At 40.4% G+C, this 223,379-nt stretch overlaps 1 protein-coding gene and 1 non-coding gene across 4 annotated transcripts; both read left to right on the top strand.

Annotated features, from left to right (window-relative positions):
- Positions 1-18,768: 18,768 nt before the first annotated feature.
- On the top strand, positions 18,769-124,265 carry SHQ1 (SHQ1, H/ACA ribonucleoprotein assembly factor). 3 transcript variants are annotated; one of them, XM_077128693.1, is made up of 11 exons: positions 18,770-19,308; positions 24,220-24,284; positions 25,775-25,870; positions 26,632-26,795; positions 37,803-37,915; positions 45,558-45,685; positions 56,133-56,287; positions 58,099-58,152; positions 60,135-60,258; positions 80,081-80,201; positions 122,031-124,263. In XM_077128693.1, the coding sequence occupies exons 1-11, from the start codon at positions 19,166-19,168 to the stop codon at positions 122,572-122,574; spliced, it is 1,707 nt and encodes a 568-aa protein (XP_076984808.1). In that variant the 5' UTR covers positions 18,770-19,165; the 3' UTR covers positions 122,575-124,263. The 3 variants fall into 3 exon arrangements, with proteins under 3 accessions (XP_076984809.1, XP_076984808.1, XP_076984807.1); XM_077128692.1 differs by having other exon boundaries at positions 18,772-19,308; positions 25,748-25,870; positions 122,031-124,262; XM_077128694.1 differs by lacking the exons at positions 56,133-56,287; positions 58,099-58,152; positions 60,135-60,258 and having other exon boundaries at positions 18,769-19,308; positions 25,748-25,870; positions 122,031-124,265.
- LOC143658221 (U6 spliceosomal RNA) lies at positions 87,214-87,320 on the top strand. Its single transcript, XR_013163221.1, has one exon. It is a non-coding gene; the product is annotated as a U6 spliceosomal RNA (small nuclear RNA).
- Positions 124,266-223,379: the final 99,114 nt, after the last annotated feature.

The following is a 223,379-nucleotide window of genomic DNA, read 5'->3' on the forward strand; positions in this document are numbered from 1 at the left end:
AAGAGTACAATGTTTTTAAATATTTAGAAGTAAGAACTCAAACCAACTGCTGTCAAATAACATAGGTTCTATCCTCCTACTTGACAAATATGCTTTTTTATTGACCGGGAAGGCCAGGATGACTTTTAGGAGTTCCATGCTTGTATGTGGTAGCAGTGGAGAGCCATTCTCCAGCCTTTGGTCTTTGGCCCATCCCCATCTCCTTCCATCCCAGTTGCATGTGTGGACATCCTGCCTGCATGTCAGAGCTTCCTCCAAGTCCCTGCAGACAGCTGCCCCTTGCCCATCCTTCAGCCTAAGGGAATGTGCACAGAGGCACAGTTTGTCCTTAGCAGACTAATGGGGGGGGGGGGGGGCTGCACTAGCACTGAAAATGGATTTAGGATCATTTAGATAAGGAATTATGGAGTCTTGGCTACCCAGAGTTTGTTCCAGAAGGGGGAGGTGCTTGGGCTCTGCATGGGTACTTTCCCTTGGCAGCATTGAGGAGGGCCAGGGTGAGCCCTATAGAAGATAGGGCTCAGCCTAGCTAGGGTGGAAAGACAGGACAGGTCCTTGTGCCAATGAGGAAATGCTTCGGTAGGAGCTGGAATTGACTGTACAGCTACCACGTAGGTGCTTGGATGCCTCAGCAGATGCCAGCCTGGAGAGGTGATCATGCCTCAGGATCACAGAGAGCTGCACATTTCTGCAAGTGCCTTAGGATCAGCTGTCCTGTCAGGCCCCCCCCCACTCTTCTCAATGCCATCATCCTTTCAAACCTTCCTAGAAATGAAATGATACCGGGGGGAGGGAGGTGACAGGTAACTAGGGATGAAAAGAAGAACCTTAACTGCATGAATTTACCCCAGAGAGACTGAGGAAAAACTCTGAAGTGACCGAGTTTACCGTTAACAGACTGATAAACTGCAGCTACAGAGTTTTTCAGACTAGAACAAAAAGTTATAATTATTTTTTTGTTGTACACCTGAGTTTTGTGGATTGAAAGTTCAGGCTTAGTACAGCGCATAATAATGTTCCTTAGGTACCCTGTGATTCTAAGATCCATTTAGTTTTTCTGTTTTGCTTTTTCAGTTAGGCCTTTTTTTTTTCTTTTTTACTATTTTTATGAGAACTCTTCACACACATCCAGTCCAACCATATTATACAGTCAATGGCTCACAATATCATCACATAGTTGTGTGTTCTTCATCATCATGATCATTTTTAGAACATTTGCATCACTCCAGAAAAAGAAAAAACTCGTATATCCCATATCCCTTACCCTTCCCTCTCATTGACCTAATATTTCGATCTATCCAATTTTTTACCCTTTATCCCCCCTATTATTTATTTAATTTTTATCCTTTTTTTTTTTTTTTAACTCATCTGTCCATACCCTGGATAAAAGAAGCATCAGGCACAGGGTTTTCACAATCATATTTCAAAATCTATATAGTTATACAATCATCTTCAAAAATCAAGGCTACTTGGGTGGGCCATGATGGCTCAGCAGGCAGAGTTCTTGCCTGCCATGCAGGAAACCCAGCTTCAGTTCCCGGTACCTACCTATGGAAAAAAAAAAATCAAGGCTATTGGGACACAGTTCAATAGTTTTAGGTACTTCCCTCCAGCCTCCCCAATATACCATAAACTAAAAAGGGATCTTTGTTTAATGCATAAGAATAGCCTCCAGGATAACCTCTTGACTCTGTTTGAAATCTCCCAGGCACTGAAACTTTATTTTGTCTCATTTCTCTCTTTCACCTTTTGTTCAAGAAGGCTTTTCAGTCCTGCTCATCTACAGGATTCAGGACCCATGTTGCCAGAGAGATTTATACCTCTGGGAGTTTTGTCCCACGGAGGGGGGAGGGTAGTGAGTTCACTTGCCGAGTTGGCTGAGAGAGGCCACATCTGAGCAACCAAAGCTGCTCTCCAGGGGTGACTCCCAGGCATAATTATCAGTAGAGTTTGTCTGTCCTTTGCAGGAATAAGCTTCATAGGGGCGACCCTGAAGATCAAGGGCTCAGCCTATTGATTTAGTTGTCCCTACTGCTTGCAAGAGTATCAGGAATTCTCCAAGTGGGGAAGTTGAATATTTCATTCTTTCTTCCTAGTCTCAAAAGGGGGCTTTGCAAATACTTTTTTATTCTCTGCCCAAGTTACTCTGGAATATATCTGGGCATCACACTAATCTATACAAACCAGCAAGATCTTACACCCTGTTCAAGATTCCATGTAATTATGATGTTCTAGTAAACTGACCAAGCAAGTTAAATTAGATAATGCGCTACCCCAAATATAAATTTTGCACCAAATAAACCTCTTTCCCTTTGGTCTTGCACAGAAGATGAAGTTTTAAAATATGGACCGTATCATTGTTTACCCAGTATTCTGATTTACCTTAGTCCTATTGAGATCAGCTTCATTCATATCTCTAGTTGAAGTCTGATCACTTTTTCAGCTTTCTTAATAGTTGCTGACTGAGGTACTGCTGAGTTTCACAGCTTCAGTGCTCGAACTCTGAGTCTTGGGTGTCACATAAATACTTGGAGTCTCTGGGAATGACCAGGTTACATTCAAACAGCTCAGTATCTTGGTATTTAGAAATAACAGTTACAACTCCTGAATAGATGTGACTGCTGTAAGAGCTTACAATCTAGGACCCTTTACAATAGGCCCCAACCTGATAACCCACGCTCTCAACTTCAATTCTCTGAGTTTGTATATTATAGTTAGTCCATATGAGTGAGGCATGATAATATTTGTCTTTTTCTTTCTGACATTTCATTCAGCATACTGTCCTTAAGTTTCATTCACCTAAGCATGTCTCATATCTTCATTCTTTCTTGCAGCCGCTCAATAGTGCATTGTATATAAACACCACAGTTCCCCTCTATTTACTTTCTACACCTTGGCTCACATCTCATGCCCATCTCATCCCAGAGACAGGGAAAAGACCAGAACTCTGGTCTGAATGGAATGTGGTGGTGGGTGAGGGATTAGAAGAGGATGGAGATGAGGTAAGAGGAGACTGATTATGTATATTACAAATAGATTACCCAAGGCTTACATTCAGTGAGGAATGCTCCTGGTGTACTGAAAAAGAAAAAGAAGATTTTGCCACTAAAATGTAGGAATTGTATCAAATTTTTCAGAACATACAAACTAAAGTTAGACATCCTGGGATTTTGGAGGGAAGTGAGGGCGCTAGGCAACATGAAACAAGATAATGTTAAAGGAAGAACCTACCCTGCTGTATATTATAATGCACTAGTTAGCTGTAATAATTAAAACAGGATGATACTGGCACATTGGAGTAGCTTGATGAATGAGAGTATAAAACCCAGGAAGAGAAGTGGCTATGCAGTAAAGAATGCCTTGCAAATCAGTGTGGGATGATGGCTTTGAGGTAAGCAAGCAGCAAAATATATTCAAGATGGATTAAAGGGTTGGATATAAGCAATAAACCATAAAAGAATTGAAAGAAAATAGAAGTAAATAGTTTTACATTTCTAGTTCAAAGATATTTTTTCTAAACATAACAACAGTCAGTGTTATTTAGAATGGCCAAAAAAATTGGATATTATTGAATTATGTAAAAGTTGGGTTTAGATAGATTGTTCTACATCAATAAAATGTTACTGATGCACAAAGGATTTTCATAACAAAATAACTTGAAAAACAAGCTGTCAAAAGTATATAGTTTAATTATAAGGAAATTCTTATTATAAGGAAAAAGCTTACATATGCATAGAAAAATGTAGAAGGAAATGCAAAACAAAAGAACAGCAAAATGTTAACAGTGTGGTTATCTCTGAGTGATGAATTTATTTTCTTCATGTTTTTCAGTGTTTTCTTATTTTAATTAGCAATCTTCTCAATAAAATCCAAAACTTCCACATGTGACTTATCTTCTAAGGAGTACTTACTAATTAAAAAATGTAATGGAGGGCGGGCCACGGTGGCTCAGCAGGCAAGAACGTTTGCCTGCCACTCCCAAGGACCCGGGTTCGATTCCCGGTGCCTGCCCATGTTAAAAAAAAAAAAAATGTAATGGAAGCAGCCTTACTCTGCCAAAAATTTGAAGCAAGCTAAATGTCCATCAACCGGTAAACGGATAAACAAAATATGGCATATCCACGCAATGGAATAACATTCAGCAAAAAAAAAAAAAACGAAAAAAAAGGAATGACATACTGATACATGCTCCAACATGGATGAAGCTCAAAAACATTATGTTAGGCAAGAGAAGACATGAACAAACTGCCACATGTGGTTCCACTGAGATGTCCAGAAAAGGCAGAGACAGAAAGTAAATTAGTGGTCGCCTGGGGCTGGGAGTAGAAACAAGCATTCACTGTAAATCAGCAGAGAAATCTTTTCAGCTGCTGGAAACATTCTAAAACTGGATTATGGAGTGGTTGCACAGCTCTCTACTAAAAATCACTGAGCTGTAGACTTAAAACAGAGTGAATTTTGTAAAATGCAAATTATACCTCCATAAAGTTGTTTTTTAAAAATTCAGTGGAGAACTTGGTGAAAGTTCAGAGATGAAAAGGTTTAGAGTGCTTTTTTGTTTATTTTAACATGAAGGGAGAGGGTGGGGAGAGTCTGATTAATGACTTCACAACTATAAAATAACAGAACCTGGCTTTATACACTACAGTGTCTGTTTACGTATTTAGGCTAGATATGCCACAATATTTTTGAGGCCAGGGGAAAAAGCTTATCTAGATTTAGACACAGAACAGTGATCCTGTTTCCCTAACCAACTGTGGGTTTCTGGTGGAAAGAAAGTAAAGCTTTAGTCTTGAGTAAGAACTGCCGCCACCAGCCAGCTGTGTACCTTCCCCAAGTCACTTCATTTCTCGAGGTTTCAGTTTCTTTATCTGTAAAAGAAGTGGGTTATACTAGATGGTTTTAATAATCCTGTTTCAGTTGTAGAATTGTTTTCCTTGGCGTTCAACACCCTTAACAATTTGCCCTATACTCCTTTCCAATCCTGCTGCTTGTTTCTTTGGTTCCTGTGTCCTTCACATCAGATAAGCAGACCTGATTCCACCCCTTTTATCTGCACTTTTCCTCCCTTGAGCCTTTGCTCCCACTCTAGACTTTCTTATCAGAAATGAGATTATTTCTAATTGTTCCAACCCACAAACATTTCTCTATCTCTGGATCTCTCTGACATTTATTTGTACACTCTGTTGTTTTTCACGGCTGTACCACTTATCAATTGCTGCTCCACAAATCTCCCCCAAACCGAGTGACTGAAAACAACCACCATTGTATTATGCTCACCATTTTGTGAGTTAGGAATTAGGACAGGCATAGTGGGAATGGCTTGTCTCTCTCATGAGTTAGCTGGGGATTCAGCTGGGGTGGCTAGTCATTCAGACTAAGCTGAGATGGCTGGGATGGGAGCAGAGAGCTAGAGACCTAGTTTGGGCTGTTTGCTGGATTCCTTCATTCTTCTCCCCGTGGCATCTCTTCTGGGACTTGCATGTTAGAGATGACTTCTTCACTCATGAGAATGGTGTCTGGGCTGGGCTGGCCAAGCAGCTCTCCCTCTCCAAATAGATTCTCTGTGTAACTCTGTTGGACTTTCCCACAGCCTGGTTGTCTGAAGGTAGTTGGACTTTTTACATGGTGGCTGGTTTTCTTCAGAGCCAGCATTCCAAGTGTCCAGGGTAGAACTTGCAAGGCCTCTTGTGACCTGCATTTCCAAAGACATATAGAATGTCTGCTCCTTGCTGCAATCCATTGGTTACCTAGAGCCAGCCCAGGTTCACTGTGGGAGGGGATGACACACAGGAATGATTAGTTGGCATTAGGGATTGAATCATGTCCCCTACAAAGGGTGTGTCAGGTCCCAACTTCTGGTCCTGTGAGTGTGAATCCATTTATAAATCGGACCTTTTCAGTACTATTAATTAATGTATGCCTAAACCGAATCAGATTGAACTTTAATCCTGTTTACTGAAGTCCTTTACAAGCAGAATGAAATTCAGACAGAGAGAGAGAAGGCATGGGGAGCAACCAGAAGCTGGGAGTAACTGGAACCCAGAAGAGAAAGGAGAAGACACTGCTACGTGCATTGCCATGAGACAGAAAAGCCGAGGAACCCCAAAGATTGCCAGACAGCCAAAAGGTTCCCTTCTTGCCGCTGCAACCATGAGCCGATAAATTCCTGTTGTTGATCCAACCCTTTGTATGGTATTTGTTTTAGCTGCCCAGCCAACTAAGACAGTGAAAGGGGGGCTCACTGTGTTAAGGGGCATCTTTGGAAACTGGCTACCACAATTGGTGATCTTTCTGTGTTTTATTTTTATAACTAAAGTCTAAATTACTTGAAGCTAGTAGTAATTTATTCCACATCATATTGTCTCTCCTCTCTGCTCTTTCTCTCTTCCCACGGCATCAAGAAAACACACATGTGTTTGGCAGACAATGGGCTAGAGGCAGGCTAAGCTCAGGGATCTGCATCCTGGCTCTCTCACTGTTCATGTGAGTTGGGGCAATCACTCAACTTCTCTAATTCCAAGTTTCTTCATCTATAAAATGAAGGGGGAGGGAATAATAGCACTGTGCTCAGAGAGCTGATATGGGGATAAAATATTCATTTAGCTTCTAAGTCACTTAGTAAAAATGGCTAACGTATAATAAGCAACCAATAAATACTTTTATATTTGATTACTTTTATACCACCAATTTATTATGATTTGGGTCACTGTTGCCCTGGGGAAAGGGAGGGACTGAAGCATTATATTCCAGAGTGAAAAGAAATATTCCAACTTCAGTGATGGTGGCAACAGGTTTTATAATGTTCCCAGAGTACTTTCTCACTGGCTGCAGACTTCTGATTCCATGAAGACATAAAGTTTGAATTTTCTCTTTATTTTTTCATTCTTATTTAAAGAGAGAATATACCTAATTGGCTATGAATTTTGATTCTTAAAAAAAATCCCAGTCAAACAGCTGTTTAATTGAGAAAGGACCATGAAAAAAATGACCATGAAACAAAAACCCGAAAAGAAAAAAAAAAAAAAAGGAAATTGATATGAAACAAAGAAAATGTCAATATAGGAAAAGAAATGTAAGTAACTCAAAGGATGAGTGAATACGTACAGAGAATATGCAAAAACCAGAGTGGAAAACAGAGCAAGACAAAAGGAGAGGACAGAAGGACCCAAAGCTGTGTCCTAAATATATACACTTGACAATAACATAATTACTACCTGCATTTTAAACACTCTGTCATTTCATTGAAAGGATTTGTCCTTATTTAGGAAAAGAGTGACAATTATGAACTCTTCTGGGAAAATAATATAAAACAGACCTGTTATCCTATTTTAACTTCCAGAGACGTACCAGTAATGAGTCTACAATACATATAATCAACAGAAATAGCTCCAAACGGAAGCAGAATGTATTTTCCTCCTACTCAGAGCTCAGCATTTTTGTATTCTTTTTTCCACACGATTAGTTTCCTTCTAGTGGCTGCAGCAATCAGAAGACATTCAGGAAGGCACAGAAAGACCCGGGAATGTAATTTTTAAATTAAGGCAAAATTATGGCTTGAGACCCCACAGTAAAGAAATGCTAGGAAATGACACTGCTGAAATCTCAAGAAGGAAGCCGTAGAGTTAATTTTAGGACTTCCATAGAGAAGCAGATGAACATTCCAATCTTTTTGGAAGGTCAGATCTTAGCGCTGTTGGTATCTTAGCTTAGCATTTCTGGAAACAGACTCTAAGAAGGAGAGGTGTGTGTGGGTGGTTTAGGGGAGATGCTCTTGGGAGATACACCTCTGAGAAGAAAGCAGGACTGATCAGAAGGAGCAGCTGACCCACAATGCAATTGCAACCAAGGGCTAAGCCAAGTCTGTAGAAAGCTCTGGAGCTGGGGTTGCTTTCAGAGTTGTCCATATCAAGGCCAGGGACCAGGCTTTTGTAACCTGAATTAGCCCCCTGGGGGGCTAACTTTGGGCAAGGCAGCTCTCCAGAGCCAAGGACAATTGCCTGTGAGGGTTACACCTGTGAGCCATCAGCAGGGGATATTCCCAGTATCCAGGGGTGATGACCTAGGTCTTCCAGTTGCTACCCAGTCATCTGCAGAATCTCCTTTGTCTTATGGAGACATAAGTTACATAAGATAGAACTGTTATAAAGTACACAAGTCTTATAGTACACAATCCTATGAGCTTTTACATAAGTATATACCTATATAATCCTGACCCAGATCAAGACATAGATCAGATTTTCAGTACCCTAGCAGGTTTTCTCATGTCTCCTACCAGTCAGTAACCATCCCCACAAAAATCATTATTTTCGCATCTATGACCATGGATCAGTTTCGCCCTGTTTCTGAATTTCATATAAACAGAAACATCTAGCACATACTCTTTTGGGTCTGTCCTTTTTGACTTGTGATTCACATAAGTTGCTGTATGTAACAGTAGTTCATTCTTTCTTATTGCTATGTAGCATTCATTTAATGAATATACTACAATTAATTTGCCCATCCTACTCTTGATGGGCATTTGGATTTTATCCAGTTTTGGCTATTGTGAATAACATGTCTCTGAGCCTTCTTGTGCATGTCTCTTGGTGGGTGTTCTAGTTTGCTAGCTGCCAGAATGCAACACACCAGAAATGGACTGGCTTTTAATAAAAGGGGATTTATTTTGTTAGTTCTTCAGAGGAAAGGCAGCTAACTTTCCACTGAGGCTTTTTCTTACATGGGAAGGCACAGGAAGGTCTCTGCTGGTCTTCTCTCCAGGCCCCTGGGTTCCAACAACTTTCCCCGGGGTGAGTTCTTTTTGCATCTCCAAAGGCCTGGGCTGAGCTGCGAGTGCTGAGATGAGGAATGCCAAGCTGCTAGGCTGTGCTACATTGCGTTCTCTCATTTAAGCACCAGCCAATTAAGTCAAACGTCCTTCGTTGCAGCAGGCACGCCTCCTGGCTGACTGCAGATGTAAATCAGCAACAGATGAGGTTCACGTACCATTGGCTCATGTCCAAGCAACAGAACTAGGTGCCTTCACCTGGCTAAGTTGACAACTGAATCTAACTACCATAGTGGACATCAGCACTCATTTCTGTTCTACAGCCAGGAGAGGAATTGCAGGGTAATAGGGAACGTGTATGTTCAGATCTAAGTAGATATTGTCTGCCTTAGTTCCCTAGAGCTGCTGTAACAAAATACCACAAACTTTGTGGCTTAAAACAACAGAAATGTATTCCCTCGCGTGTTGGAGGCTAGAAGTCCAAAATCAAGTTGTTAGCCAGGCCATGCTTCCGCCGCACCATGTAGTGGAATATCCTTCCTTGCCTCTTCCAGCTTCTAGTGTTTGCCAGCAATGCGTGGTGGTCCTTGAGTTGCAGCTGCAGCGTTTCAGGTTCTGCCTACAACGCCCATGGTGCCTCCCCTATGTGTCTGTATCCAAATTTCTCTCTTCTTGTGAAGACAGTAGTCATAATGGACTAGGGGCAACCCTAAGTCTGTTTGTCCTCATCTTAGCTAACTACACCTTCAAAGACTATTTCTGAACAAGGTCGCATTCATATAACTGGAGGTTGGGACTAGAATATAACACTGGCAAACAATTTTTCAACGTGGTTATGCCGATTTATAATCCTACCACAATCTTTGGAAGCCTTAAGTGTTCACTTAAGTCATCTTTTGATGGAGGGAATAAAAATGTGTTTACATTGAATCAACAAAAAGATTATTTAGGTTAAGGGTAACTAGACTGTAAGTACTTTTTAAAAACCAAGATAAAATAGTGAGTCAGGTATTCTGTCATGGATAGTCTAGGTATTTTTCTCTGGTAGTTTTTCAGGATTATGGATTATAAGGAGTGTTAAGGGATTCCATAAATTTGGTGATAGGTCAGGTTCCCTAGAAGCAGAGCCAGATGAAGATTTGGATACATGTGACTTATTAAGGGAAGGTTCTCAGGAGAAACCTTTAAGGGGAAGGAGGGATGCTCATGAAGTAGGATAGGGAAATGGGAAGAGCCGAGCGATGATGTGGACTCAAATAAAAATCTAGCCTTGGTTTGACTCTATAAGGAGATCTGCAGCATAAACCACACTACAGAGCCATCTCCCCTTTGAGCTGACCATTCATCAGTGATGGTTGTGGGTTTGGGGAAGGTGGTAATTACTTCTTAGAGGCTTCCATCAATCTAGGGCATTGTTCTCAACCATAGGAAATTTTGCCCAACTCCTCAGAGACACAACAGATATTTAAGGTTGTCTCAACAGCAGGAGCTGAGATGAGCATTGAGTGGGGAGAGGCCAGAGATGCTGCTAAACATCCCATGATACACAGGGCAGAATTATCACAAGGAATTATCCAACTTCAAATACCCAAGATGGAGAAAGTCTGGACCAGTGCAGCTCTCTGGAGAAGGGGTCGGTAGCCAGCCATCACCCACACTCACTGCCACTGACAGATGGGTCCTCTGCTTCCATAAAGGACATCTGGACAGGGCATCAAAATAGTACCTTCTGCAAAAGTCTTCTCGAAATATGATGCTAAACAATGAAGGAAGCTTGGAATGCTGTATGGTTAGCTTTCCTAGGTGAACCTGCATTTCATCTAATAGAATAAGACAAAGTCTTAAAATATATTTCTAAACCCTTAGCTATACAGCAGAGAAATGTCAAAAAACTTACTAGTGTCAACTGTAGCCATTTTGGATTTTCTTTAGAGTTTATTGAGCTTGTAAAAATTGGAATTGGACAGATCCTACCTGAAATACCCATTACTGTGTTACATTACTGCCAATACTGTGCTCTTGAAAAAGCTTAGTATAACAATTGTAACTTGAATGGGCTGAAGGATTGGGGCAAGAAACAAAAATAGCTGTGCATAAAAATGAAGTTTAAACAACACTGGAGATATCACTACTGTCAGACTCACGGTCTGCCTCATCTATATTGTTGGAACCATTCTTAAATCTCTTTTACAATCTAGTATTTATCTGTAAGTCATTCATTCATCCCAGCCCTCTTAGCAGTTTGTAGCTTGTAATTTCAAACTCTCAGCATATCTAGTCCCATTAGATTTACTACTGTTATATAGAAGATAATTTCTTTTAAACTTCAAAATGTGTTACCTAGTTTGCATTCTAACTCTGTATCTTTATCTAGTTTTATTTATATTTATGATTCTTATATTTCATTTTTTTCACTGTCAAATGAATTTTTTCTCTCTCAAAACCTGCTTCATTTCTATTTTCTCAGTTACAGTATTAATACTAACAAATAAGAATGATCAAATGCTAGATAAACTATGTGATGATATTGTGAGTCACTGATTGTACACCATATATGGAATGTATGTGTGTGACGATTTCTCAATAAAAATATTTTTAATGCTGGATATAACTATTTTTGACAAGCCAATGTATTCAAGTGGAAATATGGTAATTCCCTTAAGTGAAAAAAGTGAAAGTATAGGTTGTGATCCCATTTTTGTTTAAAAATCTTTCTATACTTTTATGAATAGGAGTCTGAGAGGACATATAGTAAACTGACAATGGTTAAGGTGTGATTTTTTAATGCAATTTTATTGAGATATGTTCACACAGCATAGAAACCATCTGAAGTATATAATCACTGGTTCACAGTATCATCATATGGTTGTGCCTACAGCCCCATGATCAAGTTTAGAAAATTTTCATTACTCCAGAAGAGAAATTAAAAAAGAAAACCCTAATCCTCCTATACTCCTTATCACCCCATATTATTGACCCACAGTGTTGGTGTGGTACATTTGTTACTGTTGATGAAATAATATTAAAATATTACTGTGAGCTGTAGTCCATAGTTTGCAATGGTACATGTTTTCCCATATGCTCCCCTTTTATTAACTCCTTATGATACTGCCGTACACCTATTCTAGTTCATGAAAGAACTTTATGTTTGTAGAGTTATTCACGAACATTGTCCACCACAAGATTCTCTATATTATACATTCCTATGTTTTAATTTCCAACTTTCCTTCTGGTGACATACATGATTCTAAACTTCCCCTTTCCACTACACTTACATACCATTCACTATTGTTAATTCTTCTCACAATAACGTGCTGCCAGCATGGTTAAGGTGTAATTTGTAAGCTTTGGGCAAGATCCCACCACCTCCCAAAAATGGTTCAGAGAATAAACTAGAATTACAAATGGCTTCTTCAGGAAGCTATTTCCAACATAGTTAAAACTTTCTTCTTTGTGATATCTTAATAGCCTATGTGCATGCCACCTTCTGGAAACAAGAAGTATTTCACCATTAAGAGACTTCTAACAATCAACTATGTAACAAAGCTTAAATTGGATTTGTTTGTTGAAAACTATTTTATTTAAACTGGATGTTCTAGTTTGCTAGCTGCCGGAATGCAACACACCAGAAATGGACTGGCTTTTAATAAAAGGGGATTTATTTTGTTGATTCTTCAGAGGAAAGGCAGCTAACTTTCCACTGAGGTTCTTTCTTACGTGGAAGGCACAAGATGGTCTCTGCTGGTCTTCTCTCCAGGCCCCTGGGTTCCAACAACTTTCCCCGGGGTGACTTCTTTCTGCATCTCCAAAGGCCTGGGCTGAGCGGCTAGTGCTGAGATGAGGAATGATGAGCTGCTAGGCTGTGCTACGTTGTGTTCTCTCATTTAAGCACCAGCCAATTAAGTCAAACCAGTCACTCATTGCAGCAGACATGCCTCCTAGCCAACTGCAGATATAATTAGCAACAGATGAGGTTCACTTACCATTGGCTTATGTCCTCAGCAACAAGACTAGGTATGCTCACCTGGCCAAGTTGACAACTGAATCTAACTAATACATGTCCACCCCTTGTCAACTTGGCAACTTCAAGCCTCACCTTAAACAGGTGCAAAAACTTCTCTTCTTGCTGTGGGCCTGTGAATCTCAAAACAAGTTATCTTATGCCAATATGCAAAGGAGGATAAACACTGGATCCATAGGGAGAAACTAGAAGGAAAACCTGAAGGCAAACACCATTGGATTTTCAAGTCTGAAAGTCATTTATCCTTCGGCTGTAGAAAGTGGCAGTCCCACCCCTTCCAAGGGCCTATGCAGTGGCCGGCCTCTTTCCAAATCAACCTCGGGGAACATCGAGGAGACCACCTCTGGGCTCCACTCTCTCCAGGCATCAGGGCCACCCCTGGGCTCTCTGCCATTTCTGGGGCACACGCTCAACCCCTCCACATGGTGGCAACCAGGCTCTCCCAGTCCTCCAAGGAGCGTGCTATGCCTTTTCCAAGACCCGAGGCTGAACAACTAGTCCACTGCAATGAGAGGGGAGACTCATTCTCGCCCTTCAGGGTAAACTCACCCTCTCCCTGTATATGGGTGGGTCCACTCTCCTGGCCAAGGTTTCTTGGCTTCAGACCCGAGCTTCCATGGTTCTCACTCTGCAAACTCCAATTTTTTCCCTTTTGTGTCCTCCTTTGTCAAGATTAGTAGTAGTTCCATTTACACCAACAGTGTCTTCAAACACTCCAGGACTTCTCCATCAATCTCTTCACAGTTCCTCCAAAGTCTTCCCCTTAGCCATCCAAAACATCGTTCCAACAGGTCTGGTATTTGCAAACCGCAGCAGCACCCCACTCTCCGGTACCAACTCTGTTCTAGTTTGCTAGCTGACGAATGCAATACACCAGAGATCGATTGGCTTTTAATAAAAGGGGATTTATTTTGTTGGTTCTTCAGAGGAAAGGCAGCTAACTTTCCACTGAGGTTCTTTCTTACGTGGAAGGCACAAGATGGTCTCTGCTGGTCTTCTCTCCAGGCCCCTGGGTTCCAACAACTTTCCCCGGGGTGACTTCTTTTTGCATCTCCAAAGGCCTGGGCTGAGCTGCTAGTGCTGAGGTGAGGAATGATGAGCTGCTAGGCTGTGCTACGTTGCGTTCTCTCATTTAAGCACCAGCCAATTCAGTCAAACCAGTCACTCATTGCAGCAGACATGCCTCCTAGCCAACTGCAGATATAATTAGCAACAGATGAGGTTCACTTACCATTGGCTTATGTCCTCAGCAACAAGACTAGGTATGCTCACCTGGCCAAATTGACAACTGAATCTAACTAATACACTGGAGAATCACAATCAAGCTTGTTAGATCAGAGAGAGACTAATTTGATATAATCAAAGATGATAGGTTATATTCTTGTCCTCAATAACTTGACCATGGAAGAAAATATTTTTAAATTGGTGAAAAGCCATCCAGAAGTAAGCTTGAAGGAAATGGAAAAACAAAAAAAGGACACTGCAGCATCGAAGAAGGAGATGGAGAAGAAAAATTTAATTCCTGCTTGTTTTCCCCCTATTGCAGAGCTAACATGGAATGTTGACATAGTGCCTTTATTCACAAGCGATGTCTATATCTAGAAACATGAAATCAGTTGACTCTATGAATCAACATAGACATATCTCAAAAATGAACTAAAGTTTCAAAAAATGGCATGTTGCAGGATTACATTTATAGCATGATAATGCAACCATGTACACATACACACAAAGTAACAGTATGTAGAAATATATGTCGACTTATGAAAAGAGGTTACCTTTGGGGAAGTATATAGGAGGACAAACTTGGGATGGCTGTCAAAGGGAATTTTACCTGTAATATTCTATTTTTTAAAAAAAAAGAATGAGTTTTTTTAATTTTACAAAAAAATCCTCAAGATATATAGCAAGGATCATTTTTTACACAACTAGGCCCTGTCGTTTCATTTGTCGACTTTACTTTAAAGAATTATGAGATTGTTAGTAAGAAATAATGAGAAAGATCAGCACGAAGTGAACAAGGTGTTCTAGTTTGCTAGCTGCTGGAATGCAACACACCAGAGATGGACTGGCTTTCAATAAAAGGGGATTTGTTTAGTTAACCTATAGTTCTTCAGAGGAAAGGCAGCTAACTTTCAACTGAGGTTCTTACGTGGGAAGGCACAAGGTGATCTCTGCTGGCCTTCTGTCCAGGCCTCTGGGTTCCAATATCTTTCCCCGGCGTGATTCCTTTCTGCATCTCCAGAGGCCTGGGCTGAGCTTCGAGTACCAAGATGAAGCATGCTGAACTGCTTGGGTTGTGCTATGTTGAGTCTCTCATTTAAGCACCAGCCAATTAAACATCATTATTGCAGCAGGCACGCCTCCTAGCCAGCTGCAGATGTAATGAGCAACAGATGAGGTTCACATGCCATTGGCTCATGTCCAAAGCAACAGAACTAGGTGCCTTCACCTGCCCAAATTGACAACTGAATCTAACTACCACACAAGGTAACGAGCACAATGTCTCCATTTTATAACTTTTATGAGGTTTTCTCAAATAAGACTATTTGTTGTGCTGTGCTTCTGCTTCTGTTGAAATGATATAACATTTTTGCTAGATACATCTTATGGAGAAGACCATTTATGCTAGCTATACCTTATAGAGAAGACCATTTATACTGAGTATTGTTTCAGAAGGGTTAAAATGAAATTTTTTATTAATATGGGTGTATTTCATTACCCTCCTTAAAACGACTAAAAAGAAATGAATTTTTAATGTGTAATTAGTCACTAATTAAAAATACAAAAATAAAGTGAACTGTTGTTTGCAGAAAGAAGACAGAAAGAAAGCTATTATATGCTTGCAACTATCAATATTTTGTGATGCGGCAGATATATATTTTTATAAAACAGCAGCACTGAACCATATATAGCCTGTTTTCCTGTATTGAAATACTCTTTCATATGTGTGTGTATGTGGGCAAACACATAATAAAATATCCAGGATTCACACAACTCTAATTTGTGAAGGGCTTTCAATTTCTTGTTGATAGCAGAGCTTCAGTATAAGTTCATTCTCAATTTGTTAATGCTTGTGACCTACAGGAATGAACTCCCACAGCAGATATAAAGATTCCTTCTTGGTAGATGTAAAGATTTCTTCTAAAGAAGCTAATTTGGAATGATTTAGCCAAAAGCCTATCTCAAGAGACCTTTTGGGGGCCTAATTCCAAATGTACATCGATTCATTGTCAATATTAACTGCCTATCATTTTTAAGGCTCAGGACAGTCTAAATATAGACTGGGAAAAGTCAGAACGTGATACAAAGCATGTTTTGGTTTGCTATAGTTGCTGGAAAGCAATATACCAGAAATGGGTTGGCTTTTACGAGGATATATTAATTTATAATTTATAGTTCTTAGGCCATGAAATGTTCCAATTAGGGCATCAAAGGATGAATACCATCTCTGAGAACAGGCTTATGGCATCTGGACTCCTGTCACATGGGAAGGCACGTAGCCAGCATCTGCTGGTCCTTTGCACCTGGGCTCCAGTGGCTTCCTCTCTCAGCTTCTGTGGGTCCTCTCCTAGCTTCTCCAGGGCTTTTTTCTGTGCACTTCTCTATTTTTTTAAAAACAGTTTTATTCACACACCATACAATGCATCCTAAGTGTACAATCAATGGCTTAGTATAATCACAGTTATGCATTCACCACTAGTCAATATGAGAACATTCTAATTTCTTCCAAAGAAAAAAAATCCCATACCCCTTATATCTCCCTATTATTTAGCTTTGGTATAGTGCCTTTGCTACAATAAATGGAGCAATATTACAATGCTACTGTTAACTATAGAACTTAGCCTATGTTAATTATATATTTTTTCCCATATAACACCCTATTATTGACATCTTGTAATAGGGATACACGTTTGCACTAGTGATGTAAGGACTCTTATGTTTACACAATTAACCACCACCATTGTCCACTCTGGGTTTTGCTAAGTTATACAGTCCCAGTTTTTATCTTGTAGCTTTCCTTCTGGTGGCATACATGACACTAGCCTTCCTCTTTCAGCTATATCCACACTCCACTTTGTTAATTATATTTACAGTATTGTACTACTGTCACACAGAATTGTGTTTTCCATTTTTGAACCTTTACAATGAACATTATTGAACATTCTGTACTCCTTAATCATCAATTACCCAATTTTTGCACACTTTCTATCTCCTGGTAACATATGCTCTCAAATTTCTCAAAATTTGCTCATTATAGTTAGTTCTTATTAATGAGTCCATACACTATTTCTCCTTTTGTTTCTGGCATATTTCTCTCAACATACTTTCCTTAAGATTCATTCACCTCATTGCATGCCTTATGACTTCATTCCTTTCTGAAGCCACACAATATTCCATCATTTCTATACACCAGTTTTCCCTTCCACTCATTAATAAATGGAACCTTGGGTTGCCTCCATCCATTGGCCATTGTGGATGGAGGCCACCATAAACATCAGTGTACAAATGTCTGTTCTCCATCCCTGCTTTCAGTTCTTCTGAGTATATACCTACTAATGGGATTGCAGAATCATATGGCACCCCTATATTTAGCTTCCTGTGGAAACCATGTAGGCTTCTTCTAATTTCATCTCTTTTAGAGGACTCCAATAAGGGGATTAAGACCCACCCTGAATGAGACAAGCCACATTTCAATAGAAATAACCTAATCGAAAGGGCCCACTTACAATAGGTCTGCACCAACAGTAACAGATTAAAAGAACATAACCTTTTCTTGGGGTACATAACAGCTTCAAACTACTACAAAGAGGACGATGATAATGTTATAAGGAATCAATTCTTTGGTGGTTTAGAACCTGGACTCAGAAATCAGTCTCAACTGGGTTTTAATTCCCATTACACCACTTTCTAGCTGTGTTATCCTGTGCAAGCCATGGGCAGATGTGATAATGCCAACTTTATAGAGCTGTCTCGGGTGGGGTGGGGTGGGAAATGAGACCATTAAAAAGGACTTGGTGTAATGCTGGTACATAACAAGCATTCAATTAATGTTAGTTCCTGTTAATTTATTTTCTATTTTTGAGGCCTAATTAAGTTTCACGAGCGCTTCCATAGAGTCATAAAAAATTAGAGATTGAAAAGGCTTTTGAGCTTAATATCTGGTCCTGTTCTAGGAGATGACTTCCACCCCTTTTCCACTGATAGGAAATAAATACCACAATTAACTATTGTAGTTACTGGTGAAATAACAGGAAATTTTTTAAATTAGAGGGAAGGAAGGTCAAGGGAAAGGGAATATAAAGGGGAAGAGGAATGTTAAACAGATTTGTGGGAGATGTGTTGGGAGGATATAAGTGATACAGTGTAAAGGAAGAATATACAGACAAGAAGAATAAGGAAACAGAGAAAGAAAAGAGGCTTCAGACAAGTGTAAGGATAAAAGTGAGAAAGGAAGGGGGAGGGAAGTACAGAGGGACTACATACCGTCGAGGCAGGCACTGACATCGTTTAAGAGTCAAAAGCCCTGGATTCTGATTATTGTAAAATACATGATATGAATAAGTGGCTTAACTTCTCTGGGTTCAGTTTTCCTCCGAGTTTGTACTATAGATTAAATGAGATTAATAGGAGGGACACTTTAAAAAGAGAAAACCCTATTCAAATAAAAGATTAAGAAGGGGAGAGAAAGCGGTAGAAAAGACCAAGAAATAGTTGAAATAAAATAAAGGAGGCAGGGTTGGAGGGGAGGGGTTGGAGAGCGGAGGGGGGAATTGTTGACAAGTCAGGTGAGAACTACGGAAAACCACAGTAACGGCGCTGCCGCTGCTGCTGGGACCTCTCCAACGTTGACAGTTTGCCAGTATTATTTCATGTTAACCTCACAATATCTCTATGGGGATAAGTTTTAGTATTATTCTCGTGTTAAAAAAGAGATATCTGAAGCATAAAGAAGTTAAGAAACTTCCCCAAGAAGGGAAGTGGCTGAGAAGTGATTCAAACGCAGATGTATCTATCTGCAAAGCCAGTGCCATTAACAATTTCCAAGAACCTCGAAAGAGGCTTCGCGCGTCTAAGGCAGACTCTTGTCCTGTTTCTTCCACAAGTTTTCCCCTAGGTTCTGCTCCTGCGCCCAATCACCACTTGCTATGACCCCTTTTCTTTCCAGTTGTTCTGAAAACACCTCTCCCAAAATAGCGTCCCGTCTCTATGGAGATCTGCGTTGGGCGGGACTTCCTGCTTCACGTGAGAGCACTTCCGCCTGGAGGCGGAAGCACCGCGATTGAGAGGACGCACCCCGGCACATGGAAAAATCACGGAGAGTTTGAGGCGCGGCGTGAGAGTGCCCTACACGGGCACCTGCGAGTGGCGTGGCGATGATAACACCCGCTTTCGACCTCAGCCAGGATTCTGACTTCCTGATCGTCGCCATCCGCGTGCCCTATGCTCGCGTCTCCGAGTTCGATGTCTACTTCGAAGGGGCCGATTTTAAGTTCTACGCCAAGCCGTACTATCTCAGGCGAGTTTCGGGTGCCTCCCCTTAGGAATAGTGTATGTGGGGGATTAATTCATTCACCCATTCGAAAATAGCTTATTGAGGGAGGATGGAAGAGCGAGCGAGCTGCAGGACGCGGTTCTGTTTTCAACCAATGCCTTATCCCGGAATTTCCGCAGTTTCTTTCTGTGCTGAGGAGGTGATCTCTTTTAAGGCTTTCATACTCGGTGCTGCAGAAGGTCATTCACTTCTTAAATTCCTACACTGAAGAGACTTAGGAGCCACCTTAAAACCTGGCATTTGGGACTTAGGCCTTTAAAACCTGGCGTTTGGGACTTCTGCCTTTCCATCTTTTGTCCTGTCGCCCTAGTTTTCGTTCCTTTCTGGCTTGTTCTATTACCTTTCGTTTAAGTTACTAATCTATCTAGACAGCCTGTGCTGAGATCCTGGATCATCTCCCGACTCATTGATACGTTTGGCTGCTCAGACCACTTTCTGTTTACCGACTGAAGCGCCCTCCTTCCTGAAATTCCCTCCTTCCTTGGTCCCTGTGACACCCTGTTAGCTTGGTTCACCTGCCTTCTTGCTGTCTGCTACTTCTTTTTTTGGTTTGCCTCTTGTCATGGTTAGGGACACGTGTCAACTTGGCCAAGTTGTGGTACCTGTTTATCTGATTGGGCAAGCGCTGGCCTCTCTGTTGCAATGAGGACATTTCATAGGATTAGGTCATGATCACATCGGCTGCATCCACAGCTGATTCCATTTGTAATCAGCCAAAGGAGAGTGTCTTCTGCAATTAGTGATGCTAAATCTAATCATGGGAAGCCTTTTAAGGAGGACTCAGAGGAGACAGGTCCCATTCCTGCTTTGGCTGGTGAGCCTCTCCTGCAGAGTTCATCCAGGCCATCCATCGGAATCGTCGGCTTGGCAGCCTCCCCTGTGGATTTTGGACTCTGCATTCCTGCGGTCACGTGAAACACTTTTATAAATTTTGTATTTGCAAGTATTCCCTGTTGATTCTGTTTCTCTAGAGAACCCTAACTAATACACCTCTTAAATGTGGTTGTTGTCCCCTAAGACTCAGTAAGGGACTTTCAGCACTTCTGTTTTTCTGCTTGCACAACCATAACAATAACAGCAATAATAGCTAACACTTACTGATCACCTTTAGTGCGGTGGGCAAACTATGAGTTAAGTGCTGTATGCATATTATCTCATTTATCCTTGATGGTGATCCTTGGATATAGGTACTGCTATTACCTCCATTTTACAGAGGACACTGTCAGATTAGTCTTTCTAAAACAATGCCAATCCTTTGTCTTCCCTTTTCCTACTAGGTGAAATCCATTCTCTTAATCTTTCTCATTCAAGTGTAACTCCAGCCTACCTTCCGATCCAAGTACTGTTGTAATACAAACTTTCCGTCCATTCAAGCTGCTTCCTTTACTGTGCCTGAATCGGTTTTGCTCAGATTTCCATTAGACCCTCGCTTACTCTGCCTACTTGAATATACTGTACTTTTCCTATTTTGTTTTTCATCTTTTCCTTCAATTTATTTGTTGAACTCAGAGTATATGGCAGCCCTGTTTTTGGTACTGGGAATATAGTGGCGAACAAGACAGAGTCCTGCCTTCATGTAGTTTACATTCTAGTGGGGAGAAAAAAACAATAAACAAGAAAACATAACTACAAATTGTGGTAAGTGCTATGAATGGAAAGAAGAATATGTACTGATAGAGAATAAAAGAAGCCCATTATTTATATAAAGTGATCAGGGAAACCCTTGCTGAACAGGAGATATTTAAGCCAAGAGATGAATGGGAAGAGGATGGTCGTAGAAAAACATTTATTGAATATTTACTCCAGGCTAGTGCTTTTTGTGAATTATCTCATTTGATTTTGGGACAGTCCTACAAAGTAGGTTCTGTTGTTTACCCATGTTACAGATGTGAAATCAGAGGCTCGGAGAGAAGTTCTTAAGCATAGTCTTTGGTATGATGCAGACTGATTTCCTTTTTCCTGTAAAATAGAGTGGTTAAATGAGATAGGACTGAAAAACAAAACACAAAACCAATAAAATAAAGAATTTAAAATAAAAACCATTTTATAACAGTTTTGTTGGAGACAAAGCAAGAGGATACAAGCGAAGCAGTTTGAAAGAGGACTCTTCACACGTGAGGATTCATTTGTTCCTCAGGTAGCAGAGGCATAGGCATTGGGTACATCTGTGTCTCAGCACACTTACAGTTCTGTTAACTTTGAACAAATTATTCAGCCTCAGTCTCTTAATCTGTAAAATAGGGTTAATATTAAAGATCTTAAGAAATTGATGTGAGAATTGAAATGTGCATATAAAGTGCTTATTACCATGTCTGATAATTGGAACAACAGGCCTTCAATAAAGATTAATACCTCCCATTTGTTGGACAGTTAGTTAATGATCTGTTGCAGCATAACCAGTCACACTTAATGGAATAAAACAACAACAATAATTTTACTCTCAGTCCTGCTGTCGTTGGGTCAGGTTGGGCTGTTCTGGCTTGAGGCCTTCAATGCAGTTATTGTCAGGTCGTTATTCAACCTGGAATAGCAGGAGCAGAAGCTGCTGGTGGCTGATGGGTCTCAGGGCCTCCCTATGTGGTCTCTGCATGTTTGAGTTTGTGCTTCTGCAGGAGAGTTGCAGCACTAACACAGTGGCTAAAGGCTTCGAGGGTGAGTCCTCCAGCGAGCAAGGCAGAACCTACTTAAGTAACCTTTTATGATCTAACCTCAGAAATCATTTTGTGTCACTTCTGATGTGCTATATTGGTCAAAACAGTCCCAGAAACCCACACGGTTACGGAGAGGGTACACAGACCCCACCGTTGGGAAGAACCAAAGTCGTGTTATTGAAGAGAATGTAAGATAGGCCATTTTAAAAAGTACTGTTTGCTACTGTATACAAAAGATAAGTAGAACTTGGTCTCTCTTCTTGAGGAATTGCAAGCCTAGCAAGAGAGACAGATCTGTAAACATTTTTTTCACTTTTATGCAGTAGGTGTTTAAGTCTGTGCATAAAACTTGGGAGAAAGGGATTAAAAATAATAGCTCACATTTTCTGAATCCTCACTTGGTTGTGCCAGCCACTAAGCTCGATCCTTTATCATTTCATTCTCACAGATAGGTACTGTTATTCCTATCTCTTTACTAGTGTTCTAGTTTGCTAGCTTCCAGAATGCAATATACCAGAAACAGAATGGCTTTTAAAAAGGGGAATTTAATAAGTTGCTAGTTTACATACAGTTCTAAGGCCGAGAAAATGTTTCAATTAAATCAAGTCTATAGAAATGTCCAATCTAAGGCATCCAGGGAAAGATACCTTGGTTCAGGAAGGCCAGTGAAGTTCAGGGTTTCTCACTCAAGTGAGAAGGCACATGGCAAACACAGTCAGGGCTTCTCTCTCAGCTGGAAGGGCACATGGCAAACACGGCGCCATCTGCTAGCTTTCTCTCCTGGCTTCTTGTTTCATGAAGCTCCCCGGGAGGCGTTTTCCTTCTTCATCTCCAAAGGTCACTGGCTGGTGGACTCTCTGCTTCGTGGTGCTGCAGCATTCTCTGCTCTCTCCGAATCTCTCATTCTCCAAAATGTTTCCTCTTATAGGACTTCAGAAACTAATCAAGACCCACCCAAATGGGTGGAGACACATCCCCCCCAATCCATTTTAACAACTGCTCTTGATTGGAATACATCTCCAGGAGATTATCTAATTACAGATTCAAACATACGGTATTGAATAGGGATTATTCTGCCATTACAAAATGGGATTTTGAATAAAACATGGCTTTTCTAAGGGACACACATCCTTTCAAACCAGCACAACTAGTAAGGAATATGAATCTTGAAGCAGTTAATTAACTTGTCCAGAGAAAGTTATACTGCTGGTCAATGATAAGGCTGGGACTCAATCCAGATTTCTTGACACTAAAGTTAGTGCTTGGAACCATCATAAACTAATTTAATTCATAAAATGATTCTTTGTGCTGTCTTAGAAGTGGGTCTTGGTTTAGAAAATGCACTGTAGCTTGAGGAAACATTGGTGTCAAAAGCAGCTAAGGTGGGAAGCCGTGGACCTTTTAGGGTCTACCAAGATTTTTATATTGTTGAGGTAGGAAGCAAGGAGGAGGAGTTTGGGAGGTGGAGAGGCTAAAAATTTAAGTTTAGAATGGAATAGAGTGGAGCTGATATACCATCTGATGAGTTTGAGTTACCAGGTCAACATCAAGCAGCGATAGAAGCTTTTCCAGATAGAAAAGTGCCAATAAGATTTGTGTTTTAAAAAAATTCGTTTGGGGCCTCAGTAGAAGACTGATTGAACCAAAGTAAAACTGGAAGCAGGGAAATCACTTCATTTCCTGTGATATGAAAGAGGGGGAAATCCCCGTATGTCATAATGATAACTGGGAGAAACACCTTTGCTTTCTGCCTTTTTTTTTTTTTAAGTAATAATTTGCCTGATATAAGTAATTGGTTTTGTTACTTCGTTATTGTTTCCCTTTTTGGGGCTCTTTAAAAAAAATATTTTACACATTAGTAAATTTGTATTGAGCACCTATTATGTCAGGCACCAGGTATATAAATAACTCATTTGTAAGGAAAGGGAATGTACTGAAACAATAGTGAGAACTAATATTTATTGTGTTTTTTCTTTTTAAGCATCTGTTTTATTGGTGACTAGAGGGTATTCGCATACAAAGATGAATCATCTCTGGTTTCTATTTTCCCAGATGGGGAAAGAATCTCAGTTACTGAAGTTTGTAAAGTGTGAAAGGAAGCTTAGGAACCTCCTTTTTAAAATGGTTGATAGAATTTGATGTGTAACAGTGTACTATCATTGATGATCAGTTCTGCTCCTTTGTAATTTAAGGACTTCATGAGAACTTTGTATTAAATTTGCAGATTAACCCTTCCTGGAAGAATTGTAGAGAATGGAAGTGAGCAAGGGTCCTATGATGCAGATAAAGGTATTACCTTTGGAATTTTTGTTGCTTTTTTCTTTCAATCCTTCATGTAAGAGTAACTATATAATAAGTGCCAAACTATTCAAGTCACTCTTCCATTTCTTGATATTCAGTGCCATTTATTTGTGGTCTTCTTGAGAACTATAATTTCCTCAGTCTTTTAAAATATTTCACAATAGTTTTCAAAGTAAAGTTAAATAATCTGGTTCTGTTTTCTAGATGTTTTATTTTTTTACCTCCCCTACATTTAGGAGGTGTCTAAAAGTAAAAGTTAGAATGTGTGAGGTGCTTGATTATAAAAGATATGGTTGATTTTTCAGCTATTAAATCTTTCTTTTACAGTTTTTAAACTTAGAATTTAATAATGTCTAGGTGAGAGAGAACTTGTCCATGGATGGCATTTAAAGGCTCAGTGATTTGTTTTTTCCTCATCATTGTCTGTCTCATTTCAACTAGCGTGAAACAGGTTATTTTCCCTTTGTAGAAGCCATGGGTTTTCCTTTGTCCCTGGACCAGAAATAAGAATACCTTGTGTACTCTTGTGTAACTTATTAAATGAATTTTTATTGACCTCAGAGGTCTAGGGTAAGGGAGGGAGGACGGAGTAAAAGAACTCAATGACAAAGTTCTAGCCCAGAATGCTGTGTAATTAATGTGATAATGAAATAATGAAACTGCCTTCCCAGGTAATAAGTCTGCTTTTAGTTGCGGATGGTTGCATATTGAAATGAAAGTTATTAAATTTTAAAAGTACATGGATTTAGGAAGATTGTATATTTGGAAATATTTGTGTTGAGTTGTATTTGATATAATAGAATTCAGTTCAGTACATTGAAAGAAGTAAAATGTTAAAATGTAAGAATTGTAAATAATGAAATAAGCTCTTGGGAAAACCTAGATGAGCTTGATAAACCCATTCAAGGAAAGAAAAGATATGCATAAAGAGAATGAGCCTACCTTAGACAGACTTTGGGTTTATATCTCTTGAGATTTCAAAGAAGCTTTATTAAGCCATAATTGCTTTATTTAAGATTTTGTGTCTTTTGAAATTGCTGGTATTCTCTATTGGATTTGGTATCCTGATTTTTTTTCCTGCATCAGAAATATATTTTACAAGTAATTTTGGTTAATTCTGAGCTCTTACCTTCTTAGACCATTACTTTTGAGATGTTTTGACCTGGACTTTTAATATTATCAGTAGGTTAAGATAATGTTCTTAATAGGAAGGGCATTTTGCAATTTTAGCAGGTAAATTTTTTTATAAAGGTGATTGCTGAATCAGTGATTTTGAAAAATCTGAGTCTTTTTCTATCTTGATTTTTATTCACTAAATCTATAACAAGAGCATAATTTTGGAGCTTTATGAAATAGATTTATATTTTACCAAGATGTAAATTTCTTAGATATATTTGTGAAGTCTTTGAATATTTTAATTTATCTGAGCATAAAACAAACTTATCTTTAAGGAATTTTTACCATTCGATTACCCAAAGAGACTCCTGGCCAGCGTTTTGAGGGGCTGAATATGTTGACTGCTCTCCTAGCACCAAGAAAATCCAGGGCTGCAAAACCACTGGTGGAAGAAATAGGTATGTTCATTGCGGTTGGGAGGAACTAAACAGAAACAGAAATATCTGGAACTCTGTGTGGAAGAAGGGATATAGTGGATAGGGAATTGGGAAAAAAGTACTTCCGGTGACAAAGATAAGGAAGTAGACACACAGGAAAATACCTGATTTAATTTAAAGACATAAAGAACTTTATCGAACCAGTAGTTCAGACACGTTTTTGGACCAATTGAAATAGCTTCTCTGTCTTTAGTAAAATACTAACTTCTTGTGCTAGGATCAGAAGTGTACAGTTCAGTGAGTTATTGAGCATGAATACCACCTAGGCCAAGAAATGCAATGTTTCTAACACCCTGGACTCTTACCCAGTCCTTCCTCTTAATTACTTCTCCCCTCCTCTCCAAGGTGGCCACTAGTCTCACTTATGCCTGTTTTGAATTGTATATATCATTCATATACCATGTGCTCCTTTTTGCTCTGGCTTCTTTCACTTAACATTTTTTTTTTTGAGATTCGTCTATGTTGTGGCTGAGGTCCAGGTGCTTTCATTGCGGTACAATATTCTGTTATATAAATATACCATGTTTGTTTGTACATCCTACTGTTGATGGACATTTGGGTTGTTTCCATGTTTTGGCTATTACACATGATGATGCTATGAATATTCCTGTACGTGTCTGTTGGTGCATATATGCAGGCATTTTGGTCTACACTTTTTCTTCCCCAAGTTGGACCTAGAAAATTCAATGCTTTAAAAAAAAATTAATATTTAACACTTTTAGGTGCTTCTGAGGTTTCTGAGGAAGGAGTAGATGATGATGATGATGAAGAATTTGATTGGCAAATCGAGCAATCCCCTTATGAAGAGGTATCAGAAAGTGCTTTGAATCCACAGTGTCGCTATGGATTTGGAAACTTACGTTCTGGAGTGTTTCAGCGGTTGCAGGTATGTTGTCTTTCTAAAAGACTTTGCTAGATAGGATTTTATCATTTGGCTGTTTTAATTCCAATTCTGCTTACATTTGGTGATTTTTTTTATCGCCTTTTTAATAAATATTTATCTGTGAGCGTTATTTCTTCTAAAATGAAAATAATAATAGTGTCCTCAGATTGTTATGATAATTACATGAGGGATGTATTTAAAGACTCTAGCACAGCTCTTTGCATATAATAGTTACAAGATGTTCTTTCCCTTCCATTGCATTAGGTGTTCTGCCCAATATTACTGCTCTTACAGATACCTGTTGCTTTCTTTTTTCTTCATTTCATTCAGTATTCTAGATATGAAATTTCCAAAATATACAATGAAACCCCTAGTATTAGTTAAGGTTACCTAGAGAAACAGAACCAACAGGAGAGATCTGTAAATGTGAGATTTATAAAAGTGTCTCATACAGCTGTGAGAATGTATGAGTCTAAAATTTGTAAGGCAGGCAACTCTGATGAAGTTACTCGACGAACGCTACAGGAGAGGCTGGCTGGCTGAAGAAGTGAAAATTCTCTCTTGTCCCTTAAAGGTCTTTGGCTGATTGGATCAAATCCAATTGACTGGACTCAGAGATGCTGTGAAGGCCCACTAGCACCCCCACTCTCACAACAGTCCAACAGAGGCAGGCTAGGCTGCTGGGGTCATCAGGGGCAGCCCCTCTAAGATGGACACCTTTATGGACAAATACAGTCCCATCTGACCATCTCTGCTGATTATTTTGTAATACCCCTTGTTCTAGTTTGCTAGCTGCCAGAGTGTAACACACCAGAGATGGATTGGCTTTCAATAAAAGGGGATTTATTTCATTAGTTCTTCAGAGGAAAGGCAGCTAACTTTCAACTGAGGTTCTTTCTTACGTGGGAAGGCACTGGGTGATCTCTGCTGGCCTTCTCTCCAGGCGTCTGGGTTCCAACAACTTTCCCCAGGGTGATTTCTTTCTGCATCTCCGAAGGCCTGGGCTGAGCTGGAGTGCTGAGATGAGGTATGCTGAGCTGCTTGGACTGTGCTACGTTGAGTCTCTCATTTGAGCACCAGCCAGTTAAATCAAACATCATTCATTGTAGCAGGGACGCCTCCTAGCCGACTGTGGATGTAATCAATAATAGATGAGGTTCACATACTATTGGCTCGTGTCCACAGCAATAGAACTAAGCACCTTCACCTAGCCAAGTTGACACCTGAATCTAACTACCACACCCCTTGAAGAACCACTTTCTCTGTGATGTCCCACCTGATCCCCTTGGTGGGTTCTCTTGGATTTTCTTCAGGCCTTGGCTTATCGAGACTACAGCACCCTCTAGTGTATTTTTAATCTCTTCTCTTGTGCCTTTCATTCCCATAAGTTCTGTTATGTGGGTGGGCTAAAACAGCAATTCAGAGCTGGGATCCAGCGACCTAAATTCACTGATCAAAAGCAGTGATCAGTACTTGGCTGTGACCTCACCTCCCCACCCCCATTCTTGGGGAAGAGGGCTTCCACATCCCGCTCTACCCATGGCAGGTACTGGACCTGAGGTGGCTCACCTTGACAATCAGGGATGGGCGCTGGCAGCTGCTGCAAAGTGAATACTCACAGATCTTCATGGCTTTTTCTCAGCCTCTTTGTCTCTGTCTTCCCCGCATGCTGTATAGTGCTCCCCTGGCCTCTGGAGCCCCAGAGCACTTGTTCCAGGCATCTTCTGCCTGTCCGCTGGCTGTTTTTGGAGGAGGAGGGAGTCCTGTAGCTCCCTGCTCTGCTGTCTTCTCCAGAAGTTCCTAATGACACATTATTTAGGCCTTTTATGGTTTATATATAAACAGGACTGAATGTCGTTGGTGAGAATGAGATTGTGTCTTTTGACCAAATTGTATAGTTATTGGTATACAATAGGGAGACTCTTGATGGAAGTTGTGTGTAATTTCCTGTTAAAATCTGATCAGTTCTCAACTGGACTGAAAATGAATGGCACTGCCCTTTCTGTCTTCCTCAGACAGCTTGGGAAATTCTACAACATTTGAGTCTATGTGGGGAGGTTGAAATGAATGAAATGGGGCAAGAGAGATTTTGGATTAGTTTGAACATATGCTCTTTTCATGGAAGATACATCCCCTTGAATGTTATATGATGAATGTGTTTATGAATCCATGACTCGGAGTCTTAATATTTTTTATTTTAATGAAAGAAACAGGGATGAACTGTTTCTCTTTTTTTCACCCTTGATTGGGTAGAGAATGTTAAACCTGTTTAGAATGTGTTTTCTTGTAGTAAGACATATTTGAATGTACCAGGAAGAAAATAAGGAACCTAGATTCTGAGTCCTTTCTACCTCTGATTGAATTTGTATTGCCAGGCCAGTTTTTTTACCACTATTATGTTTCATCTTTTCTTTGTAAAATAGAGAGAAATTTGCTCACCTATTTTATAGGGTAGGTCATTTTGAAATTTTAATAAGATACGCTATGTAAAAACTCAAGGTATAAAATGCTATGAAGATTCCTTAAAGGTAATAAAATTACCTTTTAATTTATCATTCCTTAACATTTAGCCTGTCTAAAATCATTAAACTGTTCTTCAAATTTTAATTGAAAGAATGTTGTTTTTCTAAATGATTTGAGTGCCTATTTCTTTCAATTTAGGGGAAAAAAAAGCTGTGCATGTGAGAAACTCTAAAGTGTAATCCTAGTAGTATAGGTTTATAATTCCATGGGTGCAAAACTAGGATCACAAAAACTTCGGGAAAGTAATTTTTTCATATTTAATTTCGTGGCCAAACCTGATCGGCACTGATATCTTTTTTATATTGATTTTTTTATTCCACTTACTGTGCATATTAAAAGATTTTGCTGTAGAAATAGAAATGTGTTTGAATATGAGGTGCTTCCCCAGACTTCCTAGAGGGAGTTAAATAAGATATGGTATGAGTACCATGTTACCTTTCTAAACTCTGAAAGAGTCTGGATTCTGAAACCCACCTTGCTGTGAGAGATTTGGATGAGAGATGGGGATTTGTAGTGTTTGCAGCGGCAGCAGCAGCAGCAGCAGCAGCAGCTAACGTTATTGAGTATCCCCCTCATGCCAGACCCTGTGCTAGCTCCTTTATGTGCATTAACTCAGCATTACTATTTCTTCATGGAATCATTATATCTGTTCATTTTACAAACCAATAAGCATATATATTCCTTTCTTTTTATTAGATAAATTGTGAGTTTACAAAACAATTGTACATAAAATACAGGGTTCCCATATACCACCCTGCTATTAACACGTTATATTGATGTGGAACATTTGTTCCTATCAATGATAGCACTTAAAGCAAAAATAAATTGTATTATTTTTTAACAGTAGTTACCTTTGTTACAATCGATGAAAAATTATTAAAATAGTTCTGTCATACATTATTTACATTAGATGTTTTCCCCCCATATACCACCCTGTTATTACCACTTTGATTAGTCATGTACATTTGTTATAATCCATAAAAGAACATTCTTAGATTTGTGCTGTTAACTACACTCTCTTGTCTATAATAGGGTTCACTGTGTTGTACAGTCCCATGTTTTATCTTTTAATTTTTATTCTAGTCACATATACATCCTAAAGTTTTCTCTTTTAGCCACATTCACCTGTACGGTTCAGTGTTAAGTCACCAACATCCATTTCCAAACCTTTGCCATCAACCCAAATAGAAATTCTATACAAGTTAAGCATCCACTTCCCATTCCCTAAGCCCAGTCCATCTCCAGGTAACCTACTATATTAGTCAGGGTTTTCTAGGGAAACAGAACCAACAGGAAATATCTGTAAATATGAGATTTTAAAAAGTGTCTCACGCGACTGTGTGGATGCACGATTCCAAATTCTGTAGGGCAGACTACAAGCTGGCAATTGCAATAAAGGTTTTTTATGGATTCCCCAGGAGAGGCTGGCTGGCTGAAGTGGAGAAGAAAGTTCTTTCTTCTGACTGCTGAGGTCATCGCTTCTCCTTTTAAAGCCTTCAACTGATTGAATTAAATGTCTCTTATTGGTAGGGAGTGTCTCCTTAGTTGATTGTAGATATAATCAGTCATAGATGCAATCAACTTACAGATAATTGAAATCCATGAATTGTCTTTGCAGTAACAGGCCAGTGTGTGCTTGACCAGACAACTGGGCACCATTGCCTCGCCAAGTTGACACATAAACCTAACCATCACACCTATATTCTAGAGTCTAACTCTGTGAGTTTGCTTATTAGAATTAGTTCATAGCAGTGAAATTATACAGTATTTGTGCTTTTGTGTCTGGCTTATTTCACATAACATAGTGTCTTCAAGGCTCATCCATGTTGTCATATGTATTCTTTAAAGAATATTGTGCTTTCTTGTATGAATTAAAGTTGAGGAATATAGTGCCCTTTATGACTATTAGAAAATTATCCAAACTTTGAAAATCACAAATAAACCAAGATGCCAAGAATTATTTTTGGCATATTAAGATGGCTGTAATTTTATGAGATACTGCCACAAAAATCTTACATACTTGGTATCACCTGCAAAGCTCCTTTGCATTTGTAACTACTGTATTGTGACAGTGACACTACATGGTTAACAACTGACCATCTAAAACTAATAATGTAACTACTAGCAAAGCAGCTAAAAGAAACAGAAATGATTATGCATAAATAAAAGCTTTGAGACCATCTCTTCTAGTTTAAAGTAATGTATTTTTTTTTTTTTTTTTTTTTAAAGGAAAGACAGAGAGAAGGAAGGAAGGAAGAAAGGGAAACATCTCTAAACATTTTCTTGTTTTATTGTATTCTGTTTCTCCGTTTTTGTTACATGGGCTGGGGCCGGGAATCGAACCGAGGTCCTCCGGCATAGCAGGCAAGCACTTTGCCCGCTGAGCCACCGCGGCCCGCCTAAAGTAATGTATTTTTAAACTTCAGCATTTTCTCAGATGGTATTTTTCTCACAAGTTCAGAGTTTCTGTATCTCTGCCTTTGAATAAGATAGTATCCATAAAGTTTCTTTGGCTACTCATATTTTACTAGTATTATTCTATAGCCTCTTTTTCCCCCTCAAAGAAAGAACTGGCTTTGTTTTCCCTTATAATAAAAGTAATACATAATTCATTATAAAAATACAGATAAAAAAAGAGAGTATAAATTCATTCATACTTCCAATACCCAAATATCTTCATTGAATAATTTAACCCTTTATGGGATACAGGGCTATAGCTTTTCATATTTTTTTCCTCCAATCTTTTACACAGCATTTGCTTGCAATCTTCTGAATTTTATATTGATTACGGCAAGAAACTAAAGTTATTTTTGCCGAAACAAGTTCTCTTTCACCCTCCTCTACACACACACACACACACACATGCACGCACGCACATGCACACACACACACACACACACTTCCTCTTTTCCTTCCTGAAATTGCTGCCAGCGCCAGGGTACCTTTGGAAAAATGCCCTGACTGCTCCAAGACAGGGCTTCATAACAAGCCCCTGGCTGCTGTGGCTGCCAGCAGCAACAATCCTAGAGTCCTGGAGTCTTCTGGCACCAACCCAGTGAACTTCTGGGACCACTGCTGCCAGCGGCTGCAGGATAACTGGCCTCCTGGCCCTTCCTTCCTTGGCAGCACTGAGGAACATGAGGCCATTATTTCCAGTAGACCCACTGGCTAGATATACACATAATTCTTTCTTTTCCCTCTGGAGAGTCTCTGCCTTATTTATGCCTAAACTTATTTATGTTAAATCGCATAAACCTGATTTAAATCCTACATGACCTTTACTTGGAAATGCCTGTTTTTTAATAGCTTTAAAACTAGTGTCCAGAGAAGTGCTTTTTTTTTTTTTTTAATCATTGTCCTGCTACAGAAGCTTAACATTACTCATCCTCTTTTTGTCCTTGTCTTGGTTGGTTGATGCCTTCGATAGGCTTCTGAACCCCAAGATGACTTTGCTTTTCAGTTTTCTTCCAGTTTCTCTTTAGGGTCCAGTTTGGACAGGGCCACTGTAATGGCTGTGTATGGTATAGTGGCTGTGCAGGGGAGGGGAGTGTCATTCTGCCATATACAAGTTGCACGACTCCATGTGGAAGCCCTGAATCCGGAGGCAAGGAGGAAGAGAAGGGAGAAAGGTAGATAGCCACATTCTCATTGTTGATCTTTCATTCCTGTGAGAGCAGGGACCTTGTCTGCATGTTTGTCATTGGCTCTCCAGCACCTGAAACCCTCCCATAGCACGCCCTCGAGCACTATTTGAGGAGTAAATGATTTAATACCGAAAGCCTGGCACTGTGCTGGGATACGGTGAGGGAGAAGCTAGAGGAGACCCCTACCCTCATGGAACCCATGTTCTGATGGGAGACAGACAGTCATCATTTAAACAAACCAATAAACAAAATAACTGCAGATAGTGACAAGTGACAGAAAAAGATATGGTGATATGAGAGGCTGGGGATTCCACTTTGACTGTGATGCCTGGAAAAAGCCCCTTCAACGTGGTGGCATTTGCACAGGTTCCTGGATGATGAGAAGGGTACCGTAAATGCAGGTGCTCCTAGTTGGAACTGAATTAGCGTGCTCCAGAAATGGAAGGAAGTCTAGTGTGTGACTTGAGCACATTTGAGCCAGATGGAGAAGGTAAGTTTCTTTGAAACAGGGGCTTTGAGCTGTGTAAGAATTTGGGTTTATGTGCAGTCCATTTATATATAAATTAATTTATATATAAATTATCCTGGGATAATTTGAGTCCATTTAACCTGTTATATGTAGACTTATCTACAAGACTCACAGATTATTCCCACTTATGATATATGTTGGGACCAGATGCAATAATGAAGCAAGATGTTTTAATCCCCATGAATGTCTTTATTACTGTTAGCGAGTGAGGAAACTGAAGCTGAAGGAGGAGAAATACTATTAGTAGGAAGTCGCCCAGTGAGTGTGACGGGGCAGCAGTGGCGTAGGGAAACAGAGAAAGGAAACTGGCATTATTCACACCAAGCCTATGCTTGATGCCTCACCCATCTTATTTCATTTAATTCTTACAGCAGACCAGGTGGACAGATTAATGTCCCCCCCCAAGATAGCCACATCCTAATCTCCAGAACCTGTGACTATGTTGTCTTACTGTGGCAAAACAGACTTCACAGTTGTGTTTGTTAAGGATCTCGGGATTGGGAGATTATTCTGGTGCACCCAGTGTCAACACAAGGATCTTTATGAGAGGGATGCAAGAGGGTTAAAGGAAAAAAGAGGGGGTGATGTGGTGATGGAAGCCGAGGGTCAGGTGATGTGATGTAGGGTGACAGGCCACGGAATGAGGACGGCCTAGCTGGAAAAGGCAAGGAAATGGATTTTCCCCTAGAATCTCCACAGTGGATCGCAGGTCTCATGACACTTTGTTTTAGCCTACTGAGATTTTGAGCTTCTGACCTTCAGAACTGTACGATATTAAATTTGTGTTGTTTTAAGCCATTAAATCTGTGGTAATTGGTTACAGCAGCGATGGGAAAATAAACACAGCTCTATGATGGAGGTGTCATGATTCATTTTACAGTAAGGTAGATGAGGTTCAGAGAGATTAGATATTTATATTGAAGCTAGCATTTAAATCCAGGTTTGTCTAACTCCAGAGTCATGCCTTTTCTATTTTATCAGCTTGCCTTCAGAATTAAGGGGATTATGGGCCATGGAACTCCTTGGGGCTAGAAGGAAAGAAAGTGGGTGACTCCAGGGTGCTAGTGGGCGGGCTGGCAGGAACTGGTTCTCAGAGTTATCCAGCTACCTTGAGGTGAGCCCTGTGGATACGTTACCACCCATTCATTTCTCAGAGGCCCTCGTTGACTTCCTTTCCCAGCTTTGTGGCTAGAGAAGCTCATTTCATTTGAATGAGGAAGTAGGATAACACAGTTCTGGCCACAGTGGGCAAGGAAGAGGTATTTCCAGTAGGCTAAATTGCAAAGTTATTTTCCCATGGCAAAGTTGCTGCGTGCTTGTTAACCTCTTTGTATCATAAGCTCTATTATAAAAGTATTATGAATTGAATATCAGATTTGTGGATTGGTCTGGGAATCTAACTACTATTTATAATAGTATTTCTATAGGAAAGTACGGTTTAAGTTTCCAAAAAGTAAAATGCAAAGGAACTTTTGGAATGAAGATTTTTATAACTTTGAGAATAGGTAGTAAATCTGTTTTTTGCCCAGAATATCTATACTTAGAAGTGTTCTGGATATTCATTTGAATTCCAAAAAGTTCTCTGAACCCTTTCATTCTAATTGAATGTGCTTAGATTAAATATTATTGATATTGCTTGAACTAAATGGATTGTGGTAGAGATGAGAGATTTTTATTATTACTACTATTGTGCAGAAGAAATTTTGATTGCATGGGCAGTCTGTACCCCAGGATCTCTCTTACTAATTCAATGTAGGTCATTTTCATCGTGGTGAGTCTGTATTATAGCAATTTACTTTAAGCCTACTGATTAGGACCCAACCTGTAATTCCGTTTACAAATATGTTTTAACAATTTGCCTCCATGACTCTACCAAGTTATTTCCCTTGATTTCTTTTCAGTTAATATTCTTTAAGCTTCTTGCAGTTTCTGTGTATGCCTTGCTTGGGGTTGGTGGTAGCAGTGGGAAGGTTGAAGAAACAGAAAAGCATAGTTTTAGGAATTTTTTGCATTGTGTCAGGTTTCTTCATAATTCTGATTAAAAGAATAAAACTAAGTGATATCCTAGGCAGGTTTCCTTTTCTTTCTTTCTTTTTTAAACATTTTTTGTGTGTGAAATATAACATATATACAAAAAAGCAGTAAATTTCAAAGTACATTTTAACATGTAGTTATAGAACAAATTTCCGTGTATGGTATGGGTTACAGTTCCACAATTTCAGGTATTATTTTTAGCTGCTCTAAGACACTGGAGACTAAAAAGTCATATCAATATAATGATTCATTTGTCATACTTATTTGTTAAATCTTATCTTTTTTATTACAACTCCTCTTTCTCCTTTGATCCTTCTCCCAGTCCTTAGGGATATTTGGGCAATGGGCCTTCTAATTTTTCGTATTGAAAAGGGGTATCGGCATTATGGGATAAGGGGATGCAACTGGTTGATGCTCTTGGAGAGACTGGTAACTCTGGGTTTCCAGGCTTATCTGTCCTAGGAACCATCTGGAGGTTTTAGGTTTCTGAAAAATAAACGTAGCCAGTAAAACTTTTATAGCGTTTCAAATAGAGCCCTGGGTATTCTTTAGAGTTTGCAGGAATACTGATAGTTGGGGCTTAGCATACCATGGCATTTAGCAGTATGTAGCTGAAGCTTACAAAAGAGTAACCTCCAGAATAGCCTCTTGACTCTATTTGAAATCTCTTAACTGGCACCTTTTAAATCAGGGAAGGCAATCTTGTCTACGGAGCCCTTTATGAGCATTTAATTTGTTATGACACGAATAATACCCATAGTATGGGTATATGTGTAAGTGTGAGCTACAACAGAGAAGTATCTTGCACAGTGCCTGCCACAGGTAGTGTTTTCCTAGTCCTCCTTTGCAAATGCTCTGTGATCTCACTGTAGAGGCACAGAATAGTTTTTACTAAGTCACCAGTACTTTATAGATATGTGTCTTCTACTTAGCTACTTAATCTTTCATTTTCTCTCTCTCACCTTCTGTTCCATCTTGTCCTTTGTTTTCAAATGTACTTCCATCTGATCCTTTTCTTTTATAGTCATTCCTTTGCATTTTTTGAAAGTGATAAGCAATCTTTTTCTCTAGAAGTATTCGTTTCTTCTGGTCTCGTTTTTCAATACTGTTCTTCAATTCTAGCTTCTCTTTTTATTTCTTCTCCCATCTTGAGTAGGAGTAACATTTCTTTTGTCTTCCATTCCTCTTCAGCCTGTTTATGGAGGCTAAGTTTTCTTCTTATGTGGTCCCAATGTCGTCTTTTTTCTTCCTTCATCCATAGTATGTTCCATTTTTCTGCCGTGTACTCAACCTTGTCCAATTCCCTAGTAAACATAGCTAAATATCTGTGCTTCAGCAGTATATCTTGGTCCCGAATTGTTTGTGTGTCTTCCTGTAACAGTCACTCTTAGAGTGTGCCGCATCAGAAGATTCCATGGCTCTCTTGCTTCATACAATTTATTTACTCTCAGTCATTTTTTGTTCTCTTATATAGTTTCCTTCAAAGTCTAGTTTTAAAGTCGTCAGGTACTACCTGTACTTACTCAGTTCCTTTAAGGTACATATGACTTTATTATTGCTGGTGACGCAGCCCCCTTTCTTTAATCTCCTTAGGGTATCTTTTCTCTTATAATGTGCCTTTAAATGTGAATCGTGTAGACTTTGATAGTGTGGTTCCAGAAGTCAACAGTAAGGATCAGTCAGATTAAGATCATAAGAAGGTTGATAAAGCTTTTCACTTAAATTTGTAGTACAAAATATTATTGCTTCTGGGGATTACAGGCAGCTTGACCCCAACAAGCAGATCTAGTAGTTGAGCTGGTGCCACACTCATCCCTGCTGGCAGTCAGGCCACTGGCGATGCTTTGGAGGCGGCAGCATCAGCAGTCTTAGGGCAGCGGCAGAGGTGCAGACCCATGGGCACCCGTCAGCGCCCGGAGGCCGGGCCAGGCAGCAGGCCATCCTTGTTTCTCTTCTTCACACACATCTTTCCTGACCAAGTCTCCTAGGCAGTTTTCATAATGTGTATTTGTTCTGTAGGCTACAGCTTAGTTAACACGTGCATTGGCATGTACACATTTCAGTAAAGATGATGCTAATCGATTTGTTTATTGTGAAGATTAAATGAGATAATTTATGTGAAGGCTTTTTCCAGGTGCCTTACAAATATTTGTTGGATAAATTTCGTAGGTTGTATTGATCAAACAGATTGATCCTGTGTTTTGATATTTTCTGCAAAATTTGATATTTGAATGCTAAAATAGGAAATAGCAATTATTCTTTCTTTCTGTGTGTCCTTAGGATGAATTGAATGATGTTATTGATATCAGGGATCCAGATTTCACTCCTGCAGCTGAGCGAAGGCAGAAACGCCTGGCTGCTGAGCTGGCCAAATTTGATCCTGACCATTATCTGTGAGTATGAAATTTTTTAAGGATTAAATAATTTACTTGGAATTTTTTTAAAAATTTGAATGTCTTTTTAGCTGTGCTGTGTTCTTTTTGAGCTCTAGAAATTAATGACAGCTCAAAACCTAAATTGACGTTCAAATTAACCTACCACCATTGCATATCTGTGATCTTTGTAAGGTGTTGCTTCGTAGTTGTCCCTCTTAGCAGCAGAACTCTTCTACATACTTGAGTTATGTGCTTGTCAGGCTGAAAAATAGAACAGTAAATTCATGAGAATATTTACACTTCTTTTAAGTAGACTTTCTGTCTTGAATAATGGTATATATAAATGAAAATGTGTCAGTGTCTTTAAGAATTTTAATCTATAGGTACTGTATTTCCTGGCTGATACTGGATCTTCCTAGCATTTGCACTGACGCTAGCCCCACCACCTATAATCAAGGATTTCTTCCAAATTAGATAATTATTCTCCATAGTAGAGAATAATTTTAAGTTTTGCTCTGTTTCCCACCTGGCTCTGTTTCCCACCTGGTCCTGTACTAATTGTACCTTTGCTGTAATATGTCACTACTAGGCTTCTGTATGCTTAAGGGACTTATCCAGATAATAGGCAGATAAGTAGTCCCTCGATGGGCAGATGGTGAGGTCTTTCACTGACCAGGAGAGCAGCACATCTTGCAATGAGGCAATTGTCACCTGGCCTCTTGGGCTTCTTGGCTCTCCCAGGATGTGTGTCCTATGATGATGGAGACCTCAATGATTCTTCCCCAGCTCTGGGCCAACAGTTTATAAACAGTTAGATGCAGCTATGATAATCCTGTCTTTATATTTGTATAGTGCTTCCTGCTTATCAAGTGCTCTGACATGATTATTTAATTCAGTTTTCACAACAGAAAAGGAAAAGAGGTTAAGGGACTTGCCCAAGGTCACATCACTACTAAATGGCTTGGCCAGGACTTGATAGACTCTCCCACTTGGCTGTTTTGTATTTCTTTTTCATGCAAACTATTTAAATGTAACTGCTGGGTTGCACTTGTGATTAACATTCTCTCTCCTGTGACACAGTAGGATGCTAATTGGAATGGCAGAAATATATCTTGTGATGTGCAAATGCATTGAATGATGTGTAGTGACAAATGTTTGAACTATTCAAGATCATAAGAGAAACTGGGTAAGAGCAAGATATATTATATTCTGGAGGACATCTGAGAGATCCAACTCCATTTACAGTGCCGTTTCTAATTACCTTTATCTCTCCAATTGTGGTTTTAAAGGTCCACTGAAGAGTAATTTTAAGAAACCCATTTAAAATCATGCTGAATATTTAAAGTGGAAATTTCATTGTCAGCAAATTTCTTGGACAAGCATGAAAACAGAATGAGCTTTATAGGACTGAGATTTCAAGTGGGAGGGAGCTTAATTAGAAGAACTGCCTATCACTTCTCTTTCAAGCTAGAAGAATAACTATATGACCTGAGAGAATTAGGAAATTGGAATTTATAGTTAGAAGTGTGATATTATAAGTAGCCTTATTTTTCTCCATCTTCTGTGTTTCTATCCAGAAGCTCATTTTCTTTAATAGTATGCATGAAATGTTCTTTCCATTTCTCCAGGGATAGTTCTTATGCAAGTGTTTTAAATTTAGTCATGGGCTAAATCAGGAAAGTGGAAGTCATGAGGTAAAGGTTCTTTGTGACTTTTCTGATAGCAGTAAGACTGGCTGATTGTAATTTTTGTGCTACTCTTTACTCATTTTTTATGTTACTGATTTACTCAACCAAATGTTTTAATGTTAAATGAAACAAAAATCAAATTCTTCAAAATTTTCAGTTGAAAATTTTTTAGCTCAGCACTTTTTTGTTGTTGTTAGTGAAGGAAAAAGACCTACTTTAAATTCTTAGGTCAGTAATACATTGTGTGTACTATATTACATAAATATATAATATATATATGTGATATGTAATATCTTACCCCTTACATGTTACATTAACATAATATATTACACATTTTTTAGTTGTTTGGCTTCTCCTTTTAAGTCATTATATCACCTCTTTCTGTCAGGGTTTTTTAGGTTTGAAGAAAGCTGCTTTTAATTCACCCCAAGCAAAACATAGTAGATGAGGTAAATTGATTGTATAGAAAATTTATGCATTTGAAAATCACATGTAAATGACTTGGGTTATTATTATTTTTGAGATCCTTTACTGTCAAATCTGAATGTAAATTTGTGATTTTTTTTATATTCTGCAGCCAGCAGAATGCTAAGCATGTAGTAGATGATGATAAAAACTGTTTTTTGATTATTCATTTCTTGCTATTTTAATCCCCTTTGGATTAAATTTTACAGTAGAATATGTTAAAAACATCTTGAATTATTCTGTAATAATATTTTCTCTTTTACTTATTATACCCAAAAGAGTGTTTTTTTACCCTCCCAAAGCAAATTATTTTGTTTTTTCTTTTTGATGTTGGCATATTATTTTTTTTAATCTTTGCTAATTCATAAAATCTTGCCTGTGTATTTCTTTGTGAGGAAATAGTAAAATAATTGTCAGCATTCTAAATATCTGTGAGGCAAGAAAAGTGACAAAAATTATAACATTTAGGCTGTCGTTTTACGTTGTGATAATTTTTCACTGCCCTAAATTTGTAAAAGAGATGGTAGATAGCTCAAACTTTTGGACTTACCGAGGTGAGCTTCCCAAGAATCCAAACAGTAATTGTGAAGCTAGGAAGATGCTCACATACTGCCATTGTGGCTTTCTATTCAAAACACCGGGCTTAGGAAAAAAATGTTAGAATAAAATTTCATTTACTCATTCTTTTATTTATGCATTTATTTGTTCAACAAATGCTTGTTTGAATGAACTGCGTGCCAGGCAACATCGCAGGCACAAAGGACACCATTATAAGCAGTATAACAAAATCTTTGTACTCGTGGAGCTGCCATTTTAGTGAGGGAAGCAGACAATATTTCTATTGTGATAAGTGCTGTTAAGAAAAAGCAACTTGAGGGTTGTTAGAGGGACTGGACAGGCACTGACTCTTCTACTTTAATATGTCCAAAACTGAACTCGTCATTTTACCTGTAAAGTCTTCCTGAATTTTCTAACTTGGTTGAGTGCCTCATTTTCCATTCCAGTCACCCAGTCTAGAAACCTGGTTTTCATCCTGGACTGCTACTTTGTTATCCCACACATCCAATGAATCCTGAAGTTGTACCATTGATCTCTTTATTATTTTCAGCCTTCGTACTTTGCCTGGCTTATTGCAGCCTTCTCCTAACTGCCTGACTGGTTGTTCTACCTCCAGTCTGGCCTTCTTCAAATCCATCAACCATAAAATCACCAGTGTGATGTCTCGTGCTGAAAATGAAAATCTGCTGAATCCCTTACTTGGGTCTCCTTGTACTTACAGCATAAGCTCCTAACTCCTTAGCCTGGGAGTCCTCTACTCTGGACCCTGCCTGGCTCTGTACCTCTCCTTTGCCACTCACTCCCTGCCCACACTTTATGGTGCAACCATAATAAACACATACACTTCCCCGCCCATACTACACCATTTCTCATGTCCTGTTTTTCACTCATGGTGTCCTTTTGCCGGCTATTTTCTCCTCCTGCCCCACTTTGGCTAAAGAATTTTAATTACTTACCCTTGCACTCTCCCTCCCAGACTAGCCCTGGAAGCTCCCCTCAGTGTTCCCTTGTTATATTTCGTGTTGTTTTGACTGTATCATTAAATATTTTGAAATTTTTTGGTGGGGTGTGGAGGTGGTAGAAATAGTATTTTTTCACAAAGCCAGGTTCCCCCATCCCAGGGAAAAAAAACCCCAGCATCTTTTCAAATGAGCTCTTCTGCTACTATGCGTGCCTGAAGTGTGCTCAGCACTCCATCGCCCAGGGCCCTTTTCGCCCTTTGTGCTGGTTTTCCCTGGGAGATCTGGCCTCTTCCTTGGGCTTTAATAACCAGCTAAATGCTTACAACTCCCATGTCTCTCTTGAGCCTCGGACTTGTACATCCAACTGCCTGCTGGACAGGTCTCTATTCACATGTCCTTAAAGGCCTATTCCAAACAGAAGTTGTTCTCTCTCTACTCATGTCTGTTAGCCTCCTGTCTTCCTGTCTCAACAAAGGGTGCTGTTGTCCATTGAGTTATTCAGGCCAGAATCTTGGACTCCAGCCTTAATTCCCCCAGCTCCCTCAGCCCCTCCATCTTGAGGGTTCTAGCTTCTAAATATATGTCACATCCATTCATTTTGCTCCTGCCGCCACCCTCTTCTACGCTACCATTATTTCTGTTCCTTCAGGCTTGTCCCTTTAAGCCATTTTCCAAACTGCTGAGAGTCTGGTGTTTCTAAAACACACTGATGTCAGCCCCCTATGTCAAACCCTTGGAAAAGTTCATTTGTTCTTAGGGATAAAAATCCTCCATATTCTTAAGATGATTTACAAGGTCATGATCGCCACAGCAAACTATTTTCACAACTTTTATTTTTTTTTAATTCTTAAGTGTCCCTTATTTCCCCACCTGTGCTAGGAACCCAGAATACTCTCCCATCCTCCCCTCCCCCACACTTTTAAAAAAATTTTAATTATTTTATTTTAAATTTTAACTTTTGTAAGCTTATAGTTAAATGCATTTTATTCTTTGGGGGACTTTTTTAAAACTTTTTTTTATTGTATAATATGACATATATATAAAGTGAAAAAAGAAAAAAGTGGTAGTTTTCAAAGCATTCTTCAACAAATTCCCATCCCTTTTTTAAATAGCGTTAACTGCTAATTATCATTCAGTTGTTGGCTCAGATAACATTTTCTCCAGAAACATTTTGCCTGTTGTCCCGATTTTATTTTGCCGTAGAATCTAGTGCTGTCTGGATCATAGGATGGATGCTATATTGTAATCATGTGACTCTCTTATGGGACTGTAGGTTCTTTGAGGCCAGGATGGCCTATGTCTCCAGTTCAACCACTGTGCTTAGCTTGGAGCTTGGAACATGACACAAAGTCAGTACGTTTTTGTTTCTGTTTTTGTTTTTTTCTTTTTTTTTTTTTTTGCATGGGCAGGTATCAGGAAACAAACCCGAGTCTCCGGCATGACAGGTGAGAATACTTTCACTGAGCTACTGTTGCACCACCCAAAGTCAGTACTTTTAAATGACTTATTTAGCATTTTAGCCAATGACTTTCCTCTCATTACTTATCGTTTTTGAAACTCTTTTCTTAGAGAAACACTTTGATTCATGGATGAAAGTTTATAGTAGAACCTCATTTTAAAAGTTTTTGTTCACATTTCCTAATATGACTTATGTAGACAGCTTAATTGAACACCATAAGTACATGGAACCTTGAGTAAGACATGAGATTTTGTTGGTTTGTCCAGAATAATGCCCTGATAAATCCCAGAGTGATTTGATCAGTGAATAAAAAAGTACTTGCAAAATCCCCTTCAGGGAATGGTGAGAATGGGGGAAAATTCAACTTCCCAAGTTGAATTGTTGATATTCTCACAAGCAGTGTGGACAACCAAAGCTATAGACTGACCCCCAGTCTTGGGGTTTGTTCATATGAAACTTAACCCCAAAAAGGATAGGTCAAGCCTACTTAAAATTAGGCCTATAGTTACCACCAAGAGAACTTCTTTTGTTGCTCAGATTCAGATGTGGCCTCTCTCTCCAGCCAACACAACAAGCAAACTCACCACCCTCCTCCTCTGTACGTGGGACATGACTCCCAGGGGTGTGGACCTTACTGGCAACATGGGACAGAAACCCTAGAATGAGCAGAGACTTAACATCAAGGGATTGAGAAAACCCCTAGAATGAGCTGAGACTCAGCATCAAGGGATTGAGAAAACCTTCTCGACCAAAAGGGGGAAGAGTGAAATGAGACAAAGTGTCAATGGCTGAGAGATTCCAGAGTCAAGAGGTTACCCTGGAGGTTATTCTTACGCATTAAGTAGATATCACCTTGTTAATCAAGATGTAATGGAGAGACTGGAGGGAACTGCCTGAAAATGTAGAGCTGTGTTATAGTAGCCATGTTTCTTGAAGATGATTGTATAATGATAGAGCTTTCACAATGTGACTATGTGATTGTGAAAACCTTGTGTCTGATGCTCCTTTTATCTACCTTGTCAACAGACAAATAGGACATATGGAATAAAAATAAATAATGGGGGAACAAATGTTAGAATAAATTTAGTTTGAAATGCTAGTGATCAATGAAAGGGAGGAGTAAGGGGTATGGTATGTATAATTTTTTTTTCTGTTTTCATTTTATTTCTTTTTCTGAATAGATGCAAATGTTCCAAGAAATGATCATGGTGATAAATATGCAGCTATGTGATGATATTTTGAATTGCTGATTATATATGTAGAATGGAATGATCAAAATAGGAATGTTTGTGTTTGTTTGGTGTTTTTTGGTATTTAAAAAAATAAAAATAAAAAAAAGTTTTTGTTCACATTAAAAAGAAAGACAGCAAATAAGAAGATAAACTCTTAGCAGGATTCATTTATAAAGCAACTCCTTCATTCTGCTAACAAATACTTGTGCACCTGACATAAACTGATATAGAGAATTAGCATTCCATTGTATTAACTATTTAGTTTGAGAGTTATTACCATTCCATTGTATTAACTATTTAGTTTTGTCCAATATGAACTTTATTTCCTCAGGAATAAAAATGGAGTATTTAAATTGTGTGAGAGTGGGGATTGTGAAGTAAGTCTCACGTGAGACCAAATCCTGGCCACACTTCTTACTGGTTCTCTGATCCCGGCCAGGTACACAACTATTTTGAGCTGCAGCTTCGACCCGTGTGAGATGAGGAATTCATAGTCCCTCCCGCCCATGGTGATGACAGAAGTCAGTGAAGGAAAAAATGAAGAGAACTTAACAGTGTGCCTGGCATATATGAAGAACTCAGTGTTATCTCTGATCCTTCTAATTTTAAAAGAGTTCAGCATTTCAGCTGAAAAAAAAAAAAAGCAGTTAAGGTCATAAAACTATCTGCTATAAAGCTCAATTTATCAGAACAATCAATTCTTTGAGTTTCTAATTAACTGAAGTAGTGCTATAAATGAATTTTTCATCATAAATTATACTTTTTTGTCATTCTTTTCCCAAGAATCCCAATTTCCAATTTTGAATGCAAGAAAGCATAATTTCTGAATAAGTGTCCTCTAAGAGTGAGAGGTATATTTTGAATGTAGCTGCTATTTTTTAAGTTAAAATTGAGGAAGTACAGTACGGGAAAATTTTTCTTTTCTCTACCTAGGTTGCTTTTTTCTTTTTCAAAAGTTTAAAATCATCAGACTTTTAAGATTAGCATAGCAAAGTAAAAGAGATCACATGTTGATTAGGTAGAAAATATGAATGCACATGCTAAAAAACAATGCATCTACTGTGGGGCTACAGGGGCCTTCAGAGACATCAAATATCCCTTTAGTCACCTGCTTACCTTTTGTTTTATGGTAATTGGTGACTACAAAGAGAGTAAATACAGGGCTTGGTCTTTCCTTGAAGTACTTTGAATTAACAACCTATTTTTCTAGTGTGAAAGTGATGAAATGAGATAAAATTTAAAAAAATGAAACCAACCTAATCCTATGTAACAAGCCCATTCAATGTGTTTTTCCAGAGCTGACTTTTTTGAAGATGAGGCCATTGAACAGGTTTTGAAGTATAATCCTTGGTGGAATGAAAAATATTCAGAAATGATGACCTCTTTGGGAAAGAGTCAGGAGCAGGACAGTCTTGCCGCATTAGGTAAGAAATTCAGAATGAGGCTCGTTTGTTTAATTTTAAAATCTGATGGTGTCCCAACCTTGTTACCCTCCCTATTTATCAAGCATAAAATTGGAAGTGTCTCATAAAGTGAAGACGAAGATATGATTTGGTTTGCTCATTTTGGAAAAAGAGTCTTCACTCCTGACTGGAAAATGTCACACAGTAATTAGACTTATTTGTCATGAAAAACTCATTTGAAGTACTTTTTCTTTTTGAACCGTAGCAGCTCTTTTTAAAGATTTTGATTTTATTAGTAAATTTAGGGAAATTAACACACAGGACTATTGGTAGTTATTAAATAACCGCTTGAGAGATCTGAAATTCCTCTGTGGCATGGGTGTTTGATTTTAAGTCATAGTAGAAGACACAGTTGTTACTCCCTTTGTTGAGTGAATTTGAATTGTCCTCCCTAGTTTTCACAAGTGGGTTAAAGAGGAAGCAGGAATAGTTATCCTCATCTGTACCTTACAGAGAGCCAGTGAGCCAATTTTTATCAATAAAAGCTGACTGAGGAATTTTATGAGCCACAAGAGATGGCTGTGCCATGTCTAACATTAAGATAAATGTTATCTGCAAAGAGTTCTTTCTTACATGGCCATTTTATTATTGCTTTCTCTAAGTGGGAGGTCGATATATCAAGTCTGTAAGTTAGAATTATATCAGTTTCATATAGACCAAGAATAGAAGGCCCGTATTTTCTGTCATACTGATTTGGCTTTTATTTTTATATTAAAAATAAAATTGGAATGTTTGAGTGAAAGGAATATGTCCAACCATGCACACATACAGACACAATCTCAAGGATGGGTTGAGTGGAATATAGAACCTCCCCACCCCTCTGTAATCACTTCCTAAATGTAATCACTGTTGACCATTTTGGAGTATTTTTTGATACATCTCCCCATATCTAAATATTTAATTTAAGAAGTTTAGCCTCATATATGCTCTGTCCTTACGTGACTTTTTTCGGTTTGTAGTCTATTTCGCAGATTTTCCTATCTGCACTTATAGATCTACCTGAATCTTTTAATGGTTGCTGAGTATTCTTTTGGATTTGTGTATCGCAGTTGATGGGCGTTTGGGTTATTTACAGTTTTCTGCTATTACAAATAATGCAGTGATCTTCTTTAACCGCTCAATCCAAAGTAGCAAAAGGGTCCCTATTACATCACACTATTTTTATTCACTGCCTAGAAATTATCACTCTTCAATATTTTTCTTGTTTTTCATTGATTGGTTCATTATCTCTCCCTACAAGAATGAAAACATCTTAAAGGCAGGGACTTTGTCTAGCTTATATTCCATATTTCCAGTGTCTAACATAGTGCCTGGGACATAATGGGAATTCAGTAAATTTTTATAGGAGAAATAAATATTGTAGTAAACATTTTTGGGATTGACTTTTGCCAGTAGAGATCACTAAAAAAAATTTTAAAACGGGATTACTGAGAGGAAAGGCAAAGCTATTTAGATTTTTGTTAAGGGTTTAGGCTATTTCTACCACTTTGAAAAATTACTCCTGTAGTCTTTTGGTAAATAGAGAATTGCCTGTAATGGACAATAGAAATTCATTTAAATAACTCTTCATACATATATTGTTCCCACCAGAACCTTGGTTTTATATTTGATTTGAGTTTAATAATCTTTTAGAAACATCCCACGTTAGGCAAATTTTTAGGTGCAGTATTACTAATGCAATTTTGATAGTTAGCTGTTGCTACCATATAGCTCTGTTCAGAAACTTTGTCCAGACTTAAATCATCAGTGATATCAATTGGTTTGAATTTGTTTCCCTAATTTTAGTGCAATATTTTAATGAGGTGGTGTGGGAAGAAATTGGTTGTTATATAGTTTTCTGTCCACAAGGGTGAGCTAGTTGCCCTAAAAATCAAGAGAAGGCATTACCTTTGATTTAAATTCTAATTTACTCTACTTTGATAACTTGTACATTGTTCTTACTCTTTTTTCTTGTGTCAGCAATGCTTTGAGTTAGTTTCCTGCGTATAATTTTAATAGGCGATTGAGCCAGTTTGTCCTTTTAACCACTGGCCCTCTTGACCCTTTATCTGACCTGTCACATATACACAGATGCTTCAGGAATAGTGGTTGTCTGCTAAGCTATGATGATTCATTCTAAAAATTAGCTTTCAAAACAGCAAGGGCATGGTGATGGGTATTAATGTTAGTTCAACCGTATATTTATACCATCTGGGAATGTGTGGCTATAGTTCTGTGGAAGAAATAATTTGTCAGTGTTCACCAGCTTGTAAAAACTTAGTGTGAAAGCTTAAACATCTAAATAAATAATGAAATGCATTTGTCAAAAAAAAAAAAAATAGCAAGGGCGAGTGATGGAAGGTAGAAGAACTTGAGTTCTAAGTTATGGAGTTAAGTAGAGGATGGGCTGGGTTGAACTCCTTGCTCTACCACAGATGAGCTGTGTGGTCCTGCAGCTTCTCTGGATTACTGTGGAAATCCAATTATGCCTACTTCATAGAGCTATCTTGAGGACTAAATGAGATAACATATATAAAATCATCAGCATGTCATAAATGTTAGATATTACTATTGAGAAAAATCAGTGGTAGGAAAGCCAGAAATCCAAGGGCTTCTCTGTGAAATTGCAATTTTTGTACATTTACAAGTTTTCAAAGTGAGAATTCTTTGCCATTGATATTTTTCTGTATTTTTTTTCCTCATTCAAATATTTGAGACACCTACAGTTGGAAGAATATATTAACTAGTATTGAATGAGGATAAAATATGGGAGAAAAGAAATAAACCTTTAATTTCTCTGTTTACACAAGAAACATGATTCTGCTGTCTCTTTCCCTCACCTTTACCCCTTTCTTCTTTGCCTCTTAGCCCACTTCTTCTCTGAATCATAGCAATGGGGTCTTATGTCTTTAATACTCGCTCACTCTGATGTTGGCAGCCAGACATCATCAGTGCAGGTGACAGGTGGATTTGATTCATCCTTCATCATAAAATGTTAATCTTGTTTGTTATGAATTCCATATAAGTCTTAGGCAATGAACTATGATTCCTATCGTCACCTTGATTATGATTCTTGTCATTTTCATTGTAGCCCTGAGACTTTTATTAACATCTTCAGCTTCGTAACGATCCCAATTTTCCTCCCCAAAGGCTTGTAAATGAAAGTGTTAAATTCTGTGCTCCCATTGAGCTCTGGTTTCATGAGGATGGGCTTACCACATTTCCCTTGTTGTCTTTCAGTGGTTAATCTCAACCCAGGAATCTTGGCACATTATTGCTTGTTATGACACCACATAACATTTATAGTCAATGAACTTCATAGCAGGGACGTCCTGTTTGGCACCCATGAGCTCTTCAGTGTAGAGATAACTGTCAGTGTCAGTTTTGAAAGTTGTAACACTGCATGGCTACCCGTTTAGACTGAAGGTTTGAATGCAGCACTTTTTCTTCTGGTTCACTTGACCTGCTTCCAGTAAGTGTACAGTGCAGTAGACCTATTTGCCTTGCTCTGAGAAGAGCCAGATAGTGAATGATTTAATCGTTGACCTAGAGAAGACAGGCGTGTCTGGGAGGAAGACCTAGAGAGGAAGGGAGGATTTCAAAGTAACAGAACTAGAAAATATTCAGGAGAGACCTGACGCATTTCCTTCCTGCTGGCAGCCCCTTTGCAGCTCTCAAAGGTGCGGATGGTGTTTTATTTTGGGGAGGTGATCTAGGCCATGTGCTTCAATGGGAGGGCAATTGTTTCTTCCACAAATGAATTGCGCTTTCAGATGGCTTTTGTTTCACTGTAAATTATTTTTAGAAGTATAATTAACCAAAATGTTGTGAACTATATAGCAAAGCTGCTTTGTAGTGTAGCTAAGTCATACAAATGCTTGACAAATATTACTCATGGTGGCAATCATCCAAGTATTGTTGGCACTGCATCTATAGTTATTTCTAGTTCTGCTGCTTGGTTAGACCTGGGTTGTGTGCACACCTCCCCAGGATCCCCTCTGGGTGATATGATTTACAGCTCTAATAAAGGCTTTAGGGAGCTCAGACTTTCGATTTCTCTAGTGATTTCCTGGGTGGTGGTGGTTGTTCTTTGTCATCCCTTCTTTGTTTGGATTCAGAATTTAAATATGTTTGTGTATTATTAATGACCTAAGTAGGTGAAAATGCAACCTAAGAAACACTCAGAAAAAGCTGGTGGTGTCTTAAGGTGTTTTAGGGGCACCTAGCAGCCAAGAATTCAGAAGCGTATGTTCAAATAGGCTTTTCTTATGTACACAGTGATTGAAATTTACCTATAATTTGTTGATGCATTTGCACGTGAGTAATGTAACATCAGAACCTACAGTTCCCATGTCAGCCTTTAAACATCGTTAAAAACACACAGGTATTATCACTTAAGAATGGAGGAATAAACTTGTGGGTGAGTTAATGTTTTGTTAAATGGTTATAGGCACGCTTATTTTGTGATTCAGAATTATGTGGAGGCAGAGATCTTTATTAGTCAACTAGGATATAAAGCCTTTTGTCTTGTGAGATAATATCATCATGAACACCTGGCACTTGCCTATTAGCTAAATTAATGAACATCTCAAAAGCTATTCCCAAGAGAATAGCTGTCTCAAATCTTCTTGCTAAATACAAGGGGTCTTAAAATACTTTGTCAGGTATACTTTCTTCATGAAATGAAGTGTGTTCTTGAATGGATTCCTTAAATTGAATCACTTAAAGTGAACTGAGAGCTTCTATTTAAATGCAGAGATCTTCAAATAAGTCCTTTAATGAGACAATCAACACCTAGTTTATTTATCTTAATTTCATTTTTAATGTCAATCTGGTGTCTAACTGCATTAAGTTAAAAAAAAAATACTAATTTCTTTACCTTGCTGACCAGCAAATTAAATGTGTTCTTAGAGCTCTTTGTGGCTTGTATGAACAATATACGTTTCTTTATTTTTTAAAATAGGATTTTTCACCTGGGTGAAAAATAATTATGTACATATTTTCAAAATCCTGCTTTTTTGTACTAAGTATATTTTAATGAGGAAAAGGAGTATTGCTTTGAGTAACTTAAAATAAGTGTCTTTAAGATTTTTTTCTGGAGGGCAGGCTTCAACCACTGGAAGCTTAAAACAAAAAGAGGCCATGTTTAATTCAAGGCTCATAAGAGAAGAGAGAAGTTAAGGTTGGAATATTATATGTGAAAGGGTCCATCATGTGTAAATAATCATATTCTTTTCCTTCTGGCTTTTTTGATGAGCAGAAAGGCAGTCTTTTTCCTTGAGCAGAGACAGAAAGAGACTGAGTAGTTGGCATCAGGAGAGTGGGTTTGGGAATGTTAAAAAGGAAGTTTAGTAATTTCAGGTCTCTGAAAACATGGCAGAGGCAGCCAAGTTGTCTTTTACTATCTCTTCTCCCCTTCTTTTAGTTGTAAGAGGCCTTCCTGGGTTAGAGTTGAACACATGGTGACTCAGATAGAGTCTCCTTTTCCTTTCCTTCCTTGCAGCTGGTTATGGGATTTGATTAAGTCCTGGCCGATGGAAAGTACGTGGAAGCGATAATGTGCGATTTCTGGGTCAACTTTTTAAGAAGGTGCTTGCGATCCTCTTCTTATTCCCATTGGTTGGTAAAAGGGAAAAAAAACAAAAAACCTGGAGCAGCTATTATGGACCCAGAGCTGGCAGTGATTTGATGGGGATGCTCATTCCCCAGAGCCCTGGGTCCTTTACTCAGGATAGTGGCCTGAGAAAGAAACCCCTATCTAATTTAAGCCACCTTGTTTTTCAGTCCCTTTGTTATAACAAGAAAAAGAGGCAAAAGGTTTTTTTTATTATTTCTTTAATTTATTTTTAATTATCAAGCCAAAACAACATACAAACATGAACGCTCTTAACATATAAATGTTCCGTGCATTGTGTACAATCAGTGGCGCACAATATCATCACATAATAGTATATGCATCACCATGATCATTTTTTAGAACATTTGCATCACTCTGGAAAAAGAGATAAAAAGAAAAAACTCATACATACTGTGTTAGTTAGGGTTCTCTAGAGAAGCAGAATCAACAGGAAATATTGGTAAATACAAAATTTATAAAAGTGTCCCACATAATCACGGGAGTGCAGAGTCCAAAATCCCTAGGGCAGGCTGTGAAGCCGATGATTCTGATGGAGGGTCTGAATGAACTCCACAGGGGAGGCTCACCAGCCCAAGCAGGAAGAGAGCCTGTCTCTTCTGAATCCTCCTTAAAAGGCTTCTAGTGATTAGATTAAGCATCACTCACTAAAGAAGACACTCCCCTTGGCTGATTACAAGTGGAATCAGCTGTGTATATAGCCCACGTGATCATGACTTAATTGTGTGAAATGTCCTCGTAGCAAGACAGGCCAACAGACTTGTCCAACCAGACAGACAGGTACCACCACTTGGCCAAGTTGATGCATGAACCTGACCATGACACATACCATGCCCTGTATCCCTCCCTCTCATTGACCACTAGTATTTCCATCTACCCAATATATTTTAACCTTTGTTCCCCCTATTTTTTTTCTATACCCCTTACTACTCCCTTTCATTGTTCACTAGTATTTCAATCTACTCAATTTATTTTAACATTTGTTCCCCCTATTGTTTATTTATTTTTAATCCATACTTTTTTACTCATCTGTCAATATCATAGATAAAAGGAGCATCAGACACAAGGTGCAAAAGGCATTTTGATATTACTTTGCTAGGAAGCACCAGAACTGGAAGCTGAGTGCTCCTCTTAAATTGAGCTCAAAAATTTTTTAAGTGAATTTGAAAGTGGTTCTGTGATAGGGTATGAAAGGAAAATTAATAATTCATATGGGAAATAAAGGATTGGTTACACTTTTATTTAAAGGTTACTTTACATATCTGGATGCTTCTGTTAAAAAAATGCTAAAAGACAATTATTAGGCCTTTTACTTATAATAGCAAGGACCTAGGCACTTCTGTGTTTTTAGCTGTTACTCTTGTGTATAAATCTTGAAATATCAAGCCATATTTCACTTTGTATATATTGTAACAAGGAACTAATAACACTTAGGTTTTGTTAACATAAGAAAATTCTTAATTGAACAGAAAGCATATTACATAGCCTTTTGTCTATAGTAAAGAAGGACTTCATGTTGAGAGACTGTTAGGATACCTTGCTTATCATTCACTTTGAAGGAAATTTAGAATGAACCACAGTCTCATACTTGCTTACCTTAACAATGTAGATGTAAAGTATTCTGTTTTTTAGTCTGTCTAAAAAAAAACTGTTTTTCTCTTTTCTATCAACAAGAAATGGGAAAAATACTATATTCATAACAGTGACAAAATATAAAAATACTTTCAAACAGTTTTTAACAAAAGCTTCAGATCTGTTTCACAAAGGTTCAATATAGTGAGAAAAGATGGATTACTTAATAAACTGTGCTGGTTCAATTAACTGCACATCTGGAATAAACTGAAATTTTAAAACATATGAAAAAATAACTTCCAGATGGATTAAAGGCTTAAACATAAAAAATGAAACAATAAATCTTAAAGAAAATTTAAGAGAGTTCATGTAAAATCCAGGGGTGGGGGAAGCCGTAACCAGGGCTTTAAAACTAGAATCTGTTAAAGAAAAGATGAAAATATTTGGCTACTAAAAAAATCCTTTTTTAAAACCTGGATTTTGGGTGGGCCATGGTAGCTCAACAGGCAGATTTCTAGCCTGCCATGCTGGAGACCCCAGTTCAATTCCTGGTGTCTGTACATGCAAAAAAATAAATAAATAAAGTAAAACCTGTATTTCAAACTTTTATTTACTCCTTTTGAGGAAAAATTAGCCTCAAGTGTTCCATCATATTAACTTTTTAAAAATTAATTTTATCTATAACCCCTCCCTAACCACTGAAACAAAACAAAACAAACATAAAAGGCCTTTAATCGCGAAAGATACCATAAACAAAGTTGGTAGACAAGCAGTAGATTTGGAGAGATCACCAGGATACATATCTGTCATGTACAAAGAGTTCTTACAAATTTGATGAAACAAACAGTCCAATAGGAAAAAAAAATGAGCAGAACATCTTGAAATGGGCACTAGGAGAGCAAATCCAAATTTCCAACAAACATGGTGCTCAAAGTTTACACTTAGAGAAATACTATTTGAAGTAATAATGATGTGTCTCTGTTACTTACTGCATAACATTACTACGAATTCAGCAGCTTGACACCACACCCATTTGTGATCTCACTGTTTTCAAGGTCAGAAATCCAGGGCATGACTCAGCTAGTTCCTCAGCTCAGGGTCTCACCCAGCTGTAATCTAGGTATTGGGAGCTGTGTTCCTTTCTGGAGCTCAAGTCCTCTTTCAGGCTCTCAGGACAGTAGGCAGAGTTCTATTGCCAGGTCTGTAGAACTGAGGTCCCCGCTTTCTTGCTGAGAGCCATCAGCTGGGGCCCGGTCTCAGATCTTAGAGATCCCATTTTTCCTGCCATGTGGCCCCCTCTCCCAACGTGACCACTTATTTCATCAAAGCCAGCAGGTGGATCCCTGGCTCCATTCTGCTGATAATGTAACCTAACAGCGGGAGTCAGGTGGGAGTCACTGCCCCACAACCTTTGCCATATTGTTTGGATAGAGCAAGTCTCAGGTTCCCTCCCCCCACACAGTGATGTGACTCATTGGGGTCATCTTTAGAATGTTGCCTACCACAGTCACTTTACATCGATTAAACTAGAAATGACTTTAAGAAGCTATTACATTTCTTGCTGGGAGGGATTGAGGGTATATACAGGAAAGGAAACTTCTTTTCATGACTATTGAAAAGGAGAGTTATTGTAGCCTTCAGTAAAGCATCTTTTAAAAATCATACATTTTGACCTTGGGAACCTACTTTATGAAAATAAAATCTCCAATAGCCAAGGACATTTGACAAGGACATTTATTGCACTGCTATTAGCAATGGCAGAAAACTTGAAGCAAGGTAAATGTCCATCAGTGGGGAATTGGCATACACACTTACAAAAATTAACTAACTCCTAATTGACTTGGAGAAATTTGCAAGAAGTAGTGTTGAGTGAGATAGGCTAGATGCCGAAAAATGACCCAATTCTTATGAACAAAAGGTAGAAATTCCTTTGTATTCTAGTTTGCTAGCTGCCAGGATGCAGTATACCAGAAACAGAACGGCTTTTACAAGGGGGAATTTATTAAGTTTCAAGTTTACAGTTCAAAGGCCGTGATAATGTCCTAATTAAAGCAAAGCTATAGAAATGTCCAATCTAAGGCGACAAGGGAAACATACCTTGGTTCAAGAAGGCTGATGAAGTTCAGGGTTATTCTGTCAGCTGGAAAGGCACATGGCAAACACTGTGAAGTTCTAGCTTTCTCTCCAGACTTCTTGTTTCATGAAGCTCCCCTGGGGGCATTTTCCTTCTTCATCTCCAAAGGTCTCTGGGTGCGTTTGCTCTCGTGGTTCTCTTGTCTCCTCGTGGTTCTCATGGCTTCTCGTGACTCTGAACCATTTTCCAAAATGGTTCCAGTAAACTAATCAAGACTCACCTGAAGTGGGTGGAGTCATATCTACTAATCAAATGTTAACACCCACAATTGGACGGGCCACATCTCCATAGAGATAATCTAATCAAACCTCCACCCTGTCACCTTGATCCACCAGATGGATCAGGATTAAAGCATGGGTTTTCTATGGCATATAATCCTTTCAGGTCAGCACACCTTTTATATATGTTCATGTGTCTGTACATGATTATGTGAATGTGGAATAAAATATGGGGTAATATATGCTAGGTTTTTAATGTGGAAGAGGCTACTGATAAAGATAGGGAGAGGATGTTAAGCAAAAGAAGAAAAGGAAAAAAAGACTTGAAAAGAAACATCCTCTTCCCACAAGTCTCTAATATGTGTCATATGGTCATAATTATGCATTTATGTCAAACTTAGTATACATGTGTAAAGAATATTAAAAAATAAAAACTATGCCTTTAAGATTGATTAATGTATGGGAATATTTGTTTTTTTGTAGAGAAATTTCAAAATGGATATTGAATATTTTCAGAGTGTTTTATTTAGCTATTAAGTGTTTTATCTTAATTTTAAAGTCAATTAATAGCTTAAATTTAAATGCCTTAAATACTGTCACAAAAAAAAAGAGGTAGATTACAGGAAATAAAGAATAGATCATATTTAGAAATTTCTACTTTTTTAGATTTACTAGGGATTGAGCAAATGCTGAGCCCTTTATAAAACTGAGCATGAAAGTTAGTTAAAAAGTTGTTTAAATATCAGAGTTAAATAAAAAAATTTTTATTTCAGTTTCTATAATCAAAGTTCTATTTCTGACAAGCCTTCCACATTGGGGGTTTTACAAAATGAAATGAGACGTCTAATTTTTAAAAGCATTTTCTTCTAGTGTCTTTTTCTGAAGAAGAGAAATATCAGTTGCAAAAATTTGTCAATAAATCTTACCTTCTGGACAAAAGAGCCCATCGTCAAGTGTACTACAGTTTGATTGATATACTTCTGGCATATTGCTATGAAACACGTGTCACTGAAGGAGAAAAGAATGTAAGTGCGTGAGTGTGTGCGTGCTGGCAAAAATTACCGCCCTAAGTGATTTAATCTATATTAATGCATTACTGTGTTAAAACATCATATCTCCTGTCTAGAGTAAAACCGTCGCAGTTGCTACAGCCAGAGGGGCGAAAGTGTGTGTTGGTGGCAGGTACTAGCATGAAGGCATAATGCTTACTTGGTCTTTTTTCTCTCTCTGCATTGGTTTGTACCGAAAGCAGGGTGGAGAAGTCTGAGGAGTTAAAGCTGAGAGTATAGACTAAGGATAGCTCTCTCGTAGGAGATGACTAGCCAACAAAGAGGGCTATTGTCACAGTACACTTGGCCTTGGCAACTGAGTGAACTTTATCTACCCATCTATATTCTTTTTCCAAGTTATCAGTTAGTAGATGCGAGGCATGAGAGCGTTTCCCTCCTCCCCAAAATCTTAGCATTTACCTGCAAATATCCTGCAATTTATACAGCATGTACACTTCTAAAAAATTATACATGAATCAGATATTTTAAACTAGTTATTTCTTTTAAGTGATCTTTTTTAATAATATAGATTTTATTGCAGCTCTTCTTCAACTGCATTCAATTTTGTAAATGAAGAGCTTGACTTTTTTCTCACCTGTATTCCTGAGCATATATCAAAAAGAATGGAAAACCCAAAAAAGACTTTACAGTTAATGTGTACCTGTTTATAATTTTCCTTGCTTAAGGGATTATTTTTGACCTGAGTATGTTCTTTTCTCTTTTAAATTTGGACAAATACTTCATATCATTGAAAAGGAAAATACATGTGTGAAGAAAATAATTAAAATTTCCTTTAATTTCAGCCTTCAAAAATAACCACTATCACAAGGTGATATATATCTCTTTCTGGTCTTTTTTCAGTGTGCAAATGTATAAGTATGTATATATGTATTTACATTGGATCATAAAAGTTTTACTTAATCTGTTTTTGTCACTCAAAATCATAATGTTAGCATAATATTAGAATTAAAATTTGCTATGTGCCAAAGTTTTTGTTGTCATGATTCTAAAAATTTCTAAGGTGACTCTATTTGCATTTAACTAAAAAATGACTATTTGTATGTATCTAAGATACATTTTACTAATAATGAATATTTGTATGCCTAATATTCAAGGGCATAATGTAATTGAAAATGTGTTCTGTTTCTACTCATATTTTAAAGATACTATAATTAGAGAAAATGGTTTCTTTAAGAAAAATTGCTTTATATTATTGCTTTATATTATTGAGAATAATAAGAAAGTGTTAAGTTACATTTGATAAAATTTACCATTTTTGGTTCTTGTATTTGCATTTTTGAAATCACGAAGTCTTGCAGCTTTGAAACCTCATCTATAATTTACTCATTCCCTTGAAGCATTTTCTGAAGAGCCAAATTCTGGAGCATCTTTTTAAGTGTCAAAGACAACATTTCAATATTATTTTTGATTTCTTAGATTATTTATAGAATGTTGGAAGGCAACTAACTTATGTGAGGAGAACAGAAAATGAGGCATCATCACTTTGCTTTAATTTTTAGTTTCAGAGTTCTGGCTTTTACTTTTGTGTTCTGGTACTCTTATCAATGTAAAAGCTTTATTTTATAAAATCCCAAGGAAAGTACTCATCAACTTGTCCCCAATATCCTCTCCATTAGTAAAACAATTATTTTTCTACAGTTGTGAACACGTGTTAATTTTCAGACACTAAGACTCAGACACTATTTGAGTAAATGGATATGTTTGCTTTATTTTTACTTGTCTTTACCTCTAATATGACAGTACTTTTTTCTCCAAAACATATTAAGGTTGAATCTGCATGGAATATCAGAAAATTGAGCCCTACACTGTGCTGGTTTGAGGTATGATTTCCAGTTGCAATTGTTTAGATTTTGTTTGTTGAGTTACTTTTCTGGGGTCGTTATTGTTCATTTTGAGTAACTCAAGCAATTCCTTTACTTTTTTAAAGTGAAAGCATTATTTCTGTTGTTCTAATAAAGATCTGATTCCATTTGCTACTCTTACTTGGATCGTAGTATACTAATGAAGTGAGGTTTTAGAGGTTTAGAAGGGGGAACATAGTTTAGGGAAAGAGTGAAGACATGGTTTATTGGGGAGATGTAGAGGGTGGAATTTGATGCATATTTGTAAGGTGGTTTGTTTGGGGCCCAGAGCTGCCATTTATATGTGAAATGCTTAGCACAGTCCCTAATGGTCAATATTACCTCATTTATTCCTTTCAATAAATTTGTGAGGTAGGTACTGTCTGTATATTACAGGGGAAGAAACATAGATCATATAGTTAAATAATTTGTCTCTAGTCCTATGTTTAGTATCAAAGGATGGCATTTATAAATTTACTAGTTTTGAATAAACTTTGTGTATGAAAAGTTATTAAAAGTAGATGTTTTTAAAAAAGTGTTATTTTAAACATTGATAATTGTCTCATCAATTAAAACAACTAGGTATTTCTCTTTTCCAGCTTTAATCCTAGATATTGTACATCCTAAGTTGTAAAATCAAGGTTGTTTCTTGATATCAGTTTGTTCAAATAATAAAGATGTTCATAAGAACTGAAGTGGTTACATCATCAAAGAAGTTTACTACTCCAAGAGTGGTCTATAGGGCTGACAGCCTTGGCTGGGTAGACCTCAGCTCTTCCCCAGGCCCACTGAATCAGAGTCAGGTCAGGGTCTGTAGCCAGGTCTTCAGGTGATTTGTGTGAATCTTAAAGATGGGCAAACATTGCTCTTTAGGCGTCATTTGGCTTCTATAGATGGCCATGATCAACATAGAATTTAGGAACTAGTTTCACAATAATTGCATGGATTACTTATGTTAAAAACAAAGTAGTTGTTGGCTAATTTCATATTAAATTAATATTTAAAAATTAATATTAAAAAAACTACATGGAAATTCACCAATTTATGGTTTTACTTTGAAAACTTAATTTTGCTTCTGAGATAATTTAGAATTGCCAGACATGTTAATCTCTTAACTTTAAACTTTTATAAGCATTTTGCTTTTTAAAGTTCATAATTTTTTTTAGATAGTTTTTTCCCCCAAATGCTCACTATTCTTAATCAGCTCTCTCATTGTGCTAAGGATAAGAAATTATGATGCTTCCTTAGTTAATTTTAATTTTTAAGTTTCATATATGGGTTACTTTTTTTTTATACTGGCTTATCAAACAAAGGTTAAAAAACAATTTTTCTGGAAAATTGCCTTTCCCTAGTGTTTTCAGTAGGTTTTGAATAAGTTCTCGCTTCGATACCATTTAAGATAAAACTTTTTTTTTCTGCAGAAATCAGTAGTGCAGTGTTTTCTCTTTGTTAAAACAGTGAAAGCACATTACTCAAGTAAATATTGTGTATTACTCATGCCTGAAGCAAAACAAAAGTGAATGGGCATGGGGCAGTGAACATACTTCATTAATGAGTTCTGCATAGTTTACATATGGTAACCCGAATAGTCCTGAAAGACAAAAACGTGAAACATTATTTTAAACATCCTTTATGTGCATCTGTATTTTGTTAATGCCAGGTGTTTTAGATTATTTGCAATTCTTATAAGATTTTAAAACGTTTTCCTGCTACATATGTGATTTTAAGGAGCATTTGTGATATGCTGCTATAGTATGAGAAATTAAAAAGACCATGATTAAATATTTTATTGTAAGGCATATGAAGAGAGTCTCATTTCACGGTTTTACATTTCTCTTCTTTTTGTATTCATGATGATCCAAACTCAATTTTTAGTGGAAAGTAGTTTCTTATCTCATTGTGTACTCTTGTTTATGTAATATATTTTATGAAAATTTACTTATTTATATGGCACGTCACAGACTTGGACTAACGTTCACGAAATCCTGGTGTCTTTTGGAAGAAGAGTTTTGTGCTACCCATTTTATCGCCATTTCAAACTGGTGATGAAAGTCTACAGAGATACTATAAAGATCTTGCAACTAGGTAAGATATTGTTGTGTTTGCAAATTTGGGAGTGTAAAGAGTTATACATTTTTAGTCTGTGAAGCTGAAATTCTAAATAATTTCTCTCTATATAAAAAAGTAATGAAAATCATCCAAAATCCAACTACTTTTCCTCCCAGGTATATAAAGTAATAGTCCTTCTATATAGATGATAATCCCCTAGAGAAATGCTGAGGATGGGGAGAGTCAATAGTGAAGACAGCCACAGTTTTCCAAACCATGTTTTATATAGTGGATTGCATCATTCAGTATTTCTTGGGCATCTGTAATTTTCTAGGTACTATGTTAGGTCTGTCAGTATAATACTAAATAAGATAGATAAATTTCCTGTTCCTGTGACATTTACAGTTTTGTGATAGACACAGATGATAAATAAATAAGCAATTCCAATATTGAATGAGAAATAGTATGCTGGAGGAAGCCTAGGTTACTCTGGGATTATTTAGGAGGGGCCACCTAACTGAGACCTGGGATGTAGGAGAGGCTTTCCAGAGAGAAGTACAACTAAACTCTCAGGACCTTTGACTGTTACTAAATCCAGCCTGAAAAGACAAATACTTGCTAGCTTTAAGGATGTAGAAAATTCCAGGCTCTGAAAATAATTCCAAAGTGCTTATAACAGCATCACTGGAATAAGTCTATAATTTCTAAGGTAATGACTTTGAAGGGGGCAGCATCCATTTGTATGTATTAGTTCTGGCACATTTACTTAAAAGTCACTTTCGATACTTAATGGTCATTTCTTATATTCTCCCCTGGGGGACTCCCGTTATTCCTTTGTCCTTAAATAAATGTGCTTCTGGGAGCTTAGTTTTCAGGCTTCTGTATAAGAAGGGAAAAGAGAGGGGTTTTCTTCCTTCTATATCTAGGTGACTTCATTACTTCAAAGGGGAAAATTGCATCTCTAGTGTTTTGTCCTACCTAAAGGCGTGCCTCAGTTTCTCTTTGCTTCCTGTGTAGCCTGAGTAGCCTTCTTGCCCTGGGGTGGGGGAAAGGAGGGCAGTCAAGTTTTTAGTAGATTGCTCGAAAGTGGACATTAACTGTAAAAATGAGTCAGTTAAATGAAAGATACCAGCTGATTTAGACTAGCTGTTTTTTATTTTTGAGAGATTGTTGATTATAGGCTAGCAGAACTTAAACCATTAAGAAATCTATCTTTAACTTAACAGTGGGGGAAAAAAAACAAAAAAACTGTTTTGTTTCTTTACATGTTATTTCTTCCTGCCTTCCATTCAAGATATTTCCTGAATTGCTAAAATTACCTTGGAAAACCAATCCTCTATAAATGACTGATTTTTTGAGCTTGAGGAGTAATCAGTTCCATGTTGCAATTAATTTCTTGTGTAAGTCATGGTAGATTATCTGGGTATTATTCATAGATTCAAGTGGTGAGAATGTAGTTTGCAGTTGTCCTGTTACATCATGGCTGCCAGATGGAATATAGTGGCAAAACACACACACACACACACACAAGCTACTACTTGTTACTTTTTATTCTGGGACATAATCTAGTTCCCTGGATTTTATTGGAAAAGTAATCAGTTCTGTGATTGCCTAACCAAATATAAATTTGATTGCTTAGACTTACACTGTAATCAATTACTCAAACAGTTTTACTAGGGTCAGAATTGAAGTTTGGACAACTTTTCATCTTTATCAGTCTGACAAAAAATAGTCTTATCAGCTGTGCTATGATAGCAACAGAAATTTGAATTAACACCCCGAAGGCCTCTCTGCTAAAAATGAATGTGAACATTCCATAAACCTTATACAGTATGTTCTGTGGCTACTTTGGGCTGTGGTTAGTTAGTGCTGAAACAGGGCAGGATTGTCTAGAGTTTATGCCATAAACTGGATATGACAAGTTCAGGATGAGGATAGTAACCTGTATTTGTACAGGTGGGTGGTGCAGGGATACCATTACTGTTGCTAAAGAGTTCATTTGTTTGGACAACCTGTAATTTAAGTGAGGGTAGCTCTCATTTGGCACTTAAAAGGTTTCGCCTACTTGTAATTGAAAATGCAACCACAGGGATTACACTTTTTGTTAGAAAGATCAGCATACTGCTTTCATGGTTGAACGTAATGAATGACACTTTCCCCAAAAGAAATATTGATCTTACATGGGATGAGCTTCTAAAACCAATATAGGAATGCTTCCAAATCTATAGAACATGTATTAAAACTGATTGACTAAGATCTGAGTGTCCAAAGAGCCATGCATCTGCTGTACCTGGCTTCACCATAGCCTTCATAGGGACGCTTTACTGGGCTTTTGGCTATTGTCAGTTTTGTATTCCTCTTCTCACTACCTTCCCTCCTCCAAAAGACTGTACCTTTATCGCTCACTGCTGCTGTATGTTTACAGGACATCCTGCTTTGCCCCTTAAGTACTGAGTGTTTAACTCAGGATCTTATATGTGGAGTTACTGTCTCTGTAACCTTGAGGTGTGTGTTTGCCCTCCTTTTATTACTCTGTCCATGTCTTGCAACAACTTTCACTGTTGCCTCCCTGTTCCATTCTTTTGGAAGCATCATTAAACTACTATTAGTCAATTGAAAATAAGTGAAAAAGGGATAAAAAGAGAACAGGTTTTCTAATAGATCTTCAGATATTTTATTCTATTTAAAAGGAACATGGTTTAATACTTAATTAAACATTATTAGATTGATTGAGTCTTTATTTGTAGACTGTTATCTCCATTTCATTAATCTTTGTAAAGGCATCCCTCACTCTACTTCATACTGTTGCTCAACTGTTAAACGTATAATAATGAGACAATTACATCGAAAGAGTGGACAGGAAAAAATACCTTAGCCTTTTCTTCTAGATCCCCCTTTGAGCCCATTTTGTGGAGTCTTCCTTTTATTGCTTCTAGATGGAATAATAGACAAAAGTCATAATTCTATGACTTTTTCTGTCACTTTTAGATTACAAAAAGTTCTCTTCTCTAATTCTAGTAAAGAGGAGTCTAATTTCAATACTTAATATGGCTGCTTTGGACTTTATTAAAAAAAAAGAAATCTTCCATTCCCAGGCTTGGGACTGCCATAGGTGGGGAAGCCAGCAGTGGGGAGGCAGGCTGTGTCCCCTGTTACAGGGAAGTGGGGCGACAGGCCATGTCCCTGTTACAGGGGAGTGGGGAGGCAGGTCATGTCCCTGTTACAGAGGAGTGGGGCGGCAGGCCGTGTCCCCTGTTACAGGGGAGTGGGGTGGCAGGCCATGTCCCTGTTACAGGGGAGTGGGGAGGCAGGCCATGTCCCCTGTTACAGAGGAGTGGGGCAGCAGGCCGTGTCCCTGTTACAGGGGAGTGGGGTGGCAGGCCGTGTCCCTGTTACAGGGGAGTGGGGCGGCAGGCTGTGTCCCTGTTACAGGAAGCACGCTTGCTTCCAGAGCAGCCTCACCCGTGTGGTCCCCACCACCTGCTGCCTCTAGCTTCCTGCTGAGGTCGTTTAGCACACATGGGGGCAGACACGAGCCTCTGCATCGCACAGTGTCCATGAGGTGCAACTTACACTTCCAGGGGCTGGGTCTCCGGCATGGCAGGCAAGAATTCTGCCACTGAACGATCGTTGCGCCACCCCCAAGGGTTTAGGGTGACAGGGAAGCTCCCTCTTCTCTTGGTTTAGGGTGACAGGGAGGTTCCTCCTCCTCTCCCCCGTGATGGGGGCAGGAAAGCCCACAACACCAACAACTTTATCCAAAGAGATTTTCTGCGCCTCTTTGTCCTGGAACTCTTAGTGGTGAATATTGGACTACAGGGTCACAAAACAGTTTTTCCTGGTTCTGCAAATTACAGGTTGGAATAGGGAGTTTAGCGTCTCTTTTTTAAAATATGGGGACACTTGATAAATGTTTGGTCCTTTGTGAGCCTCACTGGAAATGAGTCCAAAAGAGTCCTGCTTTAATATGCTGTTAAGGTAGTAATAACCACAACTGCTGTGGGTTGACTGCTTTCAGGGTGCCTGTCTTCACTTCAGTTCTTTATCACATTTCATCTTTACTGTAATCCAGAGTAGCAGAGCTGATTTTTTTGCTTCCCCATTTTAGAAACAGAAGAGAGGCTCAGAGAAGCTGAGTCCCTTGCCCAAGGTCATACAGCAGTGGTTGGTAGAGCCTGGATTGGACTCCATGTCTATCTGATTCAAAGTCTTCGCCCTTCTACATATAGAAATAATTATAAATGAAATTATAAGAAGTCTGGAATTGACTTCAGAATAATCCAGATTGGGTTGGGGGAATACGGGTAGGATGTAGATGAAATGAGGGTGGCCATGAATTGATAATTGCTGTAGCTGGGAGATGAGTACGTTGGAGTTCACTGTACTGACCTATTACTGCACATGTTGTGATGATCTTTTTGTAAATAGTTATTTTTTCAGAAAAAAAAATCTGGGCTCTTTACCACTACATTATACTTCTGTGTTCCAAATTTACATTTACTCACCATTTTGTGGAAAACATTGTGATTGTCAGTCTGACAGTTGTATAAAACATTTTTTGGCTGATAAAACACAGGTATTTGAAGTGTTTTGTTTTAAGGCTAATAGAATCCTACCTTTCTTGAGTTTGAAGTCGGGTGAATAGTAGCTGCATGGCAGGCCATAATCCAAGAAACAGCTTTCGGAAGACTAGTTACTGTCACCACTTAAAAGCTGGTTTTACTTTAGATAATTAATAGCCCTACATATCAGTCATTAACTGGCTTAATAATCAATTTTCCAGAAATGACTGCTTTACTAACCTCTTCTGTAGATTTAATATAACGATCAATGTGAAAGAAAAGAAAAGAGGAATAACACCATATATAGGGCCAGGCTGATCTTTTTCTTTAAGAAAACGTCCATTCAAGAAATTGAGGTGTAGCAGGTGTATTGTGTGTGAACTCTGAGTCCTGATGAAACCTTGAAGATGAATTTATTTGTGGTGTTTAAATTCTTTTTATTCCAGAGTCAGTTTAGCACTTCTTTTTTTTTTTATTTTTTTAAACTTTCTTTATTGTATAATATAACATATATGCAAAACAAAGAAATAAAAAAGCAATAGTTTTCAAAGCATTCTTCAAAAAGTGGTTACAGGACAGATCCCAGACTATGTCAAAGGTTACCATATGATCCTCTCATATTTTTCCTTCTAGCTGCTCCAGAATATGAGGCTAGAGGACTTAAATACTTTTTAGTATCACAATCGACTTTTTTTCCCTTCTTTTTTTTGTGAACAATAACATATATGCAAAAAAGCTATAAATTGCACTTGTTTCTTTTTATTGAATTATAGAGGAGAGTATCCAGAATTTGGAAGACATAAAGATGAAATCACTAGGACTTTCCATTGAGGACGATTATCTTTATTTAATTTTAATTTTTGTAAGTTCTCAGTTCTGGACGTTTTGAAGAATTGTTAGGCCTTTTGATTTCTGCTTCTTAAGTTCAAAAAACTATTTCAAGATTTATTCAGTAAGTGTTGGTTGAGCATCAGCTATGCCAAGCTGAGTTGTGTCCTGGAGATAGAACAAGTGGCCACACTTTAAGGGAGATTAAAATTGTGGGGAGGCCACAAATGTTACACAACTACCCAGGTTTTGGTTCCTATTAATTACATTTGTATTAAGTTTCTCAAAGAAGATGTACAGCATCTTCTTTGGATGAAAATATAAAACCAGGGAGGCTGACTTGCACTTAAATCATTTGAGACATGTAACCTCCAATGGAGGAGAGGCTCTACCTTATTTGACTTATATTTTCAGCTCCTCCCCACAGTTCCCTAGCACTCTAAGGTGCTTGTTAATTGGCTGATAAGTTTACCTATTAATTTGTTCCTTCAACAGATATTTTCAGTACTACTATAAAGCTTTTATGTGCAAAGCACCCTGTGGATATAAAATGAACTAGGCCTGTGTACTGCATTTGGGGAGCATCAAAAAGAGAAAATGCATAGTAGACAGTGGTGAGTGCCTTATAAGAAATTCAGATGAAGTATTTAAAAAAAGGGGGAAGTTGGTGTTTCACTAGGAATTCAGGGAAAACTGTGGAGAATGTGGGCTTTGAATCCAGACCTGAGGAATGGAGAGTATTCTGAACTTTGTGAGCAGATGGCATGAGAAAGTTGATGGGATAGCACAGTTTTGTCAATGAAAAGTTGATTTTTGGAACCAGATAATGGAGACTCTATATGGTATCTGAATCAAAGATTTGCCATAAAACTTCTAAAAACTAGTTCCATTCCTATCAGAGTTAACTGGTCACCAGCATTTATTTCTTTACTTCTTTAATGTTATCACTTAATTCCTCACTCCCTATCCAAGAGATGATAATTCTTTCTGCTTTTTTCCTCATTCTAAATTTTAATTTCCTAGTTAATTCCCTGTAGCTGGTATAATGTTTCTAAGAATCGCTCTTTCATAGTGCTTTCAGAAAATTTAAATAGAATGGAATTCAAGTCAAGTTTTGAAGTGCTGTTTGTAGTTGTTTTTGCTGACCACTTGTATACCAACTAATCCAAGAATGGAGAGCACATCAGTGGACAGCAGCAGGAGTTACCCTTGCAGAGAGAACTGCAGCTGAAATTCTAGAAAGGCAGAGTAAGACACTGCTATGCAGAATCCTAACAGAGCCCATCCTTGGCCCCGTTCTTCCTGGATTCTCCTTTCCATGAGACAAAGCAAACTCCTTTTGCTCTTGTCTGTTCCTTAGAACCCAAATCTATCTTCCTAATCTCTTAAATTGGTGCATTCTTTCCACTTACATATTTCCTTTATTACCCAGAGCATTTCTGGGTTTATACATGTGCCCCTGTAGAGAAGGATATTGCTTTAGAGCATATACATTAAAGGGTGGGGGGAATGAAGTTCTAATTATCTCCACAGAATCCCTTTTCCTCTTAATGATCCTGCTAATCATAAGTATTGTTAGTCACTGAAAAATTTGAGATCACTATCATGGAAATTTCTTAATTGCATTTATATAAAAAATTATTTGTCCTGGAGCATATGCTGTAGGTGCAGTATTTCCTGTGTGGTTTGCAAGTAATAAATTGCCGCTTAATGGCCACGAATGAGTGACAGCTTGTGATTATTTGGCTGCAAAAAAAAAAGCACTTAAATATTTTTAAATGACAGTGTTTGATGAAAGTGTGAGTTATATAGTAATGCTTACTTGTAGATGATGTCTGGAAATCAGCTGACCTCTTAAATTTACCTGTATATAACCAATTGAAATCTGACTTGGATTTCTGTACTGTTTACTTAAGAAAGGTTTTGTTAATTTTTGCAGTTTCTGAACTGAACAATATAGAAAAACCTAGAAGGTTAATTACATGATTTGATATTATGGCTTTATAAAAAAAAAGCTTTTTAAATGAATTAAAGTTAGTTTTGATGTTAGTTTTATGGATCTGAATTTTTATGGAAGTGACTTCAATTCTGTTTTCTATAAGTAAAAGTATCAAGGCAGAACATTGTATATATTTGAGAGAAAGTTGGGGGCAACAGAAAAAATTTTATTTGCCCTCAAGTAACCAAGGTCTTATTGCATATTAACATTGAGGCCTATGTGAAGTAAATTGAATAGTACTTGTCTGTTATCTGGAAAATATGTATGAATTATATTTATGCAGTTCAGTTACTTTAAGAAGTTAATATTGAAAAATAATAAGTGCAGACATTTATTCAACAGACACAACTCAAATCTCTTCTCTGTGCAAGGCGTTACAACAGATTTGGTGAGAACTATAATAAACGTGACTTAGTTTTAAATCTTCAAGAGTTTAATGTGTTACAGGAGCAATAGGACAAAAGATAAGAGACACAAGGTAAGTATTTATAAGATAAGATACAATGGGGAAAACATTTTAACTGCTGCCAATGTGCCAAATCCATTCTGTATAGCCCACAAACTAAGATTGAAGTTCACATCTTCTAAATGGTTGGAAAAAAAATTAAAAGGATAATATTTCCTGGCATGTGAAATTCAAATTTTAGTGTCTATAAGTAAAGTTTTATTGGAACACCGTCGTCCTCATCCACTTATGTCTTTGTCCATGGCGGCTTTTGCACTATAATGGCAGGATTACATGGTTGCAACCACAACTGAATGGCCTACAAAACCGAAAGTATTTACCATCTGGCTCTTTATAGATGAAAATTGCCAACCTCAAAAAATTCCCAAGGGTTGGAGGAGAGTCCTCTCATAGTAGCTGAGGTCTTTGGCTGCCTCCCATCCCAAATGTGGCTGGCATTGAAGGATAATTTCAGCTATTTCCTCAGTCCTCCCCACAGGAAGAGATGTCGCTGATCCAGTCAGATCACTCTGCCTTGGGAGGAACAAACTGAAATGCCTACTTGGCGGGTAAGAGTGAGGACAGGAGGGTTTAAGAAAACAGGGGAATAATGAACTAAGGCTAGGAATAGAGTTTTTGTAAGGTAGTACAAATGGTCTTTAACATATGAAAATACATTCAACCTTACTCATAATAAAATAAATGTAAAATAAAACTGCACTGTGATACCACTTCTCAAAAAAAAAAAAAAAAAGTAGATTCAAAACTCAAATACTGAAACACCTGTGAAGCATCTTACCTTGGCTTTCAAGTCAGTGCATAATTCCTGTTGCTTTTTCCTATCTTTTGCCAATGTGCTCTCCATTTCATGAGTTGCACAGGCCTCAGCAAGGGTCATCACAGCCTTCTGAATAAACTCTTTCCTATTCTTATTCCAATTTGATATAAAGATCCTTCGCTGCTCCCTAACAAAGTTATATTGGTCACAATATTGCTCATGATCAACCTGCAAAGATAACAGTAAATACTTATTATGTTGTCATTGTGTTCACATTGTGTTACATTGCTATTATTGTAAGTAAATGTGTATTATTATTTATCATTTTCACTGTGAAAATGAGTCTATACTTTATGTCATAATTTAAAAAAATGAATACAAAATTATAACAGATGATTTTGAAAAATTGGGGCAAGCAACTTCTTAATAGTAAATGCAGGAACTAGGAACCAGAAAGCTTCTCTCGAGTTCTGAGTATGTGCCCAGCTGGTGACTGAAGACAAGTCAATTAATCTGTATAAGTCCTCGATTTCCTCTTGTAAGATGAAGTTAGACCATGTAACCTCTAAAACAACTTTTACTTCTCTATATCAACAATTCTATGAGCAGAAAGCAATGTTTTCACTTATATGCAATGTTAAATACTCCGTCTTTAATCAGTTTTGGTATGTTAACAATTACTTCAAGGGTTTAATTTGACAATATGCTAATAAACAGAAAATTGTGGCAATAAAAAAAAAAAAAGAAAACAGGGAGAAATGAGGCCTGTATGAACTAGGGAGCACATGTGCCCCATCTATAGCCTGTCATTGCATGTGGATATGCAGGACAGGCAATTTGGGGACTTTTTTTTTTAATTTGGGGACTTTAAAAATATATATTTTTATTGACAAATCTTCGCACACATACAGTCCCTACATGAGGTACAATCAGTGGCTCAGAGTGTCATCACGTAGTTGTGTGTATTCATCATCATGATCATTTTTAGTACATTTGCATCACTCCAGAAAGAGAAATAAAAAGAGAGAAAGAAAAAACTCTTACATTTTATACCCATATCCCTTACCCCTCCCTCTCATTGACCACTAGTATTTCAATTTATTGGGGACTTTTTAAAAGAAGTAGAAAATAATCATCTTTAATGTAAAGTTTTTTTTATGTTTAAATATGAGCAATGAATACAAGATTTTAAATAATACTGTATGAGCATGTCCTGAGAGCCCGTCAGTCTGTGAGGGCCCCCAGTTTTTGATTTCTGCTCCGAAGCAAGCTAAGTGCCAGCCTGCCTTTCTCACATCTTCTTGGACCTGCCAGTTTCTAGATGCAGTGAGAGTTTGAGATTGTGGGTCTTGGCCTACAGCCCATTCCAATACAGGTCAGAGGAAGGAGGTAGGGGATGGCCTGCATTCTCTAAGGTAGCTGTGGCTAGAAAGCCTTAAAAAAAATTAAGACAAAAACATTTTTTTAAGGCAGTTCCCTTATCTCTCTTTTGACTTACTTGCACTGTGACTCTTGTCAGTCAGAACCTAATGAAGGGTGGGTATGGGGAAAGAGGTGGAAGATTCCAGCACCACACTTCACTCTGACCCCTCAAGGGAGGAGGTTGACAACAGGAAGCAATCAGCAGAGGCCTCATGAGTGAGGTAGTGGTTGTTATTACTTAAGGAAAGAGAAGGATTTAGACAAACAGATGGGGGAGACGAGTATTTGCTGAGAAAGTAGAAGGTAAAGGAAATCAGGGAGAGGAAAATAAAGGGGCTTTTGTCCAAGAAGTGGTAAATAGTCTGATTTGTCTGGCAGCCTCTGTGAAGGGGAGTTGTAGGGAGTAAGGTGGGACCCGTGTGTTGGGCAGGATGAAGGAGAGCCTGTAGCGTTTTGCTGAGAGAGTGGGTCTTCCTCAGTGAGGAGCCATTGAGGAATTTGCTGTTGGGGTCTGTGATAGGCTGATGAAAGCAGATTAACCTGCCAGGAGCACATAGGATAGATTTGTTGAAGGAAACAATTTGTATTAGGGCAGGGAGAAGAGAGGAGACTGATATTCTTGCTTAACGGAGCCACGAGATCTGGGGACAGGTGGGGGAGTGTGAATTAGAGCACTAGCAGGGGTGTGAAGGAGGGAGGAAATGGTGGGCAGGTGCCTCCCAGGTAGTGGGACAGGAACAGGTGAAGGGAGTCCCTGCATTCTTTATCCCTGTGACCTGCTGTCCTTGTCTTGAGAACTAGAATCAGAATAGCCAGGACACTTCGAGTTTATAAAGTGCATACATGTTCATTGACTCATTAAATTCCCCCAGCAGCTCGGAAGAATTTCCCCTCAATTTACACATGTGGAAATAGATTCAGATTAAGTACCAAACAGCTAAGAAATAACGCGAGGAACAGGCAGGCTCCGGGGCTACACAACTGTTCTGTAGTTGAGCAGTTATAGTTGTTATAATTTTTATATTGTGGGAAATTAGCTAAGAAGAGCTTAAGATTGTTTAAGTGAAGCATTTTAATGATCTTTCCTTAGCCTTTTAAAATTTAGGACGAGAATTCTAAGATCTTAAATTCATAGTCAAAATTTTCATAGACCTTTTTAATATAAATTAAATTTTCATGCAGATCTAGATATTTGATCATTTCTACTAAATCATATTTGCTTTGCAGTGATTAAACTATAAAGAAGCATAACTGAGTTCTACCAGAATGCAAATCCTTTAGCAATAAGCCAATACTTTCACAGTGAAGGTTTCAAAAGCTTTGATTCCTTCACTTCCTCTCTGACACACTTTAACCAGTATTTCAGATCATGTAAAGGGACTCCTAAGTCTGGTAGGACTGGATTTGTTTTTTTCTTTTACAAGCCATTTAAAGTATACAGTTGTCTTTTTTCCTTTATACTTATATTTCTATTTTCTGACTTCATGCACAGTTACAAATTAGAAACTAAATTAATTCCAGTGAGTCAGAACTCATTAAGTAATATCTATTGGAAAAATGAAATGTGGTAGTCTTAATTTGAAAACAAAGATTTTGTTTTAAGTTGAGCTACTAGACACTGAGATACATGCTATATTCATAAACTAGAATATTTCAATTTAAATTTTTATCCACAGAATTATGAAGTTTTCGATGTTCAACTTCTTAACCTTCCTACTTTTGTACTTACTGTACAGATGGGTGATTTTTAGGTTCTACCTTGAACTTGGATGCCTCACTTCTTAGCTGTCTAAAATTGAAATTGAAATTAGTCATGCTACCACTATGTAATTTAGATGACATCCGGCCATGTGTTTCCAGACTGAAACAATCACTGCTTTGACTGGTGACTTGAGGAGGATAGAGTTAATGTCAGGGCTGTCCCTTCAAAATTAGCAAATCTTACAGGGATTGGTAGAACAGAAGAGGCAAGAAGCAGCCTTGGGTTGAATCCATTACTTGAACTTTCGATGGTACATGATGTAAGAAAGTCGATGTAGCTATATTCTTTCTCGCCAGGGGATAGACATGTTAGGAGAAGGAACATACAAATTATATATTGTACATGGTCACGCCGCAATAACTTAAGGTAAATTTATAGATCACAAAGGTTTTTTAACTGGTGCACATTAACTCAGTATTTTGACCAGGTGTTTTCTTTGTGGTTTTTTTTTTATTTTTTCTTTTATTTTTCTCTATAAAACCAATCAACATACAGTATGAACATTCTTTTTTTTAATCATATAGTTGTATATTCATCATCATGATCATTTCTTAGAACATTTGCATCAATTCAGAAAAAGAAATAAAAAGAAAACAGAAAAAAAATTCGTACATACCATACCCCTTACCCCTCCCTTTCATTGATCACTAGCATTTCAATCTGCTAAATTTATTTTAGCATTTATTCCCTCTATTATTTATTTAGTTTTAATTCATGTGTTTTACTCATCTGTCCACAAGGTAAATAAAAGAAGCATCAGACACAAGGTTTTCACAATCATACAGTCACATTGTGAAAGCTATATCATTATACAATCATCTTCAAGAAACATGGCTACTGGAACATAGCTCTACATTTTCAGGCATTCCCTATAGCCTCTCTGTTATGCCTTAACTTAGGTGATATCTATTTAATGTGTAAGAATAACCTCCAGGATAACCTCTCGACTCTGTAATCTCTCAGCCACTGACACTTAGTCTCATTTCACTCTTACCCCGTTTGGTCCAGAAGGTTCTCTCAATCCCTTGATGTTAATTTTCACCTCATTCTAGGGTTTTTCTCAATCCCTTGATGCTGAGTCTTAGCTCATTCCAGGATCTCTGTCCCACGTTGCCAGGAAGGTCCACACCCCTGGGAGTCATGTCCCACGCAGAGAGGGGGAGGGTGGTGAGACTGCTCGTCATGTTGGCTGGAGAGAGAGGCCACATCTGAGCAACAAAAGAGGCTCTCTTGGGGGTGACTCTTAGGCCTAAATTTTAAGTAGACTTGACCCATCCTTTGTGGAGTTAAGTTTCATATGAACAAACCCCAAGACTGGGGGCTCAGCCTATAGCTTTGGTTGTCCACACTGCTTGTGAGAATATCAAGAATTCAAAAACTTGGGGAAGTTGAATTTCTCCCCATTCTCACCATTCCCCGAAGGGGGCTTTGCAAATACTTTTCCACTCACTGATCGAATCACTCTGGGACCCATCAGGGCATCACTCTGGACAAACCAACAAAATCTCATGTTCTACCTGAGATAAATGTATTCTTAATAACAAAGAATATATTTTTTATTTTTTCAAAGACTATTTTAAAAATTGACATGGTAGTGTATAAATTTGTACTCAAGATAATAACTCTTATGGCCTCACGTATATATTTATTATTACAACTCAGAAATGTAAGCTCTTAAATAAAACCTGTGGAATTTGAGATAAAAAAATTATGTGGATTGAGAAGCTTTCATAATGCTAAATTTATTATATATGTTTATTAATTGCAGGGACTTGACTTTATGCTATGTACCAATAGGCCTGATAGTGAAGCAAATTACCACACTCTCTCTTAATTGTGATTATTTTGACACAGTTTTTCTGTCTTATCCCTTTTAATGATCAAATTATCTATGAAAATAATGTTAAAATGTTTTTTAACATATTTCTTCTGATAATATGCTCTTATTCAAATTCCAGAATCCTAGCTAGGAATCTACTAAATTATGAAGTTGAGGTTGATAGCAATGTTGTCTTATATTTTGAGATGACTTTACAAATAAAGATCAAGCAGTGTTGCCATTTAGGTATTTTGAATAACCACCTCTTTTTCCTTTACTTTTTTTGGCTTCCTGTCTTATTTCGCTCAAACTTTTCAAGGGTAGAAGTAGATACCCAGAAAACCACTGCCACAAAGTACCTCTCATGTACCAACAGTTGAAAAGAAATGTAGCTCCTCCTATATAGAATTAGCAACATATTATTCTTCCTATACTGGCTTTTAGCCAGCAAAAACATCCAATATCTTGATTCTTTCCTAGGGATGGAAGCCATTTCTTAAGTGCTTCCAACCGTGATCTGATCTGTCAGTGAGAGATTGTTGCCAAACCTGGTTTGCTAATAGGAAGATTGCCAATAGCCAATTGATTCTAATTTAGAACAGCTCAATCTTGTCTTTAAGATATATTAACCTGTGATGCCACATCTGTCAGAATAGGAAAGCGTGCTGTTCTTAGTTTACCTTTCCTTTAGAAGAAAGCTGGAGAATGAGTAGGTATCTAAGTGACCAGAAGTTGTGTTAATTACTGTTTCCTGCCCACCTACTTGCTGCTGTGATCCATATTTTCTCTTTATTGTCATTAGACATCTTCCCTGATGTGAAACATTCATGGCATTTTCATGACTAATATCTGGATTCTAGCTTTACCCAGCCTCTGTGAGTGAATGAGAGATGTTGGTCTAAGGGAGCTTTTCTTCCGTGAATGGGGTTGGCTTAAGTGAGGACCAAGTAGATTTGGGAGAATCCCTAACTCTTCAGGGATTTAACATCCTGGAGAGGCCCCAACCTGTTAGTGGGTTCCTGCAGTGAAAATAGTTACTGTGGTTACTGTGCGGGGTGCTTTCTTTTCTCTGTTTTGGACCAGGCAATGAACTGCCTGAAAATGGTCACTTTCCCACAGTGCCTTTGAGAAGAAATAATTCTCTTTGATTTAGACCTTAACTGTTTATGCCCATATGATATGTGACAAGCCCACAGCTGGATGAAGTCCCAACAGGAGCCAGATACTTTGAATCCCTATAGGCTTCTGGACACTGGCCATGTGACAGCCTAGAAGACAGCCAGTTTTTTCTTCTCTTGATAGCTGTCAGATAAGTGGTTGACAACCTGATAGAAAGAGTAGCCAGTACAAAAGAGACTTAAACAAAAAAAAACCTGTCTTGGCTATGATGTTGTAATCATCTGTGGTGATTTAGTCAGAGCAAAGGAGATCCAATATGATCTCAAGGTAGCAATACATAGTGTTGCTAGGAGAATGGTGTTTTTATTTTTTGTTTTTTGTATGCTGTATGGTGGGGTCGTATTTCGTTATTTTTCCCTATGAGTATCCTGTTATAGCAGCACCATGTGAATTTTTATTTGTTTGTTTGTTTTGCTTGTTTGTTTTTTGGAAAGTGCATGCACTGGGAATTGAACCCAGGCATGGCAGGCAAGAATTCAACCACTGAACTACCCTTGCACCCCCTAGGAGGATAATTTAATGTACATTTTATTCTAGTCTGTCAAATACCAATAAGCATACTGTGAAAGTAGCTAGAATAAGGCTTACAGTTAAAACACAGCTTTCCTTTTCAAAATCGTCTTCTGTGTGATTTTTAAAATTAACTGATCTAAAATTTGTTTCTCAGTTGCCCAAAAATATATTCTTCATTGTGAATTAAAGTGTGTAACATACAGTTGTCAACATATACGAGTTGGCTGTGTAGATAAGTATATCTAACTTTTTATTAAATAAAAATAATAAGTGCTTATGGTAGACAGCTTTGTAAATAGAGAAAAATGCAAAGGACAAACAACTGTTAATCCCTCATGTACAATGCCTGACACATGTCAAACCCTCAGTGAATGTAGAGAAAATACTACCAGTATCATTCGTGTGTGTGTATGTTTAGAGTTTTTTTTTTAATGTGTATTTGACTTTTTTCTTCGAGAAAATAGGTATCAAAATATATAAATACAATGTAATATCTTTTTAAATTTTAAAATCTTTTTGTTTTTGACATTTATTGGTACTCTTCTTTTGTGACAGCGGTCACAAATTCTGACCTGTGGCTCTTACTGACAGGGACCCTCACTTTAGGCATGTCTGCAAAATGGAATATTATTCCCTTGCAAAACAGGATTCCTCTAGAGCCTCACCAATATGTGACCCTCACTTCATACCGTTCTTCATGAAAACCTTTAGGGTAACTTAGGGCCCATACCTAAATTTAGACCTTCTCACCTTAGTCATGGCTGACTGCATCAACCCCCTCCTCCTGGTCACAATCTGATTCCACCAAACTAACCTACCTACTCCCGCTATGTCCCTGCGGGAACATCTGCTCCAGCCTAATGACTCTCCCATTGTTCCCCAAACCCACCCCATTTTAAGGCCCATCTCTCCTCCTTTTCACGCTGTTCTTCTGTCTGGCATACCTACCCCTTCCTTATTCGTTGATTGGTTTGCCTGGAGGCTCGGCTCCAAATCCTGTATTTTCTCTCAGCCTGCTTTTGTGAATCCGTACATTGTCCCGAAAGAGAGTAGTCAGGGGTCTCACACTTTAGAGGAACCTCTAGGTAGTTACAAGTGAATAGTCTTTTCCTGGTGAAAACCTTTTGACTTCTTTTTCCTTTTCTTTTAAAATTTTTATTGTAACATATATACAATATAAAATTTCCCATTTTAACCACTTTCAAATATACAATTTAGTGATATTAATTACTTTGCCAATGTTGTGCTACCATCATCACCATCAATTACCAAAACTTTTTCATCACCCCAAACAGCAGAAACCCTATACCCATAAAACATTATTTCTTCCTGCCCACCCACCCTGGTAACCTGTAATCTATTCTCTGCCTCCATGTATTTGTATATTCTAGTTATTTAATATAAGTGAGATCATATAATATTTCTTCTTTCTGTCTGACTTATTTTATTCAACACAATGTCTGCATGGTTTGTCCACATTGGAGCATGTATGTGACCTTCATTCTGTTTCATGCTGAATAATATCCCAGTACATGTATACATCATGTTTTATTTGTCCACATATCTGTTTATGGGCGATTGAGGTTGCATCCACCCTTTGTTTAGTGTGAACAGTGCTGCTATAAACATTGGTGTACAAGTATCTATTCAAGTCCCTGGTTTCAGTTTTTTTGACATATACCTGAAAGTGGAATTGCCAGGTCATATGTTAATTCTCCGTTTAACTTTCTGAGGGACCACCAACCTGTTTTCCACAGCAACAGCACCGTTTTACTTTCTCAACAACAATGTTCAAAGATTCCTGTTTCTCCACATCCTTGTCAACACTTGTTATTTTCCATTTTTCTAATAGTAGCCATTCTGGTGGGTGTGAAATGGTATCTCTTTGTGGTTATGACTTGCATTTCCCTTACAATTAATGCTGAGCTTCTTTTCATGTGCCTTTTGGTCATTTGTATGTCTTCTTTGTCTATTCAAGTCTTTTACCTATTTTTTTTTTTTTTTTTTTTTAGATTGGTTGTCTTTTTGTTGTTGAGTTTTAGGAGTTCTTTATTCTGGATAGTAAACCCTTATCAGATATATGGTTATCAAATATTTTTTCCCATTTTTCCTTTCTTGATAATATCTTTTGACACAAGAATTTTGAATTTTGGTGAGGTTCCATTGGTCAATTTTTTCTTTTGTTGCTCATGCTTTTGGTATACAATCTAGGAATCCATTTCCTAATAAAAGGTCCTGGAGATATTTCCCTATGTTTTCTTCTAAGAGTTTTATAGTTTTAGCTCTTATGTTTGGGTCATTAATCCATTTTGAGTTAATCTTTGTATGTGATATTATCATTGATTCTTTCAAACTTTAATTTGGTAGTTATTATAAAACTAACCTCTTTCTACCTCCACAAAAAAGAGAGAAAAGGAAAGAGAAATTGACGTATGTTTGCCCTGACAATGTTCTCTTCTGTGGCAATTAAAATTGTTCAAAAAATTCTGTTAGTTCTCTATTTTTTTTCTACTTGGGTAATCCTGTTAACTTAGTTTTATCACTTCTATGAGTTTTGATTATGATTTTTCCTCATGCCATCAAACTCTGCCTTCAATATTACTTATTTTGTTATTAAAATATTTCTGAGTGGGGAAATCAACACTTATCATTTGAAGTAGTTAACCTGTGCCACTTTGATAAGTTACAACTCTGAATTTGACATAAGCAAATATAGTGAAAACGTTGTAGTTTTAGATCTAGACATAATTTTTTGTTTTAACAACCAATCTAGCAATAGAGTTTTTATTGGCATTCCTCCCATCTGCATATGATGAAGGTACATAGTTTAAAAATTTTAAAAAGGCATGGCCTCTGCTTTCTAGGACTTACTACCTAGTTAGCTCTTGAATAATAAAAATCCTGTGATACAGACTCAATGAGCCAAGAACATATGGGTAGTAAAGCACGGGGGCAAGCCTCTGGAGCCAGTGAGACCACAATTCAAAGTAAGCCCAGGGGAAATTGAGCAGAAGGGTCGTAGAAGGCTCAGCTTAGTTTTCTCTCCACGTCCTTCTTTTACAGGGTTTAGAAAAAAGGGTTCTGAGGACTAGAGAAGTCATCTCAGAACTTCTTGAAGGCTCAAGTTGGGGCTTTGAAGGTAGGCTAAGATTCCACTAGGTGAACCAGAGAATAAAAGGCATTGCAGGTGAAGGGACCCAGTTGAGCAAAGGCTTGGAGACCATAGAGTGTCCAGAGAGAGCCTTGAAAACCTCAGCAGGGAGGGGAACTTGACGAAAGGACTCCATAAAAGAATGAATCTGGTAGTTGTGTGCCAGAAGGGTTAGAGGGGAGAAAGCCTGGAATCAGAGTTGAGGAAGAAGATTCTTGTTATAATCAAGGTAGAAGATGATGAGAATAGGCTCTACAGAAAGGGCAGATACAAGGGGCATTTTCAAGAAAAAATCATCAGGACTTGTATGAGGCTACCGGATGAAAGAAATGACAAGGTTTCAAGTTAGACAATTACTGTAACATTTATTCATTCATTCTTATTGAAAACCTGCTGCAAGGTTCTGTTCCAGGTGTTGGCAATTAACCCCTTCATTAAACAAAAATTCCTTGCTTCTTTGAAGCTTACTTTCTAGTGTTAATTATGTTAAAAATTTAGTGGCAGCAATTTTGTGACCTTGAGATGTCATTACCTAGATCATGATTCTTTTATCCTATCATCTCAAAATCAAGTGGGGGGCGGGCCATGGTGGCTCAGCAGGTAAGAGTGCTTGCCTGCTATACCCAAGGACCCGGGTTCGATTCCCGGTGCCTACCCATGTAAAAAAAATCAAGTGGGAAATATCCATGAAGTCTCATCTAGTATCTTCATGATGTCAGTGCACAGTATTTTCATGTCTCAGAACTGTAAAGATTAGAATGAAACTGTTAAATTGAAAATGCTTTATTTCACAGATCGAAGAAAGTAATACTACTATAGATTTAGTAATTTGCCTAATAGTTAATAAATTTCAGGGAATATTATTAAGTTTCAATCTGAGTTTTCTTCATTTTTTTAAAGTGGAAAAATTTAAATTACTACTAAATAATTCCTTGATGAAAAATGTCAAGGCCTAAGAAATCAAGAAATTTGAAAATTAAAATGCATAATTTACAATGGTATTTTAAAAGCTTGAATTAGGAGGAACATTATCTAATTGGAATTATGATGCATTTATATATTCTCATAGTGCTTAGATATAGTTAGGAAAACTTCTGTACTCTTCATTTAATGTAGCTTGTTGTGTTTCACAGTATTTTTATGGTAACCACAATTTGTTAGCTATAACAATAAAGATTATACATACTTCTTAAGGAGAGAAATAAAAGGGTTTGAACCTAAGTCTGATGTGTTCTCGTACAATTGCAATAAAGAAATATTAAAAATATTCTAAAGAAATATATAAAACTCTGAGCTGCTTTAAATATATTAACTCTCACAAATCTGAATTTCTCAATTAAAAAAAAATCAGGTGTTTTAAGGTTGATTTAGTGTTTTTTTTTTTTTTTAATTTCCTTCAGGTAAAAGTGCAGTTTTAAAATGTCTCCTGGATATTCACAAAATTTTTCAGGAAAATGACCCCGCTTACATTCTAAATGATCTCTACATCTCAGACTACTGTGTGTGGATCCAGAAAGCCAAGTAAGTTTTGAGTTACTAATGGAGTTTTTAGATGCAGGTATTTCCAGAGGAAGTGAGATGCCCAACTACCCTGGAGAAAGAAAATAAAATAACCTGGGAGATGAATTTTAATGAGATGGGAACCCACACAAATTTTAGCTACCAAATGCTGTGTCACAGGACACAGAGCTAGTCAGGCCTAATTAAAATGAGAATTGTGCATTCATTAGCTAACCACTGGCTTACAGAGTCCAGTATTCTGAGCAAAGTGGCAGTCTTCTCAGAACACAATTCTTGGTAACACATGTATCCAAAGAGGTGTGGAACACTCACAAATGGATGGCTTGCATTTGGTATGTAAAATAAAAAAAAAATTGTTTACCATTGTCTCTCTCAAGGAAACTTAATAGATTATCTATTAAGTTTAAAATGCACCAGATTTTTTATATGTGAACTGTAGATCTGATTCTTTCAGATACAGCCAAATTTCCCATTTCAGTAGCAGAAGATTTAATTGAGAAATACCAAGAGATGCGCTTTATTGGAATGGTTCTTAGGTGCTATTGAAAATGATGGCACAGTATCAGTTGTGATTTAGAAGAAAAATTATCATGATCTTTTTATTGTTACTTTGATTGGTAAATGAATACTTTGGTATGGCTTTTAATGCTTGTTTTGAGCGAGCTATGTACAGGATTTATTTTTTGTTTCTGCTCATGGGGAAGCAATTATATTACAGAGCAAAATAAGAAAAAACACCTAAGGATATACCTGTTATATGGAAGAAGCTTAGGGACTATTAAAGATAGCACATAATAACATACAGCAGGTGGTGTCAGCATTTGTGTTGGAAGTCTAGATTTAGCCAGATGGAAAATTGCATCTTTAACCCCTGAGGTCATAATGGCATGTCATCACTTCATTTGATCCTCCTGCTAATTGAGCTTATCAAATACCCTGCTGCCATTTCCTGTTGTTACTTTCATTTTCATAATAAAATTAAATTGAAATAGTCTATTCATTTCACTTTGGGTTTTTCTTTTTCTTTTTAAGGGCAAGGATTTTATAAACATGTAGTGAGCACTGAGATTTGTGTAGGATCTCATTTCTTTGAATGTCTTGTTTCTCTATTTATGGAATTCCTTATTAACTAGAGAGAAGATCTTATTTCATTAGAGTACAAGGGTAGATACCCTCAAGTTGATGTGGGGATTATTTAGGCTCTCTTTTACTTTTAAAATGTCTTTTCCCTTGGTTTTAGGTTGTGGGAAATGAAATAAAATTCTCAGGTTCTTAAATAATTGTTGTGCTAGTAATAATTATTTTAAAAGGGATACTACATTGGGGAGTGAAATAGAAGAGGAAAAACCAGCACGAGCTATCTAGAAATTACTCTGGAAAAGTTGTTTTTCAGTTTTACCAATTTGAACATAACTCTTCTTCCCCTAAATAGGATATATTTTCGCTTTGTGTTTTAAATTTAATCTAATCTAGCCCAGCTATTTTTTTCTTCCTTGTTATAGAAGTTTTGATCTAAAACATTTTATTCATCTAATTTTTATTAAATATTCTAATTTCATCTTTATTTTTCAAGAACAACATAATCAAGCTTAGTAGTATAATTTTTACTGTGAACTTTCTTGGCTTTAAATTAATTATACTGCAGTTTATGTCCATGATTTTCATAACTAATTTCTTAGTCTTCACCTTTCACCTTCTGGTCTCTTTTTTCCCCATATGACACATAAGTGGACTCAAATACCTTATTTTTATGTTTTGTAAGTTCTGTCTGTCCTAGTCTATATTTGATGGGTTTGATTATAAAAAGGAAGACTGTGTAAAATTTTATTTGAAAAACCAGGCAAATGCTAGATTCTGATGAGCACGAAGAACAGCACTCCATTTTTATAGCCAGACATTTACTTACGCAAAAACTTATTGGGATACAGGTAGTGAAGTCACTCTTATATTGAATTAATGACGTTTGAGCAACAGTCATCCTAAGTTTTGTTTTAGTCCTAGGCAGTTATTTTTTCTTATGAGATCTGTGTCTTGTAGAGTTTATTTGCAAATCTTAATTTGAGCTTCTGGATTTTTATTCCGAGTTAGACTTTTCTAGAGACAAGATCTCCATGCCATCGTCCACTGTAAGCCTCGTTGGGAATTTCATGTGTGGTGACCACTGCAGTGAACGCAGCCTGTGTGGCAGCCTGCAGAAGTGATTTGCTTGAGGTCAAGTGGCTTGTAAGAGGTGGATCTGAGACAGTTTGAGAACTTCTGGCTCTAGATTTAGTATTTTTCTAGTCATATTACCTAGATAACCAGTTATCTTCACCCATGGTGTGTGGAAGAAAAACAAAAGAACACAAGCCCTCCCTTCAAAGACCTTTTCCTGTAGGAAAGAAATGAAAGAATTCTCTGCCTTCCTCCTGGATGTTTCCAGAGCACTTGGTTTATGTATCAGTTGAACACATGTCACTGCCTCCCTCATGTTGTAGTAATTTAGGTAAGGATCTCTTTTTCCCTCTAGAATGTTAGGTCCGTGTGAAAGGGTACCTATCCCTGCCCATCAGTGGTCCTGTGAGCACAGTTGTTTGAGCTGATCAAAGGAACATTTCTCAGTGTTTTAAAAAAGTTATAGCAGTTGAAGAAATATGGATTGGCTCTAAGTTATTTTTATTGGAATTTTTCAATATATTCAATATAAGATTTCCCCTTCCTCTGATTCCATCTTCAATAGCGATGATAGTTCTGCCCTTTGAAATTTTCGCAGTTTACACCCTTTTCTATAAACTGGGATAGAAGTGAATGAACTGATACCTCCCAACTGTAGCACTCATTAGTTGTGTGCCCTGAACAAGTTGTCACTTTATTGCTTCATTAAATGCAGCCAGTTAGTATTTTGAGATATTTCCTTTACTTATTTCACATGTAGTTTTTAAACCAGTGGAACTGATACCACACATATCATTTTGTAACCTACTTTATAACTTATAATAGTACTCTACCGGTCATTTCCCTTTACAACATAATCTATAGCTTATTTTTTAATAAGTAATTTATTCCTCATTATGAAAGAAGAACAAGTCCACTGAAAAAAATTGATGCTATATGGTTTAATGCACAATACATTTTAAAATGACTTCTGTGTTCTTTTATGTATAACAAGGAATAAAAGAAGATACTGTTTTGTTTTTCTATGTGGAAAAATTTTGATGTCTCTCTTTTTTTAAAATGAAATTAAAATAGAATATTCTGGCTGTTTATACAAATCTGAGCTTGTTATTAAGGTGTTAAATCATAATTTATCTGCTATAATACTTTAAGGGGGGATAGTTATGGGGGAAAGGAAAAAAAAATGTGCCTTCTAAAATGCTGAGCCTTTTTCCATTTAACTCCTAAATAGCTAAGCCTGATTAATAAATGCTCTTCGGGCATTTATTTTTCACAGCATTTACCCTGCCTTTCCCCCACTAAACAAAACTTGTTTTATGACCCTTTAGCTCTCATGTAGGAAGTGTGTAGAGGTAACAGCTCTATTCCTCAATAGTTATATGTCATTTGATAAATCCTGGACTATACTTTTCCTCAATCATAAATGAATGCAAAGCCATTTCAGCACTACAGTCTTTACATTTTAGAGAACTTAAGACCTATTATTGCTTGATTCTGTTTCAGTTGCTTCCAGTGTGGAAGGGTGCCATGGTGGGGGGTTGGGCTATATTCCTAAGAATAGCAGAAATCTGTGCCTCTCTTCCTTCTGCCTCTCTGTTGTTCCTGGCTTGTCTGCCAGAAGGAGCTAGTAGGGACTCAGAGTCAGAGGTGCAAGATCAGCATTGAATACACAAGTGGAATAATTTTCTTTTTTCAACCAGTGCTGGAGATAACACTGGTGAACAAGAATGCGGCCGGCATAGAACAGAGCTGGTGGAGAGGACAGACATAAGTTGAATATCAGGCTGCAGTCTGGTGTGGCTGCCGGGAGGAAGCACCGGGTGCTGGGCAGGACACACAGCCTGGTCTTGGGGGAAAGGAGAAAGCTTCTGGAGGAGGGGTGAAAGCTGAAAGCCAAAAGATAAGTAAGAATTGGCCAGATGACGGTGGGGAGACTGAAGTAGAAAATACTTCAGACAAAAGGGGTGAAAGAATATGGCCCTTTGCAAGGTCCCAGAAGCTCAGGATGACAGATCAGAGTACAGAAGCTGGGAGGATGGAATTAGGGCTGTGGAGGTGCATGGGGGCCGTAGTGCCTTGGTCACATGAAGAATTTTGAATTTTATCCTGGGAGAGTATGAGCAATTGAAGAGTTTTAAGCTGTGGAGTGGCTGCATGAGCGACGTGAAGAGATCTGCATTCTGACCATCCATCAGGTCACGTTGTGGAGAATCATTCATGGTGGGACCCAGCTCAGAGCCCGAGGCTGAAAGGCCAGGTAGGAGGCATTGTGGTCCAGGCGAAAGGTGATGGTAGCCTGAACAAGAGTAGTGAGGATGAGAAGGAGACTCATGGTCAGATATGAGAGGCGTGCAGGCGGAGTTAGGCTAGGTCTTAGAAATTCATTGGACATGGGGAGAGAGTGAGAAGGGAAGAGCCAAAGGTGAGATCTAGGTTTTGACTTGACTGGTTAGCTGGGCTGTTGGGGGGTTATTTTTGGTGTATTTGCTGATAAATAATATCAGGGAGGGTGAAGAGTTCAGTTTGGGAAATAATAATTTGAGATTTCTGAGGAAAAATCATTAAGAGGTGGTTGGGAACATTTGGATCACAGCTGGGAGAGATGTATGGAGAAAAGTTTGGGCAAGTAAGGGATATGAACTAACAGCAAAGCCTAAAAAAATGCCCTATGGTTGCATAGTATTGTTACACATATGAATGTAATAATCATCAGCAGGAGACGCATTCCAGGTGGGGGAACTGACAGCTTCCAGAGGAGCAGAGGAGTAAAACGTTTGCGACATGGTGAGCAGATTTCCTGGGTTGTAGCTGTGGTGTGTTGGAAGGGTTCAAGAACTAAATGTGAGGCTTTCTTACATTTGGATCCCAGTTTGTTTTATCTATCATTATAGTATCCCTTTATTATTAAATAAGAGGGTCTACAGTTAGCTGGGGTCATGATAGTTTAGTAACAGGGCCAGATATGAAGTCCTTGTTTCTCCCTTCTGTGTGCTAGTGACTGCATCAGTTTTCTTGCTTTAGCACTCAGTGGGTTATGTAAAGAGAAATCTGCTCAGACTTTTACAGTAAAAAATGGGGGCTTTATTAGGCTACAGGATATGTTCTGGTATGCAGGCACTGAGAGTGCAGCCTGAGAGCTCCTGTCTAAGGAAGTGAGGCTGTCTGCTTGCCCCCTGATGGAATGTGATCTCTTAACGGTGCTTCTCCCTGCAAGTCTGTGCCATTCTCTCTCAGTGCCTGCATACCAGGAGGAGGCTGGCTGTCCCTCAGTTTCAGCAGAGATGGACCAGAGTCCCTTATGTTAATTTCAGGGGAGCAAAAGTATCACTGGCCCTGCCTGGGTCATTGTCGTTTCCTGGTCCGGTTTGGCGTTGTGAGTTGTGAGGTCGTGCTCCTGAATGGTGCACACATGTCCCCAGGGTCCCTCGGTAGTTGGAATAATGGCATTTCTCAGAGAGGATTGCCTGTGCGCTGCTCAGGCACTTCTAGAAGGCACTGCTGTAATTCCGCAGCACTATTTTGGGCCACAGCTGTGGGCAAGCCTGAAACCTCCCATCACCTGTGACACTAATGTCACAACATCGAAGGCCATCTCAGGGGTCTATTGAATTCAGCCATACAGAGTGATAATCAGACATTCTAGGTGGTTTTTAAACTTTTGAATAGGAAATTACCCCTCTCTCAAAAGTAAAGCATTGTGTTACATTAGCTGCTAATGATTACCATATAGAAATTTCAAGAAATAAGGGTTCATAATTTCAGGCAAGTTAAACCTCCCTTGAATTGAAATCATTCTTGGTAAGGTGCTTATTCAAAGAGCGTGTAAGTTGCTCTTTAGTTTTCTGTTTATTTTTCATTAAATCCACACGTTCATCCTGGATGGAAGTGGGCTGTATCTCCCTAAGAAAAGGTTAGTTCATGCCAGTATGCATTCGGTGCAGCTTCCTATAGAAAGGACTTAGTGGCTCTTTGCCTTATCACCAGAAGTTCAGCAGTGCTCCTGGGGCCTTGCCACTCTTCATTAGACTCCCCTTACAAGAAATGTACCAATACATCATAGGATTATGAGTGTTCCCACAGATTTAAGACTAAAATAACCCTTTGTAAAGATATGAAGCATTCCTATAACTGCACCTATTGAGAAAACTAGCAAAATAATTGTATACCTGAATGGTGAAGTTTTGTGGGGTTTATTATGTTTGTAATTTTTATCCTAAATATTTGTGTTTTTCAAAATAAACTTTTAGTTTTAGAATAGTTTTAGATTTATGGAAAAATTATAGAAAAAGAGTTCCCATATATGCCACACCCGTTTTTCCCTGTTATTAACATCTTACATTAGTATGGTATGTTTGTCAAAATTCATGGACCAATATTAATACATTTTCATTCACTGAAATCCATACTGTATTTGTAGTTCCTTAGTTTATATCTAACATCCATTTTCTGTTCCAAGGTCCCATCCAGGAAACTACATTCTGTTTTGTGTTTTACTAAGATCTGCAACCCAAATCAGTAGTGCTCTGCTCCTTGGACATGTTGGTTATCCAAGAGCTTACGTGCTACTGAAAGTCAGTGAAATATTATTGAGGTATTGAGATACCTTTCTGAGATGCTTTCAAACATTACAGATATAATCATCGTGAATCTAGACCTTGAAAAAGATAGGTTTGGCATATTTGAGAATTCTTATGATGTTCTGAGCATTGTGATTATAATATATGAGTAAAATAATAGGAAAGGTTCATAAAAATAGGTTGGGCAAAGCTTTAAAATATTTTCATATTAATTTCTTAAAATGGAGGAGTTTAGAGGGAAAAGTATGAATAGCATTTCTCATAAAAAAGACCAAAAAAATGTTCTCGCTTTGGCAGCACATATACTAAAATTGGAATGATACAGAGAAGATTAGCATGGCCCTTGCACAAAGATGACAAGCAAATTCGTGAAGCATTCCATATTTGAAAAAAAAAAAAACAGAAGAAGAAGACAAAAATTTCTGTAGGTGAATAGACAGCTCCCAAACTGGAAAGTGCCGGGCCTTCATCCAAGCAGCCTTGTATGTATTGAGTCCATTTTATAGCTTTGATCAAGTGGTGACGTTAGATTTGTTTCTGTATTTTCTAGTTTTGGTCCCTGATACTTGGCCTCAAATCTCTGAGGTCCTTGGTTTTGACTTGCTAGAGCCATGGCTTTTTATAGTGTGCAATTATACTATGTGAGCAAATTGATATTTTCTCTTCACCTCCTTGTTCCTATGTATTTTTGTATCTCAGGGCTCTTGTTCTCTTTGGAGGAGACCCACGGGATCAAGTGAGTTCGGGTAGTAATTGACTTAGTTCCGTTTCATAAACCAGTATTCTTTTACTTCACATAGAATTTTCGCAGTGCTTGGATTGCCTTAACATCTTATTCAGAGGAGGCTTACATTGATTAATGTGACATGTGTGGTTATCGTACTTAGAAATTGCTCTGTTTAAGGAGAGCTTTGTCAAGAGTCTTTTGAATGGAGTCACAAGAAAGCTTTTTTTAAAAAAACTGACAACTTCAAGTACAATTTCCCCTTTCTTTCCCCTATTATGATTGAAACCCAATCCTTGTTATAACATAATTATCTCAACTGAAGCCAGCAGGGAGTCACTACCTTAATGTAAGAGGTGTGAAGTCCCCTAAATAAATAAAGGATTAATTACATTCACAGCATGTTGTGAAGGTGATGAGATTGATTGTAATTTGACTTGTCCCATTTCCTGCTCTAACTATTTTCTTTAATAAAAAGAAACAAGGAAAATAATAAATAGAACTACTCAGAACGTATTGATGGGCATGGAGTGAGACATGCTGTTGGAAACGAACTGTCTTGTAGTAAATTTCCATATTTTAAATGAATTATATATTTATTTTAGGTAAATTTATCACTGATTTTTTTAACTGATCTCAACTTAAGTAGCTTTTCAGAAAATAGTTTTTATTTTAGAAAATAAAATATTAGCAGAGTGTTGAAAGGATTTGACAAATGTATTTTAATGGATATATGTCAGCAAATTTTTTATCCACTTTAGATGTTTTTATTTAGGATGGCCTTTTGAAAGGTTTAAACTGAAGAAAATATTAGCTGTTATGCTTGTGTTGTCTTTTTCTCACAGGAGCTTTGTGTTTTTGTTAAACTTAAAATGATAGATTAGTACTTCCATAAAGCATATCATGTTCTCTATTTTACTTTATATTTGTCATACCTCTTTTTCCTAGAGAGTTTTATAATATTCTAAAATTTTGATTCTTTTTTGTCATGGGCAGGCTCCAGGAATCAAACCCAGGTCTCTGGCATAGCAGGTGAGAATTCTGCCACTGAGCCACCATTACACCGCCCCAAAATTCTGATTTTGATATATACAATTATTCTCCAAATCTTCTATTGCAGTGACTTCCAAAGTAAGGTGCACTTACACAAGAGAGCACATAAAACAATCTTTTGAAGTATAGGAGGCGATAATAGACCCTGTATGTGTGTTTACTTTTTAAGAAAGAAATTAAACTTCGCTAATAGTCAATATATGGAGTGATGGTAAAAGTCTTATTTTGTGGATGTGTACCAGACATTTTGTGGTGATGGGATGCTTGATCAGAAGTTCAGAAGGTCATTGCTTAAGAAAAAAAAATGTCCTTTAGGGTGTGCGATGGTGGCTCAGTGGCAGAATTCTCTGCCATGCCGGAGACACAGTTTGATTTCCCAGTACCTGCCCATGCCAAAAAAAGGTCATTGCTTCATGGAACCACCAACCTTATTTCCAGTGAGAAGCATGTATGCTTATATTCTTACGGGCTGAATTATGGCAGGAAAGGGGTTGTTGTCTCTACTAAAAAAAATGGAATTGGGGTTCAGAGACCTAGTTAGTCTCTGTCAGTTGCTTAAACTCATAGAACATTAGAAACTCAAATGCCGGAGCTTGAGATTTTATGCCATGTATAAAATGTTCACTTCCTGCTTTCAGTTGTATTTTCTTTTTGCCTGCAAAAGAGAAGGGAAGCCGTACAGCTGAATGCAGAGCCTTGCCTTGGTGGCAGTACATATTTCCTTGACACAAACAACTTGGCTTTATATAGTCTTTGTTTTGGGTATTTTATGCACTCATTTAAAACATTAAAGAACAAAAACCATCTATCATTTTGAGGGGAAAAAAAAGAATGAAATTTGAAATGGATGATCATATGTCTGGGGGGCAGGGTGGGATAGAAGTAGGTGATCCAATGAGGAATGAGTTAGTGTATGATTTCATTGTTAATTACTTATCCAAGGAAAAAGAGCCTAAAGAAATCTGATTTGTGACATTCCTATAGGGCAGAGGTCTCATTCAGCCTGGCATTCTGGCATCTAGCAAAATGCCTGACACTTATTAGGCATTCAGTAAATGCTTGTTGAACTGAAAATTTTTCTTCTATCTCAACAAAAGCTTAAATAAAAAGAAGCAGTTTTACCCTCTCGTTACACAGTGCTAAACTTATCTCTTCTAGGAGCTTCAGTGCATACCTTACTCTGTATATCCTAGTCATAAAGCAAGGACATATGCCCTACATACACAGATGTTATGTATCCAGATAAATGGCAAAGGAAGCAAGCACAAAACTTTCTGTGAATGCTTATTTACCTAGAAAGTTAAAACAGGTTGGAAGAGCATAAGAAAGAGTAAAACAGAAAGAAATGTGTATGGATGTTTGGATGATCAGTTGAATGGATGTTCAGATGACGTGTGTGACACCTACCTATTGCTGAGCGCTGCTGGCCCAAAGTGTAGTGTTGGGGTTGCCAGGCAGCTCCCTGGAAGAGACTCAAGACTTGACGGTCTCAGGATCTGCACACATGTGCTGTCACCATGTTGAGAGAGAGTGCGAGTCCATTGAAAAGAAAGAAGGTGCTCCACCTTTCAAGGGCAGGACATTTTTCCAGGTGAGCTTTTCAAAGTTATGCACCTGAGCAGGAGACAAATTGAGTGATCTACAGCATAAATGAAGGAAAGGCTCATGTGGAGTCATTCATCTTAGTCCTGTTTTCCATACATAGATGCCTATGAATAAAAGACCTTCTGGATCAAACCATGTTTATCTGAAATATTTATTATTATAAGCATATTTCTGTTCTTTATGACTTATTTTTTAAAATGAGCTTAGATTCTGATTGAATCCAGTGTTTATTGAGTATCTGCTGTGGGGTAGGCATTGTACTCTGTGCTGGAGATTAGAAGACCAACAAGATTCTGCCATCAGGGAGCCCATGTTCTAGTAGGGTCTGTGGAGGTGGTTGTTTAGGAGGTGACAATACAATCTGTCGTGTAAAATCATAACTGGTGAGCTAACTGGAAAAAGCAGCATGTAAAAAGTTGTATATGTTGAACTGACTCAGTCACGTTAAAATATTCATAGAGAAAAAAATCCTGGAAGGAAGCACATTAATGTTAATAATACTTATTCTCTGGTTTGTGGATCATGCATATTTCTATTTTATACCCCTTTTTTGGGGTACTTTTTACAGTGAACAAGTTTTTAAATTTTCTCTAGATACACATTTTTAGAAATCACAAGGGTGATATAAATGCTTGTTATAATTTTTTTCTCGAGGGTAATATTATAGAGGTCACTAAAGTAAAAAGCATGGCACTTTGCATACAAGGACCAACTGAAAGAAATCAAGTGAAGGAAAAGAGAAAGCCTTTCTGCCCTGAATGAATAAAGTTAACATGATAATTAGCTAATTCATCAATACTTGTTTGGATTTTCTCAAATACAAGTTTAACATTTTAAGTCAAGTGGGAATTTGACATTATTTTCAATAATGAAGTTCCTGCCATTGTTTTGGTGCACCATTTTATTTTTTATATAAAATTGCATAGAAAGGCAAAAAAAGAGATCACACCATTAGAAGTCTTTAATGTGCATGTATTCTTGGAGTTTAATATAACACATCAAGTTTGGAACAGAATACTCCTCTGTTATCAGGGCATATTACCCTTTGTTTGGTTGAACTGTTCTTAATCTTGATATCATTTGAGATATCATGGTATACTTTAAATGACAAAGTGAAATGTGAAAAATGATGTCTGTTCTAACGACCTTGTTTTCTTTAGATTCTTTGCTGCCCCATAACCTTACTGGGTCACATGTATACCCAAAGTTGTCCTTTGGGAATGTCATTTTTGATTCCTTACTAGAGCTCAAAAACACTTTTTTTTTGAGCAAAGAATAAAACACCTCGCACATACAGAATTAAATACTCTTGCACCATTCCAAGGAAAGTTTGCCAGCCAATTTAGATTTCATTTCTAAACTTAGATTATCCTAATGCTTCAGGAAAATCAGGGTTTAGTTCTTACGTAAACAAATTGACTTCAGTTTCAAGATGATATTTAGAATTACAGTTGTCAGCGTATGTCCTGTCTCCTGGTTATAATGGGTACAACAGTTAAAGGGACTTCATTTGTGCCGTATTAGCTAAAGCCATCTGGATAAAATGATTGGCAAAGGATCCCCGCTCTGTTAAATTATGGATTAATCTTAAAAGCTAAGCTTTCAAAGCTCAGTAATCTGTGACATTTGTATATGATAGCAAAAGTAATGCAGCAGCACTATATGTTCTTATGTTTCAGAGGCTTTTTTTTTATTAATCAAAAAAAAGAAAAGAAATTAACACAACCTTTAGAAATCATTCCATTCTACACATGCACTCAGTAATTCTTAGTATCATCACCATTTCTTAGTACATTTGCATCGATTTAGGAAAAGAACTAGCAAAACAGCAGAAAAAGATATAGAATGTTAATATAGAGAAGAGAATTAAAATAATAATACTAATAAAAATATATATATATAAAAAAGGAAAAAGAAAAAACAAAAACAAAAGATACAAACAAACAAACAAACGAACAAAAAACTATACTTCAGGTGCAGCTTCATTCAGTGTTCCAACATAGTTACATTACACTTAGGTATTATTGTGCTGTCCATTTTTGAGTTTTTGTATCTAGTCCTGTTGCACAGTCTGTATCCCTTCAGCTCCAATTACCCATTATCTTACCCTGTTTCTAACTCCTGCTGGTCTCTGTTACCAATGATATATTCCAAGCTGATTCTCGAATGTCGGTTCACATCAGTGGGACCATACAGTATTTGTCCTTTAGTTTTTGGCTAGACTCACTCAGCATACTGTTCTCTAGGTCCATCCATGTTATTACATGCTTCATAAGTTTAGTCTGTCTTAAAGCTGCATAATATTCCATCGTAGGTATACGCCACAGTTTGTTTAGCCACTCGTCTGTTGATGGACATTTTGGCTGTTTCCATCTCTTTGCAATTGTAGATAATGCTGCTATAAACACTGGTGTGCAAATGTCTGTCTGTGTCTTTGCCCTTAAGTCGTTTGAGTAGATACCTAGCAGTGGTATTGCTGGGTCGTAATCCATTCTGCCAGTCTATGTCTTTTGATTGGGAAATTCAGTCCATTAACTTTTAGTGTTATTACTGTTTGGATAATATTTTCCTCTACCATTTTGCCTTTTGTATTATATATATCATATCTGATTTTCCTTCTTTCTACACTTTACTCCATACCTCTCTCTTCTGTCTTTTCATATCTGACTCTAGTGCTCCCTTTAGTATTTCTTGCAGAGCTGGTCTCTTGGTCACAAATTCTCTCAGTGACTTTTTGTCTGAGAATGTTTTAATTTCTCCTTCATTTTTGAAGGATAATTTTGCTGGATATAGAAGTCTTTGTTGGCAGTTTTTCTCTTTTAGTAATTTAAATATATCATCCCACTGTCTTCTTGCTTCCATGGTTTCTGCTGAGAAATCTACACATAGTCTTATTGGGTTTCCCTTGTATGTGACAGATTGTTTTTCTCTTGCTGCTTTCAAGATCCTCTCTTTCTCTTTGACCTCTGACATTCTAACTAGTAAGTGTCTTGGAGAACGCCTATTTGGGTCTATTCTCTTTGGGGTGCGCTGCACTTCTTGGATCTGCAAATTTAGGTCTTTCATAAGAGTTGGGAAATTTTCAGTGATAATTTCTTCCATTAGTTTTTCTCCTCCTTTTCCCTTCTCTTCTTCTTCTGGGACACCCACAACACGTATATTTGTGCGCTTCATATTGTCATTCAGTTCCCTGATCCCCTGCTCAAGTTTTTCCATTCTTTTCCCTATAGTTTCTGTTTCTTTTTGGAATTCAGATGTTCCATCCTCCAGTTCACTAATTGTAGCTTCTGTCTCTTTAGATCTACCATTGTAGGTATCCATTGTTTTTTCCATTTTTTCTTCTTTGTCCTTCACTCCCATAAGTTCTGTGATTTGTTTTTTCAGATTTTCTATTTCTTCTTTTTGTTCATCCCATGTCTTCTTCATGTCCTCCCTCAATTTATTGATTTGGTTTTTGAAGAGTTTTTCCATTTCTGTTCGTATATTCAGCATTAGTTGTCTCAGCTCCTGTATCTCATTTGAACTATTGGTTTGTTCCTTTGACTGGGCCATATCTTCAATTTTCCGAGCGTCATCCATTATTTTCTGCTGGTGTCTGGGCATTTGATCAGATTTCCCTGGGTGTGGGACCCGGCTGGTTGAAAGGTTTTTCTGTGAAATCTCTGGGCTCTGTTTTTCTTTTCCTGCCCAGTAGGTGGCGCTCGTGGCGCTCGTCTGTCTGCGGGGCCCACCAGTAAAAGATGCTGTGGCTCCTTTAACTTGCCAGTCCGAATCTCGCAGTCGGCCCAGGAAACCGCGCGTGGAGGGGGGGGGTCGCCGGCCGCCGCAGCTTGGGGGAGTGCCGGTCCAAATTGCCCAGCTGGCCCGAGACGCCAAGCGTGGCAGGAGGGCCCCGCTATCCAACATTCCCAGTCAGACCGGGGAGCCACGTGCATGGAGGGGACCCCAGTCACCAGCCGCCCCAGCCGGGAAAACGCGCGCCCCTCGGGTATCTCACCGCAGCGGATTCTCCCTGCCCGTTCAGCTGTTCCAGAATGGGGTACGCTGTCTTTTTGGTCTCTGTCGTGGCTCTGGGAGCTGTTTTGTATTGTTTCTGTTTCTTTAGTTGGTTTTCTGGAGGAGGAACTAAGACCCGCGTGTCTTACTAAGCCGCCATCTTCTCTGGAAGTGCTCAGAGGCTTTTTATAATCCATGATTTTCAGTCATAATTTCAACTCTAAAACTTTCACTTTAATAATAATAATCCTAGGCTTGTTTTACCTTCTTATCAAAAAGATCCAACTTTACTCCAGGTTTGTGTGAGAACAGTTTTGTTTTTGTGTTAAAACAGAAGCCACCCAGAGCCCCCCATCATCTCTATAGATCAATGTAACATGTTCCATGAATCCTACTTTTTCAAAGATCAACTGCCAGTATAAGACAGGCTCTTCTCTTCAGACTTGGAATTGAGAGGTAATGCCAGATATTTGCCTTGTTTCATATCTTTAAGGTCCTTGTTCCCCTAAGTGGCAGAAGTGGAGATTTTTAAATTGTAACTACTTTAGTCTTATGTATCTGTTCATCCATCCATTCACTCAACAAAGATTGTGTGTCCCTACTATATGGAAGGGACTATGCTGAGGTGTTGGGGTGTGCGATGATAAACAAAACCAGACATGGCCCTGATAATTGTTAAGAGTGGGATGAACAGAAGTTGCGGGGAGAGAGGCTTTTAGGGGAGATCCCTGAGGAAATGCTTTCAGGACTGAAGTACAAGTAGGAAAACTTAAGAGAGGGGTAGTAAATTTCAGGAAGATGTGGATTTCAGGAAGATGTAGCAGATCAACCGTGTGCGAAGGCCCTGTGACAAGAGGGAATTTTACATGCGTTCAAGGAGTTAAGAGGAGTCCCAGGTGGCTAAATCCCCCCCCCAAATTGTTGGGGGTGGGTAGAGTGAGTCAGGGTCAAGGTGAGGCTGGTGATTTAGGCAGGGTCTAGATTGTACAATACCAGTGAAGGATTTTAAACATATGATGGGACTTGCTTTTGAAAAAATCACTGCGCTGGAGCTTAGAAGACCTGCTTTGAAGACTGGTTTGAAACTGTATGTACCCCAGAAAAACATGTTCTTAGATCACATCCAACCCAGTGGATCTCAGTGGGTTGAACTCGTAAGTAGGATCTTTTAATGATGTATGGCCCAACCCAGTCAGGATAGTTCTTAATCCCATTACTGGAGTCCTATATAAACGGAAGGAAACAGACTGAGAGAGAGAAAGACACAGGAAGCAGCCAGAAGCTCAAATTCAACATAATCTGGAAGAGAATGGAGAGGTCAAAAGACACCACCATGAGCCTTGCCATGTAATAGAGGAGCTAAGGACCAAGGATCACAGGTAGTCAGTCCTGGAGTACCTCAGTCTTTCAGGAGAAGGCATTGCCTTGCTGATGCCTCAATTTCTACATTTTCCCTGCCTCAAAACTGAGCTAATAAATTCCCACTGTTCAAATGGACCCATTTCATGATATTGCTTGAAGCAGCCAAGGAAACTTAAACCAGGGCTGTTAAAAGTGGCCATGTGAGCAGTGTGTATAGGCTGGAATGGGAAGTAGGATTTAGGAGCTAAAGCAGATAGGTGAGAAAGGGAGAGGGCAGTCTGGAAGATGAAGGCTGCTGGGTTTGTGGCTTCTGTAGCTGAATGATGAGACCTACATCTTGGAAAAATAACTCTTAGACTGTTGGATTTTGTTAGAGAAATTCTGGTCTACGGAACTTAGAAATTCTCATCTGCATCACCCTCTTTTTAGACAATCTGGACTTTAGTTTGTAATTGTGGGTAGTGACCAGTTTTCTTTGTCTCTGTTTTTGTTTCATTTATTATTTAATAAAGAACCAGTTATGTTCAGTTACCTATTGAGGGTTGCTTTTTATATGCCTTTTTTTGTTGTTTATTTATAGAGTTGTTATTTTCTTAAAATATTTCCTTAAGAAATATGAATACAAGAGTATATAAGATGTATATGTATAGTTTAAAGAATAATAATAAACTTAACCTGTATGTTCCCACCACCAGTCTTAAGAAATATAATATCACCACTTTCTTAGAGGCTCCTGTGGGACCAACCCCAATTGTATTTCCCATCTCCCTCTAACCACAGTCCTGAAATTTGTGTTAATCATTACCATGCTGTTTCTTATGGTTTTACCATCCATCTATGTACCCCAGGTTACTCTCTATTTTGGTTTTCTTTTGAGCTTTGTGTAAATAGAGTCATATTGCATATATTCTTCTATTTTTTTTTAACTCATTTTAAAATCAACTTTATTGGAATATAATCTATATAGAGTAAAAGGTGCCTGCTTTGTGTATACATTTCAATGAGTTATGACAAATGTATCCATTTGTGTATCATGTAAACTATCAACATAAACAGCATTTTGAGGTCACCCCAAAAATTCCCTTTTCTGCTTTCCCAGTTACCCATACATAGCCCAAGCAAACACTGATTTGCTTTATCACTGTAGATTCTATTGCATTTTTCACTGACTGTTATTTTTCTCTTAGATTTATCTATGATGATACATAGAGGTGTAGTCCATTCCTTTTTTTCTCTGCTTTCAGCTATCCCACTGCCTGAATATGCTACAGTTTGTTTACTGTTCTGTAGATTATACTGTTAATGACTGGTTTCCAGTTTGGACATTAGGAAAATCCTGCTCAGAACATTACTGTATGTGTTTCATGGTGCCCTTGTGCAGCTCTTTGTGTAAGCTCTTGTCTTAGTTTCCTGGCTGCTATAACAAATACCACACAATGGGTTGGCTTAACAACCAGAATTTATTGTCTCACGTTTTTGGAGCTGAAAGACTTGCTTCCTCCTGAGCCTGGTAGTGTTCTGTCTTGCCTGCAGTCCTTGGGTTCCTTGGCTTTCCCACCACATGGTGATGTCCTCTCCTTTCTCTTCCCGGTTCCCTTAACTGCCGGCATCTGGCTCCTCCCCAAAGCTTTCTCCCTCTTATAAGTCCTCCCTAATAAATAGGTTGGGCACATCTTAACTAAAAATAATACCTTCAAAAGTCCTATTTATAGTGGGTTTGCCCCCACAGGACAGAATTAAGATTAAGAACATGTGTTTGTTGGGTACATGATCCAACCTACCACAGCTCTACGCCTGATAATGGAATTAGTAAAATTTAGGGGATGGTTATAGGTTAAACTTCATTGGGCAATACCAAACTGTTTTCCAAAATGTTTGACCTAATTTTTTCAATTCATATTCCCACCAGTATCTGTGAGAATTTTTTTGATTCCACCTTCATGCCAACACTTCTGTTGTTCAAATTTTAAGATTTGGCAACCTGAAGGGTGATGTAGTTACTTTTATAATTTTAACTTGCATTTTCCTGCTCATTTATTCATCTTTCATATATTTATGAGCCATTGGTATTCCTACTTCTGTGAAACATCTGTTTGTTGTGTTGCTCATTTTTCAATGGGGCTAACTTTTCTTTTTGATTATAGGATTCTGGATATTATAGTATACTGGATATTACTCCTTTATTCATTAAATATGTTGCAAACATTTCTCCCACTTTGTAGTTTATCTTTCAGTCTCCTCATAGTGTTTTCATGAACAGAAGTTTTTAATTTTAATCTTGTAGGATTTATCAATATGCCCCTTTAAGAGTTGTACTTTTTGTTTCTTGTTAAAGAAAGTTTCTATGATCTAGAGGTCATAAAGATATTCTACTATAGTATCTTTTAAAATTTTTATTCTTTTGCCTTTAGCATACAAGTCTTTTGTTCACCTGGAATTGATTTTTGTACATAACATGAGATGGGAGATCCAGTTTCAGTTTTTCTCAGATGAATAACTTTATCCCAGCTTCACTTGTTCAATAGTCCATCCTTTCCCTCATAGTACTCACTCCATGAAAACCAAGTTTACATATATGCAAACTTGTCTGTTTCCGGGTTCTGTATTCAGTTCCACTGATTTGCTTGTCTATCATGTGCCAATATCATTCTGTCTTAATTACTCTAACTTTATACCTTAGAATCAGCTTGTCAAGTTCCATGAAAACATTTTGATTAGAATTGCTTTAATCTGTTAAACACTTTAGGGAGACTAAAAACATTTAGTTTTTCTTTCCAATAGCCTGGTATGACTCTACTTATTTAAGTTTTCTTTAATGTCTTTCAATAAAATTCTGTAGTTGGTTATATAAAGGGCTTGAGCGTCTTTTATTAGATTTATCTCTTTATATTTTGTGTTGCTATTGTAAATGGTATCTTTTAGGAAAATTTGCTTTCAAACTGCTTAAGATGCATAGGAATGCAATTGACTTTTTTATGTTGATTCTGTACCCAACTACCTTGCTAAACTCTTTATTAACTCGTATATAAATTCTGTTCGGCTTTATATATATATATTTGAAACTGCAAATAATGACAGTGTGGCTTCTTCTTTTCCCATCTTTGTCCTCCACTGTCCCCCCCCCCCCCCCCATCCTACTGCACTGGCTAGGCCCTCCCGTGCAATGCTGGATAGAAATGACGGTAATGGGTATCCTTATCTTGTATATCTTTAAGGAAATACTTTCAACAGTTCCCCATTAAAAATGATTTTTGTTGCAAGTTTTAGATCGCTTTTATCAAGTTAGGAAAATATCGTACTATTCTTAGTTAGCAAAGAATTTTGATCCCAAATGGTTATTGAATTTTATTGCATATTTTTCCTCATCTTGAGATGATATTAAGGTTTTTCTCCTTTAATCTTTAGTATAATGAATAACATAAAATTTCTGGCTTAAATTATGCCTTTCATTCCAGGGATGAACCTATCTTCATTATGATGTATTTTTAAAATATGCTGGATTTGGCTTGCTAGCTGTGTGTGTGTGTGTTGTGTTGTGTGTGTGTTGTGTGTGTGTGTGTGTGTGAGAGAGAGAGAAGGAGAGAAAGAGAGTGAGAAAGGTGGGGGGAGGGAGAGAGAGAGAGAGAGAGAGAGAAGCTAACCTGAATTTTCTTTTTCTGGTACTGTTTTTTTTTTTTTTTCTGGTGTGTCATGGTCTCATGACCCCAACAAAGTCATCTTTCCATTGTAAAACTTGAAGCTAATACCGATACCGCGTTTCTTGGGGATGATCATTTGTAGTACAGTCAATCTATGTACTACATAGATTTCAAATGTCTGGCAAAATCTTCTTTTGTAAGCCTTTATTTTATGGATCAAATCCATCTGCACTGTCACCACTATGATTGCCTACTCTTGGCATGAACAATTTTTGTGCCTAGAAACTCAGCTAATGAATGAAAGAATCCATTCTACTCTGAAGAAAATTTAGATTGCTCAAAAGTTATTTAAATTGGACTAAAGTCTATTTTGTTCAATTATAATTAATTCTGATCCAAAAGAATAAATCTGTTCTCTCTTTGAATACCCATCTCAAATAGCTGAAGGATTACTGTTGTGTCCCTTCCAAGTTTTCTAGATCAAATTCTTGTGCCTTTAATTATTCTTGGTCAAAAATTTCCAACCCTTTACCGATCTTGGTCTCTTTCTTGGCAAACTCTGCTTTGTTGGTCCCCTTTCAAAATTTCTTCCAGGATAAATAATAATAATTACAGGTTTGGCCAGACAGTAGAAAGGAGCTATTGCTTTCATTTTTTGTGACCATTACTATGTTACTATAGTCTAGGAGTTCATCTACTCATCTTTGGAAACCTTAGCATACTACTTTTTTCAGTTTGCCATTAACCAAACCCCTAACGGTCTTTGTCAGAAATATTGCTGTTTAACTATAATTCCTCATCTGTACTGATTGTTGAGGTACTTTTCACTTGTCCCTGATCAGTTTCATCTTACTGAATTTGGTTTATCTCATCAGCCTTTTGTAATCTTTTTGAAACTAGAATCATCCAGCTTATTTGCTGACCTTTTCACCTTTATAATGGAATTCCTAAAATCCAGTTCAGAAATAATTTTTGGAGCATGTACTGCAGGCTAAGCATAGGGAAGGTACTGGGGAACTGAATTATTAGATATAGCTTCTGGCCTTCAGGAATTAGAATAAGCGTACTATGTTTTCACCTAAGTCAGTAAATAAACTGTTGACTGAGGAAGTCTGAGGTCAGAACTTGGCACTCTTCCTCTAGATACCTCCCTTCAGGTTGAAATTGATCTCTCATATAAAGCCGACTTTATAATCATAGACCTCATTCTCTATATTTTGTCCATGAAGAGGCCATAGGAGACTGTCATATGCCTTGTTGAGACTCAGACACAGTCTGTGCACAGGGTTCCCAGGATCAGGCAATCCAGGGAATGGCATCAGTTACCAGTTTTTGTGAGCCCATGCCACCTCCTGGGGGTCATCCACTTCAACTCTTAAGTTCATGAATTTTAAGTTTACTTTGATGGTTTCCTCACTTTCGTTCTTTACCTGTGTGGAAGTTACCACATGTGCCCCTTTCCTGTCTTCCGTTTGGATATTGGAGGCTAGCATCATTGTTTCTGATTCCTGCTCTTGTTATTTTTTTGGTGATCAGCAAGACCTTTTAATTAGTATTAATATGTGTCACAGATTTGCCTTCCATAATGACAGCTATGACTTTATGTCATTTGGGAAGCACTTTCTCCTTTCCTCATCTTTTTCAACTTGTTGATGAAACTGACAGAGAAGCAAATTCCTTTTTCCTAGAACTTCTGGGACATAGTATGTTCCAAGCCAGGCCCCAGTCATTCCAGCATCATAAGCCCTGGTCCACAAAGCCAAATTCCGGTTTTGATTTGAAGAGGCTGAGGTCAGAACATTGTCCCCTGCCATTCTAAATGTAGGGGGGCAGCAGTATATCAGTGTATCAGAGAATGAGTTCTGGAGTCAGAAAGCAGGGTTCAAATCTCTATTCTCACTATGTGAGTTTGGACTAATTATTTAAGCTTTCTTTGCTTTAGTTATCCATAAAATGGGGGTGATTGTGAAAATTACATGAGCTGACATATGCAGTGTATTTACAGAGAGCCAACATAGAGTAACAGAATAAGTGGTCAATCGATGCTTGCATCTGTTGATGTAGCGCTTGCTTACCAATAACATTGGCAGAATCGAGCAATCATTCCATGATAATAATAGCTAAATCAGGTGCTTACTGCATGCTAGGCTTTGTGCTAAGAGCTTTATATTCATCCTCTTTCTTAATCTGACAGGCTCCATGTACATTTAGGTCATGTCCCCATTTTATTGTAGCCCAGGTTACAAATATGGAAATGAGACTCAGAGAAGTTAAGTAACCCAGTCTTGTTTGACTTCAGAGCCTGCTCTCCAGTCATAGTCAGTCCCCTTTGTCTTCAGAGCATGTGATTCACTCATAAATACTATAAATTCTATTGGCAGAACACCCAACATGGTTTCTAATACTGAGCATTCAATTTGGTTGGGGATACAATGGATACAGGCAGTATAACTAGAGAACTGCTGAAGCGATACCCAACCTCACTCTCAGAGAGAGTTATAAGAAAAATGATGATTCAGAGAAGAAAGAACTCAGGGTGGTCTGAAGGCTTAGTGGCATAGGGATCTTGAACTCAGAACTGAAGCTAGGTAGGATCTGACTAGGCATGAGCAGAAAGGGGGAGGAGATATTAGGCAGGCACACAATTTGAGGGCAATCACAAAAATTACAACAGCTGTGGCGGGTGTGGAAGCAGCAGTAAACTGGTCACACTGGGGTAGTAGGGTATGTGTTGAGATATGTGGAATATGTTAGGGAATTGGGGAGATGGGAATAAGTCTGCAGAATGTAAAAGTTGCAGACTAGTGGCCCTTGGGTCACATTTGGCTCTCACTGAGTTTTCAAATCTTTAAATTAGTTGTCAGCACTTAAAATTGGAAGATTTTTTTGTAAAAGTCTGGATTTACAGCTGCTCTTGAAAGAGTGGAAGCTCTGGCAGTTGCTGGGCCAACAGCCCCACATGGTAACAATTGGCTGGAGCTGGGGCCAGCTGTCTTCATTCTGTGGGATAAGTGCTCTCTGGCCTGCCACAGACCCCTACCTGTTCCCCGGTTCACGCCATCTGCCTGGCTGCCGAGGGCAGCAGAGGGCATGACCTTGACCTGCCCAGTGAGGAGCTGACACTGGGTCCAATGATCATGTACTTTCTTCCTGCCAAACTGCAGGCTCCTTGCAAGCAGGAGCTTTGTTTTCCATTTGTGTTGCTCTGTTGCTAGAATCTAGCAAAATGCCCGTCAGATATTGGGCACTCAGTAAATGTGGACTGAATCAGATTTTAAAAAAATTAAAAGAAAAAAGACAGGACACCAGTGACACTGGGATGGCGGCAGTAACCATGTTAGGGTGGAGTCAGCTTGGGGAGGTGCAGCCGGGCTCTAGAACGCTTGGGCGAGGAAAACCGACTGAACACACACCAGTCAATTGGTGGCTCCTTTTGAGCCGTGTTTTCAAGGCAAACTGTGAGTGACCATCCAGCAGTAAATAGGCTGTGTGTAGAGCAGAGAGTGATCTTTATGTGTTTGTATCAGGGAAGAAAACTGCTGGCCCTGTATTGCTGTTTTGCCACATACGGCACGGGTAGTTACCCTGTGGTGGTTCTCTTCTTTGGACACATACTAAAGATCAATAGGAATCGAAAATGCATAAGTGAGGCCTGTGGCACATATTTATTTGCCTCGCCCGGCAGGACAACAGCATGACAAAGATTACAGCCAGAGCCCCAGGGCTCTTTGTGTTTTCGCAAAAACCTGTAAAAGCTAGTTGCTTTTAACTAGGAATATACTCTTTCTTCCAGTCTGTGGATGGCAGCTCTCCTCCACGGTTTAGCCTGTGTTCTTGTCTTGTTTATTTATTTATTTCCCATTCTTCTGCAGCTGGTATCTCTCTAGGCGCCATCTGAATGCACCTTGCCATCGGGAGCACTAGGAAAGAAGAAAGTCAAACTGCCTCCCCCCCTCAGGCTCAGGCTTTGGAGAATCAAAGCCAAGCAGAGGCAGCTCCTCTATGCCTGCAAGCAGGGTCAGTGGTTTGTGTAATGTTTTCCCTGTCAGCTTATCTCTGCTGGTTTCTTGTGTTTTTGAGCAGGGGAATGAAGTGCTGTGTTGTTGCTGCTGCCTTTTTAAGCAGGTGGAATCTGCAGCTGTGATCAAAGCTAAGCTCCGTGTTCCCCACCAGTAGCATTCCCTGCCTTTTGTAAACTGCTCATTGTAGGCCTGGATTTGTCTCTGTGGTGTGAGATGGTTCCAAGAAAAAAACCCACCCAGATGCCCTGACAAAGGAATGACAGGAGAAAAGCCCTTATATCTCTTGCAGGAAGTGTTTTGATAGCATCCTTTGAATCAAACCGTAATTAGGCTTTTGTATCCAGTTCTTGTAGGAACATGAAATGCTATTCATCCAACAGGTTTGGGTCTAACAACTGTCTAACTGGAGGTTTAAGTTGTACCATGTCTCCCTATATTTAGTAAAATAATGTCTTTGAGCCACTTTTTCATTCTTTTTTTCAGTAATTGGTAATTTTCATAGATAGTATTTTGGGTCTGATTGAGACATTTTGATAGCTTTTCAGTTCTAATTATGGAAGAAATTTTGCCTGTAATGATAGAGTGAACATAGGATCTTCGAAAGAGTTGTCCAACAGACTAGTTGAGTCCTACTTTTTGAAGGACAGGATTGCTTCATTAAAATATAGAATACACAAGTTCTAGCTCCCATCCTAATAAAACTGTCCTAGGAGATTGGATTTGCATAAATGTTTTGTTGAGAACTGTCCCATGGCATAGGACAGATTCTCCCATGGTTCTACTGGCAAGATGTTGTTTTCCAACAGCTTGTTCAACTTCTCTGTAGTTAATAAACTCTTTACCCAGAGGATGTCACTGCTTCTGAACATGAGCCAGCAAGGCAGAGTGGGTCTGGCTTTACCAGGGATGACTGCTCTGGCACTGGGCAAGTGCTTAATGCCTCTCTGAGTATCCATGAGACATAGCTAGTCACACCTGCTTAGCCCATGTCTCTGCTGTTGAAAGGATCAGACAGGATAGAGCATGTGACAGCAATTTGAAAACCTACAAGTCTGATGCAAATATGGGATATTAATACTCTGGTTTGTGGGTAGGCCTGTGGTCTTAGCTGTGCCACCTAAGTTCTCTGGGCCTCAGTTAATTTTTCATCTAAAAGATTAGGGCTTGAGATTAGGTCTGGGTGATCTAATTTGGTATCCATAGACATATGTAGCCATTTTATTTAAAATTAATTAAATAAAAGTAAACATTTGATTACTTAGTCACTGGCAACATTTCAAATGCTCAGTAGCCACGTGTCTGGTGTCTCCCATATTGGACAGAATAGGTATGGAACATTTCCGTCATCATGAAAAGTTCTACCGGGCAATCCTGGACACAAAGTAATTTCTTACATTCTGAGATTGTGTAGACTTCAATGAAGTGGCTTTTCCAACCCTTAAAGGAGAGTTGTGCTTATTACTAACCCCTGGCATGCATACCAGACTTTGATGTATTGAAATCTCAACTGCTTATTTCCCTGGTGGCTGAGCATAAGGCCTTCTTATGACATTTTTGCACTATAGTTTCTTAGAAGAGGTAAGCTGCAGGAAAAAAAAAAAACAGCATTCTTGAACCCTCAAATAGTTTTATCTAGTTTATATTTAAATACACTTACTAAGCTTTGCTCTTACTCTAAACCTCCGTCACACTAAACCTCCACAGTTTCCTTTTCAGAATTGACAATGTGGCGGGACCCTGGGGAGATGGAGTTTGGGGGCCCAGGCTGGCCAGTAGACGTAGATTGATGATATGAGAAATGGTTGTCTAGGCATGGACACATGATGTGAAGACTGGAAATGGCCACATGGGAACTGACGCCCAGGCAGTATTTAGGATTTGGAGCAGGGGGGGTAGATGTGAATATTGTCACCAAGCCAGGGAGAAATGGAATAGTTTAGAAAAAATAAAGCTAGTTCCCAGGGTTCAGGCTACTCAGTGTGTATGGTCCCTAGTGTCACCTTTCAGTGAGGCCATCCCTAAACATTCATAAAAAAATTGAGCATCACCAACCCCAAGCACTTCCCATTCACCTTTTTGGTTCTTTTTATTTCCCCATAGCACTTACACCAACTAGTACATTCTATTTTTTGCTTGGTTTTGTTTATTTTCTTATCTTTTCTCACACAAGAGCAAGGATGGGGGTTCTGTGTGTTTTGTTCAGTACCTGGGAACATAGTAAATATTTATTAAATGAATGAGTGAATTAAAACAATGCAGTTCTGATGCATTATTTCAGTGGGATCTGGAGGTAAAAGCTACACGTGGGAAACTGGTGGCATGGATGGAAATAAGAGTCAGTGGACGGACTTCAGGGCTGGCAGGCAAGTGGGAAGGTCTAATGGGCAGACAGGAGTTCAGAAGCAGGCATCTGAACCCTGTTCACAAGAGAAGTCCTCAAAGAAGTGGAATACTTTGCATAAGAAAGTGGCTTATGGGCTTTGCAGAGTCAGGGTCACAAGATAAAACATTCCTGGGGCTGGGCCTCAGCTTCAGACTGGGCCGGAACAGAGGCCAGGGGAGAATTCAAGAGCCAGAGCACCATGAGAGGAGGGCTCCTTGCATCCTTTTATCTAGAGCCAAGATTGGTGAATGGATACAGGGTAGAGGTTCACATTACTGCTCTGGGTGAAAGCAGGGTGGAGGCAGAACCAGGCTGTCAGTCACCCATGTGTGAAGTGATGGCAAATGCTTAGCTCTCAAGAGTTAACCTAGGAAGCGGGTAGAGCCTCACAGGGCTCCCATCCCTCTGAGGTGTTTGATCAGACTGAGAGTCGGCAATGGTGAGAGACAAAACAGTGAAAGGTGGCGGTAGTCACTTGAGCTGGGTCACAAGTAGCTGCCTAGAGGAGTGCCCCTCAGACGTCATTGTGCACACACATCACCTGGGGATCGCAGATTCTGCTTCCAAGATCCAGGGTCTGGCTTGAGTGCCTGCATTTCCAAAAAGCTCCCTCGTGATTATGCTGCTGATCCAGGGATTACACTGTATGCAGGAAGGCGTAATGATTAATCAAAGGGAGACATTAAAATATTTAGGTAGCTGATATCAACTGCCTTTATTAGAAAAAGTATTGAAGTTCCCCTTGGATAGCCTAGGGTCTTCTGATAAACAAGTGTTTTTCACTTCAGTTCAGATAGTCTTTGAGAGAGTAGAGGTAAACCTTAAGAAAATTAGCCTTTGCCAATTTTGATTTTCTAGAAATGACACACAATAGTGCTAAGTACCCACTCCGCCCTCCCCACTTTGACTTTCAATTCCAAGACTGCCTAATGCAGTCACAGAATACTTGGGACCTCAGCAGACTAAGTTGATTCACTGCATTTGAGAGGTGATTGTAAGCACTGAGCCCTCGTCCTTATATCAGGACCTGAAAATTAGGAGAGGTCTGCTCTTGGGGTATGGACTGACTGCGAATGGCTGACCCTGTGTTATAAAAATCACCGTGATGGAGTGTTTAATGGGAAAAAAGGAGAACCTGAACCCGTGGACATTTTGGAGAGTTCTAATAGAGTGTTTTGTAAATAGGTGGTCTTTTATATATCTCTTTTTCTTCTGCATTCTTTATAGAATGCATCCACATATCCTTGCAGTCTGAGAATGGTTCTGAAAGCCTAGTACAGTAATTCTGCAGTTTTCTTTTCACTAAAACCTTCTTCCTACCTTTCTCCCCTAGCCAGCTCCTATTCTTAAGAAAGTTTCAGTTTAGATTCTCTCTCTTGTCCAAGAAACCTTCTCCACCCTTCCCCCCTTCTTTCCCCACCCCCACCCCATTCCAAACCTGAAATGGCTGTCCTGCCTCTGTAGTCTCCTTGCCAGTACTGAATTAATTACCTTGTAGGCTGACCAAGCATCAGTATAAGTACCAGTAGGGGTGCACAGTGGGAGCACAAAAGAAAAAGTAATTGTTTGCCTCAAAGGATTTGATATTTGAAATATCAAGAAGAAAAAAAAGCATTGAAATAGTCAACCTGGGAAAAATAAGGACTTTGATGGAGTTTACTCTCATTTTAAATTTCAGAATGATTTTCATTTAGAATTACCTGTGGGAGGGATTGTCTTCTCAATGCCCAGGGCTCAGAAAGGCCCTAATCTAGCCCTGCACAAAGTCCCCTGTGCTTATCCTTCTTAGAGTCTTACTTCACTGTAACTTGTTCAGTGTCACTTACTTCACAAGGTGACTTGTTCCTTGCCCACCGCAGACTGAGATGATACGGTCTTTGAGAACAGAGACTATGGTTTTCCACCAAACCTAACACGAGATAGTGGTCAGTAAGTATTTGTTGAAAGATCATTTTGGGCTTATGGTCCTGGTCCACAATTGTGAAATTCTAAAGAGTGCTGCAAACAAAAGTATTTTCAGAACAAATGGCAGCAAAACCTAACCAGCCTGGACTTGTTTGGTGGCCTGAGACCATATTCCATTCAGAGTGACTAATTCTAATTTCTCTCCAGAAATATGAGTGTATTTGACTATAGGATGTTACTGGGAGTGTTAGGTTATGTATGGTATATGTCTAGAACAACCTTTCTAAAATGTAAAAAAAAAAAGTAGGAATTTTGAAACTCATCTAGATCTAAGGGTTACAGATAAGGCATTGTTGACCTGTAGGAGAACTTAGAGATTTTCTGAAGAAATTTTATTTCAGGAAATTGAGGATATAGAAGAGAATTTTCCAGAGGCAGAAATAGTTATGACGCCACCGCCACTGCCCACAGCCATGGTCAACCCCACCATGCTCTCCCACAGGCCATCGACAGCGAACCGTGGGCCATGTTCTCCTTCAAGCTGTTTGCAGACAAGGTTCCAAAAACAGCAGAAAATTTCCGTGCTCTGGGCGCTGAGGAGAAAGGATTTGATTATAAGGGCTCCTGTTTTTACAGAATTATTCCTGGGTTTGTGTGCCAGGGTGGTGATTTCACATGCTGTAACGGCACTGGTGGCAAGTCCATCTGTGGGGAGAAGTTTAATGATGAGAACTTCATCCTCAAGCATACGGGTCCCGCTGTCTTGTCATGGCCAGTGCTAGACCCAACACAAACGGTTCCCAGTTTTTCATCTGTACTCCTAGGACTTGAGTGGTTGGGTGGTGAGCATGGGGTCTTTGACAAGGTGAAAGAGGGCATGAGGAGCGTGGAAGCCAGGGAGTGCTTCAGGTCCAGGAACAGCAAGACCAGCAAGGAGATCACCTTTGCTGACTATGGACAAATCGAATAAATCTGATTTGTGTTTCATCTTACCCTTCTGTGTCTTATTCCTTCTGTGGCTCAGGAGAGTGTCCCACCTCCCCTGGTCTGCTCTCAGTATCCTATCATCTGTGTGTTCTCACTACAGTTCTTTGGGTCCTACGTTATTCTCCCCTTCTAAGTCTAGCTGGATTGCAGAGTTAAGTTCAGGGTGTGGCAGGCACCTGGCTGCAACGTTGGGTCCCAAGACCAGAGAGCGTCCCACAGCTCTTCTCGGCACTTTCTGCCACTGGGTTTGGTGGGGGCACTCAGTTCTCTCCCTCCTCCCCGCTCTTCCACCTCCAGGGAGGAGCGGAGAGGATTTTTTTCTTTTCTTTTTTTTTTTTTTCCAAATACTATGCAAAGGGCTGGCGTTCTGGCAATTCTATTTCCAGGTTTAACCTTGATTTTAATAAATGTTTTTGAGTGGAAAAAAAAAAGTTCAGGGTTACGAAATAAAAACTTAACATTAAAAAAAAGAAAGAAAGCAATGCTTATAGTCTTTGGAGGATGAGAGCCATATTAAATGAGATCACCTGATGGCATAGGTCCTGAGGGACATCATGGAGAGTAAAGCCCAGTACAGGTTTGGAGAGTGCTAAGAACAGTCTCTTTTTATGAATAGGTAGCTTACACAATGAAAGCAGAGAATCTGATTAGTTTTAAAACTTCATTATATATATTCAAAATAATTGAGTCTTTTATATATCTCTGCATGCATGTATTAGCAGACACATGGGTGGAGTTTATTTTAAAAAGAGAGCTCTTAAATTGCAGGATTTATTTAAAAAGAATAGTCTGTCCAAATCAGTTGTTTCACATAGAAATGTGTTGGTGAAACGTGCTTTTCTGTTAGCAAAATTAAAATGCCAAAGATTCCAGCAAAACAATCCCAAGCAGCTGGGGTCTACCAAAAATTTTTTTTCCATCCCATTCCTTACAAGAACAATAATAATGAATGGAGTACCTGAAAACTCGATATAGTCATCCCTCCCCACCACAAGGCAAAAGGGTTTCTTTTGTTATTGTATAAATTTTAATTGTAATTGCAGACATATAATGAGGTCTTATAAACCCTTGTGCTCATTTTGAAGAAACGCTATCTGTTCTGACAAAATAAGCTGTATTCTGTAGTACACAAATTAAATAAAATTGCTCACTTTGAGTAAAATGTTCATACAAGTGGTATAAAGATTTCTGGTGGTTTTCGGATTTTTTTTATAGATAAGATGAGGTATTAGAGACTTGGAGACAGTATTAAAAGCAATATTAATAGAAATTTTTATCTTATACTTAGTTCCAAAAGTACAAAGGTTGGTGTGTAAGTCAAATGTCCTGGGGAAAAAGGCCTTCAAAAAGTTATTTGAAATGATACCTAGATGGTGGTTTTTGTAGGGTTTTTTTTTTTTCAGTTTACTGTTTAAAAAAAATTTTTTTATTGATAACTCCTCATACACATACAGTCCATACATGGTGTATAATCAGTGGCTCACAGTATCATCACATAGTTGTGTATTCATCACCATGATCATTGTTTAGAACATTTGCATCACTCAAGAAAAGAAAAAAAGAAATAACACCAGTATTTCCATCTACCTGTTTTATTTTACCCTTTGTCTCCCCTATTGTTTATTTATTCTTTATCCATATTTTTTTACTTATCTTCCATACTCTGGATAAAAGGAGCATCAAACACAAGGTTTTCGCAATCACACAGTCACATTATAAAAGCTGTATCTTTATACAATTATCTTCAAAAATTAAGGCTACTGGAATACAGCTCAACAGTTTCAGGTACTTCCCTCACAGCCACTCCACTGCATCATAAACTAAAAAGGAATATCTATATAATGCTTAAGAATAACCTCCAGGATAACCTCTTGACTCTGTTTGAAATCTCTCAGCCACTGACACTTTATTTTTTCTCAATTCTCTCTTCCCCCTTTTGGTCTAGAAGGTTTTCTCAATACCTTGATGCCAGGTCCCAGATCATCCCAGGATTTCTGTCCCACATTGCCAGGGAGATTTACACCCCTGGGAGTCATGTCCCACATAGGGGAAGGGCAGTAAATTCACTTGCTGTGACAGCTTAGAGAAAGAGGCCACATCTGAGCAACAAAAGAGTTCTCTGGGGGTGACTCAGGCCTAATTTTAAGTAGTTCTAACCTGTCCTTTACAGGAATAAGTTTCACAGGGGCCAACTCCAAAATGAAGGACTCAGCCTATTGAATTGGTTGTCCCTACTGCTTGCAAGAATATAAAAAATTCTTCAAATGGGGAAGCTAAATATTTCTTCCTTTCTCCCCAGTCCCCCATGGGGGCCTTGCAAATACTTCTTTATTCACTGCCCATATTACTTTAGGATATATTGGGGCATCACACTAACCTGGACAAACCAATAAGATCTCATTCCTATTCAAGATTCCATGTATTGAATATATAACTATGTGAGGATATTGTGAGTTACTGATTATATATGTAGAATGGAATGGTCATATGGTAAGAATGTTTGTGTTTGTATGTTGGTATGTTTAATAAATAAAATTAAAAAAAAAAGTTTCCATGTACTTACGGTGTTTAGATAATGCAATACCCAAAGTATAAATTTGGCACCAAATCAACATCTCTCCCTTTGGTCTCACACAGAAGTTGAAGTTTTAAAATATAGACCATATCATCCTTTACCCTATATCCAGATAGTGTTTTAACTAATACTTCAGGAATAACCTCTATAGCAGTGAAATTTGTATTTCTGCAAAGAAAACCTCTTTCTGTTTACAGCATACACATTGAAAAAGATGACTAATGGATTTTCTCTAGGCATGTTTTGAATTTACCTTTGTGTTTGGTAGAACATGCCATGCCTTTTAAAGAGAAGTTAGAGATGAACAGCATAGTGGTAGTGGTAGTGGTAGATGTCTGGGTGGTTTGCTGAGGGGAAGTTGGAGCTGTCCCTGGGATCCCAGCCCCCCCCAATACTTCTTTCTCCTGTGCCGCCACCCGCTTTCGGCCAGAAGCTGGAGTTTCTTTTCCAGGACTTGCATTCCTTTTTATTTTTATTATTTTTCCATTAATTTCTATTGAAGTATGCACAGATTACAAATACACAAATAATGCATTTTCATAAGGTAGAACACCTTATGAAGCCTCCCATATCAAGAAACCATGCTTCCTTGCACTCTCTCAGTTACAATCCCTACCTCGTAACCACCATCTTCACTTCGGACACCCTCCAGCCATTGGTTTTCCCAGTTTTTGAACTTTGTATAACTGGAATATGCAGTATGCATTATTTTGCATGTGGCTTCAGTCATTCGGTGTTATTTCTGTGAGGGTTCTGACTCTTAAATCAATTCTTTAAAAAGATTTGTTGAGGGCACCTTTGAAAAAAAATCTCCTGGCATACTGGCATAAGATCTTTAAGTCCTAAAGCTGGTAATAAAGAATAAGGAGTAAAGAGCTAGGAATCAAGGAGAGTTGAGTTTTAACTAAATTATAAGTGGGATTGTTTTCTGAGCACTTGCCTCTTTGCCTTTGCTGATCCATCTGAAGGCGCAGCCATCAGGACCCCTGGCCACCAAGCCATCCTCACTCCACCCAGAACAGAACCTAGTGTGTCTACATTCTAGAAGGCTGCAAGGGTGATGCCTTGGGTGAATCTCCTAAACCTGGCTCCCCTACAGAGAGGAGATGAGTTAAAAGCTGCCCTGACTAGATCTGTGAGCTATACTGATTGGCACAGCAAGGTAGGGGCTTATATACCTAAGAATACATGAAGGACCAGGAGCTCTGCCCCAGGAGATGGCCACTGAGGGTTGTGCTAGGCCCTTCCTTCTCTCTTGCTGTGAAAATACAGAGGAGCCATCTGTACTGTTCCTCTGTACGTGTGCCCTATCATGTTCTCCTTGCTCTCTCCCTAGGAAAGCAGAGGTTCCCATCTCTCTTCAGGGAACATATGAACCATTGTTCAGAGTGAGCGATGAAAGAGCCAGAGCTTATGTGACATGTCAGCCACTTAGTAATTCCAGAAAACTCAAACCAGTGAGCAGGCTATACAGTACTTTCATTCATTTTGTAGAACTGTATTAGCATTAAGGAACCACAGAATGGTTCTCGTTTAGCTGACAAATGCCTTCGTGATATGCATTTAGGAAGAAGTTTCATTGTGCATAATTAACAGTGCTTGGACGAATATTCGGAATTTTCAAAACTTTTGACCCTCATCTTAATGGAAGTGGTCAGTTTTGTTCTGCATTCAAGTTGGGAAAGTGGAGACAAAAAACCTATTTGAAAATTTAGCCAGGACTTACACTTGAGACCTCAAGCTGTCCTGTTACACCAAGCTCTTAGTAAATCTTGACATGAGAACCCAGAGGGTGAGGGGCAGAATGTCCCGGCCAGTATTCCATGGCACCACGAATGGGATACAGATCAATGGAGCTATTGTCCCTCTCAGCCCATGGATGACAGGTAGGACATGGGCCAACGTGGTCAACTTTTCCCCTGCAGTCATGCCAGGCAAATGTGTTCTGTGTGTCCCATGGTATGAAACAGCTTGGGAGGCATTGCTCTAAATAAGCTGCTCTTACAGGAGCTCTCTGGGGTGGCATCTTAGCTGAGTACTGACTGGGTGGGGGAGGCATGTGAAGATTTGGGAGAAGAGTATTCCGTCAAGAGGGAACAACAAATGCCAAGGCCTTGAGGCGAGAATGAGTTAGTGTGTCCCAGGAGACAGAGAGAAGGCAGAGGCGCCGGAGCACAGGGAACTGGACCGGAATAGTGGGTGACTCCCCTGTCAGAGCCTCGTCCTCAGTGGGGAATTTAGACTTTATTCTGAGAGCTCCAGGAAGCCACTGCAGATTTTTTAACAGGTGAGCATCAAGGTCATATTGTAGAAGTGTAGACCATAGCATTTGAAGCTCAGAGGGAATTAGAAACAAGCTCATCCTTTCATTTTATTACATGAAGAAAACTCTTTTGTGCTTTGCTGCAATTGATATTTTGGGCGGTGGTTTTTCATTTGTAGAATCAGGGGCTTGAATGCTCTGCCTTCGAATTTCTAATCAGTTCTAAAGATCTCGGTCTCAGCATTCCCCTCCTTTCGTCCCCACCTGCACAGTGACATTCTCCATTTTGGTTATTGACCTCCACTTAGTTTAATTGAATCCCACCAGCCATTTCATCCCTGTAGTTAATAGGTCACCGTACTACACCTCCATCATGAAGTTGTACTACCCTTTTCCTACAGGGGAAACGTAGAGAGGTTGTCAGGATTGTTCAAGTCCAACATAACCAAGTATTGTGCTTCATGGAACAAATAGAGAAGAAAATGAATTGACAAGATCTGTCCGTCTGTTGTCCCATATCCTTTTTTTGTCCTCCAAATGTTGTGTTCGTTCATTTGTTTTGTTTTACCTAACCAGCTATTAGGTTTCAGTCTTTATTTTTCCCGTCTTGCAGCAGGAATTAGTTAAAGCCTTTCTCCGTGTGTGTGTGTGTGTGTGTGTGTGTGTGTGTGTGTGTGTGTGTAAAACGAGGTGGTATGATTAAAGGTGGGAGTAAAAAAAAGTAAATGAAATTGAAAACAGGAAGAAACTACAAGTACATTCCATACTGCTGGGTGGGTCACAGATTTGAATTCCCTAACAGTGAGTATGGAAAGGAAACCTTGCGAGTTGCACAATTCAGAGTTTCTTGGGGCTGTTTTTAAAATCAGCCCTGAAGACCAGCTTTTGGAGTTACAATGAAGCACACTTCAGTGAAAGCTGTTCTGCTGTTGTGGGGGACAGGAAAGGGGCTGTACTGGGAAATGTGGCAAATTTATGAGGCTCATATTTCCATCTCAGATTATTTGGTTTGTCCAGAATGAATGTGAAACGATTTTGAGGAGAGAATGGGTTTTGGATTGCATTTCTTTTAAACATTTCTTTGTGAACATTGTACCTTTCTTACCCTTTCTATCACCCTCATCCTCCTGCTTTTCAGATGAATGTCAGGGATGAGGCCAAGCAGTGACAGCTTCTCCAGCTTTAGGGCGGACCTTCACTCCTCAGCTAAAGGCTTGCTCTACCGTCTTTAGCAGTGCCTTAGCTCGCTGTTTCCCTCTGTCTCTCTCTCTCTCTTTCAACATGAAGTCGTTTTCCTTGCTCTAAAACTGTGTATGTGTGCATATGTGTGTGAGAGGATGTTTGTGTGCAGACTGTTTTCTCAAGAAGCTTGCCTTAGCTCAGCTTCTTTCACTTCTGCTGTACAGAAGAGGAGCTTTTGGTACAGACTTTTAGACATGTTGCCCAGTAGTTCATCATTTGAAGATTCAAATGTGTGATTCTCTATATCGCTGTGAACCAAAAGGAAACTGTGAGTTTACACACATATTAACACATAAGGAAGAACAGTTCTGCTTGGGGCCTCTAGAGTAGTCTCTCTGTGATAATTAACTTCTTTGGGCCTCTGAGTCTCAGTTTCCTTATTGTACCAATAGGGATAATAATGGTGCCCATCTCATAGGGTAGCTGGGCGTATTGAATGAGTTAACCCATTTACGTTACTTTGAGCCTGTCACAGGTTGGAGAAACTGTTACTATTAACATGCTGCCAGGGAACCTTTGTTCCTTTACACAGTAACCAAGAAGTGGTTGAGTTTTCTAAGTAGTGGTTTCTGAAATAATTTGGCTCTATTATTCAAGGGCATTTAAAGATTGACTTTCATCCTCTCTTTTGGGGCAGTGGCGGGTGGATTCTATAGCCAGTGAACCAATATATATATATATCAGTGAGCTAATGAATATTTATTTTTATTCTCTGCTTCAGGATTAGAGCCCATAAACTTTTTTTTTCAAGTCATTGGCATAATTATAAAATGGTTGGAATTGTCCCTCTGTGAGCATTTATTAATCCAATTATAGAATACTTATAATTGGCTTAATTTTCATAAAAAGGATATAGATTAATTTTATGATTTTTTTAATTGTATATACTTTATAATATTTCAAGAAGACAGGGGTTATTTTCTGCCAAGGACTTCTGTGAAATGGTCAATATCGTATTCTTGAAGAATAGTTTGATATCACTTGTTTTCTAGCTTCACTTGCCTTAGCTTGTATTTTTCCTAAGTTCATTATATCATAGTCTAATTGACTTCTTCAAAGAGTTAAGTAACTTTGAAGTTTTCTACTGTTTTTCTCACAGATTAAATAATTTCTATTATTGTCATAACAACTGCTCTGGTAAAACAGAGAGAGAACAGCTCTTTAAGCTTGGAAATTTGGGGATTAGGATTCAACTCAAAATCTTCCAGTTAAGACACACAAGCTTAGAAGCTACATCAAAGCAGCCAATCATAACAACTTCATTTATAAAATGAAAGGATTGGAATAGATGATTGCTGTGCTCCCTGCAAGAGTAAACTTCCAGTGGATCTAATCTAGTACAATTACCTGTATGTGTTATGCAGGGGACCCTTATTTCTGCATAGTCACTGAGTGTCTGCACTGACAAAGTTCCAAAGGGAAGCGATGGTAATCTAAAGGCAGAAATATTCACTGATGGTCAAACTTCCTAATAAATGTGGTCCCTGTTCTAGCATATCATTTCCATCCTAGCATCTTTCCCACCCCCAACCTGCAATTTTTGTTGTTTGACCTCTTGTTGAACATTGATATTGTACAGTAGAAATAAATTGCAAAGTATAATTGCAAATTGAGCAAAAGGTAAAGAATTTTGTGAAGGAAATGGAATTAAAATGGAAACTATGCTCAAATCACAACTACTGACAATGAGCCTCAAAGAGTAAGATCAATTAACAATTTAAGGAGAATATCCTATAATAATAATGACATTAAGAAAAAGTCCTTATTTTGAATATCAGAGGATTGACTGGACCATTACATGACTAAGAGATCCTTGAGAAAACTGATAATGCCCTTGATTATTTCCTGCAAAAATTGTCTTCTATGATTCTGCTATAAAAGCCCAGTGTGAAGCGATGAATGTCATAGTGCTATAATATAATTTTTTTAGTATAGTTACAAGTACGGTTTGGTTCATTCTTTATTTGAGAATTAGTGTATAGTTGCTGTAACCTAAAATGTTATTTCATAAACAATATAAACTTATTTTTGTAGCATGTAGTTTTGTTTCAAGTTGTTGTCTTAACCTTTGTATCACTGTTTACTTCAAAATTTTGATCTTCATTTTAAGTCAATTTACTTTAAGTGACCTTTTGTTTTCCTGGTCTTAATTACCCAACATTAATGATGATCTTTTTTTTTTTTTCTGTTATAGGAAGCAGTCAGAAAATTATTCTAGCTGTCCATGAATTAGACATTTCATGGACAATGAAAAAAGTAATTTTCACTGGTCCAAACTGAATATGCCTAAATAATTCTTATCTTGCAGTCTTACCATATGAATGTTGTAGTTTTTTACTCAAAGAGATAACTTCTCTTTTAATGACCTAGCTAGAAATGGTTTTCATTTTTAAAGAATAACAGCAGACAATTCGGTCTTCATCTGTGCATTAGTTGGTATTTGTTTTTCATGGCTGCTCTTCAGAGAAGATTCAAGATAGTTTCACTAGCAACTTCTTAAAGCTCATCATTAACTTTTAGATTAAGCTACATAAATACATTTTAGACAGAGGATCCTGAACTTTGGCACTGGTTCTTTGCAACATATATCATTGTCATCAGTGCCCTTTTCAAAGAAAGTTGATGCCCTGTTTAGTCGGTCCCAGATAGAACCTGAGATAGCGTGTACAAGTGTAGTGTCCTTTGGAAGTAAGAGGCTAAGTTAGTAGCTAGTACACCCCATCATCCAGTATGAAATGCTTTCGAATTGCTTCACAGGTATCCTGTCTTACATTATCAGTTGCTGACTCTAGTGTCATTATGTTCTGCCTCACAGGTTAGCAGGTTTTGACAGAGGAAATGAAACCTAGTCAGTTACTACAAGATTTATAGTAGACTAGCTATTGCAGCAAGTGCTGAAAAGTTGATTGATTGTTTGAGACAAAACTCTACAGCAAGAAATAGGATGTATGCTTTCTATTTATACCCAGTTTACTTTTCCCTATATTTCAGGGCTCCCTTTTCACTTTGTTTTGGCTATTTCATAAGGCTACGGATCCTTTTTTTTTTTCTTTTTTAACCCAGTCACCAAATATAAAATAACTGAGAAACTGTTCTATAAGCTTAGTCATGTTAAAGGTGTGCACTCTCGGCTGTTACTGTAACTCCCTCGTGATAGTTGTATTTACATTAACTTATCAGAAATTGAACTTTAATTTTTAAAAAATCCTCCAAATAGGATATTATCTTGCATATATAAATAGAATGAAAGTTTTTTTTTAAGTTACATGGTAGGATTGGGTTTTGTGAGAAAAACCTGTTTTGAGTATAATTTTATTGAAATACGACATTAGTATGATCCTATTGCCCTGCCTCTCTCCACTCTGTAATAAATATATCCTTAGCAGGTACGTGTTCTTCACTTAGATATAATCTATAACTACAGCTACTAATTCAGTGTTATCTCTTCTTTGAGTATATCAAAATATACCTGTTTTGTTGTTTTTTTTTTTTAAAGCGTTGTAGTTAACTAATGGTATTTGGCAAGGCTTTTGACATGAACTAGCCTGGTCTGTTTTGAGTATGACAGTGGTAAACCACTAACTACCTTAAATGAGGTGTTTTCGGAAATGGTATGGCCATTGCAGAGGTAGATTCTAGAATTTACAAGGAGTGGCAGTTGTAGAACCAAATCTAACTGTACCAGTGATTGCAAGAACAAAAAGACTACTTTTTCATAGTTTGATTTCCACCCCCCTCCCCCAAAGGAATGATTTCCTTTTTTGTGAACAGTAACTGGCAAAATAACTGGGTAAAGACAAACCCAACTTTCATTCCTCAGACTGATGGGTCCCATTCTACACCAATGATATTTTAAGAATTTTAAGCACTTTTTCTCCTTGCATTTTGTGGAGAAAGACTTCAGAATGCTTCTCATATATAAACTTTAGGTTTATATCAGAACTTTAATATTAATTTAGGAAACTAGCCAACTTCAGGCAGTAAAAGTAGAATAATAAGAATGAACTTGGAGTGAATGCAATGAATAAGGATCAAAAATGAACATATAATTAATTTTTTACATTTCTTATATAAATTGGTCACTTTAAACATACTGTAATGCTAAAAAGTGAAAAATGAACTTGTTCCTGAAAGGTAAAAATTCACATCAGCTGGTACAGGCATGAGCTGCTGTTTGGGCCTCGTGACTCAGGCTTCTCCTCACCACTTTCTGGTCTCAGAGGACTTGGACTATCTGGGGTTTTTTTTTTTTTTTTAAGTCCCACCTTGTGTATGTTTGCTTTCTGAAAAGAAAGTTGGGATATAATATTTTTATAATAGACAATAACAAAAGATCCAAGTGGTTTCAACTTGATAATTGATATCATTATATATGATATCTAATAATTCGATAGTATTCACAAAAATAATTTAAAAATTTTCCTCCCATCCTAACCTATAATAAAAGCTTACTTATATACTTCATTGAAGGTTGCTAAGTTAAAGAGATTGGCTACTAGTGCTCCTTTGGAGAATTCTGGGACTTGTGCAAGGCAGAACTTGTTTATTTGGAAGATGTTGAGTAAAGCTCACATTGTGAAGGAATGAGGCCTGTGGTCTTAAGAAATGCACTTTTAAGAGTGTGGATATTTAAGGGAGGCCCAAGGGTGGGTTCCAAACAGCACTGGTGTCTAGAGGTGGGTTTCTATATTAGATTGCCACTTGCTAGTTGGGTGAACTTCAGCATATCTCTCCATCTGCCCGGGCTTCTGTTTCCTCTTCTGTGAAGTGGGGATAACAATGAAACCGATTCACAGGGTTGTTGTTAGGCATAATTGCAATGATGGTTGTGAAACATCTACCTCCGTATATTAACGGGAGTATTTGTCATGACTATTAAAAATGTGAGAAGTATGGTCATTGAGGTGAAAGCTTTTATTTAAAAATTTTATTCCTAATATTATTATAAAGAGGCATTACCTTCTTTCCAAATTTATCACTCTTTATCCTTTAAAGCTGCATGTACTTACCCAAAAAGGATACCCCTGCACTGATGAAGCCGGATGGTCAACCTAGTTCCTAGACCACCAACCCTAGCCGTATCCTTTGCCATTGGTAGTGAAGGTTTCAAAATATAGGTGGACATTGTCTACGACTGTCTTGGACCTGAGGGCAAGTGATATTACAGCCATCTTATGCCGTAGTTATGCTTTTTAAAATGTCTCCAACTGATAAAAATTCTACCAGGGTTTGCAGCCCTATGGCAAATTGTTAATTGACTCCAGCTGGTCATTCTTTAGTTTTCCTCTGCCCTAGCCCCACCTCTCCTTTTCTAAGCTCTCTGGAAATTCCCATAGTGAAGCTCAAGATTTTTCTCACTTAAGAGGACTCAAGATTTTTCTCACTTAAGAGGAAGTTAAGCCATCACCGGTGGCTGCTGCCCTGGGCCGATTCGCCCCGCCGTGTCTCCGGCCTGCCTGGACACTGAGTGCCGTGGTGCCTCTGTGGTCTGGATTCCCCCTGTGCAGGGTAGCAGGGAGGATGCAGTCCTATGCAGAGGGCACTGCTACTCTAAATGTTTTAAGAAAAAAAGGGTCTCTTTACATCTAGGCACTTAGATGAAAAAAATGCCACCTTTGTTTAGCAGTTCCCATTGTACCATGTGTTCAAGTCAGCCTTATTAAAGTGAACCCTCATTTTCTTAGCATTATGGGATGGACTGTGTCGGCCCTTTTGCAGATGAGAATTTATCTCGTGTACGCACTCATCCAGTTTGTCTCAAAGCCACTAAACATTTTATATCCTTATTTGATCCTTGGAGCTAGGGAAAAAGGGAAGACATGTCAGCATGCTTACTATTTTCTCTCAGTGCCACCTTTTGTTCAGTTGTCACATCAGGAAACTTTCCTCTGTAGAATAGTAGAAAAACAATCTTTGAAGAACTGCAGTATGCTTTATATTACTTCTTTGGAAAGAAACAAAACAAAACAAATCTCAATGCATTCAAGTTAATGAAAAAGTATACTTATTCAATACAATGTAATGTTGTAAATCTAGCAGGTAATTCAGAGAAAAATACCCCACTAAAATAACATGAAATGATTTCCCAATAAAAAGAAAAAACACACCATGCTGCTCTCGTATTGCTCTTTTACTTTTTTTTTTTTTGGTATGATTTACATTTTTGAACAGGTATTACACTCACATGGTTTTAGAAATAAAACAATACGCAGTGAAGAATCGCCCTCTCACATCATCCTCCATCATCCCACATCTTTCTAGTTCCCACCATACCAGACCCGTCAGTAATCGCTTTCTGTAGCTTTTCAGTGTTTTTTTGATAAATATGCAGGCAAGGAACGTATATGATTTTTTCTTTCCTTTTTTTTTAACTTGAAAAGTAACATACACATATTATCTTTTTTGTGTTGTAGAACAGTGTATCTGAATTAGCCCGTGGAGAGCTTCATTCCTTCCACTGCTGTAGACTTTTCCTTTGTGTACATGTGCCATAACCTTTTTAACCAGCTCCATAGTGATGGACACTTGGTTGTTTCCAATTTTTTGGTATTAGAAAACATCCCTGTGGTGCATAACCTTGTACCTCATCGTGTTGCATAAGTACTACTTTTGTCAGATTTCCAGAAGTGGGATTGTTGGGTCAAGGGTGGGTGCATTTTCAATTTTGAAAGTTATTGCCAAATTCTCCTTCACAGAGGCGACACCTGTGTTATCTCTTCCACAAAGCCTTGCTAACACAGTGTTGTCAGATGTTTGGCTTTTTGCCAGTGTGATAAATGAAAAATATCTCAGTATGATTTTAATTTCTATTCCTCTTATTTGACCGAAGTTGGACATCTTTCATATATTTGAGAGCCATTTGTGTTTCCTTTTGTGGGAATTGTCTGCTTGTATCTTCTTCCCATTTTTCTGTTGGATTATTTTTTTAATCCATTTTAGGAACTCTTTTAGGTTCCTCTGATAGGCCTGGGTTTGCAACATGAGTTGCTAATATTTTTCCTAATTTTACATTTATCTTTTAAGTTTGCTTCTAATAGTTTATTTGTCCTTTAGAAGTTGTTAGTTTTTATTTAGTTGAATTTATCAGTCTTTTATGGCTTCTGAATTCTGAGTCATTGTTGGAAAAGTATTCCTCATTCTAGAGTAATAAAGGAATTTTCCCATATTTCCTCATAATACTTTAATACTTTCATCTTTTACATGTACAGCTTTGCTCCATTTTGCAATTTATTCTGGTGTACCATGTGAAGTGAACATTGGACTGTCCTTTAAGTTGTAAACTCTTTTGTCCCTGAGCCATTTAATGGATAGTTCTAATATTTCTTGTTAAAATGTTTTTCAAGGTCCAAAAAGTTGGCAGCTCTTGCAGAAGCCTTAAAGAAAGTCTCCCTTACCAAGGCCCAGCTGGGACTGGAACTGGAAGAATTGGAAGCAGCTGCACTTCTTGTCCAGGAGGAGGAAAGTGCATCTAAAGCAGCCCATTCAACCTGCAGGCAACAGACACCTCACTCTAGTTCGGAGACAAGTGATTCAGAGGAATCAGAAAGCACCTCATCCTCTGGGACCCAAGACTCAGATTCAGAAGATGAGCTCAAAGATAGGAAATCTGAGACAGTAAATTCTTTGCAAGATCCCCTTGTAAAACAAATTAGAGCCCTGCTTATTGATGATGGTGAGGTGTGCAGAAAGCCAGCCATCCTGAAGTCTGATGTTAGTCAAGAAAGACCACTTGCCCCATCACCAGCCCCTGGAAGGTCTCGGCCTCTGATAGAGGAGCTTGGAGAACAACTGAAGACTGTGATCAAGATTTCCGAACCCGAGGGCTCTGCTTCTGGAAACCAGAGCAACATACAGGACAGAGGCAACCTGCCAGCAGATACCAAGTAATTGACTCGGTGTGATTTTATTCGCTTTCGGGCTTGGTTTCATTTACTGGGTTCAAATTCATCATTTTCACTTTGTACTTTTTTTTTTTAAGTACATACAACATTGTTTTTAGTGCACTAAGGTTGATATCTTTTATTTTTCCATATTGCAACTTAAAAAAAGGTAAAATTCGGAAGTATTTTTTCCAAAGTGCAATTAATGCTTGAAGATGAAAATGAGAGTTCTACTGCCAGAATCTCTAGAATGTAGAGTCTATTTATATTTTTAGTAGCTTTACTGAGATATGCCTGACAGGCACTAAACAGCACATATTTAAAGTGTACAACTTGCTAAGTGCTGACCTGTGTATACACCTGTGAAACCATCACCGCAGGCTGGATAATGCACATATCCATGATCCCCAAGTGAACCTCTGCCCCTTTGTCAACTTCTCTCTGCCCTGCCCACATGCCACTCACTCCCATTCCCCAGGCATCCACTTATCTGCTTTCTGTCACTATATATTAATCTGCATTTCCTAGAATTTTATATAAATTGAATCATGTAATATATACCCTTTTTTGTAAGACTTATTTCACTTGGTATAATTATTTTGAGATTCACCCATATGATAGCATATATCAAGAGTTTGCTGCTCCCCCAGTCTTGGGGTTTGTTCATATGAAACTTAACCCCACAAAGGATAGGTCAAGTCTACTTAAAATTTAGGCCCAAGAGTCACCCCCAAGAGAGCCTCTTTTGTTGCTCAGATGTGGCCTCTCTCTCCAGCCAACATGATGAGCAGTCTCACCACCCTCCCCCTCTCTGCGTGGGACATGACTCCCAGGGATGTGGACCTTCCTGGCAACGTGGGACAGAGATCCTGGAATGAGCTGAGACTCAGCATCAAGGGACTGAGAAAAACCCTAGAATGAGCTGAGAATTAATATCAAGGGATTGAGAGAACCTTCTTGACCAAAGGGGGAAGAGTGAAATGAGACTAAGTGTCAATGGCTGAGAGATTCCAGAGTTGAGAGGTTATCCTGGAGGTTATTCTTATGCATTAAGTAGATATCGCCTTGTTGTTCAAGATGTAGTGGAGAGGCTGGAGGGAACTGCCTGAAAATGTGGAGCTGTGTTCCAGTAGCCATGTTTCTTGATGATGATTGAACAATGATATAGCTTTCACAATGAGACTCTGTGAATGTGAAAACCTTGTGTCTGATGCTCCTTTTAGCTACTGTATCAACAGAAGAGTAGAACAAATGGAATAAAAATAAATAATAGTGGGAACAAATGTTAAAATAAATTTAGTTTGAAATGTTAGTGATAAATGAAAACGAGGGGTAAGGGGTATGGTATGTATAATCTTTTTTTTTCTCTGTTATCGTTTTACTTCTTTTTCTGTTGTCTTTTTATTTCTTTTTCTAAATCGATGCAAATGTTCTAAGAAATGATGAATATGCAACTATGTGATGATATTAAGAATTACTGATTGTATATGTAGAATGGAATGATATCTTAGTGTTTTGTTTGTTAATTTTTTTTAATTAATAAAAAAGTTAAAAAAATTTAAAAAAAGCTAAAAAAGAAAAAAAGAGTTTGCTGCTGTTTTATTATTGCTGGGTAGTTCATTGAATAGATTTATCTGTTCACCAGTTGATGGGATTTATGTTGTTTCCAGTTTGGGGCTATTACAAATAAAACTGTTGTCATATGTGTGCATATTTTTTATGGATTTTTATTTCATTGTTCTTAGGTAAATAAATGTCTAGGAGTGGAACGACTGAGTTGTATGGTAGGTGTATGCTAACTTTAAGCAACTGCCAAACTGTTTTCCAAAGTGGCTGTATCATTTTACCTTCTGTCCAGTCGTTTATGAGAGTCCCAGTTCCTTTACATTCTTGTCATCACTTGATGTGATCAGTCTTTTGAATTTTCACCATTTAAAAAGTATGGAGGAGTATCTCATGGTTTTAACTTGCATTTCCCTAAAACTGTTAATGTTTTTGAGCATTTTTTAATATGCTTACCTGTCATCCATATATCTTTGATAAAGTGTCTGTTTTAATCATTTGCCCATTTTTTAAACTGGGTTGGTTGTGTTCTTATTGTTGTGTTTTGAGAGTTCTTTTTGAATTTTGAATTCCTTGCAAATATTTTCTCCCACCCTGTGGCTTGTTTTTTTCATTCTCATAACAGTCTTTTTCAAAGAGCAGAAGTTTTTTAATTTGATAAAATCCAATTTATCAGCTTTTTGTTTTATGGATTATGATTTTGGTGTTGTAGCTTATAAATCTTTACCTAATCCAAGGTCATCAAGGTTTTTTCCCTATTTTTATTTGTTTATTTTTTTGGGGGGGGGGGGGTGCATGGTCCAGGAATTGAACTTGGGTCTCCCTCACAGAAAGGGAGCATTCTACCACTGAATCACCTGTGCACCCTTTTCCCCTACTTTTTCTTCTAGAAGTTCTAGTTTTAGGGACTCAAACCCCTGTCTCCAGCATGGCAGGCAAGAACTCTGCCTGCTGAGCCACCGTGGCCCGCCCAACCTTGAGTTAATTTTTAAGGCAATGTGAGGTATGGGTTGAGAGCTATTTTCTTTTTCCTATAGATGTTCAGTTCTAGTTCCACTTGTTGAAAAGACTATCTTTCTGCATTGAATTATCTTTGAACTTAGTCAAAAGCCTGTTGACTATTTGTATAAATCTGTTTTTGGACTCCACTTGATTGCCTTGGTCCAAATGACAATCTTCCTCCCTTTTGACTCTTATAGATTAACTTGAGTAGAATTGATACCTTAACAATGTTGATTCTACCAATGATGTCACAGTAGATCTTTTTAAAATTTTTCTCAGCAGTGTTTTGTAACTTTTGTATCTTTTAAGCATTTTACATTGTTTGATGCTATTATAAATGGCATTGTTTTAAATGGCTTTCATCTTTGTTTTTGGTCTTCTGTATATAATGTGTCTCTTTTTTCTGGCTGCTTCTTAAGATACTCTCTTTATCGCTGGTATTAAGTAATTTGAATATTATGTGCCTTAAACAAATTGGTGTAATTTTCTTTATGTTTCTTATGCTTTTGTTGAGATTCTTAAATCTCTAGGTGTATAGTTTTCATTACATTTGGAGAGTTTTCGGCTGTTTTTTTGTTTGTTTTCAGGGGCTCTTATTACACATAGAACGGGCCACTTGAAGTACCATAGCTTACTGTTCTTTTCATGTTTTCAAATATTTTTGCCTCTCCATGTTTGATTTTGTATAATTTTCTACTGATATAGCTTCAAGTGCACTGATGATTAATATCATCAATGTGTAATATCTAATCAATAGTCCCATCAGTGTATTTTTTTTTCATCTCAAGCATTGATGTTTTCATCTCTTGAAATTAGTTTGGGTCTCTTCTTTTCCTCTTTGTTATTTATATCCTCCATGTTTCTATTGAATTTTTTGAAACTATGGAATGGTTATCCTATGGAATGGTTTCCTAACTGTTCTAATGGTCACTAATTCAGACTTCTAGGTCAGTTCTGACACAATTTCAACTTATTTTTCTTATCATTATGAGTTGTGTTTTCCAGCTTCTTTGTATGCCTTGTGTTTGGGTTTACTAAAGCTGCTGAAATGCAGTATACCAGAAATGGACTGGCTTTTAAACAATGGGGATTTATTAGTTTACAAATTTATAGTTCTAGGACCATGAAAATTTCCCAGTTAAGACATCAACAGGACAATACCTTCTCTGAAGACTGTTTTCTGGCCAGCTTGGGCTCCTCTGTCAGATAGCAAGGCCATGACAGTGTCTGCCGGTCCTTCTCTCCCAGGGTTCATTGCATCAGCTTCTGGCTGCTCCATCTCTCAGCTTCTCTGGGTGCTTCTCTGAATTTCATCTCTTAGCTTTTGTATGAGTTTTATCCTCTGATAAAGGACCCCAGTAAGCCAGTTAAGCCCTAACTCAAATGAGGTGGGGCCCCTAACCAAAAGGTGCCACCTAATACAGGTCTGTACCCACAGGAATGGATTAAAAGAACATGGTCTTTTCTGTAGTGCATAACAGCTTTGAAATACCATATCCTGTAACCTTTGATTGGATACCAGACTTTGTGAATTTCCCTTATTGGGTGCTGTATATATATTTCTGTAAATATTCTTCAGCTCTGATTTGGGGTGCAGTCAAGTTACTTGGAAATAATTGATCCCTTTGGGTCTTCATTTGCTCTAGACGGGTCAGGACCCGCCTCACAAATTACAAAAGCATTTCCCAATACTGAGGCAAGATCTTTTTGAGTACTCTACCCAATGCCTCATGAATTATGAATTTTTCTGATTGAAAGCAATAGGCGCAGTTCCCTGTGTGTGTGTTGAACACTGTTCTCTCTAATCCTCCTGGGTGATTCTTTCTGCAGCCTCAGGTAAATTCTCACTTATGTTCCCTGATTGGCAAGTTCTCTCTTGACTACTTGAGGGGATCCTCTTCAGGTCTCCAGGATTCTCTGTGTAGCACTCTCCTCTCTGATGCTCTGTTCTGTGAACTCCGGCTGCCTTGGTTTCCCCAAACCTTCAGCTCTGTCTTCTGAACTCTGGGAGTGCACTGGGTTCTGTCTGTGCAGCCTGGAAAGTCTTTCAAGGCAGCACATGGATCTTTCGAGAGGTTTACCTTGTTTATTCCCCATCCCTCAGGGATCACTCACTTTCATTTTCTGATTATGTCCAGTGTCTCGTAAACCACCATTTCATGTATTGTTTGTTTTTCTTTTTAGTTATATCAGGTAGGAAGGCAAATCTGGCCCATCAGTATTACTCCATCTTGATTAGAATCATAATCTTTCCATTAATATTTTAAATGTAAAATTTCCCACTTAGTGTAAGTTCCTAGGGAATAGGGTCTGTCTTGTCTTGTTACCACTGAGTTGTCACTATTTGTATTCTCTGAGCTCCATCAGTATTTGTCAAATAAACCAATTTGCTTTGGGGAAGAAATAAAATGAAATCTGGTATGTATTAATCTTGGGAGCATTTTTATTTCAGGAAAGGGTATGATCCTTTTACTTTGGATTTATAATGGTTGTGAGTATTGTATTTCCAATATAAATTCCAGTTTGTATTAACGTGATAGTTGGGGTGACTATGCCATTTGATATGCATGTTAACTCCTGAACACCATAACAGCGTTGTCAGGGTATATTCGAGACTTCTCGGACTCCCAGGAGAGCTTCAAAATCCCTTTGACCATCGAAAATTATTTCTCTTCAGTGGTACATTACATGAAGCAAGTCTGAAAGAGCATTATCTCCTCTCATTTATTCTACTAAAGGCAAGTTACACAAATCCACTCTTGTCCAAAATTTTAAAACCATGAACTTTTCTTCCTTTCATCAATTTCTGTCCTTATTTGGAAATCATAAGAGGACCTACTTTGGTGAGGCTTGTCTTAAAAACCCATTACTCCCTTCCTTTAAAAAAATGAGCAAACATGATCCTTCCCAGACATCCTCAAAGCAGAGGAGCTCATGAAACAATTCTCATGAGAATTACAGACAATGTGAGTGAGTGCTTTAATTTCAGACCTCATATCTACAGTGTTTCTTTTACCTCCTCTTTGTCCAGAGGGGGTTAAAGCTTTGTTATATCATATTACTCTGTCTTTGTTTAGGATGGTTTAAGAATACTATACCATACCTGTGACACAAAACACATCTGAAGGTGGTGCCTTTTTCATTTTTTTTTTAACTAGACAACATGCCAGACAACTTATTTCCTATGGCTATATGAGTTTCCAAGAAACCTGGGTGATGGGGGAAAAAAAATAAGTTGGGGGAAAGAACAGTAAGGAAACCTCAGTGATTCTGTAGTTGAGCTTAGTGGAAAGAATCAAGGCTTTGGGGTTGACCAGACACACACTTGAGTTCCAGTGCCATAGCTCAAGTGTGATTGGCCTACAGAAGGCATGCCAACCTCTGATCATTCTATTTCCAGTGGAAATGGGACTAGAACTATTTTTCTTGCTTAATCTTATAGGATTATGAGACTGTATGTTCAGGACCTCTTATAAACTGGAAAGTATTAAACCAACATAAGGATCTATTATCATTTCTGACTTCCCAGAGCCTAACAAGGATAAATTCAGCTGACAACAGGTTGCTGAAAATGTGAGTCAGCCCTGTTAAACGTTTCAGAGGCATGCTAGTGTTAAAAGTCTACACAGATCACCAGATTACACAGAAATATTGATTATATCAATGAATCACAGCGTTGCCTCTTTTTCTGGGTTGACATAGTCATTGACCTATTTTTCTGTGTTCCATCTCTCCTCTCCTATTATCCTTGGAGAATAATGCAAGGCCTAGCTACAGGTATGGAGTTTTTAGGTGCTGGTCACTATGCTGGTATCGTGTTTCACTGTTGCAAGATTAATTTATAAATGAGACTGGGCTGCTCTGGACCATATTCCAAATTGGTTGAACAGCTGGGAGGATGATTTTCACACCTGCTAATGAAAAATCCATTTTGGCTGGGTGGATCAAATCCTATTACCAAGCAAAAACTGGGGGAAGAGAGAGGGGGTCAAATTTTCTCAGTTTAAGGATATTGTAAAATGATTAAGTCAGTGGGCTCCTGGACATCTGTTTTGCTATGGAGAAGTTTTTATTATTTTTGTGTTATAACTGGAACTTGACCTATATAATCAATGGTGGCGAGGCAGATACCTCTAAAAGAAATAGAATGAATTAATGACTTAATATAGGAGTAAAATGCTATTAAAAATACACTAATCCCTCAGAATTTATTAATTTAAAAATCTTTAAAGATGCAGAAATCCCTCTGTATAAAAACCATTTGTTATGTAATGTCATAGCATGTCAGGTAAATTCAGGTTAAGCTTCATAAACCACAAACCTACGTGGCTGTTTGGCCAGGCATTCCACTGAAACAAATCAAATATTGCAAATGTTTCTTTGACATCATTCCACTTAAGTCCCCAGTGGAATTTTTGTTTGCGATCCGCTCCCTTTCCCACCTGTTTTCTGAGTGTGTTATATATAGTTTCAATCCATACCAAATGAAGGGAGCATTGATTAGACTTGATTTAAGGCAGCAAGTGATAAATGCAGCTGGGAAATTGATTCATGCCTCTCAAGTGACTGGGGCACAGCCATCCACAGTTGACACAACTCTTGTCTCAAGGCTGGAGAAAACAAACAGGGAAACACATGTCAAACAGATAAATGAGTTGGCTGTTTTGAGCTCTCCATGGAGGCCATTTGTTTCCTAGATAAGGAAGACTGCTCTCCAAAGTCATGAAAAGATAAGCTAGAGGAAAAGGATGAATGTGGAATTGGATGCCCAAGCACTTGAAAAAAAGAAAGAAAAGAAGAAGGAATTTACCTCCAGGAAACATCTTGCTACATGGGTTTGCAGTATTTTTGCCTCCAAAATGCTGGGAGCAGTGATTTTGCTATACAAGCCTCAGTCCTGGTTAGGATTGTATGTGAAGGCTCTCTGTCTCTGGTATTTTAAGTGTTTGCAGTGGTATGCTGTTATCATTGAAGCTATTTCCAAGGAGACATTTCCCAAATGCTCTTATAAGTAGCAGCAGGAATGGCTGACTGGCTTGGGAGTCCTTGACCTAGGCTGACCAGCCTCACATATCTTACTTCCAGGAGGTTGACCACCAGCCCAGAAGCTCCCTTAAAATAGTTGTCCCTTTGCAAGCCAGGATTTCTCATTTGTAGAGCCTCACCCACAGTACATAGTATATATGTATTGCATGTATGTTTCCCACACATACTGTGTTTTCCTACCTCAACTTGTTTGCTCATGTATTGCTTATCTCTCACTTTCCCTGTTCCTTTGCATATGTTTCCATTTCACCCATTGTGCAAGACCCTATTCAGATGCCTCCCCTCTAGAAGATCTGCCTTCATTCCTTCTGGCTGGAAATATTTCCCTCCTTTGAACTCCAGTAACAATTTTTTTTAAATCACTCAGAGCACCTGTTGCTCTCTGCTAGGTGCATCGATAATTCCTATCTTCTTTACTAGAGTACAAGCTCCATTATCTGTCCCAACTTTGAATCCTGCACAGCACCTACCACAGTACTGTATCCATAGAACACACTCAAATGACACTTGTTGAAAGAGAAACTAAACCAAACAAACAATGAACGAGATAACTAAATGGCTTAAGTGAATAATGTCCTCCAATCCCCACCTAGCGTAACAAGGCCACGTTGTCATTTTTCTTTTATCCTTTGTCACAAGTTTGGGTTCCCTCATTATTTTGTTTTTGCTTATTTATTTTATTTCCCCCCCCCCCCATTACTTTGAATATGATTTCTGCTGCCATTCTAATGGGGAGGATTCCACATGTCTTTCCCCTACTTACCCACCCACCCCCAGTCTGGGCTCCTCATCTCCTGGCCTAAACAGCTCAGGTATTTGGCCTTTTCCTGTTACCTTCCCTCTCCAACTCTGAATTACAAATGGTCTTAGCCCACATCTTCCAGACTCAGGTCAAATGGCAGGTGGAAGGTTTGCTGGAAAGGAATCACCAAAGTCCCCACTCGGGGTAGTGTCCCTGACATAGCCGGCACCATCCCAGGGAAATAGGGCAGGTCCTGCAGGAAGGGCCTTGCATTCAAGGAAAGCCAAATGGATTGGAGTGGGGAAGAGAGCTTCCAACCAGACCATCCCTGCAGGTAACGAGTTCCAGAGCACAGTATTCAAACTTCGGCCAAGTTAATATGAGAACAGAAAATATTGTTTCTTGTTGTGGGGCGCTGAGGGCTGCAACATTCAATTTTGCATCTATAACTGTACCAAACCTAGCTACCATTCTGTTGACGCCCTCAGTTCATAAAAGCATCTTAACATCATAAAGGTAAAAGGACCTTATTTCCAACTAAAGGTTAGTCCTCTCAGTTGAATGCATTTCACTTCAAGAAAAATCCTCTCACTTGAGAACCACAGTTAGCTTTTTGGTATCTGTACTTCCAGTTGTTTTTCTGTGCACACACATATGTACCCACATATTTTTAAGCAAAATTAGAACCATGCATGGCACAAATTTTATGTCCCCTTTTCTCTCTTAACACAAAGTACTGAATATTTTCCTGTGCTGTTGAATAACCTTCCAAAATAGAACTTTTTATAGCTGCATTTAAGGGGTCTTAAATGAAACTAGTTACTCTCAAGTGTAAGTTCAATTAATCAAGATTATACCATTTTGTTATATATTTACCAAGCATGGATGTCTATATTCTCTGGGTAGCCCCTCAGCGATTCTTCCTCAGTTACACTTTAACAGCATAATTTGTTTTAAAGACAGTATACCCTTGAGTTGGAGACAGAATTGTAATAAGACCTGTCATTTGTTTACCCACCGCTTGGTGCCAAGCACTGTGCTAGGCTGGTCTTGTCCTATAAGCGTGTCAGTTGAGGGCCTGTCTCCACTTCAGCCCTTGGGTAGGCGCGGAGCCTGCTGATGGAGGAGGCTTTGGGCATGTTTTGACCATGTGGCTCTGCCCTTAACTTGCTGGATTGGGGTTGGACTTTACTCAAGGGCAGGCTATGAGATCTGTTGGTCTGGAAACCCTTCCCTAACCCAAGTGTTCTTGACTTGACTCTGGCTGCACATTATGGCCATCGGAGAAACTTAAAAAAAATTAATACTAATGGCCAGCCTCTCCCTCCAGGCAATGGAATCAGAACCTCTCGGGGTGTCTCAACAGGTAAGAGCTGGGATAATCAGAAGCTTGCTCGCAGAGATATGGATTGGAAAATGCAGACAGGATGAGGCCCTTAAGAGTGGATGCTGAAGGTGAGAAGATGCACTGAAAAAAGTCTCAAAGTAGACTTGAAGTCCAGCCTTGAGCAAATGCAATTTAGGAAGGAGACGAAATATGAGTTAGAACGGTCTATGCAGTAGAGAAAAGATAGAGAGGAGAGGGTGAAGACACCAGCTGGTTGTGGAAGAAGCAGTGGATGGGCAGAGAAGGATGCTGATGAATAGAGTAGTGAAGTCATATTGCTCTCTGAAGGAAAGATTCAAAAATTTCTGCTCTGAGGTCCCAAGAGCAACCCTGGATCTCTACACCACTCTCATCAATCCCGGTCTCCTAAGGCATGGCTCAATGCCTGCACTTACTCTTAGAGTTTGAAGGGCATCCATTTCCATTATTGCTGATCAGTTTGGAGGCCTTTCTTGCAAACGACAAGAAATCTAACACAACCACTTCCAACAGTAAAGAGAATTTATTAGTTCATGAACTAAAGGGTCATGCAGTAGGATGTATTTCAGGGGAGGCTTGACACGGCAGTCAACAACGTAACCAAAATCTCTCCCTGTTTCTTGTAGCTTCTTTGCTCTTCCATCCTCAATGTTGTCTTCATCCCAACTTGTCCCAAGATCGTTGCCAACAGCCCCAGCAGTTCCCTACTTGCTTGTTAGCTATCAGAAAAAAAGATTAGCTGTGTCCCAGCAAATGTCCCCAGACTCACGTGATGTCAGCCGTTCAGTGGGCCAATGCAAGTGAGTGTGCTGATTAGCTTTGCCGAAATCACGTGGCCACTCCTGGAGCTGGTGCCGTTAGGAAGGTTTTATGAGGTGGAGGAGGGGACACAACCAGGTAGTCAACTGATGAATGACTTCCACCCTTCTTACCCAACTCCATTAGGGTCATCTCAGTGTGGTGAGCAGATAGCTTCCAGCTGCCACAACTTTGCTTCGTGACCTACCACTGGCTTCGGAGCAAGGCCCCACTCTCCCCAGGCTGCTCTCAGTCATGACTGGCCACAGGCAGGGACTAGAGCTGGGCCCTTTGGTTCAACATGGGACTCTTCTAATGGGCATCTCTGCTCTGGGACGCCCCATTGGCCCTTTCTCAAAGCTGCACTGCCATCTGGGGCTCTGCCCACACAACCTTCCTTCTGTCCTTGTCTCTCTTCACAGGTGCCAGCCAGTCCTCTGACAGTCTGTTGCTCCCCTCCTGCTGCTCCCCGTCCCGTTTATCCTCCACAGATGCTGCCCATCCAATTCCATCTTGCATCTGCTTCCCAGAGGAAGAACTGATCCACGCTAGGGATCTGAGCCACCCTGAGTGAGCCTCTGAGTTTTCCAGAGGAGTTCTGCTTAAACCCACCTTGCCCCACAAGTGCCTGTGAGATGGAGACTGTCATAGGGAAGAGGAGACAGAGGCTTCAAGAGCTCAAGTAACTGGCCTGATGTCACACGCACGGCGAGGGGCAGCCCTGCATTCCAAACCCTGACCTTTGACTCTCTGCCCTTTACCAGCATTATGTGCTGGTGTCCCACGAGGCCCCCTGAGAGAGGAGACAGTGACTCTCACATATGTCCACCCCATGGGCTTCTCTTTAATCACTTCCACTTGGGGAGCTGGGGAGCGGGCTGTGGCAGATGATCTGAGATCTTGGCTTTCTGTCCTACCGTGCAGACTGAGGGAACCTACTGCTACGCGGGGGCTGGGAGACTTGACAAGCGCACATACACTAAAGGCATTGTTTGTGCATAAATCATCCCAGCACGGTGTTTACAAAGAACAAGCAAAGTCAGAGGGAGCCAGAAACCCAAGGCCGCGGGAGGAGGCAGGTGGGACCATCCTGCCAAGGTGAACCCCCGTAGCACGCGCTCACCGGGGCTGGAGCCGGGGGGTGGGTTTCGGCGTGCCCTAGCTAAAAGAGGACGCCTGTTTTCTGTTACGCAAGCCCACCCCCTCGAATCTGCAGCGTTGTCCATTGACTTGTCTAATTGTGTGTCTTACAACCACATAACTCTCCCCAGAGCAGCGGGGGCCCTGATGGCGGAGGAGAAGGCTGACTGCTCCATCTGTTCATCCGGTGCTGACGAGGCGAGAGGAGTGCGCGCGGGTCTGAGCGGGAGCGCGCGCGGGGACCGGAGAGCGAGGGAGCCGGAGAAGCGCGGCCGAGCGCAGGTGCCTAGAGAAAGGGGATCCCAGTGGCAGGTGCAGACGCCGAACTCGCCGAGGCTGAAGTAGATGTTTAATTACAGTCGACTGAGGGGGTTGTTTTATTTAAGAATTATAGGAGGCAGTTGCAGATGAAATTACAAGCAGAGCTGGAGAAGGTGGCAGGCTGGGAGCTGCTATCTGAGGAGCGAGATCTGCCTCCTTAATTGGGGGAGGCACGCTCAGAATTTCTTGACATGTGAAAATAATTATCTGGAAGACTGGGAGGCTTTAATATTGAAGTCGGAGCTTCCGCCCAACCCCTCCCCCCTCAAGCAATTAAATTGTTGTTGCCCTTAAGCAGATGCCCAATTGGTAAGCATTTCTCCCAATGACAGAGCATTTTTGTTTGTGTGGAGACCTGGCTCTCAGTGCACGTTGAATTGTCACCTGGAGAAGATGATCAAAAATAGGTCCTCCTGGAACTAAGTGTCATATGTCTAGCCTTTCACATTTTGGAAAGTGGGTTTTCCTTCCTTGCTTCATTTTCAGAAGTGACAGGCACTGGTGGCCCCATTTTGAAAACTAGAAGCCAAGAGGCACTAAGGCTCATAGGGTGGGTGCAGGGTACATGGGAGCTGAAGACTCCACGGCAGAGTTTGAGAAGATTCCCACGGGAAGGATGGGCAGGCTTAGACAGAGCGAAGGGAAGGGGGAGGGGACGCCAGTGTGTCCCAGGTGGGGATGATATGTGTGAGAGTGTATTGGTCAGGGTTCTCTAGAGAAACAGAGCCAACAGAAGAGATAGGTATATGTAAATATTAAGAGATTTTTTTTATAGGAATTGACTCACTTGATCATAGGGATTGTAAAATTCAAATTCCATAGGGCTGGAAACTCCCAGAAGGTTAAGTTGAATTTCCCAGAAGAAACTGGCTGGCGGAAGTAGAAACAAATTTCTTTTTATTGGCTTCTGAAATCCTCAGTTCTGGCTTTAAGACCTCCAACAGATTGGATGAGGAGACTCCCCTCATTGCTGAGGGCAATCTCTTTGTTAATTGTAGGTGCAATAAACTGTGGAAGCACTCAACTGACTTTTGATGCAAATCCATTTATAAAAGACACTCAGAGTAGCAATCAGGCTAGAGCTTGCTTAACCAAAACACAGCTGAACATAATCTAGTAAAGCTGACACATGAAATGAACTATCACAGAGGTCCTAGAGTGTTTGGGGGATCCAGGTTGTTCAGGTTGGCAGGGACAGAGAGGTTAGCAAAGCTAGTGGACTAGGGGGCAACCCATGGAGGGCCACTTCCATTTGTGGATCCTGACTGACTATGGTGGCACACCCAAAAAGAAAGAAAGAGAAAAAGAATAACAGTCCAGTATCCCTAATAATTGAAAAGCAATTGAAAGTGAACAGTTAGCTAATGAGGTTGAACTCCAGTGTAAGGGAAATAGGAGTGAGGGTGGTTCTCTAGTGGGTCTATAAGTAATATTACCATACTGAAAATGAACAAGATTGAAAAGGGTTGTATAGACCTATGTGTCCCACTGATACACACTAGAAATATAAATTAGTTCTTGCAAGAACTATTTCAAAGGTATGATTCATGTACAAAGAGTGTTTAAGTCCCAGGTACAGGGGGAAAACTGCTATTGCATGCTATAAGCTATGTTTAAAAGGAAAACATCAGTACTACCACAGCAACAGCAGAGGTAAATAATGTGGGGCAGGGCAAAAGTTAAGAGGAGGTTTAGATTTCCTATTTGGCGAGGGTGTGTTTATTGGTTTTCTTTCTCTTGGGAGCAATGAAATTATCTAAAATTGAGAGGGTTGATAGACTGTGGACTTTGGGCCCTCTACATGATGACTGATAAATGCAGATGGCTGAAGGATGCACTGACTGGGAAGTAGATTGGGGAACAATTGTGTACACTTATGAATGTTGTGCTGCTACAAAAAAGAAACAAAGTCGTGCGGTAAACAACAATGCAAATGAACGTGTGGGACATTTGGTGAGGCGAAATAAGCCAGAAACAAAAGAACAACAATTGTATGGTCTCCTTTAGAAAATGTTTACAAGAAAACAGGGGTTAGATTGTAAGCTTTTAGAGGAGACACATTAAGTCTGGAGTTGTGATTATTATTTCTGAATTTCAAGAGGCTGTTATATATATAACTTGATATTTAGAGATAAGAACGAAGCCAATCAGGTTGAGGTTAAAGTAATTCAGAAAACAGGACAACATTGTTGTAAGGACAACAATGTCTATATTTTAGAACCACACATGCTCTTTGAGACCAAAGGAAGAAAAGTATATTTAGTCTGGAACTGAAATTTTCTGTAGCACATAATCTAACTCAACGTATCTGTATAGCTCATTTAAACAACTGAAACACAGGCAGCCCAGAATAAGAAAGAGGTCCTTTAATCCTGTATAGCCTATGTAATGCCTGGATACATCCTAGAGTATATTAAGCAGATTGTCAATAGTTTTTGGTTAAGTCCCTTGAGGGATGAGAGGAAAAAATATGGAACTATTAAACTTTACTATCAGGAAATCCCCTAATACTGTGGCATACTTTAAAGATGCCCAAATCAATAGGTCATGCCCTTGATCTTGAGCCTTACTCTTGTGAAGCTTATGTAGGTAGTGGAGAAGCTTAGGCTACCTATAGACATGCCTAAGAGTTACTTCTGGAGGACCTCTGTTGTAGTGGCCTCACTCTCTCTAAGCCCAACTCTGCAAGTGAAATCATTGCCCTCCCCCCACTTGGAACATGACATCCAGGGGTGAAAGTCTCCCTGGCGATGTGGGAGATGACTTCCAGAGATGAATCTGGCCCTGGCACCATGGGATCAACAATTCCATCCTGACCAAAACGGGGAAAAGAAGTATAACTAATAAACTATCAGTGGCATAGAGAGTTCAGATAGACTTGAGAGGCTGTTCTGGAGGTTGCTCTTAGGCAAGCTTCAGGTTAGGTAGACCTTGCTACCTATATAACCTGCCAAACCCCAACCAGGACCATTCCAGCCGATCCTAAAGAACATTTAGGGCAATATATGAGATTCCACAAGGGTTCCATGCACTAAGGTAACTTTCCAGAAACCTACAACCTCCAGATGGGTCCCTGGACCAGATAAGTCCTGAAATCTAGAGTACCCAGCCTCTCCAGAACATCAACTAGTTCCATCTCCCTATCCCATATTAATGACAGACCCTTCCAACATGAAAAAGTTACAATGGCCATAGCCCAAACACCCCTAAAGAGAAGGATAGAAAGATCAAAGATGATGGTGAATTTATACAGAGAAAATAGGATTTAACAAATAAATATGATTGCTGAATCATTAAATTGATATCTCTTTTAGTCTCCAGTACATTAGAGCAGCTAGAAGTAAAAACCTAAAATTGTGGAATTGTAACCCATGTCAAACTCTGAAATATGTTCTACAACTAATCGTCGTGCTGTGCTTTGAAATGTATTGCTTTTTTGTATATGTATTATTTTTCACAAACGAGAAAAAAGTTGATTATGATGATAAAAAAAATATTTAAGCCTTCTAGCCTCCTATATTCTGGAGCAGCTAGAAGGGAAAATCTGAAAGGATCCAATAGTATCCCATGACAAACTCTGGGCTCTGTCCCATAACTACTTGTTGAAGAATGCATTGAAAACTATTGCTTTTTTTTATATCTTTGCTTTGTATATATGTTATACAATACAATTAAAAAGTTAAAGAAAAAAAAATAAAAGCCTCTAAAGCAAGGAAGGAACTGAACAGATGAAATAATCAGAACTCAGGAGGTACACAAAGTTTAACTTTGAACTTTTCTAACTGTGCTTTGGAGTATCTTAGCCTGTAGGAAGAATCTTTTGATGGGGATCTACTTTTAGTTGTATAATTTGACATTCTGCTTTGAAAGGAATAAAGTTGAGAAGGCCTACAAATTTGTACCATTTAAATTTTGCTAAACATTCAAAATAATCAAGCAACTTATTTGAGTTTTGTCTTGTAAACATTTGTTGAATGGAATGAAATTTGTGAAAATAATGGCTTATATATTGTGTTGGTTTGAAATGATGTATGCACCCTAGAAAAGCCATGTTTTAATCCTAATCCCGTTTTGTAAAAGCAGCTGCTTCTTCTAATCCCTATTCAGCATTGTATGTTTGAGACTATAATTAGATCATTTCTTCCAGAGATGTGATTTAATCAATAGTGGTTGTTAAACTGGATTAGGTGGAGGGTGTCTCCACCCATTTGAGTGGGTCTTGATTCGTTTCTGGAGTCCTATAAAAGAGGAAACATTTTGGAGAATGAGAGATTCAGAGAGAGCAGAGAATGCTGCAGCACCACGAAGTAGAGTCCACCAGTCAGCGCTTTGGAGATGTAGAAGGAAAACGCCTTCATGAAGCAGGAAGCCAGGAGAGAAAGCTAGCAGATGACGCTGTGCTCGCCTGTGCCCTTCCAGCCGAGAGAGAAACCCTGACTGTATTCGCGATGTGCCTTCTCACTTGAGATAGAGACCCTGAACTTCATCGGCCTTCTTGAACCAAGGTATCTTTCCCTGGATGCCTTGATTGAATATTTCCATAGACTTGTTTTAATTGGGACATTTTCTCAGCCTTAGAACTGTAAACTAGCAACTTATTAAATTTCCCTGTTTAAAAGATTTTTAAAAGAAATTTTTTAAAATTTCATTTCTGGTATATTGCATTCCAGCAGGTAGCAAACTAGAACATATATTTACAAATTTTAATACAGAAAAAAATTAGATCTGAGATTTCTCCTATTTAGCAGAATTTTCTTTTAATTTGGCAGATATCTAGATACCTGTGGAAAGCTTAATATATCAAAAATATGATGATCTACTGAGGAAAATCTGTTGAAAGGGCTAATCACTTCAAATTTAGTAACCACAAAATGCAATTTTGAAGAAGACTGTGGGAAGTTTTATGAAAAAATGGTAAGATGAAGGTCATAAAAAATGCATTCTCTTTTAGAAAGCTGCTGTGGATAAGTTATTAGAGACAAATAACAGCCAAGAAAATGATTAAAGAATGTGAATTTATACCCAAATAATTATTCCATTTGTTACTTTTTAATATTCAGATAATACTTTTTGCTTTAATGTACAAATATATGCTACTTTTTAGAAAAAAATGACATTTGAAAAATAGTTTGCAGTTCTGCTAATAAACAAACTTATTCATTGTAAAAATAAATAAGTAAATAAATAAAATAAAGCCGCATGAATTTGAAAAAGCACTCAGAGCTCTGGGTGATGGCTTTCAGTGCCCTCCTACTCTGAGCTCTGGACTCCAAGTAAGTTGCTTGCCTGCATCACATTTGCACACATCCCAATGGACAGAAACTTGGAAAGCACTTGCCCAGCTCAAATTGCCAACCTCCAGAATTAACATCCAGGGAAAGGGTGAAAAGGGTGTTATAAAAGGCATTAAAGGAGTGCAGCTTATCACTGAATGGTTTAATAAGAAAACAAAGGGTTATAATATTGAAATATTGCACAAGCTTAAAACAACCACAACTCTAGACCACCAATACTTGAATGAGGAACCCAGAACGCTTATCAAATTCCGAGCACAGCTACCCTGGCAGTGACTCACTAAGAAATCCATGCTTGACACTGCTACTCAACAGCCGTACGTGGCAACTGTCACTGCAGCCATCACAGCCAGCACAGATTTTGTGTCTAGGATGAGGAGGTCAGGCACACATTTGAAAATTTGAAATTCTTCTTATTCATTTCCTAAAGCTCTGACATCAGGGTCAAAAGGCAGCAGCATGTTGAAGACCTACTGTGTTCCTAAAACTCACGGCAACTGTGTTTTTCTTCTGCAGGCCTGACTTAGGGCACTTTTATTGGGGGTGATTTGCTCAATGTAACTTAACACTTTCTACTTATGTCACATTGTCCAGAGCCTGGTATTAACTAAATTCTCAGCAAGTGTGAACCATCATTCTTAGTAGTAGTAATACTTTTAATATTTGATAGGAACAAAGGGCTTTACGGGCCTGGTGTCCTCGAGTCCTCATGACAACCCGGGAAGTGGGTACTGGCAATCCCATTTTACAGGTGAGGAAACCAAGCATACAAAGTTATTAAATGGTGGCGTGAGCAGGAGCTGTGAGAGCCAGCAGAAACGAGACAGGAGCCAAAGTCAGTGCAGACACAGACATTTAGAGATGCTTGGAGTGCCAACAGACAGCGCAGACACCTGGGCACGGATGTTCAGAGTTACAGAGCTCAGTAGATATTGTCATGTGCCTTCCAGTGACATGCTCAGCAAGCCAGAACCCAGAATTTTGCCCTAGAGTGAGGGCCCACAGACACTTAGAGAGGAAGCCATTTGAATCTGAAGCTGGAAGCAATGGAACTGGGATCAAGAACCAGCAGATGACCACGTGCCCTCCCATGTGACAGACATCGGCCTTTCTTGAGTCAAGTTGTCTTTCTCTGGATGCCTTAGTTTGAACATTGTTATGGTCTCAGAACTGTAAACTTGCAATTTAATAAATATCCTTTATAAAGTCCCCCACCCAAAAAAAAATGTTGGTGTGAACAAGTAAACTTAATTTTAAGGGAGACTAATATTTTGGGCTAGAAAATTGGGGAGCTTCATGAAGGACACAATTCACCTGCTCTGGAGCTAGATCTGGATTTACTGCTTACTAGCTCCATAGCCTTGGCATCTTACTAAAATTCTCTAGGCCTTGATATCTTCATCTGTAAAATGGTGGTGAAAATCCCCGTCTCGAAAGGTGTTTGGGGAGAGAATTTAATGAGAATTGTAAAGCTCCCAGCACAATTCCTTTTACCTTTCCTTCCCCCAAAGGAGACTAGATTATATTGGTTTCCAGTTATCCCATCTAATGTAATGTAAACTCCCTAAGAATTTTTTGGTTTTTGTTTTTATTTTTACACCCTATCCCCTGCCAGAACAGTACCCATAACATCGTAGACTCCAAATGCATATTTCTTGAATTGCATTCTGTATTTCCACGAGTTGCAGTTTTTTGTCATGTGACTTGGAATGACTTCCCAAGGACCAGTTAGGACTGGAGGCAGAGGGGACAGTAGCAAAGCTTTGCAGGGAGGAGGGGAGAGATCCAATCCAGTCTCATTCAACAGCCCTCCAGGTGCCAGGCTGCAGGACTTGCCATGTTGATAATGACTCATTCCCCACTGCCCAGCCTAGGAGGGCAGCTTGGGAGTTGTGGAGATAAGGGTGGAGTGTCCTGGGAATAGTCAGTAAGGAGGGAGGTTAAGTGGGGACCCAGCTCTCCTCCTGCCTCTTTCCCTTCCCAAGCCCCACCCATCTGCACTTCCAGCTCAGAAAGAAGCCTCCTTCCATGCCAAGTATCACCAGCGTTCTCTGAGGGTGTGAATTATTGACAAACCCGGCACCCATTTGTCTCCAGTCAGCACTGCTGGCACTTCCCAGGGCCTGGAAGCTGCCCAGGGCATCTCCCGCCCAGGCCTGCATGTGGTTCCCACAATGAAGATGCTGCTGCCTTGAGCCTTTGTCTTAATTGGAGAAATGGGGCAAGTGAGAGCTTCTAAAATGTGTATTTGAAATCAATTCGCTCCTTGAAGTGGCATGAAAACAGAAGTCTGAGTGGCATGAAAACACCCCATGAGGGGATGTCCCCGTGCCACTCAGCTCACAGTCTCACCCTGCTCTGGTCTGCTCACAACATGCACCCTGAGAGGCTTGCAAAGGCCATAGTCATAGTGGGGGTAGAAGGTGGCTTTCTGCAGGAGAAGGGCCTTTCGGAGGGGCTTCACCACCCACTGTCCTGCAGAGCAGCCTCTGAGAGTCAGGGTTGGACAACGGCGGCTGCCCGGGGAGGATTTGTGTGTCCCCCAGGAGGGAAGTCGGATTTCAGAGACTTGAAAACGAGGAGGTTAAATTGGCTATGGACCCAACTAGCTTCCTGCAGTCTCTAGAGGAAAAAGATGTGGCACCAAATCTGTAGAACAAGAGGCTGGAAGAAAGCGAGTTGTTGGTCATGAAGTCTATTATTTCCAAGGGACCATGTGCACTTCATTCCAGTGAAATAAGCCAGGAATTACGTGTTCACATCTACAGTGGGCAGTGGCTGACCTTGGATTCAGCATCTTCAGGGAAGGAAAACAGGGTTTTCCTCTGAGGAGGGTGTACATTGTAGTAAAGAGTTTCCCTCCACCCATTTGAGTGGGTCTTGATTGGTTTACTGGAGTCCTATAAAAGAGGAAACATTTTGGAGAAAGAGATTCAGAGAGAGCAACACTACGAAGTAGAGAGTCCACCAGCCAGTGACCTTTGGAGATGAAGAAGGAAAACGCTTCCCAGGGAGCTTCATGAAACCGGAAGCCAGGAGAGAAAGCTAGCAGATGACACGGTATTCACCATGTGCCGTTTCAGCAGAGAGAGAAGCCCTGTGTTCACCATGTGCCTTCTCACTTGAGAGAGACACCCTGAACTTCATCAGCCTTCTTGAACCAAGGTATCTTTCCCTGGATGTCTTTGATTGGATATTTCTATAGACTTGTTTTAACTGGGACATTTTCTCGGCCTTAGAACTATAAACTAGCAATTTATTAAATTCCCCTTTTAAAAAGCCATTCCATTTCTGGTATATGGCATTCTGGCAGCTAGCAAACTAGAACAGTGATGATAAAAAATAGATTTTCCTTCTAGTCTCCAATGTTCTGGAGCAGCTCGAAGGAAAAATCTGAGATAATGGTATGGTAGCCCAAGACAAACTCTGGGATCTCTTCTGTAACTACTTGCTGAACAGTGCTTTGAAAACTATTGCTTTTTTCTTTCTTTTTTTTATTGTATAATATAACGTATATACAAAGCAGTTTTTAAAAAGCCAGAAAAAGTTAAAAAAACAAATAAGACCTAATTTTGATGACATTGTGAGTTGGTAAAAAAAATAATAAATCAGCTTATTAAGTTCTACTAAAAATCCTTTTGGGAATTTGATTGGAAATCCATTGAATCTGTAAATCAATTGCAGGCATGGGGAGAATCGACATCTTTAAGATATTTAGTCTTTCATTCTATGTAAATGGTCTATTTCTTTGATATCTTTCAATAAAGTGTTAGTGTTTTTTCTTTAAAAAAAAAAAGAGTTTCCCAGGAACTACTAGCAATTATGACTACTGATTGCCAGTGGCAAGGCCATTTTAAGATGTTCATAGGCCTTATTCTTACTTCATTATATTTTGTATCAATTATAATGTACCCATGTTTGTGTATGTATACGTATATATGTGTACACATCAACACACACATATATATGTATATGTATATATATGTATACACACACTTTAAAGAGTTTTTAGAATTTTGCTTTTGAACTTACCTGGCTATGAATAATAACTCATGTCATTTACTATTGATTCTGCTTTTCCAGCAATCATCAGGCATCCTCAGGAATCCTTGCAAAGCAAGGTCACCAACCTACAAATTGTTGTCAGGTGTAGTAAAATGTTTGTGAAAACTAAATTTAACAGTGAACAAAGTGGACCTAATGTTTTGTAGACATTTAATTAAACATTTATTCATTTCGATTTTGCAGTTTTCTTTAAATATTTCGAGCTAGTATCTTTCATTTTTTCCAGGCCCCCGACATGTTTGGGAACCCTCCAAAGATGTTGGATTTCCAAGGCAGGTCATATAGGCAGTTCCTTTGGCTGAAATAATAAGCCTGTCAGGGTCTGAGATTAGGTAAAGAGAACTGGGACTCACTTTATATCTGTACCTCTAAGTGAGGAAAACTTGGGGCTGTGCAAAAGTTCTCAGTAGGGGCTACGAAATCTAGCAACAACTGTGACTACTACCCTCCTACTATAAGAGTCAAGAAATGAAGTGGGACTGCCCTCCCCCTGTCTATGTGGGACATGACTCCCGGGGTTGTGGACCTTCCCGGCAACATGAGACAGAAATTCCAGAATGAGCTGGAACTCTGCATCAAGGGATTGAGAAAAACTTCTCGCCCAAAAGGCGGAAGAACGAAATGAGACAAAATAAAGTGTCAATGGCTGAGAGATTCCAGAGTTAAGAGGTTATCCTGGAGGTTATTCTTATGCATTATATAGGTATCACCTTTTTAGTTAAGGTGTATTTTGGAGAGGCTGGAGGGAACTGCCTGAAAATGTAGCACTGTGCTCCAGTAGCCATGTTTTTTGAAGATGAATGTATAATGATATAGCTTTCACAATGTGACTGTGTGATTGTGAAAACCTTGTGTCTGATGCTCCTTTTATCTATCTTATGCACAGATGAGTAAAACATATGGATTAAAAATAAATAAGTAGGGGGAACAAATGTTAGAATAAATTTAGTAGATTGAAATGCTGGTGATCGGTGAGGGGGAGGGGGTATGGTATGTACAATTTTTTTTCTTTTTTCTGTTTATTTCTTTTTCTGGATTGACGCAAATGTTCTGAGAGGTGATAGTGGTAATGAATATACAACTATGTGATGATATTGTGAGTTATTGATTATATACCAAGAATGGAGTGATCATATGGTAAGAATGTTCATGTTTGTATATTGTTATGCTTAAAAAAAATTTAATTAAAAAAAAAAAAAAGAAAGAAAGTGGGAAGGTTCAGTACCCTAACCTGGCTTGGGAACTTCTGGGAGTTTTTATTTGTTCATTCGTGCATCAGTTTATTCAGCAAGGAGCAGGCAGAGAGGGAGTCGTTTCTTGTGCCCAATCTAAAATGGCGTGTGTGTGCACGTGCGTGTGTGTGTGTGAGGAACAGATGGGACGTGAGCTTCCTCACCATCGCCTCAGTTGCTGGCTTCCTTTCCCATTAACATTTTATTTCTTGGCACTCTACAGCAGCGAGCATTCAACACGGGCGCAGGGCTGACCCTGTTCTCTGCATGTCAGCAGCCTCGGAGATTGAGTCCTTGGGTCCCACCCAGGGCTGGGTGGTTCCCGGAGCCCAGCCAGCTATCCTGGGTTGGGAGCAGGTAGGAGTGAGGAGAAGCTAGCATTGAAAGAGCACCTTCTAATTACCGGGCACTGCAGCGACACGTGGGATGTGTTTCCTAACTCAGGCCTGAAGAAACCACATCCCATTTTTCAGCTGAGGAAATGGAGGCTCCGAGAGTTGAGACAACCCAGCCAAAGTCCCACAGCGAGGAAGTGGCAGAGCCGGGATTTGAACTCGCAGCAGTCACACGCCACACCCTGTGTTGTTTCTTCCCTACCCTGCTCCCTCTCTGAATTCCTAGGGATGATCTGACTTTCAGGAGTGTGTTAGTGAAATTCCTAGTATATTTCTGAAATAAATTAGTTGTTCCTTCCCTGAAGTTGAGAAGAGAGGGATTGTGAATGCCATGGGGCCTCCGCGTAGGGCAGAGTCCGGGCTGAAATCCAGCCCAGGAGTCCCGGACCCCGTCGGTAAGTGGCGTTAAACTGCGGCAGACTGACAAGGGGTGCTGGCCGAGCCCTGTGCTCACAGCCAGCAGAGGGTGCCTTAATGATGTGCACAAAGGCACTGCCCTGGGTGGGCTTCCCTAGAAGCTGACCTTGAGACACATACTCAAGCGCTAGTCCTTCACCTGGGAGGTGACCCCAGGAAGCACTGGTGGGGGAGAAGAGAAGTAAGACTGGGAAGGGAAGAAAAGCATTCGCGGTGGGGTTTATCCCTGCACACCTCTAGAGCTCGGTTCTGCTCTAGGAGCAGTACGGGATCCTTCGCCGAGCCACCCCGTGCCCCACCCATCATCAGTGGAGGGCTGCCTCTGGGGGCACCTCCCCCTTGCCCTGCTGAGGCCGAGCGTGTTCCCAAGGCCAGAGGAAAGCCCTCGGGGGTGTTCCTGGGTAGTAGCCTTGGCCCAAGTGCCGGCGGAGGGACACGGGCGCAGGGTCCACAGGGAGCCTGCCACCGAGCCTGCCACCGTTAACTGGACTTCTGTCCTGCTGTGTCCCGTAAGCTAAAGTAACTCTCTGTGTCCTTCTCCTCCCTTTCATGAGCCGCGGGGGGAACTCAGACACTCTCCTCCAGCAGTCTCGTTTGCATTGCCTCAAAAAGCAAACAGCCCACCTCGGTGAGCCGCCATTCCCGGGTGCCTGCTGACGTCATCGTCAAGTCTGGGATCTGTTCCTAACGCCGACGTCTTGGCGTTTCCCTTGGCCCCTCTCTCTTTACTGCCTCTTTTCTCCTCCTCTCCCTTCCTCCGAAGTCAATAAGGAAATCCAGGTTTCCTGGCTTCTTGCCTTCCTGTTTTTATCCTCCAGGCCTCCAGAGGCTGGTTTGGCAGGAGCGGCGTGGGGGTGGAGGGGGTGGGGTGGCTGCCCCAGAACCGCACAGAGCTCCCTACTGAGCTTGGCAGTGGGGCAGATGGCTGGCCCAGCACTGGGGACTTGTCTTGAAGCTGTTTGCAGCGCGAACACACCTCCTTTTCTTACATTGTTTACTTATTGAGGAAGCCCAGTGGAAATTTCCGGGAGGCTAAAGCCACAGCGGCTGAATTCTTGCTATTGCTTTTTCCCCAAACCTCAGACTCGCCAGCCCCTCCCCAAACACCCTTCTTCGACCACCTGGTTCTGTGCCTTTTGCTTGTTCAGGGGCAAAAATCACCCGCCTCAGGCAAGAACTGAAACAAGAGTTTGGCAGAGGGTGTAAAGCCTTGATTCAAATCAGAAACCCCCGACACAACTTTGTGGCCGTTTCAGTTTCAGTTTCCTCCAGCTATGCTGCTGTTGATATTCATTGGGGATTTGGGGGCTCTACTTTCCAGTTACCCTTCAGTTTTTGCTTTATTGCAGAAGCAGTTAATTAAGGAGGGGACGGCTGAACCCTGTTGCTTCGTTTGGCACTGCTGATCTAATGAGGTGTAAATCCTGCACGTTTATATCAATTGGTGTGATTAGAAGGAGCCCCAGGTCCCCGCCTCCCGCAATCTGTCACAGTCCTGGTGGAGCTGCATCCTGGGTCTCCTGGATTTGGCTCAAAAACCCAAATAGGGCAGGCCATGGTGGCTCAGCCACAGAGTTCTTTCCTGCCATGCCGGAGACCGGGGTTCAATTCCAGGTGTCTGCTCATGCAAAAAAAAAAAAGCCCGAATAAAGTAAGAGTGAGGGGTGGGGCCGAGCCAGTCTCACGGCTGCGGGGACACGTTCCTCCCGTGGGCGCGGGAGGCAGCCTGGCCGGTGGCGCCGCCACGGGCTCCAAGCACAACTTCCCGGGCTTGAGCCCCTGCTCTTCTTCCCGAGGCTGGTGGCCTGGGGAAAGTCACGTCATCCCTCGGTGCCTCAGTTTCTTATTCTGCGCCTTAGTGGCCTGTGGCTGCTGTAATAAAGAACCACGAAGTGGGTGGCTCGAAATAACAAAAATAAGTTCTCAGGCAGTTCGAGAGGCTGGATAGGCTGGAAGTGATCCTGCTCCCTCTGAAGGCGGGAGGGGAGGGTCATTTCTTGTCTCTTGTAGCTGCTGTTGGCAACTTAATTCCAATCTCTGTCCCTGACTTCACTTGGTCCTCTTCTCCCTGGGTGTCTCTGGCTCTGTCTCCAAATTTCCCTCTTATGGGGACACCAGTCATACTGGATGTGGAGTCCACCCTAAGGCAATTTGTTCTTCACTGGTTTTTACATCAGCAAAGATACTATTAGTAAATAAGGTCACATTCGGAGGTGCTGGGGGATTACAGCTGGAACTGACCTATTTCTTCAACCCACAACAAACTTTAATAATAATTGTTGGAAGGGCTAAATCAGTTAATATTTGTAAAGTGTTTAGAAACCTCTCTAGACAGTAAAGTATCTTACTTATGTCTGTCCACTTCCAGAAAGGCTCAGGGGAGGGGGCAGGGGCCTACCACCAAAGACATACAATTTGACCAGTAAAATAAAGACTGAGGAACTCAAGAACCATATAAAGAAAGGGATAAAGAAAGAGGGCTTTCACCTGGTGCATTTAAGTAGGACTCCTTGGGCTATGAGGAACATTTGTTCATTCAACAACTATCTATTGAACGTCTACCGTGTGCCAGACACTGAGCTCACAGCTGGGCTTATAGCTGTGACCTCATTGAGCTTACATTTGAGTGTGGAAACACAGAAAGCACAGAAAGACAAGCAAATAAATAAGACCATTTCAGAGAATGATAAAGGCTATGGTGAAAAGAAGCAGGGTAGAGAGAAAGGGAGGTATGGAGTGGACCACAAATCAAGTGGTCAGGGAAGGCCTCTCTGAAGAGGTGACATAGCAAGAAAGAAACCGTCACATGAAGCTCTGCAAAGTGAACATTCCACACAGAGGCAGCAGCAAGTGCAAAGGCCCTGAGGTACAGGATAGCTTGAAGAGTTGGAGGGACAGTAAGAAGGCTGTCATGACCGGAGCAGAATTAGCAAAGGAGAGAGTGGAAGAGACCAGTTTGGAGAGGGTGGATGAGGTCAGATCATATGGAAGGGGGTGGTTATAAATAGTTTTCAGAAAGGAGGTTGAGGGTGCAGAGCAGGGCAAACAACAAGTTACCAGAGAAACAGAAACTAAAGAAAATATGGTGAACTAAACTTGGAATTTAGCTCTGAGCTTCCTGGTAGCCAAAGTTTAAAAAAAAACATGAATGACCTATAGAGTTTCCAGAGGCTAATAAAATAAGGCAGAGCAGATCACCAGGAAAGAAAAACCTTTACTTCCACTACAGCTGAGAGATCATTCTTGAGAGGCTCTATACGGAAGATGAACTGAGAAATACAATGGTTGAGTCATTCAGCGACCATTTAGTCATTTCTCACATGATTTATTTTTTCAAAATGTGTGAAGACTCCCCCCTTCTGGTGTGTTCTGAATATAGAGGGGGACATAATTCAATCTCAGCAATGGGGCAGTAGTGGGTAGGAGGTGGAGGTGTGTTTATGGGAAACCAAAGTAATGTCTTATTTTGGTTCTTTCTGATGATCCCATTGGTCCTCAGAGACTTTAGCAGAAAAGTCAAGACTCAAATGCCTTTGAAAAGGAGGCTGGGAATGAGGAAAACAACCTTATAATGAAGGCAGCTTATGAGGCATCTCAGACGGCAGGAGGCCTTAGGAAATAGCTGCTCCTTGGCTCTACCCAATTGTTGCCTCTTGAGCCTAATGATTTTCCAAGAGGAACTAGAAATGCTGAATTATTGAAACATGAAGGCCGATGGGCTGGGGTGGCCACGTCCTGAGCCCCTAGCAGGCTTGGTACTCACGTGGGCAGCCACCATCGAGTCCACAGTCTCAGAATCAGGACGGTGGCCAGAAGGAAAAGGAGGGTGGGCACTTGGCGGGACCCTCGGTTCCTGGAGTGCCACCACAGCCATGGCCCCCATCGAGGGGCATCTGGGAACAGTGTGAGCCTGGCTGAAGTATACAAAGGCAAGCAGGGTGTGCTTTTGGAGTCCCTGGGACCTGTACCAGGAGCTGGGGTTCCTGGAGCAGGCTGGAGCTCTGGAGGCCAGGGGGTTCTGGCTGGTGACACATCTAAGCGTTAACCATATCTTTGTGAGTGGTGGGTGGGGGCAGGCCTACAATGCGAACGCACATGGCATGTGCTCAGCTCCCGGCTGAGCCCACTGGGGGCTATGGGAAGGAGATAGATTTGTTACTAGATGTTACATCGATGTGATGCTGCAGAATCGGTGGCTGAAGAGGGCCTCGGTGGTGAAGGCCCTGAAGGCGGAGGTGGTCGGCATGGGTCTCCCCTGCAGCCAGAGGCCCCTGGCCCAAATGCACACCTTCTATCTGTGCCTTGCCTCACATGCCCAGCCCTGCACGGGCGGCCCCAGCTCTGCAGCCTCAGCCTGGCCACCCAGTGGGAACTCGGGCCAAATTTCTGCAATGAACATTTCTGGTTAAAAAAAAAAAAGCAAAATCAAAGAAACAAAAAACAACAAACTTGAAGGTTCTTATTTAAAATGTTGACAATGAATTCAAACCTGTTTTAAACATTCCCAAAGTCAAGCAAATCGTGGATGACGGGTGAGCGCAGCCCACAGGCAATATGGGTGCTGCCTCTGGTGTGGTGTTCCAGAGACCAGCCAGCCTGCCCTGGCATGAGCTTCCTGGAATACGATGGACTTTTGGCCTGAACTGGGCACAAAGAGTGCCCCAAGGACAGATGCTCTGGGACCTGGGGAGAGCCCCAGGAACCAAGAGTGCCAACACCCTCCCTTTCTCACGTCCTTACACAGTCCGTTCCAGGCTCTGAGATAGGCCTCAGCATCCAATGGTGGATGAGACAGACCCACCGCTACTCTCAGGGAGTTTATATTCCAGTCAGGGAGCCAGGCTTTAAAGAACTCATTACACAATTGAGTAGTTAGTCCAAGTTGTAAGACGTGCCCAGAGAGAGAGCTGTAGCAGGCTGCATGGGAGTGTTTACAAGGGATCTGACCAAGTCTAGGGGATTTAGGAAGATTCAGACTTAAGCTGAGATCCTAAAGAGAGTAGGAGTGAGGGGAAGGGGTGGAGGGGTGTGTGTGTGTGTGGGGGGCGGGTTATGATGCCAGAGAAAGGAAGCAGCTGTGGTAGCCCCGATGGGAAGGAACACCACAGGGGAGAGGGTTTTCCGGGGGTTGGGTGGGGTGGGGGATGGGTAGGGGAGCACTGGAGGCAGAGGCAGGAGCCAGGCCTGATTTTGTAGGCCATAATGAGGACTTTGAATTGTTAAGAGAAACTATCCAAAACTTAGAAATCTAGCCAAAAAAAAAAAAAAAAGATAACTCACTGGAGGTTCATTCAATGTCAGACCAGAGCAGAATTTACCAGGTTGGCCCAAGGACTATTTAAATCTCAATGGGGATTGTACCTTCCTTTGATTTTGTTACTTTGTTATTGATTTGGGCCTGACCTTTGTGTACAGTTACACCCGAGTTTTTAGAAAGTTGTCCTGTAGAGATGCAAACGATTTACAGCAGGTAAAGAAGCTCACCCCAAAGGTTATGGGTTTATTGCCCTGAAGGACATTAGTCAGTTTTGTTTCCGACTTAAAACAAAAACAAACAAACAAACAAAACCAAGCAGGTAGATAAAACAATTTTCTTCCCAGCACCTTTCCTGAGGGACTTTATCAACCCTTGTCATCAAATGCTCTTTGAACCAGCTTTACCGCCCTGCTGCTTTTCTCATTAAGTTCTATCCATTTCCGATGCCTATTTACTCTACATTTGTTAAGAGGCTCGGGTTTCTATCTTCTGAATGTTATTCTTCAGCAGAACTTTCTCCTAAGTGTAATGGAGACACTGTAGAGGGTTTTAAACCAGCAACTGACAGGATCACGTTTGCATGTGGATGCCAGTGTTTATGTTCTTCTGAGAAAAATCAAGAGACGCAAGCTCCTATTTTTAACTTTAAATAGGGGATTTACCTCTAGGGAAAAGTAACTGGTTTGACTGGGGACCAGTCTGCTGCTGTTATCAATTGTAAGTTTATGATAGGGCCTTCCTACAAACCTAGGGGTCTCTAATCATGGCAGTGTCCATTTTGTTAAGATTTAAAGCAGTGGATGATAATTTATTATAATGAGATCTCAACCAATGAACTCCAATTACAATTAAAATGTTTTAGAAAGCTTTCTCTTCTCCTGGGTCACCCCAGGAGGCCCCACTCCCACAAAAGCTGGAATCACTCTGCCACCAGATGGATTGCTCATGGCTGTGTCAGGTGTCAGAGGATGGCCCATCTCTTTAAAGTGCTTCAAAAAAAAAAAAAAAGGAGAGGAACTACCAACATCCATTTCCATAAATTATTGAACATGAATTTAAAATCATGTAGTTGGAAAAGTGTTGAAATTGTACGTGCTGACCGGTGAGTCAGAGAAGCTGTGTTCCGATGGCAGGGACAAGCCCAGTAATAGTTGCTCCAGAGGCTTTGGCCATCAGAGCATGGACGACCTGTGAGCGGGGGCAGCCACACACCTTCATATGGGGTCTCAGTTTGCCAGGCCTGCTGTAACAAAGTACCGTGGGCTGGTTGGCTTAAACTACAGGGATTTATCATCTCAGCATTTGGGAGGCTAGAAGTTCAAAAGCAGGGAGTAGGCAGAACTGTGCTTTCTCTGAATTCTGTAGTGTTCTGGTGGTGACTTGCTGGAAGTTCATAACTCAGCCTGTACCTCCACCCCAAGGCCACTGGTGTCCTCTTGTGTCTGAATGTTCCCCGCTTCTAAGGACTCCGGTCATAATGGATTAAGGGCCTTTGAGAATTAGTTTGGCCTCATCTTAATTTTAGATGATGATGTTAAAAAAATTTGGATGATGATGTTAAAAAGAATAACAGCTTCAAAGATCCTATGTACAGCGGGCTGGGAGCCAGCATAGACTGGGTGTGGAGGTGTATCTTGGTAACTACTGGCTCCCTGATTGACCTGCACCCTCGTGTAATGAGGCCTCAGGATGAAAAAGTTTCTTTGGGCTGAGCCAATCTATGAAAATTTTCTTTGGCTGCAGTGCGTCCTCACTGAACCCTTAAAATGACAGCTCCTAACATTCCTACTGGACGAATTCCTCCAAGGTGCCTTCCAAAACTTCCAGTGGCAATAGACCCACTCATCTTCCAGTTCATACACAGAGTCGTCCAATCAACAACTCAAGAATATGTGAATTGAGGTCTCCCAATACAAGAAGGAGCAGAAGCAACTTTTACTCTTATCCCACAGTCCCTCTGGCCAGTCCCCAATTCCCCTCCCTCCGCCCCCACGAAGGTAACTGTAACCCATTTCAGTTGGAAGCAGCTACAGAAAACTGACCATCATCCCTACTCCCTCCCATCACCAAAAAGACTAGAATGTTACATCTGGAGGACAGGACTCCGCCCCTCATGATATGTCTGACCCCTGGCACTCAGGATGTTGGTTTGGCCTGACTTCTCCAGAACCTTCATTGCCAAGAGGTTCACAGAACAGATCACCTGTTGTCCTTCCTCTAGCTCTTCAGTTTGAGAATCCAGCATTAAAGTGATGAGGCCATATATTATGTCCTTCAGTACTCGGGTGGAGACCTCCTGAGCCAGGCTCTGTATCTGAAACAGCAAAATCGTGTTGCCAATGATAGAGCTATAAAATGATGATCTTATCCTTCTCCGATTTCTTGTCTGCCATGTGTGTGTTGTAGATGAGTCTTAGCTGCATGGGTGAGGCTATCAGAAATGGATCAATATGGCCAGACATAGCTTTGGCTTTATCTTCCTGTCAGGACCTCATCAATCTGTATTAGAGCTTAGATGCATGTGTTGATGTCACCACTGGCTACTTGGGAGAGAATTAAATTGTTTATGGATGCAAAAAAAAAGATCCTATGTATCAATGGGTTCACATCCACGGGATTGAATTAGGACTTGAATATGTCTTCTTGTGGGGAGGGGAAGGGCAGGAGGCATGATTCAATCCACAACAGCATCTTAGGTAAGAGAGCCTGAGAACACTTATGGTACCACGAATTATGCTAAAATTTCACCTACATTATCTCCTTTAATCTTTGCAACATTCTCAAGGAAATGACTTACACTTTTTCTCATCTTATCTGCTACACTATTCTATTTTTTCTCTTTTGTAGCACTTATTTTCTAGCAAACTACATAATTGATGTATCTTTATCATCTATAATAGATAAATATTATACATAGAATAATACATCAGGAAGGCAAGAATCTGTGTCTATTCTGTTCACTGGTGTATTTTAAGGGCCTAGAGCAACACCTGGAATAATCTAGGTGCTTAATAGATATCTGTTGAATGAATGAATGAGTACTTATTATATGGCCACTTAGAGTTGAATGAAAACCAACAAGAAAAGCAAACCAATACTGTGCACATCTGTGTACCAGGTGTGGTTCTGAGCATTTTCCTGTGTACTCTCTCTTAGTCCTCATAATGATTATCACCATTTTACAGATGAAGAAACCAAGACTCAGGAAAGTACAATGGTTTGCCTAAGGTTGCACAGCTAGTTCTTTTAAAATTAACAGTGCTGAGGTAGAAATCACATATGATAAAATGTACCTATGTTCAATGTACGGTTTTGATAAATGGGTGCCCCCATGCAGCTGTCATCCCAGTTAAGAAGTCCACCTCCCCCAGTGGTTCCCTTGTGCCACTTTGCAATCAACCCCCTCCAGCCCCTCCAGCCACTGAGATCTATTTTTTAATTTTTTTTTTGTCTTTAGATACATTTGCCTTTTCCAGAATGTTGTACAAAATAGAATCATGCAACATGTACTCTTATTTGTGCCAGGCTTCTTTTGCTCAGCATAGGTATTTTAAGGTTCATCTACATTGCTGTAAGTATCAATAGTCAATTCTTTTTCACTGCTGACTAATAGTCTATTATATGGATATACTACAATTTGTTTATCCATTCACCTGCTGATGGGTGTTTGGATTGTTTCCTGATTTGGGCTCCCAGGCATAAAGCTGCTATTGATATTAATGCACAAGTTTTGTGTGAACATGTTTTCATTTCTCTTGGAATTGCTGGGTTGGGTGCTAAGGGCATGCTTAACTTTCTAAGAAATGGCCAAAAGTTTTCCAAAGTAGAACATACCACTGTGCATTCCCACCAGCAATATATAAGAGTTCCAGTTGCTGCACACCCTCACCAACGTTTAGGATGTTCAGTCTCTTAATGAAGTGGGGGTCTGATGTTATCTCATTGCAGCTGAAATATTCATCTCCCAAATGACTGAGAATGTTGAACGTTTTCATATGTTTAATGGCCATTGATATGTCTTCTTTGGTAAAGTGTCTGTTAAAATCTTTTGCCCATTTTTATGTAATCATTTGTCTTCTTATAGAGGTGAGAGAGTTCTTTATATATTCTTTATGTCTAATCCTTTATCAAATATATGTAACAGGAATATTTTCTCCCAATATGTAGCTTGCCTCCTTATTTCCTTAATGGTACCGAAGAACCATTTTTGAACCAACGCCTATCTGTCCTTCATTCCTTTCCGGTTTCCCTTTTTACTCCTCCAGAAGTAAGAAAATATGAAAAAAAAGACAACCCACAAAAATACCCAGAGGAAAAACAAAATCCTGGCCTGTGTTTGTACAGAGGGTTCAGAAACAAATTACTCTAATGGGTGGCTGAGGGAGGTGGAGAGAGAGTTAATCACTCACCCCTACTCAGTCTTGTTTTAATTGAGCATAATAAAAATAATGAAATTATATACTTCTCAGGATTTGGGGCTTAGCTGTTTGTGTGGCACGGAGAGGCTTTCAGGAACAAATTTAAATGGCTGGATCCCAGGGACTTTCCTATCTCACTGGGCTTTCCTCCTACAACTCTATGGGGACGGCTTCAATGAGTGGGGGAAAACAGTACTGGATGGGGGTGGGGCAGGAGCCCTGGCTGTGCCTTGGGGTGTTTCTACTCTCTGGACCCGGTCTCCACAGGTGAGGAGGGTCTGATGTAGTGGCTGCTGGCAAACTTTTAAAGTTTAAGAAATGTATCTTTGAACATTATGTACATATATAGGCACTTGATTACGTTTATTATAAATTTTATAGGTAAAAATGCTTAGTACGTGTGCCAGCTTAAATCTGTTGCATATCCCAGAAAAGCAATATCCTCATTCAGTATTCCTGCATGGGATCTTTATTACTATTTCCATGGAGATGTGACCTACCCAATTGTGGGTGATAACTTTTGATTAGATGGTTTCCATGGAGATGTGTCTCCACCCATTCAAACTGGGGTTGCCTACTGGAGCCCTTTAAGAGGGAACAATTTTGAAAAAAGCTTTAGAGCCACCAGAACCATCAGAGCGCCCACAGCTAGAGACCTTTGGAGATGAAGAAGGAAAACACCCCCAGAGGAGCTTCATGAAATAAGAAGCCAGGAGAGAAAGCTAGCAGACATTGCCATGTGCCCTTCCAGCTTCCAGAGAGAAACCCTAAATTTCATCTGCCTTTCTTAAGTGAAAATAACCTCTTATGATGCCTTAATTTGGGCATTTTCATGGCCTTATGAAAAGCTTGCAAGTTAATAAATTCCCCTTTTTAAAAGCTATGCTGTTTCTGGTATATTGCATTCCAGCACCTTCCAACTAAAACAGATTTTGGTACCAGGAGTGGGGTGCTGCAATTTGCAAATATTGAACATGTTGGAATGGCTTTTTAAATGGATAAGGGGAAGATTTTGGAAGAATTATGAAAAGCTTGATAGAGAAGGCCTAGAATGCTTTGAAGAGACTGTTGGTAGAATTGTGGACTCTCTCTATCTCTGATGAGGCTCTAGACAGAAACAAGGCATGTGCTATTGCAAACTGGAAGAAAGGCGATCCTTGTTTTAAAGTGGCAAATAATCTGGAAAAGTTGACAACTTGCTTTATATGGAAGGTAGATTTTAAAAACCACAAACTCAGATATTTAGCAGAAGAGAATTCTAAATTAAATGTGGAAAGTGTGGCCTGGTTTCTCCTTGCAGCTTATAGTGAAATGCGACAGGAAAGAGATAAGTTGAGAACCAAATTCTTGGGCACAAAGAAACCAGAAATTGATGGTCTGGAAAATTCTGGGCTTCCAGAATGGAAGACCACAGAGAATAGTGCCCCATGTCAGGATTTAACCAATCATGGAAGCAGTCAGCCATTTCAGAAAAAGCGAGGATTGGAGATAGAGTTATGCAGGAAGGATTTGTGGAATCTGTTTTGTCTGATAGACATGATCCCAGTATTCTCTGTAGAAACTCAACAAGAGTGGTGTGGGAGCTGTATAAACAGAACCATTGCCAGTCTAGACTAAGAGGGAAAGAAAAGGGACACATGGGAGGAAAAATATCTACAGAGGCAGAACCATGGAAGCTAAGGTCTGAAGTCAAGAAACCTCAGGCCAGGTAAGTGGACCCACCCAAGTACTTGGAGAGGCTGAGTTTGCCCCAAAAGCTGAGGTTGGACCTTCCACCTCATTGTTCAGGAAGAGTTGTGCCCCAGGCCTTGGAGAGGGTGGAGCACATTCCTTGGGGATTGGGGAGAGCCTGGCTGCCACCACATTGTTCTGAAGGGGTTGAACATGTGCCCTGGAGATGGCAGAGAGCCCAAGTGTGGCCCTAATGCTTGAAGAGGATGGAGCCAAGAAAAAGGTGGTCTCCCCAGTGTCCCCCAAGGTTGCATTTGGACAGAGCTGGGCTGCTGCATAGGCCTTTGGAAAGGGTAGGATTGCTGCTTTCTAAAGCCCTGAGGATAAATGAATTTCAGACTTTGAAATCTAATGGAGTTTGCCCTGCATGTTTTAAGAAATGTGTGGATCCAGTGACCCCTGTGTTCCTCCCAATTCCTCCCTAGGGAAATGGGAATATATATCTGTGTTGGTTTGAAGATATTATGTACCCCAGAAAAGCCATGTTTTAATCCTGATCCAGTCTTGTGGGAGCAACCATTTCTTTTAATCCTGATTCAATACTATAGGGTAGAATCTTTTTATTAGATTATCTCCACAGAGATACGACATGCCCAGTTATGGGTGTGACTTTTGATTAGATGGAGATGTGAATCTACCCTTTCCAGATGGGTCTTGATTAGTTTACTGGAATCCTTTAAAAGCTGAAATCTTTTGGAGGGAATGAGAAATGACAGAAACCTCAGAGCCAAGAGAAACATCACAGTAGAACTGACACAGATGCAGACATGTGAAGAACAGACACAGAAGTTTGGAGATGCTTGGAGCCCAGCAAATGTTGCCATGAGATGCTAAGTAAGCCAGAACCTGGAGAAAGCCAAGGGAAGTCAAGAGATGAAAGCCAGCCCTGAAGAAGCAAAGTGAGGAATCCCTATAGGAGCAGAGGCTGAAAGCAATGGAGCCCAGGAATAAGGATCCAGCAGATGCCTGCCACATGACTACCCAGCTGACAGAGGTGTTCCTGGCACTTTGGCATTTCTTGGGTGACGGTAATCTCTTGTGGCTGCTTTAATTTGGACACTTTTACTTCCTTAGAACTGTAAATTTGTAACTTATTAAATTCCCCCTTTTGAAAGCTGTTCTAGTTCTAGTATGTTACATTCTGGCAGCTTGCAAACTAACACAATATCCTATGACCATCTCTCCTTTGTATATTGTCAACACATAACTTATTCTGAGTTTTACAGGTCCAGAGCCAGAGGAGAATTTTGCCTTAAGACAGAAGATGCCTTTAGCTGACTATGATGAGATTTTGTACTGTTTCTGACTTTGTATCGTATTCATATTGTTACTGAAATGGCTTAAAGCATCACGATTTTGTGATGGAATGAATATATTTTGCATTGGAAAGAATATGTCTTTTTGGGGTCCAAAGGGTAGAATGTGCCAGTTTGAATCTGTTGTGTACCCCAGAAAAGCCATGTCCTTTAATCCTCATTCAATATTTCTGGGTAGAATCTTTTTGATTGTTTCCTTGGAGATATGACCCACCAAATTGTGGGTGGTAGCTTTTGATTAGATGGTTTTCATGGAGATGTGTCTCCACCCATTCAAAGTGGGATTGCTTACTGGACCCTTTAAGAGGGAATTATTATTTTATTTTTTGTTTTGTTTTGTTTGTTGCTAATTTCTTTATAAGCATTTTTTTATTAATTAAAGAAAAAAGAAATTAACACAACATTTAGAAATCATTCCATTCTACATATGCAATCAGTAATTCTTAACATCATCACATAGATGCATGATCATAATTTCTTAGTACATTTGCATCGATTTAGGAAAAGAACTAGCAAAACAACAGAAAAAGATATAGAATGTTAATATAGAGAAAAAATGAAAATAATAATAATAGTAAAAAAAAGACAAACAAACAAACAAACAAACAAAAAAAACCTATAGCTCAGATGCAGCTTCATTCAGTGTTTTAACATGAGTACTTTACAATTAGGTATTATTGTGCTGTCCATTTTTGAGTTTTTGTATCTAGTCCTGTTGCACAGTCTGTATCCCTTCAGCTCCAATTACCCATTATCTTACCCTGTTTCTAACTCCTGCTGGACTCTGTTACCAATGACATATTCCAAGTTTATTCTCTAATGTCGGTTCACATCAGTGGGACCATACAGTATTTGTCCTTTAGTTTTTGGCTAGACTCACTCAGCATAATGTTCTCTAGGTCCATCCATGTTATTACATGCTTCATAAGTTTATTCTGTCCTAAAGCGGCATAATATTCCATCGTATGTATATACCACAGTTTGTTTAGCCACTCGTCTGTTGATGGATATTTTGGCTGTTTCCATTTCTTTGCAATTGTAAATAATGCTGCTATAAACATTGCTGTGCAAATGTCCGTTTGTGTCTTTGCCCTTAGGTCCTTTGAGTAGATACCTAGCAATGGTATTGCTGGGTCATATGGCAATTCTATATTCAGCTTTTTGAGGAACCGCCAAACTGCCTTCCACAGTGGTTGCACCATTTGACATTCCCACCAACAGTGGATAAGTGTGCCTCTTTCTCCGCATCCTCTCCAGCACTTGTCATTTTCTGTTTTGTTGATAACGGCCTTTCTGGTGGGTGTGAGATGATATCTCACTGTGGTTTTGATTTACATTTCTCTAATGGCCAGGGACATTGAGCATATCTTCATGTGCCTTTTGGCCATTTGTATTTCCTCTTCTGAGAGGTGTCTGTTCAAGTCTTTTTCCCATTTTGTAATTGGGTTGGCTGTCTTTTTGTTGTTGAGTTGAACAATCTCTTTATAAATTCTGGATACTAGACCTTTATCTGATGTGTCATTTCCAAATATTGTCTACCATTCTGTAGGCTGTCTTTCTACTTTCTTGATGAAGTTCTTTGATGCACAAAAGTGTTTAATTTTGAGGAGCTCCCATTTATTTATTTCTTTCTTCAGTGCTCTTGCTTTAAGTTTAAGGTCCATAAAACCACCTCCAATTGTAAGTTTCATAAGATATCTCCCTACATTTTCCTCTAACTGTTTTATGGTCTTAGACCTAATGTTTAGATCTTTGATCCATTTTGAGTTAACTTTTGTATAAGTGTGAGATACGGGTCTTCTTTCATTCTTTTGCATATGGATATCCAGTTCTCTAGGCACCATTTATTGAAGAGACTGTTCTGTCCCAGGTGAGTTGGCTTGACTGCCTTATTAAAGATCAAATGTCCATAGATGAGAGGGTCTATATCTGAGCACTCTATTCAATTCCATTGGTCGATATATGTATCTTTATGCCAATACCATGCTGTTTTGACCACTGTGGCTTCATAATATGCCTTAAAGTCTGGCAGCATGAGACCTCTAGCTTCGTTTTTTTTCCTCAAGATACTTTTAGCCCTTCCAGATAAATTTGCTTATTGATTTTTCTATTTCTGAAAAGTAAGTTGTTGGGATTTTGATTGGTATTGCGTTGAATCTGTAAATCAGTTTAGGTAGGATTGACATCTTAACTATATTTAGTCTTCCAATCCATGAACACGGTATGCCCTTCCATCTATTTAGGTCTTCTGTGATTTCTTTTAACAGTTTTTTGTAGTTTTCATTGTATAGGTTTTTTGTCTCTTTAGTTAAATTTATTCCTAGGTATTTTATTCTTTTAGTTGCAATTGTAAATGGGATTTGTTTTTTGATTTCCCCCTCAGCTTGTTCATTGCTAGTGTATAGAAACACTACAGATTTTTGAATGTTGATCTTGTAAACTGCTACTTTGCTGTACTCATTTATTAGCTCTAGTAGTTTTGTTGTGGATTTTTCCGGGTTTTCGATGTATAGTATCATATCGTCTGCAAACAGTGATAGTTTTACTTCTTCCTTTCCAATTTTGATGCCTTGTATTTCTTTTTCTTGTCTAATTGCTCTGGCTGGAACCTCCAACACGATGTTGAATAATAGTGGTGATAATGGACATCCTTGTCTTGTTCCTGATCTTAGGGGGAAAGTTTTCAATTTTTCCCCATTGAGGATGATATTAGCTGTGGGTTTTTCATATATTCCCTCTATCATTTTAAGGAAGTTCCCTTGTATTCCTATCTTTTGAAGTGTTTTCAACAAGAAAGGATGTTGAATCTTGTCAAATGCCTTCTCTGCATCAATTGAGATGATCATGTGATTTTTCTGCTTTGATTTGTTGATATGGTGTATTACATTAATTGATTTTCTTATGTTGAACCATCCTTGCATACCTGGGATGAATCCTACTTGGTCATGATGTATAATTCTTTTAATGTGTTGCTGGATTCTATTTGCTAGAATTTTGTTGAGGATTTTTGCATCTATATATTCATTAGAGAGATTGGTCTGTAGTTTTCTTTTTTTGTAATATCTTTGCCTGGTTTTGGTATGAGGGCGATGTTGGCTTTATAGAATGAATTAGGTAGCTTTCCCTCCACTTCAATCTTTTTGAAGAGTTTGAACAGAGTTGGTACTAATTCTTTCTGGAATGTTTGGTAGAATTCACATGTGAACCCGTCTGGTCCTGGACTTTTCTTTTTGGGAAGCTTTTGAATGACTGATTCTATTTCTTTACTTGTGATTGGTTTGTTGAGGTCATCTATTTCTTCTTGAGTCAAAGTTGGTTGTTCATGCCTTTCTAGGAACTTGTCCATTTCCTCTACATTGTTGTATTTATTAGCATAAAGTTGTTCATAGTATCCTGTTATTACCTCCTTTATTTCTGTGAGGTCAGTGGTTATGTCTCCTCTTCCATTTCTGATCTTATTTAATTGCATCCTCTCTCTTCTTCTTTTTGTCAATCTTGCTAAGGGCCCATCAATCTTATTGATTTTCTCATAGAACCAACTTCTGGTCTTATTGATTTTCTCTATTGTTTTCATGTTCTCAATTTCATTTATTTCTGCTCTAATCTTTGTTATTTCTTTCCTTTTGTTTGCTTTGGGGTTAGTTTGCTGTTCTTTCTTCAGTTCTTCCAAGTGGACAGTTAATTCCTGAATTTGTGCCCTTTCTTCTTTTCTGATATAGGCATTTAGGGCAATAAATTTCCCTCTTAGCACTGCCTTTGCTGCGTCCCATAGGTTTTGATATGTTGTGTTTTCATTTTCATTCGCCTCGAGGTATTTACTAATTTCTCTTGCAATTTCTTCTTTGACCCACTCATTGTTTAAGAGTGTGTTGTTGAGCCTCCACGTATTTGTGAATTTTCTGGCACTCCATCTATTATTGATTTCCAACTTCATTGCTTTATGATCTGAGAAAGTGTTGTGTATGATTTAAATCTTTTTAAATTTGTTAAGACTTGCTTTGTGACCCAGCATATGGTCTATCTTTGAGAATGATCCATGAGCACTTGAGAAAAATGTGTATCCTGCTGTTGTGGGGTGTATTGTCCTATAAATGTCTGTTAAGTCTAGCTCATTTATTGTAATATTCAGATTCCCTATTTCTTTGTTGATCCTCTGTCTAGATGTTCTGTCTATTGATCAGAGTGGTGAATTGAAGTCTCCAACTATTATGGTATATGTGTCTATTTCCCTTTTCAGTGTTTGCAGTGTATTCCTCACATATTTTGGGGCATTCTGGTTCAGTGCATAAATATTTATGATTGTTATGTCTTCTTGTTTAATTTTTCCTTTTATTAGTAGATAGTGTCCTTCTTTGTCTCTTTTAACTGTTTTACATTTGAAGTCTAATTTGTTGAATATTAGTATAGCCACTCCTGCTCTTTTCTGGTTGTTATTTGCATGAAATATCTTTTCCCAACCTTTCACTTTCAACCTATGTTTATCTTTGGGTCTAAGATGTGTTTCCTGTAGACAGCATATAAAAGGATCCTGTTTTTTAATCCATTCTGCCAGTCTATGTCTTTTGATTAGGGAATTCAGTGCATTAACATTTAGTGTTATTACTGTTTGGATAATATTTTCCTCTACCATTTTGCCTTTTGTATTATATATATCATATCTGATTTTCCTTCTTTCTACACTTTTCTCCATAACTCTCTCTTCTGTTTTTTCATATCTGACTCTAGTGCTCCCTTTAGTATTTCTTGCAGAGCTGGTCTCTTGGTCACAAATTCTCTCAGTGACTTTTTGTCTGAGAATGTTTTAATTTCTCCCTCATTTTTGAAGGACAATTTTGCTGGATATAGGAGTCTTGGTGGCAGCTTTTCTCTTTTAGTAATTTAAATATATCATCCCACTGTCTTCTTGCTTCCATGGTTTCTGCTGAGAAATCTACATATAGTCTTATTGGGTTTCCCTTGTATGTGACAGATTGTTTTTCTCTTGCTGCTTTCAAGATCCTCTCTTTCTCTTTGACCTCTGACATTCTAACTAGTAAGTGTCTTGGAGAACGCCTATTTGGGTCTAATCTCTTTGGGGTGCGCTGCACTTCTTGGATCTGTAATTTTAGGTCTTTCATAAGAGTTGGGAAATTTTCAGTGATAATTTCTTCCATTAGTTTTTCTCCTCCTTTTCCCTTCTCTTCTCCTTCTGGGACACCCACAACACGTATATTTGTGCAGTTCATATTGTCCTTGAGTTCCCTGATACCCTGTTCGAATTTTTCCATTCTTTTCCCTATAGTTTCTGTTTCTTTTTGGAATGCAGATGTTCCATCGTCCAATTCACTAATTCTAGCTTCTGGCTCTTTAAATCTACTATTGTAGGTATCCATTGTTTTCTCCAGCTTTTCTACTTTGTCCTTCCCTCCCATAAGTTCTGTGATTTGTTTTTTCAGTTTTTCTATTTCTTCTCTTTGTTCAGCCCATGTCTTCTTCATGTCCTCCCTCAATTTATCGATTTGGTTTTTGAAGAGGTTTTCCATTTCTGTTCGTATATTCAGCATTAGTTGTCTCAGCTCCTGTATCTCATTTGAACTATTGGTTTGTTCCTTTGACTGGGCCATATTTTCAATTTTCTGAGCGTGATCCGTTATCTTCTGCTGGCGTCTGGGTATTTAATCAGATTTCCCTGGGTGTGAGACCCAGCAGGTTGAAAGATTTTTCTGTGAAATCTCTGGGCTCTGTTTTTCTTATCCTGCCCAATAGGTGGCGCTCGTGGTGCTCATCTGTCTGCGGGTTCCACCAGTAAAAAATGCTGTGGCCCCTTTAACTTTGGAAAACTCTCGCTGTAGGGGGGGGTCGCCAGTTGAAGCGGCTTGGGGGAGTGCCAATCCATATCTCCCAGCCGGCCCAGGGATCCGCGCGTGGGGAGGGTCACCGGCCTCCGCGGCTTGGGGGAACGCCTGTCCAAATTTCCCAGCCGGCCCGGGGCACCAAGCGTGGTGGGGGGGTGCCAGCCGTTGCGGCTTTGGGAAGTGTCTATCCACCGTTCCCAGCCGGACCGGGAAGCCACGTGTTTGGAAGGGACCCCAGTCGCCGTTCTCTGCAGCTTGGGGATCTCCAATCCAATTCCCCCAGCTGGTCTGGGGGGCCGCGTGTTGGGGGGGCGCCAGCCACCGCAGCTTGAGGGGACTGCCTGTTCAATTCTCCCAGCTGGCCTGGGAAGGAGGAAGGGAGGGACTCCGGCTGCCTGCCGCCCTGGGCCGGGGAAGCCCGTGCCCCTCGGCGATCTCACCGGAGCGGGTTCTCCCAGCCAGTCAGCCGTTCTAGAATGGGGTACGCTGTCTTCTTGGTCTCTGTTGTGGCTCCGGGAGCTGTTCTGAATCATTTCTACTTCTCTAGTAGCTGTTCTGGAGGAGGAACTAAGACCCGCGCGTCTTACTAAGCCGCCATCTTCTCCGGAAGTCTCCTGATATAAGCCGCACTGGTAGTTTCTTCTTCACGGGGTCCAGTCCTTTAAAGCACTTCAAATCTACCGCTGCCAGAAAAGGCACTAAAGCCCACTAACCGCCTCCCTCCCCCACGGGAATTATTTTGAAAAAAGCTTTAGAGCTGCCAGGACCAACAGAGCCCATACAGCAGAGACCTTTGGAGGTGAAAAAAGAAAACGCCCTTGGGGGAACTTCATGAAACAAGAAGCCAGGAGAGAAAACCAGCAAACGTCACTGTGCTGGTTTGAAAGGTTGTATGTACCCTAGAAAAGACATGTTTTAATCCTAATCCCATTTTGTAAAGGCAGCCATTTCACCTAATCCCTATTCAGTACTGTATATTTGAAAATATAATTAGATAATTTCCTTGGAGATATAATTCAATCAAGAGCGGTTGTTAAACTGGATTAGGTGGATGTGTCTCCACCTATTCGGGTGGGTCTTGATTAGTTTACCGGAATCCTATAAAAGAGAACGACAAGAGAGAAAGCCAGAAGATTCTGAGAGCAGAACGATGTAGCCACAAGAAGCAGAGTCCACCAGCCAGCAACCTTTGGAGATGAGGAAGGAAAATTCCCCCCAGGGAGCTTCATGAAGCAGGAAGCCAGGAGAGAAAGCTAGTAGATGACATGTGCCTTTCCAGATGAGAGAGAAACCCTGACCGTGTTTGCTATGTGCCTTCTCACTTGAGAGAGAAACCCTGAACTTCATTGGCCTTCTTGAACCAAGGTACCTTTTCCTGGATACCTTAGATTGGATATTTCTATAGACTTGTTTTAATTGGGACATTTTCTCGGCCTTAGAACTGTAAACTAACAACTTATTAAATTCCCCTTTTTAAAAGCCATTCTGTTTCTGGTATATTGCATTCTGGCAGGCAGCAAACTAGAACAATTACCATGTGCTCTTCCAACTGAGAGAAACCCCAAACTTCATCTGTTTTTCTTGAGTGAAGGTAACCTCTTGTTGGTGCCTTAATTTGGACATTTTCACAGTTTAAGAACTGTAAACTTGCAAGTTATTAAATTCCCCTTTTTAAAAGCCATTCTGTTTCTGGTATATTGCATTCTGGCAGCTAGCAAACTAAAACAGTGCACAATTTTAAAATCATAAAATACACAATACTATTTATAATAAACTCCACATAGAACACTGATTTTCGACAGAATGTGTCTGTTGATTTTTGCCCGATTGATATTTTTTGCTTAGGTTAAAGAAGAGTAAGATGAAAGTGAAACAATGAAGACATATATCTGAACATTACTCATTCATTAATGACCTGAACAACTTCTTGGCTGAATCAGATGATGGGTTTTGAACACTGGAAGAATGTCTCCTCAGTTTTCCTGCTATTCACATTGTAACAGCTGTATACATCATACACTGTATCATGGACATTTTCTCCATCCCTTTCTTAAGTCTAGACCATCAGCAGAATGTCAAATCAAGCTGAGATTTGTAGTGTTTGCCAATTTCTGTGATGTAAATACTCCTCCCTTCACCCATTTTTAAGCTATCCATATGATGTCACTGAACGTGGATCTGGGAAGAGGTGCAAGGTGCTGCACCATTATATGGCACACCCCTCTGCAGATACAGTGCATCTAAATGACCCCAGGGCACATGTAATAGTACTCACATGTATGTTTTTACATCTTACTATTATCTCTATTTTTAATATAATGAAAGTTTGTATAATTTAATTTTCATAATGAGTCAATTTTATGTTGACTATTGTGAATGTAGGAGCCAGCTGTGGTTCACCACTCTCTGATGAGATTCTTCCAGAGGTTTTACTCAGTGCCCTCTTCCAGGTAAGATTTCCAAGAAGGGTCCACATTTTAGACCTTTCCCTCTCTAGGGTCTCTATCTCTCCCAGCCAGGGACAGACCTCCTTCCTTCTTGAAAGGACCTGGTGTCTAGCAGTGTGGGTTTCTGCTCAGCTGGAGGGGAGGAATAGAAACAGAGAGGTGATAAGTCAGAACTTGACAACAGAGACAAGGCAGGGGAGTCCTTTCCAGGGGTCTCCAGAGTGTGACCAGGACTAGAAGCTGGCCAGGCAAGGAGAAGGAAAAGAGGAAGATGTAAACATGGAGACTCTGCAGAGCTAAGAACCCAAGCTGTGTGAGGGCAGATGTGACAGTGCCCTGGGCTCTTATGCCTCTGCCACGGCCAGGACCCCATGCCACTGGAGAAGCATTATACTGTATAGACAGTGGAGCATTTTAGCCAAAAGCATACACATCATAGCCAGGCTTCTTTGGCTTCAAGTCCCAGATCCAACATTTACTGACTGTGTGACCTTAGGAAAGTTGCTGACCCTCTCTGTGCATCAGTGTTCCCATCTGAGTGCTAGTACCTACCTCAAGCATTGCTACAAGTATTACATGAGAAAATATACACATATTTATAATTGGAATGTATATAGCTCTCAGTGCCTAGCACCTTGTGATATGTAAGTGTTAACTATTGCAGCTGTAGTAACAGTCTGCTTCCCTCTCTCAAGTGTGTGTGACTGAAAGGATAGACCCCTGGTTTCCTGTGTCTTTGAACCATAGCCCCTAGCACCATATCTGAAACTTAACAAATGCCCAGTAAGTGTGTTGAATTAAGTTGAACTAAAAATCAGTACCCAAAACTATCTCAAATATTAAAGACTCCAAAGAAAATGCACCACGCCCTCTTTTACTGCAAATAAAATCATTCCCCTCCCCTCAACGTGAAACATGACATCCAGGGGTGTGTCTCCCTGGCATCATGAGACAGGACTCCCAGGGTTGAGCCTGGCCCTGGCACTGAGGGATCAACACCTTCCTGACTAAAAGGGGGAGATAAATGTAACAAAACAAGGTGTCAGTGGCTCAGAGAGTTCAAATGGAGTCAAGACACTATTCTGGAGGCTACTCTTATGCAAGCTTCAGCTAGATATTGCTAATTGCCATAATTTCCCAAACCCTAAAGAACACCTAGGACTCTGAGACTCTTAAAAAGTTTCCTGTACTAAGTTTACTTTCCAGAAACCTCCAGAGGGTTCCTAGGCCAGATTTAAGTTCTAAAACCCAAAGGGGCCAGCCCCTCTAAGAACGTCAACTAGTGCCATCCTCTATTCCATATTGTCAGCATCCCTTTTTCACATGAAAAAGTTAGAACGGGCAGAGCCCAAATACCCCTATAATGGGAGTAGCATCAAAGGAGATGGAGGAGTTATTATAGACAAGATAGTATTTAAAAAATGAATATGACTGCTGAATGAATATAATATTTCATTTAGCGTCTAGTGTTTCGAAGGAAAAACATGAAAATGTGGAATAATAACCCATACCAAATTTTGAAATCTGTTCTGTAATACTTGTTAAAATGTACTTTGTGTGTGTGTGTGTATATATATATGTATATATATATATATATATTTCACAATAAAAAAGCATTAAAGAAAATAGTACCAAAAGGCACATGTGTAGTTAAACAGCTAGGACACAAGAACGTTCATTTATTTAACAAATAATTTTAACAGTTTTTTAATTTTTTTAAGTTTTAATAATAAAACCAGTCAACATACAATATGAACATTCTTTTTTTCTTAATATGAACATTCTTTTTTTCTCATCACAGTTGTATATTCATCATCATGATCATTTCTTAGAACATTTGCATCAATTCAGAAAAAGAAATAAAAAGAAAACAGAAAAAAAATTCATACATACCATACCCCTTACCCCTCCCTTTCATTGATCACTAGCATTTCGGTCTACTAAATTTAACATTTGTACTCCCTATTATTTATTTTTAATCCATATGTTTTACTTATCTGTCCATAAGGTAAATGAAAGAAGTTTCAGACACAAGGTTTTCACAATCACACAGTTACATTGCAAAAGCTATATCATTATACAATCATCTTCAAGAAACATGGCTACTGGAACACAGCTCTACATTTTCAGGCAGTTCCCTCCAGTCTCTCCACTACATCTTAACTAAAAAGGTGAAATCTATTTAATGCGTAAGAATAACCTCCAGGATGACCTCTCATCTCTGTTTGCAATCTCTCAGCCATTGATACTTTATTTTGTCTCATTTCGTTCTTCCCCCTTTCGGTTTAGAAGGTTTTCTCAATCCTTTGGTGCTGAGTCCCAGGCCACACTAGGATTTCTTAACAGCTTTTTTGAGGTATAATTCCCATATAATTCACCCATTTAAAGCATACAATTCAATAGTTTTGGTGTATTCACAGAGTTGTGCAAACATCACCACAATCAGTTATAGAACATTTTTATTACCCCAAAAAGAAATCCGCTGACCATTAGCAGCACCCCTCACCACACACGCACGCACACACACACGCACAAACACGCACACACCAACCCCAGCCCCAAGCAACCACTGTCTCTACGTATTTGCATATTCTGGACATTTCCTAAGAATAGAAGCATGTGATATGTGCTTTTGTGACTGCCCTCTTTTACTGAGCATGATGTTTTCAAGGTTCATCCAATTTGTTTGGTATACAACAGATTATTTTAAAAGATCTGCTGAACTTTGAGAGATAAACCGGAGAACTTGCTGCAAACAAGCATATAGTCTACAAAACATGTTTGCATGATAAACCATACACAACTGTTGATGACAGCTTTGTTCACAATCACCCCAAACTGGAAATGACCCTACCGTCCATGGATTGGGGAGTGGGTCCATGAGCTGTGGTGGGGCTGTGGAGGGGAACACTCCTCAGCAATGAGAAGGAACAAGATTCCAACACACACAACAATTCCGAGGAATTCCAAACCCATTCTGCTAAGTGCAAGAAGTCCAACACCAAAGACTATATGCTGTATGATTCCATTTATATGAAACTCTTAAAAAGGCAAAATTACAATAACCAGAAGCAGTGGTTGCCTGGGGCTGGGTCTGCAAAGGACATGAGGGAACTTTGAAGGTGAAGGAACTACCATATATCTCGGGTGTGGTGGTGGTTACACAAATGTACACTTACCCAAATTCATCAAACTCTGTATTTAAAATGGGTGGATTTTATTGTACCTCAATAAATCAGAATTTTTTTTAAAAAAAATCAAAGTTTATAATCTAAGTCAGTATTGATTAACTGGCAAATAAACAAAGGGCCAGATAACTACTAGAACTTAACCAGAATTACCTTTAATTCTTGTAAGAACAGAAAAAGGTAGGTGCTATTGCAACCTCCATTTTACAGAAGAAGAAATCGAGGCAAGGGGAAGTTGTTCTTTCATCAGTCCTATCTGGAATCAATTCAGACTTTTGATAATTATTCCCTGATTTTCCTCAGGAAACCACCTCTCCACCTGTCCACTGTCAGCAAATACGCTGAGGAAGGGGTTCTCTTCCCAGTTCAGGCATAAAGCATATAACATGACCAGACCAGCATGAACCTCTGTCCCAAGGATTAGTTCAAGGATAGGCAGTGGCCCCATTAGAGGGTCAATATGGCAATCCACTAGGACTGCTGGAAGTGAGGTACTTTTCTGATGGACAGGAGTCAGGGAGGATATGGTATAGGAGCTACGGCAGCCGTCTTGCGTTCATGAGTGGTAAGCCCATCTAGAATGCAGCTGACACACTGAAAGTAGAGCCATCAGAGATGGAGAGAGAACCCCTGGATCAAACCAGACCTGAAGCTACTGACTCTTCAATTATACTTAACAGTAAATTGCCTTTTTGTGTTTAAGTCAAGGAGGTACACACAAGGCCACACAGCTAGTATCTGCCTAAGAAGCCTGGATTCAAACACAGCTCATATTTTAGTATGCCTGCTCTTATTTATCTCTAGAGGAGAAGAGATGAAGAGAGATGTGATATAAAGGGACAGCAGCTTTGTAAGATTTTGTCGTCTTTGGAATTTGTGTCCAAAGCCTCATTCTGCCGCTATGAGCTATGTTTGTGACCAAATTACTATATGCCCTGGAATCTCAGTTTCTTCTTCTGTAAAATGGGGACACCAAGGCATCTACCCAAGCACTATTAGGAGGGTTAAGCAGGAGATCAAAGAAAAAACATTTAGCATTTAGAAAACATCAAAAATTTAACTATTGAACTTCCGGAGAAGATGGCGGCTTAGTAAGGTGCGCGCGTCTTAGTTCCTCCTCCAGAACAACTACTAAATAGCTAGAAACAGTACAGAACAGCTCCCAGAACCACAACAGAGACCGGACACACAGTGTACCCCAGTCTGGAACGGCTGGACCGGCTACGAGACTCTGCTGTGGTGAGGTCCCCGAGCAGTTCGCACTTCCCCGGGCCGCAGCGGCTGGCAGCCGGCGCCCCTCTCTCCCTCCTTCCCGGTCCGGCTGAGAGACTTGGAGAGGCGAGTTCCCCAAGCCGTGGCGGCTGGCGGCTGGTGCCCCTCCCTCACGGGTGGCTTCCCGGGCCAGCTGGGAGCTTCGGATCAGCGGTTCCCCAAGCCGTGGCGACCTGCGCCCCTCCCACACACGCGGCTTCCCGGGCTGGCTGGGAGCCTTGGACCAGCGGTTCCCCAAGTCACGGTGGCCAGCGACCAGAGCCCCTCCCACACACGCGGCTTCCTGGGTCGGCTGGGAGCCTCGGATCAGCGGTTCCCCAAGCCGCAGCAGCCAGCGCCCCTCCCCCACAGGCGACTTCCCGGAGGGAAAGGAAAGAGTCTCCAACAGTAGTAGAGACTGAGTCCAACCTAACACCAATAGTGGCATTAATGAACAACTTCTGACTACTAAAAATAGGCCCTCAGCTCAGGCAAAACTGATCAAGGCGGAAGTCACCTGTTGGGCTAACTGAAAAAGAAGAAAGGGGGCGAAACAGAGCCTTCTGCGGCTGTTTCTGCGGAGGCTTGGTGGCCTCTGGGCTCAGCACTGGGATTACACAGGTTGCAACTGCCCCGAATGCAGAGGCGGGCTGCTTTCAGGGCTCTCTACCACCTGAACCTCCCCCCCCCCCACCCAGGGGTGAAATGCAACTCAGGTGGAATCCCTCTCTCAAGGAATTCAGATCCCAGGACTTCACAATTTGAAGCCATTAAAACCAACCTACAACCTTTCCTCTGTCTCCACCACACACCCAGCAGTGAGAAACTTCCAAAATTAAAGGAGCCACAAGATCTTTTGCTGGTGGGACCCGCAGACAGACAAGCACCACATACTGGGCAGTATAAGAAAAACAGAGCCTAGAGACTTCACAGGAAAGTCTTTCAGCCTGCTGGGTCCCACACTCAGGGAAATCTGATTAAATGCCCACGCCAGCAAAAAATAACAAATCACACCAGGAAAATTGAAGATATGGCCCAGTCAAAGGAACAAACCAATAGCTCAAATGAGATACAAGAGCTGAGACAACTAATTCTGAATATACGAACAGAAATGGAAAACCTCCTCAAAAACCAAATTGATAAATTGAGGGAGGACATGAAGAAGGCATGGGATGAACAAAAAGAAGAAATGGAAAGTCTGAAAAAAACAAATCACAGAACTTATGGGAATGAAAGATACAGTAGAAGAGATGAAAAAACAATGGAAACCTACAATGGTAGATTTCAAGAGACAGAGGTTAGAATTAGTGAACCGGAGGATGGAACATCTGAAATCCAAAAAGAAACAGAAACTATCGGGAAAAGAATGGAAAAATTTGAGCAGGGGATCAGGGAATTGAATGATGATATGAAGCGCACAAATATACGTGTTGTGGGTGTCCCAGAAGGAGAAGAGAAGGGAAAAGGAGGAGAAAAACTAATGGAAGAAATTATCACTGAAAATTTCCCAACTCTTATGAAAGACCTAAAATTACAGATCCAAGAGGTGCAGCGCACCCCAAAGAGAATAGACCCAAATAGGCATTCTCCAAGACACTTACTAGTTAGAATGTCAGAGGTCAAAGAGAAAGAGAGGATCTTGAAAGCAGCAAGAGAAAAACAATCCATCACATACAAGGGAAACCCAATAAGACTATGTGTTGATTTCTCAGCAGAAACCATGGAAGCAAGAAGACAGTGGGATGATATATTTAAATTACTAAAAGAGAAAAACTGCCAACCAAGACTTCTATATCCAGCAAAATCGTCCTTCAAAAATGAGGGAGAAATTAAAACATTTTCAGACAAAAAGTCACTGAGAGAATTTGTGACCAAGAGACCAGCTCTGCAAGAAATACTAAAGGGAGCACTAGAGTCAGATATGAAAAGACAGAAGAGAGAGGTATGGAGAAGAGTGTAGAAAGAAGGAAAACAGATATGATATATATAATACAAAAGGCAAAATGGTAGAGGAAAGTATTACCCAAACAGTAATAGCACTAAATGTTAATGGACTGAATTCCCCAATCAAAAGACATAGACTGGCAGAATGGATTAAAAAATAGGATCCTTCTATATGCTATCTACAGGAAACACATCTTAGACCCGAAGATAAACATAGGTTGAAAGTGAAAGGTTGGGAAAAGATATTTCATGCAAATAACAACCAGAAAAGAGCAGGAGTAGCTATACTAATATCCAACAAATTAGACTTCAAATGTAAAACAGTTAAAAGAGACAAAGAAGGACACTATCTACTAATAAAAGGAACAATTAAACAAGAAGACATAACAATCATAAATATTTACGCACCGAATCAGAATGCCCCAAAATACATGAGGAATACACTACAAATACAGGAAAGGGAAATAGACACATCTACCATAATAGTTAGAGACTTCAATTCCCCACTCTCATCAATGGACAGAACATCTAGACAGAGGATCAATAAAGAAACAGAGAATTTGAATATTACAATAAATGAGCTAGACTTAACAGACATTTATAGGACAATACACCCCACAACAGCAGGATACACATTTTTCTCAAGTGCTCATGGATCATTCTCAAAGATAGACCATATGCTGGGTCACAAAGCAAGTCTTAACAAATTTAAAAAGATTGAAATCATACACAACACTTTCTCAGATCATGAAGGAATGAAGTTGGAAATCAATAATAGATGGAGTGCCAGAAAATTCACAAATATGTGGAGGCTCAACAACACACTCTTAAACAACTAGTGGGTCAAGAAAGAAATTACAAGAGAAATTAATAAATATCTCGAGGCGAATGAAAATGAAAACACAACATATCAAAACTCATGGGACGCAGCAAAGGCAGTGCTAACAGGGAAAATTATTGCCCTAAATGACTATATCAAAAAAGAAGAAAGGGCAAAAATTCGGGAATTAACTGTCCACTTGGAAGAACTGGAGAAAGATCAGCAAACTAACCCCAAAGCAAGCAAAAGGAAAGAAATAACAAAGATTAGAGCAGAAATAAATGAAATTGAGAACATGAAAACAATAGAGAAAATCAATAAGACCAGAAGTTGGTTCTATGAGAAAATCAGTAAGATTGATGGGCCCTTAGCAAGAATGACCAAAAGAAGAAGAGAGAGGATGCAATTAAATAAGATCAGAAATGGAAGAGGAGACATAACCACTGACCTCACAGAAATAAAGGAGGTAATAACAGGATACTATGAACAACTTTATGCTAATAAATACAACAATGTAGATGAAATGGACAAGTTCCTAGAAAGGCATGACAACCAGCTTTGACTCAAGAAGAAATAGACAACCTCAACAAATCAATCACAAGTAAAGAAATAGAATCAGTCATTCAAAAGCTTCCCAAAAAAGAAAAGTCCAGGACCAGACGGGTTCACATGTGAATTCTACCAAACATTCCAGAAAGAATTAGTACCAACTCTGTTCAAACTCTTCAAAAAGATTGAAGTGGAGGGAAAGCTACCTAATTCATTCTATAAAGCCAACATCGCCCTCATACCAAAACCAGGCAAAGATATTACAAAAAAAGAAAACTACAGACCAATCTCTCTAATGAATATATAGATGCAAAAATCCTCAACAAAATTCTAGCAAATAGAATCCAGCAACACATTAAAAGAATTATACATCATGACCAAGTAGGATTCATCCCAGGTATGCAAGGATGGTTCAACATAAGAAAATCAATTAATGTAATACACCATATCAACAAATCAAAGCAGAAAAATCACATGATCATCTCAATTGATGCAGAGAAGGCATTTGACAAGATTCAACATCCTTTCTTGTTGAAAACACTTCAAAGGATAGGAATACAAGGGAACTTCCTTAAAATGATAGAGGGAATATATGAAAAACCCACAGCTAATATCATCCTCAATGGGGAAAAATTGAAAACTTTCCCCCTAAGATCAGGAACAAGACAAGGATGTCCATTATCACCACTATTATTCAACATCGTGTTGGAGGTTCCAGCCAGAGCAATTAGACAAGAAAAAGAAATACAAGGCATCAAAATTGGAAAGGAAGAAGTAAAACTATCACTGTTTGCGGACGATATGATACTATACGTCGAAAACCCGGAAAAATCCACAACAAAACTACTAGAGCTAATAAATCAGTACAGCAAAGTAGCAGGTTACAAGATCAACATTCAAAAATCTGTAGTGTTTCTATACACTAGCAATGAACAAACTGAGGGGGAAATCAAGAAACAAATTCCATTTACAATTGCAACTAAAAGATAAAATACTTAGGAATAAATTTAACTAAAGAGACAAAAGACCTACACAAAGAAAACTACAAAAAACTGTTAAAAGAAATCACAGAAGACCTAAATAGATGGAAGGGCATACTGTGTTCATGGATTGGAAGACTAAATATAGTTAAGATGTCAATCCTACCTAAATTGATTTACAGATTCAACGCAATACCAATCAAAATCCCAACAACTTATTTTTCGGAAATAGAAAAACCAATAAGCAAATTTATCTGGAAGGGCAGGGTGCCCCGAATTGCTAAAAGTATCTTGAGGAAAAAAAACGAAGCTGGAGGTCTCACACTGCCAGACTTTAAGGCAAATTATGAAGCCACAGTGGTCAAAACAGCATGGTATTGGCATAAAGATAGATATATCGACTGACGGAATCGAATAGAGTGCTCAGATATAGACCCTCTCATCTATGGACATTTGATCTTTGATAAGGCAGTCAAGCCAACTCACCTGGGATAGAACAGTCTCTTCAATAAATGGTGCCTAGAGAACTGGATATCCATATGCAAAAGAATGAAAGAGGACACGTATCTCACACCCTATACAAAAGTTAACTCAAAATGGATCAAAGATTTAAACATTAGGTCTAAGACCATAAAACAGTTAGAGGAAAATGTAGGGAGATATCTTATGAATCTTACAATTGGAGGCGGTTTTATGGACCTTAAACCTAAAGCAAGAGCACTGAAGAAAGAAATAAATAAATGGGAGCTCCTCAAAATTAAACACTTTTGTGCATCAAAGAACTTCATCAAGAAAGTAGAAAGACAGCCTACACAATGGGAGACAATATTTGGAAACGACATATCAGATGAAGGTCTAGTATCCAGAATTTATAAAGAGATTGTTCAACTCAACAACAAAAAGACAGCCAACCCAATTACAAAATGGGAAAAAAAGACTTGAACAGACACCTCTCAGAAGAGGAAATACAAATGGCCAAAAGGCACATGAAGATATGCTCAATGTCCCTGGCCATTAGAGAAATGTAAATCAAAACCACAGTGAGATATCATCTCACACCCACCAGAAAGGCCGTTATCAACAAAACAGAAAATGACAAGTGCTGGAGAGGATGCGGAGAAAGAGGCACACTTATCCACTGTTGGTGGGAATGTCAAATGGTGCAACCACTGTGGAAGGCAGTTTGGCGGTTCCTCAAAAAGCTGAATATAGAATTGCCATACGACTCAGCAATACCATTGCTGGGTATCTACTCAAAGGACTTAAGGGCAAAGACACAAACAGACATTTGCACACCAATGCTTATAGCAGCATTATTTACAATTGCAAAGAGATGGAAACAGCCAAAATGTCCATCAACAGACAAGTGGCTAAACAAACTGTGGTATATAAATATGATGGAATATTATGCAGCTTTAAGACAGAATAAACTCATGAAGCATGTAATAACATGGATGTTCCTAGACAACATTACGCTGAGTGAGACTAGTCAAAATCTAAAGGACAAATACTGTATGGTCCCACTGATGTGAACCGACATTAGAGAATAAACTTGGAATATGTCATTGGTAACAGAGACCATCAGGAGTTAGAAATAGGGTAAGATAATGGGTAATTGGAGCTGAAGGGATACAGACTGTGCAACAGGACTTGATACAAAAACTCAAAAATGGACAGCACAATACTACCTAATTGTAATGTAATTATGTTAAAACACCCAATGAAGCTGCATCTGAGCTATAGTTTTTTTGTTTGTCTGTTTGTTTTATATTTTTTGTATTTTGTATTTTTATTTTTTTCTCTATATTATCATTTTATTTCTTTTTCTGTTGTCTTGCTATTTCTTTTTCTAAATCAATGCAAATGTACTAAGAAATGATGATCATACATCTATGTGATAATATTAAGAATTACTGATTGCATATGTAGAATGGAATGATTTCTAAATGTTGTGTTAGTTAATTTTTTTTTAATTAATAAAAAAATGTAACTATTGTTATTAATTAAAAATATTTACATGGAGAGCTGCAAACTGCTGGGCCACCCTTTAGTATCTGATTATGCGTTAAGCACTTTGTTTTCTTTTGTTTTGCATGTTAGAGAAGGCTAAATTCTTTGAGCTAATGTAAGATTCTAAGGACCCCAAGCTCTTCTAATGGAAGCTTTGAATCAAAAGGGCTGCAAGGATCAAAGGGTCATATTTTCTATTCCCCTGTCTTCCCTGAAATTTCAGTTTCTCCTACAGCACTGCCATCGGATCTGTCCTATTCTGAAAAATCCAATGAAACTTAAGTAGCAACTCCACAGACAAAGCACAGAGATGTTTGGCATCTTCTGTGAAAACTCCAAGGAGAGAGAGTCAGAACATCCTCCCTCCAAGGCTGGGGCTGAGTCTCCTGGCCCAGACTCTCTTGGGGGCCTGTGAAGTCGTGCGCGAGGCTATTTCTCCTAAGCAATCCCAGGGATGCTGAGCAGACACATGCCCCGTCGCCCTTAGCCACGGCAGGCCCCCGTGGACTGTCTGGAAGGCCACGAGATGACAGCAATTCACCCAGAAAGGACATAAACTGCCTGTGTGCGCGCAGGTGAAAGCGGCCCCTTTGTTGAGGCAATAGTGCCCAGTGGTTGCTAACGGGGCTCAGACATTAGTCTTAGATCGGTCTTTGAATGCCACCTCAAACTTCTGTGACTGAGCAACTTTATTCATTGCTCTGAGCCTCAATTTTCTCCTTTGCCAAATGGAGAGAACACTATTATTGACTTACAAAGTTGGGGAAATTTCAAAATGGAAGGCCTCTGAGCTTGCTGTTTCCTCTCCCTGAGCCTCAGCCCACCTGCCTCCCCTTCCCTGCTGCCCACTCCTCACAGTCTGCTTCCAGCAGCAGCTGCAGCACCTGGGAGCTTGTGGGGGCAGAGGGAGGGGCAAACGGACTGGCTGAACAAGTCCACCAGGGGATTCCGATGCCATCGTGCTCTTAGCTGACTTTCTTGTATCCTCATCTTAGTGTCTCACTTACTTACCCAAAAAGGTCTTTTCTGCTTCCCCAGGCCTCGTAGGGGGTCTCTTGGTTCTGCCTACCCAGAGAATCTAGTAATAAAAAACAAAGCAAAACATATATATATATATATATATATATATATATATATATATACACACACACACACACATTCACCGTACTTTAGATTATTTTAATATTTGCCAAACAAATACATCTGCAATAATCTATTAAAACAATAGCTTTCTATTACGGTTAAGAGTGTACACGCTGAGACTAGACTCCAGGGTGCAAACTCTGGCTCTTTCACCTTCTTTCTGTGTGACCTTCATAACTCTCTGTGCTTTGTTTTCTCAGCAGTAAAAGGTGGATAATGATAGTCCTTCTCAGCCTAAGGCCTTGCAAGGGTTAAATGAGTTAATCTATGCAAAGTGCTTCCCCTTAGCAATTTAGTGCCAGCCCTACTTTATATTCCTCTAGTTTATTCCTTAATGAGGAAGGTTTTACTGTTTGTCCATTTCGCAGATAAGGAGACTGAGGCTCAGAGAATGAAGAAGCTTGCTTAAAGTCCTCACACACTGAGGAAATAAGCAAGCTAGGAATGAGCCCTTTGGTTCCCAAGTCTGGCTGTGCTGTCTCCTTTCCACTGGACAAAATGCCCGCCAAAGTCCAATGGACAATTATCCCAGGTCCACATAAAAGCATAGTCTTTGCAGCTGCCCTGTGGCCTGTGCTCTGCCCTCTGTTCAGACTGATCCATGGACCGAAAGGTGGGATGATTTTATGAAAAATATAGAAAGGGAAGTTACAGACTTCCTGATCCTTTTCTAACCCACCATCGGGAACTGGGCTGGGAGGACAGAATTAGCTTGATTTGTGTCTCATTTCCTGGGATCAATATTTGGCAGAGTGTCTTCCCCTCACTGTGAAGCTGCATGGGAATAAAAATGAGCATGTGAGGCAGGAAAGGGAATGGCAGAACCTCTGGGCGCCTTTGGACCTGGAGTGAGTTGGCATCTTGAATGATACTGGGGAAGGAAACGTCAGGCGCCAGGGTGTGTGCAAGCGGGGGGGGGGGGGGGGGGGGGGGGGGGGTTAAAGGATCTGAGGTCCAGCAGGGACAAAGCACCTGCCTCCCTCTGGAAGGAATATCAACCTTTGGAATTGTGGAAATCCCTAAAGCCGCACACCAGTGACTCATTTCAGCCTGCAGACATTGGAAAGAAGAGGGCAGCTTGACAAGGTCATGACCAGGAGATAATGACCTTGTAGCTCCGGCATCACAGGGTCACGACCTTCACAGTCCCCACGGCCTCGGAAATTTAATCCTGCTAGTCTCAGCGGCCCTGAGAGACTGACTCCAGCCAACAGAGCGAACAGAGGAGAGGAGGGTGAAGAGCAGCCCCTCCTGGGTGCCTGCTGGCTGCTGGGCCCTCTACGGCCATGCCTCTAGCCCTCCCAGCTCACTTTATCTCGTCATGGCCATTTTCCACATGCACGAGGTGCAAAGTGACCTGCTCAAACTTCTACAGCTAGTAGGTGGCAGAGCTGGCTTTTTAACTCAGGTTGACCTGTTACCAAACAAAGGCTGTGGATGCTGTTGCCCAATGCGCTCAATGACCAGTTCCGGAGACACTGGAGTTTCAAAGAGAGAGTTCATTACTAGGTGTGTAGTAGGACAGCAGATGGCTTATGGGCCCAAAATCTGTCTCCCCGAACTGCAGTAATTCAGACAGCTTTATTAAAGAAAAGAATGGGCAAGGTTTAGTTTAATGAGCACAGTAGCCCCGGAGGATGTGATCTAATTATTGAGCATGGGTAGACTGATTACATGTTTAGTCACACAGTGTACATAAGAAAATGGTGGGATAGGCAGGGTTTTCAGTATTATATTGAGGTATAGGTGACTTGTAGGCAGGCCCATTTTGGTTAGAGCCAGTCTCGATTATCAAAGATAACGTTTGGACTTGGGGTGGGTTAGTTCTGGGCTGACCCTTGATGCTTCATTAATAAACATTAGGGGCTGTCATGGTTAGGGACAGGTGTCAACTTGGCCAAGTTGTGGTACCTGTTCATCTGATTGGGCAAGCGCTGGCCTGTCTGTTGCAATGAGGACATTTCATAGGATTAGGTCATGATCACGTCAGCTACATCCACAGCTGATTCCATTTGTAATCAGCCAAAGGGGAGTGTCTTCTGCAATTAGTGATGCTAAATGCAATCATGGGAAACCTTTTAAGGAGGACTCAGAGGAGACAGGTTGCATTCCTGCTTTGGCTGGTGAGCCTCTCCTGTGGAGTTCATCCAGGCCATCCATCGGAGTCATCGGCTTCACAGCCTGCCCTGTGGATTTTGGACTCTGCGTTCCTATGGTCACGTGAGACACTTTCATAAATTTTGTATTTGCAAGTGTTCCCTGTTGATTCTGTTTATCTAGAGAACCCTAACTAATACAGGGGCTGTCTTTAGTGGTTACAAGACTCTAAAGTTGAAAAACTAGATAACTGGGTACAAAAGATTAGTCACAAGGTTTTTACAATCACGGGAGAAGAAAATAAAGGCGATACAGTCATTATCAGAGATCAGGGCAGCTGGATTAAATTCAGAGATTTCAGGTCTTTCCCTCTGTCCACTCCAATCTACCAAAAAAGCAAAAAGGAATATCCATATGTCAGCAATCAGAATCATCCCTTAAATCCTGATCTCTTCGTTACAGATGTGGCTCCCATGTGTACACCAAATGATTCATGGACAGTAAGAAACAAATGTCCAACCGATGGGACCTTGGTATTTCCATGTAAGAGAGAAATACAACCAGAAGATGGAAACAGGCAGACTGTTTTCTAATCCTGCCTGCAGAGCCTTTTTTTTTTTTTTTTGTATGACAGGGGTCACATTTCAGTCTTTTTCCATGTGAATATCCTCTTACTGCAGTACCATTTTGTTGAATTTGTGTTTGTTTGTTTTGCTTATTTGTTTTTTTGCCTGGGAAGTGCATGAACCGGAAATAGAATCTGGGTCTCCCGCGCCGCAGGCAAGAATTCTACCACTGAACTGCCCTCGCACTCCCCTGCAAAGCCATTTGACCTGAAGAGTGATTTTTAAAAATGTTCAAATTAGTTACCAACTTTTACAACTAGCGAGTTTTCACGTAAAGTGCAGATTTCTGGCTTTTCTTGGGAAATCAGAAGACCTGGCAACAATGAGCTGGAGTTCAGGGTGGCTCCCCCTTTAGAAGGGACACAATGCCAAAGTCCCCACCCAACCTGGAATTCCTGCTCTGCGGGGATTTAGATGACCCTAAGGCTACAGAAGGAAGCTGAGTTCTTGAACTCCGATGTGGATGTGTAATGGTACCAGCCCATCAGATCTTAAGCAGGTATTTGATTACTCCCCCTAGAGACAGACCTAGCTTTTGTAGAGGCTGGGGCTTATATAACTATGGAGGCCTTCTATACAAAAAAAGAATACAAAATTATGAACATAAAATTAGGGGTAGAAGGCAGAGGCAGTCGATCCCCACCCATATCCCACAGGCGTGGGCACTTCAGTGAACTCCAGCCATTTCCAGCTGATAGGAGCATAATCTCTTTGCCTGAGGATCTTCTCCAAAGCCTCTTACTCACCAGAAGTGCTAGGGAAGTAACACCTTGCCCACCCTCAGAAGTGTTTCCCCAGTGACTTTGGGTGTATGCTCTACCCTGTCTCCAAGAGGTCCCAAGGGGATTAGGCTCCAGTTGCCTGCAGTGACACCTGGCTTGATAACACACCCTTATTTGGCTGGCTGCCTTTCCAGTCTCATTTTCCCATTTGGCTGCCAGTGTTTCCTGCTCCTTCCAAATAACCCAACTGTTGTCACAGGCTTGTCCCAGGGTCTGTTTTCAGGGAGACCAAATTAAGTCAAGTACAAAAGTGAGTATTTATTTTTAATTTGGAGAAGAAATAAAAAGAGGAGACTATGGTTCTGACAGATTATGTTAAAGTATCCCACACTAGCAGATTTTACAAAAACCTATGGCCAAACTGTTATACTGTTGGGGCCTTTAGAAATGATCCATGTCAGGGAGGACCCTGCTGCTCAGACTTCATTGGTTTATGATAAATCTGCATCCATCTCTGTGATGGTCAGGTTCATGTGTCAGCTTGGCCAGGTGATAGTTCCCACTTGTCTGGTCAAGCAAGCACTGGCCTGTCTGTTGCTGTGAGGACTTTTCATGGACTTAACTCATGAGCACATTTGTTGCATCCACGGCTGATTGTATCTACAGTCGGCTAAGGGGAGTGTCTTCTGCAGTGAGTGACACTGAATCTAATCACCTGGAAGGCTTTTAAGGAGAATTCAGAAGACAGAATCTCTCTTTTCAGCTCCAGCCAGCCAGACTCTCCTGGGGAGTTCATTGAGAACCTTCATTGGAGCCTCTCTTTGAGTAGGACATAGGCTTTATTAGTGCAGGGTAAGACCCAACACAGCAGCTGGCACACCGTAGGTGCTCCATAAATGATAGCTCAATGGATGGATAATCTAATGGGGATATGCCAGCAGGAGAGACCAGACTTGGTGCATCCATGTCTCTCCTGGGTGGTGCTTGGGTAAGCAGCCTTTGAATCCCCTTTTTGAGAGCTTCTACTACTAGCTGATTTCTGAAGGATGATTTTTTTCTTTGTGTTAATACCTTCATTTTTACTGACATAGGAACAAGGATATCTCTTTAGAAAAATCCTTCATTTTGCTGATCTGATCTATCATGGGCTGGCATAGAGTTTAACTCCCAGATGGCAATTCTATCTTCCTTATTTCCAAGTTCTTTGGTGGAGCAGGATGGGTAGGTGGGACATCAAGCTCAAGCCCAAGCCCTGTACCTAAGGGGCAGTGTGATGTATCAGCTAATATGTGGCGAGGAGCTGCACCAGCCTGGCTGGAGGCTTCCTGCTCCAACACAGAGTGGACTTAGGCAAGTTACTCTGAGCCTCAGTTTCCTCATCTGTAAAATGGGGATAATGATGGTTCCTGACTTCCAGATTAGTAGGAAGACTCAATGGGATAATGCATGTAAGCCCCTAGCCCGGTGTTTGTGCTTGGTAAGTACAGGCTGTTTTTGGGTAATATAGTAATATGCCCAAAGAGTGTTAACCCATAAGGCTATTTTTTAGTGTAATCCATAGGCCTGGAATTGCATGGAGTTCATTTTAAAAGCAATATTTCTGCCGGTCTCTGGGAGCTGATGAGGCACAGTCAGGGGATACTTTATCATGAATGAGGCACCCTGAAGGATGTGCTTTGTTTCCTGTGTGGGTAGCTTTCTGATGACTCTATAGGGAACCAGACCCCTCTTGCCTAAACATTAGGGTTTCCTAAGGAAAACAGCCTCTCCTGTGGTCATTCAGTCAAGAACAAATTGATGGCCCAAGAATACTGTTTCTCACTGACAGTTTTTGGTAACACAAAGAGGGGTAAACTTAATTAATGGGTGATTAGAGATGCAGAGAGTCAGAAAGAGAGTGAGAGCACAGAAGTGGGCTCTCCTGGCAAGCTTAACATAATGGTGCAGACTGTAGGAAACAGAAGATTTACAGAGATAAGAATGTGTGTGAAGCACAGAAGCAAAAAGAAAGAGTGAGTGGGAGGGGAGTATGATGAAGAAGAAAGGAGCAAAAGAAAGCTTAAGTATCGAGAAATGGCATATAAGTCCTGAAGCATATTACTCCAAAGGCTGGAAATGGAGTAAATAGAATCCATAGGAGCATATATACCCCTATTCTCCATTCCTATGTCTGTGGCAGGCATCACTAATCAATCACAGAACTCTTTCAACTGGGCTTCAACATGGCTTTAAAAATCCTTCTCAATCCATTTATCCAGATTATCGCTACTAATCCACTAAATTTGGTGTTGGAGTGGAAAATCTCCTTCCTGTCAGTGTTATAATCCCCTGCCACACATTTAGGGAGAAGACCAGGCTCCAAAGAACAGATCAAGGCACAAATGAGCAGGAGAGAAGGAAATACTAGTACATTCCTGACTAAGGGACAGAAAGTGTCTGACCTTCAGAGTCTCAGGTCTCCAATCCTGCTCTACTTATCACAGTCCATTTCTCTGACAGGAAGGAAGAGAGATAAAGGGACCGGACTGAAACAGATCCTTATTGTAAAATCCTCAAACACGGAGTATAGGGAGGAAAAGGACTTGTTTTAGACAGCTCCAGTGTGCCTGAAAAATAGTAGGTGCTCAATAAAAATCTGTTGAAAGAATTGAGCAAGGAATTCCCAAAGGTGGCAAATATAGGGGAAAGGTATATGCATTCACCACTGGGGGGAGCAATGCACCCTTTCTGGAAGGTGATATGGTCCTACATATAACCTTAAAAACGTAAGCTGCCTTTGACCTAGAAATTTTCTTTTTGGAATTCATCCTAAAGAAATAGACCATGAAAGTGCACAATAGCTTATTTTCAAGAATGTTCATTTCAGTGTTGATTTTCTACCACAAAAATTGTGAGAAGCAACCTATATGTCCAATAGGTGGGGATCAGTTAAATGAGCCAGAAAATGGAAGTCCCCACAGCTGTTAAACATAATACTAACTAGGAATATTAAAAAATATGTTACCATATTTATGATATATTATTAGCAAATACAGCAGTTATAAGAGAGCATGTACTTCTTGGGGAAAAAAAAAAATTTTTTTAGCACACCAAGAAAGAACCAGAAATATACAAGCCAAAATGTTAACAATGTTTGTCCGTAGGTGACTGTATAATAGGTGGTGTTCATTTTTTCCCTACTTTTCTGTATTTAAGTTTCCACGAGAAACAGATTATTCTATAAACAATTTTTTATGGTTATAAACAAATATTTGAGTGATTGATGTAGTTATATAGACTTAGTCATTTTATATAGAAATGTACACACACATGTGGTTTGTATGACTCTAGGTATCTGAACTCTTTGGGTGGCTTCAACAATAACAGTTGCATGAAAATAGCTACTATTTAATAAACTGCGCTTAAGTTTTGCATATTTGTCTCACTCAGTTCCACAGAAACAGATAGGATGCAGTTTCTGCTGCTCTCTCCATCTTAGACCCAAGGAAGCTGAGGCCCTGAGTGTAAGTTGCTCCAACCCCCCAGCTGCTGAGAGGTGAAGGCAGGAATCCAGTGCAGGCTGTCTCTAGAGCCCACACTTTTTCAACCTCCTTGCTCTACTGCCTCCTGCAAAGAAGATCTTAGCCAGAAATTTTTGAAATTCTAAGATTGAACCAAGGGGGATTAAGTAATCATGTCAGCAGTAATTTTGAAAACCCCAAATTAAACTAGATTCACATTTTTGTATGTGACTGTGAGTTCTTGTCAGAAAAAAAAAATGAGGGAATTAAAGTGTCTTGAAATAATTCCTTTTTATAATTAAGCCTTCCTTACCTGCTTTCTGTTACCCACACTGACATATTATAACAATAAACAGTGTATGAAAAGGCAGGCGCTCCTGCATTGTCTGGGCGTGATGGATAGGAGATCTCATACAGAAAGCTCAACTGGTTTCATCGGCTGTTTTCTGTGTCTTGCAGGCATGTCCTCAAAGTTCCCGCTGTATTGGAAATCCATTTAAACAAAAATGTTTTTTGTTTCTGAATGGCATTTGTAATTTCAGTATCTCCGCAAAGTGTTTTAAGGAAATTGGGTCTTATTAAAGGTGGACAGATGGAAGAAAAATCTTTTTTGCCATTAGATCTGATCACTGTAATTGCTCACCTCCCTTTGAAGAAAACAGAGAGCCTGCTAAGGGAAGGGAACTCTTTCAGCATCCAATTTGGTGTGAAACCGGGGCTTTTTAGGCAGGGGTGAAGGGTTAAGGGATACGCTTGATTTTTATACCCACAGCTGTATTTTATTGGGGAACTGGGAAAAGTATAGCTGCAGACTTGCCAAGAGGGAGGGTTCATAGACCCAGGAGGGAAGTGTGATGGAGGAAAGAACAGGGGCTTTGAATCTTGACTTTGACCCTCCGTAGCCATGTGACCTTGAAAAAGTCACTTCACTTCTTTATAAAATAGGTGAAATGTGTGCCTCCTAGGTTCTCTTTTCTTTTCATTTTCTTTCCTCTCTTTATCTTCCCTTCCCTTCCTTCTGTAAAACCAGATATATAAATGCGTAATATTTCCTTGTACAGAGTTGAAACTCTGCAATAGCCAGGGAAGTGGCATAAATTCATGGTTAAGGCTGAAGACTCTGGAATCCAGCAAAGACCAATTGTGGTAGATTAATGACAGCTGCAAATTTCTGATGACCTTCCCACTAAGGAAGGTGGAGACGTGGCCCCTCGCCGTGAACCTGGGTGGACCTGTGGCACCCCTGACACATAGAAGGCTGCACAAGCCATGCTGGGCCAGTTCTCAGCCCCAACCTAAGGCAGCTCCCACTCGCTGTCCCTGGGGACTCTCCCTGAGCACTCCGAGTTGCCATGGAAGAATGTAGCTACCCCGAGACTGCAGCACTGGAGAGATCCCGCCCCGGTGACTCACCCGGGCCCTCGGGGTGGGAGTCCCAGCAGAGCTGTCCAGCCACCACCACTCGTGGCAAAGAAGCCGCCTTGGGCCATCAGAGTGGCCCCTCCGCCCGCCCAGCGCCACAAAGGGACCTCGGCTGACACCACGGGGAGCTGGTGCCACTAGTGCTGGTGGGTTTACTCGAGTAAGTTTTGGGGTGATTTGTTACTGAGCGATAGATAGCTGGAATACCCAAGAGTTCGAGTCTCTCCTTCCCCACTTACAAACTAACTGCTTAATCTTTTGGCATTACAACTCCGCGGTTCCATTTCCTCATCTTAAAATGGGAATAATTTCAATTCTGGCTGGTAGGTCTGAAGTGAGGACTAAATGAGGTAACCCAGGCGAAGTGCTTGGGACAGGGCCTGGTAGACACTCAAAATGCGAACCATTTGTGCTGGTTTGAAGCTGTTGTATATCCCACAAACAGGCCATGTTCTTTTAATCTATTGCTATGACTACAGACTTGTTACGGGTGGGGCCTTTTGGTTAGGTTATTTCAATTGAGATGCGCTCTAGCCCATTCAAGGTGGGTCTTAATTCTTTTACTAAAGTCCTTGAAGAAAAGATAAAGGACAGAAAAAGTCACAAGAGCTTAGAGCGAAAAGCATAGAGAGAAAAGCTAAGAGAGAAGCTAAGAGAGGACCCAGAGAAGGAACCAGAAGCTGAAAGCAATAAAGCCCAACAGAGAAGGATCAGCAGACACCGGCCACGTGCCCTCCCGTATGACAGAGGTGTCCCAGGTGCCAGCAGCCTGTGTTTAGAGTCCAGGTATCCTCCTGTTGATACCTTAATTTGGACATTTCCATGGCCTTAGAATTGTAACTTGCAAGCTAATAAATTCCCATTGTTAAAAGTCAGTCTGTTGTTGGTATATTGTATTTCAGCAGCTTTAGCAAAGCTAAACACCATGACTGCTATGGTTCCTTCCTTCCCCAGACTTCACTGGCAAATTAATGGAGAAAAGATAGGAGGAAAGCCCTCCCCTCATGTACCGATGGGGGCAATGGGCAATTACTTTTCCTAATGAATAGAATTGTACTCAGTCCTGTTGTCATGAGGGCATTAAAAAAAAAAAGAAAAAGAAAAAAGATTGCCTTAATGAACCCACGTGGTTTGCAACGGAATTATCAGAGAATTCTCTGTCCTCAAGTCATACAACACCCCACCCCCCTCCTCCAAGTGATTTGTTAGTCCACGTGTACTGGGTTGTTTGAACATCCTCCTTCTTCTTTTCCCCCTCCCTTTGGAGACCTTTCCTTTGACCCATGCATGGAGCTGCTGATTTAGCAATGGTCTTAGGTCAGCGTTTCCTGGTCCCCATTAGCCCTGGCTGTGCCCGTGGCCCAAGTCAACTCTTACCTTGCCCTAACTTTCTTTCATTACCAATTGTGAGCACTGCGGGCTGAAAGTGTTGCATCAGGCTGTTTTGCTAGGAGGAGAAGCCGGGACCTGTGATCTGTAGGAATCTGGGACTGAGGTAGAAGCAACAAGCTAAATGTATAGGAAAAACAAAACAAAACAAAACACTGTGAACTTTGGGGTCATTAATTAATTAATTTAACAAAGATTCCTTGAGCACCCACCATGTGCCAGCACCAGGCTAGCAGTGAGTCAGAAACGCGTGGGGGCCTGACACCCAACTTCTTGGCCTAAAAGTTACCCAATATCCACCCAGCAGCATGGCTAAAATAAAAGAGAGAGACCATGACAAAGATGTCTTGGTGAGGCAGTAAGGCCACTGGAACCCTCAAACACTGCTGGTGGGAGTGTAAGGTGGAACCATCACTTTGGAAAGCTGAGCATTTCACTCCTAGCAATGCATATGTATGTTCAAGAATGTTCATAGCCACAACATTTTTAAGTGCCACCAACTGGCAATTCAAGTGTCCATCAACTAGAGGTGCAGATATCCAGACCAGGGAATGCTATGCTGCAACAAGAATGCACACACTTGTGCCATAGGCAACAACGCAACAGCTTGTGTAAATCTCATAGACACGGTGTCGCAAGGAAGGAAGTACTGTGTGATTCCATTGTTGTGAATCTTAAAACAGGCAGCATTAGTCTTAGGGTGTAAATTAGGGCAGTGGTTAGGAGTTAGTGAGCAAGCAGGGGCAGGAGAGAAGCGTCTAAGGGTGCTTCTAGGCGGGCTGGTAATGGTCTGTTTCTCCCTTGGTGTGCTGGGTTACACAAATGTGTTTCTTCACTTGGTGAAATCCATCCAGCTGTTCGTGTATAATGTGTGTGCTGTTCTGATGTATACTTTACAAAAGGTTAGAAAAACATTATCCAGACTTGATCAAGTTGCTTTGCCTCTTTAAGCTTGATTTTCTCATATATAAAATATGGATAATACTGCCTTCATCCTACGGCTACTGTTATATTGAGATTTAATGAATGTGAGCTGCATAGAGTCCTACCTAAAACATGTTAGATGCTTTATAAATGATGGCTATTATGATTCTTTTTATATTACAACTATTACTGTTATTACTATTAATTTCTTTTTTATAAACTCAGATTTCTCTGAATACCTAGTATTTTTTTTTTAATCTAGGAAAAATATCATTATTCTTCAGGTAAGAAATAAAAAACAGCCTTTACAAAGGCCTTTCTGTGGATTATTTTGTAGTGGGTGTTAAGTCACTGTAGAAAATGAAAAATAGCTCCATTTTTTGAAAATGCTCATTTTCTTTCTATAATCCTCAAATTCCTTTTCCTAAATGTACCCTGAGGGTAAAACTTTTGGTGTGTGTGTTGGGGGTGGGGGGAGGGGAATGCCACACCACCTGGAAGAAATTTCCCTCCTTTCTCCATACATTTAAGGAACGTGACTGAGAATGGATTTTTCAATTCCTCAGGAGCTAAAAGCATATTGTGATAAAGTTTATACCTCTCAGCTGGAATTTTCCCTCACTTTCCATGGGCCTGTGTGTCATGGAAAGGTTTAGTAGTGCAGGCTCAGCTCTGCTTTGGTCTAAATACGATCTTTAGCCACTGGAGAAATGGCCCATGCTTCACTGCTGGGAGTAAATCTAAAGCTTTTACACTCTGGATATTACATTACATCAATTTGGAAAGTGTAATCCAGGAATTAGCCATTGGCGGCTGGAAAATAGGCACAGCTGGTCACAGCTGGGGCATGAGAATGGTCTTGGAAGGAGGTCTGGGCTCCAGATCACTTAGAGACTCAGAGAAGGCTCAAGTGCAGCCTTACAGACCTTGCTGCAAAGGGATCACACGGGCTCCAGTGGCTTCCCTCGCCCCTTGTGAGAGAAGCCCAGCTGGGGACGGAGGGCAGGGTCCAAAGGGTTCAGGGTAAGGGTGCCTCATTATTCTGCAGATACGCTTTGGCAAACATGACTGCAAGGTCCAGACCCAGAGAGAGACAGAGTGCAGCTGCCTCTCTAACCCCGTGGAACTCTCACCTACTTGCTCCTTCATTAGAATGAAGCTATTCAAAACGGCCCCACCTAAGTGGCCTGAAGAAATTCCCCCTACTCAAGGGCCTCCTTTCCTTTACAAGAGGGGCATGTCAGCATGGACCATCCCTGCCTGTATCTGTCAGAGTGAGAAGTCAGAATTCCTATGTTTCATAAGTGATAAAGGTGCTTCTGGGGTGCAAGTTGATAGCATGCATGAAGCATCTTTAAAAAGTGTAGCCCTTCTGACCTTAGGAATTGATCCTGAGGAATTCTGACTGATGTGCAAAGATAATTAGTGAAATTTTAATCCACTACATATTTAGTAAGTGCCTGGTAAGTGCCTGAGACTTTGTAGGTGCCAAGCATTATGTAAAGACTTCCCAGACATTATTAGCTCATGGACTGCTCAGGGCAACCTCACAAGATGCCCCTTTCACTATTCCCATTTTACAGGTGAGGAAACTGAGGCCTTCGAAGGTAATTAACTGCCTGAAGTCAGAGCTCATTGGCTAATTGGACTTGAACTCAATGTGTCTGACTTGAGAACACTGCACTCCAAAACATTTCATTTCTGTGCCAGCCGCTGTGCAAGGGATGGGTAAGCAGGCTCAGCCCCCTATCTCACACAGCCTGGGTGAGGAAGGCAAAGCCTTACACCTGTTTACTGATACTCAATAAGCAGAGCACCGTGGGCACACGGGACTAGGATGTTCTGGAATTGTTGACATCCACCCAGCAAGAAAGGAAATAACCAAAATGTCTGATGGGGTTTGGTAACACCCACACTTCGGAACAGTCAGCAGCAGGGAAATGAATGTCACAGGGTTATGTTTACTGATGTGAGAGAATTTGCACTCACATTAGTAAAGGGAAAAAAGGTAATTACGGTCAAAAGAAAAATCACGTGAATGTGTCTGTGTGTATTTGTGTGTGTGCACGTATGTACGTGGGTGTAGGCATAGAAACAGCCTGTTACTAGTTGTTTTCTCCGAGTTTGGGGATTATTTATGGATAGTTATTTTTTCCTCTCCATCTTTCTGACCTTTCCGATTTTTTTCTTTTTTTTTGCGTAATTAGCATGTATTACATGTCTAATTAGAATAACAAGCTATTTCCATTTGAAGGAAAAATATCTGATGCTTTTTCAGACACCCAGATGGCTTGGTACTGCAGATGTGCCCTACTCCGTGCTTCGTCTAGAGGGAAAGTGGCCGCCTGCAGGTGATGAATCCTGGCCCGTGTACCTGTAGAGCTCAGGTTCCCAAAATGTGGTCTTGCATCATTTGCATATAATTCACCTGCATAAAGAGTCACCCAGGCTGCTTGTTAAAATACAGCTGCCTGAAGGGCTCCACCCCAATATTAATAATAATTCACATTTACGAGCACTTTATAATGTATGCCAGCCACTATTCTGAGTGTTTTCCACTTACTAATTCATTTAATCCTTGCAAACTTGAGGTATGTAGATAATTATACCCACTTCACTTATGAGAAAGCTGAGGCCCAGAGAGGTTAACCTGAGCTGCCAAGTAGTAGAGTGGACTCGAGCCCCCGTACTTGGCTCCAAGCCTCAATGTGTAACTTCTCTGCTCAGATGCAGGGACTCAGGATTCTGGATTATTTTCCCCCCAGGTGGTCCATGTGTACCCTAAAGGATCTTTAATTTCGGAAAGCACTTGCATTTATTTAGATGAAGAAATAACTGGCCCATTTACTGTGCACCAGCCATGAAAGGACTTTGTCTTCTTGAAGTCATTAAAAGAAAAATTTTGTATTTGAAATTCTCAGCTGGTAGGCAAGTGATCACATGTAAAAAGCGATCTGGCTTTGGCAACCCACTAGCCCAACTCTCTCCTGCCTCCTTTCCTCCCTCCATGAGAAACCCATTTGCAAACAAATTCTTATCAGAATCTCACCTCTAAAACATTAAGGAGTAGGGCTGCTCCTTCTGAAGCTGAGAGTTGAGGGGTGGGTGTGTGTGTGTTCAGAGTCCAGAGGCCCACGATGCTCCACAGACGCTGTGGACTCTGAAAGGACTCTGGCTGGGTGCCCTTGGGAAATCTTGACCTCTTCTTCTCAGCCACCACAGGCTTTCAAATGCTATTACCCAGTTGGTGGCAGCCCCAGGGCCAGGTCCTGCCCTCCAACTCTGAATTTTAAACACTAGCATAGTGTTGCCTCAGAGGTTGCCCTGATATGTCACCATTCGAGCCAGTGGAGTTGCTGTGTCCAAATACCAGCTGAGAAGGGCCCTGACCCGGGTGGCACAATTCCAGAGGACACTATTCATATCACTTGCCATGAAGTTGGGATGCAGGGGGCTACTTATATGCATTGCTTGGTGGTGGTATCTCCTAGAGGTGTGAAGCTCCAAAGAGCTGCCCAAGCTCTTGGTTTTGGGATAGTGGTACAGGTGGTAAGTCAGACCCAAACGAGCAGGCTGCTGGCCTTGAGCAATGAAGCCACAATCTCTGAATGCAAGTCTACTTAACCCAATGTGGTGAGTCGCAGTAATGACCTGTGCCGGTTTGTGTACCCCAGAGAAGCCATGTTCTTAATTCTGATTCAGTGTTGCTGGTGGGATCTTTTTTTATTAAGTTGTTCCCATGGAGATGTGACCCACCCAATTATGGGTGGTACCTTTTGATTAGAATGTTTTCATGGAGATGTGTCTCCATCCGTTCAAGGTGGGTCAATTACTGGAGTCCTTTAAGAGGGAACCATTTTGGAAACAGCTTCAGAGCTGACAGAGACGTGTTTAGAGATGCAGAAAGAAAAATGCCCCTGGGGAAGCTATTTGAAACCATGTGCCTTCCCAGCTGAGAGGAGTTCTGTACCCACTGGTCTTTCATGAGTCAAGGTATCTTCCTCTCAATCCCTTAGTTTGGACATTTTTATGCCCTTAGAACTGTAAACTTGCAACTGAATAAATTTCCTTTTTAAAAAACCAGCCCATTACTGGTATATTGCATTCTGGCAGCTTTAAGAAACCAAAACATGACCGTTGAACAAGTCACATTCGTTCTGGGCCTGCTGTGGAAGCCACGGCGACAGACACTAGATTTGGTCCCTCAGCTTGGGGGTGGAGAATGGGACCTGACAACCACTGTAATTGCAGGTTCTGACTTGGTGAAAGAGCATGCTTGTCAGTGCATTCACTAACAATATCACCTTTGGTTCCCCCCACCCCCAACTCTCTGAAGAAGGCAAGTCAGTCAGATTTTGTTATTCTCTTTAGCAGATTAGGAAACTGAGGCTCAGACACTGTTGGAGACCATGTAGCTAGTAAGAGACAGTGGCACTGGGACATTTGAACCCAGAGTTTCTCTCCCTTTTGAGTCAGCAAATGATGCCAGCAAACAGACATCCCTGGTGAGTTTAGGATAGAATGGCGAGTGGTTTTTCTGTACAGTGAGGCATGAGTAAGTTCCACATTTCCTGGAGAACTTCCCCATTTACAGATCCTCTCAGCACGCTGACTGGCACTCGGCTGGGAGTTCTTTTTATCCCTTTTCTACCTCAAGACCTAATTTGACTGCTCTGAATTACACAAGGAGTGAAGGAATTAAGAAAGGGAAACACTCCTGAACATGAAAGAAATCACAATCTTTCTCTAGAACCAAAGACAGGAGCGCGGGGGTGGGGGTGGGGGGAATCTGATCATTCTTGATAGTTTTTGAACAAATTAGAGTGTTGGAAGAATGGATCAAAGAGTGAAGACTGTGTCCAAGAGGAACAAAATCAGCTGAGACCTGTGTGCCCAACAGGCACAGAGCCCCAGTGAAACAGTGTGTGCTCCCCAAATAAACGCCAGCTCCCTGCCACGTCTGTGAAGTTAAAGGGTAGCTTTGGACTCTAAAGTTGGAGAACACAGCCATTCCCCTTTCAATCTCAGCTTAAACTACATTGCCCTAGGGAGCTTTCTCAGACTCCTAGGCCAGGCTGGCCCCTCCATTTATGTGGTCTGTGAATCCTGCATATGGTTCCTTTGTAACCTAGACTACACTTATAGATAATTCTTTATCCAGCATCTGAATCTCCTAAACTCCCTAGGGCGAGAGACTGGATCTGTCCCACTTACCACTTTTATCACTAGGAATCTTTGGGTTGCAAGGGACAGAAGTCCCACACTAAACCAGATTAAGGACAAAGGAATCCTCTCCTCTCTCTGCACACAAGCATAGAATTGGTTTCAGGCAATGCTGGATTCTGGGGTTCTCAATAAGTCATCCAGATTTGGTCTCTCTCCTTGTGTTGGTTTCTCTTGCAGCCAGTTCCTTCTCCTCCTTGTGTTGGCTTCATCCTCAGGTTTTTTGTGGTGCCAAGATGATTGCCACAGCTCTTGCCTCAGATGCTTTCAAGAAGGATGTGATGGTTTGAGAGGATTGTATGCTCTAGAAAAGTCATGTTTTTATTCTGATCCAATCTTGTGGGAGCAACAGTTTCTTTTAATTCCTATTCAATAATGTAGGTTGGAATCTCTTGATTAGATGGTCTCTAGAGATGCGACTTACCCAATTGCAGGTATTAACTTTGGATTAGAGGTATATGTGACTCCACCTATTCTAGATGGATCTTAATTAGTTTACTGGAATCCTTTAAAAGAGAAAGCATTTTGGAGAAAGCAAGAGAGCCACGACAGAGCCACGAGAACCAGGAGAGACCTTTGGAGATGAAGAAAAATGCCTCTGGGGAGAGCCTCACGAACCTGGAGAGAAAGCTAGCGGAGTCCCATGTTTGCCTTGTGCCTTTCCAGTTGAGAGAGAAACCCTAAACTTTATTGGCCTTTCTTGAGTGAAGGTAACCTCTTGTTGGTGCCTTAATGTGGACATTTTTATAGACTTGCTTTAATTGGGACATTTTCATGGCCTTACAACTGTAAACTTTCAACTTAATAAATTTCCCCTTTTAGTAAAAGTCCTAGAATTAACTCTGCCTGGTATGACTTCAGTAACATGCCCATCCTTGAGCCAATCACTGTGCCTCAGATTGTGGTACTCTGATTGACCAGTGTAGCAGATGCAGATAACTGCCCACTCCCCTAAGCTGTTTTCCCTTTTTCTTTGCTAACAAGAACCTACCTAGCCTCCTCCTCGTCCTTTCCTGCCTTTGGATATTGTTGTGACATGATGGAATGCCTAGAGTAGCTGCAGCTATCTTACAACCATGAGGTGAAATATCATTAATATATTTGGGATGGTAGAGTATAAAAAATACCTGCCCTACTCTAGTTCTATGTTGTTTAGCTACTAGTGGCCTACATCTTTTTTTGAAGGACTCTGGTAGGCTGGAGTTACCAGAGCTACCTTGCCTGGATGTGCAGAGAGCTGGAAGTGCCCGGGAATTTACATTCCTCCTAGTGCAACCCTTACCAATGACTCTCTGATGTAGAAGTACGAAAGACCAGCCCCATTACTTTGAGCTGGGACAAATGTTGAGGCCGATTTATGCTCCAGAGCTCCCTGGCAGAATCGAGCTGAGGCAAGGGCTTTGCTTGACATTACACATTTGCTTGGCCTCTCCCCCTTCCCTGTCCTGCTCCCCCCATTCCCTATCTGATGCCCCTGGGAGCATTTCCTTAATCAACCGCTTACACACAAATCGTTATCTCCTTCTGGGGGACCTGTGTATCACCGGGGCTTGCACATCACAGCTGCTCTGTAAATATTTGTTGCCTGAGTGAATGAATACATGAATGGATGAACAATCTGGGGAAATCACAGGCAGGTGGAATCTGAACAGGTTATTATACTAATTACGGGCTGTCTACTTTTTCCCCCTTTGCTTCTGTGAAGTAGGTTGGCCCCCTGGGGGAATTTCCCCAAAGCTTTTGAAGTTGACAGGGTGCCTTCTCCTTGGGTTCATGTGCTTTCTAATTGGACAGGCCATTAGAAGGTGAGATCATCTCCCAAGGGAAGGAGGTGAGGCCTCACCACTCAGGGCAGGGTGGGGGACAAAACCCGTCTGCACATCTGCAAGGTCTTTCTGCAGTGTGCGTCCTTACCGGAGTGGCTGGAGAGAATGACCATTCTGGAATGAATCAACTAAACCTGTGACCTGAACTCCAGTTTAATTCACTCTTTTCCTTCCATTAGCTGGTTTAAGGGATGGAGGAGGCAGAGTGGAGAGAGAACGTATTTTATTTTTATGGCATTTTCTTTTTTTTTGTTTTATTCCAAATGACCTGCTGGGTCAAACCTACTCTCCTTTCATGAATTATGCAATAAAGGAAACCTTTTGTTTTTCTAATGACTTCGGCTGAGTTCACCTCCTAGAAAGATTTTTTTTTAAGTCAGAAATTTCAATTAAAAAGTTCACCTCTTGTCATATTAATTGACATGGTTTTAAATAGGTCATTCCATAAATGAGTTTCTGTTGGTAGAATTTTCAAGCTTCCTGGGGTCTTAGAAATCATTCAGCCCCATCCCCTTAATTATATGCATGGGAAGAACAGACCCAGAGATGGGAAATGACATGCCCAAGTTCACACAGCCTAGTGAGTGCAGCAGCTATGAAGGGGTAGAGACGGAAATTAATTACATTCCTATTTCAAGTCCAGTGTTCTTTTCTGCAAGGATGCCTAGAGAGGTAATATAGTTACCAAGGTTACAGATCAAATTACCCCAAAACCTGGTGGCACGAAACAACTGCTTATTATGCTCATGAATTCTGTGGATTAGGAATTTGATAGGGCACAATGGGCATGACTTGGTGTCTGGGCATCAGCTGAGAGAGTCAAAGGCTTGTAACTAGCCTCATCTCTGACAACTTTGTCTACTCACATGTCTGGGGGTTAATGCTGCCTGCAGGCGGAGACTTAAGTTGGGTCTAGGCTTCCTAACAACATCGTGGCTGGGTCCCCAACTGGTGGGGGAGGAGGAAGAGACAGAGAGAGACAGAGGGAAGAAGGAAGGAAGGTGAGGAGAGAGATGGAAACTTGTTGCCTTTTATGATCTGGACTCGAAAGTCATGCAGTGTCATTTTCACATTAGGTGGGTCAAAATCGAATTTCAAAGGGAAGGAATTTCTCCATTTCACATCAGTGGAGGAGTGTCAGTCACACTGTAAGAGAACACATCAAATGGGGTATATCTACTGGTGCTACCATCTTTGGAAAATACCATCTGCCACGAGAGAGTTAGGGCTAGCACAGAATTTTGCTGAACTGTTCATTTAGAATCTGTCTTTGCTATTAGATTATAATTTACTAAAGGGCAAGTTATATGTCTGTCTGGTTTGCTGGTAGATCTCAGTGTCCAGCACCACTGCCGCTGACTCCAGGTAACATCTTGATAAATTTTTGTTTGAAAAATGAATGTCAAAAAGAAGGTCTCTTCAGGTTAAAAATATTTTCACATTTTTCCCTTCTGCTCACGTGCTCTTTCCTTTTCATCAAGAACTTGAACACACCTACCACCTTCCCTGGAGAGTTATGAATTGACTGATGCATTCATTCACACATACTGTGAGGGAGTGATACATTAGGAGAGGGCGGAGGATGAGGAAGAGGAAGCTAAGGGAAGAGGAAGGGCACTTCAGGCAGAGGGAACAACCCATGCAAATATGTAGAGACCAGCAATCCAGTAAGGCAGGCCTGTAGAATTTGTAAGGCTGGAGAGGAAAGTAAGGCCTGAATTTTAATCAGGCTTTAAAATGCCATCTTAAAGAGCTTGACTCATACCTAAGAGCAGAGGGAAGCTACTAAGGTAGAATGACAGGATCAGATTTGTGTTAAAAGGATCTATCTGGCTACAAGGTGGATGATGGATTAGAGTGGGATAAGATGGGAGGTGGGAGGCCATTTGGGACGTTGTTGGCAGAAATCCTAATGTGAGATGATGGGGGACCGAACCGCCCGAGTGGGGATGGTGGGGAATGGATGGATGTTTCAGAGGATATAATGATGGAATGGATGTGGGGGTGAGGGAGGGGCCAGGTCAATTCTTATATCTGGTTTATGCCAGTGGGTGGATGGTGGTACCAGGTACCATGTGAGGGAACCCTGGAGGAGGAACAGTTTTGCAGTAGGGTTGTGGAGTTCAGTTTGGGGACATGTTGAATCGAGATGCCAAGGGGATGTCCAAATGGAGGTTCTAGTAGGTACTTGGATTCATGAGAACCTAACTCAGCAGAGTGATCTGGGCTATGAATCTGGATGGGGACCAACAGAGAGGTGGGAACTAAAGCCACAGCAGTGGACATCCTCACGGAGAGGATGGGGAGGAGAGGAGGAGAGTGATAGAGAAGGCAGGTTTCCAGAGGATAAGACAGTCAACAGCATCACATCATCTGAGAGATCCAAAAGGGAAGGAGCATCCACAGGGTTCAACAAGAAAGAAGTCATTGGCAACTTTCACAAAGAGAGTTCCCGTCGGAGACACGGGACGAAGCAAGATGGCCAAGAGGTAAGGGGTAAAGAGGTTCCGAGAAAGTGATGGTTGCATGAATGAATAGTATTCTAACAAAATATTTACATGCCTCCCTCCAGGTCTGGTAATTCTGGAGACCCCAGGATGGATTTGCCAAGCAAACACCCGAGGAAGACCAGCCAGGAGAGAGCTTTGAACCCAGCTCTCTCTGTCCCAGAAAATAACCATCATATGCACTGACCCCAGCATCCCTCTCTAGTAGCCAGCATCTGTGCTTCAATCCTTAGGGGCTGAGGGTAGGGATGTCATCTAGTAACTATCAACACAGCTTCTGTGGTCACATCTGTTGTTTTTGTCTGCCCAACCGCCATTACCATCATTTGTTTAGTAGCACCCCATTTTGGGTGCGTGCTAGTTTGAAAGGAAGTATGCCCCCTAGAAAAGCCATGTTTTAATCAAAATCCCATTTCATAAAGGTGGAGTAGTCCCTATTCAATATTGTATGTTTGAAATTGTAATCAGATCATCTCCCTAGATGATGTGATTTAGTCAAGAGTGGTTGTTAAACTGGATTAGGTGACAACATGTCTCCACCCATTTGAGTGGCTCTTGATTGGTTTACCAGAGTCCTATAAAAGAGGAAATATTTTGGAGAATGGGATATTCAGAGAGAGCAGAGAATGCTGCAGCACCACGAAGCAGAGTCCACCAGCCAGAGACCTTTGGAGATGAAGAAGGAAAACACCTCCCAGGGAGCTTCATGAAATGGGAAGCCAGGAGAGAAAGCTAGCAGATGATGCCGTGTCTGCCATGTGCCCTTCCAGCCAAGAGAGAAGCCCTCTCTGTATTCACTATGTGCCTTCTCACTTAAGAGAGAAACCCTGAACTTCATCAGCCTTCTTGAACCAAGGCATCTTTCCCTGGATGGATGCCTTTGATTGGACATTTCTATAGATTTGTTTTAATTGGGACATTTTCTCGACCTTAGAACTGTAAACTAGCAACTCATTAAATTTCCTTTCAAAAGCCATTCCAATTCTGGTATATTGCATTCCAGCAGCTAGCAAACTAGAACAGGTGCTATTAACTGACCCCTTATCCCTGGTTCCAGGGGTGGCACATGACCCAAGCCCCATTATTTATTTTTTTATTAATTAAAAAAAAATTAACACAACATTTAGAAATCATTCCATTCTACATATGCAATCAGTAATTCTTAACATCATCACATAGATGTATGATCATCTTTTCTTAGTACATTTGCATCGATTTAGGAAAAGAACTAGCAAAACAACAGAAAAAGATATAGAATGATAATATAGAGAAAAAAATAAAAATAATAAAAATTAAAAAAAATACAAAAAAGGAAAAAGAAAAAACAAAAAACACAAACAGAAAAAAAAACTATAGCTCAGATGCAGCTTCATTCAGTGTTTTAACATAATTACATTACAATTAGATAGTATTGTGCTGTCCATTTTTGAGTTTTTGTATCTAGTTCTGTTGCACAGTCTGTAACCCTTCAGCTCCAATTACCCATTGTCTTACCCTGTTTCTAACTCCTGATGGTCTCTGTTACCAATGACATATTCCAAGTTTATTCTCTAATGTCGGTTCACATCAGTGGGACCATACAGTATTTGTCCTTTAGTTTTTGGCTAGTCTCACTCAGCATAATGTTCTCTAGGTCCATCCATGTTATTACATGCTTCATAAGTTTATTCTGTCTTAAAGCTGCATAATATTCCATCGTATGTATATACCACAGTTTGTTTAGCCACTTGTCTGTTGATGGACATTTTGGCTGTTTCCATCTCTTTGCAATTGTAAATAATGCTGCTATAAGCATTGGTGTGTAAATGTCCATTTGTGTCTTTGCCCTTAAGTCCTTTGAGTAGATACCTAGCAATGGTATTGCTGGGTCATATGGCAATTCTATATTCAGCTTTTTGAGGAACCACCAAACTGCCTTCCACAGTGGTTGCACCATTTGACATTCCCACCAACAGTGGATAAGTGTGCCTCTTTCTCCACATCCTCTCCAGCACTTGTCATTTTTTGTTTTGTTGATAATGGCCTTTCTGGTGGGTGTGAGGTGATATCTCATTGTGGTTTTGATTTGCATTTCTCTAATGGCCAGGGACATTGAACATCTCTTCATGTGCCTTTTGGCCATTTGTATTTCCTCTTCTGAGAGGTGTCTGTTCAAGTCTTTTTCCCATTTTGTAATTGGGTTGGCTGTCTTTTTGTTGTTGACAAGCCCCATTATTAACACTCAGACCTGAGACTTCTGAATTAACTTTTGGGGAAAAGAAGCACTCTTTAAGCAAGGGTGGCTGCCATATGGAAAGAGCCTGTCTGCACAGAGGACAGAGAGAAACAGAGTTTAGGGGACAATGCTTGAGCTCCTGGATCCACCCACACCAGAAGCCATTGACTCTCTGGACTTTTCAGTTTCATTTTTGCCTATGAAAAAGGGCCAGGTGAGTTCTAGTGCTAATGAGCAGCCGCAGCAGGAGCAAACCGCCAAGGCCTGGGTGGAAAGGGGAGGAGTTGGCGAAGAGGAGCTTTATTTGTTTTCCTCTCAGGCATTTCCCTAGATTTCTCACCTGCCAAGATGGTTCTTTATTAGGAATTCCCCCTCTTTTTTGTAGTCATTCCTTTTCATGGTTTCCATTTGCGTTCTCATCTGTTTGTAACCCCGCCTTTGTGAAAAAGCATCACCAGGATGCTCCGGCACTGTGCTTGGGACCGTCTTCCACCCCCAGAGGCATCACACACACTTATTGTTTTTATTTTTAACTTTTTATTATTATTATTTTTAACAGTGAAAACAAAGGGCAACACTGTTTTCCTCCTGGGCTCCCGACCCAAGTCAGGCCGTGGGGAGTTTGCAGGGACTCCGTCAGTGTGAGAGGTCTGGCCTGGCTGACAGCTCTTCCAGACGCCAGCCCACGTGCTGGACAAGCACTCCAACAATGCAGATGCTTGTTCGTTTGTTCAGAACGTGCATTAGTCATGCCAGGGGAACTCCCGGCCACTGGACCACACTGTGTTGTGTTAGCAATCAACATCCCTTCCTACTTCTCTGCAGAGCCACAGGGAAAACAGAGGCCCAGAAGCCCCCCAGGTGGAGGGGACTCCATGGTCACCCATGGCAGAGGAAGGGAGTGACACATTTCACATTCCTTCCAAGACTTTCCGCCCTTCCTGGGTCAGCCCAGTTTTTTTTTTGTTTTTTCTTGTTTTGGAGATTGCCTCCTACCTAAAGCCTTCGACTCCACAGGTCACATTTTCTGCCTGCCACGGGCTCATGGCCTGACATCCCCCGGGTATGGCGGAGCTCCCATGACAGGCTCATGAGAACCATCCTGTGGTATTTGCTGTCCCTCCTCATTTAGAATTTGTGGGACTCGGTGGGTCCTCCCATCCTCCTTCAGCTATTCCTCCCTCTCTCCATCCTCCGTCTCTTCTCATCCCTCCTCCTCCTGCCCTCTCTCCACCTAGTCTCCCTCTTCCTCTTCTACCCCCCATCTTCCCTCACATCCTCACCCTTTCTCCCTGGATTCCATCTCCCTCCCTCCCACTCTCGCCCTATCTTATACTTCCCATCTGTCTTTTCTTCTCTTTCCTTCCTTCCTTTCTTTCCTCTCCACTTCACCCACTCCCTCCAGGACTTTCATCCTCTGGTTCCAATGAAATAAGAACTTAGGGAATAATAATGAAAAGCAGCCAGGCTCAGCCAATAAATCCTCTAATGATTGTAATAGTTTAATTTCTACATAGTCATCCTAGTTTGAATTTATTCAACATCGTTGAAATACTTATCGTTTACTCCATGGAGCCTTAACTCAAGAGTCTGTTCCTTTTTTCTTCTTTCCTTTCTTCCTTTCTTTATTCTCTTTCATTTATTCAATAAATGTTTTGGGGGGTATCTACTCTGGGCCAGGCATTGGGCTAGAAATTGTGAATAGAAACACGGACACAATCCCTGCTCTAACGAGCTCACAGTCTAATGGGAGAGAGAAGTGCTACACAGCTAATTCCACTTCAGTGTATTCTTACAATGCTGATGAATCCTCTGGATTTCTGTGAGGGTCTAAACCCAGGAACTAACTTTGACTGAGGGATCATGGAGGCTTCTTTGGGGACCTGATTTGAAGGATGAGTTTTCTATATGAAGATGAGAGGAAAAAACACTCTCAAGCAAAGGGCACAGAATGTGCAAAGATCCTGGGGCAAGAGGAAGGAAGGAACTTTCTTGGAATGCAGGAACAATGTGGCTGGAACAGAGAGTAGAGAAGAGGAAACCAGAGAGACTGGCAGGGACAGCTATTTAGGCCATTAGCTGAGGTCAGAATTTGACTCTTCACTCCAAAAGCAAGCAGATGTTATCAAAGAGTTACCTGGGGGTGGACATGGGTATAATCATTTGGCATTTGACAAACTGTTGGTGCCATCAGCGCTGGGATGGAAGTTTCTTTTATTGAGCCTTTTTCTAGCCTTAGGTGACCTGGCTGTTCTGGGAAGGTAGATTGGGTAGGATGGAGCATTTGTCCCCAGGGCCTGGGTTGGGGCCAGATTACTATTCTGGAGTGCTGGGGAGATGGATCTCCTGTGTGGTAGGGGATCCTCTGAGATAAGGGAAGTGGAAGAAGCATCATTGAATGTAGATAAGAATTTTGAGCCTGGAATAAGACAGCCTTGGCTTTGCCATTTACCAGAGATGAGACCCTGGGTAGACCTGAAGCTTCTCTAAGCCTCAGTTTCCTCATCTGTAAAATGGGGATAATAATCACAGTAATATGATAGGCTTTGTCTGTATCCCCCTTTCAACTAGGAAATTACCTTCCCACGCGAGTCTAGTGGGACTGACCATCACTCTGCCCATCTACCCACTGGTTGGAGGGACTGGACACATGCCCCAGGCCCAGGCAATTGCATGTCCCATCACCCTGTCCATAGTGATGGGCTTACGGGGGTGGGCCAAGCCGTGTCAAAGTCCCTCCATGAGATTTCATCAGGAAGCTGTAGTGTCTTTTATGATTTGACCTCAGAAGCTACACTTCATCATCTCTGCAGTACTCTGTTGGTTATCCAGGTCAGCCCTATTCACTGTGGAAGGGAACTACACAACGATGTGACTCCCAGGAGATACCAGTTGCAGGATCTCTGGGGCCATCTTGGGGGTGGATGGAGTTGTGGTGTTCTAAAGTATCTGTAAAGTCAGCAGTTTCTTCTTAGTCTAGTAAAAAACCTCTTCCCTGAGGAGGTCTTTGGAGGCTCAGGAAAACATGGCATCCTTGAGGCACCAAAAACACCCCTTCCAACAACTTGTGCTTGAAAGAGCTTTTCAAGCTCTTTAAAATCAACTAGCCATATGACTAAACTCCACAAAGAGCTCCTTAAATCAACTACAAATGACTAAACTAATTTGCTGCTCTCTATTTTCTTAGCCTGTCTGAAAATTTCTTAATAAATGCTAGCTTCATGTTGGCGATATACCAGGCTTATGGCCCTTTCCTGGGTGACAATCAAGGGGTGTGGAAAAGTATTTTGGAGGGATGGGAATGTTGATATGTTGGAGGGGAAAGTGCACAGGATGTGGAATCTGGACACTTGGGTGGCAGAGGTGACTCTGCCTCTTAGCCACCACCATATTTCATGTGAAACTTTCCCGTCCGTAGCTGTTTCTCTCTCGGGGTAAAGTGGTGATAACCCTATACCCTTCCTGACTCCTAAAGCAATTGCTAGGTTTGAATGAGATGATGTAGCATTTCTGAAAGGGTGGTCCATGGGATGCTAGCACCATGGGTTGTTAGCCCCCAAGGGGTTCCATGATAAAGTGTGGAGAACTGTGCTAAATAAGCCAACCCTTTCTTGACTCCCTTTAATGCAGGCAGACCCAGCTTCATGAGGGTGTAGACATACAGGGTGCCATGCCCAGGAGGGCCCTGCACCTGGAGTTTAATGCTTGGTGGTTGATGCCTTGCAATTCATAATAGTTTTATCTTTCAAGTTGTGTTTTATAAGTGAAGACTTATGGAACGATGAAGCATGCACTGGGGACTTGAAGTCTCACACACAGTTCCCCACCCACCCCCACTTCCTCCCTGGCACAGGTTATTGGCCACCTGCTCCCTGGAATCCCAGGACCCACCTGGCTGACCCCTTTTTGTCCCTAACCTGTGACCACTGCCACCCTCAATGGTGGCAGGGTCTCATTGCCCAGGAGACACCTATATCCTGTTGTCAGTCTCTGTCAACATGTGGTGCAGATGTGGTGAGGGGTGGAATTCAGCACATGTTCCATGGAGTCTTAAGGTGGGGCAAAGGGGAAGCATCTAGCCCTGAGCTGGCAGCATCACAGTATGTTCGATAGGCAACTTGGTGGGGCCATTTCACACCGATCCGGATCCCATTGTGTCCTGGCATGGAGGGTGCAATCCCTTGGGGGTTGCCCATCTGCCTTGGGTTGGAATGCTGGCCTTTGGAAAGGGGAGATTGACTTCCCCACCCGCAGGACTGCACATTTTTCATTTTGCTCTGGTCTTACAAATTATGTAGCCAGTTCTGACTATAGGACTTGCCAGATCCTTTAGCATAAAAGGCAGAAAAGTATCATGGATCCAAATGCAGCTATGGGAGCCATTTTGCCAGGACTTGGGTCGTGGCTCCACTCCTGACCAGTGCTATGATCATGGCCAATTTGCCAAACCTTCCTGTGCCTCTCTATTTCCTCATCTCCAAAATAATTAGTGTCTTTCCTGCCTCATGGGCTATTGTGGAGATTCAATGGGGCAATACATGCCAAACATCAAGAACAGTGCTCACAACAAAAACAAAACAAAGAAAAAACACTAATTAAAAAAAAGAAAAGAATAGAGCACAGCACATAGTGGGCGTCACCTGCTATGATATTGACTCACTGAATGCTTGTTTCCCCAAGATACTGCAGCACTGCTCAGGATAATTGAAAGGAGGGACCTGAACAGACACTTGTACCCTAGTGTTCATAGTAGCATTATTCCTAATAGCCCAAACATGGAAGCAATAGCCCAAGCAGAAATTTACAGAGGCAGAAAGTAAGCACAGGCTCCCGGGGCGGGTGGGGTGGGGAGCCCAGGGACTTGATGCACAGTAGGTGTAGGGCTTCTGTTTGGGGTGATGGGAATGGAGGCTGGTGAAGCACACATTGTGAATGTGATAATCCCACCAAATGGCATGCTTGGGAGTGGTGGAGATGGGAAAGTTTATGTTGTATATATGTTTCCACAATTTAAATTAAAAAAAAAGCAACTAAAAGAAAAAAAAAAAAAGAGAAACGATTAAGTGCAATGCATGATGTTGGACTGGATCTAATAAAGGAGAAAAGAAGAGCCCAAAAGGTGTGATTGGGACATATGAAAAAAATTGTGATATAGGCTATAGGGTTGTAGGTTTTATATCAACATTCAGTTTCTTGAACTTGATCACTGTACTTGAGGTGGCAACACGGTGAATGTCTTTGCTCCTAGGAAATATAAATGGAAGTGCTGAGTGCTCGAGGAGCACAATGTTTATACAACTTACTCTCAAATATTTAGAAAAGCAATATAAAGCTAGATAGATGATAGGTAGAATATGAAAAAACTCTCTGAATGAGTCTTGTATTATTTTTACATCTGTGCTTTAAGTTTGGAATTATTTAAAAATAAACAATTTTCTGAAAAAAAAAAAATAGAGCCTGCAGTGTTGGGGGTGGAGAGAGGGGGAAACGTCATCTGTCCCATCCACAGTTAGAATCCTGGTGCCCCGCACCGTGTCTACAACACAACACTAGGTGCTCAGTAAGTACCTGATGAATGAATGAACCTCCAAAAGGGGACTTCCAAAATTTATTTGGCCACAAAATTTTCACCTCACACCCCCTTTTCTTCCAGAGTAACCTGCAGGATCAGTGCCCCCTGCACGGCAATTTGGGAGAGGCTGAGAGCTCGCTGCTGCGAAGTGCACCCCGGGGTGCAGCAGGCAGGTGTAAAGTCGTCCTTTGCAGGATCAGTTCCCTTTCTCCATGTCCCTTGGGGCTCCGTGTCACTGCTGCTCCTTCAGGACATGGGGAACGAATGTGCAGACGCCTCAGCGACTCTCTTCTCTTTGGGTCCATCTATCGTGCTGGCCACTTCCCCAGACCCCGCCCCCCCTCCCCCAGGCCCAGCCAGGCCTCCGTCACTCATTCCTCTTTCCCGAGCCTCCCCCATCGTTAATTGGGCCAATCTGTCCCCTTGACACACTGCTCTGCTTCATTCTCTTCACAAAGCCCTTGCCTGTCAGTTGACAGATTCCCAACTGTCATGGGTACATTTTTCAATTTGTGCTCCTGTAACAATCTCCGCCCCCCCAGGTTTCTGCCCTTCTTAAAGCTGCTTAATTTTACAGTTTCCAAATGATTTTCCCCACCCATCGTGATTCTTCTCCACCCACAACCCCCCAATTTTCTTCTTAGATCTTTCTAGCTGCTTTGCTGTGAAGACATGTAGCTTTCCCGAAAGGGGTGAAGGAAGCAGGATTTATTCAATTTAGTGAAGCAGCACAGTCTGAATTGGGGTTCCTCCAAAGCTGACCCTGAGATAAGGACTTGGGTATAGCAGTTTGTTTGGGAGAGGATCCCAGAAAGCAGGAGTGAGGGGGCAGGGAGGGTGAGACAGAAAAGGGAGAAAAGTCACTAAGGGCTTCTTATTTTGCTGGCTACCACAGGGATCTGTGCAAGGAACCTCAAAGACAGAGAATATACCTTAGCATATTCCCGGCAGCGGCGGGGGGAGGCTGGGCACGTATCCATTGACTCCCATTCTTCCTTGCTTGACAGCTGTCTTTTCCCTCCACTTCTGGGTTGTGCCTACACTACTCAGGTACCTTCCCTTGCTTTGGAGAAAACCATGGGCACCGCTCCAGGAGGGCTCTGGACGCATCTGCAGAACTTCCCATCAGAGCTTCGCTGCGACGCCCAGTGGACCGCAGGCACCTCCTACAACAGTTACGCGTGCTGGCCTCCTGGAGCTCGGGACTGTTTCTTGGAATGCAAAACTCCTTCGATTCCTTGTCTTCTTTTTAAAGCCCCTGATGATGAAGTCCTTTTTTTCTGCCTTTGGGGCAGGCTCCTGCTGGGTGATGGCCCTGCCAGAGGACTAAGCTCTCAGCCAGAAAGGGACGTCCAGCTGGGCAGCCTTACATGTCTCTGCCTCTGGTAATCAGTCTTCCGAGAGAAGGGGTGTTGACATAGGAAGGAAGAGGTCTCCCTGGGATTTTCTGAGCCCATGACAGCATTTGGTTGGTGTGCTAAATTAAAAAACTAAGGTGGGCATGGTGGCTGAGCAGGCAGAGTTCTCACCTGCCATGCCAGAGAGCTGGGTTCAATTCCCGGTGCCTGCCCATGCAGGAAGAAAAAAAAACAAAAAACCTAATGCCAGGTATGAGCCTGAAATTCATGAGGTAAACAAACAAACAAACAAACATGAATTAGATTATTTCCCCCCAATTGGTCTGTCACCTTTTCTTACCCTTTAATGGCACCCTGGATGGATCTCATAGGTTTCTGGTCACACTGGATGTAGAAAGGTCTAGTTTAAATTCGTCTCTTCTCCTCCTTTCACCCAGCTTAGGTTTGACTCTTAGCCTGAGGAGTTTGAAGTGAGAAGGGAGCCTCCTCCTTCTCCTCCCCCTTCTTCCCCTTCTTCCCCACCCTCCTTTCCCCTCAGGTAACTCCAAGGAGTGCCTTTGACACTTGGAGCCCAGTCCTGTCCTGGGGACCATCTCCACACAGAAGCCAGCGTGAATGTGTATTGGTTCAGGAGAAGGCCTGGGAGAAGAGAATCAGCTGCAGTCCTCTCTCAACACTGGCTGCCGGCAGGACCTCTAAGTGCTGAGCTCCAAACGCTGGCTCTCAAAGGGGGCACATTTGTGAGATTTTCAAAATATATTCCAGTGTGTCTGGGGGCAGGGACAGCACTAAGAAAGAGAAAAGGACTTAAAAAAGGCCAAGTCCCAAGTCTCAAGGAGGCCACTCCAGGGCTTTAGCCATTTACTCTTTCCAGTGACCGACCCCCCTCCCCGGGGCTCACTGCTGGCATCTCCACTTCCCAGCTTCCTTGAATGATGTCACCTCTTTGAGCCTCAGTTTCTTCATCTATACATTGGAGGTTAATGACAGCATCTACTTCTGTCTGTGAGAGTCCCAACAGAATATAGAGGCCACATTCACGCTAGGATCATTCCAGGAGGGTTTAGTTACAGAGGGGCAGGATGTGGAGGAACCAAATCATAGGGGTGGTACAGCACCCTATGATACAGTAGTCGCATCCCTAGGCCAGGAGGGACCAGCCGGGAAGGAACGGATGCCAGAAATGGGAAGCGCAGTCAGGTAAGGAGGGCCACCCTGACAGGCTCAGTGACCTTCCGTAGAGGGACAGGTCCAGCATGAGACAGCAACTAAGGGAGGGAAGCAGGGGGATCAATACCCCAACATCATCCTTCTCCCTTCCTCCAGTGTCCTGCTAGGGTTCTTCACTGGCCTATCCCTATGGGAAGCCAGAGGACAAGGTGGCACATTGACGTGGTCCTAACAGGTCATCCCCCTAGGCACAGAGCAGGAGATGGGTCTGGAGGGACAAATGGAAGATCACCCCCAATTAACCCCATTCCTAAGCATAATCCCAGGGCCCCGCCCATAAAAACTCATTAAATAGTCAATGGATAAATGAATGAATGAGCAGCACCCTTTCTGCTAGCAGAAAAACCTGTGCCCACTCCCCTCTACACTGTGAGCCCTAAGGAGAAGTGCTGGGGTCAGAGCAGCCCAAGGTGTGCTCCGGGGCTGGCCCTGAGGAAGATGCTGCCCAGAACCAGTAGGCTCTCCATGTGGACCGTGAGAAGTCTTACCGTGTAGGTTCCTGTCACTCCACAGATAGGCAAGAACATAGCAAACTTCTGTTCAAGGCCCTCACCCCTGCTGTTGATTTAAAGAGGGAGTGTACAGGAATCCCAAGAAGCAGCCTGCAGAGGCTGTCAGTGTGGGGCTTTCGAGGCACCTAGATTCCATTTCCTTTGCCTAACTGGTAACAGGGAGAGGCTCACAAGGCCCCCTGTAGCCCAGCTTTCTTTTTCTTCTTTATCTTTGCAGAATTTATAGACATAACATATATTCATTGAAAAAGAAATTCAGATACAGCAAATAAACAGAAGGGAGACAAAAAATAATCCTAGAGATATAATCACTGCTAATATTTTAATGCCTATCCTTCTGATAAAAAAGAAACCCAGAATGGAAAATTATCAGGATCCTGTTTTTTTTCCTACCAGAGCCAAAAATAGCTAACATGTTTTAAACACTTATCTGTGCAGGCACAGTATAAAGCATTTTGCATCCATTCGTTCATTAATTCCCATCTTTTATGGGAACACAGAAGTTAAGTAACTCACCCAAGGTCACACAGCTAGTAGGTAGGGAGCTGGGATTTGAACGTCAGCAGTCTGAATGTGCCCTCGTTTTAAAACTGGGTGATCGTAAGACAAATAAGAGATAACTAGTTTTCTAAGAACCTGTTGTTACGGACTCTGCATTCCCTGGCCTGTGTCATTTCACTCAATCACTGTAGCTTAAGACAAACAAAATACTTTTCAGCTTGGGAACTGGGAAAGAAACGAACATTGAAACACAGCACTCCCTGGTTTATAGAATAATTTGGACCTACTCACTTTAGGGATAGGCTGGTCCTCAGAAATTCAAGACAATCTTTTAGTAGTATCCACTATATAGCAAGCCCCCTACCAGGCATTGGGATGAGGCATAACTTCTGCCCTCCAGGAAGTCCTGCAATCAGGAGAGATACCCCCACCCCCCACCCCCGGAAGGTATGCCAATATGAGAGGGGCAGTTCCCTGGTGCAGGGTGCGGACACAGCGGAGGGGGGTGGGTGCCCCTCACCTCCCCTTCAGGCCCCCTACTCATTTGAGCTCCCTTGCCTGGCCCAAGTGCCAACGTGGCATCGGTCCTTCCTCCCATTGAAAGTTATTTGTCTTCCATCCCCTTCCCTCCGTACGACCAGATGGCTGCCTGGCTCATCTCAGAACCCCGCTCAAGCTCAGAGGTTAACGACTCCTAAATTTTAACAAGAGTTCTCAGTGCTGTAAACCAAGGATCACAAACACAAGTGGCCATGGGGTCAGGGAGATCATATAAACCAAGTAAGCAGACCAGTATCTGCTCGTTAAACATGCAGGAATGTTCTTTACTCCCACAGAGATATATTTCATCTATTTTTTTCTGAAACACGTTGTCCTCTGGGTCTATCTTTCCTTTTTTTTTTTTTTGCGTGTGTTTAATAAAGATTCAGTACAGAGAACTATTTCTCTACCAGAAGAGAAACTAGGGCTTGTATGCAAGTAGTTTATCAGTGTATCTGGAAGATGATCCTGGGAAATAGTAGGAGGGACTCAGGAAACAGGACATGGGAGGGAAGACAGCAGCCAATATGGGGTGTGTTGTGGAGTGAGTCACCATTGTGAGCAGCGAAGCCCAGTCCTGGGAGCCAGGGTAGAAGTGTCCAGCAGAGTGCTCACATGTGAGAAATTGGGAGCTGGGCTACATATGTATATATACATACATATAACCTCCCATCTGTCATTGATTGAGGGGTATTGGTGGTTGGTGATACTTAAATTCTGACTTTTCAGGTGCGCTTGTGAGCAGAGTGGGTTCCAGAGTCCCAAGAAAGTCCTCGGGAAGAGGAGCACAGGTCCTTGGGGGCTGGAAGTTAAGTCATTGGACATGGAAACAGTAAGACCCCAGGGTACCAAGAGCATCCGCCACAGGTGCTGACCACCATTCTAAAGAGGGGATGTTGACTTGGCATTGGCTGGATTTTTCCAAGAAGAAATGTGGACCTGAGGTTACCAGATTCTCAGCTTTCTGAAGAGAAAATGGAAATTCAGGTTTTCACATGAAATTTATCAATTTGCAAATGTTAACAAATTCAAAAAAATTTTTTGAATAATACACTGTATAGGCTAAGCAAAACATATCTGGATTGGATCCTAGCCTACAGGCTGCCAGATCATGAAATGTGATCTACCCAGGCATTCTTGCTCAAGAAAAATCTGATCTTGTTTCTGGATGTTCTTGCTCAAGGAAAATCCCAAGGTGAATTCTGATAGGGAAGGTATTATTTGGGGAGAAGACCCAATGCAATAATAAAGAGAACTCCAAATACAGTGTTGGAGGTAGGCCAATGGTCCAGGACAGCTCTGCAGTAGGAAGCAGTTCAGGGTCCCAGGTTCCTTCTATTTTGTTGCTCAGAGTGTTGTCTTTATCCACGTGGTCCAAGCTGGATCACCAGCATTTTGTCCATATTGCAGCCAGTTAGAAAGGGAAAAGAGAAGCTCAATCATTTTAGGAGTCAGACTCAAAATGGCACAGCTTACTTCCTCTCACATCCCATTGGTGAGAAGTTGGTTGCATGGTCATGCTTAGCTGCAAGGGATGCTGGGAAATGCAGTATCTCTCCAGCTAGTCATCTGATTAGCTTATATCAGTCTGTGTGTGGGGAGGGGTGTTCTATTACTGTGGCATTAGAGGAGGAAAGATTTCAAGGAACAATCATAAGCTCTGCCACTGTGGAGGAAGGCCCTGGAACTCCAAGCCTGAGGCAGGACCTACCTGAGGGATTTTTTTTTTTTTTAGCTCAGAATGAAGAAAACTTGGCTTTCATCATTAGCTCCCTTTGTGTTGATTGATCGGTCATGGCATTCATTTGAGAATTTTTAATAGAAGGCCAGTTCAAGCTTGGAAAAAGTCAGTTAAAATGGGGAAAAAAGGGAACATAATGAGTGCTTACTTTAAATAAGGTACTTTCATGCACTTTTTTGCATTAATCTTTCCAGTCATCCTATGAAGGAGGTATCATGATTCTCCCATTTTTTCAAAAGAAATTTTCTCAAATTTTCAGAAGAAAAATTGAGATCCAGAAAAGCACGGTTGTCAATCAAATTCTCTAACCAGCCATAGAGATGGGTCCTGGCGAATCAGAGCCGCCATATGGGTTGCCCATGGCTAAGTAACAGGCATCCTCCAGGATTTGAAAGGAGGCCTCTAGGATTGCAAAGCTTGCATTCTTTCAGCTGCAATCCTATTCCTTACGCAAGCTGCTTCCCCTGAGACGGCAACACCAAATCTACTGGGTTGTTGAGAGGGTAAACAAACCGTGATGAATAGAATCTCCTTTCCTAATATGAATGTCTTACTGTTGTTATTCTTCACACCCTGTCAGAATATTTTCAGCCTCTGCTGTTCCCCAGCTTCTATCTGGTGGATTAAGGAAATTCAGAACCCACAGCCCTAGTGGAAAGTTACGACTGGGATTTGAGTTAATGAAGAGTAGGAGACCCAGCAAGTGGCATTTGGTTTTACTATTAACCTGGACAAGGCCACTAACGCTCCTGTAATTAATTAGCTTATTCTGTGACACACTATTGCCCCAGAAATACTCATACGGGTGTACCCCACTTTAAACATACCCACTCTATGGAAACCGAGACTCGTTGAATGGGAGATAATTTTTTAATTAGCCATAAGAGACTTTGTTCTGTAAAATGACATTCTGCCTAGGAAGTTTCTGAACAGCACTTGAAATTTGATTCAGGAAGAAGGAAAGGATTTTTTAAAAAAAGAAAAAAAGATGTGTCGGTTCCCTTCCGATCCATCTGGGAATGTTCTGGAATGCATTAGAGTTCAAGAACTCTGTAATGATGTGTCAGAGGGAACTTATGAAATCTGAATTAGGTTGGGGTAGTGGTGAAGTGGATACATTTGGGATCCCTGCCAAGTCCTTATCCCTCCTTTGAGAGCTTAATCACTCAGGAAGAAAGCAGTAGACTTAAGTGGCCATACCTAAACCATGTGACCTCACGCCCACATCCTCCACCTTTGATTGGATCAAAGGTAAGCACCTCACCCACGAACCCCAATAGGTAACTGCTTCTGCCTCTCAAACACACAGACTAAGAGACACATAATTCCAGTTAGACTGTGCTTGGCTCAAACATAAAGATCATATTGAGTCAGGTTGGGGCAGCAATTTAAATGCCAGGTGCACTCTCTTAAGAGGGTAGAGAGAGAGAGAGGACAGGGAGAGACAGAGAGAGAATATGAGGATGCACTCATGCCCACCATTGAAGGGAAAAGGGGGATGAGCTGTCCATTAAGCAGGGCCAAGGCTTAGCTAAGTTGATTTTCATTTCAAGGGCCCCACACAGTAGCATTTCAAATTGGTCCTAGCTTGTCCATCTTGGTCATGAGTAAGACTCTATTTTTACATCACTGTCTGCTTTCAATTGGTCCTGAGATTTCAGTAGACCCTTCTCTCCCAGGAGGCTTTTGTCCTGGACATTGGAGAGGAAAAGAGTATTATCCATGGGTCATATAACTGCAAACTACTTGATTTTCTGGGAGTTGGTGGTCCTTGTCAGACAAATGACATACCTTGACATTGATTCAAGGAATTCCCAGGAACTTAGAGCAAACCTGATTGAGTTTGGGGTCTTCATTCTCCTACTCTGCCACCCTTGAGCTCCCTCTCCCCTTCTCCAGTCCAGTCCCAACTCATCCTTGACCCAGTGCCTGCAGGTAAGTCCAGGAATCCTTACGGCAGGCCTTGGACCAGGAATTTGTGAATCTGTAGCCGAGTATATACTGTCTTCACTTTGTTTCCCCATGAAATAAAAATGACTTGATCCTCACTGAGCAAATTGTGGGTGGAGGTGGGGGAACGAGGTCCTTAGAACATAGTACAGAAATATGGTGAGCACAGAAGAGTGGGGCTAGCCCAATATTCATGTCTCAAAATATTGCCCCACCTCACTAGCTTAGGATTTCTATTCCTTGCAATCAACTGTGAGAGGGATGGGCTCTGCCCACACAAAACATACCCACGGGATAGTGTTTCCCTTGCGTGCCCCACCCTTCCCTCCTGAATTTCTATGAAAAGTAGAGACCCTATCTGACTACCCAGGATTTTTGGTAACATCATATCCAGATTTTCTGCCTGGCCCAATTAAAATCCATCATGCCTGGAGGTTTAGCAATTGTGCTTTGTATAATTGTAGGTCTTTATAGAAAAAAACTTTGCATTCCATTATTATGAGACTTTCATAAAAAAGAGGTTGCCCATCCCCTTTTGCTCTTTTCCCACATCTCTGTCTCTTTTTTAAACCCATCTGGTTGAACTCTTCTATCTGCCAGTCATTTCCCCTTCCATGAACGGTATCCATTGTCTGGGCTTTATCGGTGCTTTCTGTATGCCAGGCCTGGCTAAATGATTTATAGACATCATGCTGTTTAATTGTGACAAAACCCCCTCTGCAGCAGCTGCTAATGACTATCTCATTTTATGGATGGGGAAATTGGGAGGCTTGGCCACCTATCTGACACCCTTGCCCTAGAGTTTTTACCGCCCTGCTTTACCACGGCTCCGGCTTTCCTAGGCTTCCTGCTACCATATCCAAGAGCTGCAGGGAGGAGGCCCAGGTGTCCTGCCTGGCAGCGAGGCCAGAGGAACTTGGCTCTTCTTTTTCCTCCTTCCCAGCCAGTACAGCTGCCAACCTGGAACACTGCCCTTTCCAAGAAAGCCCAGGAGAGAAGCCAAATGTTGACTCACCTGCCAGACACGGGGATGCTGCTGCCAAGATGCCTCCAGGCCTGTGTGGGAGGATTGGCAGGGCAGGCCCGGTGTGGGGCCCCGAGAGGCAGCTCTATGGGGCAGCTTCAAAGGGCCAAGACTTCTTTCCCAAGTCCTTCAGTTTCCAGAGGCTAAGCAGATCCATATGGACTCCTCCCTCCCTCTCCTGCTCCATCCTTTACCCTGAACGTTTTTGAAGGAAACTACTTACTCCTTTGTGGTTGGCAGAACTCTAACATACGCCAACCCCCCCACAAGATTTTCTGTCCCCCACCCTCGTCTGCAGCCCCCACATAATCCCTAGGGCTGTGAACGTAAGGCTGTTGCTCCCATAATTAGGTTATGTTACACGGCAGTCAACCTTAAAAGGTGGAGATGATTGAAAGGAGCCTGACCTAATCACATGAGCCCCCAACAGCCGAGTTTTCTCTAGCTGGTGGCAAAAGAAGTGAGTTATTTGAAGCTGGAGAAGGATTTGGTGCTCCCTTCCTGTCTTGAAGATGGAGGAGGCTATGTGGCATAGAATGTGGGCGGCCTGTAGGCACTCAGAACTGTCCTGAGCAAACGCACCCACAACTATAAGGAACTGAATTCTTCCAACAATGAAAGTGAGCATGGAAGTGGATTCTTTTCCAGGGCTTTCAGATGAGAACTCGGTCCAGCTAATACCTCGTCATCAGTCTTCTGAAGTATTGAATTTATCTAGATTTTAATCACTCACCACCCGCCTGGCCCTGTTCTTTGTCATACCCCCACCCCCATCACTGTAGTTTAGTATCATCACCCCAGTGCCTGCACCTCCCAGGAGGAGGAGAGGTGTGATCCTGGGCTGTAGTTGTCTTCTTTAGCACCCATACCCATATCCTCAAAGTGACTGATACATTCGCACCAGACACAAAGCAGAGGGCGCAGAGGCCCCCGTATGGAGGCCTAACAGGGTGGACTCGGGGGAGGGGTCTGCTCCAGCTCCTGCCGCCCTTGCCTTGGGGACAGGAGGTTCTCAAAGCGCCTGTCCTGCGTGGTTCTGGGTGCAGCACGGGTTGTCTCCCGGGAGGAGTTCCCAAGCTTGCTTCCGAGTCAGTTAGGCCCCAAATGCATGCTTTGGAATACTTTCTGGGATTTGGGAGTTTTATTATTGTTCAAAGTTTTAAGCCAAGAATGAAAAATTGTTGATGATGATGATGATGATGATGATGGGGTAATTCCCAGGAGGTCTAGAAGAACTGACAAGCAACCAGTCTTCCAGAGTGGTTAAGATTTAAAGCCTTTAGGTCATGAGAGTTTGAGTCCAACTTTATCCTTCCCAGGGGAGTTTCCTTGGGTCTCTGTTTTCTCAGGATTAAATCACATAAAAAAATTTGTCATTTAGCATTGTACCTGGCAGACAGGAAGTTCACATTAAGTGGTGGCTGTTATCACTGATATATTGCCTGTAATTTACTTCTAAAACTAAAGCATAGATAATTGCCGTGTGTGTGCACATGTGTGTGCACACATGTGTGTATTTCTTTTTATCTACATCTTAGGGGCAGTTAACATTTGAAAGATCAGAGACCTGTACTCCAGAAGTTACCGTTAAGTGCCTCAATTATCTTTGTCATAGCTCAGCACCAATGGATTTGCTAATTAGCATGATGGATTTTAAAAATGGTTTTTCACTAATGGAAATAGTGAGAGGCAGATTGCTAGAAATGTTTCGTGGTGCATCTGCCTTGCCTGAACATTGCAAACGAATCTAGCGAGACCAGTTGCTTGTTCTCCCAAAAAGGCACTTGGCTTCGAAGCCCAAGCGGTCCTGTATCTAGGTATTAAATGGTTAATTTATCACTTGACTGACTAAGAAAGTCAATGACTGCCTTGAATAACATGTTCATGAAAGAGTCTGTTGAAGTGTCTAAAAGGACAGAGGACTGAGACGTCGCTGGGCTGAATGCATTGAGTGGCTTTTTTTGAGCCTGCTCACCAATAACTCTTTGCTTTAGGGGCAGAGCCTGAGATGAGCTCTTTTTGTAACATGCCACCTGATTAGGAGGTCAGAGAAGGGAACCTGTAAGCCTTCAACACTTTTAACTATGGGGAGATGGGGAGACCACCACCAAACACTTTCTAATTTGAGTGACCAAATTGCTTAGATCAGTTTGCAGCAATTGTTTCAAATTGATAAGAGAATTGTACCCATATGAGGAAATAACCAGTTTCCTTTAGCTTCGGCAAAAGAGCTAAGACAAGAACTCAGGAAACTGTGAGAATAATCTTTTGCATAGAATGTCCTGGTGTGGAATTTTGGGGGTGTTTTAGATGCATATCAAATTTAGTAGGTTTGTGTGCATGTGTGTGTCTGTGTGTGTCTATGTAGGAGCAAGTAGAGGATATGAAAAGAGGAAAAAGTGTAGAGAATTCTGGTATAATTTCTTCCCCCAGGCCATTTTAGAAGTGGCATGGCTGAATAGGGATGAGCTAAAGTTTGGATCCCAGACCAGGATTCAAAAACTTCCTCTTTTTTCTAAATGAGGGATGTTGGGCAAGTTTCATTTTTTTAATTTAGATATCTTCTCACAAATACAGTCCATCCAAAGTGTACCATATGTGCTGGTTTTAAAGGATCTATATATCCTAGAAAAACCATGTTTTAATCCTAATTCCATTTTGTAAAGGCAGCCGTTTCATCTAATCCCTATTCAGTATTGTATGTTTGAAACCGTAATTAAATCATCCCCCTGGAGATGTGATTTAATCAAGAGAGCTTGTTAAACTGGATTAGGTAGAGACATGTCTCCACCCACTTGGGTGGGTCATGATTAGTTTATTAGAATCCTATAAAAAGAGGAAATATTTTAGAGAAAGAAGGGGATTCAGAGAGCAGAGCAGAATGACATAGCTGTGAGAAGCAGAGACTACCAGCCAGGGACCTTTAGAGATAAAGAAGGAAAATGTCTCCCGGGGAGCTTCATGAAACAAGAAGCAAGGAGAAGAAGCTAGCAGATGACTCTGTGTTCACCATGTACCCTCCCAGATGAGAGAAGAACCCTGTGTTCGCCATATGCCGTTCCACTTGAGAGAGAAACCCTGAACTTCATCGGCCTTCTGGAACCAAAGTATCTTTCCCTGGATGCCTTTGATTGGACAATTCTATAGACTTGTTTTAATTGGGGCATTTTCTCAGCCTTAGAACTGTAAACTAGCAACTTATTAAATTCCCCTTTTTAAAAAATCATTCCATTCCTGGTATATTACATTCCAGCAGCTAGCAAACTAAAACACCATATCATACAGTTGTGTATTGATCACCATGATCATTTTTAGAACAATTGCATCACTCCAGAAAAAGAAACACGAAAAAAAGAAAAAACCCATACGTCCCATACCCCTTACCCCTCCCTCTCATTGATCACTAGTATTTCAGTCCATCCATTTTTTTTTTTACCCCTTATACCACTCCTGTTATTTATTCATTCTTTGTCCTTATTTTTCACTCATCTTTCCATGCCCTGGATAAAGGAGGCATCAGCTACGAGATTTTCACAATCACACAGTCACTTTGTAAAAGCTATGCAGATATACAATCATCTTCAAGAATCAAGGCTACTGGAACACAGTTCAACAGTCTTAGGTACTTCCCTCTAGCCCCTCCAATAAACCATAAACTAAAAAGGGATATCTGTATAATGCATAAGAATAACCTCCAGGAAAACCTCTTGGCACTTTGAAATATCTCAGTCACTGAAACTTAATTTTGTCTCATTTCTCTCTACTTCCTTTTGTTCAAGACGGGTTTCTCAATCCCATAATGCTGGATCCTGACAATCTCCGGGAGTTCTGTCCCATGTTGCCAGGGAGCTTTTAGACCCCTGGGAGTCATGCTGCATATTGCAGGGAGGGCAATGAGAGCAGTGAGTTCATCTGCTGAGTTGGCTTAGGGAGATAGGCAACATCTGAGCAACAAAAGAGGTTCTTTGGGTGTGACTCTTAGGCATAATTATCAGTAGGCGTAGCTCCTCCTTTGCAGAACAAGTTTCGTAGGGGTGAGCCCTAAGACTGAAGGCTCAGCCTATTGTACTGGTTGTCCCCACTGCTTGTGAGTATATTCCCCAGGTGAGAGAGTTGAATATTTCCTCCTTTCTCCCTAACCCTCTTTGCAAATACTTTTTATTCTCTTGGGCAAGTTCCTGAACCTCTTTGAGTCTGCTTCATAATCTGCAAAATGGGTATAATAATAGCTTCCTTTGAGTTATAATTAAGGCCAATATACTTGAAACCCCTTAGCAAAATGTCTGGCACCCCATAGGCCATCAGTAAATAGTTGCCTTCCCTGAATAGTGACAGCATCAGGTCAGAGATTCCATATACCATGTCCAGGTTACAGCAGCAAATCAGACATCTGTGTTTCCTGGAGTTTGCTTCCTAACACTGAATATGAACTTCCTCAAGGAGACATATCAGAGTTTCCTAGTGTGTCTGCTAAAATGCCGATTCCCCAGGAGTCCTGAATGAGAGTATCATGAGTGGGGATGGGAACCCAATTCTAAACTCCTCAAGTGATTGGACCAGCAGCCAGGTGTGGAGCCATTAGTTTAATATTGTAATTCTCAACTGTTCACCAGTTTGAAGGGAGACTGAAGCTCTGCCAAAGACTCCTTGGCCATGAGCTTGAACCAGCTGCACCCACATTTGGGGTATGCTTCCCACTGCAATGGGGAGGGGGACGGAAGGGTCACCTCTTCTTTTGCTTATTTTATTAGCAGTTCTCATACATCATCAGAAACTTCAAAGACTTTATTGAGCCTCGAACTGACAGGCTATAACTTGAGCCATGCAAGTTTTTAGTAGCTCACCGTGAGAGGGGCCCTGCTTTCCAGATCAGTGTCTAAGAGCAATGAAAACCTAGTCTGGATGCTGCTATTATCTGCATGGAACTTCTGAACTCTTTTTTTCTTCTAAAGTAAGAAGAGAAGAAGTAAGTTGTTAAACTGGATTAGGTAGAGACATGTCTCCACCCACTTGGGTGGGTCATGATTAGTTTATTAGAATCCTTCTCCTTAAAGTAATGTATTATGCTTTTATTTGATTACAAAAAAAATTCACTTAAGAAAATGGGGGAAACACAGCATTGGCACAGAAAAGAAAATTCATTAATTTTTTGGTCTTTTTCCTTTCTGTTCTTTTTCTATGTATATAAATATATATATATATTCTTTTTGCTCCACAGAATCAGGACTGAATTGTAAGTGTTTTCTTATCCGTTCTTTTCATTTAATGACGTGTTTTAACATGGAATTTTGACACATAAAGTTGATTTTTTTCACGCCATTAAACATTCCTCTTCAATGGTGGTTTTCAAACTCAGGGTTCCTTGGAAGTGCCTGGGGGGTTACCTGAGGTTGGGAAAGAAGCTGGAGGGACTGGTAGGGTGAGCAAATGGACGGCTCCAGAGTCCCGAGCCTGGTTTAGTCACACCATCTCCATTTATATCTGGTTTTAATTGCAGGTGTAGGATTTCATGCTAAAAGGTTTCTGAGGATTAAGAAATTTGAAAACCTAAGTCATCGTTTAAAAATTTGACCTCATTTCTTTTCTTCTTTTAAAAGAAAATTTAAATGGAATAACCATAAATATGGAAAATAACCATAAATAAAATGATTATGTGATGACTGTTAGAATATACAATAAAAACGTGGGCATTTATTGTTTTTTAAGGACAATAGACAAAGCATGCTCTTTGTATAACCATCGGATGCAGATTTAGTGAAGAGTCCATCTTCACCCCCACCCCCGAATGCCCACAGAGCCAGGCACTGCCTCATTGTCCATCCCCAGAGGACTGTAAACATAGGTGCCCAACTAAGAGCTATAGCTCATTCCAGACTTGTCCCTGCACATGGATTGCCTCAGGTGGGGTTTACACCAGAAGCAGCTCCTGAGATGAGGGTTCGAGTGCAAGGGTTTTAAAATCTGGCATATTTAGGTGACCACCTGTCCTCATTTGCCCAGGGCAGAGAGGCTTCCCAGGATGTGAACCCAGGGAAGTGAGATGGGCAAGAGAAAGAAGCAGTTAATGAGTAGTTTCCTCCTGTGGTCAACTGGAGCTTGTTCCTGTGTGGAACCTCTGGGGGTAGTCCCACCAGAGGGGATGTTACCCTCCAACTGGATCCCTCAACTGGTTGAGGGCTGCTCCTAGAGGGAAAAGACCCTGACTCCAGGCTTGCCCATCTGATGAACCCAGCAAACTCAGGGAAGGCCTGAGACAAAGAAGGTGTCATACCACAGGGTAGGGGCAGAGACCCGGTAGCTCTGCTATCCGAATATTTCTGTGCATATATATATATATATATATTTTAAAATAATAGTATCACTATTCTTGATTTACCAGCTCCTTGATTTATGTTAATTGTCTAAAGAAAAGCCATTATAGATCACAAATCTAATGCTGCAGTCACTCCAAGGGACTGTGCTTGGAATTGCCCTTAGGTTAATAATATCACAAGACTCATCATGTAAATGACCAACATTGGAATCAGATGAAATAAAAGAAAAAGACCTCAGAAGAGTTCCCTGCTGGATTCAGCTCAAAACTGTCTGCTGAACCATTAGAAAAAACTAACCAGAAAAGTCTGGCAATTCCAATTCTCCCAGTGCTGTGGGCAGCCCAGCACCCTGCATGAGCCCAAGGCCCAAGCCTGGTCCTGACAGCCCCTCGGATGCCTTTGCAGGCAGCACATTACGTCGGGAGCTGCCTGGATATGCAATGCACTCAGGGGTGTGTAACTGAATCCTCTTTGTAGCAAGCCGTGCCTTCCACCCTCAGCAGCCTCTTGATTGCTCTGTTTAAACAAGAGGAGCGAAAGAATCTGTCTCCATGGTTATTTTACACGTGATCATCTTTTTGGAGTTCTTGGCCAAACCAGCAGTGGGTTTGGCTATTACATTCCTACCTGCGAAGAAAACGGAGGGACAGAAATTATTCTTGTAAAGAGCCTCAGGCTGTTTCCTATAACAATTTGCATTGTGAGGTGCATTTCTTTCTCAGTGAGGGAAACAGAGTCGCTGCCCCAACCCTGATGTATCAAAATGAAAGCGCTTAAACACTTGAACACTGATTGGCTATTGAATGATATTAAAGAATCATCAAGTTTGTACGTTGTGGTAATAGAGCTGTTTCTGAAAGAGTTCTTATTCCTTAGAAACATGTAAATATCTGAGCTATTTACAGATGAAATGACAAGATCTGAGATTTGCTTCAAAATATACGGGTTGGGGGATGGATGAAACCAGAATGGCCAAGAGTTGATAATGACGGGTGAGGTTGGGTGGGGCTGGGTGGGGTCAAGTTGCTGTTCTATTTTTTGTATATGTTTGAGGTTTTCTGTATTGCAACAATTTTTGTTAGGGGGAAGCAAAGGATGGTGACTGAGAACTGATCTGTAGTTTCTTTGCTTTCAAAGGTTATAAGGATCCAGTGAATGGACTTGACTACAGGATAAACTCTGTGAGTTGTGGTAGAAGAGTTATATGCCAGGAAATTGTAACCCATGGATGGCGATAGTGGAGGTGGGGTGGGAGTTGCTGAGTTAGTGCAGCGGGGGCTTATACAGGTCTCCGACAGAACTGCCCATTTATGCCTGAATGGGATTGCATTTTGAGAAATTAACCACACT

Source organism: Tamandua tetradactyla, chromosome 15 (assembly GCF_023851605.1).
Source record: "Tamandua tetradactyla isolate mTamTet1 chromosome 15, mTamTet1.pri, whole genome shotgun sequence".
Classification (NCBI taxonomy): Eukaryota; Metazoa; Chordata; class Mammalia; order Pilosa; family Myrmecophagidae; genus Tamandua; species Tamandua tetradactyla.

Bases quoted from the DNA above. Each gene is read 5' to 3' on its own strand.
- SHQ1 (XM_077128692.1), top strand. From the start codon at position 19,166: ATGATAACACCCGCTTTCGACCTCAGCCAGGATTCTGACTTCCTGATC. The intron at 26,796-37,802 runs GTATGTTGTCTT...GTGTGTCCTTAG, and splicing joins GAGTGTTTCAGCGGTTGCAG to GATGAATTGAATGATGTTAT. The intron at 56,288-58,098 runs GTAAGTGCGTGA...AAACATATTAAG, and splicing joins TCACTGAAGGAGAAAAGAAT to GTTGAATCTGCATGGAATAT.